General features: G+C 29.4%; 3 protein-coding genes and 1 long non-coding RNA gene across 14 annotated transcripts; 2 read left to right on the top strand and 2 right to left on the bottom strand.

Moving 5' to 3' along the window:
- Positions 1-77,966: 77,966 nt before the first annotated feature.
- LOC142322239 (uncharacterized) lies at positions 77,967-92,516 on the top strand. Of its 2 annotated transcripts, none has more exons than XR_012755810.1 (3): positions 77,967-78,115; positions 91,108-91,285; positions 91,488-92,516. XR_012755810.1 is itself a non-coding variant. In XM_075361087.1 (3 exons), exons 1-2 carry the CDS (start codon positions 78,195-78,197, stop codon positions 91,244-91,246), a joined length of 363 nt encoding a protein of 120 aa, XP_075217202.1. In that variant the 5' UTR covers positions 78,128-78,194; the 3' UTR covers positions 91,247-91,285; positions 91,488-92,516. The 2 variants fall into 2 exon arrangements, 1 of the variants encoding a protein (XP_075217202.1); XM_075361087.1 differs by lacking the exon at positions 77,967-78,115 and adding an exon at positions 78,128-78,418.
- An 8,534-nt stretch (positions 92,517-101,050) lies between these two features.
- Positions 101,051-227,208, bottom strand: Hnf4 (Hepatocyte nuclear factor 4). Of its 10 annotated transcripts, none has more exons than XM_075361079.1 (10): positions 227,052-227,205; positions 137,394-137,429; positions 117,879-118,083; positions 117,205-117,299; positions 114,915-115,048; positions 108,511-108,651; positions 106,676-106,796; positions 106,327-106,464; positions 105,576-105,812; positions 101,051-104,311 (listed from the first exon to the last, which is right to left on the bottom strand). In XM_075361079.1, exons 1-10 carry the CDS (start codon positions 227,128-227,130, stop codon positions 104,067-104,069), a joined length of 1,431 nt encoding a protein of 476 aa, XP_075217194.1. In that variant the 5' UTR covers positions 227,131-227,205; the 3' UTR covers positions 101,051-104,066. The 10 variants fall into 10 exon arrangements, with proteins under 10 accessions (XP_075217194.1, XP_075217196.1, XP_075217191.1 ...); XM_075361081.1 differs by having other exon boundaries at positions 117,879-118,080; XM_075361076.1 differs by lacking the exon at positions 227,052-227,205 and adding an exon at positions 164,618-164,867.
- A 6,575-nt stretch (positions 227,209-233,783) lies between these two features.
- On the top strand, positions 233,784-241,165 carry LOC142322238 (uncharacterized). The gene is made up of 3 exons (XR_012755809.1): positions 233,784-234,062; positions 235,895-235,942; positions 241,055-241,165. It is a non-coding gene; the product is annotated as an uncharacterized LOC142322238 (long non-coding RNA).
- A 9,990-nt stretch (positions 241,166-251,155) lies between these two features.
- LOC142322235 (venom allergen 3-like) lies at positions 251,156-281,817 on the bottom strand. Its single transcript, XM_075361075.1, has 7 exons — positions 281,558-281,817; positions 270,442-270,590; positions 269,000-269,081; positions 266,189-266,358; positions 260,616-260,713; positions 256,760-256,854; positions 251,156-251,720 (listed from the first exon to the last, which is right to left on the bottom strand). Exons 1-7 carry the CDS (start codon positions 281,631-281,633, stop codon positions 251,443-251,445), a joined length of 948 nt encoding a protein of 315 aa, XP_075217190.1. The 5' UTR covers positions 281,634-281,817; the 3' UTR covers positions 251,156-251,442.
- Positions 281,818-288,358: the final 6,541 nt, after the last annotated feature.

The raw sequence follows: 288,358 nt of genomic DNA, 5'->3' as shown, positions 1-288,358 counted from the left end.
TGTAAAATTAAGAACATACTAAAACATTTGCAGAAATATTATGTCTATAAATTTTATATTATATTTGGAGAAATATTATATACAATTTATTGAACCACCAAATAAATTTTGAACACGATGATCTATTTAAGCTGGTTTTACATCTGTGTATTGACATCTGTTTTAACATCTGATTAACAGTTTTAATTAATCTTGGCTATAGTGACCGTTTACTTCAATGTTTTGTTGATTGTATCTTAACAACTGATGATGGATCTGATGAATCCGAAGAGGCTTATTGAGTGAGAAAGGATTTTTAACACTTGACTTAAAGGTGATATCAATCTTACATTATATATTTCTGTATCTGGTAATTTGTAAATTATAAATAATTAATCATAATTTTACTCACAGGACAACATGTTTGAAAAATTAAAGTATATATGTATGGGTTTGTGTATAATATACATATATATGAGTGTGTGTGTGTGTGTGTGTGTGTGTGTGTGTGTGTGTGTGTGTGTGTGTGTGTGTGTGTGTGTGTGTGTGTGTGTGTGTGTGTGCGCGCACGTGTATGTATGTATATATAAATATATATATAAAGTGACGTCAAAGAAATACTGATAATCTAAAACAGTAATTCAGATAATTGGGGCGATAAAACCGGAACTAAATCCAATATATTAATCCCGTACACCAGATTAATTAGAAATAATAAAAATTACCATTCTATGGGAGAATTAAAAGTTTAGTAGACTTCTGAAAGAGTCCAAAATTTAAACTTAATCTGAAAAAATAATTGTACGTGAATAAGACTTATACAATAAGACTTATCCTGGCATGATCTTCCGCCATAGCTAGCTTACCTTTTCTATTCCTTCATTTTTTAGCCTGTTATTTATTTTATTATATTGTATGTCGATTATTAAGTATTTGTAATAAGCCTTATTTATACGTACCAAATTTTGCCAAGAAAAATATACGTAACGACGATGTAAATAATGTAATTTGTTTATACATCAATTGTAATACTGGAAAAATATATCTTAAGATAATATCTTAAAACTTACTCTAAGACAATGGATTGCTATTTATTAAAAGAATTAAACTATAGAATAGAATGTAAAATTATGATCGTCCTGACTGTTAATAAATTTTCTTCGTTCCTTTCGGAATATCATTTTATAAATGGTCAAATAGATTGTAATAAAAATAAATTTTGCGATCGGTTAGTATATTTTGCCATCAACTTTCAAAATTGAAATTGGTCAAAGTTATTAAAATTTTGTCATCGGTTCAGGGTTGATCCTTGTAATTTTTTTTAATAATCCCATTTTTATTGGTAAGAGTACTAAATTCATTGATTGATCTAAATATGAATCTTCTGCTTGGCTAAATATGTTACGTTCAATCTTTTGATTCGTTATAAAAAAACAAGCGATATCGTGATTGGTTTTAAATCGGTGTGATTCCTCAAGGATTCTTCTACCAAGGTTTGAGTGCCATTTTGGATCACTGAAATATAATGGATACTGTGATAATGAATTTAACTGTGATTTGATTTGCAACTGGATACGCAAATAATATGGATACTGTGATAATGAAATTGTGATCGGTTAAGTTTAAAGATTGTAAATTATTTGGGTTACTCTTTTATACATTTCATTTAATTTAAGCACAATTAATTGCTGTTACTGATGTAGAAAATTTCATTATCTTTTTTTTAAACGTTTCTGATCGATTTTGAAATTAGCCATTGTAGTTATTTTTTTCATTTTTCCAAATATATTTGATGTAAGCAATTAATACACACTACCAATATGTATAGTAATAGCACTGGTGCATTAACTGGTATCTTCTGAATTACATTAAAAATATTATTTACAACTATATAATTTATTATGTTTCCATATATGAATAATTTAAGAGTTTGCCGTTTTAAATGTTTATACACCCGAAATATAAATCACAGATAATAGAATGTGAACTGTTTAAACATATAAATAGAAGGTAAAGTTTTTCATTTCCTTTGGGTAATGAAAAATTTTCTCTTTTTAAAATTATTTAACGTGAAAAATCAGAATAATTTTTTTTCATGATAAATATTGACTAGGATAGGCTGACTAGGATAGTTTGCTATAATAGTACTTTAATTTGATTTTTTTTTTTTTTTTAATAGGTTCTTATTCGTTTAAATAGATTAGTTTGATATTGCGTATGTTTTTTTTTTTTTTTAAAGTAATTAATTGTATAATTATCATTTTGGTGTGGATTTATGTGTGTGCTTATAGAATTTAATGTAAGAGTAGCTTATTGTTCCTTAAGTAACACATTTTTTTCCTAACTGTTAATTAAATTTATAATTACACATTTTTATAGATATATAAATAATCAGTAAAACAAATGTCCGTGTGTAAGATTATTTTGTACGTATCAGTGCAACAAGGTTAGCTTAAAACTTATTGTCGTAGGGTAGATCTTGATTTTTTTTGGTCAGTATTTTAATTAAAATTATTTTTAGCCTGAGAGATTTATCAACGGTTATTACGTTTTTAGAGAGAAGTAATAGCTTCATATTTAGTGGAATAATATTTTGAGTCTCTGAATAAATCAAACTCTGTAAGTAATAGCACTAGTTTCTCGCTTGCAAAATTTTACATAAAAGAATGGATTATATTAAATTTTTTCCGTTCCGCTTTGCTGCAGTAGAAATATCACTACTGTTTGTTATATAATTTTATTCTACTACAAATTCGCATTACTTGAGATATCAGTTATTTCATGAAGAATTCTATTCTTTTAAGTGAGGTAAATTTTCTTATAGGGCAATATTTACGTTTTTGTACTCGTATATATAATTAAAGCTATGTCTGTAAATAATTTCTCTGATTAATTTTATTTTCATTGTATCTTTATTATTCGTAGAAATAAATGCAAATGCTTTTGTTTCAGTGGTATTGTTTATTTCAACTTGTGAATCACTGCCATCATTTCATACAAAAGACTAATTCAGTATAATTAATTATAAGCCATATTTTCTTTAAACGGTCGCTCTCTTAAATTAGGTTTTTTTTTGTTATAAATCCTAAAAAAAATATTTTGAATCAAATTACACTTTACCGATTCCAATAATATCCCAAATAACAGAGATACGGCGAAAATCGAAATACCGTGTAGACGCCTGAGTTTAGAAACTGAAATAGCGTCCTTTTGAGTTTTCCAACCAGTTTTCGCAACAACAGTACAAACCGGAATAGAGTCAGAGTAAATAGCAACAATTTGTGATTTTCACCCATTCACCAACGTACAACGATTTTTTTCTATAATTTTATAAACATTCTTCACGACTAACAAACTGTCGATAGTGAAATTAGATTAGAAGCCGACCAAGGTAATCTTTGGCTGACTTATTGATAAATGGATAGGCTACTTACAGCTTATACAACCTGTTTATCACGATGAGGAAGTAACACTTGTTCTATTTAGGATGTGGTAGAAAGAGGTAGTATAATAAAGAGCGATTTTTATTCCATGTGTACGATTTGGTATCTTATTTATATATTTATTTATATCTTATTTATTTGGTATTTTATATATATATATAAAATAATAGACTCACAAAGTTAAAGTAATAAATAACATATTTTTTTATCGTGTAAAATACATTTCTTTATCACATTGATATTTTATTAAATTGAATTGATTGTAATTAAATAACTCTTACAAAAAATAAACTTGCCCTAAGTCACTAAAATTAAACAGAATAATAATTTCGTAATAAAAATGAAACACGTAACTTGTAATAGGACATTAAAAAAAAAGCACAATAATAAATTTTCTTCATTCAAAAATACAAGAAAATCATCTGTCATGTAATTGATGCGAATTTCCGAAAATAGCAATAAATATAGTGTAATAAATAATTAAGTTAGAGGTTGTTAAATAGAACAAGAAGACATAAAGTCAAAAATATCTGTAAGAGAGCATTTTTCATAAAAATATATTGTATTACTGACATCAGTCGTACAATCAAGTTTAGTTTTTTAAAGTATCGGTCCGTCAGTTTGCTTCGTTACATTCGGTTGTCAAATATACCAAGGAAAGTAAGGTAAGGTAAGAGAAAACCACTGACTTCGTTATTGAACCAAATATACTAACTATTTCATACCAACATTCCAGGCCCGTAAAAAATTCAGTTTGGATTCAGCTTGGAAATTACACCTTCAAATCGCTAACCTCAGGAACTGGCTGTGTGATAATATCATTAATCTCATAGAAAGCAATTCTAAGAAGTGTAGGTTGTAAATTATTTGATACTTTAAATATGTCACAGCCGTAATTAAAACAAGGATAAATAATATAAAACAATAACTTTTTCGACACAGTTCATTAAAAGATCTGTCACCCTTCGCTAGTTAAAATGCTTAAAGAGAAGAAAACCAGATTAATTTACGTTAAATCAAAATAATTTTAAATTTAATATACATATGAAAACTTGTTTCGTAATACTTACGTAATATTTTGTAATATATAAAATTTTAAGATTGTAGTATAATTAAAAACATACACGCCAGTTTTTTTTCTTTTTTATTATTACGAGGCTCGGCTGATAAATTTTGCACAAATATGGGTAGCATGGGAATGAAATAAAAAATGAATAAAAAGTACAATACCTTGGCTACAAAATCCAGTATTTACTTTTCAATATAATCCCCGTTTACACAGATACACTTTTCCCAACGTGTGACAAGTTTTTGCATTCCATCACTGAAAAATTCTGCGATCTTTCTTGGATCCAAGTGACCACAGCTTTTTTCACCTCATCGTCGGTGATGTAATGATTACCTTTGAGATCCGTCTTAAGATAAGGGAAAAAGTGGAAGTCGCACTGAGCAAATCAGAAGAGTCAATCTGAGCTGGCTTGCGAAGAGCCATCAGAAAGTTTGCGCTGTACCCAAAGTGCACAAATTTTACGGTAACCAAATTGCTCAATAATATAGCCTACTCGTTCTTTAAATATGCCTAACTGAATAGCGATGCGATGCTGGGTCACTTTGAAGCAAATCCTACATCTACTATCTATTTTTCTCGTCAGTCACAGAAATTGATCGTCCGCTTCGAGTTGCGTCCTCAATTGTCGCTTTACCAGTTTCACATTCACAAAGTTTCAATGCCCACCTATTCACAGTCCTCCTGTCAACAGTTTCACTACCGTAAACTGCTTTAAACTATGAAATATCTTAGGATTCACATTTTCTGCTGTTAAAAATATGATCAATGCGCGCAGTTTTAACCGTGTTGACATATTGGCCATACTCGACTCCATTTTAACTGTTACTGAAAACAAACCTGTAAACGGATTTCAACGCATTATGGCAGGTTTGTAGACGGGGATTTTAGCTATCATCTGCTGCCGCGCCCAACTCAGCCGAGCCTCGTATTTATGTTGATAAAAATTTAGAGTTTTATATAAGAGGAAAGTATAATATTGAAATGTTATTCGGTATAAATAATAGTACGTAAGATAATTCTATGGAGCATACGTAAAGTGGAAATAAATTAGAATTATACTACCACAGAAAAAGGGCATATGAACTCTACGGTTCATAACAGCGAGTAAAGTACTGATATGTACGTATAAAATCTCTCACTGCACACAGAGTTCCCATGCATAAATTTGTTTTTTGTTAGATGAAAATAGAATCTACGGTACTCATTCCAATAAAATGTTATTCTTATCAGAATAAATTTAAGATTATGAAAGTAAAATAAAATGTTTCTCTTATTGTTAATAAAAATTTGAATATATTGGATAAATAATTCATACAAAAAGAATTATAAAACATTAGTGAGTAGAATGGAAAAGATAAAGAAATAATTCAACTAACTTGTTTTTGTGCTAGCATATTTTTAATGGTTTGCTACAGATTTTGTTGATAAATAAGGAATATTTTAAATAGAAAATTAAATTAGCATCTGAGGATAGATTGAAATTTTGTAGAGCCTAGGTATATTTTAATAACAACCCACAATTCCCATGTATCTTTACTGCCCAAGATGACAATTTTAAGAAACCTGAACAATATAATTGAGAGATTTTCTGCTAATTTTTCTAACTGAATACTAACGATCATAGTTAAAAGCACATTTAAATTCAATTTCTTAACAGCAGGAGTAACTTTGTAAAATACTGTAGTAAGTGAATGTGAGATGTTTATTATTCTGAAGGTATACAGATAGATCTGCTATGCAACATGGATCAATAAAAGTTCCACTTCTTTAGTTTTTTTAAGTAGTCTCAAGTAACAACTCTACAAAGTTTTATTAGATGTACCAGACAAAAAAAGTTACAAATTTAGTAATATTATTTTGAGCTTTTGAATGATTTGTAATATTCTTGAGTTTAATCATAAAAAATTCTACTTGCCAAATAAATTTAATACGTAAAATTATTATTTACATGTTCTTTGGTCAACCATGATTGTAGTATTATTTTCTACAAGTGGTTGTAACTTAAACGGTAACAATTGACAGATGTTCAGTATTCTAGGACTACGGGTTAGGGTACAGGTTGACCTTAATGAATTAAGCGTATGGCTGAGTAGTGTTTCCTGTTTAGATTGAGTACAATAATTATCTCCGTCAACATCCATTGTGGAGGGATAGCGTCTCATCCTTTTCGTTCAGAAAAGTTCTGGTTTAGAATCCCGTTCAGGTTTTCCATTTTTCACACACTTAGATATTTCATCTATAATCATATACAACTGAAATTAAGAACCGACTTGGAGATATTGTATAGAGCTATCTGGTACGACGTACCATTGAAATTATATAAGGTTTCCAAAATTAGTCGGCGAGATCCATTGCAGAGAAACAGTGGTTCGCATGGAACAAATAAATTCACTATCTAGAAAAACTTTATGTTCGTGAATAGATCAAACGGTTCTGTTCATATTACAAACAGGGGTTAGTTAATCATGTAAACTTTCTAGCAGTTAACCACCAAAGAACACCGGTACTAGATCGTGGATACCGGTGGTTGGTTACAACCACCGGTTTCAAGCCACCGGAACCAGTGGCTTTGGTGGTTGGGTTTCAATTAACCACACATCTCAGGAATGGTCGACTTGAGACTGTATAAGATTACATTTCACTTACAATCATACATATAAGCCTCATTAATCCTCTGAAGTAATACCTGATGGTGATTCCCGAAGGCTAAACAGGAAAAAAAATTGTTTGAAATCTCCTAGACTATAGCGAAGATATCTGGCGATTGAAACACCTAAATGTGCTGGACATAAATGAATCTGAGTGATTCTTAGTTGTTCAGTACCACATATGTGATTGACAACTTTCTATGTCTTGATGGGAAGTCTAGCCTCTTTTCATTTATCTACACGAGCTTGTTAATTACCGATTGTCAATTGATGTTATAATTTTTTTTGTTTTTTGTTTTTCATTATATCTTTCTGAACTCTTGTATTCATGTGGTCTTAATCAGTGCGAATATGTTTATATATGTGAACTTTATATATGTATTTTATTTATATCTTTACGTTTTCTTGAGAGTGTTGTTTGGAAACCCCTCATCATACGCTTTCTGTAATAAAATTTAGTTGTAGTTCCTTACTCGGAACCGATTATAAATAAACAAATTGTGAAGCAGAAAAAAAATTTTTACGTGTAGCCAAGGAAGTATAAGTGAACTATTTTAAAGGCAGAATGGCCTCTCGATTTTTTTAATAATAAAAAACAAATCTACTATTTTGCGATGAGAAAATAACATCACAGTTTATAATTGAGAAGAAAAAATACTTTTACAGGAGACTGAGGTAATAATCCATTCATAAAATTACAATAAGATTGATTTTCTTTAATACCGGAAAAATATACCGTATAATTTAATTTGTAGTTTAAGTAGTTATTCCATTTCAAATGGTAATTTTGTTTACACCTATACAATTAACATCATTTAATACACAAAACGCATTGGAAATTATACAATACTTCTTTCTCATAGCGTAATAATACATATATTTCTATCGATAATATCCCAGAAATACTTATTTCTTACATTTCATATATTCCCTAGTAAGTGTTTCATATTCTCATATAAAATAACAAGACATTACTTTTATATGCAGATTTTTTAAAGTTTTTTTTCTTCCTGTTTATTTAAATAAAGTACAGTATTATAATTTTTTTATATACGACAGATTAAAAAAAGGAAAGTAAAGACGCAAGTCAGAAAAAAAAAATAGAAAAGTATTATTTTATTGAAGGATTGTTTTTTAATAACTGTTTATATTCAAACCTGATAAAAAAAACTTTACATTATCCATAAAATGTAACCGGAAATTAATCAAATGATTTTCGTTTTAAAAAATAGAAAATATTAGGTTATTGCTTCCGAATTACTGCTAATCTACGAATCCTTTAACTCTACCGATGTAATTATATATAAAGTATACTATATATAAAGTATAATTTTATACTTTATAGTAATATATATTTCAACTTGAGTATGGAAAATTACCAAGAAAGACAAAATACTATCTAATTTAATTTTTAAGTAAACTACTATATAATTTAATTAATAAATTTGAATTAAAAATTCATTGGAAAGTACATTTACGGAAAAAACGATTATAATACATTTTATAACTTTACATCTAATGTAATAAAATTTCTATTTTCTTTTTCTGTTTTTTTTAAGGCTATTCAGCTGTTGTAATTCAAAAAAACGAATTTTCTATCCGTACCAGCGTTTCATAATCATCTGGACAGTAATTAAATAAACTTTGAAGAGCCTCCTTCTACTTTCCAGACATATATATATAATAAACGTTATAAAACTTTAATATAAAAAAATCATAAATATTACGACGTAAATTGTAAAACTAAATTTAATAAAGATGTAATGTTGGAAATAAAACATTTCTTCAAAAAAAGAAAATTAATATTTGATGATTTCTAATAATTTCTTAAAAACTTAATGTTACTTAAAGTATTGTACTAAAATAGATTTAATTACTAGGAAAATAATCAAATACTATAACTTAATTAAACAATACTTACTGTTTTTATTTAATTAATACTAATAATAATTATTATTAACTAAAGATATTGACGGCCTCCGTGGCGCGAGTGGTAGCTTCTCGGCCTTTCATCCGGAGATCCCGGGTTCGAATCCCGGTCAGGCATGGCATTTTCACAAGCTACAAATCATTCATCTCATCCTCTTAAGCAATACCTAATGGTGATTCCGGAAGTTAATAAAAAATACATAGATACTATTCCACCTACGGTTACCGTTATTAAGGAGTGATGATTTTTTTTTTAGAAAGAAATATTTAATTCAAGAAAAACCCACAGACCTGGAATTTTAAAATATTTCGTTTGATATTATAGGAAAAATTACAGAAAGTAAATTTGCTGCATGTACAAAAAAAATATCGATACTCAAGTGAATTGGAATTAAGGTAATTAATGTATTTTTTTTTCTAAATCAGATTATGTGAGAGAATGGAGGAAACAATTAAGTATCAAGTTTAGGTGTTTGAAATGTTTATTAAAAAGAAGAGCCATATTATTATTGAATAACAAATTGTTGTTGTACAAGAAGTTTTTAAAGCCAATGTGAAACTACGGGATACAATTTTGGGGTAAGTCAAGCGATAGCAGTATTGAAATCATCCAAAGGTTCCAAAAAAAATTGCTGAGGAATATTTCGGAGGCGCTGTGGTTTGCAAGGAATAAGGATACACAATTACCTAGGGATGCAATCTGTTCGTGAAGAAATTCACCGGCTAAGTACAAAGTATATATTTAAGCTTAACGTGCAAAAAAACAATCTGGCTATTAACCATTTCAATAATAGAGAAAATGTGAGAGATCAAAGAGGCGCATGTATTGGATCTAGAAGCTGTTGTACGTTGAATGTCATCCTTTTTTTAATTATATTTCCTTTATATGACTTCTGAAATTTTTTTTTTTGTTTATATTCAGTTGCATGTTCTGGTTTGTTAATTTAATTTTGTTTGATTTTTATTAGTTATATTTTTATTTTTTTTGTATTATACTGTGTTTAAACCTTTATATTGTCATCGGAGTTATCACTGGATGTGCCTCCCTTTTACGTCATTGTAATTCTATACAATTTACTTAGTTTCATTGTTGAGGAAACTGATTGTAAATAAAGCAATATAAAAAAATCTACATTGTTTTATACTGCCGTACCGGTACTGGTACTGGCGCCAACACAAATGTTACGACCAAACTTGATCAATACAAAGAGATAATAACGGAATATCCGTACTTAAGGGTGCATATTCCTCTAGGTGAAACCCAAATAGATCGGTCCTAAGACCAGCGGACCCAAGTAAGTTCTAGAAACAACTCAGACTTAGGGTTATATAATGTAATTTCATCGATATAGGTTAAAGGCCAACTAGACTGTTAATCGAAAATTTTATCCCACCAGTTAAATAGGATTTCAGAAAACACCAGATTTGATAAAGTCAAACCAGTCCATCCTACAAATGAAAATACCAGTTTGGTTAGTCTAAAATCGTATTTGGACTATCACCGTAACAATTTTTGTATTCAGTTAATGAATTTTAAATTTATAAACTGAAGTTTACCTAATAATAAAGAAAAACATAGTATTAAGATAAACAGATAATATTTGTGAAATATAATATTTCTGATAATAATAGATTACATACTACAAAGAAAAGGTATTTTGTTTTTTTTACGCGTACTCTTTAAAGTATTTTTTTCAAAAAAGAAAGTGTTAGGACTCTTTGTGAACTCTAGAATATTCAAGGAGACATTATGCGATAATCAGATGATGATTATATTTAAAATAAATATATATTAAATTCAAATAGTTTTAAGATAAAAACTTTGACAATTTTAATAAATAGATAAACTACAACAAAATCAAGAAATAACAACTTATAGTAAAATAAATAAACATAAGTTACCGTTAATTATCTAAAAATTTTACAATAAATCCAACGTTTCAGACTAACATATTTTGTGTATTACTACGATTTATCGAAAATAAAACTTCTTTTTCTTAAAACAATAAAAATAACTATCAATATCTAGTTCTTGAGAAAAAAAATTAGTTCTCAAACTCTTCTTTAACAATTATTTGTATGTAAAGGTTTTATGGCTGTTTAGTTAATACTTAAGTATCTAATTAATTTTTGTCTAATATGTTTGATTTTTCAAAGACAAATTTTTAATTAAGTGATTTTTTTTTAATACATTTAAAAGGGAACGCTAATGAATAAATTGTTGCAAAATTATTGAAAATTTCTAATCAAAAAAATATCCTATAATAGAAAATATTATAATATAAAAAATTGCATTTGAAAGATTTTAACAAAACAAATTCTACGAAAGAAACTTTTTTTACAGAACTTTTCAGAAATTCTTTTAAGTCGAGGTATAGAAAAGAAGACTAGAACTAATAAAACATATTTCTCTGTTTGAAAATGCTATTGGATTATTGTAAAGAAAAATGTATAGACATTTTTTCATTTAAAATGGAAATAAGTAAATCTTCCAACATATTTTTATTTAATCTGGAAATGTATTTTTCCATATTAAGAGACATGCTTGCCTTTACATCGAAAATGAATTCAATATTTCTCATAATATTCTTTTATATACTTCCAGAGAACTCCAAAGATTGTTAGCCTATACACCATTAAAATGATGTATTATAATAAGTACTCGTAAATTATTCTTTTTAAAACATTTTTGTGAAAAATAATTAACTACCTAATATTCCATAACATTTTTTTTCTAAGTACGAAAAAATTCTATAGTTAAATTACAAATTGTTTAAAAAACATCCAAATCAGATAAAAGTTTGCTACTGCCTCGATCAAGAAACTCAAGTTACATTGACAACTGTGTTACAACAACTGCGATTTTCACAAATTATAGCTTAGACTTTTTAAGTAATGTTTGAAATATGAAAATTATTCTAAGTTGCGATAGTTTTAAATATATGTATGCTTACGTAATCTCAGAAGCCAAAAGTACATCATCCACTGTTTAATTTGATCTGTTTAAACCACTGTTTAATTTGAAATACATACATAAGTAATGACTTAGAACGGATATGTTAAGTCTCTTATATCATATCATTTGAAAAAGCTCTCTGTTGTTTTAAGAATCTATGATGGGACACTTTATGTAGAATCCAGTTTAAGATAAGGAATACTGTTTTGAGGTGATTATCACTTATATGTTCACGTTTTCTTGACATAGAAGCTTATAATCCGAAAAATATTTCGGAAACCGTATTCAGACCCTTCCGTTGCATAACCATTACCATTGTATATGTATATAAAATATATAATGAAAAGGTTGTTTTGAGCATATGTTCTTTCTTAATAAAAATAAGGAAAAAATCTAAACATCCTATTAAAAGTGACCTGGAATTGGACTACATGAATTTTCTTTTACAGTCCCAAATTTAATATATTATTTTTTATTAATGTACAATGGATATATAAACTCTGTTAAAAATAGTAACAAAAATGTTATTTAAAAATTAAAACATAAATAAAAATTTTTAATTCGCGAATGATTCTATCCAAAATACGTTTTGATCTTGTTACTAAAAAAAAGAATGTTTTACCTTCTCTTTTAGAAACTCATATATATGTTTTACAACAAAAAATATATATATATTGTGGTAACTATGTATATATATATATATATATATATATATATATACACACAAATAGTTACCACGAAGTTCTTACGGGACTTTCAAAACCTCTTCTACTCGCGAAATAAAGGAAAATGTATAAACAAATCTCCTAAAATGTTTGGTTTGCAATTTACGGCAAGTAAAAGATTTCGGTCGGATTTCAGCTACTCCGGTGAAATGAGGTACGAAATATTTAGAATGTTATTTAAGGAACAGAATCAGCGATTTCTTATGGTTTATGATCTGAAAATTGAACAAAACAGGTCGCAGAACCGTATCTCCAGCATTTATTTTATAAATCTGGGGTGAAAACCAATAAATTGGGGTAAAAATCCCTATTTTTATGTTTGACGGAGAATAACTTTGTTAAGTGGGTAAACTACATGGATAAAACTTTTAAACAAAGTTTGTAGAGAATTTAGTTTTGAACAAAATAGTGTAAGATAGGTTGAATAAAACAAAGAAACGTTGAAAAAATTCTAATTTTATTTTGAAAGAGTAGTACATTATTACAGTGCTCAGAAAAGTACTTAATGCAAACAAAAGCCATATTCTTTTTTTGAATGGTAAAAGCAAAATTTACTGTTAAAGAATTTAAAAAAAAATTGAAAATGACACAATTGTAAAATAAAAATTAATAAAAGTTACTTTCACAATTTTTTTTATTATTGACGGAAATACAAAAAATTATTTTTCTAAAATTGACAATAAACTAACAGCTGATCAACAATGCGCAATACTGATCAACATTGTACTGATCAACAATATTGCGTACTAATGTTTAAATCATAAGTACATCGTGCACTGTGAATAGTTAGTCATTAGCGAAGTTTTTCTGTGAATTTTAGATTGAAGGTGATCGGTTTTCCTTTGACTTAATACTGCACTTATTTACAACAGAAGAATATGCTGATATGGTACTCGTTTTGGGTGTATGTAATGATAATGCTACAGCTGCTGCAGTAGAATATGAAATATATTTTCCGAATTGCAGGATTCCAGATTCCAAAATAATTAAGAGCGATTTTTTCCAATATTCGGGAAACAGGTTCACTACCAGAATTCGTGCCAGCTACAAATGATGTCTAAACTACGCTGTTATTGATGAAATCGAGGTCACGAGTTGTTTCTATGCGGATCGGACAAAACAAGTTTTATCATTAGCATAATCAGTCAGTTCAACATCTAAACCCAGAAGACGGTTCGCTTCGCTTGGAATTCTGCAACTGACGGAATACAAATAAGTACGTTTTACTTACCAACGAGGCAAATTTCACTCGAGATGGCGTCAATAACTTACGCAATGAGCATACATGGGCAGAAGTAAATCATTATGAAAAGGTGGAAGGTAATTTTTACACCGATTTAGCGACAATTTATGATGAGGCCTTCTTCACAATCAGCTGTTTAGATCGTTCATATTACCTGGCCGCTTAAATGATGAGGTCTACTTGCACTTTCTTCTATTTGCGCAGCTGCTTGAAGATGTTCCTCTAGCGCTGAGACACAAAGTATTCTTGCAGCATGACAGCGTGCCTCCCCACTTCTCTTGTGCCTTTTTCACTCACTTAAGTCATCATTTTTCTGAGAAATGGATCGGTCGTGGAGGTCCACATTCCTGACCACCAAGATTGCCTGATGTAACACCTTTAGATAGATTATTACATCCGGGGATGGAAAAAAATATTGTATACAAAACAGAAATACATGCTCGTGTGGAATTAATTGTCCGCATTATAAATGCGGCTGAGCAACTTAAGGACAAACCTGAAGAACTAAAAAAAGCAACAAAAGTAATGCACAAGCGTGCCAAGAAATGTGTTGAAAATGGTGGGCTCATTTTTGAACATTTATTATAAATTGGTACTTATGTACCAATTTACTTGGGTCTAGTGTACTGTTTCTAAATAAAATTTGAATTTTTCTAAGTGTTCTTTGTTTTATTCAACTTATCTTTCAACATTTTGTTCAGAGTTAAATTTTCTACAAGGTTTTTTTTAAAAGTTATATGTGTATCAAACATAAAAAATAGGGTTTTTTACCCTAACTTATTGGTTCTCACCCCAAATTTCTCAAAAACTGCTGCAGATGCTGTATTGGTATCTATTTTTTTTCGATTTTTCACATCAAAATCCATAAGAAACCAATTCTGTTCCTTAATTAACATCTTAAAAATTTTAGTACGACTTCATTTCACCGGTGTAACTGAAATCCAAGTGAAATACTTCACTAGCCGTAATTCGCAAAAGAAGAATTGCAGGATATATGTTTATATGTACTTTTTCCATTATTTTCACGAGATGAAGAGGTTATGAAAGTCCCGTAAGAACTTCATGATACACTCCATATGAAATTAATCTAAAAATAATTTTATGGCATCAAATTCTAATTTTTATCATTAGCACTGATTTTCAGATGTTTTATTAGACATAATATTTCTGTAATATCTGGACATTGTGATATCTTTTATTATATCTTAAATCTAAAGTACTGTTATTCTACAGCAACAATGCAGTAATAAAACTCAGTTTTTTGTTTTTTTTTGTTTTTTTTTTATGCAGTAAATCTAAGTATAATTGATTATGAGTAAAAATTAGAAAACCAAAATTGAAATTGTTTCCATAATTTTTCGACCGACTCAAATTGTAGCAAGAGTGACAAAACATTATTTAAAAGTAAGAATTAATTATAAATTTATAGATGGAGAAAATACTTTCATAAAATTTCAGTACTATTTTATGAATGATCCAAAAATTCTCTTAACAGAATACATTATTTATTCTTAGTAAACTTACTGAAAAATGTAAAGGTATCACTGTTTTCGATAAAAAAAAGAGTTAAACATCAAGTTCACCCGCATTTAATACAATGAATACAAACATGATTAGAAAAAAAGAAGAATAATGAGGGTAGCGTATTATAGAATAGCAATCAGTAATCACAGTTGCTCAACAGCATCAAAGCGAAAAGAAATGATGAATCTTGTAAACTCCACAAAATATTCTAACTCATCTTGCAGTGTCTAACAATCTTAACGAACATCGTAGTAAGCCTATATAAACAACAAAATGATTCAAAAGGGTAAAAAGTAAATACAATTTTACACCAAAAATATTTAACTATACTCTAATCAAGAAGCTTTTCATGAAAAACAAGCTACCAAAATAATCATATTTTACGTAATGAAATTTATATCAATACACTTTCTCTTCTCAGAGAATAAGTAGAATTTTTAAAAATAAATACGGAAAACTATTATGAATTGATGCTAGATAAATGATCGTGAAAACATCTGAAATATTTTCAATTGTAAGAGAAATATATGATTGTGAAAAGCTACCATAAAAATATATTTTACTGATTAAAAACTAAATTTCTTCATAAAAAACCGTAATAAAATCTTAACGATTACGGTAAATAATAACCGAACTAAAACCTTAAATTTAACACATAATTATCCTTTAACTCAGACCTTTTTAAACCTTTACTTGATTCTAAGTAAATTATAATATAAAGAAATTTTGGATCGGGTATTATTATTTCTCCGAAGTGTTAGTATTTTAAATCATTTTTAATGGTGTTCTTAAAAATTTATTTTTTGTACGGTTGTTGTAGATTTCGAATTTAAAATTTTAGTTTAAAGTTTTTTACTTTGTCTTTGGTTTTAGTATTTTTAGTTTGAATTGTAATTTCGTTTTTAAATTTCTACTTTAAGTTTTTATTTTGTTTTCATCTTGTTGTTGTCTTATTAGATTCTATGTTTTATTTTTCTATTTCATATTTTTTGTTTTCCGGGCGATAATAACACGTAAATTTTTTTCGCCCCTTCCCCCCTCGAAAAAAAACTTGTAATAATTCTTATTATATCAACTATATGTGATCACGAATCCGATTACTAACTGAAAATATAAAAAATTGTTTTGAGGAACTAAAATAAAGAGGTCCATGATTAATGCCTTAACTTATGATAACCTCGTTTATTGGGATTCTGGTTCTTACAAAAAAATAGAATTCAGTTAAAATTAAAACAACATGATTCTTTATTCTGAAATTCGCAAAGTACGTTTCTGACTTCGTTTTTTGGGTCAATCATTTACAACCATGATTGCTAATAGATATCAAAGTCCTAAATACCGTCACTTTTTTTAATACAATTTGCATTCATTTAAAACCTACATAATCTAATTTTTTAATCAATAAATGAAACAAATTAGCTAGAAATTATATTACTGAAATAATATTATGATGATTAAATTGTTATAAAAATATTCACTTCGTTTCTTTTAATTACCTACCCTTTAGCAAACTTTCTACCTATCATTTGTTCATTAGATAAAATGTACTATATTTTAATACTTCGTAATTATGAAAATAAATATATTTTACAAAAAATAATTGAAAATAAAATAAACATTTAAATTCTTTGCAAATTCATAAATATTCTTATTATTTCATAATTCCTTTTCTTTTTTTACAATTTTTAATACTTCCTCTTTTTTCTGTTTAGTCAGCGGAAACACCGTAAGGTATTACTTCAGAGGATTATATGTATGAATGTAAATGAAGTGCAGTCTTGTACAGTCTCAGGTCGACCTTTCCTGAGATGTGTAGTTAATTGAAATCCAACCACCAAAGAACACCGGTATCCACGATCTAATATAATACTTGAAAATTAATAACTAACATATACGTATGCGCATATTTAATTTTTTCTTTTCCTTCTTAATATGTATGTTGCGATCTGTTAAACTAGTGAACAATAATCTATCCTCGCCAATGACCCGATAAGATGAGGATGATATGTATGACATGTAATGAGGTGTAATCTCACACAGACTCAGGCCGACCATTCTTGAGACATGTAGTTAATTGAACCCCAACGACCAAAGTACCGGTATCCATTATTTAATATTCAAATCCGTACAAAAGCAGCTAAATTTTACTAGGATTTGAACTTTCGACTTTGAAAGTCAGCTGTTAAGAGAACTGCATTAACGCGAATGGAAATTATTTTATTTAAATATCATGTGGTAGAGAAAATGTTACTCTACACAAATAATCAGCTACATAACTGAGGTTTTAACAAAGAATTTATAATCTTGCACACATAAGCTATAAATTACATTTTTCTTTGGTTTAAGTCAAATAATTTTGTTTTTTTTATCAATATTAATACAAGGGTGGATCCAGCAACTGAATTTGGGGGACGTCCATTTTGGGCAAGGGGTCACATTTTCCTATTCCCTTCTAATTAGGTTGGGTGTATAATACGTGTACTTCGTACACTTTTGTTGGACGACTACATAATAAATTCTCAACTATTTTTAAACACAAAAAATCGTTTTACCAATCATTAGTATTCAGTCATTAGTATTCAGGTTTACAGTCTGTTAGAGACGAATTTAACAACATGGCTAAGAAGTATAATGGGTACACACTCAGCTACTCAGACGGGTCTGTCTCGGCCGATGAATGTGGCTGTTCTGTTCTTCTTTCTGACACCGAGATATTATATAAACTTAATGCCTGTTCTTTCATGTTCTTTTGCGAGGCCTTTGCGATTTACTCCGCCTTGATAGTTATCGAAACCCGTAGCGATGACAGCTTCCTAGTAATTACAGACTCTAGGAGTTTACTTCAGGGCTTGAGCTGCAAACATTCTGAATCTATCGTCCAGATTATTCATGATATCCTTTACCAGGGACTGGTATGGGTCCCTGGATATTGTGGCATCCTCGGAAAGGAACGGGCCGATGAGACTGCCAAGAGAGCTGCAATAAATGGCATCCGAGTACAATCGACATGTGAGAGAGACTTCGTGAGATCAGTCCGTGTAAAATTGCGGGCTCAGTGGAATAGATTCTGGCTGCTAAGTCCTCCCACGGCATTACACAACATCCGGGAGAATGTGCTCGAGAAACCTCCAACCCCGAGAAATAGAAGAAACCAAATCATCTTAACTCGGCTAAGGATTGGACACACCAAGCTTACCCACGCTCACCTACTTGACTCTCCTCAGATCTGTGAGGCTTGCAAGGGCAAATGGTCCGTGCACCACCTGCTCGTTGACTGTTCAATCTTTGGAACCATCCGACAAAACTTAGACTTGGCTTCGGATATGAAATTTCTATTAAACCAGAACGAAGGCATCAAACGTCTGTTGTGGTTCCTCTACTACAGTGAAATGAAGAATACGATTTAGTGATTTTTGTCTAATTTATGTATTTTATTTTGTATTTATTGTTGTTACTCTTCTATGTTTGTTATTTATTGTTTCTATTTCTTTATTGTTTATTTTTGTTCTTTATGATTTTTATTGTTTTATATAATACTACGTGTCAGTGTTACTGTAGTCGCTAATGACTATAATTGTTGATGCGACTATAAATAAAAGCATTAAAAAAAAGTTTAAATTTCTTCAATTTTATTTCGATTTATAATATTTAAGTAATTCCAAGTGACCATCACAGGGACTCTGGAAGCTACACTATAACTTTATCCTCAGACTGTACACTTGTAAAACTTTAATCAAAACTGTCATGCAAACAATCAAAATTATAAAATCATAAGATAAAGATTTAAATTAAGGTATTTTAAATCTTTTATTTATTCATTCAATACATTATAATCAACTTTTTTTCACATTTTATTTCATACAATAATAATTAATAATACTGAAATAATCTATCTATAAAATTAATTCATCTCAATGATTATGCATCTTACGATACCGACCGATGGCGATCTAAATCAATTTGCATGTCGTTATGAATATACATTAAAGCAAGTGACCTCAGCTTCTCTTAATTATCTATTAAGAAAAAAATTTATGTGAAAACCACATGACTTCCTTGCACGCCTAATAAATTACATATACACATTTTTTGGCTTCACTTCATAAATTTGAAGGATAGAGTAAGTATTTTGAAATTAATAATTTACAAATCATTCTGATTATAAATAAAAATAATGTTTCTAGCAAAGTAAATACAAATATTTAAAAAAAAAAAACTATTATTTGAATTCAAATGTCAACGGTATTTAATAAAATAATTTTCAACTATCACTTTAATTGAATACAATTCAAAAATCTACAGTTAGTATCAACATAACATTGTATGTTGTTGTTCTGTCAAATTAATAAATAAAATGATTTTTTTTAAACAAATATATAATTTTTAGAAGATTTTGCTAGGAAAATCCTAAAATAATACGATTCTAACTTATAGTTTTCAATTACTATTAAATAATCAGGTATAATATATAGGTTATTACCAACATAACATTCAATTATTCTAATTGTCGATTGCAATCAAAAAGAGAGGTGGACAACTAGATGTTACAACAGTTCTAAATACAAAATTTCAATATTCAACGGCTAATCGTTTATGAGAATGTGTAACAGGTAAAACAGGAGAGGCTTTTGAAATAAAATTATTGTACTATACTAGATCATGATTAAAGTTTAAAAAAAAAATTGTTTTTCATCAGCAAATTAGTTCTAATTCTGAAAGAAAATAGCTATAGTAACCTTTTTCTATAAAAAATTAAATTAGTAAAAGGCACCTAAGATCCATCTTAGCTTAGTTGTAGCTGACAAGGGGAACCCAGGGGCTTCGGGGTACCGATTTGAACCTTATTGCGTGTGTGAGTAGTACACTGTTTACGTTTATTCATCACAAAATACTAACACACAATAGTCAAATACACTCAGTAAAATTGGCCCTAAAAATTCACTTAGCATTTTGTATTAGTTTATATATTAATTCTGTTTCAGGTCGCTCAAGTAGATAGATATGTGGTGCAAGTGAGAACGTGTCGTACTCGTAACCATACACACGTCGGGAATCCGACTTCATATTCATATATTTTTTTAATTTAAATATATTGATTTATTAATAAATTATTAACTTCTGTTTGTAAGAGTTTTGGATTAAAATGAAAGTACATAAAATTTTATTTCACTACTGTTTTTTTTTTTTCATATATATATTTGTATCGTTATTTTGAATTATTATATATTGATAATTTTTTTTTACAATCAGAGGTTAATAATTATTAATAAATCAATATATTTAAGTTAAAAAAATATATAAATATGAAGTCGAATTCGAATCAATGTGCCTTCCCTTTGTAAGATCCAAATATTTCATTAATCAAAATTTAATTTGTAATAACTCTTAAACCAATGAAAATAAGTACTTATTATGATATATCGTTGGAAAACACTCAACGAGGGCTTGTTACTGCAGTTAAGAAAAAGTCCAAAATCCAGAGTTTCAAAATTGAAACCTTGCTACACATTTTTAGCCCAGATTGCAGTCAAAAGGGGAGAAGCACAACAGGATCTTACAACAGTCCTAATATAAAATTTTAACATTCTACGGCTAATCGTTTTTAATTTATGCGAAATACATACGTACGTATGTATTTCGATACGTACGTATCGACATCACACCAAAACTAGTCAAAATGGATTCAGGGATGGTCAAAATGGATATTTCCGTTAAAATGAAATTTTTTTTGGTCAAAATGGAAATTTTTCGCGATTACAAATACTTCCTTTACTTCGTACAAGGAAGTAAAAAGATATATTCACGTTAATTACAGAGTTGCAACTTATAACTGTTTATTTGACAGTACAGTATTGGTAAAATGTTTCTATTCTTTTCAACTGGGTTTTCAAAATGCAAGGCCTTTAGTCTTTTGAAGGGATTATGGTCCCCATTGCCCCTCTGGATCCGCCCCAGTAATAATATGGAAGAAACACTCAAAGTTACAATTAAATTTTAATAAACCGGTATCTAACTCAAATTTCATGAAAACGGTGAGAGAAATTTGGCTATGGTCATGTCACAGTCCTATAGAACAAATTACATCGACAAGCTTGATAAAGCACACAGTATATCTACCTCCACACATTCTCTGTAAAACAAAAATGCAACCATGCAATAAATTGATCTTGTATTAGATCCAGTGTAATGCAATGTAATATTATAAAACATATTTGTTTTATAGAACTCAAAATAGAACCAAAATTAATAAAAACAAGAAATCTTTACTTTTAAATAAATTTGGCAGACATTGTGTACTAACTAGTCTTCCAAACGCAGTAGACAATGTTATTTTAGACACAGTACAAAATTTTAATCGTTTTTTTTTATGTGTAATAACACATAAAAAAAACGATTGGTTTGTTATAATTGTAAATATACAATTATAACAAACCAAAATAGTATATTGCATAAATTTATGACCAGCCAAACAATGTGTAATATACATAATATTAAACTATAAATTAATTAAAAATATTTACTAATATTTTCGTACATCTTTCATTTATTATCTTAATTGTGTCGCAGATCAACTGCAGGGAATTTTTTTCAACAGAATAGTGATTAAAAAGGTTACTACTATTTCTCCATTATAGTTTCCACCCGAAGAAATTAACGACGGTATGAAATTTTTATGTAGAATATTAACCTTTGTTAAATTTTACAATACAATAACGATAAAGTTCACCGAAATTAAGCCTCATTATATTTCACAAATATTATAGCTGTTATTCTTCTTATAACCTGGTTTATACATCAACGTTTCGACTGAAAAGGAAGAAAAGTTACTGAAAGGCGGTATATTATTCCATTCCCATTCAGAAGTAAAGATCCTTGTCAACCTTCTAGTTATGAAGAAAGTTTCATATCGTGAATGAAGAAAAGTTACTACTCCTTTGAATCTAGTTATCATATTCCGGTTCACAACACTATTTTTTCATGAACTGGTATTAATTTATTTCAAGTTTTTTTTGTATCGTGATCAGGCAGTAATTAATTGAAAACTAATGGTGATCATTTTCATTATTATTATCGAAAATTTTAAATTAAAGTTATACGATTTCGTGGATAAAAGATCACAGTATCTTATTATATATTTATTTATTTATCAGGATGAGTAATGGTTATTCGTGCCCTGTCACTTATTATCATTTTCTCTTTTCACTCTATTCTCCACCCACTACCTCAATCTATTTCTCCCTTTATATATATATATACATGCTTCACTCTTCCCTTTTCAATATATTTTTGCTTTCCATCTCAACAATATTATTTATATACTATATATATTACTTTTCTTTTTTTATTTTAAACTGATACTATAAACATTTTTCCAGCTGTTGATATAGACTCAATACGGTCGACTATTCATCATTTACAAACTTATTTTAGCTTTTCACTATAATAATAATCAATACTTTTAAAATAAATAAATAAAAAATATTTATATATACATATGTTGAATGTAGAATATTCACGCGTACAAGTAAACTCATTAATGTGTGATCATAAGTATGTAATCACAGGTGTGCACCCATGTAGATGTTCCTTTGTGGGTGTTATTAAATGTATACATATTAACACGCACATTGGAACCGCAAAATGGATTAGAAGCTATTAACAGAAAACCGATGTACATTAAAATTTATCTTATTATTATTATTCAACTATGAAATTGATTTCTTCATGACGATATCATTTAGAAACAGAAAAATGAAACATAAAATTTCACAAAATGAAATACAAGTCATTAACTATAATTTTTAATTTTTTACTAATACACATATTATACATTATATTAATTCGTTCACACCATTCCACAAGCCATAGGATAGGTTATTTACTATAATGTATAATGCACATACTCGAGAGCCTTAAAGAAACCTTTTTCACTGCAGTAGGTTGCAGGCTTGCAGGCTTACTTAATCATTAACTTTATACCTTAGCAGTTTTATAGCAGTTATATTCATACTACTATGAGTAATGTAGCATTTTGAAAATATTATTATATATGATTTATTTAATTTTCTCGCGGTGTTTGAAATCCCTAATTTCCGCATCTTCAGTAGTGTGGGTTTCAACTGTACATTGTATTTTGTCAAATTTTAAACTACTTTTCCTGACATATTCAATAATATGTTTAAATTCAGATAATACTAAAAAATAATATTTCTTACTATCAAAATAATATTTATTTTTTATTATTATTTGTGTAACTAAAATCTACTTATCTTATTTTTATATAGAAAATGATTGAATGAAAAAATAATTGATTTTTTCTTCATATTTTCGATATCTTAACATAGTAATTTGAAATATGATAAATTTACAGTTATATTAAGGTACCGATCAACTAGTTAAACAAACCTAAAACAATTATTTGTAAAAGTTTGCAAAATATACAATGAAATCTGAATAAAATAATACAGGCCGATAAAATCCTGGCATCAAATCAAATTTTTTTATACAGTTGAGAATAAATAAATTGAATGAGATATCAAATTACAGCCTGTAGATGGCTGAAATTCAGAATAAATCCCTGTTCTTTTCTGAGTTCCGCTTTACTTAGATAGTCATGACAAAAAATTTATTTTTATAACATCTGATAGAATAAGAAAAAATAAGGACAACTTTCTTGAATATTTTCCATAATTATTCATGTTTAATATAAGATAAATGAATCCGTGGAGTACGAAAATTGAATTTAGTCTTCCTATCACAGCCGATGTAAATATTTTAAAAATTCGTAATAAAACTTTTGCTAAAAGGCAGAAATCGATAAAATAAATTAAATTATTCATGTTTCAGGAAAATATATTATGGACCAAGTTTACGTAGCGCTAAATAAAAATCTTGTTAAAAGATAAGAGTCGAAATGTTTATACTTCGATTTTATGGTTTTGACTTTAATTTTTTTTTTTATGCAAATCGGTCAACTTAGGATCACGCAAATATCACTGCTTTCTAGCCTCTTTTCTTATTTTCCATGCGATTTGCATTCTTTCGACATGGCTTCGCTTTCCTCATCTGTCCATGTTCTTTTGTTTTCCTTTTTTCTGTCACAAGAACCTTTGCAGTGTAAATTATTCTTTGGAAGTTATTTTATCGTAACAGTTCTCTTCTTTCAATCCATTCCTTAGGAGGTCCTCTTTCATCTGTTTAAAGTAGTTAGACTTACTTTTCATATCCCACAGCTTGTCAAAGATTTGTTTCTTTAGCCTGTCTGGATTCATCCTGATCATATGTCCCAAGAAATTTAACCTAATTACTAGTCTTACTGCAGTTGTATAATGTTTCAGTTTCGCGTTCTTGGAGAGATTCTTCTTGTTGTAGATGTGTTTGGTAATTAATTTAAGTTTCTCCAGTTTTTATGTTCTATTTCAATTTATTTTTTATCTATACCTGTCCTGCTTATAATCTCTCCTAAGTTAAAGTGGCTGATGACTTTTATCTTTCCATACTTAGTCTCTATTGTCTTTTGTGTGAATGATTTTATATTTGTCGTGATTTCGGTTTTGATAAAGGATACCTGTAGACTGCTTTCTGGCCTAATTCTGTTAACTGTTCTATTTGTGCTACTGTGTCTTCTTTTGATCCTATTTATTTAATTCATTTTTTGTTAATAAAAATAATAAATCATACTTTTTACTCTAGTGCTTCATGGAATGCAAAGGATTCAAGAAGTCACGAAATAAATTCTATAAAAAACGACAGATGCTGATAAAACGATGGGAAAAGAATAACGTTTGAAACTGATACGAACCATCATAATGAAATATGAAGTAACAGAAACAGCTAGTCCAGAGAACTCATTAATAATCTCACACTAGTTCTTAAACAGATAAAAATTGCAACAAAAAAGGCAGATATTATTTGTAACGAAATCTTAAGGAATGTAACAAAATTAATTGATTTTTTTAGTTTTTTTTTTTCTGTAATTCAACCACGATTTGAAATTAATAATTGAAATGTATATAAATTTCAAATCAGTATCATGTATGAAGTTCCGAACGACCGACTACATCAGTAGAAACTTACGTCATAGAATAGTGAGAATTTTCATATAAAGCTTTAGAAAATTAGAAAAAGAAAAACCCAGACTAGACCTAGTAGACTAGTAAGTGAAATTCATTAAAAGTTTCCAGATAGAAAATTCCAAGTATGTTGAATTAATTTAAATAACAATGAATTTTTAACTTCATCGATTCAACAACTAAACGTTATATAAATATGCAATAAAAGAGAAATGAGTTGTGATTCAAATAAGTACTACCTTCCCCTTAGAACTATGAACTGCAGAGAAAAATGTATGACATAAATTTTAGTAAAAAAAACAAATATAATGGAAAATGAATATGCTTCTACTAGCAGTAATTGGTTACGAACTATTATGGATAACTATAAAGTAAAATTATGGCAACAAAAAAAAGTCTGATAAAGTTAATATCTCAAAAAATCCATTACCTAGAAGCATAAAATTTTAATATTGTTTTAATTTTCCTACATTGGTTGTAAGAAGAAAAATATCGCAATGAAATAAGTTTCGATTGTCTTAGCTTTTATGCTGTACAGCTTCAAAAGTCTTTAGCCTGTACGTATCCAAAATATCTTGATCCTCTGGTTAGCATTGTTTTCTTTTTAATATAGTTCATTGAGTAGTATTTAGGGTGAATATAAAATTCTTACAAAAATCTTAAAATTCTTATAAAATTCTTATCTAAAAATACGAATAACTCATTAATCTCCCAAATTTCTGATTCCGACTAGCTCGGGTACTTGGGTGTTTGGTAAAATATTTTCTGTAAAATACAATTTAATAAACAGCCAAATATTAGAAAATTTACTAGAGCATTCAAGAAAGTCAGGAAAATTATGAATAGTAATCTAAACGAAACCAAAAAATAAACCTACTCGTATCGAATACTGAAGCAGCTTTTTATTATATTAGGAACATGACTAGCATATTATTATCGACTTAAACCCATGTTTCGTTGTAATAAAACAACAAACTAATTTTAAATCACAATAAAATAGGAACAAAAAAAGCTCTAAACTTTTCAAAATTCTTTTTCATTACGACTAATTAGTTCAGTTCAAAATTTCCTTCTCATTTTCTCTTATATATTAATTTTACTGTTGCTACTTTTTTTATCTCTTTTAATTTAGCAAAGTTAAACAAGAGCAGAATTCAGAACGTTAACATGTGTTAGTACATTCTTACATAATAAAATGATATTATTAAGTTCCAGTCTTTAATTTTCTCCACGCAAAGAGTCTGGGATGCTTAACTCATTCAGTAGAGCTAAGCACCTCATCTAACTGCATTGCCGAGTTTATCCTCACTAAACTCTCAATTTCTTAACGGAGACTCTTCTTATTAAATATAATAGGCCCTTTTATTATCTTGAAAATGTCATCAAGAGCAGAAATTACAAGATTTTCTCGTTATCACATCTCCAACTTATTAACAAACATGCTAGGGTAATATTAATGAAGCAAAAATGAAAACTTTATTAAACGTTAGACAATGAGATAATAATTTTGTTATTCACTGAAAAACTGCTAAATTATATTATATTGCAGCATAAATACAAAGAGAAAAATATTTACAAAACTTTACTAGTTTAGTCTTAGCTTTTTACTTCAACAAATTCTTTATTTCATTAAAAATATTACAACCTGTATTCTTATACAGATTTATAATGAATGGCTCCCAGTTATCCGACTTAATTTATGATTCGAATAATTAATTACCCGGTATATTTCCGATAGTTTGATCATAATAAAAACTGTTAATTTCGAGTATATTTTTTTTTTTATAAATGAAATATCAATTCCTATTTATAAAAAGAAAAATTAAGTTTATTAAACATACATGGTTCATTAAACTTGTCAGAAAGTCAACAAATTTATTTATACTAACACAGTCAGACCTTTTTAATAACACTTGTATGGATTGTTTCATAGAAAATAAAAAAATCTATAAAGTGAGCCGAAATAACTGTAGAAAATATAAAACTGTTCAATCAGTTATAAATATAAATCAGATTCTTTACATTGCCTTTGGTATTTATATTTTTAATGTTCGTTAATAAATTTAAACTTACATTAATCAGATATATGTATATGAACATATACATTAATATACTTTTAACTTATGTTTATCAAAATAAGCCTTTACATGTTAAATTATAATTCAGTGTAAAAATGAAAGAATAATTTTCTGTACTCATGGTACAAACAATAACAACCATTAATTCCATTTAGAGAACTCTTGTAGAACTAATGTGCTAATCTTACGTTGTTGGAAAATATTAACAGTATTCAGGGATGTTTACGTATTTAATCATCCTGACCCTATAGTGGAAGACATCCGCCATGTGACAGTTGCGATCACCACGCCACCGTCTCCAAATCGCTCTTACGGGCTTTACCGGAGGTCATCTTCAAAACCTCGGCAAAAGGCATCTCTCAGCTTTGTTCGTGCCTCAGTCAGGATGATACCGATGCGAGTATCACATGTAACACTGCCATCGATGTACTAATATCCCTAAGAAACGATAAAACTAAAAACAAAACACACCTTACGTTAGTCTAAAACAAGACTGAGTAAGCCGCGTGAGGTTAACCTCTTGTTTATGAACTGAACCTTCTAACAGACCTTACGACCTAACGACCTTACAGACCTTACGGTAGTAACGTCAAGGGCTTATTCGACGAACTAACAGCGGAATCCTTGTCGCCTCCTTTAAATAAAAATTTAACAATCCCCTTCTTCTAACAAACTGGGAAGCATCCACCAAACGACAATTTATTGAAAATACGCGTGATAATTCTTACGCTTACCTCTACCGAGCGAACAAGGAGCTAGGTCGTTATTCCATCGAAGCCCGAGGCCTTACCCACACCTAAACTACAGATGGCTTGACGCACTTTGGCCTCAGACGCCAAACAATGCTCCCAACGAAAATGAGCAACCTCACACTGCACCCGCAGATGGTATGCGGTCTCCCCAGCTTCATCGTCATCAGGCAGTAAATCGTCAAGTAGTTTGTGCAAGATTCAGACGTATCTAAAATCACACCAGCCAGATCGAGAAAACAGACAGAAGAACGATCTTCCTTCGTTTGTCTTCCGATATTCAGCAACAAGGACTGCCCGCCGCTCAGGATCACCCTCACTTTGAGACGCTCTTCTTATGCACGACAGACAGCCTTTTTCAAGGCTGAAAATTCCCTGGGCAACCATGGAGCATGTCTCTCTTGACCTGAACTGCGGCGGAGAATCGAGTAGTCATCGCCATCGATGAAAGCCGTCGACAAACTCTCTGCCAGGTCTTCCGATTCCAATGAATCCAGACCCTGATCCAAAACCTGAAGTCTGGCCGAAAGAAAGTCAATTAATTTCCTCCAGTCCGCTTACCTGTACAGGAAGCGACCCGCATAACTGGAACGTTACATCAGTAGCGCTCATTCGAACCACCAACAATCTCATAAATAATCAATCTATGATCGCTGGATTCACCACTTTCCAGTTACAGACACTGGCAGGAATAAACTCACCGATTTTCGTTTTACCAAACAACCGACGCCCATCTATATTACCCGCGTAGGTTGGCAACTCACCAGGTACATTCAATATATATAGACAGTAGAGACTAAAAAACCCTCTGTTAATTCAGCAAAATCATCGGGAAGCCGCTTTGCCACAACAGTGACTCAGCGTTCACATTCGCACCAGTAAGGATTGGACAGGTACCAGAAAGTCGTAGGATTTTATCGTAGATTTTAAAATTACGATCAGCAGGGTCTCTATACTGAAAGTATGAACTTGCAACATATAAATGCAAGTTCCGTACATCCACACTGACAACAACATGGTGATCATTAAAAAACTGTTGAATGAAGACACAATTTATTTCCCTTCTGCACACATCAGCGGACATGCTCTTAGAACCACAATGGAATCGCTTGCAAGAAGAGAAAACTAGCTGATCACCGGATATAATATATGGATGCTGCAATAAAACAACATCCAACCTTCTACGAAGAGCGACTTCACCGAGCTCAGTCTGAACAATGTAACCACCCTGTTCATTTAACTCTCCGAATTTAACCATTTAACACTAAAGAATTCAAGTACATAGTGAAAGCCCTCTGACAAAAACCACATTCCTTGCTTTTCACAAAGTGCTTTGATTCCTTCTGAACACGCTTGCAATTAGCACAATCCGGACTTTCCGACTTCTTTTAACACTCATCACGCTTGTGACTCTCGTCATCTCAATGAGCACAGCCTGATTACAGAACTTGGCCTTGTGACCATACCTGCAGCATTTGAATCACCGCTGGGGACCTAAAAATATCTTCACTTTACATGAAGAAAAATCCACAAACAATCTGCCCTTGTTGACGAAGCTGTGGAAAAGAGCCGAACTAACCTCGAAAATTCCATGGTAGCACTCAGCCTCGCGTCTACCCGTTTTAAACAATAGTGGACATTCGGACTTGAAGGTATCCTCAGTCTCTGAGTGTTTTGCTCTCGAATAAGAACCATTAATTCTTCCTGAGATAATCGTCGATCTATGTCATAGACAATAATCCTTGGACGTCTCTTATTTTAGAGTCGTCTTACATGTCGGGACTACCGACCTTGAGCAAGTCTGAGATGACCTGCACTGTCTCTTTGTCGTCAACAATGACGACTAACTCCTTATTTGTTTCTTTTATATTTCAAATTTTCAGGCTCTCTTTTTTTTAAGGACGACCTGAAACTCGTCCTTCTTCTCTTTTGTAGTCTTAGTAGCTACCCTCTCTTTTAGATTAACGAACAAAACCTCAGGCTGTTTCCGGTACAAACTAACCTCCCGCTTTTCTTTTAATACCTCAGCGTACCGTTTACGCTGAGGTACTGCAGACTGCAAAACTGGATGAAGGTCGGGAAAAGTATCCCGCATCATCACCTCTCTAACCTCAGGTGGCTTAGCTGCCAACCTCTCATAACCTGTAGTCAGATCATCAAAAAATGGTTTTAACTCCTTTATCTTAGAAGTAATCTACCCCGAATATTCGAACCACTACTCTTCGGGTTAACAAGAAATTCTATCAGAGAAACAAACTTTTCCTCAAACTCTCTCATTAAAAAAATCGTACCGCCAACCTTTCCAACCGTTTTATTAAACTCATCATCACTTTTAACACCGGGCGTTGCTACACCCCAGAAGTCTCCGGTGTGACTTCCTACTCCCCTGAAGAGGCAGAGGAGTCATCAAGTCTAGCCTTAGTAATAACCTGTGGAGTCTTATCTCGCCTGGGCCTACCCAGGCGAGATAACCTCCTTTTCTTCAGTGTCTGACATTATTTTTCACTTCAAATTAATAAACTTAACTAAATGAAAATAAAGCTAAAGTAATTGTTTGTTTACAAACAAATGTAAACAAAAACAAACGTAAATAGTAGTGTCAACCAATAACAACATCGTTCACAAAGCGATCAGCCAGTAGCAAGCCACCCAGTATAAACAAGATGGCAACACCAACTAAAATAAACTCAAAATATAATAAAAATAATAAATGTCAGAGACTGAACTACTACAGAATAATATAACTAACAACAATAATAATAAAGAAATAGCATTCCCATCCCCTTGACAGCGATATAAATAAACAAACCCGCTACCATGCTAGCCTATATAGCCAGTTAGGCTACGAACGCAACTAAATATATTAATACCACTAATAATATTCAAACAAAATCTGTAATTAACACAATAAGAATAAAGAAATCCAAACCGTAATGATCACTAATCAAAAAGAAACTATAAATAGCTAAACATAACACAATTTATGAATGAGTTAACGGAGCCTATACAGACACATCCTCCCTCACTCACGTTGCGTGTTGAACTGTACGTATTTCATCAGTCAAAATTTGTTTTATTCCAGTTGATAAGGTTTATTACAAAATATATCATAAAAATGATATAAGCAAATTTAAAATAAATTTTCACGAAACTATTATTAAAAACACGTAAATTCAGATATCTTAATCTTTCACATGTTCTTACAGTTGCCTCTGCCGTTATAAAATTTCATACAAAAATTATTAAGTTTTAACAATGTATTTTTACGGTTAGACTTTAATGAAAAAGCACTTTTCATTAAAAAAAAACAAAAAAAAACGCTTCTATGTAATTTAAAGGCGTACAAGGAAGGCATGTAGGGTCCAAATCAGATTTTTTTTAAAGATAAAGTTATAATGACTAAAAGAGAGATCTCGTCTCTTTTATAATTATGATTTAAATAAATCCTAGAATCCAATTTTTTTTTAATTTATTTATTTCCTAAGATGTATTTTTTTGCCATAAATATTCCTGTTGGTAGCTGATAACGTAGGTGATAAAAATTTAAGGTCGTTTCTCTTTATTAGTTTTTTTAAAACAAAATCTATTGAGCCTGTTCCCAATTATTAATGTATTTATAATAGTTCAGGATAATAGAATATTTTGGTCTCTGCCAGTATTTATATCCGGAATGGAATGGAATGCAAAGTTGGCGGGAGTTTATAGATTCTCCCTACGGATCGCAGAACTTGGACAGAGTCCCTTGCTGCTGGATGATTCTATCGGACGTGAATGATTCCAATCCGTTGTTAAACCAGCGTTATCAAACCCATTTTATGGGCCGACCGCGGAAGGCTAGGCTTCTGAAACCTGTCCTCCCGACATAATTCCCCTTCAGACCGTCCACTGAACTCCTTTCGGTGCTAACGCTTCATAGGCTAGCAGGAATACGCCACAACGGGGCACTAACTGTATGGAGGGAGCAATCCGCCCCCTTCTCCGGAGGAGTCACAATTGCCGATTTAAGTTAATTTAAATGTAAGTTTTAAAGGGAGAGGTTGAGTAGAAGCTCTTCATCCACTTCTGTGATGGCTGCCTTTCGGGACGCATCTCTGCAGGGCTCTTTTCCGGACTCCTGTCCGTGATGTTGGGTCGAGTAGAGGATCTTCCTTCTTCTTCATCTTCTTCCGATGACCTCTTCATTCTTCTTTGGCCTGCACTTTCCGAGAATTGGCAGTAACCGAGGTTACATACCATTAACCTTAGTATTCCTGTGGCCCCGAAGGGCTGAACGGGGGAAAGTGCAGGTTTCTTCTTTCTTCCATGCTGTCAGTGGCTGCTGGGCTGGTGACTGCTGGGCTGATGGCTGCTGGGCTCGTTCTCTCATTCTTCTTTCTTGAAAGGAAAGGGGATAGGGAACTTACAAATTTAGTGATACCTATTCGGTTAGATTATTATTATTCGGTAGATCGCGGTTTTGGGGCGGCGATCGCCTTTTCAGAAGAAGTAAATAGAATTTCTTTACCCTACATAATATTAATCTCCAGACACACGTGTGTCCGGGGGTTTGGGTATTTATATCCCTAGCCTGCAGACCAGTACCTGACTCGTCTCTTCATTTGTTGAGGCGTAATAATTTGCATTGTTTGCGTCCATGCATTGTTTTTCTATAAATTCTTTTCCCGGTCCGGTAACCCTTCTGGTCGAACCAGAGCTTATGAAGATACCAATGTCTATATTTCAAAAAACAAATTGTTAACGGACCCGTTATTTTAAGAAAATAAGCTTTTAGTTCTTGCTAGATTCTTCTTTTCATTATTATTTTCTCTTTCTTTTTAATTGGAAGAAATCCGTTAATCTGGTCCGCCATACTGGCCTATTACAATATTAAAGCACAAAACACGCACTTTTGTTGGTATATGAAAAACAAAAATGTACTACTGCTATTCACTCTTTAAGATGACAAAATTGATGTTAGTACAGTGACAGTGTAGAATTACAAAAATAGTAAATTAATATATTTTACTAAGAATAGGGTGGATGTAATAGATTAATTAAAGGAGAATATTCAGGGACTTGAATAAGATATAGATGGCTGTAATCAACATTTTTTCTTAGATGAACATCGACAACATAAAAATTACAATCACTAGAGAATCTGTGAAAAGAATAGCCTGGTTTCTATTAATCGACACCTCATAAAACGCGCTTCAGTTCTAAATGTTCACTTAAATTTGTTAAACTGAGTGGCAAGTATGACAGAAATTAATCCATAATTGGACTAAAACGCCCATTCACTGCAAGTTCTTGTGCTTTTTGTTCTCACAGGAAAACATCTCGTAAAATATATGTGAAAAGCCGATTAGTTTTGATTACCAATAACCACAAATAAATTATACTTTTTTGCCGTATATTGATGCTAATTAGGTATTAAAAATAAATAAATAAATGAAACATTATTTAAAGTACGTATTGAAAACAACGGGAAGATGGAATAGATTAGAAATTTACATGGTACGACCTAGCATGTCATTTTTTCGCAGCAATCAATGTCGAGTTAATTATAAAAATGTCTAGTGAAATGTTATACGCTAATTTCTTCTTTTTTTAATTATGAGATATTAAAAAAGGATACAAGATCAACTCTTCTGTATTTTCCTCCAGTCATTTTAAAAACAATAAGTAGAGGTAAAGGCGGTAATATTAACCACGTATATAATATTAAGCCTCTTAGTATCTGTCTCAGCCTTTATCTGGAGGTCCCGGTTTCGAATCCCGGTCAGGCATGGCATTTTTATACGCTATAAAATTGTTATTTCATCTCATTCTTTGAAACAATACCTAACGAAAAGAAAAAAAAAACCTTTTACCTAAAAAAAAAAGAACAAATACGTAACGAAAAGAAGGCTAAATAAAAGAAGTATCTGTCATACAGCGCCCACAATTTAGTGAGCACGATTAATCTACTAGCTTAGTAACTCCTTTCGCCACTAGACCTCTCTGGTTTAGTTACGAATGATAGTTAATGGGCGACAGAAGTGTCTGTGTTTTCTCGATTTTAAAAACTTAGAAAGGTACGTTTTTGCTTTTAATTATAATATCATTTGCTTAAATTTATTCTAGTTGCTAATGAATAGGATTCAGTATGCTCTTAAGACTGTTTTTAAGTAGGTAATGAGTAATTTTTAAAACAACAAATACCGATTCTGGTTGTCCAAATTACAATATCACGATGGTTACAAGTACAAGTTTTGTTCCTACTGTTTTTGTTTCAGATGTCATGACGCAAAAAACCTGAAAGGAAAAACTGGAATACTGAATAGTGTTAAATTTAAACTCTTCCAAAATTTTCTCGTTCCCAGACCAACTCTTCAAAAGCTTGTTCGAGTTGACAAAACCGCATAGGAAGCAGCTTCAACCAAACTAGGAAGAAAATGGGGGAAGACCTGGAAAAAAGTTAATCAAATATTTGCTTGTCATGTAAAGCAAATTCTACGGAAAACATAGAATTGTTTTCGACCAAGCAAGATGTACAGAGTAGTTTTTCAACTGTCTGAATGAAATGGAATTAAACACCTACTCACAAAAAACAGATTAACCACTAGGACTTGGTTCGACCACTTTATGAATCGTCCCAAGAATCGTTTTCTAGAGCAAATTCCTTTAATAAAGAGGCAGTTTGTTTGATATCTTCGAAGCTGAGTATACTAAACAACTACCCGGCAGATAGGGTATTCAATGTCGACAAGACAGGTACATCCGTCGTGCAAAACAAAATTCTCTGAGTCATTGGGTTAAGGGGAAAAAGACAAATGGGAATGCTAAATTCTTCTGAATGACGTTCTCTTGCACCAGCGATTTGCTGCATGTGTGCAGGTGGACCTTCATAACGCTGATCTTAATTTTTCCGAGGAAAAATATGACTGAGCTTCTCATGAAAGGCGGTCCACTGTAAGCAATTAGTTGATGTCACCCATCCGAATGGATACAAACAAACATTTTCACTGACTGGCTAAAGCACTTTATCGAAAACGTTAAGTCTACAAAAGATGATCCAGTGTTGCTTCGTACTTCACTTCTGTAGTGTCGCAACATCACTTCAGTGTTGTTCCGATGGTGGTGTAGTAACGTAGTCAGTTTGAAATAATGAAATTTATTAATCGTTTTATTTTTTCATAAATATATGTCACGAAAAAGATGGTGCTATGGTATTCCTGAAAATTAATTCAGTTCATTAATTTCGTGTAAGAACTAGCTGGCCCGTCTAGCCAGAACCTGTACTCTCGGGGCACAGGTCATACCATCCGAACCCCACAGCCAACTGTCAAGTCAACGGTTCCACGAGGCCTACCCCACGGCCACAGAGCTTGCTTCGCACACCATCCCCGTATTGCAAGGGGGACCGACAGCCTGGACAGCCGCAGAGGTAATTTCCGTCTCTTCAGAGGGCTCCGCACCCTGGACCGTCGCACTGTTCGTTATCCTAGTGGTTGGAAGAATAATACTGATAAATAACAATTAAAGAATTCTGGCTTTTAGAAATTTGAGAAAGAAATTAAATTACAATCTCACCACTCTAGCCTCACACGCAGTCCCCACAGGATGCCCATTATTATTAAATAGAAATTTATTTAATATTATTAAATGTAAATATATTTCTATAATTTTTGTAATATTATTCATTCGATTGATTCAAATCATTAAGTTCAAACCCAGCTCAGACAGTGATAGGGGCTCACAGTTCACAGTTCATTAATTCACTTCATTAAAGCTTGTGCCAACATACTACGTATGCATGCATTGAAGCATATCATTTTAACATTTTTTTAATGTTTTTTCAAGATGAAATATATCTAAAAACCTTCTCAGTTATCCCAAGAAGCATGGGTAGAAATTTGTTGCGGTTGATTGAGTAGTTTTTTGTTTATCCCGAACAAACAAAACCCTTCTTCTACTTTATATCATATTATAATAGATACTTGACTAAAATACAGTTGTCATTTGGTTTTAATATTTATTGATTTATTGTAAATTAAACAGGTAAAAAATACATAAGAAATTATTAATCTTTTCAAACCCCCAATTTATTCTCTTTTTACAATGTAGTGCAATTTCGATTTTTCCGGTTTGTGGTATAATGTAGGATATATTTAAATAACTATTGTTTGTTCTATAGTACGTTATTTGGGGGAGAAATTTCATCCTTAAAAAAAAAATTCAACTCGCTGAGACTACTACAACATGAAGTGTTACTTCCATTGTGGTGTTGAAACACAGTCAGTAGGGGGCAAATAAATGAAAACCTGGGAGGGATTGAAATGCTGTTGCACATTGAACATACATTATCTTCCACAGAATCCGGCCAAAGTATAAAACCCATATTTCAAGTACTCATCTTTGTAGTGTCTTGTGAAAACAGATGTTTATTATTTTGTTTGGTGGACATTCGATTTTTCTATATTTTCATTTCCCCGAGCAGAACTTCTGTGCAGAAAAAAATTATATGTAAAGTTTTTACCTTTTTTTTTTCTTATTTTAAGAGGAATAAAAATTTGTGTTTCTTACAATAATTAATATTAAACTAATTCACTATAACACTAGTAGTCGACTGTGTAAAGTAAAGAATGTAATTGTAAATGTAGTGTTTTCAATAAATTGAACATGCACATAGCTAAGTCATCAAAGTTACTCCCAAAGCCTAGTGCAATAAATATTTTTCAAAATATTTTGTCTATAAAATATTCTTTAAAATATCTTTGGCAATAAATATTTGCCAATGTGTATGTACAGAACATTAATAAATAGTTATAATATAGAAATTTTATATTACCTTTATATGAATTTTTTTAATGTTCATTTTTTCTCATATTTTTAAAGTTTAATTTTTTGTTTGGTAGGCCAATTTGTTTAAGGACAAGTAGCATTATCTTGTGGACTGGCACTGGTCTACAGAACGGTGGTTGAGAAATATTTGGTTAGAGTGTAATACATTCATAACATAATAATTACAAAATTTCAATTGACATACCGTGCACAACAATTTTCACTAAACAGAGTTTAAAATTATGTAAAGCTTATAATTGTTACTTAAAGATCTTGAAATCCCTATTTTCTCTACATGCAGGATAAATAACTTACTTTTACTTACATACCATCAACTCCATTTAATTGGCATTTTACACAACCCGAATTGACCTATCTTAAAATATTAATAGTTTATGGTATTAACCATAAACTATTAACTACAAACTTTTGTAGTAATAGTTTGTAGTAATAGTTTTGAGTTTTGAAAACAGTTGTTTCACGTAGAATAAATATTAATAATAGTGTGTTCAATTATCACTTTATGGCTTGCTAAACATAATACCTACTATTTAATTTCTGACTTCCAGCATATTCCATCATCTTTATTTTAATGTTCTGTGTCTCACATTGCAGTAAATTCTATTATTTTATTTAAAAAATTGACCAGTAAAAAAACCTTTAACAACACAAGTTAATATTAAACTAATAATGGAGAGATTACCAATTAAATAAATTATATAGACATGGGAGTTTTTGAAAAAGTAATTGTGCAAAATCATAAAATGCACTTCACAAATTCTCTGCCAAACCTCAACCTATCGGTACCAGTGTCAGATAGCCAGTGTCAACCTAATTCACTATAAAATTGTTTCCTAACACAAGACAAAATTATTTCAAAGAATAGCAGATATTTTTATTTCTAGTCTGTATGGTTTGTCAAGATTCTTACTGATTTACATTTACTTTACAGAGGTGAATTAAGTAAGTGGGTGAATTGGGTTAATCCAGTTATAAATTGACCAATTAATAGTTGAGTATATTTTTTTGGTTAACTAAGATGGAAGTTTAAATATTTATTATTTATAAATTTAATAAGAGAGCATAATAGTTATGCAGAATTACACAGACCAAAATTATATTAGTTTAATATTTAGGTTTATATAAATTGGAAACATTATAAACATTATAAAATTGTATTCACTTATCCCAGTTTTTCTTATAATTTGAAATCTTTTTACTTTAAGGGATAGGGCTTATAAACTAGAGGGATTCTTAATTACTATTTCCACTGTTAGAATTGTGCAAAAAATAAACAAACAAGTATTGTTTGTTATTTATTGTTTTATATATACCCACCTGGTAGGTCTAATTATGAAATGTTTCTTGGATATCAGCTGTTTAACAGAAGATTCAAAGCTGAAAGTTCTGAGATTCAGATCCTCGTAAAGGTAAGTTATTTTTATATAGATTTTAATACTAGACAGAAGACAATGGTGTACTTTGAACCAAAAATCTCAGGAATTATCTCATTGACCTGAGTCTGTACAAGATTACATGTAATAAATATTGTCCTCAACGCATGGGCTACGGATTGCTTATTGTTCACAAGTTGTACAGATTTGCAACATACAAATTAGAAATAGAAAAAAGTTGTCATTTATGAGTTTGCAAATTACATTGGTTACACATTAGTATGCTTTAAGTGAGTAAACATTTTATTTAATATTCTCTCAGTGAAATAATATACCCAGTAATAACTTATACATGACGATTATGAGTATAAAGTAATCAAATAATCCAAAACGTAACCAAAAATTGAACACAGAGTACCTTAAATGTAAATGGAACCTTCAACAGTACTTTCTAGAAGCACTTTTAAAGATACTCTTATTGAAATATTGCCTGTTCTAGAAAGGTTAATGTTCAAATATGTATTTGTACTAACATATTTTATCTATGTAGTAAGTATTTTTTTAATAAGGTTTTAATAGAATTAGTATTTTTGTAAGTTTTGTATTGCTTAGTGTACTGAGTTCATCAAATCTGTACCAAAACATATGAAAACATACTTGGCAACATTTTTGTCATTCCCCATTTATCAGCCAGTTCCTTAACATTTTATTTTGTCAGTATATCCAATCACACTTGGATTCCCTCAAATGATTTTGAATATATAACTGTTGAAAATCTATGAAACATCCTTACATATACTATCCTCCTAATGAACATTTTTAATGTTCCTTGAAACTGTGTCAACCATTTTGCAACTTTTTTCTTTCATGAAAATTAAATTAACAGTTTGTACAGCTTGGAATATTCTATAAACACTGGATTATGTAAGTGTTTTTCAATGTATTTCGTTTCTGTTTTTGGTTAACTAATTGTTTTTACAGATTTATTGTATTTAATCTTACTTTTTATTGTAATTTAATACTTTTATATCATAAACCTCTATATTTACACCTTTTCATTTGTACCTTTATACATCTATAAATTTTTATAGTGATCACACAGTGTTAAAGAAGACTGGTAAAATGGTTAGTAAATTTAAAGAAAACTGAAATCATAATAGAGAATTTTAACAAGAAAGAGTGCACAATCAAAAATTCTAATTTATATCAAAGCAATGAGAAAAATTATCACAAATAAAATTTCAAACTCTTCAGGACCAAAACTAACTGCAAAGTAGTTTATGATTCAACCAATTTGTAACTATTAAACTAACACTGATGCATACTAACAGTTACATACAGCAGAAAAAAAAGTTGAAATGAATAACAGTGGAGAAAAAGGGATTTTAAAGTTAAAAAAAATTCAAATATTTTTGCAATAATACTAATAATAATGTAATGGTTGACTGGAGGTGTTTTTGTATTTTTTCCTTTTTTTCAGTATAGTTAAGTTAATGTAAAACATCAACTATTTTGATTACTTACACACTTAAACAAATACTGTATGCTTTTTATTTTAAGTTGCAAAATTATAAATCAAAATTAAAATCTAAAAAAATACAAAATATTATTTAAGACAATTTAGAAAATAATTATAATATGAGGACACATACATGGAAGCACAGTACCCTCCTGTACACCCACTCTTGTTAAAATAACCTCCTTAAGGATTAGATTATTAGCATTATTTGTGTTATAGTTTCATTTTATGTAAAAAAATTGTTTTATCTGATTTTATCCCAAAAGTTTTAAATTATTATTATTAGACAGAAAATAGTTAAAATATCTGATCACATTCTGTTTATAATATCACAGGTCTACATTGTAATAAAACTGTTTTTTGTTTTATAACTTATAAAAAAGCTAGCTTATAATAAATTATAATTTCAAAAACAATTTAATATTATATTATATTAAAATACAGTACAAATAGGATAGCGCAGCTTACACTTTAATTATCAATGCATTAATTTATATTTAAATGACATGATATTTAATAATTAAAGGTCTGATTTAATATAAATGAGGTCATAATTTTAAATGGACTATATTCAAAATCGGTAAAAGATGTTTATCAATTAAAAATAAATTATTCTTTTTATTTTTACATAAAATATCTATTTTCAGTTGGGAAGAATTATCCAGTTTTAATGAGTTGTAAATGGGTAAAACTCTCCAAATTACAAAATAGTTTATTTCTTTATATTTTTGGATAATCTAATGTTTTAGGTAGATCTCATAAGAAAGCTCCCTATTGTAATGGGTACTCGACTTTGGAAAATTTCGACTTATTTTCGCATTTCACATCACCCAGACCCCATATACCAGGTAGTACTAAAGACCTCAGACCCCGATCCAAGATTCAAAGTTTGGCCGAAAGAAAGTCAATAAATTTCCTCCAGTCAGCTTGCCTGTACAGAAAATGACCCCGCTGAACTGGAACGTTACATCAGTAGCGCTCATTCGAATCTCCAACAATCTCATAAGTAATTAATCAATGGTCGCTCGAGCAATCATCCACCACCTTCCAGTTAGACATTGGCAGGAATAAATCCATCAACAGTAACATTGATGTTCGCTCCGCCAAATTACTGACGCCCATCTACATTACCTGTGTAGGTGGGAAACTAACTAGGTACATTGAATATCTGTAGATCGTATTGGGCTAAAAAGCCCTGTTAATTCATCGCCATCATCGGTGAAGCCAATTTAAATACACCAAAACACTGTCTAAAAAACTGGTTTTGTTACGGTTTAGATCATATTTAAATTCATTCTAAAGTTAAAATATGGCCTCAGCAGATACTATATCTAAACCAACCACAAAACCAGATTTTTTATAATTATTCATAATAAGAAGTGTCAATCCTTTTAAAAACTTTAGGTTTTTACCAGCCACTGTACAGAATCATTTCAAACCTTTATTAAAAGTTTTTTTCGGAAAGTATTAATATAATTTACAAAATTTTAATAGGCGTGTAAATAAAATATTCGATTGAAAATATATTTTATTTTTTCCAATTCCCTATTAATTAAAATCGTAAAATAATTGTATGGATTTAATACTCTATTTTAGTTGTAAATCAAAAGAGGAAACATTATAATTGGTGTAAAATTAGCTTTTTAGTAGTAAAATATTTTTTTAACTTACGATTTTCATGTTAAACAAGATAAAGAATTATTGATTTTAATGTATAATGGGAAATGTTTGAAATTTACCGTTTTTATTTCTAACTTCTGAGCAGAAGTTAAAACTATTGTTTACAAGTTTCAGTGTATTTTTACAAGGATATTGCCAATTTCGCTATTTTTGGCTTCAACATATTAAACAAAAATTTAATAAATTTTAATCTACATAAAATTTCTCATTTTTCAGCAAATCTTGAACCATACTTATTATAAGACCATAAACAAAAATATAAGTTGAGAATAATCGGCAAGCCATAATTTATTTTTCCTGTTACCTCACAAAGCGATCAACTTCCGCTTCGTGTACACGTAAATAATTAAAAATCCATACAGTGATAATTTTTCAAGAACAAAACGAAAGGCGATCCTTTTAAGCGGTAACGAGAAAAAGAAGTTCTGACTTGTTGATTTTTTTCATCGTATCCTTGTACCCTTGTAATCAACTGACATTGAAAGTTTATCTGGAAAATAATAAAAAAAACTTATAAAGGATAAATTTATTAAATTTTTTTTTGTCTACAGTCGTTTGACTGGTTTGATGTAGCTCTCCAAGCTTTCCTATCCAGTACTAGTTTCATTTTGGTATATCACCTACATCCTACATCCCTAACAATTAGTTTTCCATACTCCAAACGTCGCCTGTTCCTACGACCTACCTGTTCCTCCAATACCAAACCGAGTATTACAGGATGCCGTAAGATGTGGCCTTTAAGTCTCTCTTCTAAAAAATTAAATTGAAGTTACTTAGCTGTTTTGTTATATAAAGAAACGACGAGTGGTTGATAATATTCGTAAATGTTATCGTTTATTATAACGTATGTGAGCATTCTCTCACACATACACACATACAGAGAGGTATAATTGGAGCACGGAAAGGCACTTAAAAGTTTAAAAATCAAAAAATGGCGAAGGCTGAAAAAGATACATTATAGTACATGAACTAGACTTTTAAAATTATAGTTTGAAAATTTATTATAGCTAGCTTGTTTAAGTTTAGCTAACGTTTATTATATATTTTTTTATACAAAAAATATCTTACAAAGTTCACAAAGCTTTACACAAGCCAGACGGAGTAAATTCTTAGCCTCCAGAATTATTATATATATAATAATGTAATAATATATATATGGAAACCAATCCTTTACGAGAGAAATGAAAAATGACAAAACTCGATTTTTTGTCAAGAAGAAAACTTTGTGAAGGAAAGTACTCTGTGATAAAGTAGCCTCCATTGCTTACATTTCTGTTCGTTAAGTTCATTATCTAGTTAAGTAAATTCATTCATAATGCTCTTTAATTAAAATCAAATATTTTTTTATTGATAAGTAAATATCAAAATAAAGCATTTGAACTAAATAACAGTAATTTGTGCAACCGATGGCAAAGGGGAAGCCTAAGCAATCGGATTCACCAAATTAAAAACAATCACAATTCATAATTCGTCGACCAATCGCCGACGTGATTGGTGCTAATACATATCTAATCCACTCACAAAACCAATTTTTTATCATTCAAAACCCTGCATACATATAACTACTGAGAGATTTCCAAGTCTTGACTGATCACACTACGAATTATCACGAACATTTTATAACAATCATTACGTTTTGATAAGTACTGTCGTTATTTGATATTGCCAAAACCTTTACAATCTCGGTTATCTAAAGTGACTTTAATTTAAAATACAAAATATTTCTGGTTTTGAGTTTCTAGTAGTAGAGGAAAAAGCAACAATCAATTGTTTGGACTGTTACAAAAAAATTTGCCAAGTGTAGCTAAAATATTTGTAATTACGTTATTTTATGTTGTTATTTTTTATAAAAAATTAGTTTTTGTTGTTTTAATCATTGAAATATTAAACGTTTATGGTAAAGTTTGTTAGAAAATATTTTACAAATTTTAGGCTACACTCTGTTTAGGTCTGTTAAGGTTTTATCACTACAACTACTTTTTGCAATTTTACTAACAACAAGTTAGTACTGAAATAAAAAAAAAGTTTTTTTTTTGTGAATTGTTAATTTTTAATTTAAGACTGAATGATTGAATTGTAGTTTTACTATACATAAAAAATGGAATTAGAATTGAAATTTTTGTTGAAGTATAGTCATTCTGGAAAAAATGTATAAAAAATATCAAAAACCTAACTATATTAAACCTAACTATATATATATAAAACTAACTATATATAAAACCTAACTATAAGTCAGAAAAAAAATTAATGACAGAGGGGTATTTTATTCGTCTAGTCTGCGATTCCTGTTTCCAATTATGTATGAAAATGTTTCCATTTGAAGGTTAAAAATTAATTTTGCTATGATAACTGGAAACAGACGTAACAGTTTTTTAAAAGCCCTACTTTCACCGAACTATCAGTGAAACAAATTGAAAGAGATTTGATGAGAGTAAAATTACGTATTTTATAATATATTAACTGTGTAGACCCTACTTTGTTGAAGTTTAAAATTACATACACTAAAAAAGGATATAATAAACAGGTTTTTCAATATTTTTCATTAAATGAAAATTATATTTCTCGCTGTTTAAATGAATTAAATAATATAATACGTAATTGTGTAATTTAGTGTTTATACGGAAGGAGGGTCAATAATTAACTGCATTGCGCTATAAACTTTATTTCTTTAAATATCGAAAAAAATATTATAATATCATTTATCAACATGATGTTTGCTTTTCAATTAACTTTTTCATCGTTGGAAAGCTTTTTATCATCTCCTAAAAAAGTTTTGTTTGAATTAAAAGTCGCGCGTGCGCCACTTCCTTCAGTTCTTGGTCGGAGAAGAATCGACGGAATCTTAATTCCTTTTTGAATAAACTAAACAAGTGTTAGTCTGAGGGATCGAAATCAAGAATATATGTAGGATGAGCCAATACCTCAAAATTGATTTTCTAGAAGGTTTTAACTGTGTGGTGGGAATATATGGATGGAATCTGTCTTCGACAGTTTTCTTCGGAGTTAGCTTCGAATTGCAGGCTTAGGTTCTCGATAAGCATTTTAATGTAACGAGCAATGTTTATTATTGAGCTCCTTTTCTGATAATGTTGCACAGGACCTTTCGAATCTCAAAAAACTCTTAACATAAATTTTCTTGTTGACGGTAGAATTTTAACTTTTTCCTGGTAGGGTACTAAATATTTCCGTTTCATTCTCCGTCGTTTACTTTCTAGGTCGTAATGCTAGACCCGTGTTTCGTCACTGGCGATGTTTCTGTCCAAAAAGGGTCTTTTTCATTATCACAGCGAACCAAATTTTGTTGATAGATGTCACAGCGCATTGTGAGTTTTACCTTGGATCGACTTTGCACAAATTTTAAGGAAGTAAAATCAAAACACAAATACTATCAGTGTTTGTCAGTTGCAACCGTTAAACGGTGTTGGGCTGTTTTTTCATAACATTTGGGCGATCATTTTTGAATTTTTCAATACACTCATAGACACTCTGTTATGGTAAAATACTGTTCTCGTTTTGCACAAAAAATCGTCGATAGATTTCGGCTCCTAATAACGCTTTTAGATTACAAAAATTGATTGCAGAACGCTGGGTTAACGTTACAGTTTCGAGAGAAGAAGTGATCTTTCAACACAAAAATGAAAAAAGTATAATTTTATCGGTTTTAATGAAACGCATATTCTCAGAGGAATAAATTTAAACAATTGATTTCTTTTAAATAAGAGTATTGTATATTTATATTTTGAAATAATTTATATGTAAGCAAGAAGTGCTGAGAAAGATTGCTAGAATTTCAGTTATTTAAAACAAATCCTTTCTATTACTTTACTTTTTATTCTTTTGTGTAGGCTACTCAATTCATTGTTTTGTATTTTATTTGTCCTGTCAGTTAAATTCATCAAAAAGCTTTTCTTGAAATATCCTTCATTATTCTTGCTGCTTTGTTTTATTGTTTGCGACATTTTTGTCATTTGAAATGATAATATTCTTTAATAATTCGTAACATTTCGTTTAGTGTCTCTTTGAAATCATTTAAAATATCTATTCTTTCAAAATCTTTTATTATAAAAGCAGGCGATGACTTAGGGATTGATACTCTATGTCTGCTAATCTTAAAGGTCTAATTCTTGACCTAATAATTACAAAAGATTGGTTAGAAATTTAAAAATAGAACTAAAAAATCGTCTGATGTAAGTAATCTTTAGTAAAATGATTATAAATATATTTTTTCCAGTATTATTATTATTATATCATAAATACAGAACAGATTTCCTCCCTTTTATCATTTAACTAGCAGATTCTTAAGTTCAGTTAAAAGGCTAAGTAAGTTTGCTGTTTAAGATTTTTTTTAATAAAAGGTTGTAATTAGAAATATTTAAATCAAACAATCCCAATTATGGTTAAATAAATTTGTTTGTGGCAGAGGATAAATGTAAATAAGTAATTAGAGAAAAATAGATTTCCGAGTAGTGGGGATCTATCCCAAATAATTATTTATTTTTAGTATAGTTGTTGGCTGTGGCTTTGATTTACACGTCTTTTGATTTGTTCCCATCACTTCCTTATTGTCTTTATTAGGTAAAATCTCCTTTATATAATATGTGATTATTCATGTGTAATTTTCTAATCGTATAAAGAAAAATTAATAATGTTCAGTAAACAATAAAGTCATAAATATTGAAAAAATATATAACTGTTTTACTTACATGAAGAAAGTTGTTTTATGCTTGTGAAAACCCATTTTTCACATAATATGTACACAAAGTACAAAAAAATGAACAATATAAAAGAACACAAATTGAGTTATATTTATCAATAATTAATTTGTTAGATGATAAAATTTCAAAAAATTAGATATAAATTATATATTATATAATAAATATTATAAATAATATATATAATATATATTAATATAGACTGGTTTGAATATACATGTATAAATATCGAATCAAAAATGGACTTTATTAGTTAACAAATATTTTTATTGTGCTAATCGGATAAAATAATGGTGAGGAAAATTCTCTCTCTTGTATTGGGTCAATATTAATTATTGACTGGATGATTCTCAACCTTTGTGTCTGATAAAATATAAAGGTATTTGATTGTATATGATAGGAGTATTAACATTATTCAGGAACGTTAAGTATTTTATTGGTAAAAATTTGATGTATTCCAATTGATAAGTTTTATTAACACCTTATGATTGGTTAAAAAATGGACTATGATTGGTTGGAATTTACTGCCTAATAATTGGTCAGTTCCTTTTACTGTTGTGATTGGTCTGATGTAGTTACTTTTTGATTGGGCAATAATATTCTTTCTTGTGATTGGTTAGAAAAATATGATATTCTGATTAGCTAGTTACTGAAGTAACCTGTGGCGGCGTTAATTGTAATATTCGCTATGCAAGGATAAATGTGCATTGTCATTGATTAATTTTTTTCGTTGGATTATAATCGTGCTTTGGTAATATTTCTATATTTTACTTATGCTAGTTTGCTGCTATGATGGTGCAAATTTGAATGAATTTTCACCAATATAAACTATTATTAAAAAGATGTGAATGGCGGTATCTTAATTATTACATTAGTCTCCATCATTTTAAAATTTCATACAAATATTATTGCTTTTGTACACATCTATTTTTATGATTTTTCTTAAAAGCTTACTTGCATTTGAAAAATAAAATGCTATAACATATCGTAAAACGTTACTGGATTGGAAATTTTAAAAGGATTTAATATTTACTGTGGAAGTTCATTATTTGTAAAAATTTTATTAAAATATTACACCACTTTATTTCAGATTACGACTTCTAAAATATAAATATTGTTGAATATTATACTATAAATACAAAAATATTGAATCATTAATGGATTTGGTATTATTAACAAGTGTTTTTTTATGCTTATCGGATAAAATAATGGTGATGATATTTCTCTCTCTTGTTTGGTCAATATTAATTATTACCTGGACGATTCTCAGTATTTGTGTACGATAAAATGTAAAGTTTCGTAGTAGTATATGATAGTAATTTTCACACAAATTTGCGTGAATGAACCGTTTTCATATAGCAGAATATCGTAAAACCAGCAGCTCTCTATTTAAGTCGTTCTTTTTTTCAGGTATTATCACTTTCCATTTAAACGAATATTAAAAAAAATAAACAATATATGATATTAAAAAATACTTTTTTTTTGTTTCACAATTGAATAAGGCAAATTAATATGTGCTTTACACTATCTGTCCCGTTCCTTATTTTCGTTTTAAAGCAAGCGAGTCACGAAAAATATAAGGTATACTAGTAACTCTTAGAGTAATATTCTGTCTGCGTACAGTTTCCGTAATAAACCGGTGTTATTTGTAGAGTGAATACCAGTGGTCTTGATTCTGATATGCAACCGTGTATTTGGCGCAGTAAAGAAGGAAACGGAAGTCACTTCCCTCCTCACTGAACCTAATAATCCTGAAGTATATTCTTGTTAGTCTTGAGGGTAGTAACTATTTCATTTTTGGTAATTACTCATGTGTACTCCCCTAATTACGGGGATGGCAATTAAATATACACAACATAGTGTTTTTCTTAAAAAATAATAAAACATTAAAAATGTATCGTAGAAATGGAAAATATTTTTCGAGAAATTAAACCCAACTGGCTCTTCAAGAACCATTAAAACCGTAAAGCTTTAAAAGCAAAGAATAAAAACTAAATGGCTCCCAACTTAAAGTAAATGATTTCTAATAATTGGAATGCATTCCAGAAGAATGCCTTTAGTTAGATTTTTTTTTAACTCCAGTAATAATGAAAAATTAAAAATATACTATCTATATTCACAGGTATAACCGCAGAGAATAGATTATAATATTTCTCCTACTCTATTCTTTTCCCACTCCAACTCCCTCTTTCTTACTATATCGTAATGAACTATTATTAAAGTGAAAAATTAAAAACTATTTCATGGATTAAATCTATGATTTAAAAATGAAATACTGCAAATAATTAAAACGTTAACCAGCAAATTCAATTTAAAATATGAATAAGATTAAATCTAAACGGAAATATTGTATTAGTTGTTAATTACACTCCATTTTACTCAGATCAGTCTAGATATACCATGAGAGAGAGAGAGAGAGAGAGAGAGAGAGAGAGAGAGAGAGAGAGAGAGAGAGAGAGAGACAGAGAGAGAGAGAGAGAGAGAGAGAGAGAGAGAGAGAGAGAGAGAGAGAGAGAGAGAGAGAGAGTGACAGAGACAGAGAGAGAGAGAAAGAGCCAGAGAGAGACAGAGAGAAAGAGCCAGAGAGAGAGTGAGACAGAGAGAGAGTGAGAGGCACAGTAGTTCGAATCAGCCTTCATCTCCTTGTTTACTTTTTTAACTTTTTTTTTTAATTAAATATATTGATTTATTAATAATTATTAACCCCTAATTGTAAAAAATTTTCACAATAAATAATTATTCAATAAAAAAAATCAGAAGTAAAGTAAGGTGTTTTTCACTTTATAAGGTGTTGATAGTATTTTACTATTGTTATAAAATAGTAGTTAAGTTTATGGTAAATATTAGAATATTTTGTGGCTCAAGCATGCTTACTAGCTATTCAACAATACATCAGTTAACTATTAAATACAAGTAACCTTTTTATGTTTTTTCCTGTTTTAGCCTCCGGTAATTGCCGTTCAGATAATATTTCAGAGGATGAATGAGGATGATATGTATGAGAGTAAATGAAGTGTATATAGTCTTGTACAGTCTCAGTTCAACCATTCCTGAGATATGTAATTAATTGAAACCCAACCACCAAAGAACAGCGGTATCCACGATTTACGTATTTAGTATTCAAATCCGTGTAAAAATAACCGACTTTACTAGGACTTGAATGCTGGAACTCTCGACTTCCAATTCAACTGATCTGGGAAGACACGTTTACCACTAGATCAACCCGGTGGGTAAATACAGGTAACCTGAAATGTAGAAAAATATTTTGGAAATTTTACGTTTTTACTTCCTTGTACGAAGTAAAGGAAGTATTGTGATCACGAAAAATTTCAGTTTTCAGATTTCAACGGAAATATCCATTTTGACCATCCCTGAATCCATTTTGACTAGTTTCGGCGTGATGTCTGTACGTACGTGTGTATATGTATGTACGTACGTATCTCGCATAAGTCAAAAACGATTTGCCGTAAGATGCTGAAATTTTGAATTTACGACTCTTGTAACATCTAAATGTGCACCTGCCCTTTGATTGCAATCGACTGAACCAAGAGTGTCCAAAATAGCCCAAAATCAAAAAATAAAACTGGACTTTGGACTTTTTCTTTACTGCAGTAATATGCCCTTATTGACAGCTTTTCAACGATATATCATCATATTATTTTCATTGGTTTCAGAGTTATAGTCAAATGAAACTTTAATTAATGAAGTATTTGGATCTATAAGGGAAAGGCACAGTAGTTCGAATCAGCCTTCATCTCCTTGTTTACTTTTTTAACTTTTTTTTTAAATTAAATGTATTGATTTATTAATAATTATTAACCCCTAATTGTAAAAAATGTTCACAATAAATAATTATTCAATAAAAAAAATCAGAAGTAAAAAGTACATAAAATTTTATTTTATGTACTTTTAAAAATGTATATAGGTACATTTACAGGCTACATTACATATATGTATATGTAATAGATTTGGGGAAACATCTGATTTATTTAATATTAAATGAAAATTATAATTTAGAATCATTTTATTTTTGGATTTTCTAGTATAATTTCTGTTTAATTTTATTTAATTAATCTGGAATTTCTATTTAATTTTATCTATATTGAAGTTAATTACAGACTGACTGAAAAATAGACCCTCACATGAACAACATATATACTGAGGCATACATGGCCGATCTTTAATAAATTGCAAAAAATTCTTATTTTTTAGTTCATTACACCCTGATATTGTCGGACAATATCATTTTATTGTTCTTTGGTTTGATGTAATTCTTCTGATCTTAATTTATGTACACGTTCTCAAGTTTTAAAAATTTCTCTCTCTTTATATTCATCATCCTCTCTTAATCTTTTTATTCTTTCCTTGGTCTTAACGTTTTCTTCCTCTTTATATTAATCATCTTCACTTAAAGTTTTTATTCTTTCTTTGGTTTTAACATTTTCTTCTTCTTTGTATTTACAATTGATAAATTTTTTTATTCTGTTAATTATATAAGTAAAGTTCATGTTTGATTTAATACTAATTATTAACCTCTGATTGTAAAAAACTTTTTACGGTAAATTAGAAATCAATAACTTATTATGAAATAAAATTTTATGTACTTAAAATGTGTATATGTAATTTAATAGTCAGTCATACAAGGAAGTCATTTGGTATCCACATCTATTTTTTTTTTTGTTTTTTTTTTTTTTTTTTTTTTTTTTTACTAGTTTGCTTGAAACTATTCGTCATTTCTTTCTACTGAGTGCTTTCTTATCTTCTAATTTAAAAATATATTTATTGATCTTATATCCCTAGATGAATGACTTATTTATTTTCCTAATTTATACTCTGCACCACTCTTTTAATAAATAAATAAAAACTGGTTATCTTAGTAAAATATTATCAATCTAGCTTTTATTTTTACAAAACTCTCACAATTTTTTCTCTTTTCCAATTCTTTAAAGTTCTTCACTTCAAATATTATCGACCCACCTGATTTTTCAACACTACAAAGTCCCTATTATTTAGATTTCTGGATTTCTCATTGAGCATGTTTCTTTGACACAAAACCCTATATTTTATTTAAATACTTTAAGAATTTTTTTTCTTATTTCTAGATCTTCGATACTACTATGTCTTTTTTTTCTTAAAAAAACCTCACGTCAACTTGTACCCATCTACTTTTTATGTTTTCCTTAATTCGTCCCCATTTTGTAGTAAAATAAACTTTTGTTATATTTTACAACATATTCTACTAATTATTCCTCAGTTCTTTTCAATTCGATATCATTACTCGTGATTTATTCTTATTTATTTTTTCTTAAAAAATGAATTAAATAAGAATTTCATTTCCAAAAATAAATTCCTGCCATTCAAAAATCTAATAATCTAATTTTTTATTTCAAAAAGAAAAACGTAATCAGTTAATCTTAAAATCGTTATTTTCCTTTTCTCGAATTATTTATTATAATATTATCAAAGTCTACATTTAAAATTTATATAATACTTGTTGATGTATTTACTAATATTTACTTAACACTTTACAACTTACTAGAGGACTCCGCACCCTGGGACTCTGCTGCGTTCTTTATCCTTTTGTGAAAGTAATACTGATAAATAACAAATTAATCTGATTACAATAATTATAATAATAAACTAAAAAAATATTTATTTAAAAAATTAAATATTTTTTTTACAAATTAGGTTAGATGATTAGTATATAGATCTAGACTCAGTGTTCTTTTCTTTTTCCATGATAACAAAGGTAAAAGAATTATTTACTTTTTTTAATAAATACTTTTAATATCTTAGCCTCCATTAGAAAGATTGAGATAATTCAAACTGAAGATAATGACCAAGCCACTAATGTATAATAAACAAAGTTTTATTTTTATCTGTTCGGTAGTTTATCCGTAATGCGTGCACAGGCTCAAATCCTATTTATCATTTTATTTTATTTATAGATTAATTTATAATATACATTATTAATTTTCAAGAGGATAGTGACTTTTAACGATTCGTAGATGTATAAAATTCCCATTAGTGATAGTAGCTCGTATAGAATCGATTATTATTATGACAACTCTGTTAACAACAAAGTTGCACTCAAAACGAAAGTTGTTCAACATTCATTGTAAATGTCATTTACAACAATGATTCGTACTTATGAAACTTCATAAGTACGAATCAAAAAATATAAAATAGGTCAATTTACAGATTTTACTATGAAAATATTGTTAGAAAATTCCCCAATTTTTCAGTGCTACCAAAATCATGAAACTTCTACGAAGAGATATTATTTTTCAATAGCTCGGCCTGATTTTATTAAGAATTTTTTATTCCAAACTTTTCTTTGTTACTTTTTAATTAATAAAACATTAATTTTAAGTAGAATATGTAATCTTATGTTTTTATTCTTGAAGTTAAATAATCGGCTGTTTCTGCAGTAATACAAAAATACTATGATACGGTGTACCTCTTTCCATAAATATTTTTTAAAAATGAATTACACAATAACTGAACTAGAATCGTTGTGTCAAAAATGGTTATTTTTTTATGATTTATAAAATTTTTAATTTCAAACTTTGACAAAGTTTAACACACACACACACACACACACACACACACCTATGTAAAAAATACTCAGCTTAAAATAAATAACTACAGAAACCTTAGTTACCTTTTGTAGTTCTTGGAGTAACAGACTTTTAATGTTGAATTAGATAGATTCCGTATTTATCTTTATGGAAAAAAAAAAACTTTAACGTTTCAGATTTGTTAAAAAATCTGAAACCCAATTCAAGAAACTGCGAACAGCGTTTTCGTTTTTTTTGTTTTTCAATTTATAAAACTAATATTTTTATGAAAAATATGTTGGTTTTAGAGTTTCGTTGAAGCCAGATGAGTTTCGTTTACTCACAGGTATGTAATCTTTCAACGTATAAATTTTAAATACGTCACTCTTAATTATTCTCTATACTGTCAAACCTAAAAATCTTAAAAACAAATTGATGTTTCCTCTTACAAGGGCTAACAGTATAGATAGGAGAAGCAAATCATAAACTGTAGAAATCATTTATTTTCAAAATGTTGAAAGGTTTTTAAGAAAACTGTTACAACTGTGTCTATGTCGTTTATAGCTGTTACAGGCTCTAAAGCCTACAGATTATGGTTTGCGAGCTAGCTTCCCAAATGAAATGATGACCGTGACGATGAACTTTCTTTGTCCTGTCGTTTCAGTGACGAATCAACATTGCAAGTTAATGGAAAAGTAAACATTCTTAATTCGCATATCTGAGGGTCAGAAAATCCTCACGAAATATTGAAGTGTGAATGAGACTTCCCAATACTGAATTCTTTCTACGCCGTATCCAACGGCCTGTTTAGAACCATTATTTTTGGCGGAAGCAAGTTCGTCTGGAATGAACTATCTTGATATGTTACAACTATGGCTCTTTCCTCAACTGTAATACAAAATACAAAACTTTATTTGACCGCTTGATGGTGTGCCTCCTCAATGCTTAAAACGCTGTTTATGATTGATTGAATGAAATTTTCCCTAACAGCTGGATCGGTCACCGGGGACCAGATGTCAAGGCTTTTTTTTTTTTTTTTGTCAAGATGTCAAGGCTTGTTTGCCGTTGCCTCCACTTTCGCTCGATCTGACCCCGTGCGATTTTTTCCTGAGTTTATAAAGGACCAATTGCATGTGCTACCTCTATCAGCTGAACTACCCGATTTAAGACGCAGGATTGAAGCAGCTGTCGCATCAATTATTCCAGACTTGCTGATTAAAGCATGAGATGAACTCTCCTATCGGCTGAATGTGTGCCGTGTGACGAATTATGATCACATTGAACATACAGGAAATACTGTTTCAGTTGTTCTTTTATCTCATGTATTATTTCTCAATTTAAGTAAATCTTAACAAATATAACTTTAAAACCCCGATATTCATTTTGAAACACACGTATTTCTAAACATTCATTATTAATTTATTGTATTTTTTTATATTTATATTTATTCTCAATTAATTCCTTTACATGTCCTCATGATGATTTTTAACAACCAAAATTTTTAACAAAGTTTTCACCTTTGTTAACCCACGTTTGCTGCATAATTTCTTTTTGATATTTTATTTCAGTAACAATATACCCAACTATTTTGAATTTAGAAATATTATTCAATCATAAAATGATTTTAAGTAAATTAATACTAAAATTGTAAAAATATGATTTTTCACTACCTACAACTTTCAAACACTAAAAAAACAATTAATTTTATTTACAAATTCATAAAGGGAATTTTTAAATTTAAGATAAGGGAAGAAGAGTTTTTTTGGTAGCATTAGACGGAAAGAAATTGTATAGCGTTAAATTTAAATTGCAAGTAGACCATTCAGCTAGACCTTTTTAGACAGTTAGGAAGTGGATAAATCGTACGTAATGGACCAAACAAATGTCTCGGTCATAGTACTTTTAATACCATGCTATATTCATTCTCGTTTTTTGAATAGGCCACATAGTTACAATAAGCTGAAATTAAATTTCATGAAATTCTCTTTAGTTATATGTTTATGTCTACTGACCAGAATTATGTTTGGCTATTATAATTACAGTTTTCCTTGCCTGAACGATAATAGATCAACGTAAAGGTATTATGAATATTCGAAATAAAAAAGTTATTACGAGTACTTTTAAAAAAGTTTGAAACCGTATAAAAATCAATAATTTCGTTTTGTGATAAATAAAATTTAAAGAAATTTTTATTTCAAATTGTTTTCAAGTAACGAAGCATATTAGGTTATAAAACCGTTAATTACTTTATACACATAAAAATAGCTAAACTCATATAATGACCAGTAAAATTTCTAAGAACATTAGTATTAGGCAACGTTCACCAAATTTCAGTTACATAGCTGTAATATGTAAGCTAATTTTAATAACGTTAATGATTTTACAAAAATGATGAATTGCATTTTAAACTGAATGAAACGTTTTATGGTATAATTTCACGTAATGAAACCTCTGAAGCATTTTTTTTTTTTTTTAGCTTATGTCAGTTCAGACTTCTATTAAAAATCATTTCACGAACATATATATCTATGCAATTTTATTTTTGTGCGAATACAATAAAATAAAACACTTGATAGAAGTGGCTAAAGAATGCTGTTGTAAAACGCAATCTACCAAAAATTAAATTTATCATTCCCTTTATTTATTAAATTTCAATACTTAATTTTCCAATAGAATGTCATTCGAATTTCATAAAATTTAATATATTCACTGTAACACCGAATACTCTAATTTTTCATCTGGTTTTGTTCACTACAAACAATTGTCAGGCAATAATTGAAAAATAATTACCGCTTTATATTTATTATAACTTTTTATCGTATACTATCTTTTTAACCCCTCTGTGAGAGGAGTAATCCCATTTACAAACAAAGTCTCGAGTTCACTACTAATGGTTCCGCAGATGTTGCGTGCGCAGCCTGCGCCCTACCGACTAAACCTCTTCCTCACCTGCTCCACTCGCGAGGCCGCGGAACCGCATTTAAGCACTTGTCAGCCCCAGGAGGATCATATACTACCTGCAATATTAATGCTTACCATAACCAATAACACTGAGACGCCATTCAGTATCATCCTGCCATCCCTGTCGCCACACCACCCTCTCCGTTCCTAACCTTGATGAGGTTTACCAGAGGTCGTCTTTTAGACCCTCTAAACTTGATAACACAACACAGTTTGGTCTCCATCAGGATGACACCGATGCAAATGCCTCGGCAAACATTTCCATCAGTGTATTTGCACAACCTACTATCGCCTTCGTATGGCTTCTTCCAACCACGATCACTTACCGTAACTTAAAACTCTCAGCTATCAAATTAACCGATTCCCGGAAGTGTGATCTCCGTCAAAAATTCTACCCTCATACCAACAAAACAAGTGTTGATCGTAACAACGACAATAAGCTTTATTAAACTCAATAGCTCGAAAAAATTCTTATTGAAGTTTATTCTGTTTTCCTTTACAACCTACACATAATTCTGATAATCCATCATCAAAGGTTATATATATATTTATTTTTATAGAAAATCTGGTTGACCCGGAGATTACAGAAAAGAAGCAAAAATACAGTTTCTTCTTTTAATATATCTGAAGGCAATATATCTGAATGGAATGTTTCCGTTTTATTGAACTTTCCAATTGATGTTTCTAATAGAGAATCAATAACTGGATATGTAACTAGAAACAATTTTATTACAACCTCATAAAATGTTACATCCTATTTCAATGTTTATCTATATAAACATTTTTGGGAATAAAAAGTGTTTTTCTAGCTTCTAACTGTTTCACAACCCTTCGTGTTTAGCGAACAAAATTATAAATTATTTTTATTTATTTATTTCATTTTTAAATCACGGAATTGCTATATAATAATACGCTGAACAAACGTTACCTGAACCTCATACAAAATTATAATCAAAAAGCTCTGCCAGGGACGCTCTGATGGTAGTTAAATTATTTCATAATTTAACTTTCCTACTAAATAATTTTCCGTAATTGTTTTGTTTAAATTACGACTAACATGAACGTCCACACGTTGAATGTATACATGAAAGTAAAAGTAATATAAATTTACAACGTAGGAACGTTTAATAGTAAGTATATATCAACATATCATAGGAACCAATATTAAAGAAATAAGTACATATATACAGTTACAATTATTACACATGCCCTATATTTGTCACTAATAGGTTTATTGGTCGTAATCAGGTTATCTCGGACGATTAACATTCACGAAAATATCTATAAAAAAACTCGCCGGGTAGAATTCCATATTTCAGAGAAATTTTATTTTTTACTATCCGGTTTGTACTTTTAAAATAAGTTTTATAATTGCATGTCCTATCTATGGTAATCCTACTCTGTTATTGATGTCCCGATTTTTCATTAAAAAGAATAAATCTTTTATCCTAAGTATGAAAATCTTATATAGAAAAAACAATACAACACGTTTCTGTTATCTTAAAATAGTTGATTTTATATATTAACATTTTTTAGCTAAATGTGTATTATGTAAATAAAAAAATGTAAAAATATTATTTCACAAAAAGAGTCATTAATTGGAAAATTATAGTTTTGCAAAGCAATGGGTTATTGTACCAATTAAAATTAATAATGTGATTAGTATAATAATACAAAAAAACGAAAGCAAGTATTATCACAGAATTAATCAATAATTCAATATCTATATCGCGTGAATGTTGGAACTGAAAACTCAATTTCAAGGGGTGGACTAATCCCCATCAGTTGGTTTTCCGCCCTCGTAGTAGTCATAGCATTACCACCAACGGTTTTCCAAGCTTAATGTGACCGAATCATATCGCCGTAATTAAACGATAGCCCACAGTCATGTTACTGAAAAATCGTTTGAAAACTGGTTTCGCTTTCGAGATGAAAACTTTACTCCAATCCGGCAGTATGATTCTTCTAAGCCTAATTTCTACCTCCCTTCTACCTTACAACTCTGAATAATAAGAATAATACTTTCGTATATTTTAAGTCGGTTAAAAATTATAAATAGAAAAATTTGTCATGAATAACCAAAACACGTTTCCTTATAAAAAAAAAATATTATTACTAACATATTTATTACTAATTGTTTGCAGTAAACTAAATTCGTAAATTCCATTAGTTTCGTTATTATGTTTTGTTTTCCGTACCATGAATGTAAAACACAGTACAGTCTAATTTAATTAAAAAACAAGAACATGTATAATTATGCAGATACGAGATTATATCAAATTATTGCAAATTTCCGCGTTAGTCACTCTCTACCATTTCTTTAAATCCGAAACTAAACGGAACGCTAGTATAGAGGGCGTTTGTTTTCTTCCTACTAATTGCAGAACCTGGACAAATATCCCTTGCTGTTGAGTCTTCCTATTTTATCTGGCGGTTATTATTTATTTAGTGGCGGTTATAGATTTTGTTTGTTTTATTTTATTTATGTACGGATTTGGTATCTGCGTTCCGGTCCTTTACACCAAAAAGAAATAATTGTATGGGGCTGATACGGGAAGACTAAGCGTGTATGTTCTTTGTACTCTCTGTAATATTCCCCTTCAGTCCGTCCTCTGAAGTCCTTTCGTTGCTAGAGCTTTTCGGTTTAGCAGGAATTTGCCTTCCGTGGGGGCCCTAGTGTCTGGAAGAAACTTCCGGACAAACGTGTATCCGGGAAGGGTTTGGAGGGATTATGTGGCCACCGTCATTGTGCTGGTTTACCTAAAACAGACATGAAAAGAAGGCATGTTCTATATTCAAGAAATGTTTGTTATATCAAGAAAGATAAAACAGACCTCGTTAAGGACAATATGACAAATCTATTATGTTTCAACTTATATTAAATTTTCATAAAATTAATTTTTATGAAAAAAAATCGGCAAAATCGCTCTCAACGTTCCCGCTTGCGCGCGCGCAAAAATGCCTAATAACGTTAAAAAATATTAATTATCATGGAATGGGCTTAGACTCAGATGTTTTCAATAAATTTTGAAAGTTAACAATTTATTTAATTTATAATTTTGATTAATTAAGTATTCTGCTAGTAGTTAACAACAGTCAGGTAAGATATATTTTCGTTAATAATAATAAATATTAAATTAGGATGGGATCAACATAATACCAAGTCAATGGATTTTGAATAAAAGGTTTAAAAGATATTTTATTTTATTTTGTTTATTCAACTGAAGACTTCTACTAACTTGACCGTAGACAGTGAAAAGGGTCCGGCCACGTAGCAGCGTCTTGTTTGTCTATTTCCTGTTGAGAACACCTGGGGAGCATAATACAACAAAACCATTTTCGATTGTTAAGCACTCGTTTAACATTAAATTTTGTTTATATCTTTACTATTTTAGGATATTATTTATGGGGTAGATTAAATTAATATTGGTTCAAGTATTTATTTCATTTTACTTTTAATTTGAATAAAATACAACACAACTAAATGTTTAATTATTTGTAAAGCACTAGTTGGGTGTTATATTATATTTTCTCTTTCTGTAATATTGTGATACTAGAATGGGGTAAATAAAATTGATTTATTTTGGTAAAAAAAAAACCGTATGTCCATACATTTATGAACTGTAACAACTTCAGGCAGACATCTCTTTTTAATAAACTTTTTTTTAAAGGCACGTAATCATTTCTGGGAGTTCCCTGTTGGCTCACCCGATGTAGAGGATTCTCATCTGGTTTATCATACACAAACCCTCGTCCCGCCTTTTCACGTTGGTTGATCTAACACGGCGTGAGGCCTTTTCCTTACACCTTGCGCTGTAGGATCCTCTCGGCAGATTTCCCTGAGGTGTCTGCGCTCGGACGCGGCCACTCTCCCAAACAGTCCGTGCGCCTGTGCTACTCTCACTTCCTATACGGTTTTTATGACCGTGTCGTAGCGAAGTGTATCGTTTTTGACAAACCACGACGCTCAAAATATCGTCCGCAGTGCCACGTTTTGGACGGCCTCTAGCTTTATCTGGAACGTGGAGCACAACAAAGCCCTCCACACCGGGTAGGCGTATGTCAGAATTGGCAAGACGTAATATATGAGTATCTTAGTCGCCAGTGGAATGGGCCTGGCTCAAATAAACACTGGGTATAAGGAAGCCCTATACCATCTTTTACATCTTTCCCTTAGGTAAGCCGTTTATCCAGGACCACTCCCAGATACTTAACTTTTGTCTCAAAGGGTATTTCCTCTCTTTGATATTTCCACCTGTCTGGCTGGACCGCGTTGCTTGCAGGTGAATAGAACAGCCACGGACTTTTCCCCATTGACCTGATTCTCCAGATATCAAACCACGGCTCCGCTAAATCCAGCTGCCGTTGGAGTCTCTCGACCGCGTAATCCATATTTCGGGATATGTAGTAATATTCCGTATCATCGGCGTATAAAAGGTGTTAACGCCTTCCGACAACGGCATATCGTTTGTATATGCAGTGTACAGAATCGGTGAAAGGACTGCCCCTGGGGAATTCCGGCGTTTGTCGCCCTGTTAGTTGATAAGAATCCCTTAACGCGTACTTCGAACTGTCTTTCCAGTAGGTAAGACCTTATTAGCTTGACATGGCGGCCTTTAAAATCCATATTTAAGCGTGCGAAACACGCTTTTAGAACAACTAGGGTTCGATTTCAGCAATAATTTATCATATTTTCAACCAAAGTTTTATCAATCTCATCAAAAATGAAGCGCAGCACATCCTTAGAAAATTAAAATACTATTTGTTTATGCTTCATCAAATATTCTACTGATTTTTAAATATTCTCCACTTGCATAGTATGATTAAGTTAACGTATAATAAATACGTAAATATTTAGAACTCATTAACTCAATAACTTTTGCTTGATTTTCCAATGGATGAATAGGTAGAAAAAGCACCAAACACAAATTGATTTTTTGATGGCAGAAAACTTCAACAGTCCGCCATTTTGTTTTTTTCAGGCCGTGATGTACTCGGTATCACTCATGAAATTATAATGAATCCATTTAATAGCTATTTAAAGAAAATTATTATTTTTTTTTAAAATGAGTTGATAGTAAATGATTGTGGGAAAACGTAAGAAGATAGATTTTACGTAACTTATTTTGTGAAAATGAATTTTTTTACTGGCTGTGGAAATGCTCAGAAACTGTTCTACTGATAAGTTAGATTGTATGTTTTTATAAATATAGGTCCTTAAAGGATTTGTTTAAAAGTTACAACTACTGAAAGATTTACTACAAATTTTAGAGTAAAAGTCCAACTAATGATTTAAGTTTTACAAAAGAATAATAATTTTATAAAAAAGATTAATGACTCAAGATAAAACTATAAGAAATTCAGATAAGATTGTCCAAAGCCTAATTTCTTATTATAAAAATTACCAACTCGTATTAAATAATATAAGGTATTTTTTATAATTAATATTAACTGAAATTCCAAAAAGTAAAAAATAAGCAATTAAAAAACCCAATAAAAAAATTAAATATTTCATTAATTTACTTAAACGAAGTTAATAAAACAAAATTCAAAGTCTCAAAATTCAGTTTTCCTTAAAAAGCTATAAAAAAATAGAAAAAAATTTATAGATCTGTGTAAAGAAATGTATAAATGATAAAAAATTCAGGTGTACGAGAATATAAAATTATTCACATAGTAATAATAATAATAAAAAACGAACTGTTACGAACAGAAGCTGTTCAAATAACCTACGTCGCTGTTGAGTAAAGTAGGTTTATCCTGGTAAAAAAATACGCTGTTCCATTGTACTCGTATTTTTAGTGATTCCTGCATTCTATTCTTCGACTTTTTTTTAGCTTCCCGGGACCACCGTTAGATATTACTTTTCAGAGGATGGGGTGATAAAATTTCAATTTTTTAGCATTTTAAAATGGCATCTCTGACCGAGACTCGAACTCGGGACCTCCAGATAAAAGACCGAGACGCTACTAATCGCGCCGCGAAGGCCGGGGCCCATTTATAGACTTACGTTTAAATAAATTATTATTTTTATTAACATATAATTTTAGTATAGTATTCATTTCTGATTTAACGTGTAGTTTTTCAGCGGATAAAGCCATTTAAAATAATACAATTTTCTAAAATAAATTTACCGCATTTATGTTTCTTTTAATTGCAGTCCCCTCGGAAAAAACATGAGTAGCATTCCTAACTCTAGGGCTTTTACTCCAACAACCCGATATTTTATTTTAATTCATGTCTGCAAAATCAGCCAATTTTATTCAATTGCAGGGAACTGAATCTTTATAATTAAGATTTAAATTTAATTTAATTAGTTTTGATTGGATCTGAATACCATTAACTACGGGTTGTCAAAATTGATTAAGATCAAATGTAATGTGTCAAAGGGCTTAAAGCTTGTTTGTGGCATATTATCTTAAATCAAGATTAAAATAATAATAAAATTACAGATTGATATAACCAGTGAATAACAGAACGTTAAGTGAACAGTCTCAACAAACGGACGGAAATTATTTAAAACAAAGCAAACTGTAAAAGAATTTCTTTTACAGTTTTCAATGTAAACTTTCCAGTTTTCTTTAGCGTCACATGATTAAAAAAAATTTCAAAATATAAATCGCTAACCACCGGTTATTAATAATAATCATTGGTGTTTCAAAAACTACTTAAATGTTCTCTACATATTTTGTTTTCAAAATTAATCAGGAATTAAGTTATACATTATTATTTTTTACAAACTGAGAATATAAAATAAGGCAAATGATGGCATAATAAATGCACTCACTCATATAAACGTACTGTAAAATTAACATTTGTTATTTTTGATAATGGCCTGAAGCCAAAACGCTCAATAAAATATTAAAACAATGTATAATAAAATGACCCGGATCCTACAAAGAAAATGTTTTGCGTTTAAAACTACAAAATTCAGTAATTACTATTCATAAAATATTAAATGTGCAAGTAATTAGTTATGAATACCCATAATAGAACATGAATTATGAAAAACGTTTCGGAGTATCCAAAACATTAAAATTTGTACAGAAAGGAATTAAAATGGCATACACATTATTCCATCTATCGGTAAAAGTATTAGATTCCAGCCGTTTTAGTTAAATGCAGTACGATTTCACAAAGAGATAAAGAAATCTTTATTATATGATCAACGAAGATAATTCTACTTCGAAATATGTAGATGAATTTATGGAATTGCACGTTTTCTTTGAAATTAATTTATTTTAATAATATTTCCAATTTGATTGATTTATTCAATTTATATTAACAAGAACCCCGGATTGTTTTAAAAATATTTGAAAATAATGCCCCTTGCTTATGAATAATCTTTTTTTTACAGTTCGCCTTCAACAATAAAATTGTAAACCTTCAAAAGGTTTTAAATTGGAAAATTTCAGCTACCATCTATCTCGTAGTCATACGTACACGTACAAATACACACAATTGAAATATGAAAAGCCCGTAAATACTATAATCGTAACAATATATTGCGAAATGGAATGAATTTTTTCAAACTGCAAATTGTGTAAAAAAAATTTAAACTGCACACGGCCTACTTCACTGAGGAAAAAACATATTGGCTTTAATAAAAATTAATTATTTTAGCTCGTTTTTAAAATTTAATACGTACATGGTTTACAGTTGCAAAATAATTAATATATACACTTTTACTAACTAGTAGGAGATTGCAATTTTGATTTTATCGTAATCTTATGAAACATTGTTATTCACCTTATTTAATGTACAATATTTAAAAATTTTTATGTAATTTTCGTTCAACTAGTAGAGCATTATCGTAAATCATGAAGAAGTTTAGTGTATTAATTTAAAGACAAAATTTGTACCCATTCAAACTTTACAATTTTAGTGGATTACTTTTTGTTAGTGGCTAACAAAATATAATAGGCCTACTGTATCCTTGACTTTCAGTTTAATATTTATCACTGTTGTTAATGTTTATTATCAATCGCTCATAACAGTAATAAAACGTCGGTTACGTGTTTGCCTGATCTTCATAAACAGTAATCTGATTTTCACTTAATTTTTATCTTTTTGCCCGTCTGAATTTCTTTTAATTATTATTTAAAAAGAAAAGATCGCCTTTTTTAAATTGCAATGTGCTTGCTTCACTCGCCCGACCCTCTGGACTTTGTGGCTGACCCAGGAGTTCCCCGCTCCATCCGAGGGCTCGGGGGCCGACCCGGGGGCTCCTACGGTCCTCTCGTGTCTTCCCAACCGGCCCCTGGATTCCCCACAGCTCGTTTCAGTTGCTATTGAAACGAGGCTCCCTGGCTAGCCAGGGAGCCTTGCCTCTAAGTCCCCGGAGAGCTCGCTTCACTCCCGATAATAACCCCTGGAGGCCCGGGGGCCGAACCCAGGCTCGCAGAGTTCAGCTCGCCAATCTTGTTTGGCCAGAGAGCGGATCTCCCTGGACCCCTGCATTTTTTGTTACCCTCATGGTTGGGAGAATAAAACTAACTGATAAATAACAATTACGGTAATCAGGCTTTATATAAACCTGAAAAAAGAACTAAAATACAAAAGACAGAATAATAGTAATTATGATATAAGTAAAACCTTTGACAAACCTTTGACGAGGAAAACCAACACAACTATTCAGTTGCCATGGTGACAAAATACGGAATGTTTACCCTGATACTGTTAAGAACTCCTTGGTTCCAAAAAAATAGTAATGAAATAACGCAATTAGTTAAAAGCAACCGGTTTTCATATTTAAGTTTGTTATATTATTATGTTTTACATTGTAAATATTCTTTGCGCTTGATACCACTGTGTAACCTTCACTGCGTATCAGGTCCGCGGTTTCACTCTCAGTGATTAAGACATCGCAGCAGAAAGCTCAGCGGATGATTCGGTTTATCTAAACAAGATCGGTTATCACAAATTAGCGTAATTTTGACTTGAATTTGGCTACGAATAAAACAATAATCCAGTGGTTTAATCAGTTTAAGGAAACAGGTTGTGTCTTAAAGGGGAAATCACCAAGCAGACCGTATATGTCTGAACAGAATCTGGAACGGATCCTTACATCTTGTACGCGCTTGAAAAAGTGCGGTTTAGAGTTATAAATACCAAAATCTACTGTGTAAGAAGTGATGCGTAAGAAGCTTAAACTTCTTGCATATAAGATACAACTTTTATAATTTTTATTTGGGTTTGAAATCAAACCCAATGACAAAGAGAAAAGATTGGAGTTTGCAGCTTTAACGCTTAACAACAATGATGAAAATGAGACTACTACTAACTATCTGAAAAATGTCATGTTTTCAGATGAGGTGATATTCCAGATTAGTAAGGCAGTAAATCAACACAATTGCAGGATTTGGAGATCAGAGGCACCGCATGAAATTATCGAACGTTAGCTTGACTTTCCAAAGTCAATGTTTGGTGCAAACTGGTGAATGACCGTATTGTGGGCCCATTCATTTTTGTAAAAAGCACAATTAATGGGGATATTTTCTGTGATATACTCGAATTTTACGTTCTTCCACATATTAATGATATTGAAGAAGAAAAAGATTTTTTTTTTCTCAGCTAGACAGCGCTCCGACGCATTACAGCAACCGTGTACATGCTGCATTAATCGGTTTCAAAACCGATCTGCTGGTTATCGGTTTCAAAACAGGTGAATTGAAAGAGAAGGGCCGATCGCATGGCTATCAAGAGCTCAGTCATGACCCCACCTAGATTTTTCGTTCTGTGGGAGCATGTGAAAAGCAGTGTTTATTCAGATAAAATCCGTGAGATCAACCATCTACATCTACGGGAGAGGATTGTGCGGCAGTATCATCCATTACACCCGACATGCCAGCGAGTGCGCGTGGGAAGATCGTCTGGATTTGTGCAGGGCAGCGAATAGTACACATAACAAAGTTTATTAAATACCAAAGAAAAAATTCAGAATTTACCCTTTCAGAATATATACTTAAGTAAGTAATACTTTAAATATAAAGCTGTTTAAATAATACTTGAAACCAAGGAGTTATTTTATAAACATTCTGTAAGGATAATAATGAATTAGAGGGATTAATTTTTTTTTCTTTAATGGTAAATGATCTTATGATTAATATCTTTAATTCACAACGTCACTCCCAAGAGAGACACGGCTTCGATTTATGGCTTAAAACCTTCTCAGGAATAATACAAATTTATCCTGCAACTTTGAAAGCAATTGGTCGGTTCGTTCTCACGTGATGCGAGAGCAAACAAACAGACTAATTTTCGGCTGTATATATAAGAAATTAATTTAGCAATCTCTTCTTGAAAATTCTGACTTATTTTAAAACCCAAAACGTCAGAAGACGTGAAATCGTGTTATACATCAAAATTACATCACAATCGAAATTACAGAGTGAAATCGTAGCAAATGTTTAGCCATTTACTGTGTTATATGTATATTATTATATAAATTTGAAAGAAGTGATCTGAACGTTTTTCAATAACCGTGATGACTAGCCACTTTTGAATTACACCATTATAAAGTTATTTCCAAAAATAGGGTCCTAAAGTCTTAATTTTGTATTATTATTAAACAGTAATAATATATATATTGTTATAATAACATATTTTTAATTAAATAATTAGAGGAAATTTTTAAGGTTTAATTTGACGTTGAACACACAATACACAAAAAATGTCATATAGGAGATCATATCACATGACCTTCAGCTCGTCGATAGCTCTACCAGATAGAATAGCGTATAATGAGGAATGGTAAGGGGTGTCATCAGCCTTACAGTTTCGTTGTTTTTGTAATTTGTCTTTTTGTAATATTTTTCAGGCGTGTATATATATATATATATATATATATTTAAAAACAGTATTTATCAATATTAGATCTACTTGTATTATTTTTACATAATAGGAAAAATAGGTTAAGCTTTCTATCTACTTAAACACTTAAACTAACGTTCATCAGTTTTTGCTTGTACTATAAATTGACATTCCATCTTTTTTCCCCTTATTTTTTACACTACTCGAAAATATTTATTTTTCATTTCCTTAATGCAATTTTATTTCTGTGATTATTCTTCAGATTACCGTATTTATTCGAGTACCCCCCGCCCACGAATAAGCCCCGCCCTCGATTTTCCGGACCGAAAATCTTAAAAAAAAAAAAAAACGAGTATATTATACCGGTACTTTAAAGTGCAACAGATATGATAAAAAAATACGTAAATACGAAAATATTCAGAAAGTAAAGCATTTAATTCGTTCATTTAAATTACAATATTAATATTACATTAATAATTAATTACCGTAAGTACTAGTTTAGTTCTAATCAGTAGGCCAGTAAAACGAAAAGAAAGTATTATGTTGAAAAGGATAATTTCAATATACTTTTTAATATGGGATTTTATTTTTAATTAATCACTGTCACTGTCAATGTCGGTAGAAGAGTTACCGGTAGTCTCCACGTCGCTCTGCCAAAGTGATCGTCTTCATTACCATCAAGTTATTAGATATTCCGCATTTTTTTAAACTTTTCCTTACTAGTTCCGTGGAAATACCTTCCCAAGCATCTTTTATCCAAACACAAATCTGGTTAAAATCTGAGCATTTGATTCTTCCTGTAGGCGTGAGAAAGAAATTTTCATCAGCCATCCATTTACTGTACAGTTGTTTTAATGCAGATTTGAACGATTTATTAATGCAGACATCTAATGGTTGCAATAGAGATGTCAATCCGCCTGCATACCCTTTTTTAAAATGTCTTTCACTTTATCAGTCGTATGCTCCCGATAACTATCTATTACTATCATACCGGTATTTATTTTTTATTAAGTAAATCTCCTGATCGCTTTTACCATACACACCTGATTCAATTTAAAATTAAGATTTCGTGTATCCAACCAGGTTCCTGTGCTCTGATAATAACACCATTTACCTGTACGGTAGGAAGAGTTTTTCTTTTAAAAACAATGTACGAAGGTAATTTTGATCCATCAGAAGTAATACAAAGCATAACATTACACCTTTGTTTTTCATTACCACCATTGCGAATCGTAACACTTTTTTCACCTTTTGTGTTTACGGTTTTGTCAAATGGCATTTCAAAATATACGGGGGTTTAATCAGCGTTTGCTATTTGAGAAGGCAAATAGCCTTTATCTTTTCTAAGATTTATTATGCATTTGTGAAAATGAAATATTTTTTTTTTCATAAGCGTCTGAAAGTCGTTGAGAAATGGTCGTTTTTTGTCTGATTGACAAATCATTTCGTGCAAAAAATCCATCCACAGCTTGCTTTAAAATCAACTTTATTCAATTATTTAGCGATTTCACGAGCATATGATTGACACATTTCTGTAGTCACAGCATTACCGCATTTCCTTTTTTCCATAACAGTCATATAATTTTTTTTCTATGTCTGTGTATTTTGGTTTTAAGCTACGAAAAGCCCTTTTACTACCTGTGCCTTTTACCAGAAGTTGTTTCTTCTTACGCCAGTCTCGAATGCAGCTTTCATCTACGTCAAATTTTCTTCCTGCCGCCCGATTTCCAATTTTTCAGCCTCTTCTATAACGCGCAGTTTTTCATTTACTGTAAAAGATCGTAGACGCTGTCCTTTTGAATTCATTTTAATGCCGTAATTAAAATAAATCACCGTATTAAACTTTACAAGATAAACTAAACAGATAAAATGCACATAACCGTCCACATATACAAACACTACAATGAGTATGGCGAATAGATAAGACGATGATGGGTAACTGATACTGTAACTGTAGTGTCATTAGAACCGGATGCAGCCTATACAGAATGAATCAGTTTTATAAAAATACCGTAACTTCGTTCCTATCGATGTTTATAATTAAGGATGTATTCTGTATAAGCGGCATCCGGTATTGATAAACGAAAGTCTAATGTGATGGAATTCATGTGATTGAATTTAGGTACTTCTAAGAAAACGTTTACTTTACATAAATTATCCTGGCTAAAGGCTATGTTTCAAGTAAGCCCCGCACCTTTTTTTTTTCTTTCCAATTCCAAGAAAAAAAGGGCGGGGGGTACTCGAATAAATACGGTATTTAAAAATAGTTAATTTATGATTAAACCATAGGAAAAGGACCTTAGGCCGCTGAATTTGCATTTATTATCGTCACACAACAAAAAGAGTTGAGGTATATGAAAAATTTAAACTACCTCTTAGTGCAAGCAACTCATCAGAATTCTGCGCTCCAACAACGAACAATGCTTTTAGATCTCTGATACGTTAGCCAGATCCGTATCGTGTGATGTAGGAACTTCTGTTGCTACATCTTTTTTGGTATAACAGTCCATAGAAATTCGTCTCAGTGAAAAAGTTATTTAAATTTTTATTAAAAAACTTAAAAAGAGTTAGTTTTTAAAATTTTAGTCAAACTCTTTCACCTTATTTCCAGCAACATTACATTTATAATTGTTCCAGCATCGGAAAATAAGCCTGGCCATAAAAATTTAAGTACCACTGAAAAAAACCTAATAAAGAGCGAATATCATTAATTGATAGATATATAGCCAAAAATCAAAATTCAGACCATCTTCTCAACAGGATTCGAATAATGAATTACACAAGCCTGCAAACTTTGGGTTGTGGAATGTTTTTTTAACTTTTTGTAATTGATTTCTATGTATTTTTTAGCGCTGATCCGAAAATAACCTTAATTTTTTCCATCACGTCAGGATTTTTCACAAGTCGCAAATTTCAAAATTTGTACGAACTCGAAAAATTGCGAAAATGTGATACTATAAAATAGACATAAAACGTTTTTTTATAATAAATTAATAAAATATATTCACTTTTTTGGCTTATACTATGCATTCGTAAAGCTAAACAGTTGAGTGGTCTGAAGATGATAGCGGAGCAGGCGATTTGAAGATGACGAGACGGTAGGAGAGCTTGGCCGACAGTTTGTGACAAGACTTAACAAGATGTAACATGTTTATTGGCAGCTATCCGCGCCACGCATTCTACTACTGTCAGTGCTGTTTCAACCATCAGCGTGCGTAAATCAAGTTATTTTAGTTCTCCGTGATCAACATGTTTTTATCGGTGGAAAATATATTTTCAGGCCATAAAGCAAACTTACCGTTTTCAAAATGGCTTCAAGAAGCTGAAAAAATTCTGCCGATTCTTTTCGTTACATTTGTGGCGAATTAATGGTGGAAAGGAAAAAAAAATTAACAAGTGTTGTTCAACAAGTATACCTCACGGATTTTGGAGTGAAAACTGTAGATCTAGACAAAACGTGGTCTCCTACTATGTTTCCTACATATGTGTTGAAAGTTTAGACGATGGTCAAAGGATGAACAAGAGCATTCAGATTTGGAGTTCCAATGGTGTGGCGAGAAAAATGAAATGATCACACCAATGATTGTTACTTTTTTCGACTGGTATTTATAGTTTCTATTTGAAGATTAAAAAAAGGGTGCTTTACGCCCAGTTCCTCATGGTCCAGCAATAACATTCCCGCTAATGAAAATAATTTAGTGCTCACCTGTAAATTTATCATCAGTGTATCACGATATAAAAATAACAATAACATACATTTAACAACCCAATTTATAATCATTTCATATCTAATTAATAAAAATGAAATCAATAATAACAATAAATGAGAAAAGTAAAGCACACAGATTATATTTATGTAATTATTCCTAAAATATTATGCAACCAATCACTCATTTAAAATAAATGTGATGTTTCCTTTTGAGACGATGGAAGTTTAATAGATATCCATCAAGTTGTTAATGCTAATAAAATGATGTCTTCTATGTCATTTTATTCTTACAGATTTATGATTCGAGATGATTCCTTCAACCAGATTCATCATTACAGAAATTTTATGAATCAATGTATTGATGTTTTATGCAAAAGTAGAACCTATTAATAGTAAGATTAAACAACACTGAATTTAATTAAATAAAGTTGATCTAAATGACAGGATGGTTGTTGACAAAAATCTGGAGGATATAGGGCAAAAGGTTAGGTATACATTTGTGGAAAATGGATTGTGGAAAATGGATTATTCTATACTGTCTTGTTTTGTCCGATGCTTCAAAACTCACATATATGTTAAATATTATTTATCAGTTAAAGCCATTAAATATATTTTATTTATTTATTTGTTTTACGATGTTAGATAAAAATGAAGAAATCTTATCAAAATGATATATAACCACAGCAGAAGTTGTCTGGAGATTGCTTTCTTTTGAAGCACATACAGAATAACCAGCAGTAATACATTTAGTTGCTTGCCTTGAAAGAAAAGTTTATTTTAATTCAGAGAACACCGAAGAAAAAGTTTATAAACTTCTTAAGATGTCTCCTGCAGAATTATTTTACTTGTGTAATGACACAAGTAAACAACCCAATCTAATCCAACAGCTTAGCCTGTAACCTTTGACAATAACAAAAAAACAAAAACAAACAATTAAACAATCAGCCAGTTATTTTTTTTATTTATTTATTTTTTATTTTTTGCTTAATTATACATCGAGATGTAACAATTGATCAAAAGGAAAAAAGAAGTTGCTGTGAAATTTTTTCTGAACATAATAAAGGATGCTACAGTAGAGCAAACTTTTTCAGTTCATTGTAACAACTGTGAATGTGTTTATTTCCGAATTTTATTTACTTCATACTGTTCAGAGAACATGTCTTTCAACCATTTAAGAACTGTTAATGCTGTTATATACAAAACATTTAGAACAGCTTACAATGCCTTTACTTTGGATTAATACATAACAACAGCACTGAAATGACAGCCTGAGTGAGGGAGCAGTTAATAGAATCTAAAGCCCTATTAAGAGACATTTTCCCCATATTTTTAATAAACTGTGAAATTACTCATTTTCCTTTAGAATTTTTAAATTCTCAGGAACCTCTCCACACATATTAAAAATTGAAATTTGGCTGTCCAATTATAATATTAAGAAACTTAGATCCTTCACGCTTTTGTATTATGGTATTAAACTACAATTGACATCTTAAAAAAAAAATTATGACATACTAAAATTATTATTAATATTGGAAGTATTAGTATTAGTGAAGAAGAAACAGTAATTATACAGAAATCCCTCTCATTCCTTCCAAATTTTCCATCTGATTTATTTCTAGTAAAAGCACCATTATAAAAATAAACCAATCTCAGGGATAAATCCTTAAAGTTGTTCGTGTAGGTTTGAAAAATATTTTTTTCTCATGGACAACTGTATGTGGTATTATCAAGAACAGAGGACCTATCAAGCCTTTGTATTCATTTCTGTAAACTTCGAGTTTGAAGAATGTAGTTTACAGAGAGATTTTATAATAGCGTAAAAAATTTAAAGATTGAGTAATAAGTGTAATAGGGAACCGTTAAAAGCCACATACTTAACCTAGTCTTGTATACAAAGAAAATATTTTTAAAAGTTATGTCATAAGCGAACGGGATAATTTCTTACTCTTCAAAATTCTTAATCTTTTTTTAAATTGGTCATTATCAAAAGAAACTGACTAAATTCTACTGTTTTTTGGAGATAGATCCATATTGGTAAATTCTTAAAATGAAGACAACAAATATTGCTAACGTTACTATCGTGTAAATTTTATTGTTTAGTTAAATGAAATCATTTTTAACCCTCTTTTTTTAATATGTAATCCTTCTTACATTATTCCGAACAGAGAATACTACTGATAAATCGAGATGATTGGCATAAATCGAAATAAACAAAACCACTAACCCAAAAGACTTATATTTTACAATTTTTTACAGAATCAGAAAAGATAACACGCAAACACCATTCTTAGAAACAATTTACAGAAGTATTGTTATAATTATATACAAGATTATGCAGGGTATGAGTACAGATCTCCTCCAAACTTTGTCATTTTTACATACGAAAACAGGGATACAATGAAACTACTATTTTAACAGATATACTGAGTATAGTTAACTTGATTTAAATGAATTTAGTTTTTTCTATAAATTCAATCATTAAGCGCTACATGGTTTCTTGGTTGAGTATGATTTAATCAACAACATAAAATATTATAAACGTTAAGTAACATATAGAATAAGATTCAATTTAAGATAAAATTGTCACTAAATAACTTTTTAGAATAAACTACCAAAAATAAATTCCAATCAGTAACAATCCTTCATCTTTCAACCAATCATAAAGGTAATAAATAATACCTTAGTGCACCAAATTTAAACCAATCATATAAAGTAACTCTTCAAACGACCACTTGCCTAAAACTTTCAGAGCTTAGTTTTCAACTATCACAAAACCATCTTTTTTATCAATCATAACCATGTATACCATTCAAAAATCTCTGCAGGAGTTCATTAGCGTTATTTGTTTGCACTCTTTGTACATGATATGGATACATCTGTTGGTTTACAGAATTCACCAAACACTGATACGATAAATTTTTTCACATAACGCAACTCTTCTTCTATTGTACTACGGATTTTCCTCAAACAGTTCTAATTCCCTTTCTTCCAATTCCAGCGTTTTTCATAGTCTTCCTCAATCATGAGCCTAGGAGAAAGTCTGGTTTCTGTTAACTGTTCATGGAGAAATATCAAAAACTTATTTACTTGGCAAATGATATTCGGAAAACATTCTGTATACAATGTTGACTGGTCTTTAACCAGTATGTTTACCACGATGCATGCCATTTCAACATGAGAATAAATTTTTATTTTCAAAAATAAAAAAAAGTAAATAAAAGTTGATATCAAAATAAGTTAGCTAATAATTGATTTTCAAAAATAAAATGAGATTTGATGACAATGTTCATTTTTCAATACAATCATGTGATCTATATTTTTCTTTAAAATACAGAAAACAATGGACAGAATGAAAATTAAGAGAAATCGCTATTTTTTCACAAAATATTTTATTCCATTTTGTTACGCGAAAACCAAAAATGAATAGCTAGGTAAAACTTTTTGTTACACTCTGCATGCAGAGTAAAGTTATGGAGTAAAGTTAACTTAAAACCATAAAATAAATTTCAGAGGAAAAATTCAAATCCATTCCTAAAGTTCTTAGGATTCTTTATTGATCCAAAGTATTATATTGACAAAACTGCTTCAAAAAAGTAGATATAACTTAATAACATAATTAAAGGAATTTTTTATTGATATAATCAAATAACGTGAAAAGAATGGTCTAATAAAAATAAAAAAGTTATTTACATTTAAAAATGCAATTACTTAGTTAACATTTTTTAGATGCAATATCACTCCTCTTTGGCCAAAAAAACACTTCCTAATAGTATAATTGTACTGAAATTGCAGGAACGGATATTTTATATTGTTAAATGAAAAAATGCAAAGTATTATTATAACATATTTTTTCTTAGATTGAAGTGATGTGCTGTATAACGAGATTAGACTTCTGTTTTCTGATTTGATAGATACATGTTTACTGTTATTTTTTAGTAACAAATGACTATATTTTCTTAACAAAGATAGCACTTGAACAAACATAAAAAGATGAAAATGTTAGAACAATTAATTAAGTAAATGTCAGTCAAAATGATTTATCTTTACTGATGACTAAAAATTTTAATGTATTAAACCTCTGATTAGGTTTATGAATTTTTGAATGATAATTTACAAAAATTAATTCAATTTTTAAAAAAAAAATAAAATAAAAATTACTACAACATTCTGACAGCCATAATCTTAAAGTACCTTACCTCGTGCAGGAACAAAGTAGTCAGTATAATCAGGGAAAGTAAAACACAGTAACACCAAAATGTAATGGATTGAACAGCAGTCAAATATTATTAAAGATTTAATAGATGGCAAAATAAAAATTAGATCACTGTAAAATAAATTAACTAATTTCGGTTCACTTTTTTCTTTTATTTTTCCTGTTTAGTCTCCGGTTATTACCTTTCAGATAATACTTCAGAGGATGAATGAGGATGATATGTATGAGTGTAATCTTGTACAAGTCTCAGTTCAACCATTCCTGAGATATGTGGTTAATTGAAATCCAACCACCAAATAACAGTTAATGAACAAATTCCACACATTTTTGTGTAGTACTAGCATAAAAACAATACAATGACCTGTTTTCAGAAAAATTACAAAAGAGCCTTAATTCAAATTCACCTTCTAATTAGTTATCTCTTCATTTTACAAAACAATGGAATTATTATCGTTTTAAGTTTGTAATCAAATAGAAAAACTTCAAGATTTGACACCAGTTATTAGGCAAAAAATTTTTAAACAATTCAAGATGGAATGGGGTACTTCAGTAATTAGTATATCCATTGGAAAATTACCGAAAATTCTGAAGAAAACAATAATTAAAGTCGCTATAAAAAAGAACATAAATCAAAATCTAATATGTAATACCGTACGATCACTTTACTGTGGAACTTAATTTACTGTAAACACTTTTACTTCCTTGTACGGAGTAAAGGAAGTATAGTGATCTTAAAAAATTTCAGTTTATTTCAACGTAAATATCCATTTTGACCATCCCTGGATCCATTTTGACTAGTTGCAGCTTGACGTCTGTAAGTACAATTGTATGTATCTTGCATAACTCAAAAACGGTTAGCCATAGGACATTGAAATTTTGGATTTAGAGGGCTGCTGTAATATCTAGTTGTGCAACTCCACTTTTGATTACAATCGACTGAACTAAAAGTGTCCAGAAAAGCACAACATCTAAAAAAAATTGGATTTTGGACTTTTTTAACTACAATAATAACCCCTCATTGAGAGCTTTTCAATGATATATCATAAGTGGTACTATTTACATTGGTTCCAGAATCATAGCCAGATAGAATTTTAATTAATGAAATATTTGGATCTTAGTGGAAGGCACATTACTTCGAATCAGACTTCATCTCTTTTTTCTTTTTTTAATTTAAATATACTGATTTATTAATAATTATTAACCTCAGATTGTAAAAAAATGTTTACAATAAATAATAATTCAATAATAACAAAATTAATTTTAAAAAAATTCTTGTTGGTGGTAGTAGACAACACTGCTGTTGAAGAACCTGCACAAAAGCACTGTAAATATCGCGAAGAGTATTTTTATTTAATTGGAAAGTAAACCATATTATTTTTTTCATCAGGTCTATTATTGCTTTTAAACAAATTCTACTTGTTAATCCAAGATCACTCGCATGTCTGAAAATCACGTGGTTACTCGCGCATTTGATTTTATCTAACACTGGTGTATACCTGAATAACACTAGATTTTTTCTCAAAACACAATTTATAATGGCAACAAATTTATTATTGTTTTAAAAAAATGATAAACTAGCTAAATCTTAGTGTGTATATTTTTAAATATAAATGAAATAGTATACAAAAAAATTTATTAAATTTGAAAATTTATAAAACATTTCAAAATAAGTAAATGTGCAAGAACATTTCATGATTATCTTATAATCATGAGAACAGAATGATTACTAACATTTGAGGCAATCTAAAAACTAAAATTATAATAAAATACATAATTTTTGTTTATATTAAAATATTTAGTTCATTGACTGAATCAATATTACAACAGATTATGAATTTATTTTGAATTTTTCTTTTTTATTTCATTCATTTTTTACATGATGGTTACATTGGGAACAAGTCAGAACAGTCTTTGCTGTATGCTCTTTATATATAGTGGATGAACAGCTGCCACATCGATACTGTGTAAATTGGTTTCTGCGCACAGGGCAGTAGACACAGCATGGTTTGCCATCTAGTCACCAAGGATTAGGAATCTATGTTTTCTTCCTGATGTTTGGGCTCAGTATCAGTGTAAAACAACTTCTGCTTGTAACACAACAGCAACTTCTGCTTCGTCATCAGTCTCACGATATGTGAACTCGTCCTCTTCCAACCATGCCAGAATATGAAAGTCATTGTCCATTTCTCTTACAGGACAGCCAAACTAACAGATTCCAAAATAATCAATAAAATAAAAAATAATAAATACTCAAACAAACTATGTTACAAATTATAAAAGTCACCAGAAAACTTGTAAGTAATTACTCGCGAGTAGATATTTTCTAACAAATAGACTGACGTGATCACTCGCTCGTTAAGAATCCAACAAACCATGCAAGCCCCACTACTGACCTTCGGATCCCAGCACCAGGTCCCCCTCAACAACGTCCAGCATCAACAATTGCGTAAAAATGTCCTACGGAAGCAATGACGAAGTTTAAGGTTCATACTTAATGTAATTAGTTTTTATTACAGAAAGTATAAAGAATGTTAGATTTTATCTAACGCGCGAGTGATTCCGGGTTAATTTGATTTCCTTTTTTAAAGTAAAGTATTTTGGTATGTGTGATAGCATTTTGATGATGTTTATATATTGATTTTAATCAGGTCCCCTTAAATTTCCTTTAGTATCATTTAATATTTCCATGTTACTCTATGCAGATTATGTGTTTCGCCTTATACAATACAAATTTATTTACTTCTTATTTATAAATTGAATTTTATTTCGTATAAACTTTTTGTAATCAAATCTGATTTTGCATGAACGCAATAACCAAACTATATTTTAATGACATAAAAAATATATATAAGATACAGCTTTTTTTGTTAATCACCGTAACAGAAATATCTAATAGAATGAAAAACAATGTGTAATAAAAGTTTTTATGGTTGCTTGAATTAACGCTTATCGTTTTGATGACTATGAGGAACTAAGGGTCACGTGTGATCGGGTCAGGTGGGCAATGGGGACTGATTAGTACCACTCGCCCATTTGACTTAAAAACTCTGACACTCATTGGTACTCTGTTTCTATATTAAACATATAATGCAGTTGATAGAGAAGAGTGCAGAACATTTCTGTATGTCTGGATCTGAAAATATTTGCCCAGATCATTTAGTACAGATCTATTACGAAGTATTGACGAGTTGGGTATCATAACCTACACTTTTTTTAATCTCCGGGACCACAGTTAGGTTGCTTCAGAAAATTAGGTGAACGATTTTTTTGCGTATGAAATAGCCACGCCTGACCGGGATCATAACCTATACTTCAAGCTAATTCTGATAACGTTATAGTTAGTCCGATGGTATTTTTTGCTTTTGTTTTGATTTTCATTGCAAAAAAGGAATATACTGTAATTGTAGTGTTTTAAAATGAGTGAGGAACAAATACTTCGTTGGGTTAACGACAATTGTGATATTAAAGATGGTATTTTTAGTGAAGAAATTCCAACTAACGTGATTTCAGAAAGACAAAATAGGTTAGATGAAATAACGGTAGCAGCAATACATATAGCATCTCTAACGAAATATTTAATAACGATGATAGTAATAATGCCAATGGTGAAAATGCTTCCAGGTTTGTCCAGTGAATTCAGGTATGAAATAGGAATCTACTATTTTATGCACATTCTCATCTTCAGACATTACCTCTTTTTCATGAGGATGAATTACCAAATTATTGACCTAATTATAATCATCTACCAAATGATCTCATTGAAGGTACATGATTGTTGATGTAGGCGAGGATGAAGTAAATGTCTCTTATGTCCATTAGCTTGTGACACAAGACAGTCAATCTGCGGATGTCAATGATGACATGTTTGTTGATATATGCAGTGTTTTATTAAAGTCAGTTTTAATGCATTAAACTATTCAATATAATCCTGGTAATTTACGAGTAGGAATTAATCTAATTTATTTGATTCTTTTGCTAATGGTGAACCATATGATTTTATAATTTGATGGTTGATTATGAAATTTTAAGTTTTTCAGAAGAACAATTTATAATCAGCACACAGCACACAGCAAAAGAGTTGTGTGAATTCCTATCAAAAATTGAGTTGAAATTTTTTTATAATGAAACAAAATCTTTTTTTTTTAATTTTATTATACGTGAGAATTATTCAGATCCTATCAGTAACACATTATTGTAAAGATTATTATAAGACATTATTATAGTAAAGATGACATTATGGAGTAAAGATGAATATTTTGGAACCAAAATTGCTTCAACATGACTTGAAATAGCTTTGAAAAAATATTGGCATGTTTCATTTTGGTAATAATGAAAATATTCAGGAAGGAGCCAGGTTATACAAAATACAAGGTCTTGTAATCTTGTTGAAAACTTCTATAAATGGTCCATTCCTGAGGTAGATGTGTGTATCAATGAATCTATGATATAATTTCTTGGTCACCTTATATTCACACAGTTTTTAAAAAATGAAATTTTTATACCAATGTGGTAAAAAAATTTTCAAGCTGTCGTACTTTTTAAGAAGATGCCTGCAGTTAGTCGGTTAGTTGTGGCGCCGACTACAACTAACCGACTAACCTTATGCCTTTGACATTTACTTCACTAATGCCTTTGGTCTTATTTTATCAATTCCCATTAACAAATGCTTTTCCAATATTTCAATGAGTGGCTACAAAATCTTCATTACTGATTTAAAGGAGAGTGTAATAAACGTTTTGGGATATAAGCCAGCTATTGTTCCTGCCATGGTTGAGAACAATCATGTTCTTATTCAAGCAAAAAGAGGTAGATGTCTTACATTATACTGAAAATTAGTATTTTTTGGATGCAAAGCAACAGTAGTTAAATTCCTGAAGCCTGCCCGAAAGTGTTACTGTGTGATAAACGTTATTGCCTGTCTTGTTTTTTTAAAACACATTATTCAAAATCACATGCATAGTCTTTTCATTAAAATTATATTTTAATAGTTTTCAAATTAGTTTTTCATTTTGGAGTTTTAAAATATTGGATTTGTAAATTTATCAGATACTGTTGTAGCTTTTATTCTTCGTAAGGATTTTCTTTAAATATATAGGCACATGGTTTTCTAAGTAAATATGATAACTGAATACTGTTGAGTTGTTTGAAAAAAATAATTTCTTTATGTATTGACTTGGTTTTTAATTAATTTTAATTACAGTAAATTATTATCAGATGTTTTTTAAAATATTTTTTACATATATGACTACTATAATTCTTAATCTGTATATACTTTTGGAATCTATTATTTGCCAAGAAAGCATGGGACTAATCAGTCCCACAACAGCACAAAACACTTGAATTTGATTTACTGACTGTTGTGGGATTAATCTGTTTTCATTAATAAATACTGCAGTAATTGGTATAGGCCAGTTGTCGGCAACCTGCGGCTCTTTAGTTCCATACGCAAATATTATTTATTTTATCAAAAAAAAAAAAAAAAACATTTAAAAATCGTTCTGAATCGACTAACGAGGATTAGGCACCGATTCTGTCGCTTTGCCACTTGTACTCGCTTTTCACTGCACCCCACTCCGGCGACACACGTCGTCAGTCCGTCAGAAGCTCTCGAATGACGCCGTCGTCGGATGTTTGTAGGTTAAATTCGCTTTCGACGCAAGACAATTTGGCGTCTTCACCAGTGCCTTGGCTGTTACGTGTAGTTTGTTGTTTCAAGTAAAAGAGTTAGAAGAGAATTATCTTCTCATAGTTATGTATGTACATATATATAATAATAATAAAAAACCCGAAGTAAAGATAGGGTACATAATAAGTATTATATTTTTAAAATACATTTTTTTTTTCAAAATAAGATACCTAACTACTTTTTTGAAGTCAATAAGAATTGTCAAAAAAGAAACAAAGTACTACTGTTGGATATTACCGCGAAAGTGTTTTTGTTAAAATATATATTTAATAAATTACCTATTTTATTATTTATCTATTTTATAGCTTTTATTATTTAAAAATTAGAATTAAAATAACAATTATAAGTGTAAGTACCTATAAATTGTTATTTAATAAACCTATTTTCGAAAAAAATTGTAGCTCTTTAAAAACTTTGAAATAAAATTTTGTGGCTCTTTAAAAACTTTGAAATTTTATAAATTGTAATTTTTGACTCTTCTGACTCAAAAGGTTGCCGACCCCTGGTCTAGGCCTAAGAAAATTTTGAAATGTCAACAACCTAACCTATGCTCTTTTAAACGTAGTAAACAAAATTATGAAAAAAAATCTTGGGGATCACTTTATTTAAAGTTAATATAGTATTCAACCAAAATTAAAAATGAAAACTTTCCCATCATATTCATGATCTAGTATTCAAATCCATATAAAAGTAATTGCCTTTACTAAGATTTTAGCCTAGAACTCTCGACTTCAAAATCAGCGGATTTTTCCCAGGATATAACCTGGAAAGAGGAAGTACGTGGAGAAAGAGCCAAAAGCTTTATTTATGTGGCAGTTATTTTTTACAGAATATACTAATCAATTGTGTAATCTAATTTTTTATTTTATGTTTGCTATTTATAACTGAAATAAAGCTGCATGAATAAGATTTTTGTTAACATAAAAATTCAGTGCCCTGATAATTTAATGAATGCATAATATATCATGTAATATTTTCTTGATTACAAAATCATGACATCATGACCATGCATTATATCAATAAAAAATTTGAAAAAATATCTGAAATATTTCATTCTGAATCTGTTAGAAAGATATTCAAAATCATTCTTAAAATACCAGTAATTGTCATTAAAATATCATCATTGTTATTGTTAGTATTAAAAAATACTAACAATAACAATACTCTAATCAAAGTATAATTATCTAAAATACAGCCTTTTTTTAAGTTTTCATTGAAACAGTAAAAATAAATAATTAAAATATGAGAACTAAAAAATCAAATTTAACATATAAGTAAACATGTAGAAAAGGAACTATAAAAAACTAACAAATTTGAAACTGCAAATACATATTAAGAAGGACAGTAAGGAATCTTATCTAACTTGCAAATATCATCTGTCTCGAAGAAGACAATATACATATGAAAAAATTACAAACTAATCAGTGAACTCTTTTGGTAGTAAAGTGTACAACTAAAATACCATGGCCAGTCTAAGTACATTCATGTTACAACAGAATATATCTGCTAATCTATTTTGAAATAATTAAAGTTGTGGTATTATTTTTTCAAATTAAATTCTGAAAAACTGAATATTTCTGTGGAAAAATGAAGTTAAAATAATACTAGTAGACAGTATTTTTTTTGAATCCACTACTAAAGTGACACAACATTCACTATCAATTGCATATTAAATTGAACACAATAATCCTTTATACCTTTCTACCTCCATAATAATACCTTTCTATAAACTTGTAATTTTAATTTTTGCACAGAAAATCCGTTACAACCATATTTAAATATATTTTATTGCCTATATGAGGGAGAATGTAAACAAGAAAAGCTGTTCACCTTTATAAGGGTGCTATAAGCTTGTGAGTATTTAGAGCTATCATTCACTTTTATTTCCAGGACACCCTTGATTATAATTTACTAGTAGTCCAGTCAATAAGGATTATTTTGCTAAAAAAATTAGTAGAGTTTAGTGAAGTACATGGGGTTTTAGATTAGGGAAGTATAACTTGTTTATATGCGGTGACAAATTTTCACTGACTAGGCAAAATGACGACCGTTCATATATGGTGAAAATTGGTTTTCCAATTTTGTAGTCCAAGATGAACTTCCTTGGTGAAAAATTTCTGAATAAAAGTTGTGGGAATTTGCAGTACCTATAATTTAAGCCCCTAAACGTTAAGCAAATATTTATTGCAAAAATAACTAATTTACTATTTTAATTGTTTTAAAAGTTAGCTTTGGAATTCTAAATTCATTGAGTGGTTACACATGAAAATTGCTTTATTCATTGTAGAGATATTGTAATTTGTTATAAAAAGGCAACTGTAATTATTTTGCCTTTTAAGAACTTTTTCGTTTCCATTTCAAGTGCAATCTATTCCTCAAGACTTGTACTTTCAAATGTTTTAGACAAATAATTAAAGAAAAACTTTTTTAAACTTCTTCAAAAAATAAAGCATACTCATGTAGTACTCATGCAGTTCACAACAGTTGCCTGCGAATAAAGCTGAATTCATAACTTAAAATCGGCAGAGTGCGAAAAAGTCAGTCATCTCCGAAAATGTTGGACGGATCTAGTCAGAAAAAGAAAAGAAATAAGTGAAATAGAATGGAATTTTATGCTGAATGTTAAAATGAAATCAGTTTTTCTTCATCACCCTTAGATTTTTAGTTATGACCCTTTAAAATATTGTGAAACTTCTTAAATAACAGAATATAAAAATTGTAATAATTTGTATAATAAATATATAATTAAAATTGCTACTTTTATTTTGCAGACATTTACGTTTATCTTAATTTCTTTTTTCCTTTGTGTTCAGTGAAGTCTTTCCATTTTATCATCCAGCAGTAGTCATCATAGATTCATACCATCTGCCTTGATAATGTTGTTCCATCTGCAATATATCTTGTGGAACCTTTCTCCTTGTTTGTTCCTGATGTCACCGAAGTTGAAAGAGAAAAAGTCCAAAAGAAAATGTAAAAAATGAATTTTTAATGACATTCTGCAACCTAAATCTTTGTAGTTCACTTATAAGCTTATCATGGTTTTCAGCTTTTTTGTATCCAAGAAAACCAGTAATGACATATTTGAATGACTTCCATGGTGCTAGTTCTTTAGGATTCAGTTTGCTGTCAAATATATTTTCACAAATTAATTTTCTTATTTCTTTCTAATGCTTTTACAAAATTTTTTATCAGGCCTAGTTTTATGTGTAGAGGTGGTAAAATAATTTGATCTGCTTCCACAAGGGGAATATTGACAGCATTTTCCTTTTCTGGGGTAAACTGATTTCTTTTTTGCCAGTCTTTAACTGTGTAGTGTTTTTCTGTAGCCCAACTGTCCCACAAATACAAGAAACATATATTTTGTAAAGCCAATCTGGAGACTGAGAAGAAGCCCTATCACTTTCAGGTCAGCAATAATTCACCATGAGTATTCATCATACGAATAGCTTTTAAAATTTTTGACATACTTTCATATTTTTCTTTCATTCCTTCAGCATGTTCTACCAGTATAGAAGAAAACTTATTCGAGTTATGCAATAACACTGCCTTTATGCTTCTTTTTGATGAGTATATAAATAAATGCCAATCATGAATAACATATTCAGTACCCAGTTCAGACATTAGCCCCCTAATATCATGGCAGGAACAAATTAAACCATCTCTTCTGAAGTATTTCACTAAATTTTCATTTTGATTTCTATATACTGAAATTTTAATATCCTTGTTTAATAAATTCAATTCTTTAAGACGTAAACCTAGAGTTCTGTTTGTCATTTTGACAAATACAAGTCATGAATTAGGTCGCTCAGTTCTGCTTGTGTGATGAGGTGAGGTAAAATACTTTAGTATTTGATTCTTCTGTTATGCAATTAATATCTATTGAAGTTGAGGATTAATCGGTTGAGCCTTCTCGCGATCAGAAGTTTTTTTCAAGAGGTTGGAGTGATCGGAATCAGTAAATCAACACCATGAAGTACTGGTCTCATAGCTGAATGAACATTTGGGTATGGAATACTCCTTTCATTGTTTGAATTGAAACTATTTTTTCTATTAAGAAAAAATAGCAACATCATAGTGGTTAGTAAGTTGTTGCCAAATCATAGGTACGCCAAAAGGCAAATGCCCTTTTTTACTTTTAACCACTGGGTTACTTTAACTTAGCACTTGATGCATGCTACATGTGGAGTCCAGGATTTATCTTGGTCTCCCAAGGGACAGTCAAAATAATGTTTGTTAGTAGTTTTCAGCAGGTTCAATACTGGTTTCCATTGACTTTTCGTGGTGAATTCACCGGAAATGTAACAAAAAATATTTGGAGAATTTTTATAAGCCCAACTTTTATTCATTGTAAAATTCAAATTGTTTTAATGAATGAAAGTAAACTGAAATATTACAGAAATACTTACTTAATTATAAAAATAATTAAGTTTTAATTTATAAATACTTAATTACTTAAAATACTTCATAAAATTGTTTTACCATGGAGTGTAATAAAATGCAGCACAAAACACACACAACTCAACAAATTTTCAATAAAATACCAAAAGCTGTTTTGACATAAAAATCTTTCACTAAATTTGTGACATCACTTATGAGAAAATCTTTGTAATATATGTATGATAAAAACCACTGTCACAACTAAAGAACACAGCAAGTCATACGAAGCGCTGAACTCATGCTGAATAAAATTTCATCATGTTGAATTACTCATTACTTGACTCACTGTCTATACATATCTGGCTTGACATGAAATGACATCATTCGACTGTTAAGTAACAAATATGGGTGTACAACAAGCATCACAATATAAATCAGATATGAATAAGCAAACATACAAATGTACTAACTTATTTGTATTGCTTGTTCCACGAATAATGGAACAAATAAATTTAAGGGTTTGTAACTTAAAAATTTTATGTGATGGATTGTTTCTGATTACATATTCAGATTCAGCATACAAAATACTATATAGAAAACCTTCCCCCTTTTCAGTTACAAACTTTATGTTGACCAGTGTAATTATTACTTGTTCTATCTATTAACATTATTTTAAAATGATATTCCATCAACTAGAGGTAATCAACAATATCTTAATGAAAAGAGGTTTTGGTGATATGGCTAATTAGTTGTAGAGTGAAATTCAGAACTAAATAGTATAAATAATAGTGAGGAAGGACAAAATCTAAAATCAGTATTGATAAATTGTAAGATTTAATAGAATGCAGTGGAAGAACATAATGTACACTGTAAGTCACTACTGAAATTATTGAAAAATAAACTTGAATGATTTTATGTTATTATTAAAACCTGAAAGTTGTTATTTTAAAGTAAAAAAAAAAAAATATTTATTTTAGAAATAAAAACTATTGCAGTCACTTGCATAACAATAAAATATTTTTAAAAGTAAATAGATGTTCCAAAAATCTTTTCTTTCACATTTCAAAGGTTTCAGAATTTTTTTTTAACCATACATACTTTGTTTTAAGTTCAAGTCTTAAAACAGTAATGGAGAAATGAAATGAAAAATTTTTTATTTGTAATCTTTTTTATGTTGAAAAAAAGGATTAAAAACGTATCCACTGCTTTCAGACCAGAGCTACAAATGATGAATTCCCAGCAACTTAAAGGTTTAATACTTTTTATTGTTTTTTGGAGTTTAACAATATCTTGATGACAAATTAGTCTCTTCAAACTGAAATAAATGGAATGCATCAAATTTTAGATGATAATACCTGGACAGCTTACCATAGTTATATTATATATTCTTTCATTCATCAATGCCTTAGTTTCTAGATTATTTTAAAGTAGTATAGAATTGACCTTGTTTCATCAATATATTTTAATTTTACCAACAAACATTTTTTTTAGTGAACTGAGTATTTCTTGTTGGTGCATTTAGAATTTTTGGTGAGAAAATTTGAAAAATTCTCTAAACCTAAATAAACAGCTTACTTATAAAGTACTTTTTCACTTATCAGTGTTATGTAAACTGTTACATAGGAAAAGTTAGTCAAAATTATTGGTCATTTAGGTAAGTACGTAATTGGAGCTGGGGGAACCTGTTGATAGGCAACTACCTAACCAATCTTGACTGAATTTTTATAATTATAGCTATGCTTAACTGGACCTGGTGAGATCCTCACAAAATAAATTTTTAATTATTATAGCAACTTTATAATTTTAATTGTTTTAAATTTCATTACTTTGCTGGAATTTAATTTTTTATATTATTGTTATTATTCAAACATATGCCATTTGATCTGGGTATTACAGGTAATAGAGTAGAGAGCAGCTCTAATTATGCTGATAACATTTATTTTTATTCTCATAAAAAGTTAATTAGAATCAAAGGTATAAAAATCGTCTCATTTTTCCAATCCACTTTGTGCGTTTTGTTTTTAAAGTTGAACTTCTCAATTTTGTGTTTAATTTTAGTAGATGTTACTTATATAATTTTCTCAAAATTAATTGCTATACAACGTTAACTACAAATTTTTATTTGTTTACTGGTAAATTAGTAATGTTATTTTATTCCAAACCTCAAAAAGTTTATTTCCTGACAAAACCTTTTCATGTTTTACCCTCTTTTTCTTAAAACCTGAGTGGGATAGAGGTCTGAAACACTTTTATTCGATTTCTTAGATCAGCAACCATAAGGAAACACCAAATTTCCCCCATAATTGTACCCCAAGAATTTTGGTACAGTTTAATTTCACAGAGGGAGTAGAAAGTAGGGCTAAATGTTTCACAAGCCGAAACTAGCTAATAAACAGTTTTCTGACCTATGTTTATAAGAAGGTTTTTCTTATTTTTGGCTTTAGAATCATCTCGAGAGAGAGATTAGCATGCAATTTGAAATCATTCTGTGTGTATGTGTGTGTGTGTGTATATATATATATATATATATATATATCAAAACTCCCAAAACAATGAAATTATTAAGGTTTCAGCTAGAGTTTGCCGTCAATTGAAAGCATCAAAAATCAAAATTCATCAATTTATTTATAGTTCTTCAAAAAAACGTTGTCTGAATAAAAAAATTACAGATAATGAAAGGTGAGATAATATTATACATTTTTTCAACTTCATTTTCTCAAAGACAAAGATATACATCATTAAATATTTTCTTCCTCCTCTGCTAATATTGTAACTAAATGATAGAACTTTTTTAATTTAAAGCAAATATGAAATGGTCAAGAAATAATTGGAGATAAACAATTTGTTTATTACTTAATAACACAAATCATATAATAAAAAATTCGTCAAATTTTCTCAAATGTAAAAACTCTTGCCGGCCCGATTTCATACTTTAAACAACTTCATAAATCCTAATAATTCATGATCCATAAGTGAGTGTTATACTTTACTTGCTTCCGAAAGACGATGATTCACAACGTAAATCATATGAGTGATCATTCTCTTGTTCTGAATTCATGACATCAAATGATTCAATCATTGAAAATAATTATTTAATTAGCTGAAAAAATATTGTTTCGAAAATTAATTCAATTCTGGAAAAAATGTATAATTTCAAAATAGCAGAACAAAACATAAATTTCGTTCACAAAATTGAAATATGTTTTAATAAATTTTTTATTCAAAAAGTTAATTTTTAAGTGTGAAGGTGACAAAAGTGACACAAAAATGATTTCGTCACTTCGAATTTTCAAAATATCAAGGAAACATTTTATTAAAGGAAAAATTGCATATTAATATTGTGTGAGTTTTTAACCATTAAGAACATATGATAATTATATCAATATAAACCTAAGAATGATAATTAGTTCATATAATAAGGTGTGTAACATTCACTTTAAATTGTACAACTACCCGTACTACCCCTAACGTTGATCTTTGATCAACACTTGATCTGTTCATTAAGTGATCTTTTTATTGAAATCAGAAATTGATTATTGTTTTTTATAGAATTTTTTCGCTGTAACGGACAAAGTTGAACTTGAGATCTTAATGCATTTGCGTAAAACAATACATAATAATATTGTAAGCTATTGAAGTTTCGTTCAAATTCGTTCTTAAAAGTATGAAATCGGGCCGGAAAAAGTTTTTTCTTTTTCAATCAATATATTTGAGAAAATTTGACGAATTTTTGTTGAACGATTTGTGTTATTAAGTATATATAAAAGTATATAAAAAAATTGTTTATCTTCAATTATTTCTCGATGATTTCGTATTTGTTTTATATTAAAGAAGTTCTGTCATTTAGTTACAATATTAGTAGAGTAGGAAAAAAAATATTTAACGATGTATATCTCTTTCTTTAAGAAAATGAACTAGGAAAAAAAAGTATAACATTATCTCGCCTTTCATACGTATCTGTAATTTTTTGATTCAGACAATGTCTTTTTGAAGAACTATAAATAAATTGATGAATTTTGATTTTTGATGCTTTCAGTTGACGGCAAACTCTCGCCGAAACCTTAACAATTTTATTGTTTTGGGAGTTTGATAACATCTTTTTTCGTTTTCTGTTCATTCGTTAAATTCTGTGAACTTTTAGAGAATAAATCAAGTCTAGTCAATAACTAGTCATCAATTAATAATAAGATTCTTCTTATTTTTATGAAAAAACAACTTCAAAATTCTCATCAAATAAAGCATTCGATCTTCATGAATGAAAATCTTTTTTTTTTCAGTTCAGTAAAAATGAAATTAATACTGATCTAGTTCACATTAGTCAGTTTTTATAGTCTACATCCAGTCATTTATTAGTGTTTTTATTAGAGTTTTTATTTTCATTGATTTGAGCAGTTGCAATAATAATGTGAAAACGGTTCAGCATTATTAAAAAAAAAAATAAATGTTTTAATAGTGTTGACACAAAATTATCAAAAAATACAGGTTTGAACACGGTAAAAAATTGAATACTAAATCCAAATAAATATTAAGCAACGAATAAATAATTTATATGGTTGTATATATACATATACAGGACCGCCCCTAGCTTTTGCGGGGCCCTTTCTAAAAATAAACTAAATATTAGTAAAAAAAAATTAACAAGTAAAATAATTAACTTAACTTTTCAAAAATTGATATAACACAAAATTGCGGAAATTATGAAACAAAAAGAGTAAAATTTTTTTAAGATTATATGTTTGATTTTCTTTATTTTTATCTTATTTTTTTTTAATGAACCTTTCGTAATTTTATGAAATAAAAATTTTGCGGGTTTTTATTTCAGAAAAATGTTTTATTAAATCATAGCAATTTAATTTTTCACATATTTCGTGCTCAGTAAATAAAAGTGTCAGATTTGTTAATCGTTTGTGTAACATTAATGTCGGTAAATAATTTTTAAGTGGTTTTAATTTAGAAAATCTTTGTTCTGCTGATGCTGCTGAAATCGGAATTATTAATAATATTCTTAAACTAATGGCCAGATTTGGAAAATAGTCGTACATATTTCTCAGCATATTCAAGCACTGTACTGGTGTTACATTTTCAACATTAGTACAGATCGAAAAAAAAAATTTAATTTTTACGTATAAATCGGCTCTATTTATATCACGATTATCATCTTCCTTAATTTTAAATCTAAATCCATGCAAAACGTTTTAAGTTGGTCGTCTTCCATTGTACGTAATAGTGGAATATTGTGAAGAAAACCGAAAATATTAATACGATTTTCATTGTGTTCAAATCTTTCTTGTAATGAAGATCTATTATTGCTAAGAAATAATTTCTGTAGAAGTTTCTTTCTGGATCATTTACACATTCATCTGCTCCTGCTCCTTCATAATCAAATAAAAGTTTACGTTTTCTTATTCTTACGGTCGGCTTTTAATTTGTTTGATATATTAGTTTTTTCATAAATATTATTCACTTCCATTTTAGATTTTAAAAACCCATTTTCTAAATTCTTTAAAAACTTCCATCAACCCTTTTAAAAGCTTGGTTACTAAACTTAAGTCACAATTAGGGGTTTGTACTTATTGTATTGACTGTCAATAATAATTCATACCAAATAACTAAATAAAAAAACTTCAAAATTAATTACATGCTCAAGTAAAAAATCTTTCACTTTTCACTCTAGAATCCTCTGTCACGTCATTTAATTCTTCTAATATGCATATAAATATTTATGTACAATTTTTCGAAATATACGATCCCAGCGCTACCAAATAGTTCTAATTGTAGAATTCTAATTTTACCAATTTATTTATCTTTTTATTTGTTCCTTTTTTAATAATACTACGTACTGTAATCTGTTGTAAACTAATACATTTATTTTTTTTTAATGAAGTGATTAAAAATTTTTTTTCATCTTTAGTACTTTCATTTACATAGAGTATTTCCTATTAAAAAAAAAAGCTATAGTATGTTTTCTTTAAGCCTCAAGGTAACGATATATCGTACATGAGTACTTGTGCTAAGGCTACGTACACATGAAAGCGCGTGGTGGTGAGGTACACGGAATTGCATGAGGCGTACACATTCAATCGTACGTTTTTGCCGACCGCCCGTTCTGTCGCGCGACTCTGGCTGTTGCCGCTCGACTACCGCGCGTTCTCAAGTACACTGTGGTATATTGCTTTGTACATGTGATCGCGCGTTTTGAAGGTACGATAGTAGTTTTTACTTTTTGTCATCCATTTATATTGTTTTATTTCATTGTTGCAATACAGAATGGATACTGAGCGATTTGATACAGAACGTTTCATAGACGAAATGGAGAAAAGGCCAGCTCTCTGGGACGTACAAAGTGCGGAATCAAAGAACAGAGAAAAAAAAGTAAATTTTGGGAAGAACTGGTGGAACTGTTGAGTGAAGATGGCGATTCTATAGAACACAAGAAAGTTCTCGGTAAGTGAATAACTTTTATGAAATTTTTATGTATAATTATGTAATAAATTTTAATTTAAAAGGCTATAAAAAAGGTTTTCATTGTTTTCACGACTTCAATTTTCAATTGTTTCAGGAGTTCAAATTTGTTCCTTAAACAGATGTCTTTCTGATTACTGAATATTAGTAAAGTTATTTTTCTATATGCATTTATTATTTTCAGGTTCTCATTTACAAAACAAATGGAAAAATATTAGAGACTGTTTTACCAGGGAGTTGAAAAAGCAAAAAAAAGCCAAGACAGGGTCCGCAGCTAGTAATGGAAATCCTTACGTTTGCTTTACTCGTTTACGTTTCTTGAAAACTCTGTTAACAATAAGGAAACAATTAGTAATCTAGACGACAACACAGCTTAAACTCTTCCGACCGACACTGAACGTCATGTAATTGAAGGTTGTGACTCAGATGTTTTTCCTGTTCCAAAAAAAAAGAAAATCAAAATGAACCCTGTGGACAAGCAGATATTTTAGCTAGGAGTGTCGCAGTAAGGGGAAAACGGGAAGACAACTGAATAATCTGGATGATGATAAGCTATTTTGTATATCTTTGTTTAAAGAACTTAAAAAGGTTCCTGATCGTGCCCGAATGAGAACGAAAATACAGCTAATGGAAGTCTTACAACGCGCGCAGGATTTCTATAATCCACCCCCCGAATCAGTCACCCATCCTACTCAAACAATTCCAATCAAAATCCCAATCATCCGTACAGTCAAGGGTATACAACATTTCCATCCTATTTTTCCAACTTATCTACACAGTACACACCTATACAATGTAGTTAAATAAATACCGACGTTACAAGCCCTAATACAGTTGCTGTTGCACCAATACCGTCACCAGCAGAAAGCATAATTTCTAATCGTAGTTCTGAAATAGATCTATACAATTAATACATATGTATAATTAACTCAACTCTCTCTAGAATAATGAGAATTTATTGTTTTAGTGTTAGTTACTAGTTATTAAGTTTATTTCGTATTTCAAGATAACATTTTTTTTCTATTTCAAATTGTCTTATTCCTCTTACATTTTATCCACGACTACAAGAATGTTTGTTTTCATTCGGGCGTGATCAGGCATATTAATTTTTTTTTTGTATTTTCATAATTTTTATATTGTATTCTTATTATTTATATCAGAATAATTTCGGTTTTGTACAATATTAATTAAAATAATATCTTAAATATTAATAAACTAAATGACTTACCTCAAAGTTATTACGAGTTTTTCTTCAGCTCCGATCGTATGTCTCACATAATTCATACTCGGTGAAATATCGTCTTCTATCGACTTTAATAAAGCATCAAAGGTTTTTGTGGCATATTCGGAAGTTATCGAAGAATTTCGGTTCGTATTCCCGTAATTTTGGATACGATGTTACAAATAAACTATGCGTCAGTTTATCTCTTAAAACTGGATGCACCTAATGTTGCCTCTGTCTTTGCCTGCGACGACGGTATCCCTGGTAACAGAGCCACAAACTTGTAACCTCTTCGACTTCCATTTTTATTTAAAAATGACATGAAATTCCCAGCTGTGAACAGCTACAGTAGTATTCCGCAATCGCGCGATTTACGCTTGAATGTGTATGTACGTCTTATTTTCCAGCCGCGCGGCTAACGTGACGACAGTCGCCTTCTGTGTACGAGCCCTAAAAGTCTCACCCGTACGATATATCGGTATGTAGTTTTTATGTTCATATATTTCTTTACGTTACCGCTAGATCGCTCATATAGTACCTTTTCTTAAAGCCTACAATTCGCAGATATCGATAGTGTAGGTTGTTTTCATTTTACGATACGTGATTTAGAGAATTATCGATTTCAAAATTCCGATAATCTCTGATGTAAACAGAAGTGTGTTCCATGCATTCATGGTTATGTCTTGGTTACTCCGTCCGTTTATAAGGGATTTTTTGTAGGCATTATAATATTGTTTTATGAAATTAGAGTTTCAATTATAGTGTTAGATGTAGTTTTAGTTACCGTGATCCGTAAAATATTCAGATTTATTCGTTAGTTCGGTGTTTTTTTCCTACAATGTCCGCGCCTAGTAGACGTCTTACTGATGCAGAAATTAATAACTTTTTTGTTGATGATACTGATAGCGATTTCGAATTATCTATTGACAGTGGGGCTGAAGAAGATGATGAATTAATCACAAGCGATAGTGATGGGGATTCAGAAGAAGATGAGGCATACAGAAACATCATTGAACCGGAAGATAATGTCCCTCTTCCACATCAATTTTTGGAACTCCCCGGCCCAAAACGTATGCCTAATCCAGGTTCCACACTCATAATTTATTTTTATTTATTATTTACACTTAATTTATTTGAACTGATGGTGAAAGAAACCAATAGATCAGCCAATCAATATCAATATGCAAATAGAGATAGGCTGCCTGAACCATACCGAAAATGGAAAAATATTACCATTTCTGAAATGAAAGGTTTTATAGCTTGCATACTGAATATGGGGATAATTAGAAAACCTACTCTTAAGAGTTAATGGAGTACAGTATCATCACAGGCAACCCCTTGGTTTGGTAAAATGTTTTCAGCGCACCATTTTAGAATTATTTTGAAATTTCAAAGCATAAATCTTACAAAAAAATGGTAACACAAAAATTTCAATAACTCTGTAAATAATATGAATTTTTAAGTAAAAATTTTTTTATTTTGATCACAAATAATTTTAATTTTTAGAAACAGTGATAGATTATATATAAATAGCAAGGATTCTTTTCAAATAAAGAACAAATTCAGTATTTTTTTTTTTTTTAAATCAAAAAAAGTTGAATTTTATTTTTTAAATAATTAATCAAGGGTGTAACACCACTTTGGATCACAGCACCACAATCTACATAGTTTACTGAGTAATTACAATTTTTTTAATACTTTTATCGTGTATATTGTTATTTCTGTGGCACTTCTACCAAACATCTACTTTTTCTGAAAAACATGCTTGATTACAAAATAGGCTTGAGGCTGTAAGGGTTAAAATTTTATTATTTAGAGTATACAGTATCAAGTTTTTGTACGCTTCCTAGTACTACCAAGTACTGCTACCTAGCGGCGCGATTTGTAAACAGGTTAGGAGAAAAAATCAAGGCTAAAACAAAAATTTTGCATTTTAAAATTGAAAAATGTAAAATTACGAAGATTATTACATATTTTACAAAAAAAAAAACTTATATTCATTAAGAACATCTATTTCTACGATGAGATGTGGCTTTATTTCATCAAAATTATTATTTTTTTTATATTTTAAACAATTTTTTAAAATTTGAAATGTGATTTGCGAGTTGGTAAGAGTAAATAAGTCTTCAGTGTATCCGTCGTCAGACAAACTCTCACCAGCATCATTCTACCGTACGACTTGATATATTTAGATTACATTTTTTATAGTCCATTTTTTCTTTTTCCTCTGTATGTTAAATAACTGTATATAATATATTTTTTCAGCCTCCAAAGTACAGAATTAGAGAGCAATTGACAGTTTTTACGAAATAAAAGTAAAAACATAAAATTGAATGTGTAAATGTAAACAAGAGTACAAAGGTTCTTTTTTTTTAATAGGAAGTTAAATATATGTTAATTAGCAATATTTTATTTATTGGCTTATTAACCATAAATACATTCACATGCATTATAAAGTGCTTCATTCTGAACGCCAAAATATTGAAAAAAATAACCAAAAATTGTTTGGCATACTTCACATAAAATATTATTTTCGTATCATAAATTTCCTTTACAATATAAATATTTCACAATGAGGATAGCAGAAAAAAGTACGTTTATTTTCTTTCATTTTGGAGTACCACTATAATTAATAAGCAAAATATTATCTACTGTATTACCTTATTAATTTTAGTTTTGAAATATATTGTTTGTATTTAAAAGGTAATTAATTAATCCTTTGATGATAATCAATATGTTAATGATAATGTTACTGATATCAATTAATTTGATATAAAAAAAGTAATTTAAATGTACCCTAATATGAATTATAAAGTGCGGTTCTATTCTTTATTATTTATTTACTAATATATTTTTTAATTTATATTTTACTTTCCTGGCTTCATAGTTATACTCTATAGCTGTACAATATAACTATATAAGAGGTAGACTGCTAATCAGATTAAATTTTGCATTTCAGGGTTATTGTGGAGCCTTTTTGAGAAGGATGTATGTATCTATCGCTTGGATGGAACATAGCACTTTAGAATCTTGTGATAGCCCTGAAAAGGATAATTTGGGTTTTTGGAGTGGTGGCCTTGAGAAGGGCTGTTTGTGTGCTTGGTGAGGTAGTCCTGGGAAGGGTTGTTGGTGTCGATTCGGTAGTAGTCAGGGTATTGCAGGTTGTTCATTGAAATTGGGCTGAGCTTTCCCTCAGCGGCAGTTAAATACCCACTGCAGTGTGGAAATGGCGACACCCAGAATCCCACAGTGTCAGATAGGTGATAGCAGTCTTTCACAGGTGCAGCCGAGGTAATTCTCTTTGCTTGTAGGCTTGTTAGTCAGTTGGTCAGTTCACTTGAAGCCTGGCAAGTTGGGGCAGGATGGTGGTGTCTGCTTGTTGGCATCTGCCGGAGGTCTTACATAATCCAACCATGGAACTTCTTTTTCTTTATCTGCTTCTGGTGCTGGTTCTAGAGTGAATGCTCTTACAGGAGCAGAAAAGAAAGCAAGTATAGTGGGAGATATATTCCCCTATTAATTGCAGAACCTGGACAAAAGTCCCATGCTGTGGGTCTTTCTTATTATTGGGAATTTCTTAATTTTGTTAGTTTGTCAGTACATTCAGATTTGATTATGGATGGAATTGTGGATTCCATCCACAATTAAGGATCAGAAATCCTTAAGACCAGACTGAAGACTATTTGAGCTGACCTTGAGAGACTTGCAACATATTTGCTTTGTTCAATCCATGCGATTCCCCTTTAGTCCATTCGCTGAAGGCCTATTGGCGCTAGCGCCTTCCAGTATATCATGGATGCACCTCAGTGCTCTCTTAGTGCTGGGATCCAGCTTATAAAGCCATCCAATGCAGTGGTGAGGGCGTACCCCTTTGATGGAATATTGGATTGTCATCTGGTGTGATGTGAGGTACGTAGATGTTCTGTAACTCCCTCTTGCATCTGAATGGTTAGTGTCGCACTCGTCAATGTGAAGCACAGCATGTGGCAACAGTATGCACATATGCAATATGATTTCTGCATTATATGTATACATGTATGTTGCTCTGCTTTTTTCTTGATATTTCCAGACTAGATGGATTAATTCGAATGAAATTTGATTTGATGATTTCTGTATACGAGTTGATGCTCGAGTTGATGTATACAAATTGATGCCATTTAATTTTGGTTAAAACCTGTGAACATGGAAGGGAGTTATGGACGTTATGGGTTCTGTATCTCACTATTTTACAAAATGGGTAGATAAATTCTTTCATTATAGGTTCTGTATCTCATACTTTTGGGAAAGCGGTAGATAATTCATGTAATTTATTGTTTCTTAAGTAGCTAAGATATTTTGTTAAGGTATTTGGTCTTATTCAAACCTAAGAGATTAAGCTAAAAAATCCTTTTTTTTATAGTTTCTGAACTCAGTTTAATTCTTGTACTAAGAAGACCTTTCCATTATATTAGTGTCTCACTTTGATTATGAATTTGACCAATTTCATCCAGGGAAGGGGGTTAGAGAAGTCTTATTTGTTTCTTTTGTTTCATCAGTTACTGTTTTGCTTAATATCTTCAAACTGCATTAACTGATTTTCATGAAAATTTGTATGGTGACTTCTGTAGTCATCGATACTGCTTACATTTTGATTACAGTTGTTCAAGGGGGTAGGGAGATCAATAAACATGGGTCACGTATCTCAAAATTTTACTCAAAGGTAAAATAACTTTTTATGTAATCCTTTACTTGCATACTTATATATTTTATAATGTTAAAGACAATAAACAAATCAATCTTGTTCAGAGATAAACAGAGATAATGGTTGAATTTGCTAATATCTTCTTTTTTTTTAATTTAAAAAATGCATTATGCCATGTAACAATTGTTAGAGCGATTTTATGGCTTTTGTACAAAGGCAAGTGAGGATATTCTATTAACAATTAATTAGTATTGATATAGATTGTGTATTTAAGGATACATCTGAACATGATTGTTAAGATCGATTTTATGAGCTTGTTATTTGCTGTTGGTTGAACAAAAGTAATTCAAAATGGCTTATTGGATCAAAGATATATTCATTTAAATTTGTACCGATCATCTGGATTTTTCTGTTGTAGAGTTTGTTCAGTTAAATCTAAATACTGTTCCTAACTTTGTAATCATGTAAAGTGCTGTCAAGTTCTAAAGTTCATACTTTTAATGACTCTATCTGATTATATATATATATGTATATATAATGTATATACATGTGCATATATTTACGTAGTATTTGGGTTATATTGAATTGTTATGTTTGGGTTATGTCAAATAGTTCAAAATATTTTGATAGCCATAATGTGAAAATGTGAAATAAATTGGTTAAATATTTTATTAAAATTTTACTATTAAATGATTTTTCATAGAAAACATTCAATCTTTTTTACATTTACAAACAAGTAACTTTTCATGGTACATAATTTTAGTTTACGAACACAGGTATATTTTAACTGATAATCATAAAAATACATAGTGAAAATGTAATAATTTGTGTTACTGAAATTTTATAATGGCAGAGGCTAATGTAACAATAAATAGAATATTAAGAATACCAGCATTCACTATTTTTTTTTTTTAAATAGTACAGTTTGATTGAAAATTTCTTTAACTTTTGCACCATTACAACAGTCAACTAATGTAAGTAAACAAAATTGAAATATAACTCTATATGAAATATATTGGAATCTATATATGGAATATATAAAATATAACACTATAATTGATTTTAATTCTCTTAAAGTGAAGCTGATTGAAAAACAAACCAATGACAATACACATTTGAAATTAACTGATATAGAAATGAAAGTGCGAATTTATAACATCATCAGAAATTTTACTTGAATTTTTCAGTTTTGTTTTTACTTTTAATGAAGAATCAAGAGAGGTAAGAATATTAACGTGGAAATTTTGCTTTTAGGCTAAAAACACAGCCTGACTGATGGCCACTAGTCTCGATATATTTCTAAAGCGGGACCGACAGGATTAAGATATACAGTCTTACTTGGTAATCAATTGATAATAATTAATATATAATAACTAACTAATTAGATTATTAAGAAATGTGCTGAATAACCTTTGTAGAATTGTTTCCAACTTTTGTTTTACCAATTTAATATACCAATTTTACTAGGAATATGTGGATTTCAGATGACATTAAAATATTAGTTTACTTTTTTCAGTGACTAATGTGAAATTATAATGTATCATTAGTAAGTAAATTTTCAACATTATAGCAAATTATTTATATTTTTTCACAACAAAAAAATTATTTTAAATGCCAATTTCTATAATTGTCAGATTTAGTAATCTGATTATTTTGTTTTGCACTTTCTCTCTACTACTTTATTACTTCTCATAACTCTATACAAATTTATCAGTTAATCTGCAATATCCTTTTAATTTTATGATTTATGGACATCCAATTTTTGATTTTGGAATTTTTCAGAAACATTGGGTGATAGAAAAATTTGTATTAAATTTTTTTATTCAGCATTAAAAAACAGCAGATTGGTTTCATCTATCACACGTTAAGTAACAAAAATTATATTTATGATTGTAACCTTTCCCTAAGAGCATGCCTGAAATTTTTAAATGATGGACCAACATCTGTAATTTGCAAATCATAATAGTGGATTTAGGAAAAACTAAACTACTTTTAGAGTCCACCTATCTATATAGAAGTTCCCTGCTCACAGTTCCATCCTCCTCAAATGGATGATTTGTTATGTTCTTGATAAAGGGCAGCTAGATTTTAAAATTTTATAAAAATTTAATTTTATAAAATTAATTTAATTTTAATAAAATTTAATTTAACTTTATAAAATTAAACAAGTAGATAAATCTTGTATTCTGAGAGGTACATAATAATACTTAGCATAGATAATATCAGAAAATGGTAAGAATTTTACTCCATGGATAAAAAAGGAAATACCCTTTTTTCTGGATAGATCAAGAGAAACCATGTTAAAAATCTGATCAGAACAGTGTTACATAATTTACAATTAATAATAAAATTAAAAAAATTAATTTATGACACCTTCCTATCTTAAATAAGTAATTACGTTAAAAATAAATTTCGTTTTATTTCTGTATTTTATCTGTTTTAAATTTTAAACATTTTATACCATTGTACCTGATTTTTAGAATAAAGGAAATAAAGTAAATAAATGTTTTAATTTGCAATTTATTCTAAAACCATATTGTTTCACTAATGGCTCATACACGATTTGGCATATGTATCAAATATGATATACACCTCTAGAAACCAACCTGATACAGCCTGTGTTTCAGATGTGATGGGATCAGTGATTTTAAAATAAAATTTTTATAGCGTCCAAAAGAACTTTTTAGGATGTAGAGACCAAAAATGCCAAACATTTGGTTCAAAACTTAATGAATGTGAATGTGGATTAGTGTTCTATCTTGCTTTATAATATATCTGACAGTTCAACATAATGCCATAACATTTTATAAGTTATCTTCTGTCTCATGGTGATTAATTCTGTTAAACCAAAAGAAAAGAATCACAGTAGAAGTTTGAGAGATGTAGAATATGTTTATTTTTAAAGATGTTTGGACTAGTGAACAATTTTTTCTTTTACATATTTTTTAACTTATTTTTATGTTAACAGAAATAATGCAATAAAGTTTTGAATAAACTGAAAATGTGGAAATAATCTAAGAAAACATTACTACCATCTCCACCTGATTTATTATTTCTAAAAACTAGAGTTTCATTTTTCTGTGTTTGATATGAAATTTGTTTTTTTTATTTTTTTCTAATTGGTATTTTATTAAGCTGGGAATAAGATTTCATCCTTAATAATATGTGTAGGAGATACATTTTTAAAGTGGTTTTTTTATAAATGGTTCAAAATATATTTTTTTTAATTTGTGATGTTTTAGTTAACATTTTTTATCTGAGGTCAGAGTAGCTAACCACCACATTTAATTTCTATAAAATTTTAAAGATTTTGAGAGTCAGTAAAGACAATATAGGTTTTGTAATGTTGTAAGAAACTCTATAAAAAAATTGAAATAGATGATTTTAAAAATTATGTAATCAGGATGATTGTAAATTGTTATTTATCAATGACTGGAATCAGTCGATAAATTTTACAATCATTAAGAATTAAGGGTTAAAATAAAAGTGTTTCAATCTTCTTTTGAAGAATTTTTTATGACAGTCTGTTATAGTGTCAGTTTGTTTTCCAACAAATAGGAAATACTCAAATGAGCGCAGTACTGTAACTCGATGACTAAATTATCTCTTTCTTGTGTCTACAGCTATGACTCTTGACTTTTTTCTAATAACATTGGTTCTACTTTGAATTATGCAAATATCATTTTAAGTAACTTTGTCACAAAGATTAAATTTCATTGAAATGTCCGATCGTTATTAATGTATAAAGTATTACAGTATTAAATTTTGATTAGATTGGAAGTTATTGTAAATCTTGATTTATGGTACTTAATAAAGAAAGGTAGTTTAGGTTATTAAAGATTTTGCTTCATAAAAAAAGTTTATTTAAAAAACAAACAAAAAATATTATTTGTTATATAAACTTACGAGATAATATATAAAATAAAAGTATACATACTTGTGAGATAAATTAATTATGTATAATTTATATATAAGGAATTATAACTTTAAAGATTATAATTCTCTTTTCAATTATTACATAACTTAATGATTTTTATTTATTAGAAAAATAAATTCAGTACCTTCTTATCTATATTAATTTCAAAATATTAAATTGAACACTTAAAATATTCATTAAGGGTTTTTTTATGTATAAAAACATAAGTTGCTTATGATTACTTATTTTTTGGCTTAGTTTTTAAGCTGATTTGTGTCTTCTAACACTATCATCTTTAATACAAAGACTAGGTTAAGGTTGGCTTCCAATGCTTGGCATAAAATTATGAGGTAGCTGACCATTCCTTTACCCCTGAGAAGTATAATGGTCTTGATAAACATGAAACAAAAGGTTGATAACATTAATCCACAGTGTAAGGAATGATTATTCATCAATTTGGAGCACAGGTCCAAAAAATAATTATTTAATGATTTTATTAATAATAGTCCAGGGTATATTTTTAAATATACCCTATAATAACGCAAGAACACTGTCTATAAAGACATTTATGGTACAGAAAGTAATTTACTCTTTCCATAATAATTTGATTTTTTTTTTGTTTTCAAGTGATTAACTTAACCTATTAATTTGATATAAGGAAATAATGAATTAAAACTTTTGACTATTAAATGTTCAATTTAATAAAAAAAGAATAATAAAAAATTACACAATAAATAAAATAAGTTATTAATAAAATAATTCACATTACAAAAATATTTTTTTTCTTTACGTAGGTATTACTAACATGCGTCAACTTAAAATATAAACTTCAGCAAGAATTTGTAATAAATTTCATACTGTGTACAAACTTAACTCCTAAATATTTATTGAAAATAACATAATTCATAATGAAACAAATATTTACAAAAATAATAATTACATTACAAAACTTTAAATTCAATTTTTAAGTCATTTTTTTTTTTATCATTTTGTTTTTGATAAGTATAATTTTATGAGTTACAAATAAAGAATTGCATTATTACATTCTTATAATTACGTAATTTTCCATTTTGAAATGTAGATGAAGTCAATACAAACTAAAAAAACACTATTTTTTTGAAGGCAAAGTATTTTCAATGTATAATGTGTACATTTAGATGATTAAAAATGGTAAATAATAAATTAAAACTAATCAAAAATAGATAGCATTCAGAAGATTCAATAAAAATCCCTATTTTATTATTCTTATAAACCAAGTAATTTTCTTTACATTTTTAGCAATTAATTTAGGTAATAAATAAAATGAGATCGTATTTTAATAAACCCTGTTCAATTTAATATTAGCAAATTTATTTTTACCGTACACTATGTATATATCTGAATTATTAAATACCTTTAGTAGTGGTGAAATGATGAGGCCGGGTAAAAGTTTCCCTTGTTTGGTTACAGTTAGTTACTGATATACATATTGTTCAGTAAAATATTATTCAATCTTTCTGTTATGTTGAAGGTTCTGGGTTTGAATCCTGATCAGCTTTTGACATTTTTTTACACACTAGTAGTCAGTTTCATATGCCATACTACTTTATATGTGATAAGTTAGTAATAAAAATAAATATTAGACAATATAAGTAGTAGAAAACATATAAAATATTGGTTATTTTTTATATAAATGACAAAAATTACTTCTATGATATTTATTTTATTTAAAATGTGTCATTTCACATGCAACAGAACATTCAGTCATAACAGAATAACATATAGATGTGCTGTTTTATAAAATATCTGTTTGTTACAAATTTTTTTTAATAAAACAGTACACTAAGAGATATGTATTAATAGTATATTATTAAATTAGTATAAATAAATAATTTGCTTTATCTTAAAATAAGATTTCAAATTTTTCTTAAATTTTAAATATTTGTGTTGGAAAATAAATTTGTTAGTTATCTTTGATTGTGTTATTTTATTTTAAAAAAATTAATTAAAACAGATATTTCATAAAACAGTTGATTTAAGTGTTTGATTTTGGGTAAAGGTTTTGATGCATATGAAAACACCCTTTTTTACCATAAATAATATCACTGTTGTATTTTTTTAATTTTTATAAAAAAAATCCAAATTTTTATGTTATACAGTTATTATTTTTCTTAAATACATGTAATCAACCTACTGATTATGTATGGTAAGTGTGTGGTTTCATAATGTTTCTTAATCATTATTCAAGTAAAATTTACCTTATATGACATCACAACTTGTGCTGATATCTACTCGAATTTTCTTGCATCTTTTTAGGTTTTAACCCCTCTTTTTTTTATAAAATTGCTTGCAAGATCACAAAGACAATCCTTACTCGGTAGTACCTAGTGCTGTGTAGGATTTTGTATGTTTTATGCATGTTTTGCTGTGCTAACTGAAGTATGTCTTTATATTAGTTGTACATATACAAGTATCTATTATAAAAGCTTTGTCACTTATGCATTATTACTTTCGTTTTCTTTTGATTTTGCCTTTTCCCTTTCACATCTTTGTATAAATGAATTTGAGTTATAAAAAGATTTCAATAAAAAAATTTCATTTACTTCTCTTAATAACACCAATTATTTTAAAAATGAGCTCCATTAATGGATACTATGTTTAAATTGTGTATACAAAATGTACAGAATATCAAACATCTGATTAAATGGACATACATTTAATATATAAAAATTAGATTAATTAATTTTAATGTTTTATTTACATTCTATTGCCATTCCCGGCCATGTAAATTTAATATTAACCCTGTTAATAAATTATTTACAAGTATAAAATGTTACATAATTTTTTGTAGAAATGCATTCTTCATTCTTATAATTTATGTATGTATATAATTACTACTTACAATTTATTTTGTATTTGTCATTAAAATAGTCAGTAATTATGTTTGTATTTGTCATTATAATAGTCAGTAATTGTGTTCAATTGATGGTTCTTGTTTGAAACCCATACAGAAGTCATCATTTTCTCTGATGATAACAGCCGAATTATCCAATGTTCCATTTTGTTGTGGTGGGCTGGCCAGAGATTGAGGTGGACTGTGTACTGGACTAAGAGCTCCATGACTTTCTGGAGAACCTCCTGAACTTTGGTAACTTCCTACACTTCCAGCTCCTGTATTAGTTTGTTGACCATTTGCTTCAGCAGTTGCTCCTAAAAATAGGAAAACCTTCTATTTATATAGTTTATATTTTTTGTTGAAATAGTCATCTTTTTTAACATTTTAATGTAATTTTTCCTACTTATGCTTAATTATTAATGGAAAATCAAGTCAGCACTGTACACTTCTATAAGAAATGGCTGATGTAATGTAACCTGCACTTTTCTTTTATTTTTTCATTTGAAATTTATGATATAGTTCAATATAGGATATTAATAAATTGTGAATAATCTACTACTTCCTGTTAAAAGGAATTACAAAAAAAATTAAATTTTGATTACCAACTTTGATGTAATATAAGTATTTCGGTAGTTTTTTCAATAATTTTTCATAAAAAGTTTTGTTTTTTTCATTTTTGGGGGCAGTTACAGTGAGTTGGTTTTGTAGTTGCTGTGTAACTTAAGCTATTTCATTATTCTTAATAATAATTGATTAAAATACTTTTAAAATTTATTTGGTAATAATTTTTTTGAGCAATTCAACTAGATTAACAAAACTGATTTGACATTTTAGATAGGAATAACATAAGTTTCTCAAAAATTACTCTCATTGTAGGAATTGATATTACCCATGCCACAAGGTGGATAATATTGCCTTTTATAATATTTAATTCTAGTTAGTAAGCCTAGTAATAAAATATAATTATTTTCTACTTTAATAAAGCTTAATAATCTCAATATGTTTATATACATCTTATTTTGCAAGTACTTTTGTGTTATCTTCACTTCATCAGTTTTTATTTATTTTTTTGATAATAAAAAATTTGAAACATTTAAAATTAGCATTTTATTTATAATAATATTTAAAATTACATTTACATTAATGTTTAAAGAATTATTAATGTTACTTACAGTGGAGGATGTATTTAAATCTCAAAATTTTGTATTTTAAATTTTTATTTATTTTAAAAAGTCTTAAATGAGTTAATGATTACAAAAAAGGAATAGGTTAAATTATTCGTATAAGTAATAATATTTATACGATTTACATATATGCAGGCAGCAAAATAATATAAATTTAAATTACAGTAATGGTACTAACTAAATCCTAAATCTGTTAATGTATGGTGCAGTTTTGAAAATACATATGTTGTATTTTCGACTCGATGCAGAAATTTTAGCAGAGATGTTTTACTTATTAATCCAATTAAAACTGAATAGTGCCACACTAACTAGAATATTTCATTTTAATTATTTCCTATTAAATAGTTAAAAATATTTATTAGTATTTAATACTCAAATAATTGTGATAACTAACCTCCAAGTAGCATTTCCTGCAGAAGGCTATCAATACGTGCAACACCAAATAGCTTAGCAAACTGTATTTGTTCAATCATTTGCCAGGTTATTGATTGTAGGGCTGGCAGAGTTAAAAGTAGTTCACCAAATCGTCCTCTGGAGTCATACTGACGATCACTGATGTAATCTTCAAGATTAATTTGTATTTGATACCTTAATGACTTAATTCGGTTTGAGTCACTCAGTCCTTTTGCATCTGTAAAAAAAAATTTATTTTCAGTTTTAAAGGTATTGATATACTAATTTGTATACTTATAAAAAACACTGTCACCATTATTTATTTATTAATAAGAATAACTATATCTCTTGCAAACTAGGACTCTCTTGCAAATTACGTAAAGTCTTTTTATCATTGATGTTTTGGTAGTATCTCGAGAAACAGTTTTTTAATATTAAGATTTATTTAAGAACAATATAAGTTTATTGCAAATCTAATTCATAGTATGTTATGTCTTAATATATTTAATAAGATTTTATGATTTTCCTTTCATCTCATTTACATTAATAGTGAACACTGCAAGACTATAGTAAAAATCTCTGAAATTTTCCACCAAAATAACAGTTGCTGATCACTTCCACTATAAAAGCTTTGACTACACGATTAAAACTGCTCCCACTCTGAACTTACCATGCAAGGCACAGGAAGTTTCAGTATTGTACACTTCAGGAATAACATGTAAAATATTCTAATCAATTACAGTTATACTTACTCGGGTCAAAAAAAACAATAGCTTTAAGACAAGCAAATTCAGTATCATCAATTTGTACTTCAGTTAGGGGTCGTACAAGTTCTTCCATAACACGTGTTCCAACACGGCTTATGTCGAGGTCTGGAGCTATACCAGCTTCTATAAAAAAAAAAGAAAAGTTAATTATTGAATTTATTACAATATGATGTAGGTTTAAATATTCATCTAAATTAGTTATATAATAAGTAAGTAAACGATCTGAAGTTAAGTAAACTGAGGATAAAAAAACCTAAAATGAGATATCTTTGCCATAAATTCAACAGGATTTTAATGAATACTAGAACTTGAATAAGCGAAGTATTTTCATTACCTGCGCAATACTTAGTTATGACACAGTTATTCCCAAGCAATAAAACATCTTTCAGATGTAAAGATCTTCGTGCTAATCCAAGAAGTAAATGTTCACCAGCATGAGCTCGAAGCAGAGCAACCTGTGAACAAAAGAAGTTGTTGTAAAAAAATAATATAATACTGATTTTATAATATAATAAACTAAGTGATGATCAAATAAAATTATCTAAAAAACTGAGATTAAAAGTATAGTTGTGAAAGCTTAACCCTTTCCTACGTTTTTATTCTTTACTCATCTTTTTCCACAACATAATTACTGGTAAGAAAATATTAATATAAAATGTTTTTTATATCAGTCAAGATTAATATACTAATTTTTGTTTAAGATTAGTATTGGAATTACAATCCATAACAAATTAGACTATTCAATTTGAAAAGTATTTGTGGTGATATGTATTTAGTAAATAAAAACATTAGCAAGGCATCAGTAATCAAAGATTGATTCTGCCCTATTAAAGGAAAAGTATGAGATAGTTCTCATATATATATATATATATATATATATATCAAAATAATACATTGATGTACTACTTCCAAAATGTTTACAATTGATTTTCTATTACACATTAATATTTTTGTCATTGTATTTTTGTTAGTTCAATTCTCATTAGTATAAAAACATACGTAGTTTATGAAAATGTAAATTTTAATATATTTGCTGATATGCAGATAAATGTGGTGCCAGAAGATAAAGCTGGTGGTTTATACAAACATTTAAATAATAAAATTTCTTAAATTAAATGGGTAAATTAGTTGGTTATTTATGTGTCCTAAACATTTTTGGTTAAGAATATGTTCACGGGATACATTAGGATTGTTAATAATTACATTCACTTGAAAATTCAAATTTTGTTATATTTCAAATAAAAACAATCAAATTTTTTATGTATTCAAGAAATATAAGTTGACATCATGTTTTGAAGCAAAATATGGATATTTAGATAAATAAAATGCTATCCAGTTATTTAGATCAATTGTAAATCAAGAAAGCTCTCTGAAGCAATTTGCAAAAAACTACTTAAAATCTAAAACTAGATGCTTTTAATTATTCAACAATCATCAATTGTAGTTAGGAAAAATTATAAAAAAGTAGATAAATAAAAAAAGAAGTAGTAATAAATATTAACTAACAAATAAGCAATATTTATTAAAATTAAAAAACTAGAATTTCTTACAGGTGTAAATGCACAAAAAATACAAACTATATTCATACTAGGCAATCGTACTCGAAACTTTAATGTTAGCTTAAAGTCTAAATTAGTGTGACCTACTAATGATATTTCCTAATTCATTCCCCTTATGCATGGTTGGATAATAAAAATTTATCATAAGAAAGATAGAATTAAGCAAACTATTATTAAACAGACAGAATCCCTCCAATGAACAAATTTTAAGGTAGGGTATAACCTTTCAATGTTCTTCAGATAGAAAACTCACGAATTTCTTTTTAATAAATTTAAAATTCTAAAAGGCTTGATTTCTTGATTTGGAATAATGATTATCCACTTTTGTCTGAGGTGATAAAAGAAAATGTAGACTGTATAGTGTACATGAATTAGGTATGCATGCATTTACTGTTAATATTGTTCATAAATTTATACATAATATTATATACATCATAAATATATATATATATATATATATATATATATATATATGTGTGTTTTTTTTATTTCTATTCATTTATGAATCAATAGCTTAATTTTTATAATCAGATTGAATTGTACAGTTCTAAATGTATTTATTCTACAGTTTATCAATTAAAATTCCATTTTATTAGTAAGTCTCTGTTACCTGATCGTCAAGAAGTAGCTCTGTAAATGCAGGAATGTATTTTGCCCATTCTACGAGGTAGAGAAGTTGCTGTTTCATTGATTCACAAACATCATTGATGTTAGCAATTTGCTTGTTTGACAAATCATAATCATTGACCATCTGGGCAAAAAAGAAATTAAAAAAGTAATCTGGCCACACATTTATTTTTATTGTTAGTTTTATTAAGGTGTAGAATCAACAAAAAAAATCATAAAACATTTTGTTATTTTATTTTATTTTCACCAAATATTAATAAAGTATTTTTACTTTTTGTAATTTCAAGTGAGGACAATTATATTAAAGTTACTTGCACAGTAAACAAATAAGAGGTTAAAGTTGGTAGAAGAAAGCAGAAAGTAATTGTGGAATCTTTTAATCCATCTGTGGTAGGTATATTCTGTTGGTTTTGTTTGGACTGAATTAATGAAATGCAGTTTAAGCAGGATTTAGGTGCCTCACCCTAATTAAGGTGTATGATCTTAATTTTATTATCCTGCATACCATAAAACATTGAAGCATGTGAAAATAATGATGCTTGCTTCTCATAATAATAACATTTTTAGTCCAATCTATTCTAGAAATCTTTGACTTACATTTTATTCTGTTGATATTACACATGATACGTTTCTTGGCACCAGTTGGCTGAGATGCCAATTAAGAGATTTATTATCACAGTGCTGTATCTGTTAACCCACCGGGTTGGTCTAGTGGCTAACTTGTCATCGCAAATCGGTTGTTTAACAGCTGATTTTCGAAGTTGAGAGTTCTAATATTCAAATCTTAATAAGCGCAATTATTTTTATATGGATTTGAATACTAGATCATAGAACCATTGTTGTTTGGTGGTCGGGTTTCAATTAACCACACATCTCAGGAGTGGGCAATCTGAGACTGTATAAGACTACACTTCATTTATATTCATACATATCATGCCCTGAAGTAATACCTTATGGTGGTTCCAGAGGCTAAACATTAAAAGAAAAGAAGTACTGTATCTGTTATGCTGCCATTTTTTAAATTTTTTCTGGCATGATCATCTCACCATTTAAGCTTGAAGCTTGTGTGTGAGAGATGTTAATTGAAATTTTTTAGCATGAAGAATGCCATGCCTGACTGGGATTCAAACCCAGGACCTTCAGATGAAAGGGCAAGATGGTACCAGTCTGCTACAGAGATCGGCAACAATGAACATAACAGAATTATAACATTTTAATAATTTCAATTGTTTATTAAGTTGATAAAATAATGTAGCAGCAGTAACAGTAATGTTATCTTAACAAATTCATTATAAATTAAATGAATTTCTTAATTTTCTATTAAGAAATCACTGGCTGTTTTGCTTAGTAATGTTTAATTTAAAAAAATATATTTTTATTGATAAATTTCTTAACAATTTAAAAATGGTTATAGTTAATACTATGTTTAACAAATTATTTTATATCTATTCTTTTTTTTTAATTAAAAAATAATCAATTTTTTAACAATTGATTTTTAAGTACAATGTTTTAAATGAGGTATGAACTTATGAAGATTTTAAGAAGCACTGTCAGTATAATCAGTCAGTTATATTGTTAGAATAAAATATAATGCATTATTTAATTTATTTATAAGAGGTATTAAATGTTAAGTCAAGTAAGCAAGATTCTATTCTTACCACGCACTTATACTATCTTATCAAAGAATACTTATTGCTTGTATAATTTTAAAATATTTAATACCAACTAAGAAATAAGAAAATAGTTTAAAAACTATCTTCTTTTTCTTCTTCTGTCTTCTTTTTAACTAAAACTATCTTCTATCTTTAGTAACTAATCAAATGAACTTTTAACCACCTCTAAAAATGGTTAATAAAAAGTTGTTTTATGCCTCTATGAACATTTGTGTTAGCTATTTATGTTTAATCATACCACGGGAGTGGATGAGATGATAACCTTCATTGACCACAGTGATAAATTATAGTTTTTAAAACTCTTTTTTAATATTAAAGAAATTGTACCTTAGAAGATCTTTTCAGAGCTAATTATGTGAATGGTATAATGTTAGTAGTGCTGCTGGTATTGTAAGCTGAAGAGGAGTGACATAATTAGATCCATTCCTCTGGAAATAGTTAAGTTTAATAAGCTTCTGTAAACATTAACAATATTTAATATTTTTAAATTAAGCTTTTGGCAACTAGTGAACTTAGCTTTAGAATAGATTTTGTCTATTTAGAGTAAATTCAAACGGATTCATTCATGTCTTATGGATCGTTTAGTAATATGTTTGTTCACCTACAACTCAGAAATCAACCAATTTGAAAAAAATATTTTGCCAATTAATTATTTTGTCTTCACATTCATCATATCTAGAGTATTTAAATATATTTAGGAAAAAATTACAGCATTAACAATCTCATTAATTAAGCATGGGGTTTGGTTTAAGAAAATCAATCAGAAACTTATTTTAGAAACCTAGACGAAAATTTACTAAATTTTAAAACAGACTAATATAATCTAATATTTTCTATTTACTTCTGATATCAGTAAAATAAAGTACAGTAAAATCGCGCTAATCTGGACCAGGGTGATCCGGATTGCCAGATAATACGAACCGATGCTCCCAATTCGATCTTTACTAGTACAGAAGTTTCTGAAAACACACATTTAAGGAAAAAGACTAGACTTTTTAAGCCGCAAATAAGATGACTAATTACTTTTGTTCACGATTAGGCCTTAGTAACATTACTGTAGTACAGTATGCTACTCTGTATTGACATGTGCGTCATTAGCTAAAATAAACAAAGTTTTTCAATCATGGCACCGTTTGTAAAATAACTATTTTACATAATTTTAAGAACAGCTTACCAAAATTCCATTTGACTTCCTCAAGAGCTTTCGGCTATTCTGCCATCTTCAGGAGGAATTTATAATTACAATATTTAAAAATGTAAAATTCACGTAATAAAATGAAATACATAACAATTGATCGTCATTTAACGTATGTCTTTAATATTATAAAATGACAGTCAGTTGTTATATTTTTAATTATAAATTCCTCCTGAAGATGGCAGAGTAGTGGAAACCGCTTGAGGAAGTCAAATGGAATTTTAGTAAGCTGTTCTTAAAATGATGGATAAAAATAAACATTTCACATATATATTTACTCGTGCACTGATTTTCAACAATTTTAGATCTCAGTCGAATTTTATCATTCGTAGTCGTTTCATTACATAAGAGATCTGTTCAAAAAATATGTAGACTAACGTAATAAAACAAAATTTACTTTATTTAGTAGTTACTTGTCTGAGTCCCCTTCAAAGTGCTCTCCTCCCCGACGCACACACATCCCAACGGTGTTTCCACTTTTAGAAACAGTCCTGGAACGTTTCTTTTGTGATGTTCTTCAGTTTCTTCATCGCATTTGCCTTAATCTCGGGAATTGTCTCAAATCTTCTTCTTTTCAAAGGTCTTTGAGTTTAGGGAACAAGAAGAAGTCACAAGGAGTGAGGTCAGGTGAGTAGGGTGGGTGGAGAAGAATAGTGATCGAGTGTTTGGCCAAAAACACGAGTTCTGAGGGCTGAATGGCCTGAAGCGTTGTCGTGATGATAAACCCAGTCGCCACTCTTCCACATTTCTGGCCTTTTCCGCCGGATAGCGTCCTGCAGACGTTTAAGAACTTCAATGGAGTAAGTCTGGTTCACTGTGGAGCCTTGGAAAGATACTCGTGGACTACACCCTGAGCCTCAAAAAAAACTGTCATCACCTTCACATCGGAAGGAACTTGGCGAGCTTGTTTTCGTCTGGGAGATGTTTCACCCACCCACTGGGACGTTTGAACCTTTGTTTCGATGTCATAACCGTGCACCCAAGATTCATCACCTGTTATGATCCTCGACAAGAACTTTTCATTTTCTTCTAACGTTCAAGCAATTCTTGACAAGCCTGGACGCGATGGCGCTTTTTGGTCGTCTATCATCAGACGTGGAACAAATTTCGCAGCAACGCGGTGCATCTTCAATTTTTCTGTAAAAATCTGATAACATGATCCAATTGATATCCCGCACTGTTCAGCTCTTCAGCAAGCTCTCTGATGGTCAAACGTCGAGTTGCCCGAACCAGGGTGTTGATTTTGTCTACGTGTGAGTCGTCAGTTGACGTGGAAGGATGTCCAGGACACTTATCGTCTTCAATCGACTGACGACCATCTTTAAAATGTCCATGCCACTTACAACATGTCGCACACTTCACAGCAACGTCGCCGTAAGCCGTTTTGAGGATATCAAAAGATTCACTCGCAGATTTTCTGAGTTTAACACAAAATTTCACAGCAACTCTTCGCTCGTTCAAGTCACTTATTCTAAAATCCGCCAAACGAAAAAACATTTCACCAACAACTGCGTACGTAAGCAACCATTAATGATATTTGCAATCAAAAACCTGCATTGTAATCAGCTGATCTGTACGAAATTGGCGACGCGAAGCGGATTTGACTGGTACCAAGTGGACCTGAGCAATTCAGACAGTCTATGTATTTCTTGAACAGACCTCGTATACATAATGAAACAAAATATAAACATGAGCATTTGGACGAATCTCTGTGTATGTAGTTTTGTCAGGAACATGAACAATTTCCAAGCCGTTACTATAATCAAAAACTTTAATTATCAATAAAAAATTTGGAGGCCAAGTGTCATTTACCGCTAGTGATGGTTGGTTAACAAGGTGGAAAGAATGACATGGTATACACCTATGGTGTATACCATAGTGTATGGTGTATGGATACCATATGTATGGATATAAAATCTGTGGTGAAAGTATTTCTAATGACAGTGTGGCTAGTGAAAAGTCTAAAAAAATTTTTTAAGTTAATTACTGAAGAAAATTTAATTGCTGATCAACTATTTAATGTGGACAAGACTGGTATTTGTTTTTAGAATATTACCGAAAAAAATAATGGGCTCAAAACTTGAATCTTCACCAAAAGGCCACAAAACTAGCAAAGAAAGACTTACACTTCTGCTATGCAATAATGCATCGGGAGGAGTAAAAGTGCCATTGTTAGTTACAGGGAAGTCTGCAAGACCGAATTCCCCAAAAAATATTAACTTGAGTGCTCTTCCAGCTAACACGTCACAAAAATCAGCTTGTCAGGTATTTAAAAAAATTGGTTTCATTACACATTTGTTCCCTCAGTCAATATTTGAGAGAAAAAGGATTGCAAGAAAGGGTGTTTTGTTCATTGACAATGCTGCATGTCATCCACCAGAACAGCTGAGAGATCTGGTAATGTCCACGTCAAATTTCTTCCACCAAATGTAAGTGCTCTCATACAACCCCTCAACCAAGGAATTGTAAAAGCTTTGAAGAGGCAATACAGAAAGAAATTGATAACTTCAGTGTTTGAACAACAAGAAGTTGCTAAAGAATAAAAAAATCTTACAGAAATTTTTAAAATAATGTAAAAACAGCAATATATTTTTGTGCCACAAAAATATATTGCTGTTTTCGATGAAATTACCAATCAGCCTCTAATCAAAAACTGGAAAAATATTTTTTCAGATGTCCCAATGGAAGAACCACTCATTACGTCTAATTTAACTGATAGACAGCGAGATTGACAAAAACTTTGTTCAGTTATTTCAGAAATTGGAAGGCTGATAAACAGTAAATGATGTCAGCACAACAGACATCGTTGTGTGGGTAACATGCGTTAATAATATTGGGAATGAGTTGTTGAACGAAGATGAGATTATAAAGGCTTGTTGGGTGTTCTCCTTGCAAATTTGCCAAAATGACAGCTCAGACGTGAAATTGTACATTCACTAATTCTTTTTTCTATTTGCTGTTACGTATACTAAACTGAGAAGGGTTTGATCAATTATTAGAATATTGCAAACATTAACAAAACTCCCGTCGATGCGTCTAATATCCTCCGGGTAATCTGAACTAGGTGCAGTACCATCAAGTCCAGATTAGTGTGATTTTACTGTATTCTAATTTGCCTAAATCCCTTAACATAACAGAAGAAGACACATTATTTAAAAGTAGTTATGTACAAACTCAGAAAGAATACTTTTCTATGAAGAATATGTATACATTATAATCAACAGAATTATTTTTTAGTATTTTTCATTAGAAAAATAATGGCTTTTTTATTCTTTGAAAGGAGTAAACCATTCTTTAAGTTTGTTTTTATTAGTCATATTTTTAAGTAAGTATACTTATTAAGCTATCCTTGCTATATATTTTAAGAATTCTGAATATTTTACTTCTTGTAATAAAAAAAATGTATATAAATAAAAGAGGATAAATTTTAATTACTTTGAATATAGCAAATTTTAGTTTACATAAATTTACAGTTTGGAAAATAACACAAAATAAAAGATGTTAAATTATAATACTTACTTCCATAGCAGCTCCAACTTGTCGTGATAGCATTTCTGCATTTAACAGTGAAGAAACTGACAATCCATTACTCGATGACTGTTCCTCGTAACTTGGACGTCTACAACTTATACGATCACGTTCATTCTGAACAGCTAAAAGCCATAAAAACAAAAGTTTTATTAAAAATATCACAAGAATATACATAAATCCTTTGATTGAACATTATTTTTCAAGCATGGTTGAGTAGTGGAAAATGTTTTTGCTAGAAATTATAATAAAGAATATCTCAGAAAATTAGCTTTAATGTGGATCATTGATTTGTCCCACTGAGCTGATTTTACAACTGTTATGGGACTGATTGTTTACTCAGAAAAACTGACAAATTTTACTTGAAAAAAGATGTTACTTAATGACTATACTACATCTATGTATCATTGTGTGCCTACTAGAAAACACGGTAATTTTGTGGACATAGATTCTTATTATTAATATATCTTTATTAACTTTATGTATGAATGATTTCAATTTTCTTTGTTAGGACTTATTTCTGAGAATTCCATTATACATCTCATTACAGTATATGATTCATCATCTCTTCTCTGTATATTTATTTTCTATAAAAGTTAAAACACACATAGTTTTTACTTCCTTGTAGAAGTAAAGGAAGTATTGTGATTGAAAAACATTTTAGTTTTTAGATTTCATCGAAAATATCCAATTTGTCTATTCCTGAATCCATTTTGACTAGTTTCAGTGTGACATCTGTACATATGTGTGTATCTCACATAACTCAAAAATGTTTAGCCATAGAATGTTGAAATTTTGGATTTAGAACTGTTCTAACATCTAGTTGTGCACCTCCCATTTTCATTGCAATCAACTGAACCAAAAGTGTTCAAAAATAGCCCAAAATCCAAATTTTGGACTTTTCCTTAACTGCAGTAATAAGCCCTCATTGAGAGTGTATCAACAATATATCGTAAGTGGTACTTATATTGATTGGTTCCAGAGTTATAGCCAAAAAAACTTTAATTGATGAAATATTTGGATCCTAGAAGGGGAAAGCACATCGGTTCAAATCAGACCATCTCCTGTTTTTTAACCTTTTTTTTAATTTAAATTGATTGATTTATTAATAATAATTATTAACCTCTGATTCTAAAAAAGTTTTACGATAAATAATAATTCAATAATAATAAAAAAAGTCATAAGTTATTAATGAAATAAAATTTTATGTACTTTTATTTTAAAAATATATGTATATGTAATTTAATAAGTGTAAAAGAAAGTCATGTGGTGCCCACATCAGATTTTTTATTAGCAGTAAAAACAAAGTACTTGAAAGAGTTATTATGCTGCAATAAAAAATTATCTGTGTAACTAAAACTACTCAAAAAATCTTACTTGTGATGGAAATAAAACTACACATTTCCAGCAGTAATTAAAAACAATCATACATCCAAGGTAAAATAAATGTCCACTTCAAATTTGTTTTCATTTCTGAGAAGTAGAATGTGTATTAGTTTATACATTAACTACTTTACAAAATTAAAATGGTGTAATTGAGATGTCTTACCACTCTTATATAGTACCATTAATGTTACCCTAGTGATAGAATTACTTGTAAAATTTCAATTCTTATTCAAAATTAACTTTGTACTATTAACAAGAATTGGACTATTAACAAATAAATAGTAATTTTTTTCAGACAAAAACCAGTTTAATACATAGGACAAAGTATTATTTATGTTAGAAAATCTTCAAATGATAAATTGTTTCCTTCTTATATGTACCCAACCCCTAAATTTTCAGCCAAAAAAAATGTTTTGAGGTAGTTTTACACATGAACTGCCTGGACTGTACCAGTTGAAGAAAGAATGAAAAGTGTTTATGATTTACAGATTTTAGAGCATCTGAATGTAAATGATTAAAATCTTCATTTTTTAGCAAGACCTTGCTCCTTCTCGTGTAGCTCAAAAGTGTCAGTGATAAAAAAATAAACTACAAATTCTTGATAAGATGGATAACTTTCCAATTATAATTACTATTACAGAATTTCTGGGCTGTAATAAAAAGCATGGAATACTTATAGAAATTATTTAACAGAATTTGTGATTAAAGTGTGTTCTTATATAAATTAAGAAAAAGTGTCAGTCATTTTTTCAATCCATTCCAAAATGTGAATAAATTCATAAAAATATAAAGAAAGGTGTATTCTGTACTAAAATTGTATTATTTTTTGAAGTTACTTAATTAAGATAAATAAAATCAAATTCATAAAATAAAATTTTGTGAAATGGATTTTTACCTTCTTTTTTCATTCCAGCCTTAAAACATTTACGCAGTCTGCAGTAACGACATTGATTTCTTTTATCTTTATCCACTGTGCAATTGCGACTGAATCTGAAAAAAATTGTGATTATTTTTCATCAATATTCTTGAATTGCATACAAATTTTCTTATTATTTAACTTATCTATGCGTCCATCTGCACGCATATGAGTGTATATGTATTAACATTTTGTGAACATGCTATAGAGTGAGCAGTATGTAATTATTAGAACATAATTTACAACAGTTCTATTCTTATTTAATCTGAATTCATCTTAAAATCTAAGAAATATACAAGTGATTTAATTAGTGTGATAATCATTAAAGATAATGAGACAATATCATTGTATATATGTGATTTGATAAAATCATCAAGTGATCTGCAAAATTATCATTACTGTAACCTGCTAGAGTAAATTTAGAAACTGATGTTTGGTTTTATTCAATCAGTTGGTCAATGATGATCAGTAAGTGATCAACATGATCTAGTTTTTGAATTATTTAAATTTTATTCTCAGAAAAAACATTTTTGTACTTACATTATGCTTTCTTTAAAATTATTATTTATAACTGAATTAAAAATATTGTGTGTCAAACATAAATAATATTGAATTTCTATATTATTATTCTTAAATAAGGATAAAGTACATACCTGCAACTGTAAATATGATTTTTTCGAACAGATCGCCTGAAAAACCCTTTGCAACCATCACAAGATGCAGCACCATAATGTTTACCAGTAGCACGATCTCCACAAATTGCACAGTATTGGGCAATTGTAAGAACATTGACTGTAGATCCTTGAAGTGATGTCTGCAGAGCAGATTGGCCTGCTGACATCTGAAGGTTAGTTTCTGCTAAAGAAAAGAAGAATATTAATTAATACAAAGTTATCTAAGTGATTTTTATGAATAGATTGAGAAATAATAGCAAAAGGTACATGGAAGTATTGTCATTAATTTTTTTTTTTTTGTTTAGCAATGATTCTTAGTTGTTGATGTAACCCTCAATGGAAGAGAATATTCATCTGTATAAATTTATGCAAGAATTTACTTATATGTTAACTGTTTTTTCTAGTGTCAACATGGCTAGGTACTACAACCCCTTTTTATTTAATCTGAATAGAATTTTTAATACAAAGAAACTTCTCTGCACTATATACCCAGATCATATGATAAAAAATTACATGTAGTAGATTAATCCTATCACCGGGTTTTCCTTGTGAGTGATACCCTGCAAGTAGCCAAAGTGGATCAAGCCTGCAAGAGGTGTAGTTTGAATATAAAAGTGGTAAATAATGAAGGCTTGCAAAATAATACATTAACTTTTAATAATGGCAAAATACATGAGATAACATGTAAATTGCTTGGAATACAAAAATCAAGAACTAATGATAGACTAGAATTGATCTGTCAAGAATTCCATTAGTCACATAATGATATAAATTTATAAAAGCACCATTCTTCATGATTTTAAGCTTTAAACATTTCATTATGCTGATCAGATTTAAATTTTATAATACAAGCATCACAATAGTGATAAATAAGGAATTATATAAATCAGATCTGGAATAAACATGTTTTTATGCAAAACTAAATTTTAATAAACAAACTGGAGCCTATTTACTTTTTATATTAATCATTTTTTTAAATCATAAGTAGTTCTTGTACAGGGTATAAAGAGGAGTTAATAAACTTTAGCAAAGTCCAAAACTGCCCTAAAATATGGTCTTATTTATGTTAAAGTATTTATAGTTTTAAATTTATGTAACAGATTAACTTTAAATTAATGCGTTTTAGATTATGTATTTATACACACTTCATTTCACAACAATCCCAAAAGTGAATAAGTTGTTTGATAACCTATTTTCAGATTATATATTCATTCAACAATCAAACATTTGTATTCAATCAAACATTGAAGTAATGTTTTTAAGAGTATTTTAAAGTATTACTGTAAATTATTTTTATCAAAAAATGAATTGATAAAAAAAAACTCTGTGCATTTTATCCTTACATTCTGATGTTTTGTAATTTTACATCTAACCATAGATGTGAATGGTCTTGTCAGTAAAGTATCTGGATTGATATAGGCGATATTGAATTAAAACTGGCCATCTACAATGGGAGAAAAAAAAATAGTAACTACTACTGGGCTAATACCTAATATTTAATATCTCTCATGCTCTCTCTACTTGTTAAATGTTGTAAGCCTGATGTGAAATAATTGTTGTCTTCAGAATGGCTGTGCTAGTTCAGGATGGACTTGTTACCTGATGTCAAATCACCTACAAGAAAGTTATTGAAATCTAAATTATGTATAGGGTAAGCAACTTGAAATTATTTATTATAAATTAAAAATCATTTGCCTTATAAAAAGTTAAAGATTGGCATATTTTTACATGCATAGTAAAACAATAAAAGTAAATGAAGAAACGAAAATATACAGTAGTTAATTTAGAGGTTCCAAGTTATATAGTTAGTTCTCAGTATATAAAAACTGAGCTTAGTTGAACTCTTTTGTTAGTACCAGAAAGATAAATGAGTAGAATAATATGATGTTTATATAAACATTATATCTTTTGTATAATAAAATCTACACACATATATATTTTGTGTATGTTTTTGTATTATTTAATTGTATCTTGGAAAGAAATACTGGTATGTAGTTAATTGTTCAAATAATATCAGTAAATAATGGTATTGTAACAATTTACTGAATTTTATAAATTATATAGACTTAAAAGTAGTTACTTTCCAGGATCAAAGGTCGACTGATAATATGGAATGTAGAGTGTACATACAATAAGCAAACTGGTTAATGATGATCATATAACAACATGTGACAATATAAAACAACTGTTAATGATGCGAACAATTTAAAAAAAATAAATATCTTATGATCTGATTTATTTTTGTATCTTATCACAAAACTCATCAATTTGTCATATATTAGTATGAATTCATCCTCTGAAGTAATACCTTATGGTGATTCCATAGTCTAAACAGAAAAAGAGTATATGTGGGCAACAATATTGCCCCTGAAGTTTACCTCTACTAACTAAAAAACTTAGAGAAAGTTACTGGAAATACAAAAACTTACTTACTGGAAATACACAAATGACATAACAATAACTAAACTCACAAATGCTCACAAATTTTAGGAAATTACATATTTATTAAAAAGCAAATGATAAAGAAGAATTAAAAAGGTGGATAACCAAGTTATAGAATTATATTTACTTTCAATGTAAATATATAAAATATAACGAAAAAGAGGGAAATGTGAAATTAAATATTATGACAATGGAACACAATATACTAGATGTTGTAAAACTTTATTTTCGGCTTTAAATTTATGAAGGGTGGACAAATAAAGGCAAAGATTAACTGCCACAACCAATAGAGTTTTCATAAAATGAAGTTTGCTAATATCAAATAAATATGTAAAAATTAGAGTAAAATTCTTGGAAATATCTGTGTGAATTAAAGTGCTGTATGGTAGTGAAATAAATATAACAATAGAGTGATCTTTGAAATGTGGTGTTTTAGAGAGAGGTTTGTAAACTAGGTGAGTTGATAAAGTCTGAAGTGGTGTTAAGAATAAAGACATTTGTAACCAATTCTAAGAGATGAATTTCTTTGGTAGGTTTTATATTACGACAGCCAGATTTGGTTAATTTGGGGTTTGGAGGGACATGCAGAATGTAAAATATAAGGGAAATCAAAGATTCTTATAGATGAAGTCAAAGATTGGAATATGTCAATCAATATTAAAAATTTACCTGTAGTTAATTGTTATATTTTGATGATAAAATATAAACATAAAACTTAAAGGAATGAAAAATAGCATCAAACCAATCAACTGAGTGATAAATCCAAAAAAAAATGACTATCAGAAAAGTGAAGTTGTTGTTGGCACTGAATAGTGCTTTTTATCAATCGCAATAAAATCAACCGTATTATTTTGCCTTATTGAAACAGAACACAGATTTAATCATAAAGTACAAATTTTACACCAGTAATGATGGCGTTGTACAATATAAATTTACAGACAACCAAATATTAAGTTTGCCAAAAAAAATTATTTGATCCAACAGAACTTAAATCAGAAATATTACTGGACTATACTCCAAAAGATTGTCCGAACTCATTCAATATGAATGCCTCATATGATAGTAATAAAGAGATTACTAAATATAAAAGTTCATTAAAAATCTTTTGGAAGCATACATTCTCATAGTTTGAAAAAAAAAATTATTTATTTTCTCTAACTTGTGTGATGTAGTGTTGGTGTTTGATTTTCATTCAAATGACTTTGTTAGACTTTTCTACGAAATTTTAGCATATGCATTTTTCATATGCTAAAAAAATGCATTTTTGTCACCAATAGCTGTAATTGGGTCAAGTGCATGTCATTACTTAAAGAATAACTGTAAAATAAACTATTCTGCGCATTTCATATATGTGGACAAAATAAACCCTTTAACTCGTGAAAATTTCAAATTTTTGTCACACATTCTCAGAAACAAATATCAGAATGTCTGCTTTTTTATGCGCACTCTTTTCTGAATGTCAGATTTCAAAAAGTTATAGTTAAAATCTACACAGGTAAGAGACCTCATTAGTGTCTCACAAGGACATTATAAGGAAAAAATTTCATCTCTATTCTTTACCAAGTAATCTCTAAAAGTATTTAAGAAAAACAAAAAAAAAATAAAAATACAAGAATTATACTTTCTTTATCTAAGGTCTAGTACTACAAGTTATTTTGTTTTTCATATATTATAAATTCATGTTACATGATTTTTAATTTCAGGTATACGGCACCATAATGCAAAGGAAAAAGGAATCCAGTTTGAAAGCTGTTGTATCACAAAATTTTACATGTTTCTGAAATAGTATATACTATGATTGGCAACTAACTATTTTTTTACAACTCTTTTCCTCCACTTACAAGTACATTCTTTGTAGTTAGTGAAACTTTCTTTCTACCTTGTAGAAAAAAAAACTCTGCACTTATTAGTAAAAATTCCCAATAGTGAGTATACTGAGTATAGAGTTTTTGTGTACTCAATTTAATTTGAAGGTTTATGTTTGATTTTTCTGTTTTAAATACTATAAGCTGTTCTATAGGCACCAATTAGGAATATAAAACATATAATATAGCATGTGTGGATAATATATGTAAAAGAATGAGGTTCCTCATTTTAGATTCTCCATTAATAACTAATAATAATCAATTTAATTTTTTTTTTTAAATGTAGCTATCTATTTTATTAAATAACACATTTTAAATGTGTTAAATTTAACACATTTAAATTAATTTTCTATTCTAAATTGTTCTTTTATATTAATTATAAAAAGAGAAAACATTTTTCCATTGCTTAGGAAACTTTTTTAAATGATTCATATGAAGACTTATGTTCAGTATTCTATTAGAAAAAGCAATAATTGCCCAACACAGTAAGGATTCAGAGTATAAAGAAGCCATCAAGTGTATTTGTCATTTGATGTGATGTTAGAATTAGAATCTCAATAATTGTCAAAGTTAGTAGTTGACAAAACTGGAAAATTTAATGTTAACGTATAAGGTTTTTTATTTAATTCTTACTTTTATCATTACACCAAATCAATTATTTTCATTAGCATTAAAATTTAATATATATATATATATATATATATATATGTAAATGTAATACAGTAATATCTTATTTTACCACATTATATTACAATCCTCCTATAAATTATTTTTCTAATTTTAATTGTCAGACATTATCTACTTTATTCCTATAGTGAATTAGCATTCTTTAAAAAAAAAAATAGAAATTCTCACCCTTTTGGAAAGTTCCATATAATATACAAATTCAAATGTTATTATGGCCTAATTATATGTTGATGTTACAACGGTCATGTGCTTTTTTATTTGAGTATTTTTGCACCAGTTATCATAAGATAGTCTGTACAAATGCCAATAATGTAACAAATTTTCTTTGATAAAACTTTATGCGTAATAAATTCTTTATTTTATTTCTGTAATAACTAAGTCAATTTATAATAGAAATAATACAATTGCGTTATAATTCTCATAACTGTCAAGTTCTTTGTGTATAAGATTTGTTTTATTGTCTACTTTTTTTATATTAAAGGTTTAGGATTTGAATTCTGGTCAAGCTAAATAATTTTCATTTGACTTGCACTTTCTTCTAACTTTTGTTTTATTTGATACGTAAAGATAAGATATTGTATATTTATATATTTTGAAATAATAAAAAATATATTTACATATATATATATTTATTTACTGTTATTCTGATTATTTTTAATTAAAAAGTAGGAGTTAGTTATCTAATAGATTTGTCAAAAAGTACTTGGGCTTTCTGTGCAATTCCTGTGTTTGAAGCAGGGTCTCCGGATAACTGAATGGCAGATTGGCACCTTGCCAAGCTCTTTCAAGTAATCAAGTGGTCTCAATCAACAGAGTTAGTTTGGTGGCCTAATCAACTTTTATAATATTTATTCAGGAAAAAAGTCTTAGTTAAATAGTGAGAGAATGGTTGGTAGAGATTAACCAACAGAAAGATTACTGGCCCTTTGGAAGATCAGTGGATTTTATTGTCTTTATTAGGACAATCAAATAAGCGTGACAAATAATACAGCATTTTGAAGATTCTATAATTTACCTTATAGGCTAGGATCATAAATATATTAGTTTAATATTTAGGTGATCAGAGTAGTTTACTATCTTGTTCAGGAACCACCTTGTAAGTTGAATAAAATTCTTGACCTAGCTTTATTCAGGTAATTGTTATATTGCTTTTAGTATGCACTGATATGTGAATTCATATTACAGTATTATAGTGTTTAATACATATTTGAACAAAATTATTTTGAAAGGAATGGTTTATACCAAATTGTACTATCTTTCTAGCTTTTTTTTCATCTGGGATACCAATATTTGGTAATTTCTTATCAAACAGCTGCCAAGACATTTAAGAAAAATTCATAACCCAAGCAAACCCTGTTTGTCGGTAAAGTAATAAAAAATCTTATCAGTAATCTAATTTCTGACAGAACAAAAACGGTTTGCAAAGGAAAGAAGTTAAAATATTACATTCATTCAATCGTGTATATGTAGCTTAAACATTGCTTTAACTGCTTCAAAATAAAGGTAAAAAATCTTGTCAACATCAGAACTCATTGTTAATTTAAATATGATGAATGGTGAAAATTTTATGCTGATGTTACAGGTGATCAGCACATGTCTGCAAAACAGCTATCCTCATTTATAACAATGTTTTTTTTTTTTTATTACTGGCCAGTTTTTGTTTATACTAAAATGTATAAAATGCAATAATTTATTTCAAAATACTTTAAGAAATAGAAAAACTATTTTAAATTAATAGATTGTTTACAAGATGGTACTGCAATGTCAGGAACACCTCACGGAGTGTCTTCCTAAACTAAGTTCTGGTGGTTAGCTGAATCATGTCAGCATAAATTATTAATGTGGAGGAATTATTAAAAACACGAATTCCTTGTAGCCTTGTTCTTTATAATATCTTTACTGACAGGCAGTAAACAGTGTATGTTACTGACAGATGGTATTGTTAATTAATGCTTGGCCCTTTTGCTTTATAAAGGGAAAGTGTTAAACTAGATGTTATTAAAACGCATATTGGATTAGTATTCTATAGCATCAAAAATATATGTACCTTATGTTGGCATTTTGTAAACAGTTATATAAACAATATAAAATTATAAACTAATTTGTTTATTGGTTTAACATATTTCACATATTTTATTGGCAATCTTTAAAATAATTAAAATCATTTAATACTGGATAGCTGAAAATGTTTAAAAATCGAAACTACTGTCTTAAAATTCCAGAATGTTACTCTTTCGAGACATTCAAGAAGTTGCAAAAACCAACTTGTAATAAAATACACTTTACTACCCTTATTTAAGAACTTTATAATTAACAAAATAGCAGTAACTAATTAAATCATCATGTAATTTTATAAAATTCATTGTAAGGAAACCACTAGAGAAAATAGTTAGTGATAACTGACACTAACCACTATAAGCAAATCTTATACAACTTTGAATTAATATTAAAAAATAAGTGAAGTCGGATATCATTGTGTACTGACAGCTCTTTGTAAGAGTAAACTTTATTAGGATAATTCATAAAATTTCAATCTATTAAACTTCTTAACTTATCTAAATTAATTATTCTTATAGAGCGTTGTCAGTACACAATGATACCTGACTTACTTTTTAAAGAAACATCAATGCAAAATTGTATGAGATTTGCTTATTTCTTTCTCTAGTGATTTCCTTACAATGAATTTCATAAAATGACATGATATTTTAATTAACTGTTATAATTTTATTAACTATAACATAATTAATGTGGTAAACTGTATTAGAAATTGGTCATGCAACTTTTTTAATATTTCAAAGTGTAACATTTTCAAACTTTAAAGAGTGTAAATTATGGATTAAAATGCCAATAGGCTTTATTTAGTTTCTATAGATCACTGAAATTAATGCCAGATACAGTATTATTGCTTCCTGTTGGCTATTTATTAAGTTACTATTATCTATATAAAATATTTCATTTAGCATATGAATACTTATTAAATATAAACAGAACAACAAATATGTTACGTATTGGTATATAACCATCTATTTTTTTTTTCATGACAGGCTACTACTATCTCTATATTCTATTTTATTTCATTTTTAGAAAGGTCAAAAAATGTTTTAAAAGTGGGTGTGACTGTAATATGTATATATATTTTTAATTTTTTAAATAACATACATTGAGGTAGATTAAGATTCAGTTTAGTCTGGATCAAAGGTCCATCTACAGCAATATTATTTGTTTTGTTTCATAGTCCAAATTTCCCCCACTATTTCATGAAATAAAGGAAATTCCCTTTCTTCCCCCCCCCCCATTGATTTTCTAATATTTTTTTGAATTGTCATGGTGTCATAACAATATACAATAAATAATTTATATGTAATTGTTTACAACAGATCAATACATTTTCTAGAAACATTTATGTAATGATTTTAGAATAATTATTTTGCTAATTAATTGCTCACTTACAATGTTGTCAATAACATTTTCTCTCCATCTTACTTGGTTAGTCTTTCTCTCTCTCTCTTCATACATACAAACATACAGCGCATTATTTATTATTAAATTCAGTAACCTCAGCAGATTTGCTAATATTAAAAAATATATCAATTTTCTCAATTTCATATAATTATATGAAATTGAAAATTTAATTAATTGTGAAGTTAATTAACAAAGATTAAGTTCTTTCTTCCTTTCTTATAATGAGTACTTTACTGTTCACATTATTCAAAATATAAAAACCCTTCTATTAATGATACATATACAACTAGAAACTTCAACTGTCATCATACCAGGGTAAAGTTTTATGAATTTTTCATATTATAGCACAAAGGTAAGATACACATTAGGATATAACAACCACCGTCAAATAAGACAATTATAAAAATTTTAAATATATAAAAATTTGCAATAGTTATTAACACAGTTATTTCTAACACAGGCTAATTTAAGTTATTAAAAAATGTTATATGAGGTGTGACTATTAAATAGCGAGACTAATGCTGCTACAGAAGAACTGCGCAAGTGCCAGATTCATATGACTGACAGCTATGTAGCGTGAAGCCTTCTCTTTCAATTGTTGCCACTCCAGTTTCAGTAGACATATTAGTCTGGCCGTGGCCTTTGTTTAAATAACATGTTTTTTTTGTTTTGCCGAAAAAATGATGTGTTTTATTAGAGCAAAGAATTGTCATGAAATTTCATATGAAACTTGGAAAAATTGCTACTGAAACTTATATTTTATTACAAATAGTATATGGCAATAAATTTTTATCATGTGCATGGGTTTTGAGTGGTTTAAGTATTTTCAAGATGGCCAAGAAGACGTTGAAGATGATGATCAAAATTCAAAGTGATGATGATTGTATTTTTCAATAATCATGGAATTGTGTATATTCACTGGGTTCCTGAAGGTTAAAATATTAATCGACATTACTACCCTGATGTCCTTGCTCAACTCCATGAAAAAATAAGAAAAAACGATCTGAATTGTGGAAGAACAAGTCATGGGTTCTTCATCAGGAGAATTCTTCATCAGGCTCACACTGCATTGTCTGTCAAGATGTTTCTAGCCAAGTATAACAACAACCCAGTGTTAGATCATTCGCCTTATTAGCCTGACCTGGCACCATGTGACTTATCTGTTACCCAAGGTCAAATCTGCATTAAAAAGAACAAAATTTCAGATTGTTCAAGCTGTGAAAGAAGAAGCAGCATGTGTCATGAAAAAGCTCACAGAAGAAGACTTCCAGCACTATTTTGAACAACGGAAAATTTGCATGGAGCATTGTAGGGATAGAGGAGGGTTGTATATTGAAGGGGATAAATAAATATGTATAAATTTAAAATAAAATATTTTACACCATTAGTCTCGTTATTTAATAGTCACACTTCTAATGGTAGGTAAGAAAATTGATTCTAGAGTTATGTTTCTATATTATAAACAGGAAAATACTTTCCCTTCAGGAATCCACGAAGGATAAAATAAATGAAATATAATTCAGACTAAAAATTATTATCATTATTAAGAATGTTTTTTAATTGTGTGTAATTTGAATGATATTTTACTAAATGCTATGGATAAAATATTCTAACTCTTTAAATTATTTAGTATTTATTCTCCAGTTTAAAAAAAACCATTATCTTTGTTAATTTTATATAATTTATTTTCCAGTAATTTTCTAAAATTAAGAAAAACTTTTGCAGTCCTTTAGTCATGATTATAGATCTAAATAATTATTGCTTACTGATAAAAAAGGAAAGATCTTTCCCTCCCGTTGTATGATGTTAAATACAAATAAGACAGAATCTGCATAACTAGTCAGACAGTTGCAGTAGGATATCAGAGGTGGTAGGCTTACAATTGAAGAAGGTTAGTGTTGGGATTGCTGAGGGTATAGCACACTTAAAAATAAACCTAAAGCAGATAAAGATATTGTGTTAACTATCTATAGGCAGTATTTTCTGCTTATACATCCATCAAAGCCAACAAATCCCTCATAGCTTTGAAAAGAAAATAGTTGCATTTTAGGCATCATAATTAATGAGTGGGTTTGTGAGGAAATATCAGACAAACAAAAAATTCCCTTTCTGTAATTGTTGAAGAAACCAATTAATTAAAACTTAAAACTCATTTATTTTAGACTGATAATTTTTTAGCTGAAACCAATATAAAAATACAGGTATTTTCTAAAGAATGCTTTTCCTCATTCTTTTCATTGTTTTGTTAAAACGGTATGAGAACTTCCTCTTGGGCAAAATTTTGTGGAAGTAGAATAAAACCCCAGTTTGCCTTCAAGTGAAGAATCTGAGGAGGAAGTTATGAGAAAATATAAGAAAGCTTAGTAGAGAAAGAAATGGAAAACAGTATCAAATCGGTCAACTTGCTGATGACTCCAAAAAAAGAGAAAACAAAAGAAAATTAATCATGAATGGATCAACTTATGAATGAATGAAATGACTATTTATAGTAACCAGTTCAATACTTTTAATTCTAAAACATAAAATGTCTGCTAGATGATGGTAAAAAAATTATTATAAAGCTATTGTATTAATAAAAATACAAATAAACAATTGCTTTGTTGAAATAAAAATTAAAACAATAAAAAGTTCTGATCTCATCAGTTAAAGACAATTTATTACTTACCAATAAACACATTTAAAGACAGTTTTGAATTAATTTGAACTGTAAACAATGGAAAACTCAAATCTTCTATAATAAAACTTAACCAAACTTTTAACAATAATAAATATAATTATAATATATACATTTAAACTACACTGGGAAATAAGAATAAGGACTATACTGGGCCAAAATTTTAATAACTTGAAATTTTTACACTTATATATCAGCATTATTGTTTTCTTCAGTATTAATTTTATTTCTGTAACTGTTACAATTAAACAGATTTAATGAATAAATATTTCTTATCTTGAAGTCATTAAATTGCTATATAAACAAGACAAAAGCAGCAAAAATGTATAAAATAAATAGTTTTCATCATGCTGCAAGCCCTTCAGTTTTTTACATTTCCAAGACATCTGTTTTTAACCTACTCCTTGTACTCACTAGTCCTAATTAATTAATTCTCAATAGCATGTCTGTACACATGCGTGCGTGCACAACACACACACTAAATTACTGTTCATTTTACCTGCAGTTTATTTAATTAATTTAACCTAATTTCTTTAATATTACCTTTATAAATAGTTATTATTGTTAAAAAAATGTATAATTAAAAAATTATTTAAACATTAATTTCATCAATGAAAGTTTTCTGATATTAGATAGCTTCACGAGTGTGTATATTCTACTAAATCACTCCAGTTTTTTCTATATAAGTACGCAATATCTGTGTGTTCATCCAAAATTTGTTTATTAGACCATTACTTTTTTTCATTTCAGTATGATTGCCATGAAAATGTGTATCTTCCCTCACATTCAATGTATAGCGAACATGCATTCTCATTTCCTCCCTATATAGGCTGTAGTTAAGTTTTAACAGTTCCCCTAACTTTCAGTAGAATTAATAAGATCTCCATTGCAATCATGATAAAAATAATCCGTGTTCAAATTTAAACAGAATTTTTTATAAATAGTATGGTACTGTGAACTAAAGGACAGTTTGCCATCTCTCTTTAATTGACCTTTTCAATCTTTCTAAAAGTTCTTCAAGTTTTATTTTCCAGTTATCCTTATTATTAATATCATTCATCTTCTTGCATTCATACTTTTTTCTTTTTTTTAGCCAATTTTGTAGTGTGTGAAAATTCCATGCCTGATTGGGATTTGAACCGGGAAGCTCCAGATGAAAGCCTGAGACACTACTACTTACACTGAAAAGGTAGGCCTCACTTTCATACTTGCCCATCAGTTTCATACTGTTTTTTATCAATATACACATATGCTAACATTCATGGGTATGTGCAATCAGGTAAACTGAACACTCTAAGACTATAATGAAAATGAATAACAAACTTATAAAAAAAAAACATAAATTCAATCCAAATTCCAAATAATCACATTCTTGCCATTTCACATATCAATTTTAAAAAAAAAAAGCCTTTCTAATTTTTCCTCCATTGAGTAACCATGTGAAAGAAATACCACTATAAAGTCCCCAAGATGTGACTAATGACATCAAAAAAGTAGATTCAGTACCTTTCCAAAACCAAATAAAGTTAATACTCAATTATTTTATATTAGAGCCATAACCAAGATCCAATAAATTAACTGCCAATAATTAAGAAGCGCAGTGTTAAAAAATCAGCAATTATTAGATTATTATATTAAGTACCTATTATCTTATTTTTTAACCTACTAATGGCTGCTTCCGCTTCCCTTATGTAAGTAACATCATCTTACACGTCCACTACAATGTGGGACATAGGATAATTTGTCAGACGGGAGTCAATGAATCATTAAAATACTAAACCCATTTATATGTCTTCCTGCAGTCTTAAATTCAAATACTTTAATTAAGTGTTCGAGCTGATTCCCAAAAATCCCACTAATTACAAATATCTGTAAAGCTATTATACACTAAATTTTTTTTCTTTCCCTGTAGGCATAAAAACAGTCTACAGATATTTATTTCTAAACATTCATATTTTACTTGCAGAATTCCAAAACTTCAGAATAAATTAAAAAATCTGAACATACTTTTTCGTATTTTCCTACAACCCCTTATCAAACCACATTTGCTTTTTTTTTACAACTTTTATATTATTAATATTTTATTTTTGTTATGGATGTATTAAACAATTATTTAAAAAAGAAATTAATCGCTTTCTCAATATTTTCTGATAAACCTCAATGCCACTTATAGAATTCAAATAGATTATGCTTAAAAATAATTCATCTTTTAGTTAACACAATTTTGGCAATAGAGGCAGTAAAGTAAACTCTTCTGCAGTTGCGAAGTATAATTTTATGATAACTTGTACCGTAAATTGTCTGAAAAACACAGTGACTCAAGTGAAAAATTATTGATGAACTTAATGTAACCAGACGATATGATTCTTAAATCAATGACTGAAAAATAACCTCTTTTATCAATAAACATGTTTTCCTAATCTCCGTCACTCTACCCATTTAAGTCAAGAGTTTCAAACAATTCTAGAAGCATTGTCATTTTCTATTTATACAATTATCCTCGTAAACCCTACCAATGTTAAGGTTATCTGTTAAAATTTCTCCTGATATTTTTTGCCTTTCTCTAATTCTATCATTACTATTACCTATCATCAAAAAATTCTTTATTTTCATAAAAAAAGTTCATACATCAAAATCTTTTTCCCATTCAGCATCATGTAGCTGCTAAGATGCAACAAAATCATATATTCCCTTCTAAAAGCATTTTATTCCTACCAAAATGAAAATCTCACATGGCTGTTTCTAAACGTAAAAATTATATTCAAGCAAATACTGTGAAAAATAATTCATAACTTCACCTTCAACAAATGTTCTGAAAAGTATAATTATCGCATGTAGGTGGTGGAGGAATATAGATTTTTATATGATCATTGTTAAAAAGTAATTAATAATTTTTTCCCTGCCTGATATCATAAGGAAAATAAATTCAGAATACTTCACCATCTCAATATAAAATGTTCTTTCTATAAGAGCTGATGAAATTTAGTTGAATCAAATTTAATTTGATTCAACATCTACAAAGAGATAACTAGATGTACCTTACATAAATAATCACTGAAGAAATGAAGCCTTATCATTGTGAATATCATGAGACGAAGTAAAATTTTTCATGTTTTGAGACAATTATTTAACTATTTTAAGGCAAAAATAAAGTAACTTAAATTGTTTCTTCAATAAAATGGTTTTTTAACTTTTTTTTAGATAATGCAAATCTGATTAATCTCAGCATCTTTTGAAAGATTCCTTAATTAATGAGTTGTCTGAATTTGTTGTTTGGAAGTCTTTGTTTAAGTGTTTTTCTAAGGTTGCTGTGATTATTTTTGTTAAACAAAATAATTATTACTAAATTATTCAAATTTTCATGTAAAAAAAAAATATTGTTTTAAATCTATAAAATTTTGAGCTTATAATTCTATTCAGCATTATGCATTTCATGTGAATAAACATATTAAGTCACATTAGATATGTACATTGACTCACCTGATTGGTGTAGTGGTTATCGCAAATCAGCTGATTTTGAAGTCAGGAGTTCTAAGGTTCAAATTTTAGTAAAGGCAGTTATTTTTATACGGATTTGCATACTAGATCATACAGGTGCTCACTGTACCTGTAGTATGTACCTATATACTATACAGGACACAGGTGTTCTTTGGTGGTTGGGTTTCAATTAACCACACACCTAAGGAATGGTCAGCGCGAGTCTGTACAAGACTGCACTTCATTTACATTCATACATATCATTCTCACTCATTTTCTGAAGTAATACCTTATGGTGGTTCTGGAAGCTAAACAGAAACAGAGAGGGATATGGTACATCGTGCATACCTGATAATTAAGAATACAAACTAATATCTTTATGACTGTAGATTTTATCTGGATAATGTAATCTTAGTAAAAGATTATTTGGAATAAAGATGACACAGTGATTTGACTAAACTATGTTAAAGCATGCGCTTTGTAACAAATTGTGTTTCACTTACTGGAAAATGTACTAATACACTGTATTTAAAAGTACTTTGTTAGGAGTATTATCATAAACTCATTGTACTCCTATATTGTCCTTAAAGTATCAAATGAATGCCTTTCAAGTTGGTTAATATTTTTTACATTGTTTGGAAAATATGATATCTTAACGTTTTTAATGCCTGTAATTAATTTGATATGAACAAAAATAAAAAAAATATATATATATACATATACAGGATTTTACCTTAGGTAAAATCTCCTCTACCTAGCATATCTAGCCTACCTAGCATATCAATCCTTAGTGATTAATTTTTATCTTGCTAGTATGACTTTAACACCAGAGCTCTCTTCCCTATATCATTCTGTAGTCCTGATCTAGCATTTTCTCCATTTAATAAAATCTTTTTTCCAATATAGGTTCTAATAACATGCAGTCTAACATAAAAACATTATAATGAAGTTTTTTTAATACTGTTGAACATAATTGAAAAAAGAGTTTTATATATATATATATATATATAATACTGTTATTAAAAGAATAAACCAAATATGAATTCACATTTAGATTATATTAGTATTTCAATTAAATTACTTGTTAAGTATTGCTGTTATAAAATTAAAAACAATTTTATAAATATTTAAAGGATTTTCATTTATTAACGATAATTTTTTTCAAAAGTTTCATTCTATTATTAATTTATGTTTTGCTTTAATTCATTTATTTCTACCATTGACGATATAATTGGATTAACAAATGTTTTAATTAACTATTATAATATTTGAATAATTAAAATACGCATACATTTTCATTATTGTTTTTCTTTTCATTTTTTAAATGACATTTATTCCATTGTATATATTATTAAAAAGAAATTAATTTATTTTATGCTGACTCAATATAGTAACTGCAGAATGCAATTTTGTTTCTCAGATTGTAGTCTATACCTTTCTTATATGCAACGTAGTTGAAATACAAGACTTTACTTTTGCCATTCATATAAAAAAAATGAAACAAAATGCAAAATATAGAAAACTTGCTTCCTTTCTATATTTTTATTTATAAGTTTAGATTGTTAATAGTTAAAATGTTTTATTATAATTAATTAAAATACCAGCTAAAATAAAAAATAATTCAAAGAATCAGCTTTGTAAAGACAGAAAATGAGATTTTATCGGGAAGGTTATAACTTTTATTTTTTAATTTTGTTGTGTTTTCTTTTCAGATATATTCAATCTTATTTCTACTTGTTTCTATGTTGAGTACTGTTTACCTTTCTTTGAAACAAATTACACGGTAGTATCCTATAATACTACTAATATCATTCCAGTCATTTTGATTAGAAGATAGAGAGTTTTATTTAGTATTGCAAACTATTATGAAGTTAGAATTATTTTGGTAATTTGTTTAAACGCGATTAAACATTACATTCTTTTATCACATGTTGATTCATTTTGGAACCACTCCGTCATCAAAACTTACTGTACTATTAATACTTGACTTACTTAGTACTTAACTTATTTGAGTACAATAAGTTTTGACAATGGATTGGTACTGAAATGTGTCAACATGTTATAAAATAATGAAGCTAAGAGAGGATAGTAATTATTATTTTAATAACAACAATTATAATTTCTTCATGTTCTTTAATTTTGACTGTTTTTTAACTATTTTTTTTAATGATATCTATTAGATGGTTATGTTAAGGGTATTATGTAAAGATTCTATCTTTAATTGATTTAGTGGCTTTAACCTTTGGAATTTATGAAAACAAAAAGAATTTACTCTTTTTTGACATACTGGTGTAAGAGCCCAAATAGTAAAATTCCATGTCAATAAGAATACAACTTTCTGTAGTTAAGTATTTTATAATTCTATCCACAACTAGCTACGCTTTTAAAAAAAGTCACATATTAAATAATGAATTGCAAATACATATTAGTAACATATTAACTAATAATCTTGTAAATAAAGTTCAAATAAAAGTATTCTATATACATGATAATGTAGTTTGTTTCAGCTAGGATGAGATTTATAGACAACTAGTATTTATAGTCATTATTCTGTTTAATTTTAATTATTACGATTACTTTTATTTTAATAAAAAAATGTTTATTTACTCAACCCGATCATGAATTTAAAATAAGTAAGATACATTTTTAGCCATCATAAGGTTCATTCAAGTTTGGAAATTTTACTATGAACTAAAATATTTCATTTGTTGTTTTGTTTTACGGAATTGTTAAACTCGACTATAAGTGGAAAAAATTAAGCGATTTAGTTTACAAAACCTTTAAGTAAATATCAATCCTACCCGAAGCAATAAGTTTCCTGCTTAAGACAACGCATGCGAAATTTGTTTTGAAGATCATAGAAAAAAATAAATAATATTATACAATTTTAAAGAATTCGGAAATTGTACAATAAAAATAATTAAATATTATATCTGAAATTACAGTGCCCTTCAATATGTCAGTAAAAGTTTTAATACATTTTAATAAATAGTTTTACGTGAAAATCATAATATTGTCCATATTAAAATAATTTTTATATTAGTCAAATAATAAAAATGTCTATCTGAAAATAAGTGAAGTTAATGTCGCAACTTACTTTGTCAATAAACAGAGAGATTGTTGTATATAATATTTGCCTTATTTTACTGACTCGATATGTTTTTTTTAATTGCTATTAAACGATTTATGTAGAATACCATGACCAAAAAGTTTTTTGGTGACCTGACATGAATCATAAATCACTACCGAAAATGACATAGCCACCCAAAAAAAAAATCAATCGTTCAATGCCAAGCTTACTAGCGAAAGTGAGGGATGAGGTGGTTTCCCGTAGACAACAAAAAATGGTTGTATATGGAAATCATTGCTATCAAACAAGGAACGATGAATGACTTCTCTTGTCTCTCACGTTTACATGCATCAGCCATAAGAAAGACTGGGATAATGTAAAGTAAGAAATCAATTTCTGTTGTGAAACAATACATATTACTTCTAATCAGTAGGGCATGTCTCTAGCTACAGAATCAATTAATGTTTGTTTCATGAAGTGTTGTAGTAAACATAATTTTCTGTAATTGCAACCGATCATTATGGCTTACGGCATATAACCTACACTATCCATGTAGCTTAAATCAATTTCTAAACCTTTTGAACTGCTCCAAGAGACGGAAACATTTTACAAATCCGAACACATAGTTAAGTTTTGGCGGGAAATATGTAAGTTACGTAGTATAATTTAATTCCTTACATACACCGGCAAAGTTATATTACCATTTAGGAAATTTATATAGGTATATTCTTTGTTTCTGTTTAATGTTTTATACAAAAATATTAATTACCTACGCTGCCGTCATGAGAACCCAAATGATTTGTTATGTTATATAACATAATAATTTTGTAGCATTGATTATTTTAATTTATAGTCCATCAACAACTAAAGTCATTAGAGACTTATCAGTGTAATGTAACTACCGGTAAATAGTCTTGAACAAACTCAGGCTGACTGTTCCTGAGATGTGTGTGGTTAATTGAGATTCAACCACCAAAGAACACCGGTATCCACGATTTAGTATTCAAAAAAGAATTAAAGCAACTACGTTTATTAGGATTTGACCCTGAAAACGTTGATATCTGTGTTACAACTTCGTTTAAAAATTGAAAACATTTTAAATATAATTTAAAATTGACTTAGTTGTTTCGTAGTACGTAGATCGAATTATTTTAACTTTTATTATTTATACAAAATTAAAAAGTAAATTAAATTATAAAAATGTTTTATTCCATTTTATAGGCTTACACTTAATTGTAAAATATTCAACAATTCTTTCTAATAACATAATTTTAAGTTAAGTTACATAAAACTTTAACTTCAAGTTTTAGTATGAAGGTTTTTACTGTACTCCACTCAAAAATAAATGTGTTAAGCCCAGTACATTGCATTAATTTATTTTAGTGTTATATCGACTGTCGGCAGTTACGAAGTATGTACATAATTACATACAAAAATAATCAAAATTATTAATACAATTATATTTAAAGCAATACTTTTTACGACACTGTTTGCATTGTTTTTATATCCAAAAAAAACCCTAGAAATCTCAGTACTTAGCAACTACCTTGAGTTATGATTCACCGTTTCAGAAACGTGCCCTTAAAGTTTAAAATAATTAACAATCATCTAACAATCTTATTGAAATCATACTGTACAATTGACTAAGTAACATACATGTGTATTTATTCAAGATAAGTTTTATTAATATTGTATGTAAAATATGTGAACAAAACTTATGAATGAAGTTTTGTACAATTTTTACGTGTAATATGTTATTTTTAAAAATAATTATTATAATAGAAGATAAAAAAATAAAACAATAATAAATAACTCACGAGTACACATCCCCATGTCATCCGGTGGGTATAAACCTGAAGGAAGAAAACACTCTTCAGTTTGAAAATAATAAGTTGCAGCACTCATAAGTATGATAATAATTAAAATAATAAAACAATAAACTAGTGCAAAATCGTACAACAGAAATCACTTATAACACAATCAAATAAAATTCATTACTAATAAGTTACTTGTTGTTTCACGATAATGGTCAAGAAACACTACTGATTAGATTAATAGTAAAAACATTCCCCCTTCTACTATTCAAAATAAAAAGGGGTAGTATCAGATAAATTGTGGTGGGGTAATTGATTCTATTATTAGTAACCTATTCGTAATCGTATTTCGGACATAAAGAGTAACGCGTTTGCCAATTGGAGATGTACAATAATATATAATCTTCCTTTTGTTTACTCGACACATTTATGCAGGTCAAGCAAAGAAAATGAGAAATGCAGAACTAAAACGAAAAAGAGGAAGTGAGAAGGAAAGAGTGATATAACAGAAAGGAGTAAATGAGTAATCGTTTATATCATGAGTCACATGAAAAGGAATCATACACTTCATCCTGTCCATTTTTATACATCCCGTAAAAAAAAATTACTATTTTATTCTATATTATTGTTTCAGTAAAAAAAAAGTTGAATTCTTTTGATACGTTAATAACGAATTTTTAATTTTATAATTGGTATTTTGTAAAATTTATAATATTTTAACGTAAATTAAAATTAAACAATTAAATTACTTGATTGAATTAAACCGCGCATTTTTAATTATTATTAATGATTTATATATTTATAGGTAAACGTAATTATACAAATTAATAATAATTACAGAAATAATTAAAAATTTCAAACTGTGAAAATTTTAAAGAAATCCTGCCGTTTTTTAACGGAATTTGAAAAAGGAGGAGATTCTCAGATTAATACAAATGCATTTTTTGTGAGTACCTCCAGCTATTAGTAAACGTATTTATTTTGATTATCATTTTTTTATTTCGTTGAGGAATTTCCTCTAGTTGTCCCGAAAAGGTTTTTTTTAGACATTATAAACTTTTTGAAATGAAAATACGTTCCAGATTGGGGATTTTAAAATCCCCAATTACGATTTGACTATTGCAATTATATACGTATATTATCTTGTATGTACCCTTAGATCGAATAAGGTAGTACTATTTATAAGTTTTATCCCTAAATTCCTTTTTCTTAATTTTATTAAGTTACAAGTTTCACACGTTTTACCTTTTTTCAAAACGGATTTTCATACTTATACCGATTTTTGTAGGTCTTTGTATGTTTTATGAATGAATAAGAATGAAACTAAAAAAAAATTAAATAAAATAAACATAAAAACGAAGTAAAAATAAAAAAACTTTAAAATGCAATGAAGTTTTTAAAAATAATTAATTTTCATCTCTTTTTAAATTCCAGCGTCAAATTAAGATAAGTTCCAGGTAGTTGTTTGTTTCAGTTAAATTTAATAATCGAACTCATAAGACTTTTATATTTTTATAGATATAAAATAAGATTTTTTTGGATCTATCTTGTATTAACAAAGTCGTTCATCTGCTTAATTTAGTAGAATGTTTTGCGAATACAACCCTAACACAATAGTATTATTAGTGTTTTTATTATTTGTACATAATATTTATAAATTGATTGATAAATTTTTAACAATACTATGATGCCACAATGAAAAAGCAAGCCCGCGATCATTATAAGATGAGGAAAATGTGTGGGAAATCATTATAATCCGGGGTTTAGTTATTCCCTTGTAATTTTATAATTTTTGCCAGTTAAATTTATTAAGTTGTGTATACAAATAAAGATTTTAAGCTTAAAATTATATAGTTTTTCTGTAACGTGCTATCATTTTTCTAAGCACCCTATCAGTAACAAGTATGTCAAATTTAAGTATTTATCCAAATAAAATAATTAGGTATTTAATGATTCTATTATGAGAGTGAACATATTTTTAAGGGTAATATATTTTATTACTAAAACTTCTAACTGCAAAATAGGGTAGGGTAATATACACATATTTAAAATGAATTTAACTAACGGTTAAATGTTGTAGTTAAAACATCATTAGAACACAGACAGATGTATGCATTCAAAATACCACAAATATATATATAAATCTATACAACAATCTTTTACAAATAATCACGTGCACACAATACAGAAAAACACGGAACAGGTAGAAATAAAAATAATAAGATATCGTAAAATCTACAAACAATGGTCTAAAGTTGATCTACCTGTGGTAAAGGGAACATTCGGTCAAATTTGTTAGAGGATTAACAGAATTCTCTCTCTATAATATATAAATATAATATATACATGAAATTGTGTATAGTCTATGTAATCTGACTTTCAAGTTTTATTTTCTATTATACTTCCAAAAACCAATTTAGCATTCAATAAATGTACAAAAAGTAAAAAAAATATGGAGGTTCTATTTTCACAATAAAAATAGATGGTAATTAAATATAAATTATTAAAATAAAATTAAAAAGCTGATAACAAAGTTGTAGGATTTTCCCGTCACGCAGCTTTTTCCTGATGCACAGATTACACACACAATTTAATTAAAAATTATTAAACCTTAATTTATAAATAGAATATTTTTTGTTTATTTAATTCAGTGATTCTAACTAAAGCGTGCGCGCATACTGTATTTTATTCGCACGAGTGTGGCGGTACTCTCTCTTCTTTTTTTGTTTGCCTCCGGAACTTTAAAGCATTTTTTTGAGGTGGGAGCGCGATTTTGCAAAAATTTTTTTGTAATATTATTTTTTAATTGTTAACAAGTGTACCTAAGAAAAATAATACCTTAATTGGGCGAAATCTCGAGATACTGAGAGCGATCTAGCTGTACAGCCTCACCGTCTTGACCTTTTAACTTGATAATATAATAGCATCAGTGCCTTATATATATATAGAAGTAATCTGACCAAGTTTAATTAAAATCGGTGGAGTAGTTCTGGAGATATAAGGTGATTTAGGGTGCGACACCGAACTCACGCACGTACATACAAACATCTGGAAAATTTTCATCCGGTTTTTTGGGTTCCTTAGGTGTCAAAACGTTAAGATCCGGTGAAAACCGCATATGCCCAAATTGGACCGATTACAATACTTTCCCTGCTATAGCGCTAGTCGGGAAAGTAAAAATAAAAGCGACTTTAAAACTGCACTAATTAAAAATAAATGATTATGACATTTCCAAGTACAATCTATATTAAAAGAATTAAAATCATCACTAAGTGAAATAATTAAAGCGATGCAGCTTTGGGAGATAAAAAAAGCATGTATAGGAAAAAATAATTTTTAAGTAGTTAATAATTAAAGGGATAAGTTACTTGTACATGTAGTATATGCTGAAAATTTAGGCTTTTCTAATTAGCAGTATTAAAAATGTTTTTTTTCTGAAAAGGAATTTTTTTTAAATTTAATTTTTCATGAATTTATTCATAAATTGATGATTTTTTTTTTTTTAACAGTTAGATAGTTTATAATAATTGAAACTGAAGCAATAATAAAAATATTCTTCCTAGGTACACTGTGAAACGTGAATGTAGTTTAATTAAAGTAACATAGATATGTTTTACGAATACAGATGATTTTATTTTAAATAAATTTGTCTGAGTTGAAAATAATTTTTTTCAGGCTTCAGAACAATTTTTTTTTCATTTTCTGTTTAGTCTCCGGAATCACCGTAAGGTATTACTTCAGTGGATGAATGAGGATGATATATATGATTGTGAATGAAGTGTAGTCTTGTACGGTCTCAGGTCGACCACTCCTGAGAAGTGTGGTTAATTGAAACCCAACCACCAAAGAACACCGGTATCCACAATCTAGTATTTAAATCCGTATAAAATTAACTGCCTTTACTAATATTTGGATAGGTTTCAGAACCTAAATGGATATTCCTTAACATATCAAATTTCTTTGGTTTCATTAACAAATCTCCTTTAGGGATTGCCAAAATTTCATTTCCTTAAACCAAGGTTCGAAAAATGTTGTTCTAATTCTCTATGATACACATGTCCGTTCTTTGTTAGATTTAACAAACAAATTATATTTAAAATGGGAATTAAAAATAATAGTCAAGAGTCTCCTTTGTACGTTTTAATTTCCATGGCTTTGTGACCGTTGTGGCTGTTGACAACACCGTGAGAAGACTTCATTACTAAGGATAAAATTTTTAATAAATTACTTGACCGATAAATTATGGATACCTTGAACCTAATTGGAACTTCATGCAAATGTTCCATTTCCTAGAACCATAAGTTCAGAAGATAACATATAATAATTAAATGTGGCATAAAAATAGGTTATAATGAATTTTATTATTCAACTAACATGAAAAGTTAGAAATAAGAAAATTTTATTTTAAAACAATCCTTCAAAAGCCTGGATTATTAGTTAAAAACTATTTCGTCAGGATAATATGTTAAATAAATGACAACTTTACTATTTTTATTTTCTAGCAGATTGGAAAAACGGGAAAATGTGGTCTAGCCAATAAAAATAATATAAATTCAAAGATAATCTTTGAACAATTTAATTTAATGTATTTTCTTTCTTTATTTTTTTTTTTTTACTAATCCCATTGTCTCTCATAAGGAACCAGTATATAGAGGAATTAGTAAAATAAATTAAAAGGGATGTTTACAATTAATTTTTTGTTGTTAATTATTTCTCTATTTAATTTTCTAAAAATTGATTATAATCCATTTTAATCATTTGAACCTGAACGGAATCTGACGGCTGGGAAATAAATGGACTATGTATCAGATTGTTACACTGTTTGTGTAACCAAGGCTATGTTCAAATCAGATAGCGAAATTTTATCCGAACATCAAAAAAAACAAATTTCTTCTTAAATAAAGTTGAAATAAGAATCCATAGTATATTAAACAAAAATAAAATAGAAAATAAAATAAAGAAGTTATCACTAACAATGTTGGTTAGAATAACTACTTCCCTTTTCGGATAGAAAAGTTATTTTGTATGAATTCTAGATTTTACAGTAGTTTTTAGAGAACTTCATTAATTTTTTATTAAAATGTATCTTGTTTTGTTCTAACCACAAAAATAATTTCTTTAAGAACTATTTTTATATCTGATATAAAAATTAAAAAACAAATAATAAAATTAAAAAAAATTATTAATATTCATCTACAATTGACTAATGTTGAACAGAAATTGCTCTTAAACTCAGGAGTACATTCCTCCGAGATGATAATAAAATGTTATATAATATATCCACCTTTTTTTTTACTAAAATTATAAAGATGGATTTTGTGCAAAGTAATTTTTACCGCTTCCTTTAAATATAAAAACAGTTTTATCAATTCTATTCGAATATTTATTGTTTATTTTAAATTACAGGTTTTAACTTCATACATCGATTGAAACGATAAATTTGTAAAAGTAACGTTTTACAAAAAATTCTTTCAGATAAATTATTTTTCCCCATGTTTATTATTATTTGAAATGTTAGAAAAGGAACATAATTTCTCGGCTACATGAAAGGAATTAGAGCGTAATTGAAGAAGATAGAAGTATACAAATACTTCGTTATAAATTTAAAACGCTTGTCTTTATTATTAGAATTAGAAATTAAATTGTTACCACGGTTTAGGTAATTATTTTTTTCTTTTCCAACAATTACTTAACCCAGGCTAAAGTATTATTAAATATATTATAAAATCAATACGTAATTTATGTATGAAAATGCTTGACTTGTATTCATATTAGTTCGCATATCGCATTTCAAATTGATATGACTATACAAATTACAGACTGATTTCAAAACAAAATATTTTCTGAGATTGTCGAAAGAGACAGTCTACAACAACAACAAAATAGGCAATTAAAACGTTTAATGTCTTCTCGTGTGTAAAACAAGCATTTCAGCTAATATTAAGTAATATATGAAATCTGTGATTTTATAACGTTTAGTGATAAATTCATACATTGACAATGCCGCATAAATTCATAATTGTTTGGTATGCCAGCTAACATTCGTTAGAAGGCTTACGAGTATTTTGTTTTCATTTACATTTAAAAAGAAAATTATTTCAATTATTATTACATAATTATACTTACATTATTTTATTTAATTTACAAGGAATAAATAGTTTAAATGATTCCGTGTATTTGAATGATACAGCGAGTTCAAACCAATATTATAACTGCGAAAACTCAAACCGGATGCACGCGGAATTATCTCTGTTCGCAAATTTTTCATAACCTTTTATAAATGTATTATAAAATGCATTTATTAGAAACATAAGAAGTATTTCAATGTAAAACCTCATACTCACGATGCAGTGAATCATATTTTATATTACAAATGCCTATAAATCTTTCAAAATCTTTAAGTCTTCTTATTTCATCTATCTTTTTGGATAATGACGACAAAGCTAAAACTATTTTTTACGTTTCACGACTAATGTTGGGCTGAATTATGAAAAAATAAGAGTAGGATAAAGAAAAGCAGTTTGATTAAAATACGAAATAATTAATTTAATTTTTTTATACAATATTAATAATAAAAACATAGCAATATACTACATCGAAAAGGCGTTTCGACATTTAAGAAATAAATATCTTCATGACATTAAGGCAAATAATAAACGTTAGATTATATCGAGCCAATGTAGGAGTTCAATTAATCAAGGAATCTGTGAAATAGAACAGAAAATAAACGTTTTTATAGACTAAATTAAACGATTCTTAATAAATGAAGAAAAGAAATGGGTGCTAGAAAAGATGGTAGACTGCTTTTAATTACAACCTCTTCATAAAGAATTTGTGATTTCTACAAACCTGGAACGATCAGGAACTTCTGGGAAACGAAAAGATATGGTAATAAGGATTAAATTTAAACAGCTTTATAGTAATAATCTGTTCGATATCAAAATCTTTAACTTTTCTTGAAATTTCCATTTAAAATTTTCTATCGAATTGCTAACATGTCATTTAACTTTCCTCACTATTTTCTTACCATCATGAGCGTAAATTTATAAGGTTAAATAATGAATGATACAATTTTCTTTTGAATAGGATGCAACGTGATGTAGGTGTTTAGTAGCTTATAGTAGAAACTAATATCCCCCTTCCAAAAAAAGAAGTTATTCAAAATTAAACACAGAGATTTAATTATGGAAAAATCTTTATTTTTCTTCCTAACTACAATAAAATAAAATTGTTTAGGTCTGCTTAAAAAAAAAAAAAAAATACTAGTACGTTCTGAAGATTACTTAATTGTTATACTAAACTAATCCCCCCTTCTATCGTTTAAAAATCTTTTCAACTAGCAAATATTTTTGGCAGATTCTCTTTTTAAGAAACTGTTTTATCTCTTTTAAAATAACATTTAAAAAAATATAAAAGTGTTGTATTACGTCTGTGCGTAAGAATCACTTAACTACATTTTAATCAGTGAATACAAGGTTTAGTATAAAATACTGGCAGCAAATAGTAAAGGGAAGTCCTTATGTTTGTCAGGTTTATATTATTGTTTTATTAGGAAAGCACTAATTAGTGCTATTATAACTTTGAGTGGGTTTGTTTACCATTTGTATTGTAACGGCACAAAATAATTTACCATTCGTACAGCAAAAGCAACCTGAGCGACCATCCTGTATTGGCCACGCTTACTGCTGGCCGACCACAATAACATAACACATTACCGTTTCTTTCTTTCATTCTCTTGTTTATTACAAATTTTAATAAGAGGTGAACCAAACTCAGTCTATGTCCTTAATCTCTGTAAGATATAATTATGTCCCGAGTAGCATTTTGCCGATTTCAATAAAGAATAATGATATTTAAGTGAGAATTAAAAATAATAGTGTTATAAAAGGTAACCGAAGGACAGACATACAGTACTTTTAATTTTAATTATCATCGTAAATCATCTAAATAAATCTCAATGAATATTTACGAAGTGATTATTTTTCTAAGAACTTGATTTGAATCAACTTTAATGTTATTTTCTCCATACATATCTTTCGTTTTTTCATCCTAAATTTGATAATTATTTCCTAATATTTATAAAAAAAATGACTTCCCAACAGTTTATTTTAATAAAATTGTTTTTAACTTTCTCTTGTTTAGTTTAATCTCCTTTAAATTAATAGAAAAAAAAAACTAATTACGTGCTAATAAAGCCATTCTTGTTAATTACGAAAAGAATAAAAATAGATTAAGACAAGTATGAGTGAAAAAATACAATAAAACATTATTTTATTAATTATAAACTACTATGGAGTAAGTTAATTTTTTTTTTGAAGTACTAAAATCAACATTTCGCCTAAATATTTAATTTATCATTTTTGTATGAGAGAGTTGTGTTTTTCTTTTATTTATAATATATAATAAAAAAAATAACCGAAAAGCGTCTTCTGATTTCAAGGTTGAATGCGATCGATAAAATCATCACCTGAGGTGGTAATTAATTATGACTTATAATTACAATTCTACAGTACACGTGTTCAAGTGCTATTATTAAAGTATTTAAAAGGTAAAATAAATCAAATCCTTATTATCCCTGCACTATTATTTTTATTGTTAACTTTTAACTAAGAAATTCTTTTGAAATATATTTATAAGTAGTAATAAAAACTGCGTGTACCCATTGGGGGTAAATTACGAAAAGGATGAAGAAGATTCTTTGCGAGTTGCAAGTAAAAAGGGTTAGGTAATATTTGGTACCAGTCCCGGAATTTTTGAATAAAATTTTTTTAATACGATTTCCATCGGGTCGAAGCAGTGTTTATTATTCAATTTTTCTTATTTTAAAAAAGGATATATTAATTTGTTGCTTTACACTATTTTCTCCAGTATTTCTTGCAGCTGTGATGTACGTAAACTATCTGAAGCGTAACAGGCATAAGTCAGTTGCTCTTTTTCATATTAATGATGTTAACCAGTTCTTGTGAAGAAGAAAGCTATTATTATCTATGATTATATCTATGAATGAAGAAAGTAAAATGAACATTTTCTTTCTTTTGTTTTAATTTTCACAATAGTACAGTGCCTACCATAAAATAACCATTATAATAATTTTATAAAAACCAACTGCTATAATCATTATCCCAGTGAAAATTGGTATCGTATGAAAAAATGGCATGCCTGACCGGGATTTGAACCCGGGACTTCCGCACTAAATACCGAGATGCTAGTTACTCAGCCAAGGATGTTGGTAATAAGATGGTTGATTAATCTCTTCTAAATATTCATAAAATTAACCAACAATTATCTAATTGTTGTAGGCATTTTTACTCTACACAAAAACATTTCTATATCAATATTTATTTTTTATAGTATAATCATGATACATTTACTTAAAAGATCTAGTAGAAGCAAATCATTGTCGCAAATGTAAACTATTTGAGGAGAGCGAATAATTCTTTTCGTAATACTAAATACTTCATTAAAAAAAAGTTTCAATTGGAGCAAATAAAAATAAAATATTTTACTGTATAAGGTAATTTAAAATACAAGTTAGCGTACTTATTGCTCAATCTTACAATGGCGGACCAACAAAAAGTTTATATTAATTATATAATATAAAGAATTTATATATTAATTTATAAAAATAATATCCAGGAATATTCCTTGTGACAGGCCTGATTTCGACAACTGCCGAATATCAGATTCAAAAACTTGCGTTCACTTACCCAAATAACAAGAAAAAAATTGTTTTAAGATACTGTCAGTTCAACGTAATTTCAGTTTGTCTGTTTACATTTTTGTAAAGGACGATATTAAACCTTAATTATATTTATAAACATCGCTAATTTTTTTTGTTTTTATTAAAAAAATAATTAAGACCTTAAATAATTTCATATTCGGATCTTTGGTTTATTTATTAAATTAGAAATCATAATGATTTGAGCCACTAGCTTACTTTTAGTAATGAGACCTGCTCTTCATTATTTTTCCCCGAAGTTTTAAAAATAATACATAGTAATTTAATGATATTTTTTAGATATCAAGGGACTCCAGTCTTAAAATACTTTTATATTTTAGTTTTTTGAGATTTTGTGAATATCGTCCATTTATAATCTACTTATTTACTGTAGAAAATTAAGTGGGTTTACGCATGAGTTGTTCTATTACTTAAAGTTTAAGGTTCTGCCGATGTCATCGGATGGAATCGGATTCGTGAAAAATGATGATATTTCCTTAGAAACTGAAGATGATTTAAGTGATATGTAAGACTATATATAATATTATGTAATAATATTTTAGAATAAATGGCATTTACTTTCCGTTGCAGTATTTAGACTCCACATATAATGCAAAGAAAATATCGAAAAAACATACCGAGCTTGTAAACCTCCTTGTTTGTTATAAATAGAAATCGATGTTATATAAGGAATATATAAGCAGAATAGATTATTCATTTCAATTTAATTTCATTAAACGTTTTGTTTTTGTAGTGACTCATAACCCGCAAAAGGTATAGGAAATGATTTTAAAACATAATATTCATTGCTAGATTGTGTGTATGTGTGCAAATTATTCATTGAAGTAAATAAAATAAACCAATGTAACTGAAAGTATCCTTCCTTTATGAGTCACCACACAAGATAACAAGTATAGTAATTTTATTTGTAATATAACATGAAGAAAACAGATTGAGGTCGGTTTAATGCGCGATTTTTTCCATGACTTCCAAAATAATCTTATCATTGATTTGTAAAGACCGTATACTAAATTTTTATTTTTTACATAATCCAATGTCCCTTTAAAATTTCCGGGGCGACAGAAAAAAATCGCTTGCATAGAATCATAAAACGAGCCTCCGTTGTTTAATATTATGCATTATATATTTTTGGTCAGAGTAACAAAAGACTAGAAGGAATAATGGGTCCTTAGGTAAAGCGACTATTAATAGTAGTTACTGGATACTTTTAAGGAACTTTGTCGTTTATAAAATATTGCATTTTGAAAATTTTTTCTTCAGGCAAAAGGAGATTCATCGTTACATCCTGTCTCTCGTAGGAGAATATACCCTCCGTTCCTAGCCCTTATAGGCTTTATCGGAGGTCACCTTCGAAACCTCGGCTTTTGACATATTCCAGTCCACCTTGACCAGGATCCCACCGATGCGAATGACATGAGTGACATTCCCATCGGTGTACTACTAATTAATGAATTCAAAACAAAACACATCTCACCGAGTCTTAAGACTGAAACGACTTAACTAAACAAAGGAAATGAACCACCTACCCGTAGAAGGTAAAAGTGAGTTCAACACACAACACGAAACAATAACAACACTAACAATGAAAAAAAAAAAAACAAAGAACAAGAGAGGCACGGGGACTGTCTCGTCCTCTTGTAGAAAAGACCGTAGTTCCGGCGAGAATGCTCTTTTGGGTGTTCTCGTTTGAGGCAAACAAGACTGAGTCCCGGCTTCTAGGGTGAGGAACAGGAACGACATAGTCGGGCCTGGTAACTCTACTCTGAGAGTTAGAGGCAGACATTAATAATTAAGATCCAGCCGGCTTGTTAGAGTAAAAGGACACTCCCCCCGGATTATGTTATGCTTCACTGTGGAATCCGATTCGAGGGAGAGGGAAAAAAACATCAACAAAACCAGAATACAAGAGAAATCCAAGCATTCATCGTTACACCTGGACAGCGTGTATTTCAATAATTTATTTTTAAAAATTATTTATTTTATTTTTTAAATTATTAACCACAAAACGCCGTTAAGAAAAAATAAAGAGGATTTTATTTTAAACAAAACTATGTTAGCCCCTCATTGTTCTAGAAAAAAAGATGAAAATACCACCCTTGCACCTGATACATACCACGAAAGCATATTTAAAAAAATTATATTATATTAATACAGAGTGTCCCATATAAAACGCAACCCATCAATCACTCATCCATGAAATTTCAAAAGTCAAGCTAACTCTCCTACTCGTTACTGAAATGGACTCGTCCAACATCTGAACATTGCGGCGACGCAGTAGAACACTACCGATAGTAACAACAATGCAATCATAACGTTCAGTGTATTTCTAGAGACAAGATGGTGTTTTCGCTAGATGAACGTGTTTTCATTGTTGAGTCGTAGTTCAGTACGAAATCAGCGGTTGCAGTGCAAGATTTGTTTCGCCATAAGTACCCAGATAAACCAGCTCCTAACAAAACATCAGTATTAAGGTTAGTTGCAAAATTTAGAGAGACCGGTTCTGTTAATAACAAGGAACACAAAAGATCTGCGTCAGTGTTGAATACAGATACAGTCACTGAAATCAAAGACCGATTACTCGCCTCGCCAAATAGATCAAACGTTTGTCTGCTGAAATTAATTTGTCTAAATCAACTGGTCATCGGGCGACCAAACGATTACAATTACGACCTTATCGCATTCAAATGGTTCATCGACTTATTGAGCCCGACAAAGAAAAACGGCTACAATATTGTCAACGGTTCCGTCGATTTTTGCGTGAGGGAATTAATGTTATGGATTCGTTATTTTTCACAGATGAAGCACGGTTTCATTTGGAAGGCTACGTAAACAGCCAAAACAGTAGAATTTGAAGTGCTGAAAATCCCCACGTTTATCACGAAAAACAATTACACCCGTAGAAGTTGGGCGTGTGGTGCGCGATATCGCGGAAAAAATAATCGGTCCTATTTTTTTCGAGTACACCATTAATGCAGAACGATATCAGGATATTTTATTTCAGTTCATTGCACTCTTGGAAGAGGAAGACAGACACTGCTGGCTACAACATGACGGTGTGACATCGCACTACGCGGGTTCAACTTCTGATTTCGTTGAGGAATTCTTTGGTAATCGTGTTATCGGTCGAGGCTTGTGGCCACTAAGATCTCCACATTTGACTGCGGCGGATTTTTTTCTATGGGGTTACCTCAAAGAAAAAGCCTACAGCAACAAACCATGAACACTTGAACAATTGAAAGTCAATATTGAACAAGCTGTATTAAATATCCAGCTACAAACTTTGAAAGACGTTCCAAGAAACGCTGTAAAAAGAATTGAAGCTTGTATTCAAGAAGATGGCGGCCACTTCCAACATTTACTCTAAATGTAAGGTAATGGATGGTGATAATAAAAATTACATTTACATTTACACATGCCGTTTTATTATTTCAATACCTACCAATATAAGGTTGGGTTGCGTTTTATATGGGACACCCTGTATATTGTTCATCAAAATATTTTGTTAACATGAATTTATGACACAAAAGATTAAATTAATTTTTATGCTGACTAGCATATTGTATTCCTACTGAAATCACGTAATTCTAAGAATAATCGATGAGTAAGTATACGACTAAGATAAATCACATAAATTTATATATATGTAACACAATTATTTCAGTATATTTAAGTTTTTTACTAAACCTTTTGCTATTGTTACACAAGTTTTATGTAAGCATATGTAAATTATTTGCAAGATACAGAAGTGTTTTACTTTATAAATAATTTTAATAATAAATATAATTATTTTAGCTTATTACTTTAAAAGAACGAAGTAATTAATTCAACTTTACCGATTTAGTTGCGGTTTAATAGTAACATTTGCTGAAGACAAATTCAATTGATCGAAATTTGATTCAATCATAGCTTACATTCTAAAAAGAAAGAAAAATTTTACGAATAGATATTTAATATTTCATAAAAATATTTTAATGTAATTTAAAATGTTTAACTATATAAACACAATTTTTTAGACAAAAGAAAATTTAGTGTGAGAGATATTTAAAAAAAGTATTAGGTCATTAAAAAAAATTTACAACTAATTTGTGAAAATTGTTTTTAGTAAATTTTATAAGCTATTTAGTCTTTATAAAAAACCGTCAACAAAATAAACGTATTAGGGTTGCTCTTACAGAACAATACAAGCTTCCATTTCATTTTAAAATTAAATGATAACCAAAACTAAGAATGATATTTAAATCAAGTACTTTGCCTGTCCATCAATTTTGAGTGATACATAAAAGAATATATTAGTTGTTTTATGTTGTAATAATAGTGTAATCAGTAACTAAACTGGTAGTAAGCAACATTTATACAACCCACTGTTGTAATAAAATATGTGCGCGCAGTTATATTACGTTTTAAAAATTATCTTGGCGAACTCACATTGAAATCGGCTGAAACGTAACGCCTACACCTAAATGTTATTTGTAATTTTTATAATATGCCTTTAAAAAGTAATTTTAATTGTCATCATTCTTATCTATAAGTGTTTTTTTTTTTTTTTTATACAAGTGGTGTAACATGAATTTTAAATGTACATGTTTTATAATATATTTGAAAAATTGGTTATTTACTGCAAAATCATGATATATGTATTTATGAAAGCACGTTAAAAAAATTCAGTTCTTCTAACGGACAAAATTTCAAATATTCTTGGTTTGCCTTATCGTTTCAATTAGGTGACTATAGTCTGGCTGTACGGAGTGTTCTTTTATTTCATTTCGTTGTTATCGTTAAGTCACCAGCAGCTGGGTCTGTGACTACTTAATGTTAGTTTAAATATAGATGTTATTTACTTTTGTTCATTATCTTGCTGAACAGATTGTAAAGTTACTGTGTTATAATAAAAAAGAAATTAATTTAATGTATTCGTTAAATACAATACTACATTAGATGAACGATCTGACAATATTTAATTTTATATTTCTTATAAGCGACGTCATGAACACGAAATCAAAATGAAAAAAATTAGAATTAAATAAATTAACTGAAAAAAAACTGAACTAGTACTAATATAAAATAATTTAAAAAAAACTATTAGCAGCTTTAACAAGTTTATGCATGTATTTTGTTCATAGATTATTTTGTAATTAATCTTGTCTTTGGATGTAACAAAATCACGCTCCTTAACAATTTTAAAGAGGCTTTTTTAAAAAATCGTTTGTCTGGAAGTTATCCTTGTGTTCGGAACCGAAAATTTGGCCTTGAACTGTGAAGCTAGAAAATGAAGTCTGTGGAAAGAGGACAGTATGTGATAATAATCTGCATCTGGGACGGAAAGGACAAAGAGAATGTGGCAGTGTGAGAAGATGGCCAAAACATACTGAGAGAATTTCTTTTTGTAAAATATCGTTATCATGTTAAATGACTCATAAGAAAAATTTAGAGTAAAATGTATGTCAACCTATCAGAAAATTGGCAGAATATTTGGGGTATCAAGTGTTTTTCGTATTTAAATTAGCAATAAATGGAATGAGAGAATATAGTCTCATTTCTTCCTTAGGACACCCTTTATATGCAAAATTAAACAATGTATAATGCTTAAGAACTACGAACATACATATGTTTACATACAGTTCTATGAAAGATTTCAGATAAATCAGCCAACTGAATAAAAAATTGTTTTATGCTAATTCACAATTCTACTGTTATGTTGTCGGTGACAAATGAGTCTTTACGTAACAAAAGTAATCAATATTTGTTTTACGTTGTAATATTTATGCATGCCGTAGTAATATTTATTATTCTAATGAAACAATATGCCGGCATCAATATTCCATATTTGCTACTTGGAAAACGGCTGAAATAGAAATAAATTAATGTTCCGGGTAGAACTGGAAAAAGAGAAACGTTTATTATGTACTTCTTTATAGTGCATTAAGACTTCTGTATATTAAAGATTAAGAGCATGATTGCTCTCATGTCTGAATATCACAGTAATACTGTCGTAGTTAAAGCTAATTTTTGAATTGATAAGTTCTTAGGAATGCCATACATAAATAAAAGGATAATAAGCATTTAATAATTATACTTTTATCTGTATAAAACATTTAGTTCAGTTAGTCAATTGCTATACAAGTAATTGCTTCGAAAAATGAGATTAAATTAATTTACACTAAAGATAATATATCAAATCTATTTAGGACTGTTCTCTTCCCGACCCGGTTTTTTTTTTCAATTTTACTTTACTATTAACATTGTTTACAGCAGTGGTTTTCAAACTATTGCAAGTCTCGGCGCCCTTTTTCAATTAAAAATTTTCTATGGCGCCCTACCCTAAGTAAAAGTATACTTCTCGTAAGTGAGATATAAATAAATAAAAATCGCATATCTTCATTTTTTTTCTTTATTAATATTAAATTAATAATTATAAATGTCTTGATTCAATTAATTATGAAGCTTTTACAATATTTCGAGGCGCACCTGTGAAGAGGCCGCGGCGCACAATTTGAGAATCACTGGTTAACAGTAATAACAGAAAATATAAAACGTATCAATCAATATTTACAACAAGTTTTTAATGCAACAACATGCTTAGGTATTTAGTAAAAAAACAGATCTAATTGTAGATTACCATGTTTAGTGTTTAGAATTTAAATTATTTCACTCATTTTTTTTTTATTTAACTGGAAATTAATCCCTTTTTTTCTTAAATGTATTTACTTTTATCATAACTCAATATTTTCAATAAAATTTTAAAGTCTATAAGAAAATTATTTACAAAAATTAAAATAATGTCAATTAATAATACCCAACCAAATTAAATTACTCCACATTTAAAATGTAATTGAATTTGATATTTGTCACAAATAAAATCCAGCTCAGTCTTTTCAAGCATTATGTATAATTGCAATTAACTAGAAAAAAAAAAATTAGTGCTTATTAATTTTATTAAAGTACAGTTAGTTTTCCAAAAATGGAAATTAACTAAATTCCAACAAATAGACCTTTCTTTCAATCAGCTACCAAATACCATCCGAATAATAAGAATTAGTTCTTTGGTCCCTTATACCTACACGATACCGTTAACTTGACTTCGCATTATTGTTATTATCAGTTCATTCTTAGAAGGAGGTCTCCTTCAATTTCTATTTTAAATAAAAAAACTGCGAATGTGGTAGTGCATGTATATACAGCACACTATTGTACGCGCCGAGCTGTTGTTAATTATAGCTGGCGGCGTATTGCTGTACACATAGACTGATGGGCTGGCTTACCGCCCACTAACTATACTGAAAATATCTTATACTAACTTAATTGCTGTAAGTACACGTAGCTATAAGAGATGTTTTCGTAATGGAATGACTATCTAGCAGTTCGACCCGTCCTGTATAGTTTTTGCAACCAGCAAACAAGCACTCACTATTTATCTTTTGTTTCTTTTCCTTTTTAGCGTCCGGTAATTACCTTTCAGATAATACTTCAGAGGATGAATGAGGATGGTATGTATAAGTGTAAATGAAGTGTAGTCTTGTACAGTCTCAGTTCGATCATTCCTGAGCTGTGTGATTTATTGAAACTGAACCACCAAAGAACACCGGTATCCACGATCTAGAATTCAAATCCGTGTAAAAATAACTGACTTTACTAGGACTTGAACGCTGGAACTCTCGACTTCCAAATTAGCTGATTTGGGCAGACGTGTTCACCACTAAACCAACCCGGTGGGTTAATCACTATTTATTTAAAGGTCGTATCTATAACCGGGTGTATGTCGATCCTCGGGTTTGATCACCCATCATACTTTCATACTAAAAGTATGAAATACTAAGTGATAAAAAAAGTTCAGGGTTTGTTTCCTGCTTTGTAGCCTCAAGCTCAGTGAAAAAAAAGAAGTAACTCTTGATGGTCCTCTAAGGATTGTGAAAAAAATTGTTCCACTTATACAGGAAACATTTTTGAAATACTAAAAAGCTCCACACCATCCTTCGAAACAATTTTTTGATATAGCCCGGAAAGCAATAAAATTTAACTTAATAACATTTTAACTTCATTGCGGCGAAATTATTTGTATTAATTTAAACATCAATACTATATATTCCTTTTTCATAATTTTGTTAATAACTAATTGTTTAATATTGATTTAAGAAATTTTTCTGAGTTTCTTAGATAACGGATAATGATAAACTTAATTTTCTTTGGCTATTTATTTTATTTCTTAATATTAATAATAATGCAATAGTTAAAAAAAGCACATCTAGTAGATTTTTATTGTTTATTTAATTAGTAGAATACAGTTTAGTTATTTTGAATTAATTAAAAATTAAATTAAATTATATATATATTTATTTATATACGAATAACAAAATAAAAATTAATTTACACGTACATCAATTTAATGTCCTTAAACTAATTTCACCTTGCAACTGAGGTGCAGATAAATCCATCATCCTGGACACGTACAGAAGCATTGTTCTTTCGAAGCTGGAATACGGGTCTGAACTATATGACTTTCCGAAAGAGGTAATTAAGGACATGCTTGATCCCTTGCACAACACCTGTATTCGCATGCCACTACGGGCGTTCGCCACTTCCCGTATACCAAGCTTACTGGTGGAATCCGATTAAATTCCATTGCGTTACAGGAGAAAAAACAAGACTATCAAACACGTGATCAACCGCTCAGGGCAAATGACCAGACACGCTCACACTTCGCTACTTGAAGGAAGGACGGACGTCCTTACCGCAGTTTTTCAGCCTCAGGCTGCTTTGCTATTTCCAAGAACTAGATCTGCTTGCCCCGATGATCCTTGGAAAAGGAATAGGATGCGACGCCCCTTGGTTACGAGCGTCTCCAGAGATCCTATATTTATAATGTGGAAGTCGTAAACGGAACCCAGATTTCCAGTCTACTAAAGACCAATTTAACAACAATAACAACAATTTAATTCCAAGAAGTACAATAGAACACTCATCTACACAGACGGTTCTGTCTCGGCCGATGGATGTGGCTGTTCTACTGTACTCCCTGACACAGAGCTATTATATAAGCTTAATGCCTGTTCTTCTGTGTTCTTTCGCGAGGCCTATGCAGTTTACTCCGCCTTGAAAGTTATTGAAACCCGTAGTGATGACAGCTTCCTAATAATTATCGACTGTAGGAGTGTACTTGAGAGCTTGAACTGCTCTGAATCCATCGTCCAGATTATTCATGATATCCTTTCAAGGATAAATAAGACTGTGGTACTGGTATGGGTCACTGGCCATTGTGGCATCCTCGGGAACAAACGGGCCGATGCGGCTGCCAAGTGAGCTGCAATAAATGGCATCCAAGTACAATCGACATCTGAGAGAAACTTCATGGTATCAGTCCGTGTAAAATTTCGGGCTCATTGGAATAGGTTCTGGCTGCTGAGTCCTTCCACGGCATTACATAACATGTGGGAGAATGTGCTGGAGAAACCTCTTTCCCCGAGCAACAGAAGAGATCAAGTCATCTTAACTCGGCTAAGGATTGGACACACCAGGCTTACCTCAGAAGATCTGTGAGGCTTGCAAGGTCAAATGGTCCGTGCACCATCTGCTCTTTGATTGCCCACTCTTTGGAACCATTCGAGAAAACGTAGACCTGGGTTCAGATATGAAATTTCTACTAAACCGGACAGAAGGTATAAAACGTTTGTTGTGGTTCCTCTCCTACAGTGGAATGAAGAATACAATTTGGTGGTTTTTGTCTGATTTATATATTTTAGTTTGTATTTGTTGTTGTTACTTGTCTATGTTTATTCTTTATTTTTTTTGTTTATGATTTTTGTTGTTTTATGTAACACCACATGGTAGTGTTACTTTAGTCGCTAATGCGACTAAAATTCTAATTATAATGCGACTGTAAATAAAAGAATTAAAATAAAATTAATGTAATTAACGGTCTTTATTAAAATAAAATGTTGTGTTCTATTTATTTCTTTAAAATTATGTATAATATTTTCTATTTTTTTAGCAGGTTGTCGAAACGTTGACTGTTGTCAACTGTTTTCTTGCAACGATAATTTAAAAAAAAAAATCATTATACATAATTAAACAAATAAATAGAATTCAGCATTTCTTTTGAATGCAGACCGTTAATTGCATTAAAATTAATTTTTATTTTGTTATAAAATATATATATACAAAATTTAATTTAATTTTTAATTAATTCCAAATAACTAAACTGTATTCTACTAATTAAACAAACAATAAAAATCTATTACATGTGCTTTTTTTAACTATTACATTATTAATTAAATAAATATAAAGTTATTTTTATAGGATTAAAATTATTGTAATTCAGAAATAAATCAAATTAATTTTTGAAGCAGTGCATAATAGAATAAAAAATGTCTTTAATTCTCAAATAATATTAAGAAATAAAATAAGTACCCAAAGAAAATTAAGATTATATTTATTCATTATCTAAGAAACTCAGAAAAAATTTCTTAAATCAAGATTTAATGATTAGTTTATAGCAAAATTATGAAAAAGGAATGATAATATTGATAGTTAAATTTAACTCAAATAAATTCTTCCCAACGAAGTTAAAATTTTATTGCTTTCCGGGCTATATCAAAAAATTGTTTCGCAGGATGGTGTGGAGTTTTTCAGTATTTCAAAAATGTTTCCTGTATATGTGGAAAAAATTTTTTTTCACACTTTTTAGAGAACTATGGAGCGTTACTTCTTATTTTTCACTGACCTTGAAGCTACAAAGCAGGGAACAAACCCTGAACTTTCTTTATCACTTAGCCTTTCATACTTTCAGAAAGAAAGTATGATGGGGGATAATACCTGGGAATCTGCATACACCCGTTTATAGATACGATCTCACACCGATATTATTTATTTTATATATTTACTAACTTTTTTTACTTTATTTTCATTTCATAAGGTGCTTAAAATCGTAATAATATGCATCAATTACACGACACACGTAACATTAGAACACTAAATTGTAGGCATAAAATAAGACTAAAAATACAAAAAGAAAAGTTTAAAGTATTTTTTATTTAGTTTTATTAGTAAAGGAAACGAATATTAATATCTAGAGTCAGAATAAATAACTATACATATATCAGTCATACAGCCAAGTACCAGGCTGCAACGTAGACAGACATGTAACCCATACGCCTTTGGTAACCCAGCTATAAAAACTAAAAAAATAATCATGGTCAGAATGTGCGCTTTCGCTAATATTGCTCTTTAAAAGCGAGAAATTTAGATAAGTAGTGAGTGCTTTTTTTTGCTGTTTACAAAAACTATATTATAATTTTAAAGTCATTAAATAAATTTAATTGTAGAATTTACTTTGTTAAATTCATAAGAATATAAGCGAAGCCTACTTTTTACAGAACTGTAGATATAAAATTTAAAACTGGTGTAGATTAATGATTTTATTCATCCATGATTAAAAAACAAGTAAATATAATGAAGCTATATTATTTCTCTCCCGTTTGTATCAAATATGAATACTCGAACAGTTTCATGTAATACGTACTGATAAGATTTCTTTGCAAGTAAAAGGTTTAATTAATTTAAAATATACTCTAAAATTTGATAATACTTTTTTACTTTGAACTGATGGATAGGAAATATACTTCAAGTTTAATAACAATAATCATATTATTATCTATAATGTAAATTAATAAATCTTATAAATTTTTGGTTAATTTATTTATAAACCAATGATTTTTTTTTTTAGATTGTAGTCTACATTGTGTCCATAGATTTTAACCTTTTAAATGTAGATTTTTTTTTTTTTTGTACTGTACTCAATAGTATCTATCTATATCTGTTGTAGACAGTTTTTAATAACAATATATTTATATATATTATCTAATCAACCATTGTTATTTATTAAACTGTAGGTTATTCAGTCACCGAAAAAGACCTCAAGCAGTGTTATTTAGTGTAAATATTTAATGATTGTAACACAAAATACAAATACTGATAAGTAGAATTTTTGTATTCGTATAAAAATGAGCCGCTGTTATCAGAACAGTACCATGTTAATAATGATAAAATACAATTTAGTAATGATATTAATAATAGTCTAATATTTATTTTTATTGAATATCATAAATCTGTTATAGAAATATATATGAATGTATACGTATACTTTTAAAATAGTATGATTGTTTATTGGAGCAAAAAAAGATGAATAAAAATAATAAAAAACTATTGATTTTATTTTTTAAAAACATAAATTATTATTTTATTTTTTAGGTATGGTAATTTAGAGGATACAAAACAGGTTTTTTTAAAAATAAAATCTGCCCTTGGCAGCCTACAAATTTCAAATCACGTAATTTATGTTTATTAGAAATACGCAAAGTAAGAACGATGATTTATTTCTATATTTTACATTGTAAAGTATTAAATGGCTTTTTTTACGAAGATAGAATTAAGAAAAATAAAGATTGGAATAGGCAATTTTCCATTTTATATTCAAATATTCCAATCTTATTTTAATATTAATTTTTATACTAATTACTATCTCCTACTGACTACAAAATTTACCAAACTGAATTTCAAAGTTTTATTTTTACGTGCATCTAAAAAAAAATCCCATTCGGCACGCCGGTTAGTGGAGGTAGATTTCACAGGTGCTAAGTAGGGAATAAAAAAGATTTCCACCTTAAAGTTAAAAAAAACTTCAAATTTAATCAATTCGATAATGATTGCATGTGAAAAAAAGTTGCACATGTTTAGCATACGAAAAGCCCCATCTTCTTACAATTCCAGCAACATTTTTGCCGTAAAGGTTAGTCATATCAAAACTTGTTTAAGGCAAAAGTTTTAGGTAAAGTTTAGAGGAGTAATGACCAGTTTAAACCGATTCGATGCTATGCATATTAAGGAAGGTATGATTTTTTGTCTTCGAAATCCCATTTTTTCAACCTCCTGGGCCAATGGTTGGTGATATAAAAAAATCTACATATAGAGGTTTTAGGCCCTTATCTAAAGTATAGTAGGAACTTTAAACGAATTTGATATTTTACTTAATAAGAAAGTTATAGCGGTATTTTTTCGGAAAAGCCCTCCATTTCCAGCCCCATGGTTCGATTTTGCCCGTTACTCGACCGAGATTATGGGACGAGCTATTTTTAAGGAACAGTTTGAAAATGATTGGCGCAAAATTATGTTAGTTATCGTGTCCACAAGAAATTTATATATATATAAACTTTTGATCTGACGGTGGTTTTGAGATCTGGAGGAGTGAAACGCGAAGATATGTCAAAATTTTCCGGAAGTCGAATCATGGTACTATAGGTAGCTTTCTTATAAAATCTACGTAAAAAACTTGATGTGAAATAATTGTTTTAGTTATTTCTTATTGATTCTGCTATTGTAATATGTAAACAATTTATTTTAAGCTTTATTTTGTAGCATTCACTAATAAATAGTAACGGTGTATATATACTACAACTCATTGATACACTAATAAATGAATATGCTTTACATAAAACCGGGGTTTAGCATACGTAATGTACTTTTCTATAGGGAAAGTTAAAATCTTCCTTATGGCTCTGATGCATATAACGGCTCATGATATAAACGGTACTTTAAAAAGATACTTCTTTAAAGAAGTACCTTATTACACTGTACGATAATTGTTATAAAAAGGGTAAACATGTGACTTTTAGGAAAAATTATTGAAATTTCACTTAAAACAGCTTATTTTCAATTAATTATATTTCCTGTGCGCTTTGATGTACTCTAAATTGTGCGGGGACATTAAAATATTTAAATAATCCATTGTGTATTTAAATTAACATACATTTATAGTTTTATATTTTTTTAAGAATTAAAAACTTAATTATTGTATTACTGTTAGTATTATGTGTTTGATAAATTACGAATGCATTTAATTTTAGAATAAATGCATAAAAGTCGTCTAATATAAACCTACTAAAAAAAAAAAAAAAAAAAAACAGTATTAGTTGTGGCCACTACAACCACCTACACTCGGATGTTGTTAACTGTGAAATGAACACTACCTCGAATTTTAGGTATATTTTATAACGTGAAATATATGTAGACTAAATTGTAAATCTATCTTAAAAGAAATAATTTTCTTAATTACTTTTATTACTTAAACCGTCGTACCGGATTTTTTATTTATATTTCAGGATTGACCAATCTTTAAATTTGGTATAATTTTCTATATATGGGATGGAATTTCATGAAATTAATTTTTTTTTTTAAATTCGTTAAGAAGGTGAGGACTATCGCGAAAATGCCAATTTCGATTTTCTATAGAGGTGTTTTAGAGAAAAAAATTATTAAAGAAAATTTATTACCTACAATGCATATATAAAAATGTAAAAAAAATATTTTCAAAAAATCAACCCCCCTTCTAAATATTCAAGTATATGATTTTGTTCTTCTACTCTATTCGCTTTGGTTTAGTTATTTTTCTTTTTTTTCGGTTTTGAAAGCTTATACTTCGTGTATAAAGCTTTAAAGAAATGTTTACAATTTTTAAAATTGTAGGCCTCGGACCTAAAATGCAGAAAGTCTATTGAAAATGTTATTTTTTTATTTTAGCCTTTATTGAAGGAGGTATTACATTAAGAGAGAACTTTCTTTACTTAAGCAAATATCTTAAGATTAATGAATATTTTTAAACAACCTTTTATTAAAATTTATTCCCCGCCTCGTGTATATATATATATATATATATATAATATTTTTGGTTTGTTGGCTCTTAACTCTTTTGGTATTTATTATCAAAAAAAATTTTTTTTATTCTTTTTCATCATTTAAAGAGCTATTAAAATTAAAGTAGCATTGTCACCTATATTTTATACCGGAACCAAAATGAGAAGCAATTTTTTTTCTTTACTTTTATAAGGTTATATTTGATCGGCGTAGCAGGGAAAGTCATGCAATACTATGCCAGCTTTTTGTTTAAATTGATTTAAATAAATAATTTATCCGTGCTCACTTAATATATTCATGTACGTCTGCTTTTGTGTTGGAAGGAGAAACACAATGTTTTGTAACTGAAAATGTAAGAAGTATATAAAATTTGTTGTTATTTTCAAATTATGCAACATATGAACATTTTTCTTATTAAATATAAAAATATAAGGTAATTAAGCGCAATAACGTATGTGTATTAATTATTTATAAAAAAAATATTGATTATAATTTATAAAATTTATAAACTATTTCTGAATGAAAAAATAAATTTGTATGAAAAAATTCAGAAAACAACTATACAAAAGAAAGATATAAAAATGCGTGGTATTGTAAAAGTATATTTAAGATTTAATAGTTTTTTTTTTGTATTTATAATTTCGTCATTCACATAGCGATAAAAATTAAAAGAAAATCTAAAATAACTTCAGTTAGTGTATTATTATCGTTATACCAAATTTCATTTGAATAAATTTACATTAATGTAATTAAGCAGGATATTTACTCGTATGTTAGTTTATTTAAGATCGTAATTGTGATATATTTATTTGAGTTATATTATTCGATGTAACAGATAACGTTGTTGTCAAATATAGTAAAATTAGAAATCTACTGGTATTTGTTTGCTTAATAGATGATGCATATGTAAAACGTTTGAGGTTTAAATTCGGTCTTTCAGGATGAAAAGTTTCTTTTTCTTTGATAAATAATATTTAATGATTAAATAAATTTATTATTTTTGATTTTATTTTAATTTTTCAATAGTTAAAATAAACTTAAATCTAAAACTTTTTATGAAGATTAATTATAATGTTTTTTATTGAAATAATTATTTTTATACATAGATATTTCATGTTATACGTTTATATATTATATTATTTTTATAAAAGTTTGTATTATTCATTCTTTATATCTATTCTTCCATGAAATACTAAAGCAATTATTCAGGTTTTTGGGCAATTATTTATTCCTAATCATGGGTAACGCTATGGATTAATATCTGCTTTGAATAAAATAATTATTTTTGTAATAATAATTGTGTAATTACTTGTGCATTTTTAATTATGGGAAATTTAAGATAATACTAAAAAAGTTTCAGTGTAAAGTAAGTTAACTTTCCATCGAAAAAAAAAGAAATTCGTATACCTTTCTTTGAATTGATATATATAAAAAAACCTTTAGAATTCATTAACTTTATTTTTTGATATGATAAGTAGAAACCGGATTATATGCGTTTGCATATTTGCATCTGCATTTGCATAGTAAGTCCATTCTTACCGGTTATTGCATATTTTTCTTAAAATCTAGTAATGATGCATATTTTCGCTATATTTACAATATTTTTCAGTAGGATATCTTGTTAATTCAGTTGTAGCTGGCCAAACCTATTAGCTGCACGGCTCTTAGAGGACACTTAGCAGCCGCTGAACAGTTTATGATTGTTTATGTGTACAGAAGTAACAAAATGTTAAATAATTATTAATTATCGAATTTATCAATATGTTATTCAACTACTTACTAATCGTATGCTGATTTTGAAATTAAAAAAAAATTAATATTTCTTTATATTTTAGTTGCATATTTTGACACTTTTCATGCATATTTGAATGTTTATTTCAAGCTTTTTATGTTGCATGTAATCCGGTCTTTAATGATAAGGGATACCAAGAAAAGGGATACCTTTCTTAAATATAGTTGTATAGGTCCGTAATAACTTTTGTTGATTAGAAGAAACATTCATCGTTTAAAATAAAAATAAAGTAAACGAAATAAAATATATATATTTGTTTAATACAGTTATAGATAAAGGTTAACTGTAAACTTGAATATCAAAAAGCATATACAATTAAGGCTGAAAGATAAATGTAGCCTACAATTTCCATTCTTATTTAACCTAATTCAAAGGATAAATTAACAATATAAAGTACAAATTTTATGATTCTTAATACAAAACTGGACTCTTGGTAAGCTAGTGCAGTATACAAAATGGATTTTACTTATACTTTTGTTATAAAATTACGCTTAGTTATACAAGGAAAAATAAAATTTATAAATTCAATAAAAATGTGTTGATGCAAGTATGGAATTTTTATTTTACAATAACCAAAATATGCTAGTTTCAGCTTAGGAAATTTTAATAAAGACGAAAATATATAATCAAATTTGGATATCTAGTTTTAATATCTGTATATGCATTAAATAATCAAAATTCTATTACTGTACAAAGCAGAAATAAAATAAATATTATAATATGAAATTTATTTTAGAGAACAGCGCTCTAAATAAAGTTATCTAGAGCAAATAAATTACTACGTTTTTTTTATAAATAAATATATTATAAAAAAGAGATAAATAAAACCATTGAAATACCATTTCAAAATGATTTGTTTCTAATAAAATGTTAATAGTGAAACGTGCAACCGGGTTATACGATGGCATTCGTATCAGATAGACTGAAGGCTGGGTAGACTCGCATTTATAGAAATAGGTCAACATCAGCTGATTATATGAAAATAAGTGCATGTACACGTATCATACATAATCTTACCCAAGAATTGGAAGAAAGTTTCGTCCTCGAGTTTCATGCTGGGAGGCGTGCTGTCGTACAGAGCGCTGCTATCAAACTTGCTCGTTGATAACAGCTGTTCTTCGATAACCATCTTTCAATACACTCAACGATCACGAACTCGGTAGATGCACACAACAGGAACACACTCTAATTGGATATAATATCACAAGAAAGCTGCCAGTTTTGTCTTATCTATCCGACCGACAATTATACTAATAATACTTTGGAGTGACGATGATTTATATATATATAATATATATATATATATATATATATATATATATATATATATATATACTCGTTTAAGTGTGTGGCTTGATAGCAGATGGGAAAGAAATCAGTTATGAAGCGGGAGAAATTGTGAGAGAGGGAGACAGTTACAAAATAACCTATTAGATAAATGGCTAACCCCGCTGCGCTTTATTTTACTTATTTATTTATTTATTTGTTTTAAAAATCATTATCAATATATTAAAATAATATTACACACCATTTTATATACATAATATTTAATTAGTAAGCTCTACAACCAACCGCACGTGACGACAATAGTTAGTCGCGTGGATCACTGTCGACCCTATTAAAAAATAAAACTTCGTATAATTAAAAACTACGATAAGTTTTTATCTTGAAATTTTTAAATATTATTCATATGAAAAATATTATAGGAGGATTAAACATAATTAATAAATTAGATTTTATTAAGTTTCTAAGTTTTTCATTTCACAGAAAAAAATTTGATAGACGTATTAACAATTGTGAATTGTAAAATATGACGAAATAACAGTTTCATTCTAAGCAATGTTATTCGAAGGTTATTATTAAATTACGCAATAATGATGTAAGAAAGCAGTTTTTGAAATTGAAATTTTAAAAAACAAATATTTTATTCTGATTTGTACATAATTTGTTATATATTAAATAGATACATAAAAAACAGGTAGTTATTTTACTCCATGGGTAAAATTAAAAAATCTTTATCAGCATCACAAAACGTACAATTAATTATAAAATAAAAAATTCTTTAAACCTATATTGATTTTTTAAAAATAAAACACACGAAGTAATATTTAAATTAGTATATAAGAAAAAAGTAAATGTTCGAAATAACTGCAAAATAAATCAAAATTTCGAGAAGATTAATAAAAATTATGATAGCATATATATTTTGTATTTAATTTAGATGGGGATTCAGAATATTTAGTATAAACAAATGTTATAATTAAAGATTCATCAACATAGTATTGTATTTGTAAAAAAAATCATTTATATTTCAAATAAGTTGATGTGAAGGTCATTGAAATTGTCCCAGAAAAATTAAAAATTCTGAAGTTAAAAAGTACTTATAAAGTACAAATTTTATGATTCTTAATACAAAACAACTGAACTATTGATAGACTAGTGCACGGTACGTAAATCAATTCTATTTATATTTTTGTTATAAAATTACGCTTAGTTATTCAAGGAAAAATAAAATTTATAAATTCAATAAAAGTGTGTTGATGCAAGTATGGAATTTTTATTTTACAATAGAATAATTAAAATAAGCTAGTTAAAAAAAAACTAGAATATATCATTAGTATTTTGGTGGTTAAAAGAACACATCTTCATAAGCCAAAGTATTATGTAGAGTTATACAAAAATATTTCTTTTATCTAGTTGGTAATTATAATTTTTTTTTAGAATGCTCATTTTACCAAAGATTGCAAATGCCTAAGTATAAATATAAGGATAAGTAAAAGTCTTTTATTTACAAAATAAAATTATTACCAACATATGAGACTGAATATCATCTCGGAGGTACAATCCATGTACCCCCGTTGGATTCGACCAAGGTCCCAGAATTATTAAACTTTTTTGTCACTTAAGTATTTCGCCGATATGACACTGAAGTTAGAAATAGCTTTGATTCGATTCTGATTATTCACTCGTACTTCTTACATTAGCACGGAAATGTTAAAAAAAAACAAAACAAACCGTCTGCCCTGCACAACAACAGGACCGACTGAGGGTGCTATCAGAGCTGGATTGAGGTAAAGCTATGTGTGACCGATTGAAAAGTAGTGCTGATATAGATAATATGACGCATTTCTTGACCGCAATCCTGCAGGAGACAGCTTGGAGGTTGACACCAGAGAATAGACATGGAGGAAAGAGAGGTATGACCTACCCGACAGGGGTTATGGATCTTATCTACTAGAAGGAGGTGGCAATACTATAGAAGTCCTAAGGATAGAACATCTTTGAACGGTGCAGCTCGTAGATTAAAACGGCTGCTGAGGTCTATTAAAAACCGAGAAATTTAGAAACTTCTTTGAAAATCTCTCCTCTTTACAAAGGGTGATTACTTACTATGAAAGGCCAAGCAGGACTTCAATAGACCACCATCATCGTTTCCATAATTGAAAATATTTGATGGGTCGTAATCTCAAATTGGCAGTGAGAAATCTGACGTTTCGCAAGGTTTCTTGAGAAGGTCTTTTAGTCTTTTGACAAACGAGGGAATGATGAGGAAGAAATAATCGAATTCCTGAGTAACCCAGTTCCTATGAGGCTTTTCGTGGACTTGTTTCGTCAACAGAGGTTCTGCAAGTAATCAGGAAAGGTAGGAATTCAAATAAAGATCCTGGTTATGACTTGATAACTAATAAAATACTTTTTATGCTTCCACACAAACCCATCCTGTATATAACACATTTGTTTAATAAATACCATTCGTCAAACTAGGAAATCTCCGATGGAATAGAAGGTATGACAGATGGTAATCCCGAAACCGGGTAACTCAACCTATGATGTTGCTTTACACAGGCCGTTAAGCCTTTTACGACGTTAAGTCTTTTGGAAGACTATTTCTGAAGTTATGGCCGATTTTGGAGGGCATGTTATCCCTGATATTCAGTTCGGCTTCAAACACGGTCACTCCACAATCGAACAAACACACATGATTGTCAACGTTTTCAACAAGTGCCTAAATGAGAAGATATACTGCTCCGCTGTTTTATTGGGATGTCCAGCTGACCTTTGATAAGGTCTTCCTGGCCTACACTATAAATTGAAACGGACCCTTCCTCTACTGTATCACTTCATCCTACACAGCTACCTAGACGGATGTTTTTCCCAGGTTAATTACAATCAATACTTATTTGTATTCTTTGATACTTGGTCGGGTATTCTTCAGGGCCCAGTTCTGGGGGCCGGTTCTAAACTCGGTCTTCTTTGCAAACTTTCTGACTCCAGAGGACATCACAATTGCTTCGTTCTCGGATGACGTGGCAATTCTGGCTGTAGCTTCTATTATAGTAACGCAATTCTAGTATAGCTTCTGCTACACTACAGACTGTATTGGATCTAATTAACGAGTGGCTAACTAGATGAATGATGAAAGTTAGTCCGGCTAAGTTAACGCATCTTGACTTTGCGATGAGGAGGGGACCTGCGAGTTCACCCCAGATTAAAGTTCATGCGTGATGGCGTTTTCATCCCGCTTGCTAACGGCGTGCGATACCCAGGACCGCATCTTTATCGCCGTCTAATGTGAAGGAGTCATTTCATAGAGTAAAGGATGCAGCTTAACGTTACGTTCAGGGAGATGTCTTAGCTGCTTGGAACGGGGTTTCAACTATCAATATATATAACAAGCAGTTGTGTACTCAGCGATGCTGAGATCGATTTGGACTTATGGGATCCAACTATGTGGTACGACAAGCGAGAGTAACATCGAAGTCGTACAGCGATTCCAGAACAAACTATTGAGAAATATAACAGAAGCGCCGTGGTATGCAAAAAAACACTGCAATACACGATTATCTGGGATTGCCAACAGTTCGAAAGGAGGTACGGAAATTCAGTACAAGGTACAAAATGAGACTGAAAAAACATATAAACTAGCTCGTGATTCAGCTACTGGATACCAGTGAGAACGTTAACGCTTAAAGCGACTGCGTATATTAGATTTGTAAGTTCTCCGAAATTTGAGGTGAATCAGCTACCCTAGAGAATTGTGCATCGTCAATATTCTTCCTTTCGTTTCGCCAGTTACTTTTGTAGGTTCTTTGTTTTGGTTACTGCTTCTTTATTTGATTAGTTATTCTTTGTTTGAATGAAAAGAGTATTTTTTATTTTTTCTTGGTTTTAATGTTCTGAACTTTAGACTTTTATCAATGTTCTTTGGACTCATCTTTGGATGCATTTATTTATGTCTAGTAAATATTTTTGTATACTGTATAAGCTATGTGTGTATATGCATACATACGTATACATATAACGTTTTCTAAAGGATTTCAAAGGAAATCCCTCTCTACATGTAAATTTTTTAAATTTAAATTTACTTTTAGTTCCGGTAAATTGGAACCGATTGTAAATTAAACATTTTCTGACGAAGCTCTAAGAGATGATTTACATATCAGACGGAAACAATAAATAAATACGTATTATTATTTTTTTTAATTTGTACATTGCCATCTGCTCAACTAATGAACAATAAGTAATCTTATATAGTTTATTGACATGAGAATGATATGTATGAAATGTAAATAAGGTGTAGTCTTGTAAAGACCCAGCCGACCATTCTGTGGTTAATTGAAAGCTCAAACCACCAAAGTACACCGGTATCCATTGTCTAGTATTCAAATCCTTGTAAAAGTAACTAACGCTTACTAAAAATTGAATCTCAGAAGTTTCGACTTTGAAAATAAACTGTAAAACATGTGATTTTTCGATGACGAGTTTACCACTAGACTAGTGCGGTGAGCTATATATAAATATTTAATAATGATTTAATAAAGGTAATAATTTATTGATGTGCTTAAAGGCAGAAGAGTAAGTCCCAAACAGAGTTTTTCATCTAAGAAAACAACCAGAGATTTCTCGTTTTAGACAACAATGATACTATCATTATCATTAATGAGATTCAGATTAAAAAGCTTGGCAGTGCTGAATAGTACACTCGGTAATGGGTCCGGAGTAAACGCTAGCTTTTTTCTTACAATAAAGTACGATTGATATATCTAAACAGGTCAAAATTAAATAAAACTTTAATTAAGAGAATAATTATTTTTATTTTTTCTGCTAAGAACACTATGATTTCTATGTTGAATACTGTTTACCTTTCTTAAATTCATTCTTTTATTATATGTTGACGCGTTTCGGAATAACTCCATTGTCAAAACTTATTGTACTAAACATTATAGTACAATAGCTTTTGACAAAGGAGTTATTCCGTAGAGCGTAAACATATAATAAAAGAATTAATTTAAGAAAGGTAAACAGTACTCAGCATAGAAATTAAATAAAACTTGTTTAAGGGATGTCATGAGAATGATTAATAGCATCAGGGGAGCGTCAATAAGAGAATTGCAAAAATGAGAATATCTCTTCTCATTTTTAATAAGAATTACAAAAAAAATACTAAAAATGACAATAAATAATTAATTATAAAAAACTAATAGTGTAAAAATCATACAATTAGTAAATTAAGTCTGTTATTTTAAACATTATTTTTAATAAAATAAAAAAATCATCTAATACAAAAGTAACATTTCATTTATAATTTTTTGATAAATCATTCGATTTTTTATACTATTTTTAGTTTATACAATTTTCAAGCTCCATACATAAATAACTTTGATAAAATAATTCATTGAAATTTGTAGTTAATGAAGAAGTTTCATGAAGAACCTTTTTTCCGTAAGAAGGAATGCGTTTGTAGAAACAATCATTTCATGATTTAATTTTAGTTTATTAGAAACAATAAAACTTACGTATAAATATACTTTGTTTAATTGAAATAATACACTTATAAAACTCTGTTAAATTGAGAGTATGAATGATAAATTATTATTCGTAAAATATTTTATCTGATGTAATTTTATTAAAAAAGAAAATGTTTCTAAATGTTCTCTTTACTCCTATAAGCTTATTTCAAGTAAATATATTAAACGAACGAAGGTCCGCTCACGAAGTTGTATACATTTTTTATTCTGAATATATTTTGTTAACTGATAATTTATAGAAAATTTATTGTGTACATAAGGATATTTACATAAAATTGTTTTTTACAAAGGAAATATTTTTTTAAATCTTTCTTAATAAAATTCGTCTTTCAATATATTTTAAGTAAATAATTATTTTAAATTAAAAAATAACATTACTTAACTCGTTAATATCATGATTAAATTAATATTCATGTATTAGTTTTTAATTCTTGTTTATTCATCGGCATAGTAGGGTTGTTAAGCTTTTCTGCAGCCTTTTCTAGTGTGAAAAGAAATTACTGTAAGAAGTGGTGAAAACTTGTCTTTTTTTAACAAATTATTGTTAGTATTAGTAATAGTAGTAGTATTAAAAATAGTAGTTTAGTTTATTAATAATTCATTTAATAGTAAATATATAAATATATATATATATATATATATATATATATATATATATGTAAAACTTGAAAATGTCGTAAAATTTAATATATACAAAAAATGCGTGTACACACACACACATAACTACCTTGTACGAAGTAAAAAAAGTATTGTGATCGCGAAAAATGTTGTTTTCAGATTTCAACGTAAATATCCATTTTGATTAGTTTCGGCTTGGCGACTGTACGTATGTATGTGTTTGTAGTACATATGAAAGATTTCTTTCAACTAGTTTCGGTGTAACATCTACACGTACGTATGTATCTTACATAACTCAAAAACTATTAGCTGTAGGATGATAGAATTTTGGATTTAGGACTGTTGTAATATCTAGTTATGCAACTCCCATTTTGATTGCAATCGACTTGATCAAAAATGTCCAAAATATTAAAAAAAAATTGATTTTAGTCTTTTTCTTAAGTGCAGTAATTAGCCCTCATTGAGAGCTTTTGAACAATATATCATAAATAGTACTTATTTTCATTGGTTCCAGAGTTATAGTCAAATAAAGTTTTAATTTAAAAAAATATTTTGTTCTTATAAGAGGAAGGCACATCGGTTTGAATTCGACTTCATTTCTTTTTTTAACTTTTTTTTAAATTTAAATATATTGGTTTATTATTATTAATAAATTAATATATTTAAATTTTTAAAAAAAGTAAAAAAATATACGAATAAGAAGTCGGATTTGAACCGATGTGTGCGTGGTTAGGAATACGACACGTTCTCACTTACACCACATATCTACTTGAACGACGTGAAACAAAATTTATATATAAACTAAATGCTAAGCAAATTTTTAGGGCCATTTTTCTGCAGTATAATTGAATATTGCGTGTTAGTATTTTGTGATGAAGACACGTAAACAGTGTACTACTCACACACGCAATAAGGTTCAAATCGGTGTTCCAAAGCCCGTGTCTTCCCTTTATTAGCTACAGTAATATGGATCTTAGGTGCCTTATACTGTTTTAACTTTTTATAGGAAAAGGTCATTACAGCTATTTTCTTATATTCATATAATGATGATGAAATATGATATGCGTGAATAGTATCACTTATTTGCTTCTCCATATTTTCTGTACAAATACATAATTTTTTTTTATCTACGCATTTGTTTCAGTCTACTTGATAATAAATATCGCTTTAAAATTTAATAATCTTCTCCTGTTTTGTTTTTGTTTACATTTTGTTGATGGTTACATCATAATAATTTTAAAAAAACATTGTATTAGATAAACATAAGACTTACATTTATTTAAAGAGTAATGAGGGGGGACTTTTACTCTATTCTAATATTTCAGCTAAAATTGTTGAATTAATCTAGATATATAAAAATGTTAAGTTCGTTTGTGTACGGCTTCAAAAACTCAAAATCTTCTGCACCGATTGAGCTCAAATGTTAGCACGATATATATAACCCGCATCAAAGATTGTTTTCATCTATTTTTAATAAATCCATCTATCTATTTTTAATTTGTACATTTATAATTTGGAAATGTAAACAAAGGAAAACAAATCAGATCAATGTAAGATGGCCGCTGTCAAACACAACGACCAAATTTCTTTGAATTATTTTTAACAGCTAAAACATCTGTATTTTATTAAAAAAAAAAACAAAAAAAACACCAAAAGAAAAAGAAAAGCCACCAAGAAGGATGACAAGTAAATAAATTAAAACACCCAACTTTCTTATAGCCCAGATAGACTTAAGACTATGCAAACAAAAAAAGTCGAAATAATCAAATACACAGAAAATAATATCCCTACATAATGACCAAAAAATCCTTTGTTAGGTTATTTTTTTACATATATATGACCAAACAATCGTTTTTTGGTCATTTAGCGTTCTTTGCTATGTAAAAGCAAAGAACAAAATTCACAAATAGTAAGACTGAAACCACATAACTAAGTATTCGTTTTTTGTTTTTTTTTCTGACCTCCGAAACCACCGTTATGCATTGCTTCAGATGATGATATGAATGATTTATAGCGTATGAAAATGCGATGCCTGACCGGGATTCCAACTCGGAACCACCGGATTAAAGTCCGAGACGTTACCACTCGCGCCACGGAGGCCAGCAAACATATTCTTTAGGAGCCGAATAAAAACACGACTTACAAATTATTCAAATTCGTGTAATTTTTTTACGAATCGGGTTTTTATCAAAATCTCACTTTTCTCAATTGACCTGCGGGGTTTTGTTTCCTTTGGAGACCGTAATTCATTAGTAGATTCATACTCGAGAATCACGTTGTACACTGAAGCAGCACAATTTCTACTTACGTTAGCAGTTTATTAACATCTGAAATCAACGCCGTTTGATTATTCTGTAATTTGTAAGTATTACTCTGCTTTTGTAAGCATTTAAAATGATGTATTTTTTCGCACGACTTAGGGCTTTTTTTCGCAGCCCACAAATCTTTATATATAAAAATGTTAGGTTCGTTTGTGTACGCTTCAAAAACTCAAAATGTTCTGCACCGATTTAGCTCAAATTTTAGCACGATATATAACCCGCATCAAAGATTGTTTTTATCTATTTTTCGCATCAGTCACATACCCGCGACCGTGAGAAAACAGTTTTTTTAACGGTCAGCTGTGTACCAGTGACCTCGCCATCTGCCGGAAGCGAGGGGAACATTCGCCATACTAGCTAATGACAACCGCAGTCACATGTGAAACAATACCTGTTCCCAATTACATTGTTTATTAACAAAAAAAAAAAAACGTATCCACTTTCATCTGATTCAGATTATTATGCAATCTGAATTAAATATTCACTTTAATCGAGGTACTTTTGTGTGACCGTGTCGTGATTGAGCTGCGCCTTTCACCAAGCTTTGAATTTATTAGAAAACGACGAACAGTGGGATATATGTATTAACGACGCGTTCAACACTGCACATCCAAACCAAATTCGCGCATTATTCGCAATTATATTGACCGGTTGCTTCCCTTCATCTCCCATAGAGTTATGGTAAAGATATCGATCGCATATGGCTGAGGATATTTTGCACAGAGTACGCCTAGAAAATACCAATATGACCATGGAATTTACAGAAGGCATTTACAACGAAGCATTAATAAATATTGAAGACAAGTGCTTAGCTATTAAAGTTCTTAGTCAATTGGGAATGCCAGCACCCACCCGAGCTGCGATTTCTTCATTTGATGTGGATTTACGCCGTGAACAAAGTTACAACATTGGTAATCTTCAGTCATATGTCCAATCAAACATTCCCAAATTAATGCGTGAATAGAAAGGCATTTATGATCGCATAATGCAAATGGTAAATGACGGAGTTGGGGGGACCTTCTTCTTAGATGCGCCAGGAGGAACTGGGAAAACATTCCTCATTAGATTGATTCTAGCAACAGTTCGATAAAAAAATGACAATTATCCTGTTGCGGAATATTAATCAGCCAAAACTCTGCAATGGCACGCGACTTGCAGTTAAGAAATTGATGAATAACGTAGTGGAAGCAACGATTTTAACGGGGCCTTTCAAAGGGGAAGATGTCCTCTTTCCTCGAATACCCATAATCCCGACCGATACACCATTTTAATTTAAAAGATTGCAATTCCCAATTCGATTAGGATTTGCAATCACAATCAATAAAGCTCAAGGTCGATCTTTAGAATTGTGTGGTTTAGATTTAGATGCGGATTACTTCTCACATGGGCAACTGTATGTTGCGTGTTCCCGAGTCGGCAAACCAGATAGCCTTTATATCTACACAGATAGTGGAAAACCCAAAAATATTGTATATCCACAAGTATTGCAAAATTAAACTTCTATGAAACGTATGCTTTGTTTTGTTTCTCATTTCTCATCCATGGAACCACAATGTGCCACAGCGAAGCGTGGCGGGTAGAGCTAGTAATTGTATAAATATTTTATGTTAACAAAAATTAATATTTAGCAATTGTATAACTGTCCACTTTATTAAAGAATTGGAGGGATCGTATCTCACTTTCAAATAAAATAAGTTAAAATGATGTGCAATAAAAAATGTGTATATGTAATTTAATAAGCGTACAGGGAAGTCATGTGTTGTCTACTTCAGATTATTCAAAATAAAATTCTTCCCCAACAAAATATGATGGATGAATTACATACGTTACTGTAAGTTATAAATAATGGTATTGCAATAGTTAAAATTTTATTTTTTCATTTTTTTTACATCAAATTTAGGGTCAAAGACAAAAGAAAATCCAGGAAACAGGAAAATATTTCTTCCTTATATACTCATACTTTGGATAACAAGTTTATTTTATTTAAAATAAAAATACACTTTTTTTTAATGAAAAGTACATGAAATTTTATTTCATTAATAACTTCCGATATTTTTTCATATTTTTTTTTGTAATTGAATTATTTTCATCGTATTTTTTTTTTACAATCAGAGGTTAATAAATTATAAATAAATCAATATATTTAAATAAAACAAATTAAAAATGGAGATGAATTCTGATTCGAACCGATCCTCGTAAGATCCAAATACGTTATTAGTTAAAATGTTATTTGGCTACAACTGTGAAACCAATGAAAATAATTACCACTTACATATCGTTAAAAAGCTCTCAATGACGGCTTATTACTGCAGTTAAGAAAAAGTACAAAATCCATTTTTTTTGGATTTCGGGCTTTTTTAGACAGTTTTGGTTCAGTTGATTGCAATCAAAAGGGGAGGTGTACAACTAGATGTTACAACAATCCTAAATCTAAAATTTTAAGATACTACAGCTGATCGTTTTTGAGTTATGCGAGATACAGACGTACGCACATACAAACGTCACACCGAAACTAGTCAAAGTGGATTCAGGGATAGTCAAAATGGATATTTTCTATGAAATCTAAAAACCAAAATTTTTTGCTATTACAATACTGCCTTGTACTTCGTACAAGGAAGTAAAAAGGGATACTAAGATATGAAATTTTTCTTCTTGTTTGTAAACATCCGGAACGGATACATTTCTAGCAGTCATCTACTCGTGAATTGAATGTCTGACTGAATGAGTTATCTCCTTATTGTGATACTTAATTTAACCGAGTCTTCACCGGCTAAAAATATGCACTTGAAGATTTACCTGGTTTTTTAAATTTATCTAATCCTACTTGTCTTCTAAATCGATCGAGCCGCCTTTTGGTGATACATATGGCTTCCTTAGTTTTACATTCCTGTTGCTCTAATATCTAAAATACTAACAATGTCTTTGCACAAATACTAACAACTGGCCTATTAGAGATATTCGAGCTGATTAAGTTAAATACTTAATCCATTCCCTTAAATTATTCTTCTACTTGGTTGTAAAATTTTCTTGTTTTTTTTTATAGATTTGTAACATTTTTAGAGTTTTTGTTGAAAAATTTGAATTAACAATACTTATATTTTTCATAAGGGCTAATATCCTCTATGAACTCTTCTTCTGAACACTGCTTTGATGGTTAAAGTATAGACGTTTATCGTTTCCCTATTAAAATTATCTTCTCCAAAATTTATTTAATATTTTATCAAAAAATGATTTAAAACCGTTTAGTCTCCCGGCATTTACTATTAAACAACATAATATATTTTTTCAGTTATAAAGTTAAAAATATTAAGAATTGTTTTAACCGTATATTTTTGTTTATTGCTATGTGTCCAAGTCTTTTAAACCGTTTGGAATCAATTTTAAGACATGAAACTTTGTTAATTTTAGTTACATTATTGCTTAAACTTAATACTTAGTTTTAGTATAGACCATATAAATATTTGTTAGTTATCAGCAAATAAATCTAATGTAATCTACATTTTTAATAACTTCTTGGCTCTAACAGTAATAAAATTTTATTAAATTTTGTCAAACGGTGAAGGCATACATTCCTTTATGTTATAGCAAGGAAAGAGCTAAGTTTTGTTACTCCACTGTAAAAAAAAATTTAAAGATTGCTGTGTCATCATTGTATTTATTCATTCATTCAAGCAAACACAGGTATTACATTCAATTATAATTACTAATGGTAGTAAAAGATTGATTGGTCATCGGTTAATCGGTAGAAAATTCCGATATCTATTATAATTTTGTTGATTCGGGTCTTTGTTGAAACAGCTGCATCCCTTTTCGTTGAAATCTGAAAGCCGAGATTTTTCGGGATCGCAATACTTCCTTTACTTCATACAAGGAAGTAAAATGCAATTAATGTATTAAAAAACAATAAAATGATGTATCAACTATGATAAGTTAGTACTAAAACTTACTTTATTTTTTATGTAAGCAGATTTTTAATAATAATATTTCTAAAAACGTATTTGTTTTACAAGTTAATCCTATAAAAATTTATATCTTTTATTGTAGAAATTCTGGTATGAATTTCAGAGTACTTGATGAAGTACAGAGACCATGGTGTGACAATTTAATGAGGTCAGTAGATATATGAATTGTGAAAAAAACAGGGGTTGGCAATCTTTTTGTCAGTAAGGGCGCAAAATAAATTCAAAAGTTATTGGGGGCGCCACACTATTATTACACAATAAACAGATACATTTGCCTTTAAAGTTAATACAACAAAATTGTTCTTCCCAGTCAACATTAAAACGATAAATTCTTTTTCTTATTCATGATGGGTTATTTATAAAACCCGTTTAATCAGTACGATATGTATTTGATAGTGAAAAGCGCGATTATCTTGCGTGATATGGTTACTAATAATACGTAAATAATAAAATATAGTCAATAATAATAACAACACTCGAAATACGTAGCACTCAGATTACGGTAGCATACTACCAAATTTATCAGAAGCGAGAATATTCCTACGAGCTAAAAAGCAAGTATATTAATGTATGACCTTGATTGGTATTTGCTGACACTGAGCGCTTACTCAATTATAATGTCTTATACACGCGCGACGCCGGTACGGTTATTGAGCTTAGTAGGTGTGAAATATAGTGAGGGAGTATAAAAATCTCCATGGGCGCCATGGCACCCACGGGCGCCGAGTTGCCGACCCCTGGTGTAAAAGAAGCCAGAAAAAATACTACAATGCTGAAATTCACAGCGTCATTTTTTTCAGTGATTAGCTTTTCAACTGTTCATCTTTACCATCAGGTTAGTTTTATTAGAGGGACTGAAATCAGTTTTACTGAGCGAATTAAAACGTTTGAATAATTATTATTTTTGTTTTCAAGAATAATATTTATTAAGAGTAATTCTATAAGAATTTTTGTCATTCCGTATCACTTTATTTACTACTTCAGTATTTACGTTATTGTAAGCGTTGAAACGGGCAGTTATTTTAATTCTTATAATTGCCATTTATTTATGAATATGTAGTAGGGGACATGTCTTTCTTTGCAAGAAGGATACCAGAAACAACCTAAAAAGTTTAGACGCGATATTTAAACTGATGCGTACAAGTTTGTTTTTAGCGTAAATCAGTTGATTAATATATTTTGTTAGAAAACCGTTACGCTTTCACAATCAATAAAGATGCTATTTCCTTAACAAAATAAATAGAGTTTTAATTTATAGTTGCAAATAAAGTTATATAACATTATTTATCGACGTAGATTTGTTAAGTAAATGGTAAATGAAATTTTCTCTTTTAAAATATCAGTAAGTAAGAAACACAATCTAACTTTTAATACAAAGAAGAATGTATAATATTAGAACGTGGCGTTTTAAATTATTTATGATAAAAGTAATTAATTTTATTTTTTTATTTATATGTTGTGTACTGACTTTAGGTCTATAAGGAAATATATATTATACGTTACTACTTAATCTAATGTTGTAAGATTAATAAATACAATTGTGAAACTCAATTCTTTGATCACGTGTTTGTTTGAAAATATCTTTCTAATTGGTTATCAAATTCATGCCAGAAAGAATAATAGAAATTGTTTTCTGATATACGTATATATTTTATTCGTTTTTTTATACACATATGCTGTATATGTTATTATAATAAAGGGTCTATATATTATTTACGATCATCATTCTTAAAAAGAAACTCATACAATTACAGATTAAAATAAATATTGCTAAATACAATTCAGTTCAACTAATTTCAAATTTTTCAACAAAACATACATATAAAAACTTTGTATTAAATATACTTACTAAAAATACAAAAATAAAAAAATATTTACAGTTTCACCATTAAGTAATAATAAAAATCCTAATAAAATAGAATCTTTTTTATTTTTATTTTTTCATTATCAGTTACTCCCCTGGACCGGACATACAAACAAGTAAAGCTCAGTTCAGGAGAGCGTCGTTCAACTATAAGAGGGCCTCCCCATATACCGGCAGTGCGTCCGGCATGGTAGTTCAGCCCCCCCCCCGCGATGGATGTTTTTATCGCCTGCCTCTAATCTCCGAGTAGAGGTGTACCGGACCCGACTACGTCGTTCCCGGGCTCCTCCCCGGAGACGAGACCCGGTCTCCGGGGAGGGGCCCGGGAACGACCCGGGGACGGGTCCAGGCCACCCAACCCTGCAGCCGGGTCTGGATCTTATATTTTGTCCCATCCCAGCCTAAGAACCCCGGAGTCCCCGGTCGATCATCGTAACCGCCACACCTCGGCATGCCGGTCCTCACGACCGGGGCTATTCGCCCTTCCCTAACTCTAAAATCCACGCCGGCGCCTCTCCTTGACTTGTTGCGTAGCACTTCAGTGGCAAACGAATTAAAAGTCCTTCAATTTTCATCTGATGTCAAAATAAAACTTATTAACGTCTCTTGCTGGAGCCCATCCAGACCAGTCTACCTACGTAAAATGCGCCATTCCTCACACTCGAACATTGTTTGTTCCGCAGTATCCACCATTCTACAATACATGCAGCAGGGAATAAAATAGAATCTACTTACGAAAATAATAACAGCTATAGGTAAACATTAAAAAAAAAATATGTTCAGAGAATCGGAAGTTATAACAAAGAAAAAGCTTATTTGCTTAAAAAAGCTTTAAGTACTCGTTTTACGTGTCTAAATTAAAAGGTTTATAAATGTTAGTAAAATATTATTAATAAGTAAGCTATGATAAACGAATTTTCTGAATTGCCATTCAAAAAAATCTCTTAAACGAATACTATTAGTAGAGAAATACTAATTTTTTAATAATTATTACACGAAAACCATTATTAAATTAACTTTTCATTACTCACAAAAACACACACAACGATTTAATTTTCTCCCCTTGATTGCTGATCCTCATGAATCTACAGCGTAGTGATACCTTTTCTGTATGAAGCAGATTCATCACATAAACTTTAAGATTTTAGTTCGTAGGTATGATGGAAAAGTTTGTAACAAGAATTTTTTCCACAAAAAATTATTATAAATAATTCCAAAGTTATTTTAATAAATCTTTATTAATTAATTTTTAGATAGAAATTGTAATTATTATTACAATATGAAAACAAACAATTTATTATGTAATTAAATTTACTTAAATATCATTATTATTTATTTAAATAATATTTTATTATTATTATTATTACTATCGCCAGATGGAAGACCACGCGTCTTGTGCTGATCCCCAAGGGCAAAGAAGACCCGGAGTCGCCGTCATCCTACCGCCCGATTGTGTATACTTAACACAGCTAGGAAGGTATTGGAGGAGAGACTGATTGCGGCGATAAATCAGGCAGGAGGACTGATACCGGAAGATTCTGCCTTTATTGGGTACGCTGACGACGTTGAGCTACTTGTTGCTGACCCCGACGTGGAGCGAGTCCGACTCAGGCTCAGCCCAGCGATGAACAGGGGCAGCGCCTGGATGGACAACTATGGTTGTCTATAGTTCTCAGCAAGACGCAAATCGTGGTTCTGAAAGAAAGAAGATGACGCCCTTCTCGCTCTGCTGGTTGTTGATGAGGTTTTCGAGACTAAGCTAACCGCGAAATACCTCAGTATCATGACTGACCGGATAGCCGCTGACAAAGGCTGCGAGAGCCATAACCGTTCTCAGTCAGCTCATGGTGAATGTCGGCGGACCGAAGGCCAGCAGACGGCAACTGATGTCGATGGTGCATTCCGTCCTGTTTTACGGGCGGAAGTTTGTGCCTAGGCCTTTAGATACGAGAGACATCGGAAGCGGTAAAAAAAAAGAAGTTATGATTTAATTAAAAATTAAATCACACTTTTAGATGTTTTTTTTTTTTTTGTTTTACTTTATTGCCATAATAAATAATACAGATTATTATTATTATCCCACACTTTCATAGCTTTTACTTTTGCCGGTGACATTCCTCAAACGCGGAGTAATTTATACCAACGAGATTAGGCTTGCTATTGTTGACTAAGTGCCTTCCGGCAACATGGCAGGTGCAATTATCACGCTCCTTTCCATTAGCGCGTGGGTCTTCCACTGGATCTTCAGTTTTTCAAGACTGTTGTGCAAAGTAGATGGTATTATTCCCTCCGCAGATATAATTATTGGTATTATATAAACTTCTTGTACACGTATAAACATCCTAGGTACTTGTACATGTCCTTCTCTTTCATTACTTCTATACTATCCTGGGCCTGCAGGTCGTAATAATAATTATTATTATTATTGTTATTTCTAATTTATCTTTATAAGTTTGTAAACTGGAAAGTTTTAATACTATTTATATCGTATGCACTTATCACATTTTTATCAGTAAATTGTAAATAAAAGTAAATAATAAAAATGTTTCATCTAATTTGGATGTATTATTTAATTATCAGCAATAATAATGACATAACTGTTTCTTCGGACGGAAATTTAGTTATTTTGGTTTTTGATTGGATTCACAAGCTACATAAGACTTGTTTACATTATTATTATGTTATTAAAACAATTCCTTGCATGTAATGTATACGTGTAATATATTTAGTCAGGATATATAACGTAAGATGATATTATTTCGTGCAGGATAATATATTTGTATGATTGAAGAAAGTTCTTTTTTTACATTGTTTTATTTATAGCGACTAACTTACTCAATTACAGGAAGTGTTATTAATTGCCTAGTATTACTGATGATGAATGCAAAAGTACTTGAAATCGGTTTAACGTAACTGAATAACCTCTTTTATAATCGCATTTGTTTGTTTGTTTTTAAAATACTACAATATAAACCTAAGTTACATAATTTTATTTCCAACAGTCTTGGAAAATAAAATAAATCCACCTACGAAGATTTAATTGAATAAACATGAAAAAATTGTGTGATTTTTTTTTTTGTAACTGTTAACGGAAGAAGTTTTTTATAGCTTTTATCAATACTTTTATTTTTTTTGTCGATTAAACATTTCGTTTTTCTTTTTTGAATCGACACCAATCTTGGTAGGACCACGAAAAAGAAGTTCATTTCTTGACACCTTTCTTCTTTTCTCCCTAGAGCTTTTTAATATTGTGTTAGCATTCTTCCCGCCTTTGCCGGGTCCTTCCTGTTCTTCTTCTTTCTTCTGAAATACTTTACACGTTTTTGTCTGTAAATGTTTCATGTCTGTAATTTCGTTTTTTCTATTTTTACTTCTTGATCTGTTTCAGCCACTTAGTAGGTCTATTGTTTCATCGGTCAAAGATTTCCTTTGTTTGTCTATTTTTGTTCATTCTCATCGATTATCCGTAGGCGGAGAGTCTGCGTTTCGTGATCGCGTCTGTTAGTTTGTATACCTTCCGGTAAAGATCATCCTTTTTTTTCTTATATTCTTACCAACTGCTGCTTTTCTAGGTTCTAATACTTTCCTCACTATTTTCCTTGTTTGTTTTTATGTTTGATTATTTCTCCCTAGTCTAAGGTTGTTCATTCGACCTTTCTCTCTTAATTTTACAGTATCTTATGATAAGGGATTTGGGTGCATTTTTTATATTTGTTATGAGCTCTGTTTTTTCGATAGATATTTGTAAGCCCGTTTTTTCAGCCATTATCTTCAATGTGCTGGTTAGTTCTTCAATTTTTTTTAAATTTTTGCTAGAATTACGAGATTATATGCAAATGCCAAGAAATTTATCGGCAGGCTTTTTCATTTGGAACCCAAATAAAAAAAGTTGCAAAAGATCATAAATTTCTGAAATATTTTACGAATCTCACTTGATCTCTTTCAAAAATTCTCAATAGAAAAACATTTTGCGAGACTGGAATATATTTTGGGATTATATATTTTTTTTAATATTCTTTTTTTATCTTTCAAAGTTTAAAACCTAACACGATGAATGAAATCTTTGTTCCATACGTACAGTGTAATGACGTTTATTAACAATTTTCACATATACCTCTTATAATCTTACTGATGTGAAAATAAATTTTATTATATGTACTGTAAGTGTGGTACACTAATTGATAAGATTTAATTCAAATAAATTTGAAGTTATTAAGATTTAATTTGATGTTAGCTATTTCATAAATACCTTAAAAAGAAAAAAAAATCCTACCCTAAGGAATGAGAGTAGCTACTGACAACAGAGGGCTTGTAATTGTCACTATGCGTCATTTTTATATCAAGCAGATATATTGAGTCGAAGTAATTTCAGAATTCTTAATTTTCCATCGCTTACCACTCTGTGCTAAATTTTAATTGGATATACTCCTATGGAATTCGTCAAAAATGATTTAAGATATTTAAAAAGATTTCAAGATTTATTTTAACTCATTCTCAATATTTCTGTTTGTCACTATCAAATTTCTCCGTAGTATATTCTAAATTTTTCCTTAATAAAGAAAACTCATGATAATATACTGCCAATACTGTATTGGCAGTATATTATCACTTTAAGCACTATTATCAGTTTAAGCACTTCCTCGTCAGGCGCTTTATGAGCTTCCTGGAAAATCAGCCAGGAATGATACTTGATTATGTGGTTTTTACAGGTCTCCTTACCCACTTATTCTAGTTTATATAAAAAACTCAGAAAAGATGCTGACAGCATTATATTATTAACACAGTAATATTCCAAGAAATATCCGTCACATTCCTTTAATAGCACTTTATAGACCGTGGTAGTCATATTTAGAATAGATATACTTGTCTGATAGAATTAGTCGTCATAGTCTTCTTTACATTGACATGCAAAGTAAGGTCATCATAAGAATAAAACAAGATGGCCCATTTCCTTGCTCACATCCGCATTAGAAAATACAAGGTTCAAGATATAAGAATGACTTCCGGCATGTGAAAGTTGTATTGATATAATTTAATATCATCCATAAACGCAAAGAGGACCTCAACCTTCTTCCTTTTATAATATAGAAGCAATGTTTAAGGAAACGATTTTTCCAATCAATTCCTACACATTGAAATCTTGTAAAATATAATCAATCATATATCGTTTCAAACCCAATTTGCCACAAAACTGTTAAAAATATCCAAATCAGTGCCTTAGGACATGTATCGGGACTAAAATAATCACATTTTTGTTTTAAAAATAAAACTTAATTTAATTCATAGTAAGTTCGAAGTCTTTTCTTCTAAGAATTTTAATTTTGTTAATATTTATAAAACAACTTCCTCTACGAGATTTATCAAAATATAATTCCTGTTCTGCTCCTACAGGCAGTCCAAGTTTTTGAAAAGTAATCATTCTCAGAGTGCAGACCTCTAATATTTTTTAAGTAGAATATTAATTCAAAACAATCCATTATTGACTGCCTTCTTCCCTCTCATCTAGAGCTTTCTTTTTATCAATAGAAACTGCTTAAACGTGCTCAAAAACCTGACCTCCAAGGCACAGCCTTCTCAAATCACAATATTAATAAAGTACTCCACGGTGAGTGGAGCTGAATTTTTCTCTCTTTGTGTTAAGTCTGGTGTTTCATCTTGAGTAGTGTGGTCAAATCTCTTGTCAAATAATGTCTTTTTTCTAGGTATGTAAATTGGTCATACCACTACACCATTTTCAACAGTGTATTCTTGTCTCAATTTGTTTAGTCAGCTCGATTTTCTTCATACGTTTATTGCCATTCAACAGTTTCCAGTCATCGACAGCAGAATCAGCCTTAAAAATAAGTATTCAGTAATTTCTGACTTTTGACTTAAACTGTTAATATAAAATTTAAAAAAATATTTTTTATTTTTTTTATAGATTGAGAATTATTAAGAAAGGGAACCTCTATCTCAGGAATAAGATAAATTAGATTAATAAACTAATATTTTTATTTGTCTAATTGCCTGGAATATTGTAAATGAAGTTGTTTAAAAATATGTTTAACGTTCTTAAGATAAAATAATTTAGTATAGGGTTGAATATGTTCTGGTTTTATTAATTTTAATGACGAAGCAATTTTACTAAAAAATCAGTGCAGGAAAGAGAAAATTTGTTTCATTATATAACAATAAGAAACTCATTAAGGTAAACGTATTTTTTACTTTTTTCACTGAAATAAAGATTAAAACAAACTCTATAAAAATGACAGAAAAATTCAGAAATATCGTATTCAGCATGACATTTTCTGAAAGTCCTCTCGATGCTGTAGTTACATTATAATAAACCTACTGGGTTCGTAACCTAAATTTTAAGAAGTTTTGCTACCGTCTTCACTGTTTGATGTATTTTTTCTTTTAAGAAACAGACATGATGAAACAGTTTGTATAAGTACAATGAAAATTCTTGCTGTTTTTAATAATAATATACTTATTCTTCAATTGTATGATCTTTCTTTCTTTTTCCTGTTTAGCCTCCGGTAACTACCGTTTATATAATTTTTCAGAGGATGAATGAGGATGGTATGTATGAGTGTAAATGAAGTGTAGTCTTGTACATTCTCAATTCGACCATTCCTGAGATGTGTGGTTAATTTGAAACCCAACCACGAAAGAACACCGGTATCCACGATCTAGTATTCAAATCCGTGTAAAAATAACTGGCTTTACTAGGACTTGAACGCTGGAACTCTCGGCTTCCAAATCAGCTGATTTGGGAAGACGCGTTCACCACTAGACCAACCCGGTGGGTTCAATTGTGTGATTTATAGCGTACAAATCGTCAAATTATTATTCAGTCATTTACAGTAATATTTTGTACTATTATTTTTCATTATTCAAAAAAAGAAAAATACAATAATTTTTGCTTATATTTAACGCAGAAAATGTAAATAATAATAATAATAATAATAATATTTATTAATAAATAAATAATTTTCTATAACTAAACCTTAAGCCTCTCTACTGATTCAGGTCAGGGACAGGCCTCGACCTGAGTGGGATAGGAATGAGGCGCTAAAAAACAAATATATAAATAAACAAAAAGGAAAAAAACAATGATAAGAATTGTTTTAATATTTTATCAAAAAATGGTTATTAATGTGAATAAAATTTATTTTTTTAATGTCATTTTTGTTATGCTCTTTCCGTTTTATAGTTTATTTAAAATTTATGTAGATACAGTAAAACAACGTCATTAAAAATATTTTATTGTGAAATTACCCATTTTATCTTAATTTAAATTATTACTTGCGAAGTGAACAGTAATTTTATTATTTACAAAATTCTTTTCAGATAATTCCTAATTCAATTTTTTAACAGCGTATGTTAGTCAATAATTCGTTTCGTGATTAAATGAATAATGATAGAATAAGATTTATATAGTTTTTTGAAAATAATTTTTCTTACAAAAATGTTTTTATTTTAAAAGTATTTCTTGTTTTTATTTTTTACTTTTTTTTTTGTTGCCATAAAATTATGAAATAAACAATCAAAACTGAAAGCTAAAATCAACAAAATAACGTACAGGTGGCTCAACCAATCGTGATGCTTGATGTCACAGCAGCGACAACTGCACTTCGAATCATTTTATTATCCTTTTAACATAAAATTTGCTTTATTATCTAAAAGCGAATGGGCCTTAGCAAGATGTATTGTGATGTTAGTATTGGTTCACAGAACACAATTGGTTGAAATTTTATTCAACTCAATGAAAAGCTAATATTTTGAACATTACTACATTTTTAAATGTAATTTGATTTAATTATATATATACATATATATGTTAAATTTAATTGGTTGATCGAAAAACTTTTAATTAATATCAGAACATTTTCTAAAAAAAAAAAAGAAGATATTATTATGCATTTTTAAAAATGGTAAACGTAACAAATCAAGAAGCGCTTATGTGCTGGGAATAATAGGCCTAAACATAAAATGGTATAAATGCAAATATAAATATATTAACTTCATTGGTGTTGGCGTTCCATTTTATTTTCAAACAGATAATTAAAAATTAATGTAAAATAACGATTAAATACACAAAATAATGAACTGGAAATTACAGCAAAAACTAATCTAAATGTTAGAACAAAACAAAATTATTTTAATTAAGATGTTGAACGCCATCCACTTCGTAAAAATATTACAATTTCCAAGGTTACTGTCATCAGACTCATAATCGTAGTCATCACTGTAGCTTTCACTACATTCTCGTCAAGAAATAATAAATTATTCTATAGTATTGTTAATAATGCATTCTTGTCGATATATTCAACTTCTGTTTGCTTAGCTTTATACACCTTCCAGTTTTTTCATTCATGCCGGCCACTTTATTTTCAAATAGACTGTGAACATCTTTGATATCAAAAGTTACATTATGACCAGCTACTTATCCTTTAACTTCTGACCAATCCACCACTATAGGATTTAAATCCCGGTGGTATGAAGGTAGTCGGAAAATATCATGCCTTTTTTTTTAAAGTTCGTCAAATACATAGATAGTAAATTTTTCCAGTTTGCTTTTACCAATTCGTACAACTGTGATCTCAGCATCGAGAAGGAATGAAGAACAAAGTGCTTCTGTAACCATTTTAATATATCTTCTTTTTTCCATTGGAAATAAATGATTTTTTCTAAAATAGCATTATGAAAGGGTTCTTTATCAGAAATTACCACAGAATTATTGGGAAGTTTTGGAATTAATATTTCTTCTGTCCATTTTAAGTAATTTTCCGCTTTGATGCCTGTAATCGCCACTTTTTAAACTTGCTTGCGAAGTTACTACGGCGTTTGATATAAAGCCTATTTCTCCTTCGGTATGCATTATAATAAGCCTGCTGCCTTTTGAAATAGGAACTTTCAGCCCTTCATCTGAATCACTTCATCACGATTTATTTGTAGTGTGAGAAGATAATATATGTGACCCATCGAAATAAACTCAAAAACACATTTGCTATTTTCGCGTATTAGTAGTAGCCGTATTTCCAATTATTAGTTTATTTTTGGTTTTAAATCTTTTTACGGCAGTCAGATACTTATCACGCTTAAACTTTTAGCCACGTCGCTTAGTGAGAACCTTCCTTTTATTTTAGGTTTTTCTCCACCTAAAGCCCAATTCTTTTATTATTTTCCTTTAATTCTGTTTACCTGACAATTAGCTTTATTAACCTGAATTGCTCTGATAAGACTTCTATTCGCTTTATTAATACCTCTTTTTTCACTCCCTCTGTCTAAATTTTAAATATTTGCAGCCTTTCTTTTTGTTAGTGTTCATATTCCATTACAGATGAATACTCCAAACATAACACTTTACAAGACGCATCTTCATATCAAACTCCATCTTAGTACGTGGTAATTGTTTCTTTCTGTTAAACGCTTTCTTAGCCATTACTATTTTATTTTTTATTTAATTTTTACTTAGGCAGTTTTTCGATGACATTGTACCCAAGAATCTGAACTACTTTACTTCTTTCTTCTTTTGTTTAGACTTCCGTGGGTTAACTATCTCTATTGTTATTACTGTAATTTTTTTACATTCATTTTCATTCCGTATTCTGTTATAGTACCTTTACATTTTGAAATTAGAAGTTTAATATCCTGTTCATCTCCTAAAATCCCGATCTCATCTGCACATCTTATACAATTTATTTTCCTTTCTCCTACTCTGGGCCACTCATCGTTTCTAAAGCATTTTTTTTAATCAATAACAATGTTATAACAGCTTAAAAAATTGCATCCTATTTGATGAAAATAGTTATTTTGCTACAATCAATTAATCATCATTAAATTTTATTCGATGTTTTTACAGAAGAATGCATTATTTAACGCTTCTCATATATAAAAATGTAATCATTTTGATGAGTTCTTATTTACAAATAGTAGAATGCAATTAATTTTACCTCAGGGAGTGAAGTCCAACACTTAACATTTATTTAAGCATTATTCTTTTTTTTCGAGAAACAATGTTTAATAAGAAGTCATAAAGGAAAAAAGCGAAATATTACCTTAAATAAAAAGATTTCCATAAAAGAACTAATTTTCTTTGGACAGATTCGAAACAGATGTAACTAATAATTAATGTTCCTTTTAGCTCAAGGACTGAAATGAAATTTTGTTTCTAATTTCAAGAAAATAAAACCAAAAATATGTAAAGTTCCTTCAATATTTTGTTATAGTTTATATTATTCATATTTAGTGTAAACAAGCAATTTAGACAAATTAAATACTTTCGTCAGTGAATAAGAATGATAACGCTTTCTTTTGCCATCTGAATGTTAAATTATGCATAAATATTATAAACTACGAATTAATTGTTATTATTAATTACTTAAAAATACTTCGTAACAATAATTTATCTTATATAAATGAATAAAACTTCGTACGTAGTACATACAATCACAGTAAATGAAACTTAAAGTATCCAGAGAGTCCGTTTTAAGCAAAATTATCCTTAAATAAGTTTTGTTACTTTCAAATACACCTGATTAGAATTATATGGGAAGATATGGAACTTTTCCGTGATTCATCCAGTTATGCTCGGTTCTAACCTTGGTACAATCGACCATTATACGGATCGCTGTTCACACAAGAACGATTGTGCAACACGATCGTCGCAAATAACATGATACAGCTATGGTACTGATAGAAGTTTGCAAGTGCCTTTAGATCTCTTAATAAATTAATATACGTATTCTTCATTGTTTCATTACGTTAGGACTATCTTTTAAGATGAACACCTGCGGTTTTAACTGAAAAAACGATTGAAACCTGTTTCAGGTTAGATGTTATTCATGAAATAATTAAGAAAACGTTTTAAAATAAATTAATTATTTATAAAAATAATCAATATTTTTTAAATATACACTAAAAATTAATTGGTTCCAGAATTAATTCTATTGTAAAAATTTTTTTCTATAAAATATTTTTGCTGAATAAGTAACAGATTTGATTTATACGTTTCTACTTCTTAGTGCAATAATGATATAATTTCTCAGTTCAATTAAATAAAAGTCACGTACAAATCAGAATGTGGAACGCTAGCAAGTACGGATGTCCTTGATCGATCATTATTTTATAATTTTAATTTATTTAAAATCTCAAATTAAAACTACCCAAAAAACCGCTGTTATATTTAAGAAAAAAAAGGAGTGTAATGTATTTAGGGTGTATGTACGTATGCATTTTTGTTTTTCTACTGCAGCAACTTAACGGCAGAACCGATTTAGATTATGACCCCACGTTCGAATCCGTATGTTACCAGGAGTGTCATATTGTATATATAAATATATATATATATATATATAATATATGTGTGTGTGTGTTGATATTTTTACATAAATTAAAAAAGTTTTAATGAATCTATCAGATGAATTAATCGTTTTTGAAAAACTCGCATCTCAACACTTCATTCTGAACAATTCGGAAACCTCGTATCTCATACGTGTAAAGTTGTCTTACTAGTGTTTTTTGCGCGACTGCCAAAAGAGGAGTGTAATATTTAGGGTGTATGTATGTTTTTTTTTCACCAATATCAGCTCAACGGCTGAACCGATAGAGATGTATGACCTCGTGTTGGAATTCTTACGTCAACGGGAGTTTCATTGGCTATATAAAAATATACCGATATATATACTCGTATACATGTTTAAATAAAATTAAAAAATTATAATATATACAAAATGATTACCCGCACGCTGTTTAATTATCCTATACTAAAGAGCAATGTTGGTTTTTTTTTTTTTGGCAGTCGTGTTTTTAATTTGTTTATATTTATCTCTTGTTTTATTATTCATCAACTAATTATTATGTATGAATAGCGAGGAAACCTTAAAGATGGAAATTCACGTGGAGAGAACGAGGGAAAATATGTTTTAGAAAACTATAATTTTATTCTTACAGACTTGTGAATGGCCTCCATTCATCCTTCAGTTATATATCGAATTTCATCCGATAAGCTCGTACCACGATCTTATATTAATAAGTTATAAAAGAGACCTTGACAGCTTTCAACATTAGGATAGTACAAACACCATCGTTTTTATAAATCAATGATATTGATGTAAGAGTGATGTAGAGTACGGGAGTTAAATTAGTTTTTGTAACGCGGAGGTTATGAATATTGTGATACGAATACAGCTGCATCAGCGGGCACACGTTAATGTTCTGCTAACTTAAATACTCTGAGAAAATGGCCTTTAGTAATAAATTTCAGTTTAAAAACACTTTATCCATAAGTAAATATAAACAACACTTATTATAAACCATTATTAAAATTATACTATTACAATTATATAAACTTCCTGTATTAGTAAGGAATATAACGTTTTAAAGATATATTTTTATCATTTATTTTTAAAAGTAATTAATTAATGTGTAAAATTCAGTATAATTCGAAAGCAATTAAATATTAATGCTGTTCTGTAAACAAAGGTTATATAAGACACCAAGCGCTCACTGATCCACGGGTTGAAGGAGATAACACTAATTAAAACAAACTACTTCTCTTTTTTTTTGAGTATTGGAAAAATATCATTTTATATTTCTTGGCAAGTATTCAGGCCATCATTAATAATTTTAAATGGATTACATCGTTATTTAAGACGCGCACGCGAATGAACACATACACACAGATACCAACCCACAAATGCATGGATAAATTTATTTTTAAATATGAGTACATATTTAAATTCAATTTGTTGCAGGTTTCTTAATTGTTTTTTGTTCTTCTTGTTTAACCACCGGGAACACAGTTAAGTATTGCTTCAGAGGATGAGATGAATGATTTGAAGCGTGTGTGAAAATGTTTCATGCCTAACCGGGATTGAAAACCGGGACTTCAGGATGAAAGGGCGACGGAGGCCGGCTCTTAATTGATATTAAAAATATAATTTTTTTTTAATATAAAATCAATGTTTAACAAAAAAAACGTATTTATTGAAAACTGAAAAGATTTTCTTAGTTCAAATTATTTTTATAAAATATCGTCATTAGTGTGTTTGTTGTATTTTTATAAAAATTTTAGTTGGAAAATAAAAACTGAAATTTATTGATAAAGTTAAATTTCAAATTAACTTTTAAGAATAAAAATTTAATACATCTGCCGTAGTGCAAAAACATATGTTGCGCTAGAAAGATACGTTAAGATAAGTAAGTATTACGTTAAATTAGTCGGAGGTTTCAATATTAAAACATAGATTTTTGGATAAAGATAAAATACATCCGTAAAAAATAATGCATGTATAAAAATTATTATTTCCAAACATATGCTAACTATAATGACAGAAACTTAATTAGACGGATATAAACAATGAATATTTTAATTTCATATTTAAAAATATAATCGAGTTTTTATGGCACAATTAACAAAGTAATATTCAAATGTAAAAAACAAATTTAATTAATAAAATGTATGATTATTTTTATCAGAATATTACTCATACTTTCAAATGTACTGAATAGTTTGTTAATCAAATAACTGACATAATTATAGGATAATTATTAAGTGTGGAAAGTAATGCATAAGGTGTAGTGAAGATTTTGTTAGTATTTATTTTTTTTGTGTTTCTTCTCTTGCTTTGCTGTTCCGGCTAAGTTATGACACAGCCTAGGGGAGTGACCTTGCGACTCTAATGAGCCTATCCACCTACCGGAGTACGTCCGGCATAGCAGGTCGGCTCACCAGGACCGGCTATGCCGTTCCCGGGCCCTGCCCCCAGCAGCCGGGTATCGGCCTCTTTTTTTTTCTTAAAGTGACTCCTCCCACTTCTTGTAATCCACTTCCTTTGCTCGTATAACCTCACCCACGAATCTCTCTATTGTCAGCCATTCCTCTTTACCTCTCAAAATATACTTTGTTGTAGTTTCCGGGGTAATCTCTTGTATGATATATCTTATATGTTATATCGCCGTGATTCCTCCCCAGCCGCGGTCCTATCTCTGGCATAAGCTTCTTTGTTCTTCCCCCAGTTGTAGCGGCGTTCCACTTCTCTTGCCATTCTTGTAGCAAGATATTAGTGGCATCTTCCCTGTCCATGCCCTCACAGATCCGTTTCACTTGGGTAGCCCGTAACTGGATACCCCGGCCAGGACTCCCGCCGCATACGCCTATACCGTTCGGTAGGCCCCCACGATCCTCAAATTCATTCGTCTCTGTAGTGTTGTCATCATCTTCACATACCTCTTGCTGTTTAGTATCGAAAACCAGGCAAGCAGTGCATACAATATTATAGAAGTCGCTGCTATCATCAATAGCTTTCTTTTAGTTGCTCTGGGTCCCCACTTGGCGCCCATTAGTCTACTCAGAGCGTCATAATTTCAAAAGATAAAATATATCGGTAGTAGAAATGATTCTTATAAGCAAAAAATCCTTTATATTAGAATCATTCGGATTATCCTATCCTACTAAAGAGCATTTGTATATGGGTCTGTGTGTGTGTGTGTCCATTCCGCTTAGTTTAGCACCGGAATACACCGATCACGAGAGGAAAATCCCGATTCGTTAATACATGTCTCTTGGTTGTCAAGTGTATACCTGAAAACCACGAGTAATAATATATCGGTATATTATTATATACCGATATATATGAGGAATATATATTAATAATATACTTTTTTTGTTTATTTGATTGTTTTTCTTCATAAAATAATGAACTATAACCAAAAAGTAGGCACCGGAATGTCCGATCACTAGTGGAAAGTCCCGAATTGTTAGTATAATTTCTAGAATTAAATTCCTAATTTTACTTTCGTTATATCAATTTTCATTATCCAAAAAAAAAAATTAACACAAGAGCTAATCAATTTTGGACACCTAATAATCCCATTCCGAGACGCCGCTCGCCAGGGTAACCCGTCTAGAGTGCCTAGTTGAGGAGGGTGTGCCTACGGCATGCTTCTGCAGCTAGTTTATTTCTAAAAAAATAAATATTAAAACCTTACGTTTTGAAGCTACAAATTAACTAACACCTACCTATTCTTTCCAGTAAATAAGACTTCCAAATTGTTTATTTATTTAGTAGAAAAAGGTTTTTTGGCATTTTTATTGAATGATATTTCTTATTTGGGAGTTGTATTATTCCTTACGGATTATCAAATCAATATTTATCCGTTAGTTGATACAAACAATTCTAATTTTATTACCTTTTGTACTGTTCTTCATAATAATAGGGTTTTATTTAAAATAAGTAAATATTCCTTTAATTTTAAATAAACTCTATAAGAATCTCAAAAATTAATTTTCACATCATAATTAAAGATGACAAATTATGTATAATAATTATTTTACCAACGGTGCCATGTTCGAAAAACTTAAAGATGACAAAATCGCAGCAAGAATTATTAGTCATCAAGTCTAGTATGATTTGATGAATCATACCTCTTTTAATCTATTAATAATAAAATATTGGAATTACAAAATACAATGGTTGTTGGTTGTTGTATAGGTTCACACGCGCGCATGTATATGCATTTGAATCGAAGGTTTTCTATGGCTGTACGCTTCTACATAATTATTCTTAAAAGATCACCTTGTAAATATATTGTTTAAAAAAATGCGTTTGTATATCGAGTATGCGAACTGACATGAATCCCAAATCACTTCCGAAAACGACATAATCATTTTCATTAATAGCAAGCATTTTATACAGGCTACTAGAAAAGATGAGAGTGAAGAAATTTCACACTGCTTCTTCAATGAACCAAATATATGGTTATATTGATGTATAACCATATTTTATTTCGATGTGACTCTTTCACAAATGAAACTGTGTTCAGTTAACTGCAAGAATTCACTGTATAACAAGCAAATTACTCTAAAAGAAAGCATCTCTGAATGTTGCACCTATTTTAAAGTACAGATACATCAGAGCTAAAAGAAAACTGAGGCAAAAGTTGCAAAGAACAAATAAAATGTATTATTTTATTTTTTTGGAGCAACACATTATATAAAATGCTATAACTCAGTATGGAAATTAATATTTATATTAAAAGTAAGTGTAAATGGAAATTATATATTATTTATTTCTCCTTCAGTTAGAGTAACTTTTCAGTTACTGTAATTATACAGTTAATTTATATCATTAGAAACCATATGTAATATGAATTACTGAATATTAATAAAATATTCTTTTTTAAAATAACACTGCTTCATGATGACAGATTGATAGTTTATCTTGTCTAGTTTCAGGACAACAATTGTCTGAGTTAGTGCTATTAATTGAATCCCACTGATCAGAGTACCAAAGTTAAATTAAAATACAATTAAAAATAGCTTTACTTATAAATGTATATATATATAAGGATTATATATATATAAATGGATTATATATATATATATATATATAAGAGATCATTGAAATATATGCAGCTATATTTAATTTGTAAAAATAAAAGTAGGTCTAAAATGAATTCTTTATTTTATTGAAACTCAAATTTTTAACAGATGGAACATTTTTATCATATCTTCAAGTAATAAAAAAAAATTGAATGATATAAATATTAATAATTTTTTTTAAGAGAGTGGTTATATAAATAAATACATTACAGTATTTCCCAATAGGATTAAATTTTTTAATCACATTGACCTCTTTTATTGACCTTTAAATAATATTTATTATTACAATAATTATTATTATTAGATTTAAACCTTCCTGTAATAGTTACAAATTAATTAAATTGGTTGTTTATTTGTAGTATTATCCTGCTTTATATAGGCCTGTACTATATGATAAAGTTGAAGAGTAATCTTTTTACTTCCTTGTACAAAGTAAAGGAAGTAAAAAGATTTGTAATCGTGAAAAATTCCGGTTTCAGATTTCAACGGAAATATCCATTTTGACCAACCCTGAATCCAGTTTGACTAGCGACATATGTACGTACATATGTATCTCGCATAACTCAAATATATGAATATGAAGTCGGATTCAAACAGACGTGTCCATGGTTACGAATCCAACATGTTCTCACTTATACCACATAACTACTTTAGCGACGTGAAACAAAATTAATTTATAAACTAATATAAAATGTTGATACGGACACCACAAAAAAAGTGATGCAATGTGGTGTCCACCAAAATGCAATTGTGAACTGTCCACTTTATTAAAGAATTGGAGGATCGTATCTCTCTTTCAAATGAAGTAATTTTAAATGAAGTACAGCAAAAATTGTGTAGTGTAATTTAATAGGCATACAAGGAAGTCATGTGGTGTCCCCTAAGATTTTTTTTGTAAAAATTATTGTTTTGTGGTAATCAAAATCTAATATAAAAAAATAACAAGATTTTTGTGCACTGATCAATTACAAAAAATTGATCATGGTGAGTTCCAGATTGATATTTTTACTAAAGTTTTACATGAGGAATTATTGTTGAAACAAAAATAATAGTTTTACATTAGAGAAATTTTTTCATTAGAAACTGTATGTAATATGAATTACTACTAACATTTAAAATATAAAATAATTTTAAATAATACTGCTTCATGAATAGTTTTTTGGACAAATTACAGATTAGTAGTTTATTTTGTCCAGTTTCAAACCAACCATTTTTTGGGCCATTCTTTTATTGAATCCCACTGAGTATTACAGTTAGATTAAAAAAAATTAAAAGCAGCTTTTCGCTTAAATGGATTTTTAACCTATATACAGCAGAAAGACCTATTACAGAAGAGTAATTCTAACACCTATTTGGGAGCTTATTTACCACTAGAGCTTATTTAGCACTTTGTTAAGTGCTATAAATGCAATAGTTTTAGATGACCAGACAATGTATTATTGTTATTATTATTATTTCCCATACAAAGTGCAGAGTGAAGTAGTTTTCATTTGCCTTCTTCACTAAAGCAGAAATATATGCAGTACATGTGAATGCCAGCCTACCAAAAAGCAAATGATATTAGCCTTATACAAGATTTGTCCCCAATAGTAAGTGTACTGATCTTCCCACTGACGAACAGGTAATGTAAAACATCCTTGATATATAACAACATGTAGGTGACCTTGGTTGCACATGCATAATTGTTTGAACTGGATCAGCTGAGTCAGTCACGCGCTACTGCTATCTGTGTATGGTTGTGTTTTACAACCTCGTTATGTTTGCGAAGGAGGAATATATTGAACAATGTTATGCTATCAAATTTTGTGTAAAACTCAATAAGTCTACCACAGAAACATTTGATTCTTTAACCACAGCTTATGGAGATGCCACTCTATTGAGAACTATGGTTTTTAAGTGGCATAAAGCTTTCAAAGAGAGCAAGAAAATGCTGAAAACAACCCTCATTCTGAAAGACCAACCTTGTCAACAAATGATGAAAATGTGGAAGAGATGTGAGTTATGCATTCTACACAAAAAATTTGTACCTCCAGGACAGACAGTTAATAGTGCCTTTTACAAAGATGTCTTGGAAAGACTTCGAAAATGAGACCAGTAAGTTCAAATGGGCATTGCACATGATTGGGTGCTACACCACAATAATGCACCAGCTCACACTTTGCTTCCAATTCGAGAATTTCTAGCGAAGAAAAACATTCCCCTATTTCCACAGCCTCCCTACAACCCCGTGCAATTTCTACCTCTTCCCTAAGTTGAAATTAAAGTTGAAGGGTCCTCATTTTGGGACGATTGAAAACATAAAAAAAACTGTAACCGATGAGCTACATACACTTAATGAAAATGACTTCCGGTACTGCTATGAACAGTGGAAGAAATGTTTGAACTGCTGTATAACTTCTCAAGGTCATACTTTGAAGAAGATAACTTGTAATTTCAGGTAAGTCCAATAGATAATTAAATAAAAATCCGTACACTTACTTTTGGGACAAACCTCATATGTTTCACTTTCACTCTGTTTACTACAGGAACTAGCTGCATGGAGAATTTCATTGCTCTCAGAGAAAACAATTCTGACTGGTGCCTCTTTTACATTAGATGCTTCACCTGTGTCATAGCAATAAATAAGATTGGAATAGGTATTGTAAAGTAACAAATTAATTCACCAATTTCTGTCATAATACAATATTTTATGTACACTGCTTCAACTCAGCATAAGAGATTAAACACATAGTTATTTATGCTGAACATACATGTATTCTAGTAGCACCAATAAATGTTACATGTAACTTTTTCAGAACTCCAAAAATAATTGTTTTTCTGAACTTAATTACAAATTGATGAACAATCATTGTCAGTACCATCTCTTTAGTGACTGAATAAACTATGGTAAAAATATTCATTTATACTTAGTAGAGAATGATGAAGTTTTACAGATAGAAATCCTGAAACTTGGTATTAAAGAAAAAAGTACACTAGAGGCCAATAATTGACTCTCTGTTCGTTAGGTATTGTAAGAGACCTGATAAAATATTCAAGGTGGTTCTTAAAATAATATAGTTGATCATAAAAACCCTTGCCAAATATTCCTTTGCCAGACATAAGAGGAAAAATTAAGGGTGAAACAGTTTTCTTCAAATAATTTTTCTTTACATATCAGAGCAGAAGAAACGGATGGGGCTATCTTTTAAGTTTGTATTTTATAAAGCACCTATTTTTAATAATTATAACCATTTTAGTCATGAAATGTGTGTTAAATATATCACCTCTACTCAGCAAGAGAAAACATTTTCGAATCATCTGTAAGTTTCCACTAAAATTATACTACTTACTTTTAATAATTATATCTAGAAAACCACGTAAACATTTTTATATCTTAACTGAATTATTGAAAAAAACCTGAAAATATGTTGAAAAAAAAACTGGAAAAGAAAAAACTTAAAAAATTTTAAGAATTATGTGTTTAATTACTTTTACAATGTGAATCACTTCATAGATAGTAGTTAGAAAAGATGTTACAAATATAAGCTTAAATAATAAAACAATGTAATTTTGATTTGTCAAACAATATTCTGGAAGTAAATTTCTAATTTAATAACTTTTGAAATTTACATAGATATTTATAGTATAAATCATCAGAAACTACTAGTAATTAAAAAATTTCAAATAATAATTTATGGAGATGATGCTACATTGAAATGACCCATTGCTAATTTAAATGACATCATTTATTCACATAGTAGTATCACAGATATATATTCAACTATTTAATATTTCATTGATTAGAATTTAGTAATAAATGAAAACAAATACAACTTTGTAAGTTTTAGAGAAAAAAAATTCAATAACATAGTTTGCAATAAAACTACTATACAGAAATCACTAATGTAGTTATTAAATGTAAATGATTGATCATAATTATTCCTAGAATGATCTTGTACATTACATTTGCAAAAAAAGGAAATGTTTTTGCTGTATAATATGTAGGATACAATTGTAAACTAAAGATATTTTTAAAATGTGTGTGCATGTGCATGTGTGTATATATATATATATATATGTGTGTGTGTGTGTGTGTGTGTGTGTGTGTGTGTGTGTGTGTGTTGTGTGATGCGCACATGCAAATATTATGCATAGGACTGGTGATAATAAATTAATGAGAATAATTAGAAAAACTTTTTTTTATCCACATTATTATAAGTATAAATCTTCAGATTTTTAATCATCTAAAAAATTTTAGAAAGAGTCTTTATATTAGAAGGAAAGTTGTTTGATGCAAACTAGGGATAAAGAAATGTGAAACATACAAAATCATTTAGAGACCTACCTAATAAATATTTCCTATAATATACCTTCATTATTATTCGTATTTATGAAGCAATAATTAATTATAGATAGAAAGACTTTAAAAGAAATTTAGATATGATAATCATAATACAAGAAATGAATCATATACATTAGTGTTGTCCATACTACTACATTATTTAGAACTAAGCAATATTAAATAATGCAGAATTCTTGAAAAATTATTAATGACACCAATAACTGTGATAAAGCATTATAATAATGCCTGTATTTATATAAAAGTGATAATAAAAGTAACAATAAAAAGTGTGATAAGGTATGAAAAGGATGAAGTAGATATTAAGTGATTTGAATACTAAATCACGGATACTGGTGTTCTTTGGTGGTTGGGTATCAATTAACCACACATCTCAGGAATGGTAGATCTGAGACTGTACAAGATTACACTTACATTTACATTCATACATATCATCCTCTGAAGTAATACTTTATGGTGGTTCTGGAGGCTAAACAGAAAAAAGAAGAAATTTTAAGTGAAAAACATTTTTGTTTTCTTGAAGAATCCTTTCTCCATCCAATATTAAGTATTTCAAATAGGTGTCCATATAGAAGTAGATTTAAGTTAATGGATAAAAATTTAACTTAAACTGTTCTCATTACTGAGTACACAGATTGGTATTAAAAAGAGTAATAACCATAAATAAATGTAACATAATAAATGAATAGCCTTTAACAGGAAGGCCAAATATCATTTGTCATCAAGGACATTCTTGTATATAGTGACATAATCATTCTAAAAAAAAAAATGTAATAATAATAATCCTAAAATAAAATACTATCAAGAAAGAATGTGTATTCGTAAAAAAAGGTAAATAATTCTATAGAAGATAATATTTTGAAACTGTATTTTATAAAAAAATAAGTTCAATTACAAAACAATTAGTAATATGGAATGAAAATTTATCTATTTAAGATGGGACTGGTCGTTGGCCTAATGCATCTTTTATATAGAAGTCATGAACTATCATAAAATTCAGTTTATTATCAGAGGTTGTAAATTATTTTATCTTAATTACATTAAAATTTAGCAGAAAAGATATTTATTAAAAAAATGTTATTATTATACATTTATGAATTTCTGTTTTTATTAATTTTGTAATAATGCTGTAAAACAAATTGTTTACAAAGAAAGAACCAGCTGTAGCTTTAAAAATCCATGTAAAATGAATCACCTTTCCTTGCTAATCAGAGTCAACCAAATTGCAATTGTAAATTATGTAATTGTAATTTACCCAAAATACAATTTTATCAACCTAATGATACAAAATTGTGGTACCAGTGATATTACTGCTGGCGCATATGTTAATTTATTACATTACCTCACCTAGACACTTAAATATCTGAAATGTAATAAAATGAATTTGTTATTCATACCTAATAGAACTTTATCTTATGATCAACAGGTAGCTGTTCCATTATTTGTCGACTGATTTTTCAGGCTTCAATTCGTCAATATTTTTCTAGCAAACTTATGTACTTTAAATGCCACGTAGATTCACTTAAATTCTAAGAATAAATAACAATGTATGAATTTTTTTAGAAAATAGAGTTGAATTCTTGTTTCAGTTTTGAAAATTATCATTACAAACTGTGATAACATCTACAAGCCAGTATAGTGTATTTTTTATGGTTGACTTTTATTAACGTACATATTTCAGGTTCAATAATATTTTACAAAAATACTAATATAATTTTAAAAATTATCAGCTACTTTTGAGGTTAACTTTAAGAGACAGAAATTCTGAGATTTTTGTAAAATTGTTCTGAATAGTAACTTGTTTATGGCTGAAAACATTTTACATACAGAAAAGTATGGATTATTTTAATAAAATTTCCACTTTATGGATCTATGAAAATATTTTAAAAAGTATTCTTATTAATATTGTAAATTCAAAATGTTACACAGAAATGTTTCAGATTATTTAATAATACTGCTTTATAAAATACAGATTGATTTTTTAAACATATTTCTCAGATTTTTATGAAATTTATTTCAAAAATAAGAATAAAACTTAGTATAGAACCAGAATAACTCATGGGAATTAGATTTAAGTTTTTAACAATTTTTTTTTTTTTTTTTTTTAATAGTTACTGGTTGTTTCAGGTAGCATGAGTTACTGGTAAACTATTGTGTATATCTCATAAGTCTTTAATTATCCCAAATAAATTATACTTTTAGATTTTTAAAAATTGAAGTATTATCACAGAAATTACCTGAGTTTAGAGACTTAACATTTACTTTTAAAACTTGTCACTAATCTTCTGGAAGAATGAGTTTTACTGAAATGATTCAAATTGGAAATACATCTGAATTGCGAATTGTAGTTATGTTTACCCATATGCTAGCTTAGTGAAGAATGATTTAATCTGGTAGCATAAAACTTGCTTTTCATATTCAACTTCTCTTTTTTTTATGTTTCAACTTATTTTAACATAGTTTTAACATATTCAACTTAATATTTTGATTTATCCACTTAATATAAATGATTATTTTTAATCCAGAAAAATGAAAAATGTTCATGTTCCATCACCAGACACTTTGAGACCAGTAAGTTTTCTGGTTTCAAAAAGGAAAGTGAAAGTTGGCATTCATTTTAAAATGCAGGGCTTCATTGAGAACAATATTATTTCATTAGGTTGTCTTTTCTTATTAAATTATACTTTTCCATTTATTTATTAATTGTTTTTTGTGTTTAATAACAGAACAGATTACTTTTAATTTTTACCATATAGAAAGTCTACTGATATTTTTTCCCTAATTAATTTCATCAGTTTAATGCAAAAATTATTTAATTTTTAAAAAATAATTAATTATTTAAAAATTTCATTTTTTCTAATTCAATTTTTTTTTATACTGAATACACTAAAAAAATGTGTGTAATTTATTTATTAAATTGTTTCATGAAATGAAGGTAGAGGGTACATGAAAATTATACATATTGAATAGCAAACTGTTAGAGCAGAAATATTGTAAAGAATATTTTTTTTATCCTATGATTTGGTTTGTGTAGATGATTAAAATTACATAAAACTTCGGTATATTTGTTGATTAAAATATGTTTTTACCATGTCAGAATCACAGAAAAACATGGGTATAAAATGTTATTATTAATATGTAAGGACATCTATCTTAGATTTTCAAAAAAAAAATTCATAACAAAACATTAATATCCATCCTGCAACTGTCGTTTCATGTTTTTAAAAAAGGTCATCCAATATTTCAGAGGCATGTTCCTAACAACAGTGCATTAAAGAAAATTTCTATAAATATATACCTTGGAATTACTTTATATTCAGCTATTCACCATTATGTGATTTAAAACAGAGGTTAATATATTCAGAACAGATTCAGCTATTTTAATAAAATCTGATATATTTTCTGAACTAATTTCTCCATGAAGTAAATAAAATAGTAATTTTATGCTTACAAATTTCAAAATTCTGGCTATTTATTTTTTAATTTTATGCTAGCTGAAGAATTGCTTTTGTCAAGAAGATTATACTACTTATTAGCTACAATTTTAAGAGTTTCTCTATGGACAAAATTACAACTTGGTTTTCCAGATCAAGTTTTAAAAAACCAAAATGGAAAATGATAATATGAGTCTATGCTCAAACTGTAAAATAATCCTATGCCAGTCTTTTCTTCTACCATTGTGATAATATTCATCAATACATTAAAAAGTTGATTTTACTCAAATTTTGAGTACCACTAAACTGAAGTTTTATCTTCTCTGTTAGTTGAAAATACTAACTAAATATTAGTAAAAATAATTCAATCAACTGTTTTATAAAATGGAGGACCCGGGTTCAAATTCCAGTTAGGCATGGCATCTTTTCATATGCTACTAACTTCCACTTGGCTAATGATCATAGCTCTTAATACTTGCTCTTTGATACAAAAAAAAAAAGATAAACTTCATTACAAATTTATAAAATTAAAACTACAACTGACAGATTATTCATTAATTTTCTGAGGAGAGTAACTATTAGTTTGGTTATTGCATTTACTCGTATTTTACATTTATTGTCTTATTGTGATTATTTACACTCATTCGTCTATTAATTTTATTATGATTATTTACAATCACTCATCATCTATTTATCTTATTGTGATTATTTTCAAAATTTGGCATTGCTATTTTTCACTGAAATATGACAAATTTGTATACAAATCTTGAAATGACTGATGTGCAGTAAAAAAGTCAAAAAAGTAAATGAATCTGTTGCAGAAATGTGTCTTTATTACCTGACTATGTACATAGGAGCGGTAACGTATTTAACTGTTATGTATGTTTGTTCCCTTTTCTAGCTTCACAGATCCAACCAATTACAACCAAGTTTTGGGTAGTAACAATTCTTTGATCTGGAAGTAACATAGAGTATCTTAAATTTTCTTATTTGGTGCAGGGGTTGCTACACTGGGAGGGAAAATATTTAAAAAATATATTATTTTTAAATTTTAATGATTCCATTAAACAATAAAAAATAAACACTTTTGACTGTTGTGATTTTTTTTAAAAATTTATTCTTCTCAAGATATAAGTGAAAAATATGCTCAGAAAAATTAAGCAGAGATGTGCTCATTCATTAACATTTTAATTTCTATTTAAATATCACATTTTTAAAAAATAAAATCAACATACCAATATCATACCTAGATGATTAGTATATTGAATGTTAAAGTTATGGAAACAGCAAAAGAGAATAAAATAAAATAACTGTAAAAAAAAAAAAAAAATACTAATTGTAAACATCTATCTAGAATAATTATGAAAAATGACCAAAAACTAAGTTTTACTTTCTTTTCTTAGAGGCATTTTTTAGGATACAATAAGTTGATCATTGATGTGAAATTTAATATTACTTCTACATTTCATGTTGTTGTTAAGTGCTTGTGTGTGTAGACTATATGAGATGGTGACTTTAAGTGCCTCACTTTGTTAAGACTAACAGGCACTCAAATACAATATAAAATGTTGAAGAAATGTTAAATTTTACATTGCTAACTTACTGCATCTGAAAAATGCCTGTAAGAAAACAAACAAAAACTTGTGAACTATTTTTTTTTTCATAATTATTTTAGGTAGATGTGTACAATTAGCAGTTGGTTTTTTTAAGATAATTATTTTGTCGTGAATCTTATCCATACTGTAGAAACCTTCCAGAAAAATGTTCATATAATTCTACCAATGTTTTGTATGGCAACTACATTTGAGCAATTGACAAATGCGGGTAGATTAAGGTGTTGCTCAATACTTGAATTAGAGGAATGGGTTTTGCACAAAATTGAAGAAAATCTAGGATTATCATGGGAAAGAATCATTCATAAAAAAGGTTTTGCCATTCCACTACACAATAAAGTATTCTTCATAAACTGTTGTTATATCTCACTCACTTTCAGCAGGTTCTAGCTGACTTGCCACCTGATTTCCAAAGTATTTTATAATTGGCTAATGAACCAGCATGTTCAAACCATATCTTTTCATGTAGTATTTTATTTATGGATTTGTCATCATTTATTATGGATAATGATAATTTATATAACTACCATTTCTAGGCTGCAGAAATTTACATGCTACTTTTGCATCATCGAAACTTTGGAGAAAAGCTTTTTGATCTTTACTTTCTGCATAATAGTTTAATTGAAGAAGGCTGCTTTCCACCCCAACTTCCTAAAAATTGATCCAGAAACTTTCTGGAGATTTATTTTTTTTTGATATATGGTATACTAGAAAGTGTTCTTCTGCAACATGAACAACAAATGTGATTCGTTTTTGATGGTGCTCTTAAACATTTTTCTATTAATGTTAGGTTATTCTTGAATAATTATTTTCTTGAAAAAAGGTTGGGCACAATGGTGGAGTTGCATGACCTTTCTGTATAGAATCTGTTCGACTCTTACATATGGGGACATTTGCAGAGCATAGTATATGCCACATCAGTAATGGCTCTAGATAAAAAATTGAAGATCCACCAATAAGAGTAACATATGGAATATTTTGAATATTTTAAAGCTTCAATGGTCAGTTGAGTTGAGTGATGGATTGATGTATGTGGAGGATACATTAAATATTTATTTTGATTATTCCACAGAGGTATTATATACTGTTTAAGATAAAAATAAAATGAATGTTTTATGTTTAGTTTTAGATAACTAGGAAATTTTGTTTTGTGTTGTTAGACCCAAACTACTAATTTTGTTTTCCAACAGTATTGAATTTATACATGGGTGATGTTTGGCATTTATTGGTACTTAAGCTATATCAACTATTTGAATCAATTACATAATCCATTTAAAATGCTACTTGCATCTGAATTCTCCTATTACAGTGCATTTCGGCCACAGTCATATCTAATGTACTCAGGGATAGGTGGTGTTAAGTTGAGCAGATATCAGATGTGATTTTGGAAACTACTCTGTGAAATAATTAATTACTAAAGATCAACTTCATTTATATTTAACGTGAACATTAATGTTTGGCATTATCAAGAATAAGAAAAAAATATCATATGTCTGGGATTTAACTTTCCAGGTTGAACTTTTGCCATTTAATTCATCAGGCTAAGACTGCAGCAGTTAATGATAATGAAAGTAATTTGAGAGGAAGATTGTGTAAAATTCTGAGCAGTGCTTCAAAAATCAGTGAATGTAAAGGTGATATTAAATTTGAATTACAGGATAAAAAAGTAAACAATAAGCTAAAAAGAGTTTGCAAATGTGCACATGATAGTAATAAGCTAAATATCCAGTGTGTTTATGGTTATTAACAAATCAACTCTAAAAAATAAAAAAAAGCCTATGTCTTATAATTTTACTATCAAATAAAAAATGAAGTTCCAGCTTACCAATTAATTCAACCCATATGCTACTGATTATCATTAATGCAATAACAATAAACAACAGAAATAATAAATTCTTCTTACATGAACAAATAAAATACATTTGAAATACAATATTAAAACTTCTTTCTAAGAATAACAATATAATTTAAACTGAAGTAACTGTGTTTGAAATTATGAATACGAATAGAATGATTCTTTAAGTTGTTGAAATTAATTTTGCCTTCTTATATACAAAACAAAAATTATTTTGTTAGTATAATCCGAATTAGTAAGCCCCATTGCCTACAACATAGATTAATATATTTTTCTTACACTGTTAAATATTAGAATAATTTATATAAAATAATGATATGGTTTTATGAAAAGAACGAGCTCTGTTAGCTGAGCTTACTTGACATGGTTATCAAGACCTGACCTCAGTGTCTCCCTTTACAAAACTACTAGTCACTATCGTCTTTAAGACGTGTATGTAGATAAACATTAAACAGAAGAAAAATTGTAAGTATGCAGTAAAAAAATTATAATAGGCATCATTAAATTATATTAAAAACAATTAATATTTTTCAATGATTAGTAGTAAAATACTTCTTATAAGATTACAATATTTCACTAATATTTTACCGTTTACTGATAGAGATATTGTTTTAACATATACATTTAACAATTTAAAGTTGCTTATAATGAATAAGCAGCAGGCCCCGATCCAACTTTTTCACCGCCCTTTACATACTATTATTTTGAAACAATTTTTGACAGTAAATTTTTATAGATATTTTTAAAAATGTGCATAGAACTGACAACTCATCTACAAGGTTTATAGCAATAACAGCTCATGTATAGGCACTGTGGAACTGCAGCACCCCCCATTTCCACTTGATATTATTGATAACATTTAATATAATTTTTTTTTTAAATTCTTTCTTTATACTTGTACAATATGTAATCCTTAAGCTTAATGTCAGTAGCCATGCCCCAGTTTATGAAAAATATACAAAAATCTTTATATGGAATTGTGCGCTTCACAGTTCCAGCGGCATGGCGTTTAGCTGTTGTGCGCATATGTATGTAGGAAGCTGCACATGAGGCTGTGAGGGAGAGAGAGCACTGTAGCTCCCATAGTTCTGACCCTGGCAAGCCAATGGAGGGTAGTTTATTTTTTACTCCATGAGTATATGGAACGTTCCTTGTTCATTCCCTTTTCTTGTTTAAAGAAAACAAGAAAATATTACTATCATATTACTTTCGGTGAAAGTAATGTGAAAGTGGTTTAGTTGTTTTTTCAATAGTGATCAGAAGATGGCATAAAGCAAGGGCTCTTTGATAACCAAATCTGTCCAAAAACATGCTGGAAGGGTGAAAGAGAGCGAGAAATCACCATAAAAAATAGTTCCTTCCTACTTCTCGAAGTAATCCTACCAGTAAAACCCTCGTTTTCATGTTTTTTTTGTTTCTTTTTTGTTATTCGCTTACATCTTTTCTTGACAAAAATATTCACGTGTCTGTTTCTTATAATAAAGTCTGGGGGAAAAAAAATTATCTGTATTGACATTTTATTATTTATTCGGTTAAATCGAATACTATGTGCTTAACAACCATGTACCATATTCTTGAATGTGATAAAGTGTAGAATTAGATTGTTATCCTGCTTCCAGCTGTTCTATTTGATTAATTTTTTTCAGTTCATTTATTTTACAGAAAACTTTAACCATGGCCTTAAAAAGGCCCAGAGAAAACATTTCTAGAGCAGCACCCACACTAATTTTAGTTACAAGCTGCCACATTCTATAGTATTTATATCAGATACTCTCCATTGGTTAAAATATTTTCCAACTACATGCAATGATTTAAAAACTCAGTCTTAGGCATCTCTATTAAATTACATATATATTACAAAGAAATTCAAAATATTTATTATGGTGATTGATCTGGTAAAAATTTGAATCTAAGAGTTTATGCTGTATCGATTATGTAAAAAAAGAAAAAAAAGCATAGTTTGAATTTTTCTTTTGGACAGCTAATTGGCTCATCACTAATATTTGAACTGTCTATTTTTTGATCTCACGCGATGTTTATTAGAAGAGTGGATACTGGTTTCGCCGTCAATTTCAAAGGCCAATGATTACCAATGCCTTGTTTTCAAGTTTTTGTCACTTTTCTGCTTCACAAATACAAAATTCTATTATTGAGCTGTAATTAATCAACTTCTTAAATAATAATAGGGTTCACTGTTATACAAAATATTAAGCATATCTCGATGTTCACTTTTGAAACCTAACCTCACTGTCACTTCTTTTTTTCTGTTTAGCCTCCAGGAATTACCGTTCAAGTATTACTTCAGTGGATGAATGAAGATGATATGTATGAGTGTAAATGAAGTGTAATCTTGTACAGTCTCACTTTGACCATTCCTGAGATGTGTGGTTAATTGAAACCTAGCCACCAAATAACACCGGTATCCACGATCTAGTACTCAAATCCGTAAAAAGTAACTGCCTTTATTAGAACTTGAACGCTGGAACAACTTTCGACTTTCAAATCAGCTAATTTGGGAAGTCGCTTTCACCACACAGGTGGTTTCACTACGCTGTCACTAGTCAAGGAAATCAGTAAGACAATCTACCGCAAAAATTCTGAATAGTTCACTTACAGGTAGTTACTCGTATTTACTTCAAATGAAAGTAGGCAATTTGAAAGATTCTATATTGTAATTCATCAAAATAAACAATCACTGATTTGTTGTAATTTTCTGAATAAACTAATTTCCACTAATTTTCAAACTAATTTCCACTAGTCGGCCAAAAAAAAATAAATTGTTTTTTTCAAAACGGACAGGGTGCAAACAAAAAAAGAAGATATTTGCGGAATTGCTCTTGAAAGCGTCAATGTTTGCCGAAAAATAACATGTTTATGCCCTCCAGTACATTTATTACCTATTTTGGGGGTTTTATTAAAGCTCTCTCAGAATGCACGCCACCCCCACGTGCTTCCATTTAACACATTAAAGGGTCGCCTATCTTCTTAAGTACCTATAGCATGTTGGAAATGTACAACACGATTATGTTTTATAATTTTTTATTTGTTTTAATAAAGGTTATTTTTTCTCCGCAACTATTTTTGCCGCCCCCTTCCAAATCTGCCGCTCTGGGCAGTCGCCGTACTTAGATCTAGGCCTGATAAGCAGAAAGTGCGTGAACGTAAAAAAGCTTGACGTATTTGTGTTCATGTTAATCCTCATTTCTCATAAATTAAAATAGAACAGTAAAAACTATTGGAATAATTTTTTTATAACCCAAATAGTTTACTTTATAATAATGTGTTTATGTTTATATAGTTTTTTTTTTCCGTAGGGGAAGAAAAAGCTCTGCCAACCGCCGTCAGGCCCGCACTGACGGAGGTGCGAGGCTCTCACCCGCTAAAAAACCTCCCCTCCCACCGTGCAGGGGCTGGATCTAAGCCATATGGTATGTAAAGCCCCTCCATGATCACCCAGGCACTCTACTATCCGAATCCGTGTGACCGGAAGGCGTCCCCAGAGGGCGATCGACGAGCGACGACTCCGAGGAGCCCCCGCCGCCCACTCCCGGAAATGTTTATATAGTTAAAATTATATAAATATATATATAAAACACAAAATACGGAAGAGTTCTTACATAACTACTAACTAAATAAACACTACTTTGGATAAACTTATGTATTTATACTTCCATGAAAAGAAGAAATAAAGATGAAATATGTTTCAACGCTATCAGGAATTGAACCTCAACTCAGCTGATTTAGAAATGAATGTACTGACCAACACAACAACGACGGTGATAATGTAAGTTCGATGAGCATACTTCCACTAAAAATTAGGGAGTTGACATACATATTTAATGAAGGAATAAATCGATGGATTTTGTATTTTACAAATTATAAATAAAATAAGAATACCAAGCTTTAGGCTCATTTATATCTTCTTTTAAAACTTACACCACTGTTTGTCATTGTTGTACTTTGTAATTAAAAATTAATATTTTTCTCATTGACAACGTGCTGACATTGTCATTCTGATGTTACGTAATATTAATTTCACTGAATTTCATCCAAATACTAACCAAATGATACAAAAAAATTAATCATTTTATATGATTCAGCAGATGTGGAAGGTAATAACATTGTTACATTGTTTACTGATAAAATAAACTCTTATCCATCAAATTACTGATTTTTTTGATTAACTGATACAAATGATCTATGAACTTACAAAATGAATGAATGAATAATCGTTTTAATAATACTGCAACTGATATAAATAGAATTTTACTAGAAATAGTTGGATATGATTATTGGAAAACCCTAAACATCACACTTATATTACTCATAGTACAACACAGAGCATTGTGTATCTGATGAAATATTATTGTTAATTTTATGAATGACACTGCATAATTAAAATTCTAATTGGGAGTAATATCATCTCAATAAATACGACACATGTATATGCATTGGTACAGTAGCAAAGATTGTCTGTTTAATTATTTAGATATTCCATCTATCTACCAAACATTTTATAAAAAAGATCATTACTCGTCAATATTTAGATAGCGTATACAAATATATGCGCAGTACCCGAGCGTTTAATTATAATTAACACAGTTAATAGTAAGTACAATGAGGGAATAGTATACAGCGACATGTCATCCGTCGAAAAAAGCCAGTCACTTTGTTACATTCATTTAGTTAATTTTGGGTTTCCACATTTTATGAGCACTGTATTTCAACAATCGTTCTTCATTTCCGTGTTTTGTAAAAACACAACACAGCACCAATAGTTTTTTTAATACTACATTCTCATTTCTGCTTACCTTCACAATGCCTTAGCCAAAAACTAACTACAGATTAAGACAAGGAGTGGCTTTAAAAGAACAAAGCAAATTATAACAAAGAACATTTAGAAAAAAGTAGCTGAACAAACAAAGACATATTAAATTCATAAATTCGAGCAGCTTACCTTTCCGTTATGCCTACTCCTATCGTATCTAAGGTTTACAGAATCAAATAAACTAAAAGAAAATGAAATTTTCAATTTGCCCGGCAAATCTCGTAAAAGAATGAAGAATAAAATTAAGATTAATAATTTTCAAACATGAAGTTACAAAATACTGTTTAAAATTTTCGTATATGCGTTAAGATATTGCTTGTATTAAATAGTTAATTGCAGTTTAAAATATTTTCTGCGGATCTGCAAATAAATTGCATTACAAGAAACTTTTGTAAAAAATTTTAATTTTTTTATTTAAACAAATTAATATTTACAAACTGAAGAAAAATCAATTATATTTCTTTCAAGTTATATACATATGTAAAGATTTATGGTTGCAGTGATAATTATAATGGCTACAAAAAACCCGTTATCTAAAGGACTTGAGATATCTAAAGGACTTGAGTTATTTAAAGAACTAATATTGGTGGATGGATGCCGGCAGGGCTGCAGGAGAAATTCCGAATGCACTTTTGATTCTTAAATCGGACCAGAAGCATGAAGATAATTAAAAACTACGCGAATGCTTTTTCATAGTTCTCAGCAGCTGAGTATTACGAAAAATGGCTGAAAACTTAGTCAATACCATACCTTTTACCTTGTTCAGTTTTGGTGGTTGACAATGATCGCTATTATAATGTAAAATAAAAAGAAGCGCCAAATCCAAATTGCAGAAAACAATAACTGTTAGAATGGGTACAAAGAAACACTTCATACTCAGCAGATATGTTAAAAATTAAACCGTGTTAATTAGTTCGGAAATGGGTTCCGCAATGAAGTACTATTTCGATAAAATTGAAGAATTACGGTCCCAAAGAATTAAGATTCCAACCATACCAACCTGAATTCGACTTGTATTAGCGGATTTGGGAGAAAATGTGTCGCATATAGTGACGGGTAAATTTCCGGGAATTTTGAAAATTAATTATTTTTAATAGGAATGTATATTTCACACTTTCCCTTTTCGTCTAAAAATACGTACTGATAAAATATTGATACAAATGGGCATTTTTATCACTGTGTGTTTCTGTGGTTGAGTAGTAAAGAGCATATTACTAGGCTAATTATAATGCAGTCTTGGTTTTTCTTCTAGTTCTCAGATATAAAATTAAAAAGAAGTACGAATTGCTTTAATAAATTACTACAATATTTTAACATTAATTTCAAAATTCTCTATCATTACTTTCTATGTCTTCTTCATCATCACCTCCCCCTCTCCTTTTTCTTCATCTTCCTCTCTTGAGAAAGTGACCATTGTAATGTAGTTGATTTTGAAGTCCTCAGAAAAACAAAATCTGGAATTTTCTGAAGATGATAATTGTATCCTGTAAACGTAATTTTCCCAGCTTTTTATGTTGTTAGACTGTTTCTGTTTTTATTGTAGGTAAAACGAAAACGATTTAAGCTCCTCTCAGTGACCGCTGATGGTGCGGAGCTGATGAAATGCGACTAAATACTTAGGTCAATACCGGATACTAGTCTTGTCCACCACTCTTTGGAGGCCATGCTTTCTACTGATGTCCAAAGGAAATTTTTACCCCAGATATTTTCTGTATCCTGCTAACTTCGCCATAACAGAATTCTCATTCACGGTCATTTTCTGGGCTATTTAATAAACTCCATTCTGTCGATTAACTCCTCGGCCGCGCAGTTTGACCCCTGGAAGACTTTCTTTCTTTTTCCTGTTCAGCCTCCCGTAATTACCGTTCAGATAATACTTCAGAGGATGAATGAGGATGTGTAAATGAAGTGCAGTTTTGTACAGTCTCAGTTCGACCATTCCTGAGATGTGTGATTAATTGAAACCCATCAAAGAACACCGGTATCCACGATCTAGTACGTATTCAGATCCGTGTAAAAATAACTGACGTTACCTGGACTTGAACGCTTGAACTCTCGACTTTCAAATCAGCTGATTTGGGAAGACGCGTTCACCACTAGACCACCCGGTGGGTGACCCCTGGAAGGCTGGATGTAATAAATCAGCTGTAACATAAATTGGACTCATTCTTTCATAACTATATTTCCGTAAATTGTTTTGTTCCATTCTTAAGAGAAAGCTGTTTGGTAAAAAAACAATAAAATATTTTTCTAAATTCGTTAAAATACTATGCACTTTCTGAATTAAGTATTTGTCGCCTCCATAACAAAAATTGCATTGCTTATTGGTGGTTTTAATAATGAAATAATTTTTTCTACGAGAACCCAAAAACTCTCGTCGTCTAAAACATTAGCTTTTACCTCTTTATTGTGACTGACTTTCCTCTGCGTCTTTGTTCTGCAGGCCAGTTGTTGTAATCAGTTTTTATATTTGTACAAACTTTCTACGTAATGTAAATTTGACAGCAGACGAGTTTTACCGGGAAGCTTTAATGATAAATGGTTGATGTTTATCTTTCTCACTGTAGCAACGAGGTTTTGGTTATTTTTTATCGTTCTAGCGACATTAATTGCACGTTTAATCAAAGTGGATGCTGTTGTAGTGGAAAGGATGTACCGACTAGTTAAATGTAGCGTATGGTCAAGGTAACCAAGGGGTACGATAAAATGCTGTGCTTTTTTCTCTTAAGTAATTTTAAAAGCTTTCCGTAAATTTTCGGGCGTTATATCAGTATCAAAATTTTACGGGCTCCATACTCGTCTAGGACGATTGAATTTGAGAAGCTAGGTAATTGGAATCACTTCTGTTTTTTTTCTGTATTCACAAACTTAGCGAAGATAGGCTTCGGATGTGGAAATGTAGATCTGAGGATGTAGACTGATGTGGAGATCATGAAACTGAAAATACCTTCATTACCAATGATGTTCTTACCCTCAAACTGAAGATGCAAATCGTCAGATGTATTAACAACGATGTATGAAGTTCTAACCTGCATACATACACCTCCGTATAGTTGTTTACTACCGTTTTAAAGTGTTCCCATTTTTAAACCAGCTTCAAAAAATGCGGAGCGAACAATTTTTGAGCGCAGATTTAAAGACACAATGATTTACACGAAAATTAATCACACGCAAAGTAAAACATCCAAATACGAGACATCGCTAACAGGCGAAGATAATGCGACACCGCGTTTTGATGATGAGGGCCGTTCCACTTTGGAAGCAGCTCAATTTATTAACGAAAATGTATGAAATAATGAATGAATGATTGAACTAGCGAGGAAGGTACGTGGTCATCTCATTGATTACCAATCCGTTTAACTAGTACAATGATGCAAGGGGTTGGGGTTGACACTGGTAGATCGAGGTTTCAGACCATAAGAGTTATTTGCATGTATAGCTAACAGTATAACACCTGGATTAGTTACTACTGTTTTATTAATGACTTAAAACAATAATCCTACGTTATTTTCAATGTAAGTGCATTTTCATCTTTATTGTTAATTCTTTTTCATTTATTTGTCTGGGTGGGCTAGATGGTAAGGCCGTATTCTTTATGTGTGGGTAGGTAGAACCTGAAACTCATAAGTGAAAAACGTTAATAGTGTACATTGGTTGCTTAAGTAAATTTATTGAAATGAATATCAATGCGCGTCTAGGCAAACAAAATTAACAAAAAAAATTCTAATTTTTTATGGGAGAATATTCCCAATAAATAAATTCCTTCCCGGAAATATTCCCGGCAAACATCTCTTGTCACATAATCAAAACCAAATAAAATAGACCGTTGAAAAATAATTGAACTACAAACTGAGCAGTGGCGGCTCGTAGCTAAAATTAGTGTGGGTGCTGCTCCAGAAAAGTTTTTTCTGGGCATTTTCAAGGTCATGATTAAAGTTTTCTATAAAATAAAAGAACCGAAAAAAATATTAACCAAATAGAATAGCTGGAAACAGGCTAATAATCTAATTCTACACTTATTACATTCAAGAATATGGTACACGGTTTTTAAGCACATCTTATTTGGTTTATTCAAATAAACAATAAAATGTCAAACAGATAATATTTTTCAGTATTATTAAATAATAACTTAATAAAATGTCTCCTTAAAACCCCTATAGTCTAATGGTGCTTAATTTAAATTTCTATGTACACAGAAACAGATACGTAATTAGTTTATGCTAATTAGCTTCTCTTTCAGCCTTCCAGCATGTTTTTGGACAGATTTGGTTATCAAAGAGCTCTTCCTTTCTGCCATATTCTGATCACTACTGAATAAACAACTAAAAGAGTTTCATTTTCCTTTCACCGACTAAACAAGAAAAGGGAACGAACGTGGAACTTTCCATACACACGCGAGTAAAAAAAAACTACGTTCCACCAGCATGCTAGGGTCGGGACTGCGGGAGCGGCAGTGCTCTTCTCCTTCGCAGCCTCGCGTGTGCAGCTTCCTATGTCTGCGTGCGCATAACAGCAAAACACCACGCCACTGGAACTGTGAAGCGCCATAATTCCATACATAGATTTTTGTATCTTTTTTATAAACTGGGGCTTGGCTATTGATATTAAGCTTAAGGACTATATATTGTACAATGTACAAGTAAGTATAAAGAAAGACTTAAAAAAAGAGAACTCATTAAATTAAATGTTATTGACAATATCAATTGGAAATAGCGGATGCTACAGCTCCACAGTACCTACACGCGAGCCGCCATTGAGACTGAGTAATGGAAACGGTGCTCTGAACATGTCTTCAAATTAGAACAGAATTTCTATGAGATAGATACATACGTATCTTCTCATATATATAAGTAGTTATCTCATAACTCATATATGAGTTAGTAGCCCATATGCATATGGCTCGGGAGATTCACAGCTAAAAATAATAACGAAGCGATGGTTATAGTGTTCATGAATTTCAGTTAACAAAAGTAATGAAAAGATGATATGGGAAAAAATGACATAGGTGAATTAAAGGCGCTAAATTATAAAAATCGTTATTCTCCCTTACTACTTTTTATTTTGTTAAAATAAAGAAATCACAGTATTAAGATTTAAAAAGAAATAAAATGAGAAAATGGAGAAAAAAAATACCTTATATAAAAAAGCGGTAATAAAAAATAAATAAAAATATCACAAGGCGTATATTAAAATGAAACAGCTGTACTAGCGATATGTACGCGAGCCGTACATGTATTTGCTTGCTTGCATGTAGCGTGCGCTTATGTTGATATTCTTCATGCTTTCCCGTCAGTCCGGCAATACCTTCTTGCGCATCAACAGATTTTTCTAAACTTTGACGAGTTATAATTGAGCTATTTTAATAACAGTAAAATAAGTTAAATTTTAAATTAATACTTTTTTCATGTTTTCATTCATGTCAGTAACTTAAGTGGTGAAAATTGTGTCTTGTATTTATGTATAAACAAATTTACTTAACATTTTAAAAACTCATTTTCAGTATCCAGTTAAGAAGATATAGCAGAGTGTAAAAGAAAATGAAAGAATTATCAAATGAGTTTTAAAATACCGAAATGTGTTTGTACGTAGAAGAAATTTTTCCTCAGCTGCTAAATAATTCTTCCACCGAGCAATAAGTTCACATATTTTAGATTCATTTTCATACATTTTGTTTGTTTTTAATGTAAAAATGTTTATTTACAACAAAGTATAATACAGAATAGAACTCTTCCAATTCAATAAAAAGATCAGCTTTTTCATAGGAATTTATTAGTTCTGGAATCGGAATTAAAAACTTTAATTAGCAGTGAATGTACGTATTTTGAAAAAAAATAAAAATTGTTTTGATATACAGTAAAATCCCAATTATCCGAATTATGATTAAACGGAATTCGGGTTAACTAAAAACACCGGTTATCCAAAAAGTCATTATATTTAAATAATCTTTACATTATTCTGCTTTTAAAAAGAGATGAATTAAGTAACTTATTAAAAACTACAGAAAGAAAGAAATTAAAACCAAAATTCAACAAAATAAACCGCCTGTAAACAAAAACTATTCCTCTAATCAGAAGCCTAAATATTGAGGCGTCCAGAAGTCCACCTCTCCATGCAGTTTATTGACCCAGGCAGCCACCTCCGGGATCAAGGTGTAGGTCCAGTGCCCCTCCTTCGCACTCCTCCACCTCTCCCTGCCAATCAGCCAACATGCGGCCCCTCGCCTCCTCTCTACCATCTGTAGCTCTATCTCTTCTCTCTTTGGTTAGAAGGGCCAACGACGACATACCCGCCATCATCAATGAGGCATCCAATGATACAGTCCAGTAGAGCTGCGCCACCCTTATCGCCAGCCTCCTATATAGCCATTCAGTCTCTGGACATTTCTCCCCACTCCAAAGGCCTCCCACTATACCGCTACCGCATACAATATTATCGATACCACGAAAGACGCCAGCATTCTGCGCTTGAATGTACTAGGACTCCCGGCATTGACCATAAGCCTCAGCAATGCCGAGGACATCCTTTCCGCCTTCATGGCCACTTGCTGCATGTGAAGTGAGAAATCCCTTGACCTATAGAGCCACACTCCCAAATTTATTTTGCCGCTTCCTTCGGCTCTATCATTTCTTCATCCACTTGGACATCAAAAGGGAGTATTCAGCGCCTCCCCGTCATTGCTACCATTTTAGATTTCTTAGCTGACAGTTGTAGCCCCTGCGTCTAATTCCATGACTTGATCTTCTCAATGGTCCTCGTAGCTATCCCCACCACCTACTCCAGGACCTTCGCCGCCACTACTACCGCCAAGTCATCGGCGGATGCCATTAATTGTACTTCCGGCGGCCACTGCTGCCGAAGGAGGTCGTCGTACACCACATCCCACAAGATGGGCCCCAAGATTTGCTCCAAGGCAAATTTTTCCAATTCTTACGGAAAACAAAAAAAAAATAAGCCTAAATATTACTTTACTTCAGACAGGATTATAATATGCGCGAGTCATTTCCTTATTACGATATTATATCATTTTTGTTGCAAGGAGTCCAGTCCTATATTGTGATTGAATGAGTACGGTATATATATTTAAAGTTAAAACGCGACTTTTGTTTCACATGATCTGTGATAATTTTCGTTGATAGAACGGAGTAAACTTTAACAATAATGTCGTCTAAACGTTAACACGTAGTTATAAACACCGAAAAAAAAATTGGAAACTACAAGAAGAGTTCAAAACGATGATATTTCGCGTAGTATAACCAGAGATTTCGGTGTCGGTATTTCCACGGTTTCAGACTAGATTAAATTCAAAGACAAACTCGAATAGGATAATGTTAAAACATCGAATAGGAAAATAATGAAACCGTCGGAATATGAAAACCTAAATGAATCCATCTTTTTGTGGTTCACGCAAAATAGAGAAACAAAACTTCTGTTATCTGGCATAATGACTAAAGAAAAGGCTAGAATCTTAGCAGAAATGTTCGGTGATGAATATGGAAATTTTAGGGCCAGTTCAGGATTGTTGGACAGGTTGAAACTAAATACAGAATTGATCAATTAAATATTTATTGTGAGCAAGTTATCGGCCGATACAAACGCAGCCGAACTTTTCAAAACTGAATTTAAAATAAAAATAAGAGGTGAAACAAGAGACCAACTTTTTAACGCTAATGAATCTGAACTAACTTATAAGCTATTACCCAAGAAATCGCTTGCACTGGGACATGAAAAATTTATTTCGGATCTTAAAATGGCAAATACAGAATAACGGTGTTAATGTGTAAAAATGCAAGGGTAACTTTCGTTTTCAATTAATGTGTATCGATAAACTCATAAACCTCAAGCAATAAAAAATATTTCTAAAAATGCACTTCCAGTGTATTACAAACGTCAAAAAATGGGTGGATGACGTGTGATTCATTTGAAAAATGATTTAATAAAAAATTTGTACTATTGAAAAATCTTTTACGAATAAAAGTTTACTTCGAAAAGCGATTTTATTTGTCGACAATGCTGCATTGCAGCCACAAAATTTAGCAAGTGAAATTTTTTTTACCCACTGTTACAAGCCTATCGCAACCGGTATAAAAAAGTATTTTTGCAGCTTTTAAATGACATTATCGCCGTTTGATTTTGCACTATTGTTACGATTCGTCGAACAAAGCAGTGAGTCAACACCTGTGAAATAATATTAACTAAATGTTAGCGTAACTTTGCTGCAAGAAAACGGGTAGAAAATCAAACCCAGAAAATTTTTTTCTTTTTAATTAAATCACTTAAATAAAAGTTTTTCAGACAAAATAATCTTGTTTGTTTCAACAAAATAACCTTCTTTCCTTATTATTTAGCATACTCGGCTTATTCGAAATTTTCGATTATTTGAAATCGGCTCGCCCCCATTATTTCGGATAACCGGTGTAATACCTGAATACAGTTTACAAAACAAAAAGTGATCTTATAAAACTGAACTTCTGAGAAACATTAAATGAATGAAATATAGAAAAACTACATTCAATTGTACAATAAGAGCATTTTATAAAATAGAATAAAATATTATTTCTACATATTCATTACCAACAAGACATATCAAACTTCTCATTTAATCCGAAACTGTAAGCTTATGTCCAAAAAAAATCACAAGGATATTTTTATTATTCTTAAAAATTTATCGATTATGTAACACAAAGGGTTAAACAATTTTATAAACGATACGGGTAAATAAAAATTTCTGAATACTGATAAACAATAGGAAATATTAAAAAATCATTATATAATAAATTAAATAATTTGATATTATTGGGAATTACTAATATAACCATTAATGCCAGTAACGGCATTAATATATATCTCGCCAGTTTTTTCTGCAGGGTATAGGTTATCACAATAAGATAATTTAAATATGTTCTGAAATGAAAGAATAAAATATTAAAACTGATGGCATTGAGTAAATTTAAAGAATGAAATACGTTTATTTTAAAATTTTTGTATACCAAAGGAAGAATGATTAAATTAATCAATAACACTTTAACAATGACCTGGGTAAATGGTAAATTACACTTCCATACAACCGAATGGTTTCACAATAAGTAGAGCATTTCCAAAAGTCGCATCCAAGAAATTTAAAGGTGTGATGAAAGGACAAAATTTCAGTAATTGAAACCATGCTTAAGAAATCGGTTCATATCATATCATTGAATTTAATACCATGCTAACAGCACATAGCTAGCACATTTGTGACTAATTAATACCAAAGCACTTAATGTTTCTGAGTTACTGTTGTAACTCACTAAATTGCACGGATTAAATATAATTTTTTATGAAATCATCTCATATAATTATTTAAATTATATTTTATTATTTAATGTTATAAATAGCAAAAGGTTTGATGTGGACAACAAATGACGGACGCCTATTAAATTACGTATTCACTTCTTTTTTTTTTTTTAAATGAAAAGTACATAACATTTTATTTCATTAATAACTTCTGATTTTTTTTTTTTGTTATTGAATTATTATTCATCGTAAAACTTTTTTACAATGATTTATAAACTTTTTTTATAAAAATGTTAACAGATTTGAAAAATGTCGTTTTTTACTTCCTTGTACAAAGTAAAGGAAGCATTATGATCGGGAAAAATTTCTGTTTCCAGATTTCAACGGAAATATTCATTTTGTCCATCCCTGAATCCATATTTACTAGTTTCGGCGTGACGTCTGTACGTACGTATATGAATGTATGTATGTACGTATGTATCTTTTATAACTCAAAAACGATTAGCCGTAGGATGTTGAAATTTTGGATTTGGGACTGTTGTAACATCTAGTTGTGCACCTCCCCTTTTTATTGCAATCGAGTGAACCAAAAGTGTCCAAAAAGCCCTAAATGCAAAAAAAAGTCTGGATTTTAGTCTTTTTCTTAACTGCAGTAATAAGCCCTCATTGAGAGCTTTTCAATGATATATCATAAGTAGCACTTATATTCATTCATTGGTTTCAGAGTTATAACCAAATGAGATTTTAATTAATGAAATATTTCGATCTTAGAAGGCACATCGGTTCGAATCACAATTCATCTTCTCTTTTTTTTTAAATTTAAATATATTGATTTAATAATAATTATTAATCTCTCATTGTAAAAGAATTTTTATGATGAATAATAATTCAATAAAAAATGACAAAATATCAGAAGTTTTTAATGAAATAAAATTCTATGTACTTTTCATTTAAAAAAAAAAAGTGTAAATGTAAAAAAAAAATAAATGTATAAGTCATGTATTGTCCACATCAAATTTTTTCCTTAACTATTAATTTTAAATTAAATAAAAAAAAAACAAACAATATTCATCATTTTTAATTGTTTATTATACTTAACCAGAAACTATTTTAAACAGACAGTTTTTGGTTCAACTTACTGTAATCAAATTTTTCCCTAAAAACCTTTTTTTAAAGAGTGATTCGAATGTTGAATGTTTTGTCCATAACTTGCTCAATTTTGAGATTTAGGAAAGAAAGAAAAGATAAATTATAGAAAAACAATTTAGCTAGAATTTTTCTTTTTAGTATATATTTTCTTAGATCTTTTAGCATTAAGTTAATGCTAAAAAGACTGTCATAAGAGAAATTTTTTCACAGCGGTAGGGGTAAAGAATGGAAAAGCTTAAAAGATCATAATTCAGTTATTTTTTATTATAGAGAAAAAACAAGAAAACTAATTGCGGGGAATTCCTTAAGGTTTGCAGCAAACGAAAACATATCTTCATAAAGTCAATGGTAATAAATTTTTTGATTATTTACAGAAAAATTAGTTTTATCCCATTTGTCTCTCACAAAATACTGTGGACTGACTAGTTTGCCAGAACTCTCCAAGAGTCTTAATAAGCGAGTAAAGTAGTGTATTTTAGTAAAATGGCTCTAGACACTCATCAATGGACCCTAATTATTACACTGTAATTTTTTTCAACATATTATACTATATTAAAGTAGTTTACTATATAATGTACAGTATATAGAAAATTTATGACGTATACTCTTTGAACAGGGTTTCATTTTAACTTATTTGATCTACATGTGAAAATTTTTAAATTTTAAAATTTAGATATTTACAGTAACTTAATTACACTCAGTTATCCATTTAATGATATTAAAATTTAATTTTTTTTGACTCGGATGTAATTTTTAACTGTTTGTTACATGTCAGAAGTCAAATATACAAATTAACAGGTATGCATAATTTTTAAAGTATGATGTAATTAATCAATGATTATTTTTCAAGGTGTTTTGAAAAATTTGTATATCTATAACAGTTTTGTTATGCATCATTTATAATTTATATTAAATAATTTAAAAAATTTTTATATATTACAATAACATTATTAATCAAAAAGAATTCTATTAGTGGACATTTTTTCTCCTAAAGCATAATCTTTATTCTATGTCAAATATTTTTTTTATTATTTTTTTTTTTTGGAGGGCGAAAAACTCTTTTGTGTTTTCATCGCCTGGTATATCATACATGGTTGTAAGTTAATTACTATGATTATGCAGATAAAGCATGTACTAATATTTTTTTTTTTGACTGTTGGCAACATTTCCATGACAAATATATTTTCTGGCTGAAAAATACTTGTACCTTTTGTCAACATCAATACTTCACTGCTTTGACCTCTTTTACTTTGTATCTGCAGCTTTTTTTGGGATATGTAACCATCTACTGTTCACATATCCATGGCTGGTCAGGTGGTAAATCTGGTTTATTACTTTTTAAGATCATAATTATACTTAATTGCGTAAGATATTACAACTTTTTCATAAAAGTGAAACTTATTTATTCTTAAAAATTTCTGTTGCTCGCTTACTGAAAAAAAAGGTACACATGGCTACTTTTTCGTTAGCTGTACCACAACTTTGTCTTCAATATTTTAATTCTTTCTAAGACAGTGAGCAGAAAAATTACAATATCATTTAAAACTAATGTATAAGATTCGTGTCGATTTTCTTGGTTATCAATTACAGATTAGAATTTCCCTCTGTTGTAGTTCAACAGTCCCCACAAGAACTCTTATCTTAAAAGTGCAGGGTATAGGGGTACTGTGGTATTTTAGCTGCTTATACAGTATTTCTTCACATTGTACACATGTTACAACCAAATCTGCTCTAATTATTTATGCTATTTATATATAAAAATTACACATTGTTCAACATAGACATTCACACATTTCAAACATCTGTTTTCCTTCACACATAATCACATCATGTTGTGGGGAGCAAGACTGTAAACTCTCTTTCCCTACAACCTAATCAAAGTTACTGTAATTAATGAATAGGAGCTAGTAACCACTGTAACCGTGAAATAAGGTAATAATGGCAGTCAGTGCCTTGGAGCCAGTATTTCTGAAGTCAGTTAGGTGTTGAGTAAATATAGATTTATAACAAAACATTATCATACCACCAGTAAATCCTGAACCTTTAGATTAGAATGAAAGAAAATCTCTATCACTAGGAAAACCTTGATGGAACATCACTGGCTATAGGAAGGAATTCTTAACAGAAAAACTCTAGTCTTGTAGGTTGGTGGGTAGCTATTAGGTTAACATCTGATACTATGTAGAAGTCCTTACTACAAATCCTGATAAAGGAATAAGCTAGATTTTTAAGTATTTTTACATAGCTGTGAAAGTAATTCTCTTAATGATAAATAATAATATTTAACAGTAGGTTATGAACAGCAGACCTCAGAAAAAGGAAAGTAAAAAATACAAGTTCAAATTCAGGTCTAGATATTTTGGTTCCCCATAAAATAACACATGGTTCTCTGCCAAATTAATTTTATTCTATATTTATAGCTCAATAGATCATTGTCATCACCTGTCGGAAGAATGAACTGTGCTGTATTTCTTTGAATGTATTCTTGAAGCAAATTTCCATGTTATTCAAAGTAGATCTATTTTAATTTCTTTTTTAAAATAGTTTACCATATGTTTATGATTATTATGAATTTTTTTTTAAATATAATTTTGTATGATAAAAATAATAATGATTTTGTTTTTTATAACTCAGTAACTTACTGAGTAACTTACACGTTGATGTGATGTAAAATAAAAATATAATATAAAAATAATATTAAAGATTTTGATCTTTAAATCTGTTCAAAGGAATAAAAACATTTACAAAAAAAAGAAATATAAGATTTCAGGAATCAGTGCTAATAAAATTTATTCTGTTATTCAAAATGTTGATACAAACTTGTGAAGTATTTCGAGATTGTTGTTTCTCAAATTCACTATATTTAGTCACTGAATCATTAATTACAATCTTTAACACTGATTTTCAAAAATGAGTTACAAAATTTGAATTTGTTTTAATACAATAATAACAATATTTTTTATGCAAATATTTTTTACTTTCATTAGTGACTATTTAAACCACTCATAAAAAAAGTATGAAAATAATTCTGAAGCAACTTTCTTACAGGTTACATTCAACTTGTGTATGTATACACTGGAAGTTTTATTTTAATATTTTCTAATGTTCTTGATTTGAAAGTTTATATAATAAACATTTGTAGGATTAAAACCCATTTATTGAAACATGAAGAAAAAGAAAATTTCTTGCAGCATTCTAACAAGAGAACATTATGTACAAATATTCAAAGTTCCAGCATAATAAATGTAAGAATTTACTTATACGATATTGTAAAAATTCAAAGTCAAACTAAGTTTGTAAAAAAGTAATAATCAATGTTGTGGGTTGGAATTAACGTTTACATTACTTCAGCAAATTGCTTTTGTGTATATTTTGTTGTTAATTCTCTGTTGTATTTACATATACAATATTATGTAATTAAAATGTATACATGTCATATTTTATTGAAATTTTCTGTTTTCAATTTTTATAATAATTTTCTTAAAACATGAAATACCTGTAAAAGATTGTTAACTGTATCCCTCACAAATGATGGCCCTATTACAATTGTTTTTCTAAAAGGAAATTTTTTTTACAATTTATTTATATAAATAAACAAATAATTATGAACTGTAGTTTTTAATTGGTTTACAGAAAAACCAAGTTTAATTGATTTTAAAATGAAAAAATAAGGATTAGTGATTTTTTTTCTTTTTTATATCAGGCAAAATGTGATTTATTTTATATGTTCGGTAATCCTTTGAAATAAGTATATATCTCATATTTATTTTTGAAGTAGGTTTATGAAACAATTTACTACCAAAAAATACAGTTTTGAACAAAAATGTTTAAATTTTATAAAATACCAATAAAAAATATAAATATTATTTTACAAATTTTATATTTTTTGTAGCCAAAGTATTACAATACTTTATTTAGTACTGATATTATATTTTTGATAGTAATTTCTGTGTTTCATTATTTCTATGCAACTGGACAGCTCTGATGATGGTTTGAATTAAATACTGTAAAATAAAATTGTGAAAAAAATCTGTTTTTCTATTCTTCTTATTTGTATATTTTACTTACTAATAATAAAAAAATATTGCATCATTCTTTTTAAAGCAATACTTTTGTTAAAATAATAACGTGACAAACGTTTAGGATAACAAATGCAATATTATTACACTAAAAATCTATTTTACATTGTGTCGTAAGTATAAAAATAGAATTTAATTTGTAGAAATAAATATGTTATACTTTATCATTGTATTGATGGTAAAAACACTATACATATAGTAAGGGAAAATTTCTTAAATTTTAACTAAATCAAATATTTGTTAAAACCAAGACAAAAGTAATTTTATCAATAATTCTTAGAAGTTGGTGGAATCTTTGTCAGATAATATTTTACATTATTATGCTCATTACAAATACAAATTGTCAGAAATAAACAAATTAATAATTTTGTTTAAAAAAAAATTAAAATCTTTAAAAGATAGCATAGTGCTATAAAATATGACTGATTATTAACAAAAATAAAAAAAAAACTACATATTTTGAAAAGTAAAAATAAATAATTTTTCATTCTGTTAACATGTTATCATGAATCTTATAAACTCCAACTGAATTTTAGAATTAATTTTAATTACTGTCTCTTAAGAAATTATTTACCAAGTAGAATAAATAATTTTATTCTTCTTGTTATCTCTACTAATAAAGAAATTCAAATTTTTTACAATTTCTATTGTGGCTTAAGTAGAATATTTTATGACTATCTTTAAAAAAAAAAGTTTTTTTTTTATTATTGCAGAGCTTGGTATAATAAAAATCATTAAAAAGCGCCTATGTAATAAATAATAACAACACATTTAAAAGAAAAGTGAAATTATAATTTAAAATTTCTCGCGATTTAAAAATAAAGATTTATTTTATCATTAAATAGCTACTTATATAATGTTAACAGTGGTAACTAAGCCGTCAGCTGTTCACCGAATGGCAGGTAATAGGTTGTGGAGGGAGTATATACATATATATGTACCTGTCCCATCTATGCTGACACTGGAGTTCTCCACAATTACTGAGGCCCCCGTCGGCACCAGAATAGGCGGCTCGTTCATCCTGCAGGTCAAAGGTCACCATCAGCTCTCTACTCCTCTTTGAGACGACGTCGATTCTTCACTGCATCTTTTCATCAGTGGTCGAGATGCGCGCGCACTTTTTATCAAACCAAATAGTTCAAACAGTCATCTTTATCTCTCTTTATTTGACATTGTCCTCCACCCTCAGCGAATAGCAGGTTATTCCTCCCATTTTTAATTATTTTATAAACAAATTAAAATGACAAAATTAATCAACATTGCCGCAGAGTGTTTTATTACAATAAATTATTCTTAGTAGAAACCGATCAGGTCTTAACGAATGTATAATTACTTCGTTAGCATGATGTGAATAATTAAGCTCTTTAGAGGCAGAACAGATAAAAGGAAAATCTGTAAACGAAGACTACCCAGTTTTAATATTTTGGCAATATGGAAAAATCAGTTAGTTCTGCTACTGTTTTTTTTTTTCAAACTACCATTACGTTTATGTTTTATTTTTCTTTGTTTGAAGAAGTAAAAATTTTCGGCTGAAACAGTACCATTTTTAATTTGTCTGCTAGGGAGATTAATTAATGAATATTTAAAGCACAAGTTTTTTCAAAATTTATCGTTTAAGTAAGCTTTATTTAATTGAGGGAATCTATTAAAACCTGAAAAAAAAACAGGCATTAGTTGATGAGGATCAAACGTAATAGTGTCGTGTGCAAAAAAACGGTGCGTTTTTACAGACTTGTCTGTGTCTAGTGACCTTATACAGCAATGAATTTATACGTCTTCGGATAAGTTCATTTTTTTCACTTGAGCGTTGAAAAAGGATGAATTTAGTAACTCAAACAAAAGTTATAATACACCTAAACTCTCTCCTTACAAAAGTCGATTGTTTCTTATTTCGGCGTTATATGACATCCAGATAAAGTATTGTCCCTTAGGTTGCCCCCATTAAATATTTTAAATTTTTATTGAAAACGCTGGTGCGATGAAAGATCACCAAAATATGATTGCGCGTCATTTTTTATGTTTTAATAATTGGTTATATGTACTAGTACTTATTCTTAGATTAATTTTTTATTTACATTTTTAAACGGTTGTAGCACGGCTTGCGTAGTACTTCTTTTTAGTTTAACGAATAGAAAATAATGCTACTATAAGAATATAATTTTTATATAAATCATATCTTTATTTCTCATTAAAATGCCCAATTAATTATCACCATACTTTCGAACTGAATGAAACAGCCTTCATTATTTTCAAAAATATTAAGAAATTCGTCGGTATTGCCAACGATTAAATTTTTTTCAATAAAATTACCATTTTACAGAAAATGGATCAGAAAGTTGAGGTTATGTAAGTAACCTTACATAACGTCAAAAGTTTTATTTTAATAAAGCGTCATATTTACTGTGTATCATTGTGAATTGTTCAAATCAAACGATTATTTTCATTTTAATTCGAAATATTATGAATCATAACCGTGAAATGAATTTTGGATAATCTCAAACGTTTTCATATTTGTCATGGAATATTCCTAAGAATCTGTTTAAATAAAAAAAAAAACAAACAGGATTTTTATGAGTAATGAATTCTTTTGTTTTAGTATAATACTCATTTTTGAAACCGTTTGTAATATAAAAAATCTGATGTGGGCACCACATAATTTCCTTATACGCCTATTAAATTACATACACACATTTTTTTAAAATGAAAAGTACATAAAATTTTATTTCATTAATAAGTTCTGATATTTTTTCATATATTATTTTTTTTTATTATTACTGAATTACTAATAGACCCGGCAATATTTCGCTATTGCTAGATTTGAGTATATATATATATATATATATACACATTAAATGAACACAATTGAAAGTTTGATAAACCATTAACAAAATGAACATTATGGAACTTTACAAAATTTAACCTTTCCATTTTTCTCCTTTTACCCTTTCTACCTTTCCCCTTTTCCGTTCCCCATTTCCTTTCGCCAATTTAATTTTACCATATTACCTTTCCCTTTCTCTGCAATAAAAAGAGGAGGTGCACAACTAGATGTTACAACAGTCCTAAATCCAAAATTTCAACATACTACGGCTAATCGTTTTTGAATTGCAGATACATACGTACGTTCGTACTTACATACATACGTACGTACAGACGTCACGCCGAACTAGTCAAAATGAATATTTCCATTGAAATCTGAAAACCGAAATTTTTGGCGATCACAGTACTTCCTTTATTCGTACAAGGAAGGAAAAAGATATTCAAAAACTTTATAAGATTTTTCCCGTTTAACTTATTATATAACCATAGTAGACATAATCTATAATTTTTTTTTTTACTGCTCGTGAAGGTTCTATTATGTTTGTAACACAAAAATTTGAAACGGAATTTAATCCTTAAGTTCACAAAAAATTACTGGATGAAGGATTGTCTGATCTGGCGTTCATGGATTACCAAATTTCCTCAAGGCTCAGTAGCCTAAGATTTAAAATGTGAACTTAAATCTTACTCGTGTTTTTAAAACAGGAAGTAGAATATGAAACAGAAGAAGAGTATGTTTTTTTATACATTTTTTCATGTATACATAACAAATATTTTCAAAATCCAGATGTGATTTAGAATATTTGTTACTACCATAAACATATCCAATTTTTTTTTTTCATCTGTCAAACATTAAAATAATAAAAATTATGTACAGAGTAAAATTAGTACATCCGGATCTAATATGTATAACGAAGCACAATTAGTAATGAGTTCTTTCAGTTTCATGTACAAATGGCCATAAAATTAAACTCGATCATTCGTGAAAAACTTTGTTGTTTTCTGACCATGGTTCTGAATAGAGCCATACTATAAAATTATTGATTAATTTATCCTTTTTCTTCTTGTTTAGTCTCCGGGAATCATCATCAGGTATTACTTCAGAGGATGATATGTATGAGTGTAAGTGAAGTGTAGTCTTGTACAGTCTCAGATTAACCATTTCTGAAATGTGTGGTTAATTGAAACCCAACCACCCAAAGAACATCGGTATCCACGATCTAGTATTAAGATCTGTATAAAAGTAACTGCCTTTACAAAGATTTCAATATTGGAACTCTCAACTTTGAAATCAGCTGATCTGTAAAGACACGTTCACCAATAGACCAGCCCAGTGGGTCTGATTAATTTATCCTTCTTTTCTTTTTCTTTTTCCTGTTTAGCCTCCGGTAACTACCGTTTAGATAATTCTTCAGAGGATGAATGAGGGTGATATGTATGAGTGTAAATGAAGTGTAGTCTTGTACATTCTCAGTTCGACCATTCGTGAGATGTGTGGTTAATTGAAACCCAACCACCAAAGAACACCGGTATCCACGATCTATTATTCAAATCTGTGTAAAAATAACTGGCTTTACTAGGACTTGAACGCTAAAACTCTCGACTTCCAAATCAGCTGATTTGGGAAGACGCGTTAACCACTAGACCAACCCAGTGGGTTTTGATTAATTTATCCTGTCTTTTCTTCTCATCACTCCCTGATCAACAGTCAGTAGTAATAATAATCAACCATGTTTTTATTAAAACTTACAACTAAAATCTCAACTGCTTTTCATCAATCCATTCCAAACGTATGTGTTATTTGTTAATAGGAAGTAAGATCACCCAACAGAAAGTAAAAAAAGAAGACAATTTATAGAAAATTTCAGCTCTCTTATTAAGTTGAAGGAGTGTATGTAAAGCATTTTTTATCACTAAAAAAAAGTTGTTGCATTTCACTACCTGTTCCAGTCTTTCTAATGGCTGTTATGTGCATGTGTGGCATGTATGACAAGCACATATGAAGCACACTGTTATGAAAAAAAAGCCATTGGTCAGAATAATTATCTCTGAGAATAATAATGTTTGCTGAACAGCCTTCACCTCTAGTAAAAGAAGTGAAGATGTTACTAACATCCATTCAGATGTTACCAGCATTTTGTTGGGCTTAATATTCTGATGCGCAGCAATATGTATGGTGTGTTGATGAAAGCAATGGAAAAGTACCTTACTCCTCTCTTTTCCTTCAAGTAAGCCTGGAGTCAGTTAGCTGTAATTAAAGTTGCAATTTTTTACAGTAATTTGTCTTGTGACAGCAACACTTGTGTGTTCAGTGTTACAGTTACCTACAACTGTTTCAGTTAAGGATCTAATTACACATAAAACAGTTAAGAGATACACATAAATGCATTACACAAAGAAATTATTGCAGCATGAATATACAATATAAATGTAAATCTTATAAATAATTTTTAATGTTGGTATACTGATTAACGTACTTTTTAATATTATAATTAACACATATTTATGTTATAATTAAACCATTTGTAAATAAATGTACATTCCACATCTCATTAGGTAGTTCAGAAAAAATTAAAACATCAGCATCTATGTACAAGGTGTATAGACAAGCTAAAACAGAAGGGATAGCTTCCATTTCTCAGTAAACTTTCAAAAGGTACTGCATTATGTATATTTGGATTTATTCTTCAATTTCAGCGTTGCATGACGGGCTATTCATAACTCTCCATTTGTAATGATTTAGACATTAAGACATTAACATTTAAGACATTCTTCTTCTTCTTTGATTTAGTCAGTGGCTATTTTCCAAGAAAACAACATGGATATTGTTTATTGGAATCTTCTACATTCTGAAATTTAAGCTTATCTTCTTGGTTTTACCGGTATTTTAGTTGTATATTTCCTTCTAGAGAACCTAAAATTTCATATGTCTGAATGGTTTTCAAGACTTCAGGTGGGTTTTGATCTCACCAAATATTTCATGTATTAGAAGGTTTCTCAGCTGATTTAGATAATTGTGCATTCTCCATTCTTAGATTGTTTCCTGATGAGATTGGATTTCTGGTAGTGTTGTATTTGAAGCAAAAACTGGCATTGAATTTGATGTTCAAGATTACTAATCTCGCAGAGTTGATCAGTTGAGCATCAACATTTTACATTTGGAATTCTACAATATACTGGTGCATAATATTCATATTTTGTACACAGCTATTATGATGCAGAGTAGCAGGGATCTACTGTTGAGCTTTGAATAGAGTGCAAAGTGGTTATGTATCTGCTTGCCATGTAAACTTAGCTTCCAAACTGGTAATATCTGTTCATCTGATGCTATAAGAACAACAAAGACACCATATGTTTTATGATTTTTTTTGAAAACCTGGTTCTATGTAGGAAGTCAGATCTAGAGTTTATTTACTTCAACTTTGGTTTGTTCTAAGCCTAAGGTCTTGGAATACATGTAATAGAGAAAGGTTTTGCAGTAGATAATTCTTCTGATAGCTTGTAGCAAACAAGGCTATTGGGTGTTAGCTAGCAGGATTTTCTATTCTTTTACTTACTTTGAGAATACCAAGAGTGTGAAATATCTTAAATTATTTTTTTTATGTTCTTGTTTCATTGTAAACGTTCTTTAGCCAGTTTCCTATTGGTAAACAAATTCTTAATAAATTGTGAAAAGACATCACAAATCTGCTGCTATTTTTGATTGATTTAAGTTTTAATAGCATTGTATACTTTCTCAATAGAGATAATATGGGGAGGAAAAATGGTAATCTCCAAGAGAACCTCTTTTATATGTCTCAGTTTAGCTTTGACTTTCTTCTAAACTACTTGACAAGCAAGTTACATTCAACATTTCATTCTATAGTTAATGTAAGAAACATAATGACTTGGATATACGAGGATTATTTTTTTCAAGGTCCGATCGGTTGCGAAATAAAAACCCGCGCAAAAATCGGATGAACCTTTGCGCATATGTGTTACGCAGCGTCTCTAGCATGCCTTCAATCACGCCGCGTCACTTCGTTTAGTTCTGAACACGCAGCTAGCACGTAAACATGTCTGCAACAATAGTATCTCCCGCCAAGTGTGAAGTGCGTGCGGTAATTCGATTTCTTCAGGCTGAGGGGTATAATGCAGCTGAAATTCATCGACGAATAAGTAATGTGAACGGTGAAACTTCAATGAGTGACAGCAAAGTGCGACAATGGTGCAGGAACTTTAAAGCAGGACGTACAGATGTTCATGATGCAGGCGATCAGGGAAGGAAGCGAATGTCAACCGATGATCTCGTTCAGCGAGTGGATGAGGCAATTCGATAAAATCGTCGATTCACAATTTCTGCATTGAGCATTTCTGCATTTCGTTTCCTGAAATTTCAATGTCAGCTCTCTACTCAATTGTGAGTGAGACTCTTCAGTACCGCAAACTGTGTGCGAGATGGGTTCCCAAGATGTTGTCCGACCATCACAAAACAATGAGATGGACGCCTCCCTAAGGTTTCTCCAGCGCTACCACAATGAAGGAGAAGATTTTTCGAACAAAATAGTCACAGGGGACGAGACAAGGATCCATTTGGAAACTGAAGAACAATTCATACAGTGGATGCATTCTCATTCTCCCAGTAAATCAAAAACGTTCAAGCGAACTTTCTCCAACAGAAAGTGTATGGCTACTGTGTTCTGCGACCGGAATGGAGTTCTCTTGGTGGACTACATGGAACGTGGCACGACCATCACTGCAGCCTCATACTGCGTGATTCTTCAACGTCCACGAAGGGCAATTCAGAATAAACGGAGAGGAATGTTGTCGTTAGGCATAGTCTTTCTCCATGACAATAATCGGCCGCACACTGCAGCTGTAACAAAGAAGCTCCTGCAGCGTTTTCGTTGGGTAGTGTTTGATCACCCACCATACAGCCCGGACTTGGCTCCATCCGATTTTCACCTCTTTGCTCACATGAAACGCTGGCTAGGAGGGCAACATTTTGGCATAGACATCGAGCTGCAGACCAGCGTAGAAACATGAAAACACAGGTGGCTCTGTTCTATGACGAGGATATTGGAAAGTTGGTACCACGCTACGATAAATGTCTAAATCGGAGTGGCGACTATGTAGAGAAATAGCATAACTATGTAAGTACTTGTTACAAATAATTTTTTTTTTATTTTCACTGTGGTTTTAATTTCGTGACCGATCGAACCTTGAAAAAAAATAACCCTCGTATTATTAAACCAGAATTTTGTATGTTTTGTTACTCCTAACAAAGTAGTGTAGTCTAACTCCATGATGGCATATCTTGGGCCACATATTACTTTGGCAGAAAGTTTAAAAACTCCTATCCAAATGGCACCAAATAAAAGCAAAATCAGTTGGTCTTGCAGTCAGTAGCTTGAGTTGAGCCCAAAGTTAAAATGGGTATTTTTGTGAATCCAGTTTCAGGTAGAAGGCCAAAACTGAACTTAGCAGTCACATACTTCCAGAGATTACATAATCATTTAGAGCTCAGATTAAAAATAAGACTGCAGCGAAATGTAATGAAACACAAGAGAATGAAAATAATTATGATGATTCCTGAGTGCAGATATTATGGTGATCATTCACCTTAACAGCAAAGATAAAGCGTACAAAGTAATTAAAAAATATTAGCAACAAAACTTTCAGCCGCTGTTGATATTATTTTATTTAATAGCTACATTTTAACTTCTGCCTAATACACTTCTAGTTTTGATTAATAAAAAAAAAAACATGGAGTAAGGAAACTCCAATCTAATTTTTAAGATTAACAAACACATGTGTTTTTCTACAGCTATAGAACATGTATACGACTTTAGATACAAGAGGCACCTGTCAGAATTGCCTTCTTTTTGAGTAATGATCCTTATTCAACAATATGTCTCTATGTGAACACCTGCAGTAAGTGTAGGTGTCACTTTAAGGCTGAATGTCAACTTCCGCTTTTTAGTTTCTATACACTGATGGATAAAATTACAGTAGGCTTAGTAATGAAAATTGTAGAAAACCTATTCAGTAAAATGTTGAACTTGGAATCCTTGGATGATTGGCTGTTTGTGGAGATTTTCTATGTTTCATTTCAGATCAACAGAAACTATTAGATTATGACTGCTATTAAATATTAACAAATGCATCAGTTACGGGGAACATTCATATGAGAGTTATCAAAGAATAACAAATGTGCAAATCTAATAAAATTAGCAAGGCACTCTTTCCTTTCATTCAGAAACATGTTTCTTCTCACTAAAATCTTGTTTAACTGGATTATATTCACTTAATTTAAATGATGCATTAGAATCATATGCCTAATTGTAATATATAATGTACAAATATAACTACCATAAATTAAATAAATCAGTAAAATAAAGTATGTAGAGTATTATGAAATTAGAAACAGAATCACAATAATGTTTTATTTTAATTTTATTTTCACAAAAGTTTAGGTTGTATAAACTTCAGTTCAAAATTATTTAAATCTTAATTGGAGGGTTTTTTTTTAACAATGTATATCAAATATAAATATAAAAATAATATAAATCAAAACACTATAAAAAAAAAGATATAAAAAAAAATTTGTATAAAATACCATTTTAAATAGTCAACTAAAAATATATTCATTATCATCTCAGTAATTATTCCTCTCTTACATTTTTAAATCCATCACTCTCACACTTATTTTTAAACATGACTCATTAAGCATGTTACATACCAGTGAAAAAATGACTAATAATGAATAAAATAAAATTAAAGTAAAAAAATATTGAGATAATAATGATACTCAAACTACATCTCTCAACAATAATAAATAAAAAAATAAAGCTGAGTTAATAAATAAAAAAAAAAGACGAAGAACTAATTATTGAATAATTAAATATAAAATAACTACATTTTTACCATAGCAGGAATGGTAGTGTATTTAACTGTAATGTATGTTTATTTGTTCCCTTCACAGGTCCAATCAATTACAACCAACCTTTGAGTAGTAACAGGTCTTCGGTCTGTAAGTAACATAAACTATCTTAAATTGTCTTATCTGATATGGGGGCACTACACTGGAAAACAACATTTAAAAAATACATTATTTTAATAATTTAATGATTATATTCCATAAAACAATTAAAACCGAAATGAAACGACTGACACTAGATAGGAAATCTTAGAGAGCTGTATCAAAACAGTCAAATTACTGAAGAAAAAAATAAACGGTTAAAATGAAATGCCTCTTCTGATTTTTTTTTGAAAAATTTATCGTTCTCGAGATAAAAGATGCTCAGCAAAGGAACAGAGATGCATCGCGACTAGTACATATATGCGTTACATGCACGTACATTATCATTCATTAAGAATGAAATTTCCATTTAAATAGCACAATGTCTCTAAAGAATAAAAAACCGAATACCAGTATCGTATCTTGATGATATTGAATGGTAAAGTTAAGGAAACAACAAAAAGAGTGCTAAATTAAATAATTATTCAAAAAACAACCAAAAAATTCAAGTACTAATTGTAAACGTCTGTCTGGAATAATTATGAAAAACTAACAAAATATAGTTGTTACACAAGTTTTTCTTTCATTTCTTACAAACTTTTTTCAGGATAAATCAGTCAGCTATGTGAAATTTAATATTACTTCTACATTTCATGTTGTCGAGCGCTTGTGTAGGCTATATGAGATGGCGTAATAGCCCTTAACTTTGTTAACAAGCAACTTTTTTTTAACAGGCGCCCAAATAAAACATAAAATGTATAAGTATTATTAAATTTCACATCGCTGACTAACTTACTGTATCCTGAAAAAATGCTTGTAAGAAAAGAAATAAAAACTTGGTAACTCATTTTTGTTCGTTTGTCATAATTATTCTAGGTAAATAAGTACAATTAGTAGCCAGGTTTTTTGTTTTTTTAATAATTATCATCATCATTGTCATAAACTTTATCGGTAGGCTACACAGTCTCTTCCATGCAATAGAATCATTCACTCAGTCTCACAACTGCTCCCTCTATCTTATCCTATTTTTCTCATATCAACCGCTTTACAATCCCACATAATCCTATTTCCATCCATCCTGCCTATGTGACTCATCCACTGCTGCTTACTTTTTGCAATCGTGCTTCCAACCCCTGTCAACTCCTAACTACTAACGAATCGCATAGCTGCTGATTTGATTCTTCAATGATACACCCAACACTCAACGCAGAAATCTCATAATAATAAATCTTGTTTAATAATTATTTTATATAAAATTATAATAAGTAAATAATAAACTGCAAGATAAATAAATATTCAAGAGCTGTCCATAAAGTAACTTACATTTTGAAATAACAAACCAACCAAATAAAAAAAAGAAATTTTATTATAAACATTTGAAAGGAACAATCTTAAACTATTTTTCTACATAGTCGCCATTTAAATTGAGGCATTTATTCCAACGATCCACAAACATTTCAATTCATTCTTTGTAGAAATCTGCCGCTTTAGATTTTTGGCACCCATCTTGCACAAAATTTGTGATAAAACCAAGCTTCCCCGATACAATTTCAATCAGTAAAATTCGTGAAATTTGTGGGAAGTGAAACTAGAGTTCCGTAATCGTAATGCGGCGATTTTCATGAATTTTATCGTTGATTTTCATCGTCAGTTCATCAGTCACAAGGTTAGGCCAACCATTGCGGTCCTCATAAACCTTCATGAACATTGGTGCGGCCATTTTTAAACTGAATGCACCACTGCCTCACTCCACCATCACTCATTATTCCATCTCTGTATACCTCACAAAGTTGCCAATGAATTTCAATTGGTTTGAGGTTTTTTGCCAGTAAAAACCAAATCACTGAACGCACCTCACAACTTGCGGGATTTTCTATTGAAACGCACATTTCAATAATTCACAACGAACAAAATAGAAAAATCACAGTCCACAAGCTACGACAGCTTGATGCGTACTGGGTGTAGGCGCTAAGATGGCAGCTCTATCTCCTCCCATCTGCACGCTAGGTACAAACGTAAGTTACTTTCTGGACCGCCTTCGTAAAATAAACAATATATATCATAAAATTAAATATTTAAAAAAAATAGTATAAATAAACAAGTTATGTAAATCTTTATATATATATATATATTTCTAGTGTGCGTGTGTATGAAAGTGAACTCCTCCTAAACGGCTGGACTGATTTTGATGAAATTTTGTGTGTGTGTTCAAGGGGATTCGAGAATGATTTAGATTCACAATTTGGTCCACTGGAAAATCTTTTTTAATTATTAAATTAATTAATTTTTATTTATAAGTAGTTGTTGATTTTGGAATGTTTTACATTGGATCCGGCAGACTGCACTACCATCGCAGTATCGAATATTCAATAATATTCTATTTTAATTTTAGTTTGTCCCGACAGTTGGTGCTGCGATCAAATTGAAAAAATATTTCGTAATTTTGTGTTATTATTGTGTTACAAAAAATCGCGAGAAAACAGTTTTTTAATAAATAAGAGGCTAATAATCAGATGGAAATGTAAACAAAGGAAAACCAATCAGATCAATGCAAGATGGCCGCTGTCAAACACAACGACCAATCACAAAGAGCCCGTATGGCCGTTGCCATAAACGTTGTGATTTTGTAAATCACGCGTTTAGAATTATGCGCGTATTGAGAAATATTATATTATTATTTATTGAAATAACGTTTTAAATTGTAATTAAAAAATATACATTGTGCAAATTTGTAAGGTACAGTATTGAAGTGAAAATGTTTTTTTAATTTATTTGTGTTGTTGATCTTGGGATGGTTAAGGTTCACCTTGGGTCCGGTAGGCAGAGCTGCGATCGCGTTTTAGAAGTTTTTTTTTTAATTTTTGGTTTATCAGTCTAACCCGTTAGTTGGTGCTGCGATCGGATTCTAGGATTTTTTTTTTATTTTGTTGCTTTTTCGCATATCAGTTACTTGCGTCGTAGCTTAGTGTTGTTCTTACATTAAAATTCGTATTTTTAACGGACTACTGTGTTTAGAGAATAGTTTCAATTAAATCCGATAGGTAGTGCTGTTCTGACAATTGGATTTATTTACATTCTGAATTTTATTAAGTTAAAGGTGAAATTTTATAAGGTTCCGTAATGTTTTGTAAGTTTCTTAATGTTCAGTATTAATTGTAATGATTTTGCAGCCACAACACTTTTCGTTAAAAAATTATTTTCCGCCGAATACTGTGTTTAGAGAGTGGTGTGAATTAAATCCGATAGGTAGTGCTGTTGTTTTGCCATTTGGATTTATTTACATTCTGACTTTTATAAAGTGTTAAAAAGGTTAAATTGCTAATGTTCAGTTTTTTAAGGTTTTATGAAACTTTCAATTGTTATCATTTAATCTGTATGTATACTCAGATCTAGCAATAGCGAAGCATTGCCGAGTCTGCTAGAATTGCGCGCTTTTTGAGAATATTATATTATATTATTATTTATTGAAATAACGTTTTAAAGTTTAATTAAAAAATGTACATTGTGCAAATTTGTAAGGTGCAGTATTGAATTGAGTATTTTACATGAATTTTAATGATGTATACACGTGCATTCAATAACAATCAACTTAACCTACAAATTTAAATTGCAGTTCTCATTTGATTCTATGCAACTTATGAAGTATTGAACGGCTCTTTGAAAATAAAAATTTAAGTTTGTAAAATAAATTATAATATTTATAAAATTAAAATATAAGTTACTAAAAATATAGTTTAAAGTACATTTAAAAAATCGAATTTATAATGTTTTAGCTGATTAATTTTATAAAAAGTTTTCTAAAATTATTTTTAATTTACAATTATCTAAAATTTGGTAAAATAGATGTTAAAATAAAGAATGAGAAAAATGATAAAAATTTCTACTAAAATTTTAACTACGTTGCTTTTTTACAGTGCTTTAATTTTTTTATTAATTGATAATTAAGCTGTTATATGGTTATGAAACATCAAAATTATTAAATAAAAATAAAAAAATATGTAGGAGGTACTTTTTTAGAATGATGTTAAGTGAAAATTAGTAGTAATGTGGATGAAAATTTATTAATTACACTAATTATTAATTTTACGACGTTTTGATTTTTTAATTCAATTTTCATCGGACATCTCAATAATTAGTGAAAATAAATATATCAACCATACTACACATAATCAATAAACCCATTACAATAATACAACAATCAAAAAGTGATAATATCATACTATGTGTGTGCATTTATTACAGAATAATGCCGCGTCAGGACAACGTCTGTCGGGTCTGCTAGTAAAATTATAATAATCAAGACTCCCTTTCGGGAGTCGAGTGAATCTTTGCCAAAAATTGAAATACAAGAGAGAAAAACACAAGGAAATAACAAACGGGGAACAATAACAGAAATTGTTAAGTTTCTTATGAAAGGTTGCTACTTTTCGTTCAGTAAAAAAACAAACTAATTTGATAACCTCTAACACCGTCGGGGGTTATGCACATTTCTTTATATAAAATGATTTTAACTGTTGCATTTTCATTAATTGACACGTTTGCACATTTTTACTCTTCTCATCACGCAAAATGAAACCTCCATTTTTATTCTTCTCTGACAGCAAGCAAGCATACGTTTCATCTATATTTCGTTAGATGACGCAAGCTAAAATTATATATCTTATACTTTTCTCATCAAGCAAAAGAAAGCGCCATTTAAATTATTGCATGATAGCAAGGAGGCGTACGTTTCGTTGAATGGAGCAAGCTATCAGGGTTCAAAAAATCTGTTTAATAAATTACACATTTAAATATAATATAATATGAATTGGATTCGGATTGCTGATTTAAGTATTCATAAAAAAGATGGCTAATTAAATTAAAATATAAAGAGATGCCTTTATATTTTTCTTAGAGAAAAAGAAATAACAGGGATAATTTCAAATAAAACTACTCAGTAACTTTTCATTTTAACAAACTAATTAAATGTATTGCCAGCAGTTTACAGTCATCTAGGATGAAATACACATAGTTGGAGTTATCATCTTGTATAACCTAAAAAATATATATTTACATTTAAAATATAAATAAATAATAATGTGTTAATAATTATAATATTATTTTTTATTCTTCTTCCCTTCTTAGAAAGAATCCCTTTCCTTTGAAGACAAGCAGAAGAAGGGAGGCAGCCTTGTCATTCTAAACTGTTCTGAATCTTGAAAAGACAACATAATAGACTAAGTACAGGATCATTTATATTTAGGTACATTGAATTCTTTTTCTTAATGACACTAATTATTTGTTATTTGAAAAGCATATATATATATATGCCTTCATTTATATATATTAATATATGAAAGCTTGAGCTGATTGAAGTATAATTGTTGATAGATAAACAGAAAAGAAAAAGTGGTAGAGAGAGTTACCTAATAAATTACTTCCAAATCTTTTTATAAATCTTAACCAATGTAGTTTCTGGGGGTAACTTTCCCATGAGTTCTTAAACATTATAATATTATGATCATTACATTAATATTGATTTTAATTTCAACTGAGTAATGACTTAATATATTTATTGTAAATAAGATTTGACCTTTCACATGACTAGACATGGCTATAACGGTGCTTGATACTGAGATTGTACTATTTTTATAAAATACCAAGAGTTCTTTTATTTACATCTCTGGACAACAATGGGCATCTTCTGCAAGCTTTATCACAAATTATCAGTTTTAAGGTGGCAAAAAATGGTGCAGTAAGAACTTATTAATCTTGTCAATTTGTAAGAGAATAAATTTTCACTAGAAAAGAATTGAATGATGTTTTAAATGTTGTACTGACTAAATAATCTAGTTAGATAGCTCTTTGATATCCCTGTTTCTGATGTTAAAAATCTTGCCAAAAACAAAGTGTTTTTTCTATTACTGATGACTAAATTATATTAGCAGCAGAATTTCCAAATTTAATGTTTTTATATTTAATAAGATTAAATTTGTTACTTTTACTTTCATTAATTTTTTTGTTTTCATTTTTTTTTGTTATAAAGTTTTTTGTTTAAATTGACTTAGGTTGACAATCTTTTCTATCTTACTATCACCCAAGGTGCATCTATTGAATCATACAGATTATTAACATGATCAAAAGAGATGGAGCATAGGTACCAATTTTATTTAAAGTACCTTGATATATATAACGATATGGTTAATAATATGTTGTCAAATTTAAATTATATGAAACCTGAACATGAATTATTTTTACTTTATTATATGATATTATCTTTAGCTCTAGATCTGGTGATATCATTAACTCCAAAGGAATGAATCATGAGAGATTTAGGCACTTTGATTTCCATAAACTCGGAAATCATTTGCTTCAGGTGTGAATCTACAGCAAAGGAACTATCTAGTATCTCATCTTACACTGATTACATTTTGTTGTCAAATGCATTCAAATCTCTTTGCAGTATAAGTTAACATAATTTATTCTGTAGTTCTAAAAATTTTCTTTCATCATAAAATAATAATATGCATGAAATGTTGATGCATTTAAAATATTTTTTCCATTATTCTATGTAAACTTAAACCAAAATCAGATCTATAAAACGCCTAACTGTACCAGAAAAGTAAAAACTTTAAATTTATTTTATAGCATTAATGTTTTTACAATATGTAAAACAAATTGTTAGGGATGTAGGATGTAGAGAGTATACTGAAATGAAGCGACTAGCACTAGATAGGGAATCTTGGAGAGCTGCATGAAACCAGTCAAATGACTGAAGACAAAAAAAATAAAATGTTTTTACGTCAAAATAGGTACAAGTCAAAAAGCTCTTCAACATTTTTTTTCTGAAATGGTGTGCTCATGCAATTTAGACAGTAAATGCCATAGTCTAACTTGTCGAAATAACTAGAAATATTAATTAAATTAACCAAGAATAAAGCCATATTAGAAAACTGAAAATGAATTTTTTAAGAGGGAAGAGTTTAGTAAAAAAACACAAATAAAAACACTTTAAACACTTTAGAATATGATTTAATGGATACAGACAATAATTTACTTTATATTTTATTTTATTTTACATAATAGATAAAGCATTCCAATAGATGGAAAATATAAAGTAATTATGTAATACAGTTACTTTTTCACATTTCTAGAAAATATCACTATAAGACCAAACATTATTCACATTTGTAACAACATGTTTAAATGAGATATGAATGAAAAGTTTGACTTTATTTCCTTGAACAAAGATCAAGTCTAGTTTTTTAAAATTTCCTTTAAATCCTGTAATAACCTATGAAAATAAAGGAGTAATTTTCATATCTATAAAAAACGTCACTTATTAAATAGTAATACCAGTTATTAAGATTTCTGTCCAATTTTTCTTTACCATAGATTTACAAAAATAAGCCAGAGATTAAGCTTTTGTTTTTGAAAGGAAATGACAAATAAACATGTATTTACAATTTTTTTAAACTTACAGGTGTTAAATCTACTTTCAAAAACAATTTTGGGGTACACAGTTTTTAAAAATCTATTTTTGAGATGTCACTCACTATAAGTAAAAAACAACATTAAATAATCAATATATAAAAAATAAAAGTAAAGTACATAAATAAAGATTATTTCTAAATCCATGGAAATTTGCTTCCATGAAAGGTTATTCTGAGTTATTATCCAACTACATCATCAGTGGTATATTGAATGATACTACCTGTGATTAAACAAGTGCCATACCTTTTAAATCACAATATCTTTGAATGTTATGGACTTTGCAAGTAAACATTCAGAGAAATTCCACAGTTTCTTTTCATTATTCTTGATGATGTCTTCTGTTTATAATAACTGGATTTGAAATGAATTTTTGTTCAGTCGTTCACCATTTTAATCACAGTTGTAGATTGGAAGATCATGTCAAAGTACACTAGTACTTGATTTTAACTATTCATTTTTGCCTAAAAATCTTGCACTCTTATCCAGAACAAGATACCCTACTTAGTGATACATAGGCTAACTGATCAGTTTAATAAGAAGTAGCAGAAAATAAGTTTATTATTAAAAAGATTGAATAGCTATTGGAAAAAGCTAAAATGCTAAATTGCTTAGCTATTAAAAAATAAAAATTTAAACAAATAATGTACTTTAGAAATTGGTGGAATGAGCTTTTAGAAGACCATTTCACACTATATTTAGATTCTTAAATAATCATAATAATAAACATTATATTATTAAAAAATGAAGTAGGGCAGAGATAAATAACATTATTTTACTTTAATTAAAATCTCTTAAAATTTCCAGTACTTTCAGATAAAAATTTTACTGTGTTGCTTTCAAGACTGGAAATAAAGTTCAGTTTTTGCAATATCTTAACAAAAACATGCTGATAAAGACAATAAAAATATATCACAAAAAATTTTTTTGTAGTAAGGATAGAGGATAAATTTTAGTAAAGCCTTAAAAAAATGATCTTATATTTAGAAGTGTGTTTTTTACTTACCTTTGTATTTCAAAAGACTAGTACAAATTCATTAGTCACTGAAATGTAATCAGTATTAATGTTGTAATCATAACCAGATTTTCAGAATAGTAATTTATTTTATTTATTAGCAACGGCTTTATGGTCAGTAAATACAAGGTAACAAGTAAAATACAGAAATAGCAACAATGTAGCAGGTAAATGTCAAGTATGTCTCACTTCTTTTGTGAAGTGCTTTGCAGCTGACTGGTTGTTTGTGCTAGTTGAAATGTTCTACTTCTCATTTCTCATTACCTCTGTTCAGTTCTCTGTTTTCTTATTAACTAAAATGAGTGAATCCCCTACTAATAATAGGTAATTAACTGTCGTCCCTTAAGAGACATTTAATCATTCTTTGTGTGATACAACACATCTGATCATAACATTACTTAAAACTAGAACGCATCCTCTTTTTTGAGACATTTTAAAATGTAGAGATGTTGGAAGTACATTATACTTAGAAAGTAATGGAAAATACTAGTATGTAAATTTCTTTTTTACACTGGGAAGCACGTGTTTGAAGCTTAAAACTTTTATTAAAATTTTGTGTTAAAGATATTGTTTTAAAACAAATTTCCTAATTATTATATATAAACATGTACATAAATATATATATAAAATTTAAAATTAGATAAATTAATGTACACACAACCTTTAAAGTTGTGTATTTAAATCATTAAATAAACAATGTATTTAATAAATTTTTGATGAGTGACTAAAAAGTAAGATTGTAAAGAGACAATATATTACAAAATTAAAGTTTTTTAGTCAATTATAGTTTCCCTATCAGAGCACACATAGAGCACATGATCAGATACAGTAGCAATAATAACATTTATTTGTTCATTGCAACAAAAATTAAGATTAGTACTATTGTATAACAAAACAGTCAATAATAACTAATGAAAATTAAACTACTAGTCTCAGCAAAACGTAATAGAAAAAATCAGAGATATAATAATTCACCCAATCATTGTTCAACTTTAATAGATATTACAAAACTTTTGATAAATTTATTGTGAATTTAAATTCAAAAGACTAATAGTAATATTTAAAAATAATGAGAGAAATACAGATTAGAATTTTCGTTTCGGTCATGAGAGATAAATGTTGAACAAAAAAAAAATAATTTAAATACATATACACAGAGTTACAGTAGAGGAATCCTTAAATAGTTTTTCAACAACTAAACAAAGAAAAATAAAATTTAGCAAATACTTATATCTCAAAATTATATATTTTTAAGTATCAAATCACCATAGCCCAAGCCCCGTGCATGTCAATTCAAACTTTTTATTAGAAAAGGGTAGGGTTATGATATAAATTGATTTATCATATATGCTTTAAAAATAAAAAAAAATCTTAGTGCGAAACTTCCGGACTACAACATTTTTAACCCAAATGGCAGCCATTTAATTGTTTTCATACCTAGTTTCTAAAGTTGTTTATAGTTACATCTTTAAACAACTGCTCAACAGTGAAACAATAAAAGGAACAAAATTCAGCACCAACACCTCTATGTCAAAACAATCTACTTTTTCGGTATGAGACCACATGAAGTATACTGTTTATTACTGTCACAAAAATGGAAATCTACAAGACAACTAGTAAGGATTGTTGTAGTACTAGATAAGAACAATTGACCTGGATACCTAGTTAGGTACCCAGGTTAGGTGACCTGGGTACCTAACTGAGTACCTAGTACTCAGTTAGGTACTAGGTAAGAGGCTAGAGCACGTCAACATCATGAATTAAACAGCAATTATTAGCACAGCAAAACTATGACACAAGATGCTTATTTCATTAAAAATAGTTTGCTTACAGTTTGGTACCAGATCAAAAACTGAAATTTAAAAACTGTAAATGTTTTTCACTTTTACCATTTAGAGTTTTTTTGTTTTAATTAAAAAATGTTTAATTTAGTTTTTATCAGAAATATGGCTCAGTTTATATCTCCATCAATATGAAGACAAGCTGTTTCTAAGAATGCAGAAGACAAGAAACATTGTCATAATGAAATTGAGAAATGAAGTGCATAGCAAAGCACAAAGAAACTATTCTTGTGTTTGAAATTAGACTCTCTAGAACAGCTGGAAATATAAATTCCAGATTACTTATAGAGTCAACACATGAAAGCATAAAGAAAACTGGCTCAGTTCTACATACAAACTTTTATAAGATGAAATTAACAAGCAACTTTCTTAATGATTCAGTTTAATCCACAAAAGAATATCTTGCAAGTCTGTGAAAATTGCTTGAGCTGATTTTCACAGCCTAGAACTGTAGCTGCTGGAAATTGCAAAATGAAATATCTAACAAAAGAGGTAGTTGATTGTATAATATGTGTCAAATAACTAACCTTCTAAGATTAAAACTGAGTCACCTTCTAATTCAGAAAATACTTTCAAATAAAAATTTTTCATTTTTTTTTTTTGAAAGTATTGAAAATACTTAAATCTTACAAGTTCTTTATACTCTCACAAGAGCCATATGAATAGTTTGATTTAGCAGTAAATAGAAACTAATAGTATAGTTCTACCCTTGTGTTTTGATATGTTTTATACAAGTGAATCATATATTTTATGATTCAGTAAAACAATTAGATTTATTTTTAAATAAAATATAAACAACAGATTAGAAATTATATTTTCTTAAAGAAATAAAAGAATTTTTTCTTTTAAGAAGAGTTCATACCATTCATCATTTGCTGTTCAAATATGTTTTATTTTGAGCGTTTTTACTGTAAAAACAAGCACTGAAATAAATATATCAGTATTAGTAGTTTATTTATCCAAAGTGTATTTAAAAATCTCATTAATTTAATATATTTTATTTGTGAAAGATAACAATGGTAATATTTTCTGATTCTTTCCTTATAGTTTTTATTTACATTGCGAATTAATTTTCAATTTATTTAACATCATTAATCATATAATTGATATTTTGTTCTCCTTATCTAAATCTAAAATTTTCTATTTTTAATCAATTTCAATATTTACTTCAATTGAATTAATGTTTAATACATAAATATTTATAAACATATAATAATAATATCTATTATATCTTAAATAATTGGTACGTAACATGTGTGTTGAAAACCAATTTAAATTGTCAAATTAACACTAAATGGCTTTACATTTAATTTTAAAACCTCTATTTTTTAAGTTATTTAACTTCATTTGATGAAATAGTTTTTTACCAAATTACAATATTAAAAACACAAACAACGTAACTTTAGAAAAATAGATGCTGAGACAGGTAAATTAAAAGTTGGATGAATGACAAAAAGAGGTTAAAATCTATGTTAAGTCTATTAATGTTAGCTGAAACAAGCTAGTAAATTTAAACAGATGAATTTCATCCCCACTATAATTAATATTATGTCGTGGTGGATGTAATACTATTTCATTCCTTTTATATGTACTTATGTTTCAGTTGGTGCGAGGAATACCAATTTTTGGTTTGTCTAGATCAACAGAAACTCATGAATTGGTTTAGGCTAGAGTATTCACTATATTATTACTGTTGGGAAATCATTTAAGAAGAATGGTACATCCAAAACTGTGTCTAAAACCATGCGCAGCTTCTTTAAATCTTCCCAGACAAGTGTTCATTAGAGCTGGATGGAGTGGACCAGCAATTACATTCCAAATTTTAACTGAATTACACTGATTTCAAACCTTAGGTATCTAGAATATGAGAAATTGTAAACTTCTTATGTTTTATTGATGACAATAAATATTGTCTGCAATATTGTTTGCAATGAAAACTATTTAAAATTATAATTTTTTTAAAAAACATGAACTATAATTAATAGATTTAATGTGTTTTTTTTTTAATTTTTTTTAAACTGTCATCTTTAAGTTGACATAATTTAAGCTGCATTTACTGTTGAGATTATTTCAGCTTTAAAGCCATCTTTACTGTAGCTGTTTCAATTTAGTATTATGATATGATAACTAGAATGTGGTCAAAAAATATACAGAATTTCAACTAAATATAATCACTTAGTACAAAGTAGTGCTTTTAAAATAATGCTTGTGTTGTTTGAGAGCATTCAGGTAGGTAATTTTTGGTATATGTATAGAACATCAGAGTGGTTTATTGCCAAATTTGTGATTTTCTCTGTGAGATGGTTGACAAACTTTGTTTCTATGTTGCTACTGAAAGCTTTCAGTCCAGTAGTCACACGAAGGACTGTTGTCCTCCAGATAATTTTATTTTAGTGCTGGTTGTGGTTGGCAAGACTAATGACCTTGAGCACCCATATTACCCATATTACCTTCTTCTCATGTTGTCTAAAAATAATTATTAGAGCTTTTGCATTTAAGCAGTAATGTTTTTTTCAAGATTATGTTTAATTTGCAAGACTATTGCACTCCACGCAATCATTTTCATCCCATTATTTTTATTGTTTGAGTGAAGTTGCTGGTAATATATTTTTAGTTTATTGTTAAGTTTATTCCATTTTAAGTGTTTTGAACTATATAACATGTGAGTTAATTTGTTAGAAAGAGATCAAGAACAGTTAATACAGTGATTTAGTAAAAAAGAGGACGATTACAAAAGTGTTGCCGGATGGTCCTTTCAAGGTAACCAATGCTACAAAGGATTTGGTTTTGCACCTAATTGAGCCAGTAGCTGGTTCAAATAAAAATATAACCTGTGATAACTGGTTTTCTTCAATACTTTTGGCTCTTGTACTTGGTATAGAAAAATCTCTCACATTATTGTCAACGTTAAAAAAACCAGAAACACCAGCCAACTTCTTGCCTGATCCTACCAGACCTGTAAAAAGCAGTGAGTTTGGGTTCCAAGAAAAATGTACCTTGGTGTCGTATGTCCCAAAGAAGAATAAAGCTGTTCTTTGTATATCAACAATGCACAACACCAGAGTTATTGATGAAGCAGCAGGTGATGAGAGAAAACCTGTCATAATCACTACTTATAATGATACAAAGAACGGTGCTGACATACTAAATAAAATGTACCGGCAATATAATGTAGTAAGGAATTCTAGAAGATGGTCATTGACGTTGTTTTTTCACCTTCTGAATGTTACAGATTAACATTTTCAGCGCTAATAACAAAATGTTATGATCAGAGGTAATTTCTTAAAACTATGGCTATTGAATTAATGAAACCAGCAATTCAAGAGTGAATTGGACTTGAAATAATTCCAAAATAAGTAAAGCGCCAAAGGAAACTACTCTTGAAGTTGGAGGAAGAAGACTTCACGCCAACACCACAAACTGTTCATAAAGGATGTTGCTTTATTTGTGGAAGAGCTAAGAACAAATCCACGATAAAAACTTGCTACCAGTGTAAGAAATGGGTATGTTCTGACCACCATTAAAGTGTATGTGAAGAGTGTTTGGAATGTAACAGAAAACGAAATGGGTAATTTTTAAGACAAGAAACTGATATAAATTTTAAACATTCTTTTTGTATTTTATAGTTTCATATTTTTATTTCTTGGTTGTATAAACCTTAGGAATGAATTCATAAACGTAATTTTTTATTTACATTTGATTACATGTGTATTTATAATTTTATCTTCAATAACGATATTAAAATATATTTTGTTCATATAAATAAACTTTATAATTACTGTATTCATTTGTTTAAAAGGTTTATTTAGCAATCCCCTTCCTAAAATCCTATAAAGAAAGTTTCAACACTAATTTGTCGCAAAAATTAAATAAAAAGAAATGGAGGACAATAGTCCTTTGTGCAACCAACCGAGTTTCAGAAAACTGTGCGACCAGTGCATTGTTAAATATTCATTGTATCTTTGTCTGAAGCTGCCTCCCATTCATATAATGTAGAAAACTATATAATTGGAAAGTTGGTACCACGCTACAACAAATGTCTAAATCGGAGTGACTATGAAGAGAAATACCGCAACTATGTAAGTACTTGTAAATAAAAAATTTTTTATTTTCACTGTAGTTTTAATTTCGAACCGATCGGACCATGAAAAAAAAATAACCCTCGTATATTCTACACTTCTACAGGCATTATTCTTTCTTAGTGGTTGATTTTTATCTATAATGATTTGTTTTGTTTTTATTCATATTGCTACATTACTATCATTATTTTTCATTTCTAAGCTAGTTTCTCAGTCTTGTTTAAACTTTATAATATTCACAGCACAACAAAACACTATAATGCATACTAAGCTGCATGTAACAGTATACTCATTGACTAATTTAAACTAAAAATAAATTTAAATAAAAACAACACATAAAGCACATCATACTAATAAACATAAACTGAGAGAAAACAGCTCAGAATTTTGGTACAATACTCCCTTCAGGATAAAAAATAGAATAAACTCTGTATATATAGATAGCTGTTGTGACTGCAAGTCAGTAACCTTATTTTATATATAATAAAATGGATCACTTCTTAACAAACTTGAACATTATAAAATGAAAAATAAAGAAGATACGAAATAAGCAAATACAATTTAAACTGAACTCATCAGTCATGTTCTACATGTTTATCTGACTTAAAAAAAGCAACTGTCAGCTTAAACCAAACAAAAACAGCATCAGACAATGAAGATGGTCACACGGACACCTGAAAGGATTGATTGTAAACTAAGTTTGAAAACTACTACAAAATAAATTAAATTTAAATAAACTGTTTATTAAATAAATAAAAAATTGATAGTGTTACTAAACTATTTCTCTCTAAAAAAAAAAAAGAAATGATTAACAAAAAAGTAAGTTTATGTATATCATTTTATTACAAATATCTGTACACATTGTACAATGTCAGTGAAACTTAAAAAATACTGTTAATTATAAAATTACTATCACTAATAATTACCATTAAAAGTAGGCAACAAATAATACTAATTAAATATGATTTTTTTTTTTTTTGTGGGAACTAATTAATTAACCAAAATAGTTTGTCTTATCTGAAATTAAAAAAAAACTATTGCAGTCAAGTAAACATAAATATAATTTTTACACTCATTCTATGAAGCATGTGTTAATGATACAATTATTTATTTTATGTTATTTTGAAACTTAGACAATTTATTGTACTCTGTCAAAACTGCAAGAATAGGATCATTAATGTATTGATCAGGTAAGTCTGTTTTTAATAAATCAGCTGTCAAGGTTGATGTTGTAGTTGTTTCACTTATTGAAGTTATATAATCTGTTGTACTTGACTCGGTTGTTGAAGTTAGAAAGTCTGCTCTAGTTAATTCAACTGTTGAAGTTTGAATTTCTTTTGCAGTTTCTTCATCTGTTGAAGTTGGAATTTCTGTTTCAGTTTGTTCTATAAATAAAAATTGGCAATCATTATTTTAAATGAAAAAAAGGAAATTAACCCTTTTGTCTACTTCAGAAATAAACAAAATTGTCTAGTCTATGATAATTTTTTTTAACTTTAATGAATAATTATATTTGAAAATTAATTCTTTTGTAATCTAATGCTACATTGAAGATAATTAATTATATATTCTAACACAGATTTAGACTTTTTGAAGCAATTTTTTATTGCATGATAACTAAAGATTTTTTTCTTTTTAATTCTAAACAATTTCCATACCATCAATGATAAAGTTGTTAATAAATATCCTTCAGGGAATAGAAGATATAAAATCAATGAAAAAATATGTTATCTTGCTAAGAAAGGAGACTGAATGCTCCAGACATTTCCAAGGAAAGAAACAATTCAAGCAAGCTAAAAAGCCTCCAGAATCATGGTACCAGGAATTCACTGATGCTGTATTGAAGTAGCAACTGAGGTAGCCAATAGTTCTGTACTCTTATAAATCATGTTTATAGTAGAATTAGCATAAAAGCTTACTTTATTGAAAGAGTATAATTACAATAATCATGGTTGGTAAATACTTTATCAAAATTTACCCAAGCAGAAGAATAGGTTAATATATTAAACTACATACACTACCAATATCTTTTTTCTGTTGAGAGCACTTTTGTAGTATAATCTACTCAATCAGAAAAAAAAAAAATTTTTTTTAAATGTACTAATTGTTGTCTAATGAAGAAATATGCAAAAAAAGTACTTACAACATTAAAAGTAAACAATAAATTAAATCGTTTTAAGTATTTTATGAATCATTGTAGAAATTAAGTAAGTGTCATCTAACCTAGTGCTTCTGTTTAAAATTGTGATATTCTGTACATTACGCAAAGGACGTAAGGCTCTCAGATTTTGTGATAACTTTTCCTGAATACAACTAACTTGAAGGTTCAACCATGGCCTTTTTTTATGTAGTTACAGAATCAAAGCGAATGCCCTTATTCTGCATTTTAAAATAAAACAATATGTGGAAAACATTTTCTTAACACATTGGCTATGGTATTTTTTAATGCATGTAATTTTTGTGCATTACAAGTCCACATGATCTGGTATTTGTGTTTCCACTGGTGTGTTACAGGACATTCGCATCTTGTAAAAGTTTTCACTTCTTCTAACACTGTCTGTCAATCACTGATAAAATTATTTGTATTACCTAACAGTATTATGAGCTGTACACATGTTTATCTAGTTTACCCTACAATTATACCAGTTTTAATTTTGATTGCTAACTACCTAGGATGTGTAATGCACAGAAGGTAAGTCGGAGAAAATATAATGCCTCACCATAAGTGCTGATACAGAAAATCCATAACCAGTACCACAGACAACATGTTATAAAAAAATTTGGCTGTAATAATTCAATCGTTTCACCACAGGGTACTGAAAGCCTATCCATAAGTTAGCTCTTAGATTCTCCTTTTCATGTTGTATAAATTATCATTAACTATTAAAAAGTCTGTTATTCCTTAATAGAATCATTGTTTAGATATAGAAATAATTATAATTTTATAATATCCTATTAAGTATTCCCAACATGCTTGGTGGCTTGTTAGATCAATAATAAAATATAAATTAGATTTTTAGATGAATAATAATTTAAAATTATTAATTAAAATTTTTTAAACTTTATTAAAAATTATATTCTATATTTTTGTACAGCTTCATAGTAGTATAACGTTATTGTGTAAAATATAATGTTATTTTGATAAAAACTGAACATTTTTATACTTTTCTTTAAAAAGATAACTTCAATAAGAAGTGTTATTTAAATCTTGTTGAGTAAATAACTTCATAATAAATTCATCATTAATTCAGATTAAACATTTCATGTACTTGAATAATATTCCTATACTTAAGATTTCTGCAAAATAGTTGTACTTATTGTTAGATTACATAACCAATCAATAAATTAAGTTGTTCATTAAATTTTAATATTAAAAATAAAAGAAAATTTAAAAAAAATTACAGTAAAATAATATTTAAAAAAATAAAATAAACGCCAAGCACGGTGCAATTACCTTACTTTTCTTAACGGCCACACTCCCATGAATGAAGTCAACAAAATCAAAGGAAACTTTAAGTCCAACCAAGTACACGATCTGGTTAAGAATGACCACATAATATACGACCCATATGACATAGCGAACAGTCTGGACGACAGGTTTTCATTGAATTCGAGCGACTCAAACCTTTATGACAGCTTTCTGAGGATTAAGAATAGTACTGTATTCAGCTTTGAGATCATGCGTTGGTGGGATACTAACTTCAACCAGGAGCTGAACGTCACACTAACCTTGAGTGAATTACAGGACATACTTGCAAATTTAAAGTCATCTAGCCCTGAGTCTGAAGGAATATTTTATATCTTCATAAAGCAGCTACCTGATGAAGATCTCTACCACCTGTTTCATGTGTTCAGCACTATCCTGGAGGAAGGAGCGTTACTAGACGTCTGAAGGGAGACTGTAGTCATCCCTGTGGCTAACCCCAACCATGGCTCCATTTTGGCAGAGAATTATTGTCTGATTGCTTTAACATTCACCCTTTGCAAGGTGATGGAGAAGATAATAAATAAGACTGAAATGGCATCTGGAAGGAATTAAATTCTTCTCCCAACACCAATATGGGTTCAAAGAAAAAAATTTACCATGGCCTAGTATCTACACTGACTACTGATATGTGTGAGACATTTCCCTCTAAGGAGCACCTCCTCACAGTAACCTTAAACAATGAAAAGGTCTATTAGATGGCTTGGGAAGAGATGATAATCCTTTTCTTACTATAGGACTGTGTTAATAGGAATGTGTTGAACTTTGTGGTTAATTTTCTGAACAACTGAACGATCCATGTTAGGGTTAATGGGTACTTTGAAGTACCCTAAAGTCTTATATAAAAGTCTTTGAAATTAAAAATGGAATCTAAGTATGATGTTCTTCTTGGTGGCTCTTAATGGGGGTAGCTGATGTGATCACTCCACCGGTGAAAACAAGTATCTTCATTGACAATATCACTATCACCTGTAGAAGTAAAAAAATTGAATCACCAAGTCATCCTAACTTGGCTGAGGATTGGACACACTAGGCTTACCCATGCCCATTTATTTAGCTCTTCTCAGCAGAACTGTGAGGCATCCAATGTAAAATGGTCTGTAAACCACTTAACTCATAGATTGCCCAATATTTAGGTCTATTTGACAACAATTAAACCTGGGTTCAGATGTGAAGTGTTTACCCAAACAGAAGAAAGACATAAAAAAACTGTTGTGGTATTTTCTGATAGTGAGATGAAGAACCTAAATTAACTTTTGCTTACGATATTATTATTCTTGTTATTATTATTCTATTTATTATTCTTGTTCTAGTTTGTGTTTACTTTTTGTTGTGTTTGGTGTTTATTTTTTAATTATTTATGATCATGTAATTATATTTAAGTCTCTCTAATAAATATTATCATTGTTGCGACTATAAGTAAATGATGGAAAAAAAGAATATTAAAAATAATTTGATTGCTATAGATTTAATTATTGGATTCAAGGTGCAAAAATTGGTTTAAAAAATAAAAATTATGCTAAAATTTAGTTATTCAGGAGGAAAGAAAAATTAATAGGGAATTTATTCTAGAGCTTGAAATAAGGAAAAGATTCATATAAACATAAGTCTGAAAACACTTTGTTAACGATTTATATCTAGTGAAAAGTTTTGCCTGGATTTCAGTTACACTGGTGAAATGAGGTCATACTGAAATTTTTAAGGCGTTATTTTAGAGGTAAACTTGGTCTCTTATATTTTTTGACCTTATAAATCGAATAAGAAAGCTCCCAGAACTGTATCTCTATAGTTTTCATGTTGTCCAACGTAAAACAGAAAATTTCAGTAACAAAGAACATGTTTTTTTTTAGGTTTGAAGTAAAATTGTTTTGTTTAATTACTAATAATGTAGTATTTTATTATCAAAACTTGTAGGGAATTTAATTATGAATAAATTTATGTAATAAAGTATATAAAGAGCAATCAACTGTTATTATTAATAATAAATTTCTGTTTTAATAACAAACAGAAAAATGTTGTGAATTTGTACGAATTGAAAATAGCTCCTTTTAACACAATAAATCTTTGCGACATTAAAATACTTTTAATTTATTTATTTTTTTAAATACGCAGTGATCTATACTGTATTAATTTGCAATAAATTATAAAAAATTCCACTATTGACATTGATCCACTTTTGAATTCATTTCCTTATGTTTTCTCGCCAACCTAATGATATCTTCACGTTCCTTAATGAGGCAGCAGAATTGAGAATGCAAGCTATCAGTTGATCACCTGTATCTACTTTTTGCTTGGATACCTTGCATTTCAACTATTCCCATAAACAGTAATTTAAGGGAGTATGGTTTGGGGATCTGGGTGACCAATTTACCTGTCATATACATCCATTTATTAGTAAATTTGTTATCTAAGAAATGCATTATTTTAATCATGAAATGTATTTGTATTTAAAGAAACCATATATACTTCCATTTGTATATATAGAAGTACCTAAATGTGCATATGAAAAAATACATGGGTGTGTTGTGTGAGTACATTATTAATTATTAAATTATTTTAGAGTTCTTATAAAATGTGAGAAATAGGACATTTTAAAATATTCCATTAACTTACAAGCTGTTTATTGAAATATAAGCTGTATATTTGTTTGGCAAAGTGGGTATGTAACTCTACAGTTTGATTTATTTTCAAATATTAAATAAAGAAAAGTGTTTTAATAATGAAAAATAACACATTGTCATGACAAAGTAATCTCTGTTAATTCTGTAAATATGGAGTACCTAATGATGATCAAAACATGGTCATCAAACCTTGCTGTCACTACAAAATATACATGTGTTTAATTTATATGATTATATGAATCTGTCTAGTTGGTTATAACCAAATAATACTGCAACATATTTTTCACCAGTTAGAAAAAAAATTTGCTGTATAACTTACCTAGAATGGATGAACCATCAGTTTCATTGTAAGTCATACCGTTCACATTTTCTGTTCCTGCCCTATCATATGGATATTCTCCTATAATATTACCACTGTAAAAAATTATAAAGAAAGAAATAATAAATCAATTTAAAATCTACCAAAAGTAGCTATTATTTATATGCTAATGTGTTATATGTTACTTATAATAAGTTTATTTCAATTATTTGTTTTACTGTTATTGTTAAAAACCAAATTACAGTGATATTTTGGCTTTTTTATTTTGATGAAAATGTCTAATTATTGTTCAACAAACCCAGCATACCTATCTTTTTTTGGTGGGTAACATCACTCCTTGGACCATGCTTCTGATCGATTAACAGTATTAGTAATAATAATAGTGTGAAAATAATGTAGTAAATCTAGTTAAGGGGTAATGAAGAATTAAACCTAGTAACTGGAAAATGATTTCTAAGAACACATGTATGAAGTACAAAATCTATAGTTATGAGGCCTGGACAGTGGAAATTGAAGAAAATAAGAGGCTTGAGTCATTTGAAATGTAGTACGATTATAAGCTATTGAGAGTACAGTGAATCAGAAAGGTTAGCAATGAAGAAGTTCTTAGTAGGGTACGAGGAAATAAAATATGAATTATTGTAAAGTGGAAAGATAAACTTACTGCTCTTTTTATATGGCATAAAGACAAACCATTGGACATATAATAAATGAAAAGCTATGCAGAAAAGCTATGTTAAAAAAATGAAAATTAAAGATTAAAATGAAAAAAAAGCCACCAAATGAACAGCTACTATTAACCAATCTGTGGATTAAGAGCCAAAATGATACATAATTTCATTTATGAAAACAGAATGTTTCTATTTACAATAGTGATTAATAAATGATACATTTTCATGAGAACAAATTGATTTCATATGACACAAAACCAAATCAAATTGTCTAGCTTTGATATTATAAAATGAATCAGTTTCTAAGTTTATCATCATTATTAAACATTTACGATGTTTACTTCCATTCCTATCTGAAATATAATATTATAATTTGAGTCTCCTTCAGAAAGTTAAAACATATTTTCTATATATTAAAATAAAAAATTTATATTCTTTTTTGGTGCCCATTATTATAAATCATCTAGTCTAATAATTTAATAAATTAAGTATTTAATTATTTCTAGCTGCTCACATATAAATAAAATAAATAAATAAAAATTGATTGCTTTTCAAACCAGACAACGGAACTACTTTATGCAAAATATAATGAAATGTGATAAAAACATATCTAATATTTTAAGACTAAAATAAAAGTAGAGATTTCTTTCCATGGTTTTTTGAAGTAATTATTGGCTCTTTCTTCAGCAGAGATTTCATTGAAATGCACTCCACTTTTTCAGATTTAATGAATTTTCTCTTCTCCAGTGGAGGTTTTAATCTCCATTGAAGAAGGATCCAGCAGTTTGAAAGCTCAAACAAATATTGTTCAATATTTTATAATTTAGTCTTTAATAAACTGGTCAACCAAATTAATAATAAGGAGGGCCAAATTAATAAAAAAGAGTCTTGTTACATTTCTGCTTCTGTTTACAGTAGTAATTTTCAAGATCTTCTACCAGTTTAATTAAAAATAAATTAAAAGATTTACAAAAAATAAATTACTGTGTTGAGATTTTAAATGATAAAAATTAAAACTTACAAATATTATATAGTCATATATACTAAAGAATAACTTATTAATAAGCATTAGACAAGTAGAATTATTATAATCATCAATCAAATAAAGAAGTACACTTAGTGATTGTTTTCCTTTTTAAGGAATCAGTGAGTATATGTTCATAAGAAATATAAAACTAAATCTTATGTGTAAAAAATTATGACAGTTATAACCAACACAATTTGTTTTAAAATAAAATTGAACAGATGGTCATTGTTGATTGTTTATTTGTACAAACTTGTTATAACTGCTGTATTTTTGTTTATACTTGATAGATTTATCATGTAAGTATAAAGAGTTTATTTACTTGAATAAAATTATAGCATTACTAACAATACTATCATGTTAAATGTTATCACAATTATCATATGCTAAAAAAGTAATGTACTTTCAGACATTGCCATCAACTGAAACTTTATTATTATGTCTGCAGTAAACATAAATATTAATACTTTTACTATCTACTAGAAGTTTTGTCTGACCACTTATCTGGATTACTGATTTGTATTTTTATTTATTTTTTGAGCCTTCAATCATTTGAAAAAAAATTTCATGAGTTTGATATCCTTCTCCAATAGACTTTTAATTCAAACATTTCTCTTTAATTGTATATTCTTAACTAAATATTCCACATACTCTATTTTACTTATAAATAATTTTTAATAGAGTATAAATTTTATATTCTCTATAATTATCTTCCTTTGATGATATTCTTTCACTATTCATTCAAAAATTAAATTCATTAAATCTGGATGCCTTAATTTTTTGCTTTACTAACTTTGTTATTCTTTTTAGAAGATTTCACAAATTTTTCTCTTTTCTGATCAATTTAAAGACTTTTGCAATTAATCAATTAAAGATATTATCAAACTAGCTTTTTAATACTGACCTGATAATCAATTTCAGATTATCAGGTCAGATAATTATTAATTCTACTTATTTTCACCAATTATTAGTTTTCCATTTTCATGACTTTTCATGAAATTTTTCTTTAAGCAAATTGAGGACGACCTAAAACACCAGAAACTAAATGTAACTGCCGCAAAACTCGCAGCTACCATTTGAAAACAATGGAGAAATGTTGTACACAATGCTTGTTTTCCAGCGACACCCACAACAGCGTACTGGCTCCAAACCTACCCTGCCTATATGTTTGGCAAGGGCTCAAAGAAGTAAATGTTCATTACTTAGAGACCAAATTAGGGGATTATTTTATCTTTAGTATATTTTCTCTGAGGTTGCCATCAAACTGAATAAGAAAAGGAAAAAATGCATTACCTCAGAAAATATGGCCTTTCATTTGCACAGTACCAAAAGATCAGTAGGTGTTTTTTTTTAAGGTCACATCAGTCCCATCAATTAGAATACCTCAAGAACTACTTAATCGGCTGCATTTAACATTACAATATCCTCGCTCCAGGTTACTTTTGAAGATCTGACTTCTAGGTTCTTTTGACCTTTTCGCTATTAGGAAATTCTTTTTATATGTTCTCAAATCCAATTATCATTTGCCTTCAGTAGTGCTCATATAATGGCAGAACTTATTTACTATAATATACATCACCATCATGGGATATTTATGAATTTTATACAGAATAACCTATCACACCACATCATTATGACACCACTACCTTGGTCCAAGGCTACTTATTTGACTGCCTTATTCACAGTTGATGTCTTCATTGTAGGATATTTTGCAGTTCAACATTGATGACCTACCATCTCAGCATCTGAGGCTCACCAAAGTTAATCTTTTCTGTAGTACTTCAAAGTTGCTTTCATGTGTTCATCTTTCCATTCATGGAGTCTTTTGGAAATGCTGTTTTTTGTAAGCAGGCTGGAATCAAATTATATTATTTTTTTGTAAAACTAGTATACTGAAATCATAAATATGCTTGGCACTTAATGAAGTTAGCCTGATCAAATCACTGATTTATAATAATTCTGTAAAAGCTCATTTACCAAATCTCTGACAATTTTATAAAATATTTATGTCATTCTTTAATTTTAATACTTCTATTTATCAATCACAAAAATGTATTACATTAATCAAATTAAATTTGTAAGATGAAAATGGACATTTTAAGTTGGATAAAATTAATTTATATAATATATTTATTAATTATAATGTTAACTTGTCACTGACCAAGGTCCATAATTGCATACGTAGTATCTGTGAAAATAATTGTTCTCTTCAAAAAATGTGAATCCACATCCAACAAGATAAGTATCAGTCCACACAATCTGTAAATTTGAATGTGGATCATCCAAAAATTTTACAATATAAGCAATAAAAAAGTAGAAAATATAATTTAAATGGCCTATTCTTGTAAAAGATTACACGTGAAAAAAATAAATATCTCTTCAAAACTCTCCTTAAAAACAGAAAAATAATATTCACAGAAAAATGATGGTTATAAATACTGTACTCAGTTTTGAACTTTTATAATAATCTGTTAATGTTTTAATTTTGGGGCATGCTGTAAGTATATATATATAAAATTTTATTAAATAAACCACCTAGTACAGGATGAGATAAGACATATCTAACCTTAAATATTAATGAAAGTAATTTTATAAGATTCCACATCCTCAGTCATGATTGAAATTCCGTTATTGCATGTAAAAATTTAAATATAAAAATACTAAAATAATGAAATTTGCATATTAATTTAAATGAACTATGCTGCTTGTTGGAGTTTTTATAAGACCATCTCCCTCAAACACCGTCTGATGGTTTATCAAATGTTGTTGGTATTTATATATGTAATATTTTTCTAATATATTTAACTTTTTATAATCTTTATTAATTTAAAATATTTCTAAATTTGTGTTAATATTTAAATTAAATAAATATATAGAAATAGAATATTTATTGTTTTATTAGATGATCTGTCACATTAGATAAACCTAATTTATTATTTTTGTAATTTCTGTAATGTACAAGAAATCTACTTTTAAATGATCTATTTGTTTTTCCTATATAAATTATGTTATTCCTACAATATGTTTTGGATTAATATGAATCTTAAAAAGATTAATTTCAGATATTGTTCCGTTCCACGTCGAGCCGTCTGATGCTGCGATCTAGTGGGTGCTAGCACTCACCGAAGAATTAAGCCGTACTAGCATTCTACGTTAGAATCCCGCTCAGTGTGGTCGCATTTTTCTTTTCGTCCGGATGGACAATCAGTGTTACTCATAGTTACTAGCTTTAATTTAACAGTTACCGCTCGAATCTGATCCAAGGCGGTCACGTCATACTCTTAGTCCGGATGGACTCTATTTTTTGTTCGGATGAACGTTAGTTTTAATGTTTTATTTAATTTTATATTTTTTTATTTTTATATATCAAGTTTTATGTTATGCTACAATTCATTTCATTAACTGTCAAAACGACAATTCATTAAACCATTATTCAACAAGCAACATGGCGTTGGCTTCATTCATCACCTATGAACATGGAGTCCAACCTCGCTCTAAAATCTACTAGTTATATATATTATATTAATATTACTATTGATCATGTTAACAATGTAAAAATGAAGCTTTCTTCAACAGGAATTGTGTTAAAAATTATCACAACTAGTGTATCTGTAGCGAAAAGAATACTCATAGTACCTTCCAAAGTAGCCAACAAAGATTTTCCCTGACATATGGACAGGTATTTTTAATGACTATCTTTTGGGTCCTGTCATTCTATCAAATCGTTTAAATGGAGAAAATTATCTTTGTCATTTAAGCTTCAGCACGTTTCAGTCATGAATTTTCCTGCATGAAAAATGGATAGGTCGCAGAGGACCAGTGCTCTGGTCTGCCCGATCACCTGACTTGAGTTCTATCTGTGGGGCCATTTGAAACATATTGTTTATTCAACTCAACATTGAGGATCTGAAACAAAGGATCCAAAATGAATTTTAAGAAATTAGGAGGAATACTCCTGGAATTTTTTAACGGTTGAGACAATTTCTCAGAAAAAGACTGGAGACTTGTCTAATTTCTAATGGTGGACACTTTGAACATCTCTGATAACTTTTAACAATTGTTAACTTTAAGTACACCTAATCTACAGTAATTAACGTAAGATTATCACAGGTAGTTGTTTTATTTTCTTAATTATTAAGTCTATTAATGTGAAAAATTATTACCTAATTTGATACCAATTTACAATACTAGAATTAACAATAAATAAAAGCAATTAATATTTAATTGAATTGAACTTAAAGTGGAGGACATGAAAACAGACACAAAATTACATCAATTTTCTGTCATAACTCGGCTATTTGTTACCCGATTTAAAAAAATAAAATGTCATTTTGTAGAAAATGAAAGGATTAATAGTTTTAAAAACATAAATTTTGTTAAATGTAATATTTATGGAGATATAACGGATTGAAAAATAAACATGGTCGCCATTTTATAATTTGCGAAGGTATTTTAAGTCCTGATTTTTTCTAACTTTAAAACTTTATTACCAAAACGCTTACAAAATATTAATGTGAGATTCATCTATCCGAACTTGCGATATAAATTTTTGTATAAAAATAACAAAATGGCGGACAAGGAGAGAACGAAGGAGAAATCACAATTTTTCCTAAGGAACTTTTTTTGTCCAATTTTACAAGTAGTATCCAAAAAAGTATAGCCAGCCCACTATTTTAGAAACACTGTATATTACATATTGACCACTGTGTTAATAAAATTTAATATTTTTCTTTTTTTTTCCTGTTTAGCCTCCGGTAACTACCGTTTAGATAATACTTCAGAGGATGAATGAGCATTGATATGTATGAGTGTAAATGAAGTGTAGTCTTGTACAATCTCAGTTCGACCATTTCTGAGATGTGTGGTTAATTGAATGAAACCCAACCACCAAAGAACACCGGTATCCACGATCTAGTATTCAAGTTCGTGTAAAAATAACTGGCTTTACTAGGACTTGAACGCTGGAACTCTCGACTTCCAAATCAGCTGATTTGGGAAGACACGTTAACCACTATACATACCCGGTGGGTTAATAACATTTAATATTATATGAAATATAAATCACCAAAACACACTGTTTTAATTACTATGTTTTGGTGTTATATATTTCATATAATATTATTTCATTATTTTAAAGAATTATCTGAATTACCAGCTAAAACTGAAATTGATGAATTAAAATAAAATTTGATTCAATCTAGCTCATTTTTACTTCCTTGTACGAAGAAAAGTATTGTGATCGCGAAAAAATTTGGTTTTCAAATTTCAACTGAAATATCCATTTTTACCATCGCTGAATCCATTTGGAATAGTTTCGGCGTGACTAATGTATGTACGTTGTATCTCGCATAACCCAAAAACTATTAGCCGTAGGACAATGAAATTTTTGATTTAGGACTGTTGTAACATCCAGTTGTGCACCTCCCCTTTTGATTGCAATCGACTGAACCAAAAATATCCAATAAAGCCCAAAATCAAAAAAATTAGGTTTTTTGACTTTTTCTTAACTGCAGTAAAAAGCACTCATTGTGAGCTTTTCAACGATGTATCATAAGTGATACTTATTTTCATTGGTTCCAGAGTTATAGCCAAATAAAGTTTTAATTAACGAAATGTTGGATCTTACAAGGGGAAGGCACATCGGTTCGAATCCGACTTAATCTACACAATTTTTTTAACTTTTTTTTTCTAATTTAAGCCACTATTTTCCTAATTTCCTATTTAACCACCGATTGTAAAAAAAACATCTGCAATAAATAATAATTCAATAATAACAATAAAAAAAATATATGAAAAAAATCTGAAGTTATCAGTGAAATAAAATTGTATGTACTTTTCATTTTAATTCAAAAATTTTTACAGAGGTTAATAATTATTAATAAATCAATATATTTCAATTAAAAAAATATATATATAAATATGTGTGTATATATGAAGTCGGATTCAAACCAATGTGTACATGGTTACTGATTTTCATTTACACTACATAACTACGTGAGGGATGTGAAACAAAATTAATACATAACCTAATATAAAATGCTGATACAGACACCACAAAAAAATTTGTTACAATGTGATGTCCACCACAGTGCAATTGTATAACTGTCCACTTTATTAAAGAATTGGAGGATCGTATCTCTCTTTCAAATGAAAAGAGTTTAAATGAAGTGCAGCAAAAAATGTGTATATGTAATTTAATAGGCCTACAGTCATGTGGTGTCCACATCAGATTTTTAAGATAGGATTGATTTTTAACAAACTTACAAAAATAAGGAGATTCTCAATCTTATTTACATGTATGTTTATTAAATATATTATGTTCAAGCCTTCCTTTTTTAAAAAGAACCTTTTTTTCCTTTATTTATTGATGATTAGTTCACTATACAAACTAAAAGCTTATATGCAGTAGTACAAAATGAAAGTTTCACTATATATGAATTAATTGCCAGTCTGACCATGGGAAAACCTGGGACTTTCTGAATGATAGGCTCAAATACTTACTTTTTACCACTAACTGGTGGAGAGGTAGAAGAAATTTATAGTGGAAATTCTTCGGATGACCCACAGTAAGTTTTCAAAAAATATAGGTAAGAGATTTTTTAAAAGAAAAATTTCATAATTTATATTAACAATCCATAAAAACTTTTATTTTTCATTATTATTTTGTACTAGATTGTTTAGTTTAATGTTACATATATTAATGTAATTCTAATAGAGTGAGACAAGGGAGATCTCACTCCTGTCATTATTATTCCACAAGAATGTTTTCTTCAAATCATGCATAGGCCATCAGCAAGCTTGTAATAAATATTGTGTGAGTTTTCCAGAACATTCAAAATTGTGTTTGTTTGATTTTCAAATATTAGCCATTTCATAAAACAAATTACCAAAACTGTCAAAAGCAGATTTAAAATCAACATAAGATACAGAAAACATTTCCCAAATTTTTTCCCTATTTGTAAATACATTTTACTAAGAGAATAGAAAGTATTACCATTATTATCCATGCCTTGTCAATTCTGCTTGTTGTTTACCTATCTTATTACATTTATTCACCCAGTTTTCCATTATGCTTAATAACAGCCTAGAAAGTAATTTAGAAATAAAATTAAGAAACTACTTTTGGCTTCAGGTTTGTAGATTAATCTTCTTTTAGGCAACAAGAAAATTATATAGATCTTTTAAACACTGAATTATGAACTTTACTTGTAGCAAATCTCAAATTAATGAATTTTAAAAAAAATAAATGAAGATGTCCCTGTAAAATGTTTTGAGAGAATCAAAAAAAAAAAATTATATTGCAACCATTTTTGCTCATTATTTTAGCTGCTGAAAATGTCTCATTTATATTGGAATTATAACATATTTATTATCAAACACTAAAGGAATTGGATAAATATCAAAATTTGTTAATAAATTTTCATTAAGCAAATTTGCAAAGAAATTATAGTCTTGTCTGTTATCTTTCTGGTTCTACACAAATTCCTGCTCTGAATTCATTAGAATTACATTTTTAATGTGAAAATTAGCTTATTTTAAGAATCAACTTAAAATTGATGATATTATCTTAGAATAATTATAGACATTTTTTGATTCAAAAATACTTGAAATTTTTTGTGATTTATGTTCAAACAATTCATCATTTAGTATAAAAAAAGAAAGTAAAGAAATGAATGCATGCAAATGTAGCAAACATTATGACAAATAATTGTTATAATTATTACCCATTCTTACCTGCGTATAATGACCTATCATTTTTTTTTCATCCTTTTGGTATTTTGAATAATTGTAATCCTTAATTTCTCCAAACCAACTATATATTGTTCCATTAAAGTCAGCTTTGTTAAAACCACTTCTCTGGCTATTTGTTGTTAATCTGATATTTTGCCCCACACAAAAACGAGCTGTCACAAAAAAAAAGATTAACAAAGGCAAATCAGTGTCATTTCTAAATCAATACATATTACCTTTTACAACAAACATTTTGATTATCATCTACTTCTTTGCTAGTTTTAGTTTAAAAAAAAAAACAAACATTGATTATAAATGCCAAAATATAAAAATATCACTGATATATCATGCCAAAATATAACATAAAATTGATAAATATTTTAATGTCAATACAAATTTTCATTGTAACTCAACCTGTTTTCATTATTTTTAATTTTTATCTTTATGCTAATTTAGATAATCTAATTTTTTTGTTTTTCATTAATTTTAGCCAAACAAAGGATGATAAGACTAATGGGAAAAAAAAAAAATTATTTCTGCTGATATTTTTATTGCCCCCCCCTCAAAAACCAAATATTATCTGATAAAGATTCTGAAGAGGTAGATTTTGTCAGGGATATTAACTATCTCAGTGAAAACCAGTGGAATGCTTCAGCATTCAATTTAACTAAGAGGAAAATGATCTGATGAACCTGAAGGCATTTTAGATTATATTTTTGAAGTAATGATGAGCTAATTAATGAAGCCAACCGAGTTGACAAACTATTAAATGAACAACCAACTTGTTGAATTCATAAGGAAAAGAAAGCAAAAATTGTAATAAATTACAGTTGTAATAACACTGGAAAACTATTGACTTGTAGCTCCAACAAGAGTTTCACTACCCAGAATCAAATTAGCTTAAGTATGATTTTGTTCCATTCCAATTATTTAAAAAATGTTTTGATGAGATTATAAATTTATTTGTTGATTTGACAAATATACTTGCTATTTATAAAGTTAATTAAAACTTCAGAATAACATTTAATGAGATGTTCATTGTCATACTTCATGTATGACACACGCAGTACTGAATCTACTGGGAAACATTTAAAGATAGTTAAAAAATTGATTTTTGTAAAGCATTATCTGATAATGCATTTGAAAATTTACTAAACACATTTCCATTAAGTGCAGCAGACAAATTTACAAAAATTCATCCTCTTTGGAATGTATCAACTAAAAAGTGATTATTACAGTTCCTTGTTATGGCCATCATCAGGCAGATTTACAAGGAACCAGTATATTTTGGTTATAAGATATGGTGACTAGAACATATTAGGATACATTCAGAGTGAGCTGTATCAAGGTGTAAAAAAAAAAGCAACACACATCCTGTTTAGATATTAGAGGTTCAGTAGTGGTTGATATGGTGCAAAAATTACCTTCTAGCAATTTAAACAGCATTTATGTTGATAAATTCTTCACATCAATTAGCTATTAGACCAGCTGAAAAAGGGCAGATACTATTGTACTGAAATGAGTCATTCCAATTATATTGAAGGAGCATTACTAAAAGATAATAATAAATGAAAATAAAAAAAATCAAGCAAGTTTTATCATTAGGTAACTTATGAAATGAATCATTTAATTTTGGTGAGATGTTATAACAACAATATAGTTAGCTTGAAAAAAACTGAAATACAGCAACCAGCATACACAGCCAATCTTCATGGTTGGAGTATAGACTTCATCAAAATGAAGGAAGTATTGCTTAAATGTATGAATGTATAAGTGTATTATAATTCCAGTTCTGTCATTATAAATTCATCAATGAATAATGTATAACTCAATTTATACTGCTTAACTTCAAAATGAAAAAAAGATAATCTAGGTTTGTTGACCTTGCTAGATATGTTGTACAAATTTATCTGATCGAAACACTTTGTAAGAAATAATCTAGGATCCTTCTCGCAAAATTATTTTAATACTGATATTCACCTAGGTGGTTTGAAAATATTTTTTTTATGGAACTCATTTTTTGTGGAAACTTGGCAGATTGCTTTGCCAAGCAAATAATTAAAATACTTACTGTATTTTATCATTCATAATTTGTTTTCTTGATATTTTAAGTGCTATAATTTTTTTTTTTCTTTATTGTCATTATCTTTTACTGCATTCAATTTTTTTCTTTGTAACGTCAAATTATATTTACGTTAAATGCTGATAATTATTTGTTTTAAAATAAATTTCTGAATAATAATTGTCATCAATAATTATTTTAAATTTAATTTTTGATATATAAAGAAACTTTTTCTTAAAAAAGTGTAATTTTTAGTTAACAAAAACATTCCTACCACATGATTCCCACTGTCCTATTAATGACCTTGTTAATTAAAATCACCTAATCATCCATTGCCAGCTTTCAATAAATGGGGCAACTTTTTAACTGATTATGGCTAATTAATAGAATGTTTTTTCATTAAGAATTGTTAAAAATATCAGCAGATAATAAATTTGCAAATAAACTATAAGAAAATTGCTTAGATAAAAAACTGAATTGTCGGAATAAATGGTTAAACATTATACAGAGCAACATTATTTTCTTGAAATATAAATTTAAAAATTAATAATCATTGTATATTGGTACAATTAAATTATATACACACAAACTAAACAAAATCTATATTTGTAGATTTTTGTGATAAGATCAATCTTCAGTTGCTGAGTAAGAACTAGGAAGAAGCCAAAATCTCTTAATAAAATCAATATCAAGCTGCAGTTTATTCAGAAATTGCATTAATAAATTATTGCAAAATTATTTTAAAAACTTACAGTCATCGCGGTGATCATCATGAGAAAATAAGCATTTATTTGCCCAGTTCTGTGCTACTTCAGCTAGTTTGTCATCCCATATCTGTAATGCAGGGAAAATGAATAAGGATAAAATAAAAATTACTTAAGACCATAAGTATTTTAGAAGTATTTAACAAAAAAAAAAATATTTACAAACTTATGTACAGCCTTCACTAATTCTCTTGCATCTGAGAAAGCTGGAACTTCATACAGTTAATCTCAAGCAGTTATTTAGGAAAAGTAAGGGAAAACAGTTCTGATTAGAAATCTCTAAGAGGATGCGTTAAGAAGGTATGCAGTAGCTGAAACAACTATAGAAATTTGAAACCTGCTAGGTAAGTTTAGATTAAAGGATAAACTACTGTTATGAAGCAAATTTGTTCACTCATTCCTAAGCAGTTAAAAATAAGTAAAAACAACTCTTACTGATTGGCTTATCAATAATTTTGCCAGTTCCTGAGTAGATAAACCTGAATTTTAACATAGTTATTACCAAGGTAAATCTTGGAAAATTCATTCTCATTAATAACCTATTAGGGGTTATTTTAAGATGGAACCGTGAAATAGTAATGAGCATTTATGATTCCCTTAGGTAATAAGTTAACATTAGAAAGGTAATTTTTCTCACTCAAACCTGGGAATAAAAAGGGATATTTAAATAAAAAATTTCTATAGATATTTTGCTTTGAGAAATATGGAAAGATAGAAGTTTGACATTCATTAAATGATACTTTCAAAATTCTGTGAAATATATTTCTAGTTTGTTTTAAATCTTCCCTTCCTTAAAAGATGAAGCTACATTTAGGGTGGATTTTATAGTTTTCTTATACCATTGGAAATAAACCAGAATTCTGTTATGAAAGTAACAATACCTACAATACCTATAAAATATACTTACTGCTTTTCTCTTAACTGCTCATAAAAGGGTAGTTTATTAACATGTTTAATAATTTTGTCTTCAGTGAACAACTTAATTTATTATAACAGACTGATGAAAATAACAAATTTTAAGTCATGATAAAATTGAGATAAACCATGAAAATTTTTATTCATTTGCTTATAGATCTATAGTAAATTGCAGGATATGAGTGGTCTTGTTCAGCTAATTGAAGTTAGTTTTAAATTTCTTCTGATGATTTGAAATTTAACTGTGAAGTAAACAAAAGTTTTTAAGTAAATACTGATGAAATCAACTATTTGATTTTTAAACAGAGAAAACAACATAATGATAAGGAAAAACATATACCCAGGTAAACATACGTAAAAACTATCGTTATGAAACAAACGCTAGAAAATTATTTCCAGATCAATGTTTATAATAATTTTTTATTTATTTAGAATGTTCTATATTTTTATAAATATAGAATTAAGCTCTAAATTATTTTTTTGTAGTTTAGATCGTGTGCATAACATGCACTTACCATTTTTTGCATACTTCTTGCCTTGGGTTGTTTATCTCTGACCTTACAATAGTCACTACATTCCTTAGTACATCCAGTAACCATACATGATCTTAAGTGATTATGAACTTGTACAATAAGTTTTTTTTCTTCATTGGTTACTCCTTCACCTAAATAAAAGAAATTATTTTTAAGTTCAGTCAGTGAATTTTATACTTTTACATTAATTTTATTTTTTATAAACAAAAAATATACGTAGCAATACCCTTTTTAGTGAGATTTAATTTTATACTCTGCTACTTGAATGGTTTGATGCAATTCTTTTTTCTTTTCTATTGTGTGCTAACTGTTTATTAACGATTTCTACTTTATTCTCCACCTTATCTGTTTTGTGTATTTTGGTACTGCCTATGCTTAGAATTTCATTGCTTGCGTTTCATGCACTTAATACATCTTAACAATCTGTGAATGTCTTAGGTTACTTACTAATTTTCAATTCTTCCTTCAGTTATATTTTGCAAAGAAATTCATTTTTCCTCATTTTATTCTATCCTTTTTCATTTTAATCCAATTCAACCACTTTCAGCATTTTCTGAGCACTGCTTTTTAAATTTCTTTTTTACTTACAGTGTATGTGTTACTAGTATGAAGTACTATACTCAAACAAATAATTTTTAAAATTTCTTTCTGATTCATCTTTTCTACATTTGAGGACCTTTTTTTCAAAACGTAACATCTCCTGAATTGTAATTTTTATACACGCGGCTTAACAGCCTTAATACACTTTTTCGTTGAAAATGTTAGTAATTCGTTCTAAATTTTGAAAAATTCACTTAAACAACATTTGAGATGGATGAAAAATTAATAAAAAAAATGTTGGAGATGTTAACTTTTGAAAAAAAGACAAAAAATATAGTTGAACAATATGACCTTTAATGATGGAATCTAGATTATTACATTTTAATAGATAACATTATAATTTATAATATTATGATAACATAATCAATAAAATTATTTTATATGAAGATCGCAATTATCTGTGAGACAGTCGCATTTTCCGCATACACATCATCAAAAATTAATTAATTCTTTATACCAAAGAAGTTCTGGATTAGAATCCTAATCTTTGCCAAAGTGTTTAATTATCAAATTCAATACATCTTCTTTTTTTTAGGAGATATTTTTCATTTTAAAATGCACTCACGCAAAACCACACTCCCTTCTTTTTAAGTTTTTTTACTGTAGACCTGTCATTAGAAGTTCAGCAGCTGACAAAAATTTATGATTGGTAAAATATTGTATTTTACTAGCAGTTTCTCCAGTTTTGAAATAATGATCCTTTTACATCACTGATACTTTTTATTTTAGCACACACATCTTCAAGATCTTTTATATTGTAAACCATTCATTCCTTCCTTAGCTCTTTAATTTTACCAACTTCTTTATAAAATTTTACATATTCATCTGCGGATTTTATTTCAACTTATTTTCTTAATAATCTTAAACATCAATCAGTGGCTAGCCATGAAGTGGAAAAGTCACTTGAATTCATTTAATGATCTCTGTTGTCATCCAGTGACACAATATATACACAATACGTGCATTCCAATTTTGTCCTGCGCAGCCATCACAAAACAGCAAAAATGAATCAACTTTTTTTTAAATTAAGTGATCGTAAATGCTTAAGCAGTTGACTCTATCTCAGTGGCTCCTCTCCTTGATTGGTTTTCAGTCCAAGTATAAAATGTTGAATTCCTAGAACCTTGATCTACACAACAAAATGGATAAAATGAAATTTGCTGACCATAGAAGGTTAACAGTTTCTTTTTTCAAGATTACATCTTCTATTATTGTTACTTTTGAAAATTATTTAATATAAAGGAATTGATTCATTAAACAAAGTGAAGGAATCCTTACAGTATCCTGTTTTCATGATAGATATAAAAATTTACAAGTTTCACAATCCTAGTAACTGATACTTTTTTCCTGGGTGCAAAATGAAATGTCGTCATTAGTGCCTAAACACAATGTTTATATAATAAAAAAATTAATTTAAAATATTTACCTAAATATTACACAAAAGTAATATATAAACACATTGTAGAAGGGAAATGCCCACTTTGTATACTAAAAGGAAATTAAAACCACAATTAAGTACAAAAATTAAAATTTAAGTTACAAGAACAAAAATACCATCTAGCATATACCAAATGGCATAAACAGAAGAAAAAGATTGTACGATTAATCATATTTTTGAATCCAGATGTACAGTCTTAAGAAATCATAAGACATTCGATAAAAGTCATATTGTTCCATAAAATATTTCTGATATTAGTCCCAAATTATAATTTACAACACAATGCAATATAACAGAATAGTCAACAAGCATGTGGTGTACTGTCAGTTGACAGTCACAGAGAACACAAATGTATGCATTATCAGGTATCCATAAGTGTTCTGTTTGCAAACGGCAAATCGTAATCTCCTCGTCCTCATGACGATTATTCCTACATGACGAGCTCCAGGGTGACACAATGTCCTTAACTAGATGAAGTTTTCATTTCATTCACTCTGCTACTCATCACCAACCACACTCTTCAGAAAACAGACAAAATTATTCAAAACAGCGCGATTAGTGAAAGGAGGTAGCAAACAATTCTCTTCTGCCGCACTATCAGCAGGGTCATTGCCTGAAATTTCAGTATGGCTGAGGATCCAGCAGAAGCTCACAGCTGTATTACGTTGAGTAATTTAAGAGATGATAGACTGTATATAACAGACAACAGGGTTTTGGTGCTGTGCATTGTAAAATTGTTGTTTAAAGGATCCTACTGTAACTTCTTCATATACAGTAGTATACGTCTTCTTGACGTTGTTTCCGGTTGGTAAGGTCTTTAAAAAGGTTCTGTATCTGCGTGCAAATGAGAGGATAACCTCACAAAGATTATTGATGAGAATCAGTACGGGTTTCATCCAGAAAGGGTAGGGAGGACGCCATACTTAGTTTGATGAGTGTGGTAATGACCAGTGAGACAGAATATGTTGTGGGAAATTTCCTGGATATTTACGGAGCATTTAATAATTTATGGTGACTCTCTGCTATTTACAGCTCCTATAAAGAGAATGTACTATAAGGGAATTGCAAGTTATGCAAAGTTACTTCAGTCATCAGGATGTGCTACTCCATGAGGTTGGCAAGATACTGTCTAAGGGTCGTCCCCAGGACAACGGGTTGGGTTCTTTACTGTGGGTGGTGGAGTTTGATTCTCTCCTGTGGCTGAGGTTGCCCAGCGAATGTTGCATCATGGCTTATCCTGATGATAGGCTCCTGCTGGTCAAAGGATGCTCGTGGAGGGAGGTTGAACTCTGAGCCACTCAAGCTTTCAGAATGCTTGAGCTGTGGGGTCATCAACATAAGATGACAGTTAGCTTGGAAAAGACCACAATGATGCTCCTTAAAGACTGTTTGGCAGTGAATTGGCGAGTCTGTTTCGATGGCAGGCCAGCAAATAAAGTATGTTCAAGTTCAAATGTACCTCGAAGTGCTTCTTTCTTAAGGAGAAACTGCAATTTAAGAAGTCCTTCAATACATCATGGAGAAGGCCTGTAGTGCCTTCTTTGTGGTATTCGACGTGTGGTGAGTCCTGATTGGGGTCTCAATATCAAGACCATGAGCATCCTGAATAAAGGCGTGTGCTAGGCTATTATGCTATATGTGGCACCTGTTTGGGTGGATAGGTTAAAATATAAAAACTATCAGGACATATTATTAAGGGCTATTATTGTTAGCAGTAATGGGTGGTCACCATACCATTTCACGGGAGGTAATTTTGGCATGAAAGGTCCAATAGCCTTGATTGTGTCTGAGAAGCAGCAGCAATATGATGCTAAGAAGTCGGGTGAGTTGACATTGGATAAAGTTCGAGAAATTGAACAACATGGCAATAACTTGTGGCAGGCCAGATGAGATGATATAGAGGGTGAGCATTATGTGCATGACCTCTCTCCAAATGTTGTTGGTTTGCGGGACGCCTCTTGGGTACTCCCTAATAAATATGTGACGTAATTTCTTTCTGGCCATGGTGCTTTAGGAACAGACTGCAGGAATTCGGCCTGGTAGATTCTGGGATGTGTCCTCAGTGTGAACAATTGGATGACACCTACCATGTTCTTTATGAATACTCAAAGTATGAGTTAATGCGCACGGATACGTCTGTCAGCTTGATCTTATCGAGTCGATGTTGGATCTCCATGTAAACTGGAGAAGCCAGGCTGAATGGGCAATAGTGGAGAGTTGTAGTTGTAGTGGAGAGTTGTATGGGCAATTGTGTACTTGGCAAAAGTAAGGATCGCTGAGGTGATATACAGTCCTGCTTGGATTTCTCTTGTAATATGTTTTTGTTGATGTTTTGTTTTATTTCAGTGTTACTCTGTGTTTATTGTTCCATGTGATATTTTTATGTTTCGTGTTGTATGTTGAACTTACTTTACCTTCTACGGGTAGGTAGTTCAGTTCCTTTGTTTAGTTAAGTCCTTTCAGTCTTACTTAAGTCTCGATAAGATGAGCTTTGTTTTGAATTCATTAAATAGAGTATACCAATCGGAATATCACTCATCACATTCGAATTTGTGGCATCCTGGACAAGGTGGATCGAAATATGTCAAAAGTAAAGGTTTCCAGGATTAACTCTGGTAAAGCCCATAAGGGCTAGGAACAGAGGGGATAGTGGAGGATGTCCTCCCCTACTGAGGTTAGGTTGTACATATCACTAATGACTTGCAAGGACCTCATGAAATCTGAAGAGATAAGTACATGTCAGAATCTTGGGCTAAGTATATTTTTAACTGTCCAGTTTTTGTAGAACAAATATCATACTCAGGGGATGATAACACAAAAGTGTTTTTTGCCCTGAAGAAAAAAATATAAAAACAAATATGATGAAAAATTACATACAGAAATGTTATTTTGTAAAAATTACAGGAACTTCAGGAAATTTGTTCTAATAATTCTTTTTCAAATTGGTATGAATTATCTAAGAAATAATGTAAGTCTGTCTTTACATATGTTTTCATTTTCATAAGTGAAATTAAATTAAACTCATTCAAAACTGACATACATTTGAGAACTTGGGATGAATACTTGGCATGAAACTGACATACATTTGATGAACTGTTTCAAAAGTTAACTGAAATGTACATGAATTTGTAAAAAAAAATTAATATGCAGGTTTATAGGTTTATAAATTATATTAAACATTATTTTATATATATAAAACAACATTATGTTATACATATAAAATAATTTATTTCTACAGAAAAATTAAAATCAAAAACTAATTTAAATACGTAATTTTTAAAAGTATTCTTTTGCAATTAATATACTCAACTGTATCAAAATAAATTTGATGTAACTGTGTATAATACACATATTTTACTTTCCATGATATTACACAAAAAATAATTTTAAAGAAATTATTATTATAAGAATACAGAAAGAAATTGAGAATGACTTTTAATATTGTGAAGGAGGAAAGGTGATAAATTACTTAAAAGACTGTTAAAAACTTACTATATTATAATATGAATGGATGTAGAAGTCGAAACCAATCAGAATTAGATATATTTACAGCACAGTAAGGTAAAGGCACCAGTAGTTGACCGTATACTAGTAGTTGACCATTTTGACATTTAACAGCTATTAATAAGGTCCCAACTGGCAATAGATTCTACAAAAAGATATATTTTGACTGGTGCTGTTCTCTATTGGTCATGGTTAGAAGCACTAAATGTGCAGTGCATTGTGGGTAAAAATGACTACCGTTTGTTTACAGAAGTGTCAGTGGTTTGATGGTCTTATGTGAATTTGTTAGCATTTTGCCTAAGAACAGTTATGTGGTGTTATTGAAGGAAAGCGCCTTCAACGAAGAATATTGGGTAAGTAGTTAATTTGATTAATTCTTATAATGTTTTATCTGCAGTAAATCATGGGATTCTGATGTCATAACCTTGCTCTGGCCATATTTTGGGGGTAGTCAACTACTAAATCCACAATTCACGATTGCTCTAGAGTTTGACCGTGGTGGTCAATTACTAAATAAATGGACTCTTTCATAATTTACTTATTTATACACATTTTCTTGGTTCCTAGGTGTAGGGAAGAGCTTGTGTCTGACTATTTTGTTCATAGACGTCTCGTTTCAGTAGTTGACCGCATGGTCAATTACTGATACAAGCTATGGTCAACTTTTGATACAATTTTCTTACATTTAATTATTAGGTGGAGTGGGTTAAATGCTGTGAGTGCTAGAAATGTTTAATTTGTCCTTAAAGTGCTAATAATTTTGCCATTTTATTTTAAAAATGCTTAGGTAAAACCAGTAATTCTGTAAAGTTTAAAATAAAAAAACAACATTTTAAATTTATAAGATTTTGCCTGAAACCTTTTTTGTTTTGTATAATTTGAATAGTTCAATCTGTTATAAAACATGCTAAGGGTTAAATAAAATGCAATATTTATGCTAGTTATTTTTTTCAGGTCTGCTGTGAAATAGTAAACAAGATGCCTGGAGCCAAGGGCTTATTCCTGAGCTATTCAGAAGAAGCCATGAAAGCTGCGATGGAAGACGTTCGGCTTCACCTAACACCAATAAGGACAGCAACGAAAAAGTTTGGAGTCCCAAGAACAACTTTAAAATATAAAGTCGAAGGGAAGAGTCCAGCTCAGAGGAAGATGGGGCCTGCTTCCATTCTCAGCAAAGAAGAGGAGGTGGAAATATGCAAGTGGGTCGAAAAGATGGCAAAATCTGGTTTCCCGGTAACAGTGGATGAGCTTACCATCAGTGTGCAAAGGGTGATAAAGGAAATGGGACGTCCACACTCATTTAAAGATGGGAGACCCGGTAAAACTTGGGTGAAGGCTTTTCTAAGAAGAAAGAGATTCAAGCTGAACCAATGCAGTCGCAACGACCAGCACCACTAACACTGCTAGATCCATCCATAGAAGAATCAGTGCCTCAAACAGCAGTTCTTTCTGTTATACCACCCAGCGTAGTTCCAATTTCGAATGTCAGGAATGAAGAGGAAATGTCAGATGGTGTACCTGGGAGCGCTGTAAATGTTAAAGCTGGACCTTCTCATGGGATACCATCCCCTACTCATGGATACATTCTCATGGGATACCATCTCGGGTAATAAAAATGTCTCTTAAGACATTTTTATTACCCGGCATCAGCAACTCAGAATAATACAACCAAAAAACTCTATCAAGAAAGAATGCCTACCATTGTGTCTGGTAACTGTGTCAGGAGTATTTTATAAAAAAAATGAAAAAGAAAGAAGAACAAGAACAGCTGAAGATAAAAAGAGCTATAGAGAGAAAACGAAAAAAGGAAGAGAATGAAAAACTAAAAGAGGAGAAAGATCGGCAGCAGAAATTGAAACAGGCAAAAAGAAAGGTTCAGTTTTCGTCAGAAAGTTCTGACTCAGATGTTGCAATTTCCTCCGGGGAGAGCGTTGTATCTGAATTTACGAAGGACGAGGGTTCTTATGAAAATCACAACTGGAAACCTGTGATGAAATATGTCAGGGAATATGTTGCTTTCAAGTACGAGGGTTCATTCTTTCCAGTGAAAAGTTAGATAAAGATGGAGCCTCTGTCACTTCAATGCAGAAATGTGGGCGGTTGTGGAAGTGGCCAGAAAGAACTGATGTGCTGGATTATCCTTGGGCATCCATACTAGGCCAGATTAACGAGCCACGAAAAACAAGCAAGACCCGTAATGTCTATTCCGTTCGAGAGTTAGATTTTTTTTGGGACTGAGAACCAAATAAATTAAGTTAAACTTATATTGTTTTATTTTATGTATTTTTTGCTGGATTAACTTATTGAAATAACTTAATGGTTATTTATATTAAACTATTTTGGGTTGTATTGGTTGGTTTATTTTTACCTTTAAAATAAATTTATCTATTTTGTTGTCCTTCTATCTGGTCAACTACTGGTACAACACAAGGTCAACAACTAATTTTTTCATTTTTGTTGATGGTCAACTACTAGTTCATTAGCGAGTGGACTAATTGTTAGTTTATTCATCTTACAGATTTATTTTTTTGGATAAATAGAACTTATTTCTTAATTTAGAAGTAGTACTTGGTTGTTTTAAACATTCATTTCGTTGTTTTAAGATAATTTAAGGTGCACACACACTACAACTGTCTAGCGGCTCTCTTAAACGGTCAACTACTGGTGCCTTTACCTTAACATGATATCTTTAATTGAAAGAAAAATAATATTAATTATTTTACCTGTTTGGATTCATCTCTCTTGAAGCAAAATTAAATGCCCTTTTTTTGTGTGAATTGAATTAAATATACCAGTAATAGGTTCACTTTACGTATGGAAGCATAATGATTATGTGGATAACATGAATTTTTACTATTTCCATAAATGAAATCCTTACCACAAATTCTCATAGATATTTAGGATTTTAAAAATTATTTCCGTAAGTGCAAGATTGTATTTTCATAAATGTGTGTTTTTTTACTTATTAACATTTGTTTCTGAACTGTTAGTAAATTCATCAAGTCTTAGAGAATTAAATGAACTGCTTATCATTCTTATGAAAAATCATCATAAGTTTTCTTCACATTAAAAGTGTAGTTTTTCCAGCTGCATTAGCCATTATAGAGTTTAGCATGCTTTATAAAGGGAAAGGAATGTAAGGTTTTGAATATACTGACCAGTGCTGGTGAATCACCTTCTTATCCCACCAATAGGATTTCCAAAGTCAGAAACAGTGGAGTTTTATTAATATTCAGGTTTGTTATTTAATTATATAAATAATATATATTTTTTTTAAATCTGTCTTATTTTTCCCATATGTTTCTAAGGTTAGGTCAAAGGGAATATCTTTTCATCCTGATTTATTCAAACCTTAAAATATTGTGAAAAAATCAATATAAAAATGACAAATACGGAAATGTTTTTTTTTTTTTTTGTTTTGAAGTATTTCATTCTCCTACTATATTGATTATTGTAATGTTGTATTTTTATTTTATGAAGAATTACAAAGATCTACTACAAAGATTTAGTCTAGCCATGGGATATTGTAAAATCACCATATAAGAATAGATCTATGCAGAACTGAAAATGGGGAAGAAGAAACAAAAGATACAGTAAAGGTGCAAGTAATGATAAAGTATGGTTTACCCTTGTTGGAATTCTAGTAAATATCAAACAATTACGCCCAGAGGAAAGTCCAAAGCCACTTCAAGTAGTGGGAGCTTATCTTGGCCTCAAGCTCTTCAGAATATTGGGATGTTTTTACCCAGATACCAGTAGCAATTATTAACAATCATAGGTTCTGTGTTAAAATAGATTAAATATACACTGCAATTTTTGTGGAATTTTTAAGAGCCAACCAAAAACTTGAACAGGGTTCCTAAAGGAATAACCTCATCATATTGGAATTGCATGCCAGTAAAACTGTTTACTGAACTAGAACTATAAATTGTTCAGCCATTCAGTGAAACCCCAAATGGAGATCTAATACATCACCTACCATAAATTTTGCTACACTAATCAGTCCTAGGTTCAGTTAGAACACTGCTGACTAAGGAACTCGATAATAACTCATAAAAGATCTTATGAAAGAAAATTTCCAAATATTTAGAAAAAAGTATCAAAAGTCAGTACAATTCTTTTTAAATTTACGTATCTATTTTTTGAAGACAAAGGCTAGTAATGATAATTTTTAATTGTAATTTTTGCAATCACACTAAGTACATCTTCCATATTTCCACATAAAAAAATTATGAATTAAACTGCTATTAAATAATTTTTAGTTATTATTTAATTACCAACAGTTTTACTATATATAGTTTACTTTATAGTAACATAAGGTCAGACTTCAGTCTTAATTCTTCTAACATCAGAATTAATTCAAAGTTTTAATTCAGCTATGTAACTAAGCAGTGCTAAAGAAAGTTTTTCCTACCCCTTATAACAAGTACCTTCAAAGCATCACATAAAATAAAAAAGTATCTGAAGTCAGCTGTTCTGGCAAAAATAGGTGTGTATTTTCTTTAGAGTTTTGGCATTAGAACACAAAATTTCAATGCAAGTCTCAAAACTAATACAATATCTTTTTAATTTCAGTATTATTTTTAATGCAGTATTTGTTTAAATAATACTGCACTCCACAAGTACAGAATTAATGAACATTCTTACCGTACTTTTTTTCCATTAAAGCGCTCTAGGGCTTAAGCCCATCATCAGTAATATTTAAAAAAATTTTTTCTTTTTTACATTTACACATTAAAATACATATGATACGTTAAAATTCATAGAACGAATATTTTGTTCTGTAAATAAAATTTTTTTTTTAAATTTAAAACATAATATTTTTAATTTCCTTAATATGTTAATACAGTACTGTACTGATTTATTTAAAATAATCTGATTACAAATATATAATAAATAATATATATATTTAAATAGGGTGTGTGTGTGTGCGCGCGCGCATATGTATAAAGATATGCTATTTTAGAGCCACTGATAAAAAACTAATTGATCATAAAAATTAATTTATAATATACTTTGGGGCGAGGATTAAAAAAGTCATAAGTTTGAGTACTGAAACAGGATTAAAATTATTGACATAAAATGGCAGATTATTATCTTAGAAAATGAACCAACCTATAACTGCTCAATCCTGAGACTGACAAGTTAACCATAAAACCCATTAATCTGACATTAGTTGCTAGGTAGTACAATATTTTATATATAATAATATAAAACTGTCTCTCAGTTTGGGTTGTGATATGTATCAATTTTTCTAGGACAGTAAACAAGGGTTACACTTAAAATATATTCTCAAACAACTAGTTAAAAATATTATTTAAACTGAACATAAGGCATCCTTAAAGTTACCATAGATAAATTTTTAGATAAATATATCACAGATACTGAGGGTAAGATAAATATGCTTGGTATATATATTAATATTTAAAAAAATTTTTATTCTTCAAAAGTTTCATAATAGTTATTTTCTATTTTTTATGTTCTTCATGGACTTAGGAAAAAAATCTAATTGAAATATAATTTTAAAATATAAAAATTAACAAAACTATTACTTACGTAAGATTTCTTTACTGTTGGAGTATAAAATGCAGTTTAAAAATATACACAAGAATATAAAATTTATAGATGACATTTTAAATATACATTAATGACTTGTCTATTTTTAAAATGAACTACTTCTCTACTGATATATAACAACACTTCGAATGTAATAATCTGACTACAGTGGACTACTGACTTTAAGATCCTGTAATTTGCTAGGATAGAAGTTACTTATTTATGTATGATTCATCATTATTTGAGATCTCACAGCAATTTAATACAAAGAGTATGAAAATCTTCTAATGCACATTAGAGAAAAACACGTTTATCCAGTAGATTATTTGTAATTTATAATTGATCATTAAATTCTACTAACAGTAATGTAGTGTAATTTGCAAGACATATTTTTACATTAAGATTACCACGTTCAGATTTAAAAAAATGAGTAATTATTAGTCATTTATTTACTGTAATTCTCTTGAAACACTTAGATTCAGACGTTTATATAAAATATGTTAAGATAATTACATTGCAATATAATTCTTCAGCATTGTAAAGAATAAGAAAAATTTTAACTACCTATTCTAATTTTTTACTTTTTTAAAATAATTATCTGTAATTTAACTTCATCCTTTTTTTTTATTATAATTACTGTTATTATTTGTATCATCATTTACACTACACTACAAATTAGTTTATACAAAAGAAAATTACATAGTGCAAAAAATGCTATTTGATTTATTTCATTACTAGATTATTTTTTACTACAAAACTGAAACAATGAGTAAAATAAATTGGTCAACATAAACTGAAAAAAGATAATTTATTAGCTAAATATATTACATTACTTAATGTATATATCTTTGTTGCCTTTTTTATTTCAAAGTAACTGTAATTTCTTGAGTGAGGCTCAATTCAGAGCAGCTCAGTGACAATAAAAAAATTTTCTAGATATGATTGTAACAGAAAGAAAATTGATTCTGGCTGAAATTGAAATATTTCACGGCAGTATGTAAAATTATTTAGTACCTGAATTATAAGTTTTCAAACTTAGAGTTTTAACTTACCAAAATCTGGTATTAACTATAATAGAAAATTCTTAGTAAGGCTTTCTTCTTTTGATAAAATGGAATAAAAAAGGATCCAGCATTTCCAAACTAATTTTTTTAAACATAATGCTTTTGATTTGGATCAGGATTCAGGTTGAGGTTCCTAGTCTTTAGCACTAAGGACTAAACTAACATTAGGTGAGAAAATAACAGAAAAGAAATAATCATACAAGGTATTTTAAGATAAAGGCGTTATTTCAGATTATTACTCTGGCATAATAAAAATCGATGGGCTGAATGTAAGCATGCATTTGTGACCACAGGAAATATTGAGAGCTTAAAAAATGTAGTAACATTTATTGAAAAGCATGATAAAATGTGATAACACTTTAAAATTGTTACAAATTATTAATTACTATTTAAATTAAATGGAAATTGTGTTTCGAGAGGACTTTTCAAAACTAATTAAACAGTCTATTTTGAGAGGAGTCATCTTGAAACATTGTTAACAATGGTATCTGCTTTACAAAAATGTAGGAATCCTTTTTAAAATGTGGTCAAGTGACTTATTTGTCATATATAGTGGGTCTCTGTTTGGTAGATTTTGTCGAATTTAGTGCGTTTTTAGGCTTCAATATTGTTCAAATACGAGGATTGTTTTTTTTCAAGATCTGATTGATCACGAACTTAAAACCACAGTGAAAATAAAAAAAATTTTATTTGTAACAAGTACTTATATAGTTACGCTATTTATCTACATAGTCGCCACTCCGATTCAGACATTTGTCGTATCATGGTACCAACTTTCCAATAGCCTCGTCATAGAACGGACCCGCCTGTATTTTCAGCCATGTTTCTATGCTGGTCTCAGCTCGATGTCTGTACCAAAATGTTGTCCTCCTAGCCAGCGTTTCATGTGAGCAAAGAGGTAAAAATCGGATGGAGCCAAGTCCAAGCTGTATGGTGGGTGATCAAACACTTCCCAACAAAAACGCTGCAGGAGCTTCTTTGTTACAGCTGCAGTGTGCGGCCGAGCATTGTCATGGAGAAAGACAATGCCTGATGACAACATTCCTCTCCACTTATTCTGAATTGCCCTTCGTAGACGTTGAAGTGTCACGCAGTATGAGGCTGCAGTGATGGTCGTGCCACGTTCCATGAAGTCCACCAAGAGAACTCCATTCCGGCCCCAGAACACAGTAGCCATACACTTTCTGTTGGAGAAGGTTCGCTTGAACTTTTTGGTTTACTGGGAGAATGAGAATGCATCAAATGTTTGGATTGTTCTTTTGTTTCTTCAGTTTCGAAATGGACCCATGTCTCATCCCCTGTGACAGTTTTGTTCGAAAAATCTTCTCCTTCATTGTGGTAGCACTGGAGAAACCTTAGGGAGGCGTCCATTCTCATTGTTTTGTGATGATCGGACAGCATCTTGGGAACCCATCTCGCACACAGTTTGCGGTACTGAAGTCTCTCACTCACAATGGTGTAGTGAGCTGAACTTGAAATTTCAGTAAACGAATCACTCAATACAGAAATTGTGAACCGACGATTTTCTCGAATTGCCTCATCCAGTCGCTCAACGAGATCATCGGTTGACATTCGCTTCCTTCCCTGACCGCCTGCATCATGAACATCTGTACGTCCTGTTTCAAAGTTCCTGCACCATTGTCGCACTTTGCTGTCACTCATGAAGTTTCACCGTACACATTACTTATTCGTCGATGAATTTCAGGTGCATTACACCCCTCAGCCTGAAGAAATCGAATTACCGCACGCACTTGGCGGGAGATGCTATTGTTGTAGACCTGTTTACTTGCTAGCTGCGTGTTCAGAACTAAACGAAGTGACGCGGCGTGATTGAAGACCATACTAGAAACGCTGCTCAAAACATATGCGCAAAGGTTCATCCGATATTTGCGCGGGTTTTTATTTCACGACCGATCGGACCTTGAAAAAAAAATAACCCTCGTATATGTGCTAATAATTAACTTTTCATACTTTGTGTGTACGTGCGCGCGAGCTTGTGTATGAAATCATGATATCACTACACACACTGAATCATCATACACAAACTATTTCATACATACAAAACACACGTACAAATAATAATTTTGTACTGCAAACAAAATTATTTTACAAATGCATTGAGCTTGAAAAAACCATGTGAAATTAAAACAGCGTAGAATCAACTGTACATTAAAAGATCTTATTACTTATTAAAAATGGCATCATCAACTGTAGTACCAACTATAACTTCACTGGAAATGCATACTTGAATTAAGTTTCACAGGTAGTGTTAAAGATTTTTTATATATGCAGTTTGAAAGTGTATTATTATACATACCTACATAAAATTAAAAAAAAAATATTTATTTGTTTGTACAGTTAAAAATTGGCTTACACCCACTTATTGGGTGATAATGATTTTTTTAGAGTGTGGAAAATGAACTTCCTGCATTTGAACCTGGGACCTCTGAAAGAAAGCCCAAGAAACTCCATTCCACCACAGAGATCGACGATATATATAATATTATAAATATATAATTTTAACCCAGATTACATATGTCATCTGTAGCAAGCATTATTACAAAGGTGTAGTCTGACAGACTACTTTAAGGAAAAAAACAACCTTGACTGTGAAAACCTTCTTTTAATAAATCTAACATATGTTATTATTTTTAAAAATCACATTTACAAGGTTTTCAGACATATCTATATGGTTTGACACTTGCAGCAGATACTGGATTGATGCTCTCTACACATGGATTTTGAACAGCGACTGCAGAAGTATCTTGTCATATGCCTAAGTCTTAAGGGACAGAATGCACAAATCTTCCTTCCTTATTGTTGGGGAAGTTCTTGAACTGAATTTGTCAGATCAATCTTGAGAACTGTTGCAATAGATGGATGCAAACCTCTAGGCAAGATTCTCATTAGGATTCTTCTTTGGAGCAATGGCTTGACTAAGACATTGTGCATTTCTTTTAAGTACTGCCTTCTATATAGAGGCTTAGAGTTTGCTGTAATACAATTCAATACATATAACACATATGAGTTTACTGGTGAACAAGACTGTAGAATATACTTAAGGGTCACCTTTATGACTTGCAGCTGCATGATGTGTTATTGCACATCTGGTCCAAAGCATCCACGGTGCTCTTTGTTGAGCTGATTTAAGAATTTCTTTTTTAACATTTTCCCATTCTTCTACATTTTCTACCTTATCTTTTTTACTCAGACCTCTTGCGATATCCTCCTCAAAAATCTTCTTTACCTCCTCTTCCTCAAGCTTCTCTAAATTCCACCAATTCATCTGACACCTTTTCTTCAGGTATTTAAACCCCAATCTACATTTCATTATCACTAAATTATGGTTGCTACCAATGTCTGCTCCAAGGTAAGTTTTACAGTCAACGAGTTAATTTCTAAATCTTTGCTTAACCATGATATAATCTATGTGATATGTTGCAGTATCACCTGGCTTTTTCTATGTGTATATTCTTCTATTATGATTTTTAAACTGGGTGATGGCAATTACTAAATTATACTTTGTGCAAAACTATAAGTCAATCCCTCTTTCACTCCTTTTGCCCAGCCCGTATTCACCCACTACCATTAAAGTGTATAAACATATTAACTTACTGTTGTTTTGATAGTGTTTAATATGGACATCAAAAGTGATTGTATACCTCGCTTCTGAAATGCTCAAACTGTTAATTAAATTGGGAGGTTCACTGTGTGAAACCCTTTAGGGGAGAAAAATTCTTATTCTAAACAATCTTAAATTTTATTTCTTTATATATACTTTCCTCAAAAGTTTAAAACTTTTTCCTTGTTTTTTATCACATATTTTTGGAATTTTTAAAAAAGTTTTTATTAAAAATTAATAGCTGTATATAAAAATATCCAATCAAAGCTTTGTTACACTGCAAGTAATATGTCTGAAAGTGAACAGGATCCTAGCATTAATAGTTTTCAAGGAAAATGTTTCTAATTTTTAAATATTAATAAATTAAATGCTATTTATGTAATTGTAATGTTTAGACATTACAATTACATAAATATTAAAAGGTCATTTTTGGAAAAAAATTGTAGTTTGACTCACCGTACTTATACACTGAAAATTATTAAAATAACTCAGCACTATTATCTGGATCCTCTCTATTGGTCTCTAATATTTTCTTTTAAGTTTCCTTTGCTATCTTGGTAATTTTTTTATAATTATCTTGTTTTTATCCACCTTTTTTTGGAACACTAATCCATAAGATTTAAAAATTTAACAGAGTATTTACTCATTTTTAACTCTAATTGTGAGTGTAATATCAGTTTACAAATTCAGATATCATTAAAAATTAAGAGTACTATATATTATAATACACAATTTCAAAGTAATTAACCACAAATACTTGGTCCAAAATCAGCCGTGGGTACAAAAAATAAATACAGCATTGGATAAAAAAATTTCATAATTATATTTTTGTTTTAGAACTCTTTTTAATTACAACACAAGTCAGTCCAGGAAGACAAAAACTGTACTGGAGTTTATCATCTATTAATGTTTTGTAGAACTCAGTCACACATTTCTTTTCATTGTTATAAATTTTCAACACTCCACTTAAGTGCTAAGCAAGTTTATATTAGTTTATCAATAACTGACTCATTTGGTTTATTTCTACCCCCAAAATTGTTCTTTCAATAATGTTTTTGTCTACATTAAAAGTCCAGTGTTTAATAAGTATTTTATGGAAATACCATACAAAATTAAATTGGAGTTAGACAAGATGATAAACGATTCTGGCGGAAGTACTTCAGTAGGTTTTTTAGGGAGGAGTCTCCTAAGAATTCTATGTTTTTTATCTGATTGATGCTAATGACTTACCTTATATCATAAAATCTATGAAAAATAAGAAATCGGCTGTAATAGATGGGTTGGTAGTGAATACAATAAAAAATATGGTGGATATTAATATGTCATCCTTTGGTCTTTATATTTAATTTGAGTTGGAATTAAGAATAATCCCTTCTCAAATGAAGAAAGCTGTAGTAGTCCCTATTTTTAAAAGTAATGATAGGAACATTTTAGGTAACTACAGACCTATTGCGTTGTTGCCAGTCCTTTCAAAATTATTGGAGAAAGTTATTAAAAAACAGATAGTAAATTATTTACAAAATATAATAATTTAAGTGGGAATCAGTTTGAGTTAGAAAGGGGAAAAGTACTGAAAATGTTTTATTGATCTTTATATCTAAATCGATGCATAATAAAAATGATGGTAGCAGGACAGCAGGTTTATTCATGGATTTAAAAAGGCATTTGATGTAACTGAATGTGAGAAGCTACTGAAAAAGCTTTGGTTGGCTGGAATTAGAGGAGTGTGCAATAACTAGTTTAAGTCTTATTTGAGCAGTGATACCTACAAGTTTGAATCAATAATATGCTTAGTGAGGTGGGCAAGGTATTTATGATGTTCCCAAGGATCTGTACTTGTGCTACTCCTGATTCTTGTGTATATTAATGATTTACATTGAGGCTTCTTTCGAGGGCACATGACTCCTTTGCAGATGATACAATTCTTTGTTATGTGTTATCCTCAGTCTGGAATTAAAAATGACATGGAGGCTGATCTAAGCATCATAAGATGAAGGCTTGTGATGAATGGAATTTCATTAAATTTACGACGGATATCTCTAAAGTAACGACCACTGGGAAATTTCTCTCCTTAAGGTTTGTACCTGTGTCATTCATGGCCACGCTAGTATTATC

This window comes from Lycorma delicatula, chromosome 3 (assembly GCF_047948215.1).
Source record: "Lycorma delicatula isolate Av1 chromosome 3, ASM4794821v1, whole genome shotgun sequence".
Taxonomy (NCBI): domain Eukaryota; kingdom Metazoa; phylum Arthropoda; class Insecta; order Hemiptera; family Fulgoridae; genus Lycorma; species Lycorma delicatula.
Note: the sequence above shows the minus strand (reverse complement) of the source record. Positions and strands in the feature narration are given on the sequence as shown.

Bases quoted from the DNA above. Each gene is read 5' to 3' on its own strand.
- LOC142322235 (XM_075361075.1), bottom strand. From the start codon at position 281,633: ATGTCATCTATAAATTTTATATTCTTGTGTATATTTTTAAACTGCATT. The intron at 266,359-268,999 runs GTAAGTTTTTAA...TTTTTGTGACAG, and splicing joins TGATGATCACCGCGATGACT to CTCGTTTTTGTGTGGGGCAA. The intron at 251,721-256,759 runs GTAAGTTATACA...TTTTATTTATAG, and splicing joins TGATGGTTCATCCATTCTAG to AACAAACTGAAACAGAAATT.
- LOC142322239 (XM_075361087.1), top strand. From the start codon at position 78,195: ATGAGTGAGGAACAAATACTTCGTTGGGTTAACGACAATTGTGATATT. The intron at 78,419-91,107 runs GTATGAAATAGG...GTTGCAATACAG, and splicing joins GGTTTGTCCAGTGAATTCAG to AATGGATACTGAGCGATTTG.
- Hnf4 (XM_075361076.1), bottom strand. From the start codon at position 164,729: ATGGTTATCGAAGAACAGCTGTTATCAACGAGCAAGTTTGATAGCAGC. The intron at 106,465-106,675 runs GTAATGAAAATA...TTTTTTTTATAG, and splicing joins CATAACTAAGTATTGCGCAG to AAGCTGGTATAGCTCCAGAC. The intron at 105,813-106,326 runs GTAAGTATAACT...TTTTTTTTACAG, and splicing joins TATTGTTTTTTTTGACCCGA to ATGCAAAAGGACTGAGTGAC.